The 275,985-nt window shown below is 50.3% G+C and overlaps 10 protein-coding genes, 3 non-coding genes and 1 pseudogene across 13 annotated transcripts; 5 read left to right on the top strand and 9 right to left on the bottom strand.

Annotated features, from left to right (window-relative positions):
* Nucleotides 1-8,029: 8,029 nt before the first annotated feature.
* LOC134339580 (cystatin-2-like) lies at nt 8,030-10,101 on the top strand. Its single transcript, XM_063036206.1, has 3 exons — nt 8,030-8,194; nt 9,757-9,867; nt 10,012-10,101. The coding sequence occupies exons 1-3, from the start codon at nt 8,030-8,032 to the stop codon at nt 10,099-10,101; spliced, it is 366 nt and encodes a 121-aa protein (XP_062892276.1).
* Nucleotides 10,102-21,003: 10,902 nt separating this feature from the next.
* Nucleotides 21,004-23,199, top strand: LOC134339519 (cystatin-2-like; annotated as a pseudogene).
* A 23,810-nt stretch (nt 23,200-47,009) lies between these two features.
* LOC134339701 (cystatin-like) lies at nt 47,010-49,513 on the top strand. The gene is made up of 3 exons (XM_063036421.1): nt 47,010-47,249; nt 48,775-48,885; nt 49,019-49,513. Exons 1-3 carry the CDS (start codon nt 47,046-47,048, stop codon nt 49,106-49,108), a joined length of 405 nt encoding a protein of 134 aa, XP_062892491.1. The 5' UTR covers nt 47,010-47,045; the 3' UTR covers nt 49,109-49,513.
* A 25,213-nt stretch (nt 49,514-74,726) lies between these two features.
* On the bottom strand, nt 74,727-76,901 carry LOC134339535 (cystatin-like). The gene is made up of 3 exons (XM_063036143.1): nt 76,660-76,901; nt 75,221-75,331; nt 74,727-75,076 (listed from the first exon to the last, which is right to left on the bottom strand). Exons 1-3 carry the CDS (start codon nt 76,864-76,866, stop codon nt 74,987-74,989), a joined length of 408 nt encoding a protein of 135 aa, XP_062892213.1. The 5' UTR covers nt 76,867-76,901; the 3' UTR covers nt 74,727-74,986.
* A 1,522-nt stretch (nt 76,902-78,423) lies between these two features.
* Nucleotides 78,424-80,042, bottom strand: LOC134339808 (cystatin-2-like). Its single transcript, XM_063036620.1, has 3 exons — nt 79,802-80,042; nt 78,930-79,043; nt 78,424-78,764 (listed from the first exon to the last, which is right to left on the bottom strand). The coding sequence occupies exons 1-3, from the start codon at nt 80,006-80,008 to the stop codon at nt 78,675-78,677; spliced, it is 411 nt and encodes a 136-aa protein (XP_062892690.1). The 5' UTR covers nt 80,009-80,042; the 3' UTR covers nt 78,424-78,674.
* Nucleotides 80,043-84,793: 4,751 nt separating this feature from the next.
* On the bottom strand, nt 84,794-106,486 carry LOC134339807 (cystatin-2-like). The gene is made up of 3 exons (XM_063036619.1): nt 106,116-106,486; nt 85,462-85,572; nt 84,794-85,318 (listed from the first exon to the last, which is right to left on the bottom strand). The coding sequence occupies exons 1-3, from the start codon at nt 106,464-106,466 to the stop codon at nt 85,229-85,231; spliced, it is 552 nt and encodes a 183-aa protein (XP_062892689.1). The 5' UTR covers nt 106,467-106,486; the 3' UTR covers nt 84,794-85,228.
* A 2,068-nt stretch (nt 106,487-108,554) lies between these two features.
* Nucleotides 108,555-139,074, bottom strand: drap1 (DR1-associated protein 1 (negative cofactor 2 alpha)). The gene is made up of 7 exons (XM_063036618.1): nt 138,918-139,074; nt 128,376-128,448; nt 125,638-125,731; nt 124,677-124,796; nt 120,191-120,287; nt 119,427-119,506; nt 108,555-109,149 (listed from the first exon to the last, which is right to left on the bottom strand). Exons 1-7 carry the CDS (start codon nt 138,957-138,959, stop codon nt 109,011-109,013), a joined length of 645 nt encoding a protein of 214 aa, XP_062892688.1. The 5' UTR covers nt 138,960-139,074; the 3' UTR covers nt 108,555-109,010.
* c30h11orf68 (chromosome 30 C11orf68 homolog) lies at nt 139,058-151,044 on the top strand. The gene is made up of 2 exons (XM_063036617.1): nt 139,058-139,186; nt 150,188-151,044. Exon 2 carries the CDS (start codon nt 150,215-150,217, stop codon nt 150,965-150,967), a length of 753 nt encoding a protein of 250 aa, XP_062892687.1. The 5' UTR covers nt 139,058-139,186; nt 150,188-150,214; the 3' UTR covers nt 150,968-151,044.
* Nucleotides 151,045-165,130: 14,086 nt separating this feature from the next.
* Nucleotides 165,131-233,495, bottom strand: LOC134339542 (putative transcription factor p65 homolog). The gene is made up of 11 exons (XM_063036156.1): nt 233,328-233,495; nt 188,022-188,069; nt 187,751-187,887; nt 184,987-185,132; nt 177,161-177,252; nt 176,873-177,013; nt 173,674-173,778; nt 170,059-170,274; nt 166,929-167,006; nt 166,189-166,281; nt 165,131-165,882 (listed from the first exon to the last, which is right to left on the bottom strand). The coding sequence occupies exons 1-11, from the start codon at nt 233,332-233,334 to the stop codon at nt 165,146-165,148; spliced, it is 1,800 nt and encodes a 599-aa protein (XP_062892226.1). The 5' UTR covers nt 233,335-233,495; the 3' UTR covers nt 165,131-165,145.
* A 17,535-nt stretch (nt 233,496-251,030) lies between these two features.
* Nucleotides 251,031-253,573, bottom strand: LOC134339577 (streptavidin-V2-like). The gene is made up of 4 exons (XM_063036202.1): nt 253,525-253,573; nt 252,387-252,568; nt 251,615-251,810; nt 251,031-251,152 (listed from the first exon to the last, which is right to left on the bottom strand). Exons 1-4 carry the CDS (start codon nt 253,571-253,573, stop codon nt 251,031-251,033), a joined length of 549 nt encoding a protein of 182 aa, XP_062892272.1.
* Nucleotides 253,470-262,792, bottom strand: LOC134339576 (uncharacterized). The gene is made up of 9 exons (XM_063036201.1): nt 262,779-262,792; nt 261,956-262,008; nt 261,079-261,262; nt 256,964-257,045; nt 256,816-256,861; nt 256,416-256,549; nt 255,468-255,663; nt 254,912-255,029; nt 253,470-253,678 (listed from the first exon to the last, which is right to left on the bottom strand). The coding sequence occupies exons 1-9, from the start codon at nt 262,790-262,792 to the stop codon at nt 253,579-253,581; spliced, it is 927 nt and encodes a 308-aa protein (XP_062892271.1). The 3' UTR covers nt 253,470-253,578.
* Nucleotides 262,793-264,351: 1,559 nt separating this feature from the next.
* On the bottom strand, nt 264,352-264,423 carry trnae-uuc (transfer RNA glutamic acid (anticodon UUC)). The gene has a single exon. It is a non-coding gene; the product is annotated as a tRNA-Glu (tRNA).
* Nucleotides 264,424-268,908: 4,485 nt separating this feature from the next.
* On the bottom strand, nt 268,909-268,980 carry trnae-uuc (transfer RNA glutamic acid (anticodon UUC)). Its single transcript has one exon. It is a non-coding gene; the product is annotated as a tRNA-Glu (tRNA).
* A 5,920-nt stretch (nt 268,981-274,900) lies between these two features.
* On the top strand, nt 274,901-274,972 carry trnae-uuc (transfer RNA glutamic acid (anticodon UUC)). Its single transcript has one exon. It is a non-coding gene; the product is annotated as a tRNA-Glu (tRNA).
* The last annotated feature ends 1,013 nt before the right edge of the window (nt 274,973-275,985 follow it).

Here is a 275,985-nt window from a genome sequence, read left to right as displayed (position 1 = left end):
CGCTGCTGTCATCAGGTAGAAGGTACAAGAGCCTCAGAACTCACACCACGAGGTTCAGGAGTAGTTACTACCCCTCAACCATCAGGGTCTCCAACAAAAGGGGATAACTATATTCATCTATTGAGATGCCCCTACAACCAATCATATTACTTTAAGGACCCTTCATCTCACGTTCTCGTTATTTATTGATATTTGCATTTGCACAGTGTGTTGTCTTCTGCACTCCGGTTGATCTTTCACTGATCCAGTTTACAGTTACTATTCTATGGATTTGCTGAGTTATGCCCGCAGGAAAATGAATCTCAGGGTTGTATGTCGTGACCCTGATAATAAATTTCACTTTAACTTTCACTACAGCTGATCGAATGTCCTGTACACTCAATGGCCACTACATCAGGTGCCTCCTGTATCTAAAAAAGTGTCCGCTGAGTGTATGTTCATGATCTTCTGCTGTAGCCCGTCCGCTTCGAGGTTCGACGTGTTGTCTGTTCAGAGATGCTCTTCTGCACACCACTGTTGTAAGACCTGGTTATTTGAACCAGTCTGGCCATTCTCCTCTTGTGACGAGAACAAAGTTGCCACAGAGACACTGAATGAAGCTGGTGGATACAAAAGACTTTTATTCAACAAAATGAGAAGCTCTCGGGAGAAGAGACCTCACGACCCAATACTCCGTGACATTTTTATATGCCAAAGATCAAAGGCAAGAGCAGGACCATTCTATAGTTACAATGTATCTACAGTGCTTCCTTTAGATTGCATGTAGTTTGCAATCACCTCCCTCATCGCACCCACACTCCAGACACCCACAATGTGTGTTAATCAGCGATGTCCGGTTTGCAATCGACTACATCGCACAGCTCAGGGAGAGTTATTGTTCCGGACTGCACTTTGAATTCAATCTACAATCCATGTTCAGGTCTGCAAATTGGTCGCTGGTCAAATTATTATATGCCATATACCCCAAGTTCAGAATACGCCCTACCATTCCACCCACTGAGGAGCAAGGTGTTTTTTCCCCACAGAACAGCCACTTACTGGATGTTTTGTTTCTGTTTTTCTGTGTTTCTTTGCACCATTTTCTGAAACGAGGAGCAGTGAACAGGAGGGCGTTTTGTGCACAAATTCATTCAGAACACCAGTGCTAGACTTTGAGAGAGAACATCATTCCTGTCCGACCTAACTCTGCAATGGCTTCCTGTATGTTTTGCAATTGATCTTAAAGTTTCCTTACTTGTTTTTAAAGTGCTTAATGGTCTGGGATCGAAGTCTATATCAGAGAATATACATCAAAGGACCATTTATATTTTTAATCCCGCTTGAGCTCTCGGGTCTTCCTCCACTGGTGTCTTAATATTATTTTACAGTTCTCATGCCTTCTCTATTCTCCGTAACCTTCGATTCCCTGGCCATGACCACTTCATCTTCACCTTGGATGTTCAGCCTATTTTCCTCCCTCCTCCCCCGCCCCACCCCCAATCAGGAAGGTTTCAAAACCTTTCCGCTTCTTCCTTGACAGAAGAACCACCCAATCCCATTCCAACACCAGCCTCCTCCGCCTGCCGGACCCGGTCCGCACACCTGTCTGTCTCCCCGAACCTGACGGGTAGCGAAGGGCGCCGGCACGGGCCCTACCTATGCCTGCCCGTTCATGTCGGCTGCACAGAACGGCCTACGCTCGAAGGCTTCCCCAGTTCTGACCCCCAACTCTTCCCTCGCGGCACTGACGATAACATCGGCGCTGTTTCATGCACCCACGCTGAGCTCGTCAATATTATCAACTTTGGCTCTAACTTCCACCCGGCCCTTACATTCACTTGGTTCATTTCCGACACCTCCCTCCCCTTCTTGTTCTCTTTGTCTCTGTATACAATCAGTCAACAGATATCTTTTACAAAGCTGATCCCCATGGTTATCTTGACTATAACTGTTCCCACACCGTCTCCGGCCCAAGTGCTACTTGCTTTTCTCAGTCTCTTCACCTTCAGGACGAGGCTTTCCATTCCAGGACATCTGAGACGTCCTCCTTCTTTAAAGAACGTCCCCCTCCACTATTGACGCTGCCCTGACCCGCATCTCCTCCATTTCCCGATCATCCACGCTCACACACTCTTCCCGCTGCCTTAATAGTGATGGAGTCCATTTTGTTCTTGCCTACCCCTCCATCAGCCTCCGCACCAACATACCATCCTCCACAACTTCCACTGACCCCACCAACCCCCCGAGCTATCCACTTTCCACAGGGATCGCTCCTTCCATAATTCTCTTGTCCATTCATCCCTGCGCACTAATCTCCCTCCAGGCATTTATCCCTGCAACTGGCCGAACCTGCCCAGTCTCCTCCACTGAGGGCCCCAAACTGTCCTTCCAGGTGAGGCAGCATCTGCTGGAGTGGTCTATTGTGTTTGGTGCTCCTGACGCAGCCTCCTCTACATCGGTGAGATCCATTGTCGGCCGGGGCGGGGGAGGCGTGAAAATGTGGGAGAAAGTGTCAAACTCGAATTGGTCGAGGTTAGTGGAAACAGACAAAGCAGACAAAGAAGTCGTCTCGGTACCTCGACCCACTGTCTAATTGACCTGGTTTGAACAAGAATAGAAGGAGACAAGAGAAGCTAGGTAGCTGTCTGTTTATATCCAGTAGGAAGGTGTTATAGGACAGTCAGATGACGCTGACAGTGAAAGCAACATTTGAACTGGAACGGAATGAAAAGAAAGCAGAGGCTTCAAATGCATCATAGCGATGACCTCGAAGAATTATCATCGCAAAGAGAAAGTTGATGCCAGGGGCTGGGAGAGGAAGGATCTGACTTCTGAACAATGGGAGATTCCCGATTGTTGTGATTTGAAGTGGAGGAGCAGTTTGAGTGAGTATTGGTACACAGAGTAGAGTAGAATTCATGTTTTAAGTTGTTGGCCTGTCGCAGTCTTTTTCTTGCAGAGGCGAGAAAGTGCAAGCTTCGACCATTTGCGAGTTACGTGGTGAGTTTCCCGGCCTGGTTCAGTTGACGAACCGTCAACACCGTAGGAAATCAGGAGGCCACTTCCAGCACCTGCACCACCACCCCCCCCCCCCCCCCGTCTGCCGTAAGCGGGACTTGCCGTAGCCGAAACTCTTAAGTCCGATTTCCATTCCCGTTTCCGTTCCAGCGTGTCCGTCCAAGGCCAGAATATGCCAAAATGAGGTCACCCTCAGGTTGTAGAAGCAACACCTTATATTCCGTCTGGGAAGCTTCACCACAATGTCATGAATAATTTTCTCCTTGTGGTATAAAAACGTTCCCAACTCGGACCATTCACTTCTTATTACCTCCACCAGGGTCCCCTCCTCCTCTCGAGAGATTCTGACAGTTTTGGCAGTTGGTCTGTGCAATCAAGTCAATCAAGATTTGAATAGTCAGCACTGAGCCGTTAATTAGACAATCAAGATTTGAATAGCTCAGACTCAGCAGAAAGCAGCTGATTGGGCAGTCGAGGTCAGGTGACCAAACATTTTGGAAAGCTCAAACAGATAAATAGAGGGACAGCTCAAGCGAAGCGGCCAGTGAGTGAGTGGGCCAGTGAAGGAGTGGAGATTGGAGCCTTTGACTCGAGAGGCTTCGACGAGAAAAGGCGGAGGACAAACTAGCTCGCAGTTAGTTTTTACAATGTCTCCTGAGACGGTGATGTGCCTCTCATGTGAGACGTGGCAGTCTTGGGGGAACTCCCCTCTCCCGCAGAGTCACATCTGCCAGAAGTGCATACGGCTGGGCGATCTGGAAGACCGTGTAAGGAATCTGGAGCAGCAGCTGGATGACCTTCGACTCAGAAGGGAGAATGAGGCAGTCATAGATGAGAGCTACAGGGAGGTAGTCACACCTAGGCTGTCGGAAGCGGGTCGTTGGGTGACAGTCAGAAGGGGGAAAGCGAAGGTGAGCAGACAGGTAGTTCAGAGCCATTCCCCTGAATAATATGTTTACCATCCTGGATACTGTCGGCGGGGACGACCGACCGGGTGTGAGCCACGGTTGCAGGGCCTACGGCACTGAGTCTGACCCCGTGGTGCATAAGGGTGGGACGGAAAAGAGGAGAGCTGTCGTTATTGGAGACTCTATAGTCAGGGGAGCAGACAGGAGATTTTGTGGACGTGAGAAGGACACCTGCATGGTTTGTTGCCTCCCGGGTGCCAGAGTCCAGGATGTCTCTGACCGGGTGCACGACATCCTGGTAAGAGAGGGAAAGCAACCAGAAGTCGTGATACATGTTGGTACCAACGACATAGGCAGGAAGAGGGATGAGATCCTGAAGTGTGAGTTTCGGGAATTAGGCAGAAGGCTGAAGAACAGGACCTCAAGGGTGACGTTCTCAGGATTGCTGCCAGTGCTACGTGACAGAGAATTGGAGGAGATGGCAGTTGAATGCGTGGCTGAGGAGTTGATGTAGGGTGCAGGGTTATAGATTTTTAGATCATTGGGATCTGTTCTGGGGAAGGTGGGACCTATACAGATTGGATATCCTTGCAGGTAGGTTTGCTAGCATGGTTCGGGAGGGTTTAAACGGATTTGCGAGGGGGATGGGACCCAGAGCGATAGAGCAGTGAAAGAAGTGCATGGAGTAAAGCCAGATCTAACATACAGAGAGGCTTTGAGGAAAGAGAAGCAGAATAAACGGTGTAAAGGCAGTAAGGTAGAAGGGCTGAAATGTGTGTACCTCAATGCAAGAAGCATCAGGAACAAAGGTGATGAACTGAGAGCTTGGATACATACATGGAATTATGATGTAGTGGCCATTATAGAGACTTGGCTGGTACCAGGGCAGGAATAGATTCTCAATATTCCTGGATTTCAGTGCTTTAAAAGGGATAGAGAGGGCGGAAAAAGGGGAGGAGGGGTGGCATTACTGGTCAGGGATACTATTACAGCTACAGAAAGGGTGGGTAATGCAGCAGGATCCCCTTTTGATTCAATATGGGTGGAAGTCAGGAACAGGAAGGGAGCAGTTACTCTACTGGGGGTATTCTAGAGGCCCTCTGGTATCAGCAGAGATACAGAGGAGCTGATTGGGAGGCAGATTTTCGAAAGGTGCAAAAATAACTGGGTTGTTATCATGGGTGACTTTAACTTCGCTAATATTGATTGGCACCTGATTAGTTCCAAGAGCTTAGTTGGGGCAGAATTTGTGAAGTGTGTCCAGGATGGATTCCTGTCACAGTATATGGAGAGACGACCAGGGGGAATGCCATACTAGATTTAGTATTAGGTAATGAACCGGGTCAGGTCACAGATCTCTCAGTGGGTGAGCATCTGGGGGACAGTGTCCACCGCTCCGTTGCCTTTATAATTATCATGGAAAAGAATAGAATCAAAGAGGACAGGAAAAATTTTAATTGGGGAAAGGCAAATTATGAGGCTATAAGGCTAGAACTTGCGGATGTGAATTGGGATGATGTTTTTGCAGGGAAATATACTATGGACATGAGGTCGATGTTTAGAGATCTCTTGCGGGATGTAAGGGATAAATTTGTCCCGGTGAGGAAGATAAAGAATGGTAGGGTGAAGGAACCATGGGTGACAAGTGAGGTGGAAAATCTAGTCAGGAGGAAGAAGGCGGCATACATGAGGTTTTGGAAGCAAGGATCAGATGGGTCTATTGAGGAATATAGGGAAGCAAGAAATGAGCTTAATAAGGGGCTGAGAAGAGCAAGAAGGGGGCATGAGAAAGCCTTGGCGAGTAGGGTAAAGGAAAACCCCAAGGCATTCTTCAATTATATGAAGAAAAAAAGGATAAAAGAAGTGAAGGTAGGACCGATTAGAAATAAAGGTGGGAAGATGTGCCTGGAGGCTGTGGAAGTGAGTGAGGTCCTCAATGAATACTTCTCTTCGGTATTCACCTATGAGAGGGAAATTGATGATGGTGAGGACAATATGAGTGAGGTTGATGTTCTGGAGCATGCTGATATTAAGGGAGAGGAGGTGTTGGAGTTGTTAAAATACATTAGGACAGATAAGTCCCTGGGGCCTGACGGAATATTCCCCAAGCTGCTCCACCTGGCGAGAGAAGAGATTGTTGAGCCTCTAGCTAGGATCTTTATGTCCACGTTGTCCACGGGAATGGTACCGGAGGATTGGAGGGAGGCGAATGTTGTTCCCTTGTTCAAAAAAGGTAGTAGGGATAGTCCGGGTAATTATAGACCAGTGAGCCTTACGTCTGTGGTGGGATAGCTGTTGGAAAAGATTCTTAGAGATAGGATCTATAGGCAGTTAGAGAATCATGTTCAGATCAGGGACAGTCAGCATGGCTTTGTGAAGGGCAGATCGTGTCTAACAAGCCTGATAGAGTTCTTTGAGGAGGTGACCAGGCATATAGATGAGGGTAGTGCAGTTGATGTGATCTATATGGATTTTAGTGAGGCATTTGACAAGGTTCCACACGGTAGGCTTAGTTAGAAAGTTAGAAGGCATGGGATCCAGGGGAGTTTGGCCAGGTGGATTCAGAATTGGCTTGCCTGCAGAAGGCAGAGGGTGGTGGTGGAGGGAGTACATTCAGATTGGAGGATTGTGACTAGTGCTGTCCCACAAGGATCTGTTCTGGGACCTCTACTTTTCGTGATTTTTATTAACGACCTGGATGTTGGGGTAGAAGGGTGGGTTGGGAAGTTTGCAGACGACACAAAGGTTGGTGGTGTTGTAGATAGTGTAGAGGATTGTCAAAGATTGCAGAGATACTTTGATAGGATGCAGAAGTGTGCTGAGAAGTGGCAGATGGAGGTCAACCCGGAGAAGTGTGAGGTGGTACACTTTGGAAGGACAAACTCCAAGGCAGAGTACAAAGTAAATGGCAGGATACTTGGTAGTGTGGAGGAGCAGAGGGATCTGGGGGTACATGTCCACAGATCCCTGAAAGTTGCCTCACAGGTAGATAGGGTAGTTAAGAAAGCTTATGGGGTGTTAGCTCTCTAAGTCGAGGGATACAGTTTAAGAGTCGCGATGTAATGATGCAGCTCTATAAAACTGTGGTTAAGCCACACTTGGAGTATTGTGTCCAGTTCTGGTCACCTCACTATAGGAAGGATGTGGAAGCATTGGAAAGGGTACAGAAGATATTTACCAGGATGCTGTCTGGTTTAGAGAGTATGGATCATGATCAGAGATTAAAGGAGCTAGGGCTTTACTCTTTGGAGAGAATGAGAATGAGAGGAGACATGATAGAGGTGTACAAGATAATAAGAGGAATAGATAGAGTGGATAGCCAGCTCCTCTTCCCAAGGGCACCACTGCTCAATACAAGACGACATGGCTTTAAAAGTGGTGGGCAGTTCAATGGCGATATTAGAGGAAGGTTTTTTTACTCAGAGAGTGGTTGGTGCCTGGAATGCACTGCCTGAGTCAGTGGTGGAGGCAGATACACTAGTGAAGTATTAAAGACTACTAGACAGGTATATAGAGGAATCTAAGGTGGGGGCTTATATGGGAAGCAGTGTTTGAGGGTCGGCACAAGATTGTGGGCCGAAGGGCCTGTACTGTGCTGTACCCTATGTTCTATCCCTTCCCTATGGTCCACTCTCCTCTGCCCTCTAGTTCCTTCCTCTCTCCCTCTCACCCGGCTTCACCTATCACCATCCAGCTAGCGCCCTTCCCCTCCCTCCAGCTTCTTATCCAGACGTCTTTCCCCTTCCCTCACAGTCCTGAGGAAAAGATTTTGGCCGAAAACCTCTCTTATCCATAGTCCTGCCGAAGGGTCTCGGCCGGAAACGTCGATTGTACTTTCTTTTCCCCCATGGATGCTGCCTGGCCGGTTAAGTTCCTCCGGCATTTTGTCTTTGTGTGTGCGTTGTTTGGATTTCCAGCATCTGCTCCTTTCTCGTGTTTGCAATGTTACAAGAAGACGTGGGGAGATTGCGGATTTGGGTGCGGAAGTCCCGCAGAAAGATGACGTGGCCAGAGACGGGGGAGTGACCAGCGCAGGGCGGAGGAAAAGACGTCAGCACCTGTTATTTGCTTTACTGCGGAGGAAGATGGGTTCGGTTCTGGTGGTGTTGGTGTTGATGTTGGGGATGGCGGAGGTCGTGACGCCCTGCATGCCCAGCAACCTTTGCCCCGTGTCCATAGATCACCCTGGGGTGGTGAACGCGATCGAAGTGGCGACGGAGTACTTCAACAGCAAATCCAGCGATTCGTTTTACAGCATGGTGTGGAATGTGTTATCGGCCGAAAAACAGGTGATGGAGAGAGAAATAAGAAGAAGGGAGGGGAGGGAGGAGAGGGGTAGGGGAGGGAGGAGGGGTTGGGGCGGGGGGAGCGGGGAGAGTGAGGAGGGAGAGCCGGGGAATGGGGGAGCTGAGGGGAAGAGAGATGGGGAAGGGGGAGAGGGAGAGGAAGGGTAGATGGAGCAGGAGGGAGAGGGGTGGGGAGGGAGGAGGAGAAGAAGTGTGTAGTAGATGGGGAGGGGAACTGCGGAGGAGAGGGGGAGGGGAGAAGCAATGGAGAGGGGAGAGAGTGGGGCAGGTGGGGAATAGAGAGGCTGGGCAGAGGAGCAGAATTGGGGAGGACAGGGTGAAGGGAAAGGGTGGGGCAGGGGGAGGGGAGGAGAGGATGGGGAGCAGAGAAGGAGGGGATAAAAGGGGTAGGTGGAAAGGGAAGGGAAGGAGGGGAGGGGAGGGAGGAGGAAGATAGTGAGGGGGAGACGGAGAAGTAGAGGGAGAGAGAGTGGGTGGACGAATGGGAGCGGAGGAAGATGGGGTGGAGGGGTAATGGAGGGGCAAGAGGAGGGGAGAGTGGGGAGAAGGGTGTGGGGGAGAGGACGAGGGAGAATATGGACAAACGACACAGAATATGTATAGGTTAAGTCAGTAGGCAAATGTCTGTCAGATGGAGTACAATGTTGGTAAATACGAGGTCATCCACTTGGGAAGGTAAAAAGGAAGAGCACATTATTATTAAAATGGTAAAGGATTGCAGCGTGCTGTTGTGCAGAGGGACTTGAGAGTGCTTGTGCACGAATCACGAAAGGTTGGTTTGCATGTACAGCGAGCTATCAAGAAGGCAAATGGGATGGTAGCCCTCATTGCTGGATTGATTGAATTCAAGAGCAGGGAGGTTATGCTGCAACTGTACTGGGTACTGTTGACGTGGCACCTGGAGTACTGCATGCAGTTCTGGTCTCCTTGCTTGAGGAAGGATATACTGGCTTTGGAGGTTCAACATGTTGAGACTAGAGATGAGGGTGTGAGACTATAAGCAGAGATTGAATCACCTGGGACTGTACTTGCTGGAATTCAGAAAAATGAGAAGAAACCTTAGAGAAAAATGCAATTATAAAAGAGATAGAGGCAGGAAAGTTGTTTCCACTGGCAGGTGAGACTAGAACTAGGGGACATAGCCTCAAGATTCGGGGGAGTAGATTTAAGACAGAGATGAGGAGGAACTGCTTTTCCCAGAGAGTGGTGAATCTGTGGAATTCTCTGTCCAATGAAGCAGTGGAGGCTGCCTCAGTAAATATATTTAAGACAAGGTTGGGTAGATTCTTGCATAGTAGGGGAATTAAGGGTTATGGGGAAAAGGCAGGTGGGTGGAGATGAGTCCATGGTCAGATCAGTCATGATCTTATTGAATGGCGGAGCAGGCTCGACGGGCCAGATGGGCGACTCCTGCTCCTATTTCTTATGACCAGCAGAGTAAAGGTGGTGGGTGTGTGTAGATGAGTGACCACTCCTGGCTCGATATACACAGACACCCCGTAGAAATGTTTTGAGGCCTTTCTGATTGTAAGGTGCTCTTGCAGGTGGTGGCGGGGTTCCTGTACTATCTCACCCTGGAGCTGAAAACTACCGTCTGCAAGAAGAGTTCTGTTTCCCGGAACTGTCCCTTCCAAGAGGATCCTCAATATACCAAGGTGAGCGATCAGTGCACTGGTGGTCTCGGGAGTGAGGGGCGGGGGTCCTGTCCCCAGGAACACTGAAACCTGGTGGGGATTCATGAATCTGCTGGGGTACCGGCGGAAAACTCTTTTAATACTGGCCTCTGCTTTCCCCCGCAGACAATGACCTGTAAATTTCAAGTCTTGGAGCACCCGTGGATCGGGCCCACGCAGGTGACTAAATCTTCTTGCTCCAGGACGGCCAACTGACCGGTCTGCAGGACCCCTGCGGCACACAGCGTGGCGCGCACCGCTCAGCTAAAGCAATAATTCTCATCAGCAGGTCAAATGGATACGAATACAGCACTTTGCCACGGCCCGGGGCGCCTCGTAATGCAATCTCTGCAACGCATACAGACAAACGCGCGTGTTTATACACTCGCGCACTAACATACATTCCCCGGGCTACTATCCCTCTCTCTCTCATAAGCCATTCACCCCCGGGGAGAAACACAGCATTCTGTCCGAGTTCCCCTCACTTAAGGTCGCCTGTGGGAATTCAGAATTCTGGCGCAAACTCGAGGAAATGGTTGAAATTCACCAGATGCACCCTAAAGATTTACACGTGTTAGTGAAAGCGAAGTGCCCGAGGAAGCTGCGGGACAGGATGGCCCGAGGGTTGGAAGTAGTATCTGGGTTTCAACTCACGGGCTGACCGCTTATTAACAGAATTTTATAATCAAGCTGCAAATGTATATTTTTATGCTTGCGCAATAAAGCTTTTGCATTCTGAGTCTGCCTGTGTTTGCAATGTTAACAGGGAAAGTCGGTGAATTAGGTCGACCCAGCACTGACCACCACGGACTATAGTGAGCTCAGCGATCGTGGTTAGACCCAGCATCTCGATTGGAGCGACGGGTCTCAGTCAGTGGTATAATTTCAAATGTGTCGGGTGGGTGTGAGACCAGAGGACTCGGCCTCAGAATAGAGAGCCGTTCTTTTAAGAGGGAGAGCAGTAATTTCGTCAGCCAGAGAGTGGTGAATCTGTGGAATTCGTTTAAGACAGAGATTGATAGATTCTCGACTGGTCAGGGTATGAAGTAACACGGGGAGAAGGCAGCAGATTGAGGGCTGGGAGAGAAAATGATGAAATGGCGGAGGAGATTCGACGGACCAAATGGCCTAATTCTGCCTTTATATCTTACGTCCTTATAAAGTGCTTTCATCATGGAAAATATACCGTTTCACATTCTAATCAGGAATACTCTCCAGAGCCTCAATGTCCTTCCTCTCGTGGGGCGATCAGAACTATCCGCAATACTCCAGATCTGAGTTTTATGAAGTCTGTCAATCTAACCGGGTGAAGACTTTTGTCACAGTCAGACATGAAAGTGTTCATTACCTTAACGTCGACAAAATCTCCAACCCCGGTCCTAATCCCCTTCACCTCCTCATCCCAACCCGTTACCCACGACTCAGTTCTTGCCAAAATCCATTTCATCCTGTCACTTCGCTTCCCGATCTGAACTTACCATCGGCTGCACTCAGTCACAAACCACCGGCCCCCGTCAGGCTCGTCAGCGGCGACGATATCCAGACCACACTGCGGTTTCATCCCCGAAGGGAAAAGACGCATTCTTTCCTCTGTCCCCGGCCCACCAGGCTTCACCCGTCGCCTTTGATCTTCTCCTCATTCCCACGTCATGTTTTTATATTCTGCCCTCTTCCTCTTCCTCTCCAGCCCTGATAAAGGGTCTCGGCCGGAAACGCCGGCTGTTTATGCCTTTCCATAGATGCTGGGTTCCTTCACCATTTTGCCTGTCGATTAGTGAGCGGATTAGTGAGAAGGGGTCGGGTAGAAGATGGAAGGGAGTTTGGGGAGGAAGGGGGGAAGAGATGGGAGGGAAGGGCGAGCGCTGTGGAGAGGAGGGTCGGGTAGGAGTGAAGGAGAGGACGAGTCGGGGAGTCGGAGGATTGTTGGAGTGTGTGGAGACGTTGAAGGAGGGGGAGCGGTGCTCCCACAGCAGAGCTCCTGTGCAGGGGACGTGGGGCCAGGGTGGTGGAGGTTGAACAGCAGAGAGGAGGTGATGGGTGGCCACTCGCCGAACCCTCCCGGCCCGATACATACTCACCCTTTTACAGAGGTTTGGAGGGGTTTTCCTCACCAGACTTCTATCAGGAGCCCAGACTGTGGGCCTTCCCCATCGAGCCCGGGCACTGGCTGTGCCACCACGGCCCTGAGGCCTGGAGCGTGCCAGTCGGTACCATTCCCCAGCAGCCCAGTGTAGGATGTTTTCATCACCCCTTGCCCATCCTCTGGGTTTGCCCCCTCCCCCTTTTCCTTCTCCCTGGGCCTCCTGTCCCATGATCCTCTCATATCCCTTTTGCCAATCACCTGTTCAACTCTTGGCTCCATCTCTCCCCCTCCTGTCTTCTGCTATCATTCTGGATCTCCCCGTCCCTCTCCCACTTTTAAATCTCTTACTAGCTCTTCCTTCAGTTAGTCCTGACGAAGGCTCTTGGTCCGAAACGTCGACTGTACCTCTTCCTAGAGATGCTGTCTGGCCTGCTGCGTTCACCAGCAACTTTGATGTGTGTGTATGTATATATATATATATTTTATTCTTCCGCAATAAAACGTTTGCCTTCTGAATCTGCCTGTGTCTGCAATGTTAACAGGGTAACATTAACAGCACTGACTACCACGGGTTGTAGTGAGCTCGGCGATCGCGGTTACACCCTACACCTTGATCGGAGCGACGGGTCTCAGTCAACGGTGCGATTTCAAGTGTGGCGGGCGTGTCTAACAATAGAGCGCTGACATTTGAGAAGAGTGATGAGTAATTTCTGTAGCCAGAGCGATTCTTTGAAATTCTTTGCCAGAGGCGCTTTGGAGCCCAAGTCTTTATGTTTATTTAAGGCAGAGATTGATAGATTTTTGATTGGTCAGGGCAGGAAGGGATGAGGTGCGGAGGCGAAGGAGGTAGGAGATTGGGGGCTGATAGGAAATATGGATGAAATGACGCAGCAAACTCGAAGGCCTAATTTTGCTCCTATATCTTATGGTCTTAAAACTATATGAATCAAGGACATGACTGGCTGCATCACAGCCTGGCATGGGAACACCAAAACCTTCGAGTGGAAAATCCAACAAAATGTAGTGGATTCGTCCCAGTCCATCACGGGTAAAGCCCTCCCCACCACTGAGCACGTCTACATGAAACATTGCCATCGGAGGCAAGCAGCATCCATCATCAGAGACCCCCACCACCCAGGCCCTGCTCTCCTCTCGCTGCTCTCATCAGGTAGAAGGTACAAGAGCCTCAGGATTCACACCACGAGGTTCAGGAGTAGTTACTACCCCTCAACCATCAGGGTCTCCAACAAAAGGGGATAACTATATTCATCTATTGAGATGCCCCTACAACCAATCATATCACTTTAAGGACCGTTTATCTCATGTTCTCGTTATTTATTGATATTTGCATTTGCACAGTTTGTTGTCTTCTGCACTCCGGTTGATCTTTCACTGATCCAGTTTACAGTTACTATTCTATGGATTTGCTGAGTCTGCCCTCAGGAAAATGAATCTCACGGTTGTATGTCGTGACCCTGATAATAAATTTCACTTTAGCTTTCACTACAGCTTATCGAATGTCCTGTACACTCAATGGCCACTACATCAGGTGCCTCCTGTATCTAAAAAAGTGTCCGCTGAGTGTATGTTCATGATCTTCTGCTGTAGCCCGTCCGCTTCGAGGTTCGACATGTTGTGTGTTCAGAGATGCTCTTCTGCACACTACTGTTGTAACACCTGGTTATTTGAACCAGTCTGACCATTCTCCTCTTGTAACGAGAACAAAGTTGCCACAGAGACACTGAATGAAGCTGGTGGATACAAAAGACTTTTATTGAACAAAATGAGACGCTCTCGGGGGAAGATACCTCACGACCCAATACTCTGTGATATTTCTATATGCCAAAGATCAAAGCAAGAGCAGGACCATTCTATAGTTACAATGTATATACAGTGCTTCCTTTAGATTACATGTAGTTTTCAATCACCTCCCTCCTCGCACCCACTCTCCAGACACCCACAATGTGTGTTAATCAGCGATGTCCGGTTTGCAATCGACTACATCGCACAGCTCAGGGAGAGTTATTGTTCAGGACTGCACTTTGAATTCAATCTACAATCCATGTTCAGGTCTGCAGATTGGTCGCTGGGCAAATTAATATTTGCCATATACCCCAACTCCAGAATAGGCCCTATCACTCCAACCACTGATGAGCAAGGTGTTTTTCCCGACAGAACAGCCACTTACTGGATGTTTTGTTTCTGTTTTTCTGTGTTTCTTTGCACCATTCTCTGAAACGAGGAGCGGTGAACAGGCGGGCGTTTTGTGCACAAATGCATTCAGAACACCACTGCTAGACTTTGAGAGAGAACATCATTCCTGCCCGACCTACTCTGCAATGGCTTCCTGGATGTTTTGGAATTGATCTTAAGGTTTCCTTACTTGTTTTTAAAGTGCTTAATGGTCTGGGATCGAAGTCTATATCAGAGAATGTACATCAAAGGACCATTTTTGTTTTTAATCCCGCTTGAGCTCTCGGGTCTTCCCCCACTGGTCTCTTAGTATTATTTTACAGTTCTTATGCCTTCTCTCTTCTCCGTAACCTTCGACTCCCTGGCCCTGACCACCTCATCTTTACCTTGTATGTTCAGACTTTCTTCCTCCCTTCCACCTCGCCCCCGCCCAATCAGGAAGGCTTCAAAGCCTTTCCGCTTCTTCCTTGACAGAAGAACCACCCAATCCCATTCCAACACCGCCCTACTCCGACTGGCGGACCCGGTCCGCTCTCCTCTCTCTCTCTCTCCGAACCTGACGGCTAGCGAAGGGCGCCGGCACGGGCCCGACCTATGCCTGCCCGTTCATGTCGGCTGCACAGAACGGCCTATGCTCGAAGGCTTCCCCGGTTCTGACCCCCAACTCCTCCCTCGCGACACTGACGACAAAATCGGCGCCGTTTCATGCACCCACGCTGAGCTCGTCAATTTTATCAACCTTGGCTCTAACTTCCATCCGGCCCTTACATTCACTTGGTTCATTTCCGACACCTCTCTCCCCTTTCTTGTTCTCTCTGTCTCTATATACAAACAGGCAACAGATATCTTTTATAAACCTCATCCCCATGGTTATCTTGACTATAACTCTTCCCACACCGTCTCCGGCAAAAGTGCTATTTGCATTTCTCAGTCTCCTCACTTTCAGGACGAGGCTTTCCATTCCAGTACATCAGAGATGTCCTCCTTCTTTAAAGAACGCCCCCCTGCACTATTGATGCTGCCCTCACCCGCATCTCCTCCATTTCCCGATCATCCACGCTCACAAACTCTTCCTGCTGCCTTAATACTGATGGAGTCCATTTTTCTCTTGCCTACCCCTCCATCAGCCTCCGCACCCAACAGACCATCCTCCACAACTTCCACTAACACCCCCCCACCAGCAATCCACAGGGTTGCTCCTTCCATAATTCCCTTGTCCATCCATCCCTCCCCACTAATCTCCCTCCAGGCACTTATCCCTGCAACTGGCCTAACCGGGGGGCGGGGGGGGGGGTGCTGCGTGAAAATGTTGGAGAAAGTGTCACACTCGAATGGGTCGACGTTAGTGGAAACAGACAGACCAATTGTCTTTTCTTTTACCATGTGCTTGACGGAATGGAGTCCGCCATTTTGTGAGGCTGCCCTGTAGCTTCCATCTTGTGAACTGTTTGAGAACTGAATCTTCCTCGGGGGTAAACGAATCAGAGTAATTCAACGTTGTGACAATGAGTTGCTGCTAAACCTGAGAACATTCTCAGATAAGCTGTGTGTTGAGTACAATGGCAGCTTTGCAGAAGTAGTCTCGGTACCTCGACCCACTGTCTAAGTGACCTAGTTTGAACAAGAATAGAAGGAGACAAGAGAAGTTTTGTAGCTGACTGACTATATCCAGTGGGAAGGTGTTATAGGACCGTCAGATAACGCTGACAGTGAAAGCAACATTTGAACTGGAATGGAATGAAATGAAAGCAGAGGCTTCAAATGCATAATAGCGATGACCTCGAAGAGTCATCATCGCAAGGAAGAAAGTGCATGCCAGGGGCTGGGAGAAGAAGGGTCGATCTTCTGAACAATGGGAGATTCCCGATTGTTGTGATTAGAACTGGAGGAGCTGTTTGAATGAGTATTGGTACACAGAGTAGAGTAGAATTCATGTTTTAAGTTGTTGGCCTGTCACACTCTTGTTCTTGTAGAGGCGAAAAAGTGCAAGGTTCGACCAATTGCGAGTTAAGTCGTGAGCCTCCCGGCCTGGTTCAGCTGACGAACAGTCAACACCGTAGGAAACTAGGAGGCCACTTCCAGCACCTGCACCACCACCACCCCCGTCTGCCACAAGCGGGACTTGCGGTAGCCGAAATTCTTAATTCCGATTTCCATTCCCGTTTCCATTCCAGCGTGTCCGTCCAAGGCCAAAATATGCCAAAATGAGGTCACCCTCAGGATGCAGAAGCGACACCTTATATTGCGTCTGGGAAGCTTCACCACAATGTCATGAATAATTTTCTCCTCGTGGTATGAAAACGTTCCCCATCCCCTTCTTCATCTTCCCAGCTCTGACCATTCACTTCTTATTACCTCCACCAGGGTCCCCTCCTCCTCTCGAGAGATTCTGGCAGTTTTGGCAGTTGGTCTGTGCAATCAAGTCAATCAAGATTTTAATAAATCAGCACTAAACCGTTAATTAGACAATCAAGATTTGAATAGCTCAGACTCAGCAGAAAGCAGCTGATTGGGCAATCGAGGTCAGGTGACCAAACATTTTGAAAAGCTTAAACAGATAAATAGAGGGACAGCTCAAGGTAAGCGGCCAGTGGAAAGCGCCAGTGAGTGAGTGGGCCAGTGCAGGAGTGGAGCCTTGAGGTTTTGACGAGAATAGGCGGAGGACAAGCTACCTTGCAGTTAGTTTTTACAATGTCTCCTGAGACGGTGATGTGCCTCTCATGTGAGACGTGGCAGTCTTGGGGGAACGCCCCTCTCCCGCAGAGTCACATCTGCCAGAAGTGCATACGGCTGGGCGATCTGGAAGACCGTGTAAGGAATCTGGAGCAGCAGCTGGATGACCTTCGACTTAGAAGGGAGAATGAGGCAGTCATAGATGAGAGCTACAGGGAGGTAGTCACACCTAGGCTGTCGGAAGCGGGTCGTTGGGTGACAGTCAGAAGGGGGAAAGCAAAGGTGAGCAGACAGGTAGTGCAGAGCACCCCTGTATCCATTCCCCTGAATAATAAGTTTACCGTCCTGGATACTGGCGGCGGGGACGACCGACCGGGTGTGAGGCACGGTGGCAGGGCCTCCGGCACTGAGTCTGACCCTGTGGTGCAGAAGGGTGGTTCGGGGAAGAGGAGAGCTGTCGTCATTGGAGACTCTATTGTCAGGGGAGCAGACAGGAGATGTTTTGGACGTGAGAAGGACACCCGCATGGTTTGTTGCCTCCCGGGTGCCAGGGTCCGGGATGTCTCTGACCGGGTGCACGACATCCTGGTAAGAGAGGGAAAGCAACCAGAAGTCGTGATACATGTTGGGACCAACGACATAGGCAGGAAGAGGGATAAGGTCCTAAAGTGTGAGTTTTGGGAATTAGGCAGAAGGCTGAAGAACAGGAACTCAAGGAGGACGTTCTCAGAATTTCTGCCAGTGCTACGTGACAGAGATGGTAAGAATTGGAGGAGATGGCAGTTGAATGCGTGGCTGAGCAGTTGGTGCAGGGAGCAGGGTTTTAGAGTTTTAGATCATTGGGATCTGTTCTGGGGAAGGTGGGACCTGTACAGATTGGATGGGTTGCACCTGAACTCGAGGGGGAGCAATATCCTTGCAGGTAGGTTTGCTAGCATGGTTCGGGAGGGTTTAAACTAATTTGCAAGGGGGATGGGACCCAGAGCCATAGAGCAGTGAAAGAAGTGCTTGGAGTAAAGCCAGATCTAACATACAGAGAGGCTTTGAGGAAAGAGAAGCAGAATAAACGGTGTAAAGACAGTAAGGTAGAAGGGCTGAAATGGTGGGTGGGTAATGTAGCAGGATCCTCTTTTGAGTCAATATGGGTGGAAGTCAGGAAAAGGAAGAGAACAGTTACTCTACTATAGGCCCCCTGGTAGCAGCAGAGATACAGAGGAGCAGATTGGGAGGCAGATTTTGGAAAAGTGCAAAAATAACAGGGTTGTAATCATGGGTGACTTTAACTTCCCTAATATTGATTGGCACCTGATTAGTTCCAAGGGTTTAGATGGGGCAGAATTTAAGTGTGTCCAGGATGGATTCTTGTCACAGTATGTGGACAGGCGGACCAGGGGCAATGCCATACTATATCTAGTACTAGGTAATGAACCTGGTCAGGTCACAGATCTCTCAGTGGGTGAGCATCTAGGGGACAGTGACCACTGCTCCCTGGCCTTTATAATTATCATGGAAAATGATAGAATCAAAGAGGACAGGAAAATTTTTAATTGGGGAAAGGCAAATTATGAGGCTATAAGGCGAGAACTTGAGGATGTGAATTGGGATGGTGTTTTTGCAGGGAAATATACTATGGACATGTGGTCGATGTTTAGAGATCTCTTGCGGGATGTAAGGGATAAATTTGTCCCGGTGAGGAAGATAAAGAATGGTAGGGTGAAGGAACCATGGGTGACAAGTGAGGTGGAAAATCTGATCAGGAGGAATAAGGCAGCATACATGAGGTTTAGGAAGCAAGGATCAGATGGGTCTATTGAGGAATATAGGGAAGCAAGAAAGGAGCTTAAGAAGGGGCTGAGAAGAGCAAGAAGGGGGCATGAGAAGGCCTTGGCGAGTAGGGTAAAGGAAAACCCCAAGGCATTCTTCAATTATGTGAAGAAAAAAAGGATGAAAGAAGTAAAGGTAGGACTGAATAGAGATAAAGGTGCGAAGATGTGCCTGGAGGCTGTGGAAGTGAGTGAGGTCCTCAATGAATACTTCTCTACGGTAATCACCAATGAGTGGGAACTTGATGATGGTGAGGACAATATGAGTGAGGTTGATGTTGTGGAGCATGTTGATATTAAGGGAGAGGAGGTGTTGGAGTTGTTAAAATACATTAGGACAGCTAAGTCCCCGGGGCCTGACGGAATATTCCCCAGGCTGCTCCACGAGGCGAGAGAAGAGATTGCTGAGCCTCTGGCTAGGATCTTTATGTCCTCGTTGTCCACGGGAATGGTACCGGAGGATTGGAGGGAGGCGAATGTTGTTCCCTTGTTCAAAAAAGGTAGTAGGGATAGTCCGGGTAATTATAGACCAGTGAGCCTTACGTCTGTGGTGGGAAAGCTGTTGGAAAGTTTCTTAGAGATAGGATCTATAGGCGTTTAGAGAATCATGGTCTGATCAGGGACAGTCAGCATGGCTTTGTGAAGGGCAGATCGTGTCTAACAAGCCTAATAGAGTTATTTGAGGAGGTGACTATGCATATAGATGAAGGTAGTACAGTGGATGTGATCTATATGGATTTTAGTACGGCATTTGACAAGGTTCCACACGGTAGGCTTATTTAGAAAGTTAGAAGGCATGGGATCCAGGGGAGTTTGGCCAAGTGGATTCAGAATTGGCTTGCCTGCAGAAGGCAGAGGGTGGTGGTGGAGGGAGTACATTCAGATTGGAGGATTGTGACTAGTGGTGTCCCACAAGGATCTGTTCTGGGAACTCTACTTTTCGTGATTTTTATTAACGACCTGGATGTGGGGGTAGAAGGGTGGGTTGGCAAGCTTGCAGACGACACAAAGGTTGGTGGTGTTGTAGATAGTGTAGAGGATTGTCAAAGATTGCAGAGAGACATTGATATGATGCAGAAGTGTGCTGAGAAGTGGCAGATGGAGTTCAACCCGGTGAAATTGAGGTGGTACAGTTTGGAAGGACAAACCCCAAGGCAGAGTACAAGTAAATGGCAGGATACTTGGTAGTGTGGAGGAGCAGAGGGATCTCGGGGTACATGTCCACAGATCCCTGAAAGTTGCCTCACAGGTGGAGAGGGTAGTTAAGAAAGCTTATGGGGTGTTAGCTTTCATAAGTGAAGGGATAGAGTTTAAGAGTCGCGATGTAATGATGCAGCTCTAAAAAAACTCTGGTTAGGCCACACTTGGAGTACTGTGTCTAGTTCTGGTCATCTCACTCTGGGAAGGATGTGGAAGCATTGGAAAGGGTACAGAGGAGATTTACCAGGATGCTGCCTGGTTTAGAGAGGATGGATTATGATCAGAGATTGAGGGAGCTAGGGCTTTACTCTTTGGAGAAAAGGAGGATGAGAGGAGACATGATAGAGGTGTACAAGATAATAAGAGGAATAGGGTGGATAGCCAGCGTCTCTTCCCCAGGGCACCATTGCTCAATAGAAGAGGACATGGCTTTAAGGTAAGGGATGTGAAGTTCAAGGGGGATATTAGAGGAAGGTTTTTTGCTCAGTGGTTGGTGCGTGGAATGCACTGCCTGAGTCAGTGGTGGAAGCAGATACACTAGTGAAGTTTAAGAGACTACTAGACGGATATATGGAGGAATCTAAGGTGGGAGCTTATAAGGGAGGCAGGGTTTGAGGGTCGGCACAACATAGGGGGCTGAAGGGCCTGTAATGTGCTGTACTATTCTATGTTCTATCCCTTCCCTATGGTCCACTCTCCTCCCCCTTCTTGTTCCCTCCTCTCTCCCACTCACCTGGCTTCACCTATCACCTTCCAGCTAGCGTCCTTCCCCTCCCTCCAGTTTCTTATCCAGACGTCTTTCCCCTTCCCTCTCAGTCCTAAAGAAAAGATCTTGGCCCAAAACCTCTCTTTTCCATAGTCCTGCTGGAGGGTCTCGGCCCGAAACGTCGATTGTACTTTCTTTTCCCCCATACATGCCTGGCCTGCTGAGTTCCTCCAGCATTTTGTCTTTGTGTGCGCGTTGCTTTGGATTTCCAGCATCTGCTCCTTTCTCGCGTTTGCAATGTCACAAAAAGACGTGGACAGATTGCGGATTTGGGTGCGGAAGTCCCGCAGAAGGATGACGTGGCCAGAGCGGATCGGAGTGACGACGAAGGGCGGAGGAAAAGACGCCAGCACCTGTTATTTGCTTTACTGCGGAGGAAGATGGGTTCGGTTCTGGTGGTTTTGGTGTTGTTGGGGGCAGCGGAGGTGGTGGCGCCGTGATACCGGGCGGCCGCTGCCCCGTGCCCACAGATGACCCCGGGGTGGTGAACGCGATCCGGGTGGCGGAGGAGGACTTCAACAGCAGATCCAGCGACTTGTTTCATACCGCGGTGTCGAATCTGATATCGGCCCAAGAACAGGTGATGGGTAGGAGGAGGGGAGGGGAGAGAGGAGAAGGGTAGGGGAGGGAGGAGGAACTGGGACGGGGGGGGAGCGGGGAGGAGAGATGGGGAAGGGGGAGAGGGGGAGGAAGGGTAGATGGAGCAGGAGGAAGAGGAGGAGAGGGAGAGGGGTGGGGAGGGAGGAGGAGGGGAAGTAGGGAGTAGATGGGGAGGGGAACTGGGGAGGAAAGGGGGACGGGAGAAGCAATTGAGAGAGGGAGGGGGAAAGAGTGGGGTTAAGTGGGGAATAGACAGGCTGGGCAGAGGAAGAATCGTGGGGAGAGAGGGGGAGGGGGACTGGGGAGCAGAGGGGGAGAGGGAGCTAGTGGGGGTAAGTGCGGAATAGACGCGGTGGGCAGAGGAGGGGAAGTGCGGAGGAGAGGGGGAAGGGTGGGGGGAGGGGAGGTGAGGATGGGGAGCAGAGAAGGAGGGGATAAAAGGGGTAGGAGGAGAGGGAAGGAGGGGAGGTGAGGGAGGAGGAAGATAGTGAGGTGGAGAGGGAGAAGTAGAGGGAGGGAGAGTGGGAGGAGCAGAGGGAGCGGGGGAAGATGGGGTAGAGGGGAAGGGAGGGGCAGGAGGAAGGGAGAGTAGGAAGAAGGGTGTCTGGGAGAGGGCGAGGGAGGATACGGAGAATCTACACAGAGATATGTATAGGTTAAGTCAGTAGGCAACTGTCTGTCAGATGGAGTACAATGTTGGTAAATACGAGGTCATCCGCTTGGGAAGGGAAAAAGGAAGAGCAGATTATTATTTAAATGGTAAAGGATTGCAGCACGCTGCTGTGCAGAGGGACTTGGGAGTGCTTGCGCATGAATCACGAAAGGTTGGTTTGCAGGTACAGCAGGCTATCAAGAAGGCAAATGGGATGGTAGCCCTCATTGCTGGAGGGATTGAATTCAAGAGCAGGGAGGTTATGCTGCAACTGTACTGGGTACTGTTGACGTGGCACCTGGAGTACTGCGTGCAGTTCTGGTCTGCTTGCTTGAGGAAGGATATACTGGCTTTGGAGGTTCAACATGTTGAGACTAGAGATGAGGGTGTGAGACTATAAGCAGAGATTGAATCGCCCGGGACTGTACTTGCTGGTATTCAGAAAAATGAGAAGAAATCTTAGAGAAAAATACAATTATGAAAGAGATAGAGGCAGGAAAGTTGTTTCCACTGGTAGGTGAGACTAGAACGAGGGGACGTAGCCTCAAGATTCAGTGCAGTAGATTTAAGACAGAGCTGAGGAGGAACTGCTTTTCCCAGAGAGTGGTGAATCTGTGGAATTCTCTGACCAATGAAGCAGTGGAGGCTGCCTCAGTAAATATATTTAAGACAGGGTTGGATAGATTTTTGCACAGTAGGGGAATTAAGGGTTATGGGGAAAAGGCAGGCAGGTGGAGATGAGTCCATGGTCAGATCAGTCATGATCTTATTGAGTGGCGGAGCAGGCTCGACGGGCCAGATGACCGACTCCTGCTCCTGTTTCTTATGACTAGCAAAGTAAAGGTGGTGGGTGTGTGCAGATGGGTGACCACTCCTGGCTCGATACACACAGACACCCCGTAGAGATGTTTTGAGGCCTTTCTGACTGTAATGTGCTCTTGCAGGTGGTGTCGGGGTTGATGTACCATCTCACCCTGGAGCTGCGAACCACCGTCTGCAGGAAGAGTTCTGTTTCCCGGAACTGTCCCTTCCACGAGGATCCTCAATATGCCAAGGTGAGCGATCAGTGCACTGGTGGTCTTGGGAAAGAGGGGCGGAGGTCCTGTCCCCAGGGACACTGGAACCTGGTGGGGATTCATGAATCTGCTGGGGTACCGGCAGGAAACTCTGTTAATACTGGCCTCTGCTTTTCCCCGCAGACAATGACCTGTAAATTTCAAGTCTTGGAGCAGCCGTGGGTCGGGCCCATGCAGGTGACTGAATCTTCTTGCTCCAGGACGGCCAAGTGACCGGTCTGTCGGACCCCGGCGGCACACAGCGTGGCGCGCACCGCTCAGCTAAAGCACTAATTCTGATGACCAGGTCAAATGGATAGGAATACAGCACTTTACCACGGCCCGGGTCGCCTCGTAATGTAATCTCTACAACGCAGACATACAAACGCCTGTACACTCGCTCACTAATATACATTCTCCGGGTTACTATCTGCTATCTCTGTCTCTCTTTCACACGCCAGCTTTGAGTTGGACCCTTGAAAAATGGCTCGTCATAGACATTGACGGGCCAAATACCCGCTCCTGTGCCCGACCGCTGTATGTTCTCTGCTCGGTAATATTTGGGTATTTGAGCAGTTATTACCATAACTGTATAATTAAGCTGCAAATGTATATTTTTATTCTTGCGCAATAAAGCATTTTCATTCTGAGTCTGCCTGTGTTTGCAATGTTAACAGGGTAACTCGGTGAATTAGGTCGACCCAGCACTGACCACCACGGACTATAGTGCGCTCAGCGATCGTGGTTAGACCCAGCATCTCGATAGGAGCGACGGGTCTCAGTCAGTGGTGTAATTTCAAATGTGGCGGGTGGGTGTGAGACCAAAGGGTTCGGCCTCAGAATAGAGAGCCGTCCTTTTAGGAGGGAGAGGAGTAATTTCTTCAGCCAGAGAGTGGTGAACCTGTGGAATTAATTGCCACAGGCAAGCCTTCAAGTACGTTTAAGACAGAGATTGATAGATTCTTGACTGGTCAGGGTATGAAGTAACTCGGGGAGAAGGCAGGAGATTGGGGGCTGGGCGGGAAAACGATAAAATGGCGGAGGAGATTCGACGGGCCAAATGGCCTAATTCTGCCTTTATATATCACGGCCTTATAAAGTGTATTCATCATGGAAAATGTACCGTTTCACGTTCTAATCAGGAACACTCTCCAGAGCATCAACGTCCTTCCTCACGTGGGGCGATCAGAACTATCCGCAATACTCCAGATCTGAGTTTTATGAAGTCTGTCAATCTAACCGGGTGAAGACTTTTCTCACAGTCAGACATGAAAGTGTTCATTACCTTAACGTCGACAAAATCTCCAACCCCGGTCCTACTCCCCTTCACCTCCTCATCCGAACCCGTTACCCACGACTCAGTTCTTGCCAAAATCCATTTCATTCTGTCACTTCGCTTCCCGATCTGAACTTACCGTCGGCTGCACTCAGTCACAAACCACCGGCCCCCGTCAGGCTCGTTGTCAGCGGCGACGATATCCAGACCACACTGCGGTTTCATCCCCGAAGGGAAAAGACGCATTCTTTCCTCTGCCCCCGGCCCACCTGGCTTCACCCGTCGCCTTTCATCTTATCCGCATTCCCACATCATGTTTTTATATTCTGGCCCCTTCCCTTCCTCTCCAGCCCTGATGAAGGCTCTCGGCCCGAAACGGCGGCTGTTTATTCCTTTGCATAGATACTGTGTTCCTTCACCATTTTGTGTGCCGCTTAATGAGGGGTTTAGGGAGAAGGGGTCGGGTGGAAGATGGAAGGGATTTTGGGGAGGAAGGGGGGGAAGAGATGGGAGGGAAGGGCGAGCGCAGTAGAGAGGAGAGTCGGGTAGGAGTGAAGCAGAGGACGACTCGGGGAACCGGAGGATTATTGGAGTGTGTGGAGACGTTGAAGGAGGGGGAGCGGTGCTCCCACAGCAGAGCTCCTGTGCAGGGGACGTGGGGCCAGGGTGGTGGAGGTTGAACAGCAGAGAGGATGTGATGGGTGGCCACTCGCCGAACCCTCCCGGCCCGATACATACTCACCCTTTTACAGAGCTTTGGAGGGGTTTTCCTCACCAGACTTCTATCAGGAGCCCAGGCTGTGGGCCTTCCTCATCGAGCCCGGGCACTGGCTGTGCCAGCACGGCCCTGAGGCCTGGAGCGTGCCAGTCGGCACCATTCGCTAGTAGCCCGGTGTAGGATGTTTTCATCATTCGCTGCCCCTCTGACGGTGCTCTTCCAGGATGTGGAGCGGATAATTAACGTCTGTCCCGGGAGCTGAGAACCACCATCTGCAAGAAGTCTGCGCTTGATATCCCGGACATTCTCTTCCACGGGAGTCCTCTATATGCCAAAGTGATCGAACTGTGCGACGCTGGTCAGCGGGGGAGAGGGAGGGTTCCTGCATCTGCCGGGGTACCGGCGGGGAAACTCCACTGGCTCCAGTTTCTCTCTCTCTCTCTCTCTCTCTCTCTCTCTCTCTCTACGCAGAGATTCAGCTGTAGATTTAAAGACCGGGACCGCCCGAGGCTCGGGCCCGTGCAGATGATTCAAGAGCAGTGCGTCAGTGTGGCGAAGTTCCGGACTCTAGGACCGCTGCGGTGCACACAGCTCTGCTGAAGCAATACTCCCGACCCCAGGTCAAACGGATACTAACACAGCACTTTACCTGTGTGTGTGTGTGTGTGTGTGTGTGTGTGTGTGTGTGTGTGTGTGTACAGTCTCTCACTAACATACATTCCCCGGGGCACTATCTCTCTTTCTCTCTCACACACACACCAAGTTTGAGTTGGAACTCCTGTATAATCGCTCGTCATGGACATTGAGGGGCCAAGTAACCCGCTCCTGTGCTCGACCGCTGTACGTTCTACATTCGGTAGTATCTGTGTTTCAACTCACCGGCTCACCAGTTATTACCATAATTGTGTACGGGGTCTTTCTTCTTTGTTAAATTTAAAATGGCTTCTTTTGTTATGTTATACTGAGGAATGCTGAGACAGTCTCTAACTAGACAGTTGCTTGGGTTATTACACACAGCAGGGTGCTATTAACCAATGGGTGGTCATCTACCGTTTTGTTTTCGGATTCAACGCTGTATCATATGACTGTGGACGGGGTTTATGGCGGGGAGTCGGAAGAGAAACGGGTGGGGGGTTGGAGGAGAGACGAGGAGGACGGTGGAGAGACGAGGAGGACGGTGGAGAGACGGGGAGACGGAGGAGAGACGGGGAGTCGGAGGAGAGACGAGGAGTCGGAGGAGAGACGGGGAGTCGAAGGGGAGACGGGGAGGACGGCGGACGTGCGGGGGGTTTTGACGGGGAGTCGGAGGAGAGACGGGGAGGACGGTGGACGGAGTTTTAGCGGGGAGTCGGAGGAGAGACGAGGAGGACGGTGGAGAGAAGGGGAGACGGAGGAAAGACGGGGAGTCGGAGGAGAGACGAGGAGGACGGCGGAGAGAAGGGGAGACGGAGGAGAGAAGGGGAGTCGGAGGAGAGACGAGGAGGACGGCGGAGAGAAGGGGAGACGGAGGAGAGACGGGGAGTCGGAGGAGAGACGAGGAGGACGGTGGAGAGACGGGGAGGACGGCGGAGAGACGGGGAGACGGAGGAGAGACGGGGAGTCGGAGGAGAGACCAGGAGTCGGAGGAGAGACGGGGAGTCGAAGGGGAGACGGGGAGGACGGCGGACGTGCGGGGGTTTTTGACGGGGAGTCGGAGGAGAGACGGGGAGGACGGTGGACGGGGTTTTGGCGGGGAGTCGGAGGAGAGACGAGGAGGACGGTGGAGAGACGGGGAGACGGAGGAGAGACGGGGAGTCGGAGGAGAGACGAGGAGGACGGCGGAGAGACGGGGAGGACGGCGGACGTGCGGAAAGGCTCCGGTCGATCACTCCAGGTGGTCCCGAGCCGTGAGTCGACAGGATTCGGGTGGTCTTAAGGAATCGATTGAGCTCTAACGGTTGCGTGCGAAGAACTTGGACATTGATAAGTGTTGGCGCCTTTTTTCCCCCCATTACTTTCCTTTCTGTATCGAAGTTATATTAATGTCATAGAATTGGTAATATCTATAAAGTATACTTATTAAAATTTACTGGGTGTGCTGGCTGATGATTGATGTTGGGCTTGATTCGGGCGGCAACCGACCCTGTGGGGAGTGTTGAGGCAGGTGTTGGGTGGGATTTCCCCGAGACATATACGAGCCAATATAACGGACCGTTACAAGTGGGGGCTACCGTCCGGATCTGGATCTGGATTCTCGGTAAAGCTGTAATAGTCGTCGCGTTAAGTGTTGCGAAGATGGATCGAGATAAGATTGTAAATTGGTGTGAATTGGAGGAGGTACCGGTGAATCATGCGTGCGTGTTGGGTGGGGTCGATTTTCGCATTCCGGCTGATGTACTAGTGCGAGGGTTGAGTCTGATTAAAGGTATCGGGCAGGTAGAACTTATAGCTGGAAGGTGTGGGAAAGAACTGGAGTCCAGCTGAATGTTGGTGCGGACCGGTGCCGACGTCATGACGTCAGAACTACCAGCGACAGTCCACGTCCAGGGGGAGGCAGGGCCGTCGGGTCTCCACACCCTCCCGGAGGACGAAAGTGAGGAGGTGCCGGAGGAGAAGCTAAATGAGGCCCCGGGGAGGTGCCAGTAGCCAGGGGTGGAGGCGTGGAGTGGGCAGGCTTGGCCAGGCCCCGTCCCCCAGTTCGGGCTGAGACCTCCGAGTTAGCGGCTGCCATTACCTCCCTGGCGAGAAAGGTTGAGGGGCCCCGCCCGAAGCTGAGAATTTTCTCGGGAGCCAGGCCCACCCCGGAAGGCGAGGACGAATATGAGACCTGGGTTGAAGATACGTCCCAGTTGTTAGAAGTGTGGCCAGTTTCAGATGAGGAAAAGAGACAGCGATTGGTGGAACGTTTAAGCGGCGGGGCGACCCGTGTGGTTCGCGATTTGAGAGCGGAACGCCCTCCGGCTTCCCTGTCGGAGTGTTTGGACGCTTTGGAGGAAGTATTTGGACTGTCAGGAGATCTCTGGCAACATTTAGCGGAGCTTCAAGAGATGGGGCAGAGAAGAGGGGAAAAGCTCTCAGAATACATTTTCCGGCTGGAAGGGAAGCTTACGGGGCTGCGGCGCCGAGGGGTAGTGAGGGAGGACGAAGTGGCGAGGTTGAGGATGAGCCAGATATGTAGAAGTTCCCGGGAGGAGGACAGGGTGGCTTGGAGTATCCGGCAGTCATATAAGAAGAGCCCCCCTCCATCATTCGGGCAGCTGATTAGAGAAGTGTGGGCAGAGGGGCCGACCAGGGGCTCGGACCCCCGTTGACTGTCTTCAGCGGTTCAGAAGGTGGTAGCCGGGGTGAGATCAGAGAAATCCAAGGGGTCCCGGGGGTGGGGGGGGCATACCGGGAGGAGAGAGGCGGCCGGTAGCGGGTGCTATAACTGTGGGAGGGAGGGGCATTTCCGGCGGGAATGTGAGTGGCCGGGGGTGTGCTACAGCTGTGGGGAAGCGGGTCACTTGCGGAGGGATTGTGAGAGACGAGATGCTCCGAGGGGGGAGGGCCCCCGGGCCACTAGGAAGGATGAGGTGTCGGGAAACTTAGGAGAGGCTCAGTGAGGGAACGGACTGGAGTCTCGGGAGGGACACGTTCCCAGAAAACAACTATGGAACCCCAGAAAGAACAAGCCCAAATTCCGGATGGACTGGTGGGACCCCGTTCCAGCGTATCCCTACGGATAGAGGGAATCTTTGCGAAAGCCATCCTTGACACCGGGTCGCAGGTTACCTTACTGTACCGGTCGTTCTACAACAAATATCTGCAGCATTTGCCAGTAACTCCGTTTAATGCACTGGAGATTTGGGGCATAAGTGATGGTGATTACCCGTACGATGGGTACTTGTCAGTGAGATTGGAATTTTCGGAGGGAGATGTGGGAGTGTCGGAAGCCTTTGAGACGCTGGTGTTGGTCTGTCCGGACCCGGTGGAAACCGGTGGTGCTGCCCTGCTAGTGGGGACTAACTCCCCTCTGGAGCGACGGCTCTTGGGAGCCTGTAAGAAGAAGGCGGGGGAGAACTTTCTGGAGACCCTCTCGATACACCCAGTGTTTCGAGCGGTGTACGAACGAGTGCGTGACCCCCAGATGCTGGATCCTGAGTGCAAACGAGGGACGGTGTGGTGCACTCAGGCGAGGCCCAAGGTGATACGGCCAGGGGAGGCGGCATTAGTGATGGGGACCCCCAGATTCCCCGGAGTACCGGCGGGGGAGGCCCTGCTAGTAGACGCCCCCGACGACCTGGAAAGGGAGTCCCGGTTCCCGGCTGGGGCGCTGGTGAGACCTGAATTGCAGAGGCCCTCAGCTGTACAGGCACGGCGGATGGCGGTGATGGTAAGGAACATAACGGAGCGGGAGATCACCTTTAAGCGCGGGATGCCCCTCGCGCACTTGTTCCCGGTGACGGTGATGTCCAGCGCCCCCGTGAAGCCCACTGGAGGAAAACTATTGGAGAAAGAGGGGCGGCTGACCGAGGAGGCCTTTAATTTTGAAGACTCCCCTGTACCGCCGGAGTATAAGAGCAGGCTGGTGGAGAAGATGCTGAAGCTAGGGGATGTCTTTTCTCAGGATGAGTTTGATGTGGGATGTTCCAAGAGCACTCGGCACACTATCCGGGTGACAAATGACACCCCGTTTAGAGAAAGGTCGCGGCAGTTGGCCCCAGCAGATGTGGAAGATGTGCGGCAGTTGAAAGATACAGGGAATGTCGCGGAGTCCCGAAGCCCTATGAGTCCCCCATAGTGGTGGCAAGGAAGAAAAATGGGAGGGTACGCATGTACGTGGACTATAGGACCCTGCATCGCCGCACTGTTCCCGACCAATATACGGTCCCGAGGGTGGAAGATGCCTTGGCCTGTCTGAGTGGTGCACAGTGGTTCAGTGTATTGGATTTGCGGAGTGGGTATTACCAGATTCCGATGAGCGAGACTGATAAAGAGAAGACGGCCTTTTTCTGCCCCCTGGGGTTTTTCCAGTTTGAACGAATGCCCCAAGGCGTCTCGGGGGCCCCAGCCACCTTCCAGCGGCTCATGGAGAGGACAGTGGGGGACATGAACCTGCTGGAGGTATTGGTGTACCTGGACGACCTGATAGTGTTTGGATCTACGTTGGAGGAACATGAGGAGCGGCTGCTGAAGGTGCTGAGTCGGCTGAAGGAGGAAGGATTAAAACTTTCCCTGGATAAATGCCAGTTCTGCAAGACGTCAGTCAGTTTTGTCGGGCACATAATCTCGCGAAATGCAGTGGCCACAGATCCGGGTAAGATAGCCGCAGTAACCACCTGGCCGAGACCTCAGAAGGTGAGCACCTTACGCTCGTTTTTGGGGTTTTGCGGATATTATCGGCGATTTGTGAAAGGATATGCGAAAATGAGTCATCCATTGAACCAGCTGCTGTGTGGTTATCCACCCGTGGGGAGGAGGAGGAAGGGAGACCGAGGGCCGGAGGTAGGAGGATACTTGAACCCGGGGGAGCCTTTTGGATTGAGGTGGGATGCTCAATGTGAGGAGGCGTTCCAATCTCTAAAAAGGGCGCTGACACAGGCCCCAGTGTTGGCTTTTGCTGATCCCCGGAAGCCGTATGTTCTACACACTGATGCCAGTCACGAGGGTCTGGGGGCTGTTCTGTACCAGGAACAGGGAAACGGCTTGAGGCCAGTGGCGCTTGTCAGCCGGAGCTTGTCGCCATCTGAGAGAAACCATCCCACTCACAAGCTGGAGTTCTTGGCGTTGAAATGGGCGGTGGTGGACAAGTTGAGTGACTACCTATACGGGGCCCAGTTTGAGGTGAGAATGACAACAAACCCCTCACTTATATCCTGACCTCGGCAAAGCTGGACGCTACTGGGTACCGGTGGTTAGCAGCCTTGTCTGCCTATGAGTTCAGCCTGAAATACCGCCCGGGGAGTCGGAACATCGATGCAGATGCCCTACCTCGTCGGGCGCAGACGAGTCGGGCACAGCCGAGGAGTGGAAGAGTGTCCCAGCCCCGGGAGTAAAGGCCATGTGTCAAGTTGGGAGCGACGGGGAGGTAGGAGCACAGATGGGAACGGATCGGGCAGTAGATCATCTGGGGGCTGACGATGACGCGCTGCCCACTGTTTACTGTAATGTGACTGCTCTGAGGAACAGGCAGCTGCCGGAGTTGAGACCCCAGGAAGTGGGGGCGGCTCAGCGTGATGACCCGAGCATTGGCACTATCTGGTACGCGGTTAGCCTGGGTAATATGGGGCAGGTTCAGGAGGCGAAACACGCCTCCGTTCCCCTACTACTGAAGGAGTGGCCCCGGTTGAAGCTGAAGAACCACGTCCTGTACCGGGTCACGTCGCCTCCGGACCACCCCCGGCGCTGGCAGCTGGTCATGCCTGAGAAGTATCGGAAGACTGTGCTCCAGGCACTACATGATGATTCCGGGCACTTAAGGGTAGAGAAGACCTATGGATTACTCAAGGACCGGTTTTACTGGCCCCGGACCCATGGACCTTGTGTGTATGGATTTCCTGTCTATTGAGCCAGACACCAGCAACACCGCCAATGTCTTGGTCCTCACAGATCACTACACTAGATAGATGTAGGCTTCTCCTACTAAGGACCAGAAAGCGACTACAGTGACGAAGGTGTTATGGGAGAAGTACTTTGTTCATTATGGCCTTCCCCGGCGGATCCATAGTGATCAGGGACGGGACTTCGAGAGCAGGCTTATCCATAAATTACCGGGTATGCTCGGGGTTGAGAAATCCAGAACCACTCCCTATCACCCACAGGGTGATCGTCAGCCCGAGAGGTTTAGCCGAAACCTGCTGGATATGCTCGGCACTTTGGAGATCGGACAGAAGAGTAAGTGGAGTCAGCACAGCGCCCATTTGGTTCACTGTTACAAATGCACGCGCAATAATGCCATGGGTTACTCGCCCTACTTTCTGATGTTCGGAGGGGAAGCGAGGTTGCCCATTGATCTGTGTTTTGGGACTGAAGCGGGTGAAATACCTTCCAAGCCCTGTCTGAAGTATGTGTCCGATATGAGGAGAGAGTTGAGAAAGGCGTACGAGTTGGCTGAGGCGGCAGCCACCAAGGGGAACCAGCGGAATAAGAAGAGGCATGATAAGAAAGTAAAGTTCGTCCAGCTATTGCCGGGAGACCGAGTCCTTATCCTGAATTTAGGACTACAGGGTAAGCACAAGTTGGCGGACCGTTGGGCAGCCACCCCCTATGTGGTGGAGAGTCAGATGTCGAATCTCCCTGTTTACCGGGTGAGACCCGAGGATGGGAAGGGGCCTGTCAAGGTACTCCATCGGAACCACCTGTTGCCTCTGGGTCGCGAGGTGCAGGTAGACCCAGAGCCCGAATGGGAGTTTACGGCTAGTACGAGGACTCTGCGAGGGCGCGGGGCGCGGGAAGAGCCCGCTGCGAAGGAGACGGGGCCGGTCCCCACCTCGAGAAGGGATACGTCATCGGAAGATGATGATTCGGACGTGTGGTACCTGTTTCCGTTTGCTGATTCTCCGGTGCCGGGAGAAGAGACTCTTGGCCCTTCCATCACTACGTTAGGGGAACCGAAGGAGAGTGTTGCAGAGCCGCCTGTATTCCAGCCGGGATTGGGGGAGGAGAGGGTGGAACCAGAACCTGAGGCAGAGGGCTCACAGGTGCTGAGGGGTCCCAGTGAGGGTCAGGTCCGAGAGATAGGCCCGGGGGGGGGGGGGGGTCACCTGGGGTGTCTGAACAGGGAGCAGAGGAAGTACAGAGGCCTCAGCGGAGTAGGTGTGATCTCTACTGCCCTGGAAAGTTATGTCACTGCTTTATGCACCTGGGTTGGGTTTTGTGTTTTACAAGAAGCACTGGTGAACTCTGTTAACGTCATGAGGGCATGACTTTTATTGGTGGGGGGAGAGTGTACGTGGTCTTTCATTTTGTTAAATTTAAAATGGCTTCTTTTGTTATGTTACACTGAGGAATGCTGAGACAGTCTCTAACTAGACAGTTGTTTGGGTTATTAGAGACAGCAGGGTGCTATTAACCAAGGGGTGGTCATGTACCGTTTTGTTTTCGGATACCATGCTGTATGATATGACTGTGGACGGGGGTTTTGGGGGGAAGAGTCGGAGGAGAGACGGGGAGTACGGTGGACGGGGTTTTTGATGAGGAGTCGGAGGAGAGACGGGGAGGATGGTGGAGAGACGGGGAGGACGGTGGAGAGACGGGGAGCACGGTGGAGAGATGGGGAGTCGGAGGAGAGACGGGGAGTGGGGGGAGTGGGGGGAGAGACGCGGAGTCGGAGGAGAGACGGGGAGTCGCAGGAGAGACGGGGAGGACGGTGGAGAGACGGGGAGTCGGACGGGGGACGGGGAGTCGGTGGAGAGATGAGGAGTCGGAGGAGAGACGGGGAGGACGGCGCAGAGACGAGGAGTTGGAAGATCGACGGGGAGGACGGAGGAGAGACGAGTAGTCGAGGGAGAGACGGGGAGTCGGAGGAGAGACGAGGAGGATCGCGGACGTGTGGAGAGGCTCCGGTTGATCACTCCGGGTGGTCCCGAGCCGTGAGTCGACAGGATTCGGGTGGTGTTCAGGAATTGATTGAGCTCCAACGGTTGCGCGCGAAGAACTTGGACTTTGATAAGTGTTGGCGCCTTTTTTTCCCATTACTTTCCTTTCTGTATCGAATTTATATTAATGTCATAGAATTAGTAATATCTATTAAGTGTACTTGTTAAAAGTTACCGGGTGTGCTGGCTGATGATTGAGGTTTGGGATTGATTCGGGCGGCAGCCGACACTGTGGAGAGTGTTGAGGCGGGTGCTGGGTGGGATTTCCCCTAGACATACACGAGCCAATATAACGGAACGTTATAATTGTATAAATAAGCCGCAAATGTATATATATATATGCAAACACGAAGAATTCTGCAGATGCTGGAAATTCAAGCAACGCACATCAAAGTTGCTGGTGAACGCAGCAGGCCTGGCAGTATCTCTAAGAAGAGGTACAGTCGACGTTTCAGGCCGAGAGCCTTCGTCAGGACTAACCGAAAGAAGAGCTAATAAGAGATTTGAAAGTGGGAGGAGGAGGGAGAGATCCCAAATGATAGGAGAAGACTGGAGGGGGAGGGATGGATGCAAGAGCTGGACAGGTGATTGGCAAAAGGGATATGAGAGGATTATGGCATCTCCCAGTGGCCACACATTTTAATTCCACATCCCATTCCCATTCTGATATGTCTATCCGCGGCCACCTCTACTGTAAAGATGACGCCACACTCACATTGGAGGAACAACACCTTATTTTCCGTCTGGGTAGCCTCCAACCTGATGGCATGAACATTGTCTTCTTTAACTTCCGCTAATGCCCCACCTCCCCCTCGTACCCCATCAGTTATTTATTTATATACACACATTCTTTCTCTCTCTCTCCTTTTTCTCCCTCTCACTATATGCCTTGCCCATCCTCTGGGGTTTATCCCCATCCTCCTTTTCCTTCTCCCTGGGCCTCCTGTCCCATGATCCTCTCATATCTCTTTTGCCAATCACCTGTCCAGCTCTTGGCTCCATCCCTCTTCCTCCTGTCTTCTCCGATCATTTTAGATCTACCCCTACCCCTCCCACTTTCAAATCTCGTACTAGCTCTTCTTTCAGTTAGTCCTGACGAGGGGTCGCGGCCCAAAACGTCCACTGTTCCTCTTCCTAGAGATGCTGCCTGGCCTGCTGCGTTCACCAGCAACTTTGATGTATATATATAATTTTTTATTCTTGCGCAATAAAGCTTTTGCATTCTGAGTCTGCCTGTGCTTGCAATGTTAATAAGGTAACTGGGTGAATGAGGTCGGCCCAGCACTGACCACCACGGGCTGTAGTGAGCTCGGCGATCGCGGTTACACCCTGCACCTTGATCGGAGCGACGGGTCTCAGTCAGCGGTGCAATTTCAAACGTGACGGGCGTGTCTAACAATAGAGCGCTGACCTTTGAGAAGGGTGATGAGTAATTTCTTTAGCCAGAGCGATTGTTTGAAATTCTTTGCCATAGGCGGCTGTGGAGGCCAAGTCTTCATGTTTATTTTAAGGCAGAGATTGATAGATTCTTGATTGATCAGGGCAGGAAGGGATGGGGGGCAGAGGAGAAGGATGTAGGAGGTTGGGGAATGACAGGGAAAATGGATGAAATGACGGAGCAGACTCGAAGGCCTAATTTTACTCCTATATCTTATGGTCTTAAAACTATTTTCATCAAGGAAATGATATTGGAAAACATTGTAGCACTCTGTTTTCAAAGCGTTTATTTCAGTGTGCTTTTATTGCGCATCAAGTGTTTATTCAGGAGTTTACTATGCAGTAAGTGTCTGTTATTGAGTGTGTAGGGGATTACTATGGTATTTCAACTATGTAACCATTGAACGAAACCTGTGTAATTTTGACCTCTTGAGAAAGAAGAATTTAACCAAGTAGATTGATTAATTAGCTATAGTAAAACTTACAGGGATACGCTAATGCTGTTAAGCCGGAAGAAGGCCTAGAAAAATGTTGTGTGAGACAGGCAGGCAGACTTACAGAGGCTAACCCACTGTCTGTCTCTTCATTGATTTGCAAATTAAAGTTTAAAATTCTTTGGAGAATCTTCGGCGTCTCCTTTGTCATTTGTAAAAACACGACAAAACTGGCGTAGTCGGCAGGATCGGGAAGAGACCCGTGGAAGAAGGAAACGGCAGATTGAGGGCGCTTCCCGGTCCCTGGGGACCTCCACTGAGTTAACAGAATTCAGGGTGCACCCAAACAAAGGTAAGCTCTTTTTAGCGACAACTTGGACTAAGAATTCTGTTGGTTTTTGCGGAGATCTCGGGGACTCAGAAGTGTGAAATAACTGCCGAAGGGTCTCCCCGGTCGGCAAGAATATTGTCAATAATAAACCGGTCCGCAATGCAAAATAGGTTGGGGACCCCTGGAATTCAGGATGTGCAAAAAGAAGGTTCTGCGGATACCGCCCGAGAAAGGGGTCTGCACGTGCAGAACAGAATAGAAGATAAGGTTAGCTTAAGTAGAAAATTTAGACGCTCGTGAGAAGAAGCCAAAAGGTTAGATAGAGAAATGGGTTTCAGAAAATAGCATTACCAAGGTGTGAGACGTCAAGAATACCTTAAAAAGGGGAAGGACAACATGATAGGGAAAGGAACGGCAGTAGCAATACGGAGCAAAATATTCCCGCTGTGTCAAGGTAAGATCGCGGAAATTTCAGAAAAATGGGAAAAAAGAACCAAAAATCTGGTCACGAAGTGACCGAAAGAAGGAACATTTGATGTAAGTTTATGTGAGGAAATGGAGGCGCTGATTAAAAATCACAAACCAAGAAATAAATCCAAGAAAAGAGGGAGAAAAAGAAAATAGGAGATAGAAGTGTTAAAACTCTTTAGGATGGAGGGAGAAAGATTGAGAAAGAAAGGAAGAATATCAGTAGCAAGTAAAGAAGACACTGAGAAACAAGAAAAGCAGTCTGGTAAACCACAGGAGAAAGAGAATAAGGAACCGACTCTATACACAGACCTGTGAAATGTAGAAACCCCTTCCCCTTATTACGAGAAGGAAACTCTTAAACAGTGTCCTGTATTATCAGGAGAACTAGAACTGGAGGGAAAGTTTAAAGTCTGGGATACCGAGGAAGAAAGAAGAAAATACGAGGAGTCGGGTGAGGAGGAAAATCAGAATACGGGGAGAAAAGGAAAAAGTGATGCCGTTGTTAGCAAAGGGGTCAGGACAAGTACAGTATGTTCCTTGGGGATCCTAGGACTTGGAAGGGCTGAAAAACACCCTGCCTAGCTTACATGAAGGAGCAGGGAAGTGGATTAGAGCCTTTGAAGGAGAAACTACGGGACGGTTATTGGCTATGGGAGATTTGAAGGCACTGCTGATAAGGTTGATGGGAACTTCCAAATTAAAAGAGCTGATGGAAACGGCTGGACTACTAAATGCGTTCAGCCCAATGACTGACCGGACCAGCCTTGACCAAGTGAGGCAGAGGGTATGGCAGGCCCTCAGGAAGCTGTACCCACCCAAAGTGGACCCCGAAGCTTTGAAAGGGGATCCGCTGGGGGACACTGAGAATCCAGCAGCCTATGTAGAAAATCAGTTGAAAAGGTGGAGGCTGGAGACTGAGCAAGAAGTGGAAGACAACTCGTTTACGACCGTACTGTTCCGAACCGCCGTTTTGGACGCAAGTTAAATATAAACTGGAGGAAGAGGTCGGACTGACGTCAATGAACTCACAAGAATTTAGAGACCACGTAGTCCATGCGGTTGAGAAATATCGGAAAGACAAACAGAAGCTGATTGAGAGCAGGAAGAGGTGCAAAGAAAGCGAATGCAAATGCAGCTTGAAGAACTTGAAAAGAAGGGAAAAGAGCAGGGAAAAGAGATGCTGCCAGTCGCACCCGATTTGAGTGCAACCGTTGAAATGAATGAAACACCACTGTATGGAGGAACCGGTCGCGCTGTCAGACAGGGGCCAGAAAACCCTATGCCAATAATAAACATCTTTGGAGGAGCATTCCTATGAATGCCCTATCAGGAACAGAGTAAATTTAAACAGCAGCCCAGACAGGACTGGAAATCCCAAGGAGGGGGACAGAGATACTATGGACAAAGAGGGCCAGTGAGGAGACAAGAGAGAGAGAGAGAGATAGAGAGATTGTGCTGGGGGTGTAAACAGTCAGGACACATGAGAAGAGACTGTTCACTCAGTTCATGGCCCGTCACGTACCAGCAGGAACCGATGAGAAGGGAACCGCAGGTTAGCCAAGGACCAGCTCCCACGGTCACAGACGGACCCGTGAGCCCCTGTGCAAGATGCTAGGGGTGCCCAGAGAACCCAGGTGGGAAGGGACATTACCCAGTGATAACAAGGGAGCTGGAAATAGCGCTTAATACTATTAAACAGGAATTGCAGTCAGCCCCAGCGTTAGCTTTGCCTGGCTATGAAAAGGACTTCCATTTGTATGCATCCAACCGGCAGGAAGGCTATGTCGCGGCGGTTCTAACACAAAAGACAGGCAGAGGAAAAGCAAAACAACCAATAGCATACTATAGTGCGAAATTGGATGAAGTGGCTCGGGGGTACACACCCTGTCATCAGGGGCTAGTAGCATTGTACTATGCCTATGAAAAGGCATCATCCGTGACCATGGGTTACCCTGTGATCCTGTACACACATCATAAGGTACAGTAACAGAATTACTGGAAAGAGGTAAATTCGTGTTGACACCAGCCAGATTAACAGCATATCAGATGTTATTGGCATTTCCAGATATAACTATACAGAGATGTACTACCAGTAATATAGCTAATTATGTCCCCTTTGGGTCATAAAGGAGAACCCCATGGCTGTGTAAGGGAAACAATGGCATTTGCCAAATTCAGAGCAGATTTACGATTGGATGTACCAGAAGAGAAAGATAAAAAAGGTTTTGTTTGTAGATGGCTCCTGTTATAGGGATTATGATGGAAATCATGAAGGTTTCTCAGTAGTGCAGCAGGATCAGACAAGCTTTAAGACTATTAGAATGGAAGCTTGCCCCCAACCGTGTTCCGCTCAATTAGCGCAAATCAAAGCCCTGACAGCAGCGTGCGAAATGATGGAAGGTGAGAAAGTAGACATTTATACTGATTCGGCATATACGCATGGGATGGGTCATTGTGCAAGGGAGGAAGTGATAGGGAAAATAAAAAAGGACGGTTTTTGGTCGCCTTGTATACAGGCTTCAGTAGATCATGTGCTGTCGCAGTGCGAGGTATGTGCACAGAATAATGTTCGGAAAGGAGTTACAACCCCAATAGGGCATATAACCGTGCCCGAAGGGCCTTTTAAACATTTAGTGATTGACTACGTAGACGTGATAAGGACAGTAAGAGGGAAAAGATACATGTTAGTAGTAATTGTTAGATTCAGTAGATGGGTAGAAGCGGTACCGTCGAAAGATCAAGGGGCAGGAACAGTGGTAAAATTCCTGACAAACAAAGTGATCCCAAGATTCGGAATACCTACACAAGTCTGCTGAGACAATGGTTCAGCGTTTATCCAAAAGGTGGTCAAATTAGTATTGCAAGCACTAAGAATAAAGCAGAGGTTTGGATGCGTGTATCACCCTCAGTCGCAGGGCATGGTGGAAAGAATTAAAGCGGGCGCTAAACTCAACTGGATTGACGCGCTGCCGTTAGCTTTAATAAGTTACCGCATGCAAACTAATCGATTGACGTGTCTAACACCGCATGAAATGCTAACAGGAAGGCCCATGCCAGTGCCCCAGTGGAGAGGACCATACAAAGGGCCTAGCTTGGAACAATTGGAAGTAGAACTAAAAGAATATATGCAGCAGCTAACCATGATACATAAGTCTGTCTATGCACAGGAAAAACGGAAAGAGCCAGAGATCGTGCAAAGGGAAGAACCAATCAAGCCAGGAGGTCAGGTTTATGTGCGAGTTTTTCGAAGAAAGTGGAACGAACCAAGAAGGGAAGGGCCTTTTACGGTAACCCAGGCGTCACCCACCGCAGTTCAATAGAGGGACGCTCCACCTGGTACTATCTGAATCACTGCACCAGAGCAGTCCCGCAGGTACAGTCAGGTGTGGAACCCGAGGTAAGTGGTGAAGAGGAACGGATAGCAGGGGACAGACAAGAGGAACAAGAAGCTGTCACTGTACCACAGGAGTTTGATCAGACCATAAGGGAAGATTTTGGTTTTGAGAACAGGTCTGGTGACCCTAAGGATGGGGTTGTGGATAGTAGTACTCCTTCAGATAGTGAGGATGACTTGGGACCGACCAGTCTTGCCCCTTGGGATGATACACCCGCACACCCTTGTATGGACTTGGAAATCAGTAATTTAGCCGATATGGCATCGGAATGTTAGGACTCCGCAAACCTTAAATGAAAGGAGTAAGCGGAGCGCAACAGTTATCTCTTTGCAGTGGCAGCAGACACGTACTAGCCAGTGGTACCAATGGGCACAATACACAGCAGGAATGATGGAGAGACAGAATTGTTACCTGTGCTCCAGGGCGAAGCCCGTGCAACACGTAGCCCCCATGCCTTATAACTCCTCCACCTGCACACAATGGCGAAAGGAGCGGAGGGGGGCAGTGTGCGCGGCAGTGTCCAAGTGTAGTCAAGACTTGCAGCATGGGAATTTGTAGCGGGACTGATCCTTGTTAATCTGTACTGATAACACCTCATATTGCCCTCATTGGTGTATGCTATCCCAAGCCTCCTCGCAATTCGATCGAAATGCGCTCGCCCATAAATGTAATTATAGCAGACCTTGGTCCATTAGTAAAAGAAATCAGACCCCCGCCGTGGGAAAATTGATAATGCAGGCTCATTTGAATTATGAACGCTTTACACGTACAGGTGCTTTTTCTGTTGGCCATTTTAGGGGTAACTGCGTCCAGACTTGGGATGTAACCCCAGGCCGAAGATACATAGTAGGTACCCCTCCACCCGAAGGTGCGTTGGAGGTCCAGAACATTCCGTTAGCGGACACTTGGTGGTTGTGCGGAATGGAGGAAGGCCTGAGATCCACGCTTCCCCTTAGTTGGGCAGGTGCATGTACACGGGTTTTGCTGATCCAAGAAGTTGTAGTATCCCCTGAAGTACAATTTGACGCTTCGAAGCAGCAGACACTGCGGCGGAAGAGGTGAAAATATGAACCTGACCCAACGATCCGAATCGATAGTATAGGACAACCAAGAGGGATACCTAACGAGTTTAAGGCAAGAAACGAGATTGCTGCTGGCTGGGAAGCGATTATACCTGTGATAGGGGTTAGCAAAAACGTTGAGTGGATAAATTATATATATTATAATCAACAGAGATTTATTAACTACACCGATGATGCGCTGGAGGCACTAGGGGAACAGCTGGATGCAACTAGTCGAGTGGCGTGGCAGAATAGACAGGTGTTAGACTGGCTATTGGCAGAAAAAGGAGGAGTTTGTGTAATGTTTGGAGAACAGTGCTGTACTTTTATACCAAATAACACTAGTCCGGAGGAATCATTTACCAGAGCAATGAACAAATTGAAAAGTCTGAGAGGAGAGGTTAGACAGAACGCAGGGTTTGGACATCAGTTAGTTGACTGGTTAGATGGTAAACTAGGGGGATGGGGAGCATGGCTAACCAAGATAGCGATAACTGTAGGTATTGTATTGGTAAGCTGTGCAATTGTTTTGTGAACGCAGCAGGCCAAGCAGCATCTGTAGGAAGAGTTGCAGTCGACGTTTCAGGCCGAGACCCTTCGTCGGGACTAATTGAAGGAAGAGTGAGTAAGGGATTTGAAAGCTGGAGGGGGAGGGGGAGATCCAAAATGATAGGAGAAGACAGGAGGGGGAGGGATGGAGCCAAGAACTGGACAGGTGATTGGCAAAAGGGGATACGAGAGGATCATGGGACAGGAGGTCCGGGAAGAAAGACAAGGGGGGGGTGACCCAGAGGATGGGCAAGAGGTATATTCAGAGGGACAGAGGGAGAAAAAGGAGAGTGAGAGAAAGAATGTGTGCATAAAAATGAGTAACAGATGGGGTACGAGGGGGAGGTGGGGCCTTAGCGGAAGGTGGGTAGCCTCCAACCTGATGGCATGAACATCGACTTCTCTAACTTCCGCTAAGGCCCCACCTCCCCCTCGTACCCCATCTGTTACTCACTTTTATGCACACATTCTTTCTCTCACTCTCCTTTTTCTCCCTCTGTCCCTCTGAATATACCTCTTGCCCATCCTCTGGGTCACCCCCCCCTTGTCTTTCTTCCCGGACCTCCTGTCCCATGATCCTCTCGTATTCCCTTTTGCCTATCACCTGTCCAACTCTCGGCTCTATCCCTCCCCCTCCTGTCTTCTCCTATCATTTTGGATCTCCCCCTCCCCCTCCAGCTTTCAAATCCCTTACTCACTCTTCCTTCAGTTAGTCCTGACGAAGGGTCTCGGCCTGAAAAGTCGACTGCACCTCTTCCTACGGATGCTGCTTGGCCTGCTGCGTTCACCAGCAACTTTGATGTATGTTGCTTGAATTTCCAGCATCTGCAGAATTCCTGTTGTTTTCAATTGTTTTGTGCTGTTTTCTTCCGGGTCTCAATTCTCTTATAGTGCAGACCGCATCAAAACGCTTTCCGATGCTCCTGGAAATTGCTGAATCAAGTCCAGTGGAAAGAGAAATACCGATGATGTTCTGTTACAGCTTACGCGACATGCAGATGTACAGGAGCGAAATGATAATGTGGCAGTAGACTGTAAAGGCTCCCGAGTCTTTTTTCCTGTATCAGACACGAAGGGACAGGTTTTTGGCTCAGTGGCCTAGGAAGGTAGGGAGAGAACACTTCGAGTTCTAAGCACAAGAAGTTATAGTTTGTCCCAGATTTGGGAGTAAATTCTGGAGTTTATTTGAGCTTTTGTGTGTGGACTCGTAGATTCCTCTCTCTATGTGAGACTTTGTAAGTCTCAAAGCAAGGATTATATTGGAAAACATTTTAACTCTGTTTTCTAAGTGTTTATTTTAAGTGTGCTTTTATTGCGTATCAGGTGTTTATTCAGATGTTGACCATGCCTTTACTATGCATTAAATGTCTGTTACTGAGTGCGTGGGATTACTATGGTATTTGGGGTGTAACCTTTGAATGAAACCTGTTTACTTTTCATTCCTCGAGAAAAACGAATGTAGCCAAGTAAGAGAGATAAGAGTAATTGATTTATTAGCTAAAGTGAAACTTACAGAGATATGCTAATAACAACACAAACAAACAAACAACAAGCAACATATGCTAATATGTTAATGCTGCTAACCCAGAAGGGGTGCTATAAAGAATGCTGTGTGAAAACATCGACAGGCATTCAGTGGTAGACTTACAGAGCCTAGTCCACTGTCTGTCTCAGCTTTACTTTGCAAATTAAAGTTTAAAATCTCTTGTGAATCTTCGGCGCTTCCTTGTCATTTGTAAAAACCACGACAAAACCTGCGTGAAACGCCGCTGTAGAAAAGCTGACGCGATCATCAGAGACCCCCACCACCCAGGCCGTGTTCTCTTCTCGCTGCTGCCATCCGCTAGGAGGTACAAGAGCCTCAGGACTCGCATCACCAGGTTCAGGAACAGTTGCTACCCCTGAACGATCAGGATCTCGAACAAAAGGGGATAACTACACTCATCTGTTGAGATGTCCCCACAACCAGTGATCTCACTTTAAGGACTATTTATCTCATGTTCTCGTTATTTATTGATATTCGCATTTGCACAGTTTGTTGTCTTCTGCTCTCTGGTTAATCTTTCACTGATCCTCTTTACAGTTACTATTCTATAGATTTGCTTGAGTATACCCGCAGGAAAATGAATCTCAGGGTTGTATGTTGTGACCCTGATAATAAATTTCACTTTTCCTTTGACAACAGCTTATCGAATGTCTTGTACACTCAATGGCCACTACATCAGGTGCCTCCTGTATCTAAAGAAACTGGCCGCTGAGTGTATGTTCAGGATCTTCTGCTGTAGCCGGTCCACTTCAAGGTTCGACATGTTGTGTGTTCAGAGATGCTTTTCCGCATACCACTGTTGTAACGGGTGGTTATTTGAGTTACTGTCGCCTTCCTGTCAGCTTGAACCAGTCTGGCCATTCTCCTCTGGTAACGAGAACAAAGTTGCCAGTGAGACACTGAATGAAGCTGGTGGATACAGAACAGTTTTATCCAACAAAATGAGACGCTCTCGGAGGAAGAGGCCTCCCGACCCAATACTCTGTGACATTTATATATGGTAGAGATCAAAGGCAAGAGCAGGACCATTCTATAGTTACAATGTATCTACAGTGCTTCCATAAGATTACATGTAGTTTTCAATCACCTTTCACTTCGCGCCCACACTCCAGACACCCACTATGTGTGTTAAGCAGCGTTATCCGGTTTGCAATCGACTCCAGCGGACGGCTCCAGGAGACCTATTGTTCATGACTGCACTTTGAATTCAATCTACAATCCACGTTCAGGTCTGAAGATTGGTCGCTGGTGAAATTACTATTTGCCATATACCCCAAATCCAGAATACGCCCAACCACTCCAACCACACATGAGCAGGGTGTTTTTCCCCACAGAACAGCCACTTACTGGATGTTTTGTTTCTGTTTTTGTGAGGTTTTTTTGCACATTTCTCTGAAACGAGGAGCGGTGAACAAGAGGGCGTTTGTGCGCAAAATCATTCAGAACACCAGCGCTAGACTTTGAGGGAGAACATCATTCCTGCCCGACCTACTCTGCAATGGCTTCCTGGATGTTTTGGTATAGATCTTAAGGTTTCCTTACTTCTTTTTAAAGTTCTTAATGGTCTGGGATCGAAGTCTATATCAGAGAACGTACATCAAAGGACCATTTTTGTTTTTAATCCCGTTTGAGCTCTCGGGTCTTTTCCCACTGGACTCTTAATATTATTTTACAGTTCTCATGCCTTCTCTTTTCTCCGTAACCTTCGACTCCCTGGCCCTGACCACTTCATCTTTACCTTGGATGTTCACTCTCTCTTCCTCCCTTCCACCTCCCCCCTCCCCAATCAGGAAGGCTTCAAAGACTTTCCGCTTCTTCCTTGACAGAAGAACCACCCAATCCCACTCCAGCACCATCTTCCTCCGCCTGGCAGACCCGGTCCGCTCTCCTCTCTCTCTCTCTCTGAACCTAAAGAGTAGCCAAGGGCGCCGGCACGGGCCCGACCTATGCCTGCCCGTTCATGTCGGCTGCACAGAACGGCCTATGCTCGAAGGCTTCCCCGGTTCTAACCTCCAACTCCTCCCTCGCGGCACTGACGACAGCATCGGCGCCGTTTCATCCACCCACGCTGAGCTCGTCAATTTTATCAACCTTGGCTTTAACTTCCACCCGGCCCTTACATTCACTTGGTTTATCTCTGACACCTCCCTCCCCATACTCCTTCTCTCTGTCTCTGTATACAACCAGTCAACTGATATCTTTTATAGACCTGATCCCCATGGTTACCTCGACCATAATTCTTCCCACCCAGTCTCCGGGAAAAATAGTATTTGCTCTTCTCAGTCTCTTCACCTTCAGTACGAGGCTTTCCATTCCAGGACATCAGAGATGTCCTCCTTCTTTAAAGAACGCCCCCCCCCCATTATTGATGCTGCCCTCACCCGCATCTCCTCCATTTTCCGATCATCCATGTTCACACCATCTTCCCGCTGTCTTAATAGTGACGGAGTCCCTTTTGATCTTGCATACCTCTCCGTCAGCCCCCCACACCCAACACATCATCGTCCACAACTTCCACTGCCCCCGCCCCCAACACTCTACTTTCCACAGGGATCGCTCCCTCTATAATTCCCTTATCCATTCATCCCTCCCCACTAATCTCCCTCCAGACAGTTACACCTCAAGGTGGCCTAACCTGCCCAATCACCTCCACTGAGGGCCCCAAACTGTCCTTCCAGGTGAGGCAGCACTTCACCTGCGAATCTGCTGGAGTCGTCCATTGTATTTGGTGCTCCTGACGCAGCCTCCTCTATGTTGGTGAGACCCATTGTCGGCCGTGGGGAGTGATAATATGGAAGAAAGTGTCAAACTCGAATGGGTCAAGGTTAGTGGAAACAGACAAACCAATTGTCTTTGTTCTTGCCATGTACTTGTCGGAATGGAGTGTGCCATTTTGTGCGGCTGCCCTGTAGCCTCCATCTTGTGAACTGTTTGAGAACTTATTCTTACTCAGGGGTAATCGAATCAGTGCAATTGAACATTGTGACGATGAGTTTCTGCTAAATGCTGGATCATTCTCACATAAGCTGTGCGTTGAGTACAATGTCAGGTTTGCAGAAGTCGTCTCGGTACGTCGGCCCACTGTCTAAGTGACCTGGTTTGAACAAGAATAGAAGGAGACAAGAGAAGCTGCGTAGCTGTCTGACTATATCCAGTGGGAAGGTGTTGTAGGACAGTCAGATAACGCTGACACTGAAAAGCAACATTTGAACTGGAATGGAATGAACAGAAGGGAGAGGCTGCAAATGCATAATAGTGATGACCTGGAAGAGTCATCATCGCAAGGAAGAAAGTGCATGCCAGGGGCTGGGAGAGGAAGGATATGACTTCTGAACAATGGGAGATTCCCGTTCGTGGTTTTTAGAAGTGGGGGAGCGGTTTGAATGAGTATTGGTACACAGAGGAGAGTAGAATTCATGTTTTAAGTTGTTGAGCTGTCACATTCTTGGTCCTGTAGAGGCGAAAAAGTGCAAGATTCGACCAATTACAAGTTACGTGGTGAGTTTCCCGGCCTAGTTTAGCTGACGAACAGTCAACACCGTAGGAAATTAAGGGGCCACTTCCAGCACCTGCACCACCACCACCCCCGTCTGCCACAAGCGGGACTCGCCGTGGCCGAAACTCTTGATTTCGATTTCTATTCCCGTTTCCGTTCTGGCGCGTCGGTCCAAGGCCAAACTGTGCCAAAATGTGGACATCCTCAGAGTGGAGAAAAAACACCTTATATTCCGTCTCGGAAGCCTTCACCACAATGTCATGAATATTAATTTTCTCCTTGTGGTATAAAATCGTTCCCCACCCCCTTCTTCCTGTTCCCAACTCTGACCACTCACTTCTCATTACCTTCACCTGGGTTCCCTCCTCCTTCCCTTCCCTATGGTCCATTCTCCTCTCCCCTCTGGTTCCTTCCTCTCTCCCTCCCACACGGCTTCACCTATCACCTTCCAGCTGGTGTCCGTCCCCTCCCTCCAGCTGCTTATCCAGACGTCCTTCCCCTTCCCTCTCAGTCCTGAAGAAAGATCTTGGCCCAAAACCTCTCTTTTCCATAGTCCTGCCGAAGGGTCTCGGCCCGAAACGTCGATATACTTTCTTTTCCCCAATAGATGCTGCCTAGCCTGCTGAGTTCCTCCAGCATTTTGTGTTTGTGTGTGGTGTGCGTTGCTTTGGATTTCCAGCATCTGCCCCTTTCACGTGTTTGCAATGTCATAAAAAGACGTGGGGAGCTTGTGGATTGGGGGCGGAAGTCCCGCAGAAGGATGACGTGGCCAGAGACGGGGGAGTGACGAGCGAAGGGCGGAGGAAATTACGCCAGCACCTGTTATTTGCTTTACTGCGGAGGAAGATGGGTCCGGTTCTGGTGGTATTGGTGTTGATGTTGGGGGCGGCGGAGGTGGTGACGCCCTGCATGCCGGGCGACCTCTGTCCCGTGCCCAAAGATGACCCCGGGGTAGTGAACGCGATCCGGGTGGCGGAGGATGACTTCAACAGCAGATCCAGCGACTTGTTTCACACTGCGGTGTCGAAAGTGATATCGGCCCAGACACAGGTGATGGGGAGGGAAATAGGTGGAAGGGGAGGGGAGGGAGGAGAGGGGTAGGGGAGGGAAGAGGGATGGGACGGAGGGAGCGGGGAGGAGAAGGGGAGAGTGAAGAGGGGGAGCCAGGGAAGGGGGGAGGTGAGGGGAGGAGATATGGGGAAGGCGGAGATGTAGATGAAGGGTAGATAGAGCAGGGGGAAGGGGAGGAGAGGGAGAGGGATGGGGGAGGGAGGGAGGAGGAGTGGGAAGTGGGGAGTAGGGGAGGGGAACTGGGGAGCAGAGGGGGAGGGGGAGTGTGTGGGGGTAAGTGCGGAATAGACGCGGTGGGCAGAGGAGGGCAAGTGCGGAAGAGAGGGGTAAGGGGAAGAGTGGGAGGAGGTGTCGGGGAGGTGATGATGGGGAGCAGAGATGGACGGGATAAAAGGAGAAGGTGAGAGGAAAGGAGGGGTGGGAGGGAGAGTGGGTTGAGGAGTGGGAGCGGGGGAAGATGGGGTGGAGGGGGAAGGGAGGGGCAAGAGGAGGGGAGAGTGGAGGGAAGGGTGTGGGGGAGAGGGCGAGGGAGAATACGGAGAATCTACACAGAGATATGTATAGGTTAAGTCAGTAGGCAAATGTCTGTCAGATGGAGTACAATGTTGGTAAATACGAGGTCATCCACTTGGGAAGGTAAAAAGGAAGAGCAGATTATTATTGAAATGGTAAAAGATTGCAGCGTGCTGTTGTGCAGAGGGACTTGAGAGTGCTTGTGCACGAATCACGAAAGGTTGGTTTGCATGTACAGCGAGCTATCAAGAAGGCAAATGGGATGGTAGCCCTCATTGCTGGATTGATTGAATTCAAGAGCAGGGAGGTTATGCTGCAACTGTACTGGGTACTGTTGACGTGGCACCTGGAGTACTGCGTGCAGTTCGGGTCTCCTTGCTTGAGGAAGGATATACTGGCTTTGGAGGTTCAACATGTTGAGACTAGAGAGGAGGGTGTGAGACTATAAGCAGAGATTGAATCACCTGGGACTGTACTTGCTGGTATTCAGAAAAATGAGAGGAAATCTTAGTGAAAAATACAATTATGAAAGGATAGAGGCAGGAACGTTGTTTCCACTGGTTGGTGAGACTAGAACTAGGGGACGTAGCCTCAAGATTCAGTGGAGTAGATTTAAGACAGAGATGAGGAGGAATTGATTTTCCCAGAGGATGGTGAATCTGTGGAATTCTCTGCCCAATGAAGCAGTGGAGGCTGCCTCAGTAAATATATTTAAGACAAGGTTGGATAGATTTTTGCATAGTAGGGGAATTAAGGGTTATGGGGAAAAGGCAGGTAGGTGGAGATGAGTCCATGGTCAGATCAGTCATGATCTTATTGAATGGCGGAGCAGGCTCCACGGGCCAGATGGTCGACTCCTGCTCCTGTTTCTTATGACCAGCAGAGTAAAGGTGGTGGGTGTGTGCAGATGGGTGACCACTCCTGGCTCGATACACACAGACACCCTGTAGAGATGTTTTGAGGCCTTTCTGACTGTAAGGTGCTCTTGCAGGTGGTGTGGGTGTTCACGTACCATCTCACCCTGGAGCTGAGAACCACCGTCTGCAAGAAGAGTTCTGTTTCCCGGAACTGCCCGTTCCACGAGGATCCTCTGTATGCCAAGGTGAGCGATCAGTGCACTGGTGGTCTCGGGAGAGAGGGGCGGGGGTCCTGACCCCAGGGACACTGGAACCTGGTGGGGATTTATGAATCCGGCGGGAAATTCTTTGAATACTGGCCTCTGCTTTTCCCCGCAGACAATGAACTGTAGATTTATGGTCTGGGACCATACGGCGCTCGCTCCCATGCACGTGACTGAATCTTCTTGCACCAGGACGGCCAAGTGACCGGTCTGCAGGACCCCGGCGGCACACAGCGTGGCGCGCACCGCTCAGCTAAAGCAATAATTCTGATGACCAAGTCAAATGGATACGAATACAGCACTTTACCACGGCCCGGGGCGCCTCGTAATGCAATCTCTACAACGCATACAGACAAACGCGCGAGTGTATACACTCGCTCAGTAATATACATTCCCCAGGCTACTATCTCTCTCTCTCTCTTTCACACGCCATCTTTGAGTTGGAACCCTTGAAAGATGGCTCGTCATAGACATCGAGGGGCCAAATAACCCGCTCCTGTGCCAGACCGCTGTACGTTCTGTGCTCAGTAGTATTTGGGCTCCAACTCGCGGGCTGGCCAGTTATTACCATAATTGTATACTGTAATTAATCTGCAAATGTATATTTTTATTCTTGCGCAATAAAGCTTTTGCATTCTGAGTCTGCCTGTGTTTGCAATGTTAACAGGGAAAGTCGGTGAATGAGGTCGACCCAGCACTGACCACCACGGACTATAGTGCGCTCAGCGATCGTGGTTAGACCCTGCATCTCGATAGGAGCGACGGGTCTCAGTCAGTGGTGTAATTTCAAATGTGGCGGGTGGGTGTGAGACCAGAGGACTCGGCCTCAGAATAGGGAGCCGTTCTTTTAAGAGGGAGAGCAGTAATTTCTTCAGCCAGAGAGTGGTGAATCTGTGGAATTCGTTGCCACAGGCAAGCCTTTGAGTACGTTTAAGACAGAGATTGATAGATTCTCGACTGATCAGGGTATGAAGTAACACGGGGAGATGGCAGGAGATTGAGGGCTGGGAGGGAAAATGATGAAATGGCGGAGGAGATTCGACGGGCCAAATGGCCTAATTCTCCCTTTATTTCTCACGGCTTTATGAAGTGTATTGATCATGGAAAATCTACCGTTTCACGTTCTAATCAGGAACACTCTCCAGAGCCTCAACGTCCTTCCTCTCGTGGGGCGATCAGAACTATACGCGATACTCCAGATCTGAGTTTTATGAAGTCTGTCAATCTAACCGGGTGAAGATTTTTGTCACAGTCAGACATGAAAGTGTTCATTACCTTAACGTCGACAAAATCTCCAACCCCGGTCCTAATGCCCTTCACCTCCTCATCCCAACCCGTTACCCACGACTCAGTTCTTGCCAAAATCCATTTCATCCTGTCACTCCGCTTCCCGATCTGAACTTACCGTCGGCTGCACTCAGTCACAAACCACCGGGCCCCGTCAGGCTAGTTGTCAGCGGCGACGATATCCAGACAATACTGCGGTTTCGTCCCCGAAGGGAAAAGACGCATTCTTTCCTCTGTCCCCGGCCCACCTGGCTTCACCCGTCGCCTTTGATCTTATCCTCATTCCCACATCATGTTTTTATATGCTGCCATCTTCCCCTTCCTCTCCAGCCCTGATGAAGGCTCTCGGCCCGAAACGGCGGCTGTTTATTCCTTTCCATGGATGCTGGGTTCCTTCACCACTTTGCGTGTCGATTAGTGACGGGGTTTAGGGAAAAGGGATCGGGTGGAAGATGGAAGGCAGTTTGGGGAGGAAGAGGGGGAGAGATGGGAGGGAAGGGCGAACGCTTTGGAGAGGAGAGTCGGGTAGGAGTGAAGGAGAGGACGAGTCGGGGAGCCGAAGGATTGTTGGAGTGTGTGGAGACGTTGAAGGAGGGGGAGCGGGACGGCTGTTCCCACAGCAGAGCTCCTGTGCAGGGGACGTTGGGCAGCGGTCGTGGAGGTTGAACAGCAGAGAGGAGATGATGGGTGGCGACCTGCCGTACCCTCCCGGCCGGATACATGCACCCCCTGTTACAGAGGTTCAAAGGGGTTTTCCTCAGCAGACTTGCATCAGGAGCCCAGACTGTGGTCCTTTCCCATCGAGCCCGGGCACTGGCTGTGCCAGCACGGCCCTGAGGCCTGGAGCCTGCCACTCGGCACCATTCCCCAGTAGCCCGGTGTAGGATGTTTGCATCATTCGCCGCCCCTCTGACGGTAAGGTGCTCTTCCAGGGTGTGGTGGGGATAAATTACCGTCTGTCCCGGGACCTGAGGACCCCCACCTGCAAGAAGACTGCGCTTGATATCCCGGACTGTCCCTTCCACAGGAGTCCTCTATATGCCTAGGTGATCGAGAAGAAATACTCCTGTCCCCAGGTCAAACGGATACTAACACAGCACTTTACGTGTGTGTGTGTTTGTGTGTGTGTGTGTGTGTCTGTGTACGTGGACTCTATCACTAACATGCACGCCCCGGGCCACTATCTCTCTTTCTCTCTCTCACAGACACCAAGTTTGAGTTGGAACTCCTGTATAATCGCTCGTCATGGACATCGAGGGGCCAAGTAACCCGCTTCTGTGCTCGACCGCTGTACGTTCTACGTTCGGTACTATCTGTGTTTCATCTCAACGGCTAACCAGGTATTACCATAATTGTATAATTAAGCCGCAAATGTATATATACATATGCAAACACGAAGAATTCTGCAGATGCTGGAAATTCAAGCAACACACATCAAAGTTGCTGGTGAACGCAGCAGGCCAGGCAACATTTCTAGGAAGAGGTACAGTCGACATTTCTGGCCGAGACCCTTTGTCAGGACTAACTGTAGGAGGAGCTAGTACGAGATTTGAAAGTGGGAGTGGAAGGGGGGGATCCAAAATAATAGGAGAAGACAGGAGGGGGAGGGACGGAGCCAAGAGCTGGACAGGTGATTGGCAAAAGGGATATGAGAGGATCATGGCATCTCCCAAAGGCCACACATTTTAATTCCATATCCCATTCCCATTCTGATATGTCTATCCACGGCCTCCTCTACTGTAAAGATGAAGCCACACTCAGGTTGGAGGAACAACACTAATATTCCGTCTGGGTTGTTTCCAACCTGACGGCATGAACATTGACTTCTCAAACTTCCGCTACACATTCTTTCTCTCTCTCTCCTTTTTCTCCCCCTATCCCTCTGACTATACCCCTTGCCCATCCTCTGGGTTTCCTCCCTCCCGCTTTTCCTTCTCCCTGGGCCTCCTGTCCCACGATCCTCTCATATCCCTTTTTCCAATCACCTTTTCAGCTCTTGGCTCCATCTCTCCCCCTCCTGTCTTCTCCTATCATTTCGGATCACCCCCTCCCCCTCCCACTTTCAAATCTCTTACTAGCTCTTCCTTCAGTTAGTCCTGACGAAGGGTCTCGGCCCGAAACGTCGACTGTATCTCTTCCTAGAGATGCTGTCTGGCCTGCTGCGTTCACCAGCAACTTTGATGTGTGTGTATGTATATATATATATTTTATTCTTCAGCAATAAAGCTTTTGGATTCTGAATCTGCCTGTACCTGCAATGTTAACAGGGTAACTGGGTGAATGAGGTTGCCCCAGCACTGACCACCACGGGCTGTAGTGAGCTTGGCGATCGCGGTTAGACCCTGCACCTTGAACGGAGCGACGGGTCTCAGTCAACGGTGCGATTTCAAGTGTGGCGGGCGTGTCTAACAATAGAGCGCTGACATTTGATAGGGGTGATGAGTAATTTCTTTAGCCAGAGCGATTCTTTGAAATTCTTTGCCAGAGGCGCTTTGGAGCCCAAGTCTTTATGTTTATTTAAGGCAGAGATTGATAGATTCTTGATTGGTCAGGGCAGGAAGGGATGAGGTGCGGAGGCGAAGGAGGTAGGAGATTGGGGGCTGATAGGAAATATGGATGAAATGACGCAGCAAACTCGAAGGCCTAATTTTGCTCCTATATCTTATGGTCTTAAAACTATATGAATCAAGGACATGACTGGCTGCATCACAGCCTGGCATGGGAACACCAAAACCTTCGAGTGGAAAATACTACAACATGTAGTGGATTCGTCCCAGTCCATCACGGGTAAACCCTCCCCACCACTGAGCACGTCTACATGAAAAATTGCCATCGGAGGCAAGCAGCATCCATCATCAGAGACCCCCACCACCCAGGCCCTGCTCTCCTCTCGCTGCTGTCATCAGGTAGAAGGTACAAGAGCCTCAGGATTCACACCACGAGGTTCAGGAGTAGTTACTACCCCTCAACCATCAGGGTCTCCAACAAAAGGGGATAACTACATTCATCTATTGAGATGCCCCTACAACCAATCATATTACTTTAAGGACCGTTTATCTCATGTTCTCGTTATTTATTGATATTTGCATTTGCACAGTTTGTTGTCTTCTGCACTCCGGTTGATCTTTCACTGATCCAGTTTACAGTTACTATTCTATGGATTTGCTGAGTCTGCCCTCAGGAAAATGAATCTCACGGTTGTATGTCGTGACCCTGATAATAAATTTCACTTTAGCTTTCACTACAGCTTATCGAATGTCCTGTACACTCAATGGCCACTACATCAGGTGCCTCCTGTATCTAAAAAAGTGTCCGCTGAGTGTATGTTCATGATCTTCTGCTGTAGCCCGTCCGCTTCGAGGTTCGACATGTTGTGTGTTCAGAGATGCTCTTCTGCACACTACTGTTGTAACACCTGGTTATTTGAACCAGTCTGGCCATTCTCCTCTTGTAACGAGAACAAAGTTGCCACAGAGACACTGCATGAAGCTGGTGGATACAAAAGACTTTTATTCAACAAAATGAGAAGCTCTCGGGAGAAGAGACCTCGCGACCCAATACTCCGTGACATTTTTATATGCCAAAGATCAAAGGCAAGAGCAGGACCATTCTATGGTTGCAATGTATCTACAGTGCTTCCTTTAGATTACATGTAGTTTTCAATCACCTCCCTCTTCGCACCCACACTCCAGACACCCAGAATGTGTGTTAATCAGCGTTGTTTGGTTTGCAATCGACTACATCGCACAGCTCAGGGAGAGTTATTGTTCAGGACTGCACTTTGAATTCAATCTACAATCCATGTTCAGGTCTGCAGATTGGTCGCTGGTCAAATTAATATTTGCCATATACCCCAACTCCAGAATACGCCCTATCACTCCAACCACTGATGAGCGAGGTGTTTTTTCCCACAGAACAGCCACTTACTGGATGTTTTGTTTCTGTTTTTCTGTGTTTCTTTGCACCATTCTCTGAAACGAGGAGCGGTGAACAGGAGGGCGTTTTGTGCACAAAATCCTTCAGAACACCACTGCTAGACTTTGAGAGAGAACATCATTCCTGCCGGACCTAATCTGCAATGGCTTCCTGTATATTTTGGAATTGATCTTAAAGTTTCCTTACTTGTTTTAAAGTTCTTATGGTCTGGGATCGAAGTCTATATCAGAGAAGGTACATGAAAGGATCATTTTTGTTTTTAAACCCGCTTGAGCTCTCGGGACTTCCCCCACTGGTCTCTGAGTATTATTTTACAGTTCTCATGCCTTCTCTATTCTCCGTAACCTTCGATTCCCTGGCCATGACCAGCTCATCTTCACCTTGGATGTTCAGCCTATTTTCCTCCCTCCTCCCCCGCCCCACCCCCAATCAGGAAGGTTTCAAAGCCTTTCCGCTTCTTTCTTGACAGAAGAACCACCCAATCCCATTCCAACACCAGCCTCCTCCGCCTGGCGGACCTGGTGCGCACACCTCTCCGTCTCTCCGAACCTGACGGGTAGCCAAAGGCGAGGGCACGGGCCCTACCTATGCCTGCCCGTTCATGTCGGCTGCACAGAACGGCCTATGCTCGAAGGCTTCCCTGGTTCTGAATCCTAGCTCCTCCCTCGCGGCACTGTCGACAACATTGGCGCCGTTTCATGCACCCACGCTGAGCTCTTCAATTGTATCAACCTTGGCTCTAACTTCCACCCGGCCCTTACATTCACTTGGTTCATTTCCGACACCTCTCTCCCCTTTCTTGTTCTCTCTGTCTCTGTACACAAACAGTCAACAGATATCTTTTATAAAGCTGATCCCCATGGTTATCTTGACTATAACTCTTCCCACACCGTCTCCGGCAAAAGTGCTATTTGCATTTCTCAGTCTCTTCACCTTCAGGACGAGGCTTTGAGATGTCCTCCTTCTTTAAAGAACGCCCCCCTCCACTATTGATGCTGCCCTCACCCGCATCTCCTCCATTTCCCGATCATCCACGCTCACACACTCTTCCCGCTGCCTTAATAGTGATGGAGTCCCTTTTGTTCTTGTCTACCCCTCCATCGGCCTCCGCACCCAACACACCATCCGCCACAACTTCCACTGACCCCACCACACCACTTACCCCCAGCAATCCACTTTCCACAGGGATGGCTCCTTCCGTAATTCCCTTGTCCATTCATCCCTCCCCACTAATCTCCCTCCAGGCACTTATCCCTGCAACTGGCCTAACCTGCCCAGTCACCACCACTGAGGGCCCCAAACTGTCCTTCCACCTGTGATTCACCTGTGAATCTGCTGGTGTGGTCTATTGTGTTTGGTGCTCCTGACGCAGCCTCCTCTACATCGGTGAGATCCATTGTCGGCCGGGGGGCGGGGGGCGTGAAAATGTGGGAGAAAGTGTCAAACTAGAATGGGTCGAGGTTAGTGGAAACAGACAAACCAATTGTCTTTGCTTTTGCCATGTGCTTGACGGAATGGACTCTGCCATTTTGTGAGGCTGCCCTGTAGCCTCCATCTTGTGAACTGTTCGAGAACTGATTCTTCCTTGGGGGTAAACTAATCAGAGCAATTGAACGTTGTGACAATGAGTTGCTGCTAAACCTGAGAACATTCTCAGATAAGCTATGTGTTGAGTACAATGGCAGGTTTGCAGAAGTTGTCTCGGTACCTCGACCCACTGTCTAAGTGACCTGGTTTGAACAAGAACAGAAGGAGACAAGAGAAGCTGTGTCGCTGTCTGACTATATCCAGTAGGAAGGTGTTATAGGACAGTCAGATAACGCTGACACTGAATGGCAACATTGAAACTGGAATGGAATGAAAAGAAAGCAGAGGCTTCAAATGCATCATAGCGATGACCTCGAAGAGTCATCATCGGAAGGAAGAAAGTGCATGCCGGAGGCTGGGAGAAGAAGGGTCGATCTTCTGAACAATGGGAGATTCCCGATTGTTGTGATTAAAAGTGGAGGAGCGGTTTGAATGAGTATTGGTACACAGAGGAGAGTAGAATTCATGTTTTAAGTTGTTGGCCTGGTCACATTCTTGTTCTTGCAGAGGCGAAAAAGTGCAAGCTTCGACCAATTGCGAGTTACGTCGTGAGTTTTTCCGGTTCAGTTGACGAACAGTCAACACCGTAGGAAACTAGGAGGCCACTTCCAGCACCTGCACCACCACCACCCCCGTCTGCCGCAAGCGGGACTTGCCGGAGCCGAAACTCTTAATTCCGATTTCCATTCCCGTTTCCGTTCCAGCGTGTCCGTCCAAGGCCAAAATATGCCAAACTGAGGTCACCCTCAGGGTGCAGAAGCAACACCTTATATTCCGTCTGGGAAGCTTCACCACAATGTCATGAATAATTTTCTCCTCGTGGTATGAAAACGTTCCCCATCCCCTTCATCTTCCCAACTCTGACCATTCACTTCTTATTACCTCCACCAGGGTCCCCTCCTCCTCTCGAGAGATTCTGGCAGTTTTGACAGTTGGTCTGTGCAATCAAGTCAATCAAGATTTGAATAGTCAGCACTGAGCCGTTAATTAGACAATCAAGATTTGAATAGCTCAGACTCAGCAGAAAGCAGCTGATTGGGCAGTCGAGGTCAGGTGACCAAACATTTTGAAAAGCTCAAACAGATAAATAGAGGGACAGCTCAAGCGAAGCGGCCACAGCTTGAGTGGGCCAGTGAAGGAGTGGAGCTTTGAGGTTTTGACTCGAGAGATTCTTGCAGTTTTGGCAGTTGGTCTGTGCAATCAAGTCAATCAACATTTGAATAGATCAGCAGTAAGCCGTTAATTAGATAATCAAGATTTGAATAGCTCAGACTCAGCAGAGACATGTTGCGACCAAAGACACAGGCAGGAAGAGGGATGAGGTCCTGAAGTGTGAGTTTCGGGAATTAAGCAGAAGACTGAAGAACAGGACCTCAAGGGTAACGTTCTCAGGATTGCTGCCAGTGCTACGTGACAGAGATGGTAAGAATTGGAGGAGATGGCAGTTGAATTCGCGGCTGAGGAGTTGGTGCAGGGAGCAGGGTTTTAGATTTTTAGATCATTGGGATCTCTTCTGGGGAAGGTGGGACCTGTACAGATTGGTTGGGTTGCACCTGAACTCGAGGGGGAGCAATATCCTTGCAGGTAGGTTTGCTAGCATGGTTCGGGAGGGTTTAAACTAATTTGCGAGGGGGATGGGACCCAGAGCGATAGAGCAGTGAAAGAAGTGCATTGAGAAAAGCCAGATCTAACATACAGAGAGGCTTTGAGGAAGGAGAAGCAGAATAAACGGTGTAAAGACAGTAAGGTAGAAGGGCTGAAATGTGTGTACCTCAACGCAAGAAGCATCAGGAACAAAGGTGATGAACTGAGAGCCTGGATACATACATGGAATTATGATGTAGTGGCCATTACAGAGACTTGGCTGGCACCAGGGCAGGAATGGATTCTCAACATTCCTGGATTTCAGTGCTTTAAAAGGGATAGAGAGGGGGAAAAGGCGAGGAGGGGTGGCATTACTGGCCAGGGATACTATTACAGCTACAGAAAGGGTGGGTAATGTAGCAGGATCCTCATTTGAGTCAATATGGGTGGAAGTCAGGAACAGGAAGGGAGCAGTTACTCTATTGGGGGTATTCTACAGGCCCCCTGGTAACAGCAGAGATACAAAGGAGCATTAGGAGGCAGATTTTGGAAAGGTGCAAAAATACCAGAGTTGTTATCATGGGTGACTTTAACTTCCCTAATATTGATTGGCACCTGATTAGTTCCAAGGGTTTAGACGGGGCAGAGTTTGTTAAGTGTGTGCAGGATGGATTCCTGTCACAGTATGTGGACAGGCCGACCAGGGGGAATGCCATACTAGATCTAGTACTAGGTAATGAACCGGGTCAGGTCACGGATCTCTCAGCGGGTGAGCATCTGGAGGACAGTGACCACCGCTCCCTGACCTTTATAATTATCATGGAAAAGGATAGAATCAAAGAGGACAGGAACATTTTTATTTAGGGAAAGGCGAATTATGAGGCTATAAGGCTGGAACTTGCGGATGTGAATTGGGATGATGTTTTTGCAGGGAAATATACTATGGACATTTGGTCGATGTTTAGAGATCTCTTGCGGGATTTAAGGGATAAATTTGTCCCGGGGCCTGACGGAATATTCCCCAGGCTGCTCCACGAGGTGAGAGAAGAGATTGCTGAGCCTCTGGCTAGGATCTTTATGTCCTCGTTGTCCACGGGAATGGTACCGGAGGATTGGAGGGAGGCGAATGTTGTTCCCTTGTTCAAAAAAGGTAGTAGGGATAGTCCGGGTAATTATACACCAGTGAACCTTACGTCTGTGGTGGGAAAGCTGTTGGAAAAGATTCTTAGAGATAGGATCGATAGGCGTTTAGAGACTCATGGTCTGATCAGGGACAGTCAGCATGGCTTTGTGAAAGGCAGGTCGTGTCTAACAGGCCTGATAGAGTTCTTTGAGGAGGTGACCAGGCATATAGATGAGGGTAGTGCAATGGATGTGACCTATATGAATTTTAGTAAGGCATTTGACAAGGTTCCACACGGTAGGCTTATTCAGAAAGTTAGAAGGCATGGGATCCAGGGGAGTTTGGTCAGGTGGATTCAGAATTAGCTTGCCTGCAGAAGGCAGAGGGTGGTGGTGGAGGGAGTACATTCAGATTGGAGGTTTGTGACTAGTGGTGTCCCACAAGGATCTGTTCTGGGACCTCTACTTTTCGTGATTTTTATTAACGACCTGGATGTGGGGGTAGAAGGGTGGGTTGGCAAGTTTGCAGACGACACAAAGGTTGTTGGTGTTGTAGATAGTGTAGAGGATTGTCAAAGATTGCAGAGAGACATTGATAGGATGCAGAAGTGGGCTGAGAAGTGGCAGATGGAGTTCAACCCGAACTGTGAGGTGGTACACTTTGGAAGGACAAACTCCAAGGCAGAGTACAAAGTAAATGGCAAGATACTTGGTAGTGTGGAGGAGCAGAGGGATGTCGGGGTACGTGTCCAGAGATCCCTGAAAGTTGCCTCATAGGTGGATAAGGTAGTTAAGAAAGCTTATGGGGTGTTAGCTTTCATAAGTCGAGGGATAGCGTTTAAGAGTCGCGATGTAATGGTGCAGCTCTATAAAACTCTGGTTAGGCCACACTCGGAGTACTGTGTCCAGTTCTGGTCACCTCACTATAGGAAGGATGTGGAAGCATTGGAAAGGGTACAGAGGAGATTTACCAGGATGCTGTCTGGTTTAGAGAGTATGGATTATGATCAGAGAGTAAGGGAGCTAGGGCTTTACTCTTCGGAGAGAAGGAGGATGAGAGGTGACATGATGGAGGTGTACAAGATTATAAGAGGAATAGATAGAGTGGATAGCCAGCACCTCTTCCCCAGGGCACCACTGCTCAATACAAGACGACATGGCTTTAAAAGGGGTGGGAAGTTCAAGGGGGATATTACAGGAAGGTTTTTTACTCAGAGAGTGGTTGGTGCGTGGAATGCACTGCCTGAGTCAGTGGTGGAGGCAGATACACTAGTGAAGTTTAAGAGTCTACTAGACAGGTTTATGGACGAATCTAAGGTGGGGGCTTATATGGGAGGCAGGGTTTGAGGGTCGGCACAACATTGTGGGCCGAAGGGCCTGTACTGTGCTGTACTATTCTATGTTCTATCCCTTCCCTATGGTCCACTCTCCTCTCCCCTCTGGTTCTCCCACTCACCCGGCTTCACCTATCACCTTCCAGCTAGCGCCCTTCCCCTCCCTCCAGCTACTTATCCAGACGTCTTTCCCCTTCCCTCTCAGTCCTGAAGAAAGGATCTTGGCCCAAAACCTCCCTTTTCCATAGTCCTGCCGAAGGGTCTCGGCCGGAAACGTCGATTGTACTTTCTTTTCCCCCATGGGTGCTGCCTGGCCTGCTGAGTTCCTCCAGCATTTTGTCTTTGTGTGTGCGTTGCTTTGGATTGCCAGCATCTGCTCCTTTCTCGTGTTTGCAATGTCACAAAAAGACGTGGGGAAATTGCGGATTTGGGTGCGGAAGTCCCGCAGAAGGATGACATGGCCACAGGCGGGGGAGTAACGAGCGAAGGGCGGAGGAAAAGACGCTAGCACCTGTTATTTGCTTTACAGCGGAGGAAGATGGGTTCGGTTCTGGTGGTGTTGGTGTTGATGTTGGGGGCGGCGGAGGTGGTGACGCCCTGCATGCCGGGCGGCCTTTGCCCCGTGCCCACAGATCACCCCGGGGTGGTGAACGCGATCCGGGTGGCGGAGGAGGACTTCAACAGCAGATCCAGCGACTTGTTTCACACTGCGGTGTCGAATGTGATATCGGCCCAAAAACAGGTGATGGGGAGAGAAATAGGAAGAGGGGAGGGGAGGGGAGGGAGGAGAGGGGGAGGGGAGGGAGGAGAGGGGTAGGGGAGGGAATAGGGGTTGGGGCGGGGGGAGCGTGGAGTAGAAGGGGAGAGTGAGGAGGGGGAGCCGGTGAATGGGGGAGGCGAGGGGAGGAGAGATGGGGAAGGGGGAGATGGGGAGGAAGTGTAGATGGAGCAGGGGAAGAGGAGGAGAGGGAGAGGGGTGGGGAGGGAGGAGGAGGGGAAGTGGGGACTAGGTGGGGAGGGGAGGGGAAGGGGAGAAGCAATGGAGAGGGGGAAAGAGTGGGGCCAAGTGGGGAATAGACAGGCTGGGCAGTGGAGGAGAAGTGGGGAGGAGAGGAGGAAGCGGAAGGGTGGGGGGAGCTGAGGTGAGGATGGGGAGCAGAGATGGAGGGGTTAAAAGGGGTAGGAGGAATAGGAAGGAGGGGAGGTGAGGGAGGAGGAAGATACTGAGGGGGAGAGGGAGAAGTAGAGGGAGGGAGAGTGGGAGGAGGAGTGGGAGCGGGGGAAGATGGGATGGAGGGGTAAGGGAGGGGCAAGAGGAGGGGAGAGTGGAGGGAAGGGTGTGGGGGAGAGGGCGAGGAAGAATACGGAGAATCTACAGAGAGATATGTATAGGTTAAGTCAGTAGGCAAATGTCTGTCAGATGGAGTACAATGTTGGTAAATACGAGGTCATCCACTTGGGAAGGTAAAAAGGAAGAGCAGATTATTATTGAAATGGTAAAAGATTGCAGCATGCTGCTGTGACTGGGGACTTGCTTGTGCATGAATTACGAAGGGTTGGTTTGCATGTACAGCAGGCTATCAAGCTGGCAAATGGGATGGTAGCCCTCATTGCTGGAGGGATTGAATTCAAGAGCAGGGAGGTTATGCTGCAACTGTACTGGGTACTGGTGACGTGGCACCTGGAGTACTGCGTGCAGTTCTGGTCTCCTTGCTTCAGGAAGGATATACTGGCTTTGGAGATTCACCATGTTGAGACTAGAGAGGAGGATGTGAGACTATAAGCAGAGATTGAATCGCCTGGGTCTGTACTTGCTGGTATTCAGAAAAATGAGAAGAAATCTTAGAGAAAAATACAATTATGAAAGAGATAGAGGCAGGAAAGTTGTTTCCGCTGGTAGGTGAGACTAGAACTAGGGGACAAAGCCTCAAGATTCAGGGCAGTAGATTTAAGACAGAGATGAGGAGGAACTGCGTTTCCCGGAGAGCGGTGAATCTGTGGAATTCAGTGGAGGCTACGTCAGTAAATATATTTAAGACAGGGTTGGATAGATTTTTGCATAGTAGGGGAATTAAGGGTTATGGGGAAAAGGCGGGTAGGTGGAGATGAGTCCATGGTCAGATCAGTCATGATCTTATTGAGTGGCGGAGCAGGCTCGACGGGCCGGATGGGCGACTCCCGCTCCTGTTTCTGATGACCAGCAGAGTCATAAGTGCTGTGTTAGTATCCGTTTGACCTGGGGTCACTGGTATAGCTTCAGCAGAGCTGTGTGCACCGCAGGGGTCCTAGAGTCCGGTCACCTCGCCACCCTGAATCACTGCTCTTCGATCACATGCACGGGCGGTCCCAGACTTCAAATCTACAGCTGATTCTCTGCGGAGAGAGAGAGAGAGAGAGAGAGAAAACTGGAGCCAGTAGAGTTTCCCCGCCGGTACCCCGGCAGATTCATGAAATCTCCCTCTCTCCCGCTGACCACCGGCGCAGGGTTCGCTCACTTTGGCATATAGAGGACTCTAAATAATCTCCCCTTTGGCAACTCCCACTTCCTTCAAAGTACGGGTGTAGCCATGGGCTCTGACATGTGTCCCGGCGCTGCCTGCCTGTTTGTCGGCTACGAGGAACGGTCTGTGTTCCAAGCCTGCACTGGTATCACTCCGCAACTTTTCTTACGCTACATTGACGGCTGCATTGGCGCTGCTTCCTGCACCCATGCGGAACTCGATCGACTTTACCAGCGTTGCTTCCATCTTCCACCCTGCCCTCAAGTTTACCTGGTCCATTTCCGACACCTCCGTCCCCTTTCTCGATCTCACTGTCTCTACCTCTGCAGACATCTTATCCACCCACCGAGTCTGACAGCTACCTGGATTATACCTCTTCCCACCCTGTTACTTGTAAAAATGCCCCTTGTCTCCTTCTCTCAATTCCTCCGTCTCTGCCGCATCTGCTCTCGGGATGAGGCTTTTCATTCCAGGACGAAGGAGATGTCCTCCTTCTTAAAAGAAAGGGGCTTCCCTTCCTCCACCATCAACGCTGCCCTCAAACATCCCTATCATTTCGCGCTCGTCTGCTGTCACCCCATCCTCCTGCCACCCTACCAGGGATAGGTTTCCTCTTGTGCTCACCTACCACCGTACCAGCCTCCGTCCAGCAGATAATTCTCCGCAACTTCCGTCACCCCCAGAGGGATCCCACCTCCAAGCACATCTTTCCCTCACTTCTCCCCCTACCACCACCACTGTCTGCTTTCCGCAGGGATCGCTCCATACGCGGCTCCCTTGTCCACTCGTTCCTCCCCACTGATCTCCCTCCCGGCACTCATCCTTGCTAGCCGAACAAGTGTCACACCTGTCCCCGTACCTCCTCCTTCACTACCACTCAGGGCCCCAACAGTCCTTCCAGGTGAGGCGACACTTCACCCGTGTATCCGTTACAGTCATCTACTGTGTCCGGTGTGGCCTCCTGTATATCGGTGATGTTGTAGCGTGGATGAAATTACCGGAGAGACAGAGTCACTGGTAGATACAAAGCAGCTTCTTCATTCGACACAACAAGGTACAGAAGGAATCATACGGACGCAGACGCTTTCCACAGAAAGGTCTGCTAGCCCAACGTGGCTCGATATTTATATGCTAAACACAAAGGCAATCACTACCTAAAAAGTTATAGACAATGCTTCCTATTGAAGCTACATACAAAATATCACACCATCCTTTCCTTCCGATGCCAACATGTCTGTGTTGGTATCCACAGTCCTTAGTCAAACAGTTAAAATAGAAGTCGGTGGCCGAAGTCATTTAAGTGTAATCAAATGATCTACTCAAAAAAATTCACTCTAACAGTCCCTCCTCTTGGCCTTCCTGGACAAAGATTAAATTTGTATCAGGAAAGGCCAGCCTAGGAGGATCTGCTCAAATAGGGCAGCCAAAAAATGCCCAGTCTCGAAATTCCCCCGCCCCCTCACGCAGTCTTATGTAACTCTATCTATTCTAGCATTACCTAATCGCTACCTACCAAATGTTAAGCAGAGAGGCTGTTCCAAGTCTTTAGAAATGTGGCTCCTTTCGTGCGCCTGTCGCTGACTGCATCTTAATCACATTCCTTTGTCTTCAGACCTTCATCCTCTGGTGGCTGAAACTCTTCTTCCAGGAGCACCCACATGCTCTCTCATCGACGTACAGGAAGGGGTTGGGGTGGCCTCTACGTAAATGTCTGCTAGGACCTCTCCCCGGTGGCACCCCCTTCCGAACTGTCCGGTCGAGGGCTGGCCCAACTGCTGAAAAGGACCCAGCTCCTCCGACTCGGGGTGACTGCTTTCAGATGCCGAGTGCAGTCTGAAATGCCGTCGAAGTGGTGGAACTTGCCGTCTCTGCTTTAACTCAAAAATCCCTCCCCGTCTACTTCCCAATACATTTCTATACTGTGTTATACAAGTAATCACCTACCTTCAGCAACCAGCCTTCTTTACAGAGTACCATCACCATCACACTTTAGCAGGCTGTTCATGGTTTTCCAACACGTTCTCAGAGTCTTCTGCCACGCTCTCGGCGTTTTCTGCCTTTGCGTTTTCTCCGGATATGTTTTCATCAGCTGTGGTCAGGTCTGGCATGGCCGGCTGGTGTCCTCTCTGAGGTTCCCTGTAATTACATGGTTACTGGGTACACTTGGTTCCCCGCTCTGTCTGTGGGAGCAACAAGAGGGTGAGTTGTATGCTTTAACCTGAGTCCAGTGTTTCCACTGGCTGCCTCGCCGAGTCTGTACACAGACACACGTATCATTGGTTAAGAGTACCGTCTGTGGTTCTATCCACCTGGGGGCAAACCCCGGCCTTTCTGGCAGCACCCTCACCATACCTTGCTCGCCGGGCTGTGGAAGAACTATCCCCTTTCCCTCTGTCTCTTACCCTTGGGTAAGAGTGACCATAATATGGTGCAATTCTTCATTAAGATGGAGAGTGACATTGTTAAGGCTCTGAACTTAAAGAGGGGTAACTTTGAAGGTATGAGACGTGGATTAGCTAAGATAGACTGGCAAATGACACTTAAAGGGTTGACGGTGGATATGCAATGGCAAGCATTTAAAGATCGCATGGATGAACTACAACAATTGTTCATCCCAGTTTGGCGAAAGAATAAATCAAGGAAGGTAGTGAACCCGTGGCTGACAAGAGAAATTAGGGATAGTATCAATTCCAAAGAAGTAGCATACAAATTAGCCAGAGAAAGTGGCTCACCTGAGGACTGGGAGAAATTCAGAGTTCAGCAGAGGAGGACAAAGGGCTTAATTAGGAAGGGGAAAAAAGATTATGAGAGAAAACTGGCGGGGAACATAAAAACGGACTGTAAAAGCTTTTATAGATATGTAAAAAGGAAAAGACTGGTAAAGACAAATGTAGGTCCCCTGCAGACAGAAACAGGTGAATTGATTATGGGGAGCAAGGACATGGCAGATCAATTGAATAATTACTTTGGTTCTGTCTTCACTAAGGAGGACATAAATAATCTTTCAGAAGTAGTAGGGGACAGAGGGTCCAGTGAGATGGAGGAACTGAGGGAAATACATGTTAGTAGGGAAGTGGTGTTAGGTAAATGAAGGGATTAAAGGCAGATAAATCCCCAGGGCCAGATGGTCTGCATCCCTGAGTGCTTAAGGAAGTAGCCCAAGAAATAATGGATGCATTAGTGATAATTTTTCAAAACTCTTTAGATTCTGGACTAGTTCCTGAGGATTGGAGGGTGGCTAATGTAACCCCCTTTTTAAAAAAGGAGGGAGAGAGAAACCAGGGAATTATAGACCAGTTAGCCTAACATCGGTGGTGGGGAAAATGCTAGAGTCAGTTATCAAAGATGTGATAACAGCACATTTGGAAAGCGGTGAAATCATCGGACAAAGTCAGCATGGATTTGTGAAAGGAAAATCATGTCTGACGAATCTCATAGAATTTTTTGAGGATGTAACTAGTAGATTGGATAGGGGAGAACCAGTGGATGTGGTATATTTGGATTTTCAAAAGGCTTTTGACAAGGTCCCACACAGGAGATTAGTGTGCAAACTTAAAGCACATGGTATTGGGGGTAAGGTATTGATGTGGATTGAGAATTGTTTGGCAGACAGGAAGCAAAGAGTGGGAATAAACGGGACCTCTTCAGAATGGCAGGTAGTGACTTGTGGGGTACCGTAAGGCTCAGTGCTGGGACCCCAGTTGTTTACAATATATATTAATGACTTGGATGAAGGAATTAAATGCAGCATCTCCAAGTTTGCGGATGACACGAGGCTGGGCAGCAGTGTTAGCTGTGAGGAGGATGCTAAGAGGATGCAGGGTGACTTGGATAGGTTAGGTGAGTGGGCTAATTCATGCAGATGCAATTTAATGTGGATAAATGTGAAGTTATCCACTTTGGTGGCAAAAACAGGAAAACAGATTATTATCTGAATGGTGGCTAATTAGGAAAAGGGGAGGTGCAACGAGACCTGGGTGTCATTATACACCAGTCATTGAAAGTGGGCATGCAGGTACAGCAGGCGGTGAAAAAGGCGAATGGTATGTTGGCATTCATAGCAAGAGGATTCGAGTACAGGAGCAGGGAGGCACTACTGCAGTTGTGCAAGGCCTTGGTGAGACCACACCTGGAGTATTGTGTGCAGTTTTGGTCCCCTAATCTAAAGAAAGACATTCTTGCCGTAGAGGGAGTACAAAGAAGGTTCACCAGATTGATTCCTGGGATGGCAGGACTTCCTTATGATGAAAGACTGGATGAACTAGGCTTATACTCGTTGGAATTTTGAAGATTGAGGGGGGATCTGATTGAAACGTATAAAATCCTAAAGGGATTGGACAGGCTAGATGCAGGAAGATTGTTCCCGATGTTGGGGAAGTCCAGAACGAGGGGCCACAGTTTGAGGATAGAGGGGAAGCCTTTTAGGACTGAGATTAGGAAAAACTTCTTCACACAGAGAGTGGTGAATCTGTGGAATTCTCTGCCACAGGAAACAGTTGAGGCCAGTTCATTGGCTATATTTAAGAGGGAGTTAGATATGGCCTTTGTGGCTAAAGGGATCAGGGGGTATGGAGGGAAGGCAGGTACAGGGTTCTGAGTTGGATGATCAGCCATGATCATACTGAATGGTAGTGCAGGCTCAAAGGGCCGAATGGCCTCCTCCTGCACCTATTTTCTATGTTTCTATATCTCTTTCTCATCAGCGGTTCGCTGCTGTAGTTTCGCTCGATCCTTTAATACTTTTAAGTTGACGGTAAATTTTCCCCCGACTTTTTGGCAGGGGCCCTGTGAAGTCTATCTGGATGTTTTCCCAGGATCCCCTTGGCCGAGGCTGATTTGCCAGCTGTAGCTTTCTGCCCTGTGACGAGAATACACATAAAATTAAGATGTTTGCTGGCCTCGGTTAGCATCAGTGACATCAGCAAGTGGTCTGCCACCTGCCCTCAGGGGAAGGAGAGATAAGGAACAATGGAGCAGCGTCTGGAGATGTGTAATGAAGGGATGTGGGAGAGAGAGCTGTCTGGAGCGGCTCCCCCCTTTGAACCCTGAACTGTTGGAAGTGATGGACAGGCGATACCCCAGCAGGGGGATAAAAAGGGACAGGTTCGCTAAGACAGACACACACGCCACCCGAGGTAACGAGACCCTGGAAGCGGTGCGCCTCTCACGAGTGGGTGAGAAGTATCAGACAACGACCAGGGTGGAAAGGTACGATCAGCGGGAACCCGGTGTGTGTCCGCCCTTGCCTGGGTGCCGGGTTCACTGCAGAGGATCGACCGCATCTGGAGGAGGGGTCACAGTCGGTGACCTCAGGTGACATCACCAAGGACTCGCCCAAAAGTTGCTTGTGAGCCATCTCGCTGGTCTGTGAGTGAAGCCGTTCTGAATGATCAGTTGTTCCTGTTCTATCTCTCTTCCCCCACGTTGTCCATCGCCATGGCAACGATTACTGCGAACTGAACTTTGAGTCACGTTGAAATTTGGTCATTTACCCCTAGACAACGATAGAGCTTGATTGATGCTGTTATCTTAATTCTGTGCACATGTGTGTTTATCATCGCTGAACTGTTGCATTTATTATCCTTTCGATTACTGTGTTGCTTGTTTCTTTAATAAAACTTTCTTAGTTCTAGTACTCCAGACTCCAACTGAGTGATCCATTTCTGCTGGTTTGGCAACCCAGTTACGGGGTACGTAACAGCCCTTACCAGGGTTATGCTGGGCACAAATGATACAACGGCGGCAGAATTTCTCCACATCCCCGCCCATCCCTGGCCACCACCAGTCCTGCTGGAGGGTTGTGATCATTCTCTGCCTTTGCTGATGCATTACCCCATGATAAAACTTTAGTAGTATCTGCCTAATACAGGGTGGGGTCACTGCAACTCTTTCCTCCCCGTGTGTCCAGCACCCATCTGATCCCTCCTTTGTTCCTTCTCTCCTCCATTTTCCTTCTCTTCTGCCCCGACCTCTTCATATAATTTTACTAAGCTGGCTTCTGTCGTTTCCTCCTGCACACTTGCAAACTCAATTGCCTCTTGTTCCCCAGCTTCCATAGTTGCAGTAATGTCTGCCCTCAGAGGAACTGGGAAAATTTTATGTTCCGGAGTGGCCGCAGCCTCTCTGTGTATCCCCTGGTGTTTTTGTTCCTTCACTATACCCTGAACAGTGGTCAGTGTGTCAGTTTGTATAGGGTCCTGCTTCGGGGGTTTATACAGACCCTCCCCTATTTTAACTGGGTCTATCTTTACCTGCCCACAATCTTGCTTGTGTATTCTGCTGGTTGTATGCGTTCGCTGCCCCTGACTCGTCCATATTATTTCTCCCTTTCCCGAATCTATAACAGCTCCTGCTTCCCGTAGGATGTCTATTCCAAGGATCGTGCGCTCATTATTTGGACTTACCTAGAAATACACTGGTAGCTCTACTCCCCCGAATTCTAGTATTTGCTTCTCGCCTCTTTCTGCTTTTACTGTTTTCCCTCCTACACCCCTGATATAACTGGCCTGTCCGGTTGTTGGTAAGGGCAAGTCTGTCATCGATACAGATGCCCCTGTGTCCACTAACATACTGCATTGCCGTCCCCCTAACAATGCTGTTGTGTACACCCGCGGGTCACCAGCGCTGGCGGTGGAGCCCGTTGCCACATCCTTTTCCGCCTTAGGAGGCGCTGTCACTAACTCTTTGATCTGATCGATAGGCAGACTGGTTGCTGATGGGGTGAGTGACCGGGTGTCTGCTGTGACCTTCGCCTGGGTTGTACCCCTCCCTTTTGGTCACTGTCTCCAGCCATGTCCCGATAGGCCACAGCTGTGGCATATCAACACCTTCACTGCCCTATACTTGGTTCGGTAGTCCTTTGTTAAGTGTGCCGGATGCCGGCAAGCAAAACAAACTCTCCGGGACATCACAGCAGCTGCACCCACTATACCCACTTTACGATTTTTCTTGCTTTTTCTTTGGTCTATCTCACTGACCCACGAAACTATCGCAGAGTAATCGGACCCTACCGTTATACCGAAATCAAAAGCGTCCTGGTGGGCTGAGCTCAGGCTTTCCTTCAGCACTTTTAGGAAGACTGGGTCGACCCTCCCTGGGTTATCCAACCCTGAATACTCCTCGTACACTCGGTATTTACGTTCTGCATAATCCATGGCTGTCTCGTCAGCTTTTTGAATCACTGCCATTATCGTTCCCCAGCTACTTTCGCCTCCCCCCCAGCCGTTGCCTCACTTCCCCTTTGAAACAGAAATATCTTTCTTCATTACTGGCGCTCCCGGTAGTTGTCCTTGTACCATCCCGCTCCCCCTGGGCCATCCTGTCCCACATATTCCTCGGGCACTTGGCTTTCACTAACCCATGTATATCGTTAGGGTGCATGTGGTGAAGTTCAACCATTTCCTCGCGTTTGCGCCAGAATTCTGAATTCCCTCAGGCGACCTTAAGTGAGGGCAACTCGGACAAAATGCTCTGTTTCTCCCCGGGGGTGAAGGGCTTATGAATAGTCGTAATCAAGGTCAAGGGCTGGCTCGGATCGTCAGGGGTCTCAACCTGACGTTGCCTCAACTCAACAGGTGCCACTCTGGTAGATTTATCTGGGTAAAACCTCGTCCTGAGATATCCCCAAACTAAGCAAAATATAAAAGATGGGTACCAGTTAAACAACATATAGTTAAAACCGCAGAGTATGTATTCCACAATCTGCCACTTTTGAGTACCCGAACTCATGATGCCTGCTGTATTCCCTTGCATCACACTTGCAATCGCATACACTAAAATGCAGCTCCCCGAACGAGTATACACGCCCCTACTCTGGCGTCTCGAACCGTACCGTCGGTTACTACCTTTTGCAACTGGTGGTCCAAGTCTCACCAAGTTAACCAAGTTGACCTGCAAAGATTCGTCACTTATATAAACACACTAATATCCACCATTTCGGCTCTCCACGTTCGTGATGCCTTGTGTTCCCGTGTACCACCGACCGAACAGATCCAAGTGTGACTGTTATTTTAGAAAAATACTCACCAACTTAGACTGCTAGGAACGCTGGGCACACGATGGGTCACGAAGTATCCCACCACTGACACCAAATGTTGTAGCGTGGATGAAATCACTGGAGAGACGGAGTTACCGGTAGATACAAAGCAGCTTCTTTATTCTATACAAGAAGGTACAGCAGGCATCGTACGGACGGAGACGCTTTCCGCAGAAAGGTCTGCTAGCTCACCGTGGGCTCGATATTTACGCATATGGACAATGCTTCCTACTGAAGCTACATACAAAATATCACACCATCCTTTCCTTCCGACGCCAACATGTCTGGGCAAAATATCACACCATCCTTTCCTCCCGACGCCAACATGTCTGGGTTGGTATCCGCAGTCCTTTGTCAAACAGTTATAGAACATAGAACATGGAATAGTACAGCACAGTACAGGCCCTTCAGCCCACAATATTGTGCTGACCCTCAAACCTTTCCTCCCATATAAGCCCCCAACTTAAGTTCCTCCATATACCTGTCCAGTAATCTCAAAAACTTCACTAGTGTATCTGCCTCCACCACTGACTCAGGCAGTGCATTCCACGCACCAACCACTCTCTGAGTAAAAAACCTTCCTCTAATATCCCCCTTGAACTTCCCACCCCTTACCTTAAAGCCATGTCCTCTTGTATTGAGCAGTGGTGCCCTGGGGAAGAGACGCTGGCTATTCACTCTATCTATTCCTCTTATTATCTTGTACACCTCTATCATGTCTCCTCTCATCCTCCTCCTCTCCAAAGAGTAAAACCCTAGCTCCCTTAATCTCTGATCATAATGTATACTCTCTAAACCAGGCAGCATCCAGGTAAATCTCCTCTGTACCCTTTCCAATGCTTCCACATCTTTCCTATAGTGAGGCGACCATAACTGGTCACAGTACTCCAAGTGTGGCCTAACCAGAGTTTTACAGAGCTGCATCATTACATCACGACTCTTAAACTCTATCCCTCGACTTATGAAAGCTAACACCCCATAAGCTTTCTTAACTACCCTATCCACCTGTGAGGCAACTTTCAGGTATCTGTGGACATGCACCTCCAGATCCCTCTGCTCCTCCACACTACCAAGTATCCTGCCATTTACTTTGTACTCTGCCTTGGAGTTTGTCCTTCCAAAGTGTACCACCTCACACTTCTCCGGGTTGAACTCCATCTGCCACTTCTCAGCCCATTTCTGCATCCTATCAATGTTTCTCTGCAATCTTTGATAATCCTCTACACTATCTACAACACCACCAACCTTTGTGTCGTCTGCAAACTTGCCAACCCACCCTTCTACCCCCACATCCAAGTCGTTAATAAAAATCACGAAAAGTAGAAGTCCCAGAACAGATCCTTGTGGGACACCACTAGTCACAATCCTCCAATCTGAATGTACTCCCTCCAGCATGACCCTCTGCCTGAGCAGGCAAGCCAACTTTGAATCCACCAGGCCAAACTTCCCTGTATCCCATGCCTTCTGACTTTCTGAATAAGCCTACCGTGTGGAAACTTGTCAAATGCCTTACTAAAATCCATATAGATCACACCCACTGCACTACCCTCATCTATGTGCCTGGTCACCTCCTCAAAGAACTCTGTCAGGCTTGGTAGACAAGATCTGCCCTTCACAAAGCCACGTTGACTGTCCCTGATCAGACCATGATTCTCTAAATGCCCATAGATCATACCTCTAAGAATCTTTTCCAACAGCTTTCCCACCACAGACGTAAGGCTCACTGGTCTATAATTACCCGGACTATCCCTACTACCTTTTTTGAACAAGGGGATAACATTCGCCTCCCTCCAATCCTCCGGTACCATTCCCGTGGACAACGAGGACATAAAGATCCTAGCCAGAGGCTCGGCAATCTCTTCCCTCGCCTCGTGGAGCAGCCTGGGGAATATTCCATCAGGCCCCGGGACTTATCCATCCTAATGTATTTTAACAACTCCAACACCTCCTCTTACTTAATATCAACATGCTCCAGAACATCAACCTCACTCATATTGTCCTCACCATCATCAAGTTCCCTCTCATTGGTGAATACCGATGAGAAGTATTCATTGAGGACCTCGCTCACTTCCACAGACTCCAGGCACATCTTCCCACCTTTATCTCTAATCTGTCCTACCTTCACTCCTGTCATCCTTTTTTTCATCACATAATTGAACGATGCCTTGGGGTTTTCCTTTACCCTACTCGCCAAGGCCTTCTCATGCCCTCTTCTTGCTCTTCTCAGCCGTTCTCAAGATCCTTTCTTGCTTCCCTATATTCCTCAATAGACCCATCTGATCCTTGCTTCCTAAACATCATGTATGCTGCCTTCTTCCTCCTGACTAGATTTTCCACCTCACTTGTCACCCACGGTTCCTTCACCCTACTATTCTTTATCTTCCTCACCGGGACAAATTTATCCCTTACATCCCGCAAGAGATCTCTAAACATCGACCTCATGTCCATAGTATATTTCCCTGCAAAAACATCATCCCAATTCACATCCGCAAGTTCTAGCCTTATAGCCTCATAATTTGCCTTTCCCCAATTAAAAATTTTCCTGTCCTCTTTGATTCTATCCTTTTCCATGATAATTATAAAGGCCAGGGAGCGGTGGTCACTGTCCCCCAGATGCTCACCCACTGAGAGATCCGTGACCTGACCCAGTTCATTACCTAAAATAGAAGTCTGGTGGCCAAAGTCATTTAAGTGTAAACAAATCATCTACCCAAAAAAATTCACTCTAACAGGTGAGACATGACGTAGGTTGGGAGACCTCCTCGCTGAGCATCAACGTCTGCCAGAACAAGCCGGATCTCCCAGTGGCCACCCATTTTAATTCCACTCCCATTCCCGTTCCGACATGTCCATCCATGGCCTCCTCTACTGTCTTGATGAGACCACACTTAGGTTGGAGGAACACCACCTTATATTCCGTCTGGGTAGCCTGCACCCTGATGGCATGAACATCGATCTCTTGAACTTCCAGTAATGCCCCCCCTTCACCATTTCCCTCTCTCACCTCATCTCCTTGCCCGCTCACAACTCCCTCTGGTGCTCTCCCCGATTTCTTTCTTCAATGGCCTTCTGTCCTCTCCTATCAAACTCCCCCTTCTTCAGCCCTGTATCTTTCACCGATCAACTTCCCAGTTCTTTACTTCACCCCCTGACCCTCCCCGTTCCACCCATCACCTTGTGTTTCTCTCTCTCCCCTCTCTCACCTTTTGACTCTGATTTCTCATGTTTTTGTCTCCAGTCCTGCTGTAGAGTCTCGGCCCGAAACTCTTTTCCACAAATGCTGCCTGGCCTGCTGAGTTGCTCTGGCAGTGTGTGTGTGTGTGTGTGTGTGTGTGTGTGTGTTGCCTGCAGATTTCCACGTCTTTTTATGGCTTTCCTATGATTGCAAACAGGAGAAACGGTGCAGACACCGGAAATACAAAACAACATGGACACGCAAAATGGTGAAGGAACCCAGCATCTCTGGAAAGGAATCAACAGCCACCGTTTCGGGCCGAGACCCTTCATCTGGGCTGGAGAGGAGGGGGAAGAGGGCAGAATATAAAAACATTATGTGGGAATGAGGATAAGATCAAAGACGACGGGTGAAGCCAGGTGGGCCGGGGGCAGAAGAAAGAATGCGTCTTTTCCCTTCGGGGATGAAACCGCAGTGTGGTCTGGATATCGTCGCCACTGGCGACGAGCCTGACAGGGGCCGTGGTTTGTGACTGAGTGCAGCCGATGGTAAGTTCAGATCGGGAAACGAACTGACAAGATGAAATGGGTTTTGGCAAGAACTGAGTCGTGGGTAACGGGTTGGGATGAGGAGGTGAAGGGCATTAGGACCGGGGTTGGAGATTTTGTCGATGTTAAGGTAATGAACACTTTCATGTCTGACTGTGACAAAAATCTTCACCTGGTTAGACTGACAGACTTCATATATCTCAGATCTGGAGTTTTGCGTATATTTCTAATCGCCCCACTACAGGAAGGAGAGGGTTCCTGATTAGAATGTGAATCATGGCTGATCCATTTTCCCTCTCAGTCCCAATCTCCTGCCTTCTCCCCGTATCCCTTCATGCCCTGACCAATCAAGAATCTATCAACCTCTAGCTTAAATATACATAAAGACTTGGCCTCCACAGCTGCCTGTGGCAACGAATTCCACAGATTCACCACTCTCTGGCTAAAGGAATTCCTCCTTCTCTCCGTTCTAAAATGACGGCCCTCTATTCTGAGGCTGCGTCCTCCGGTCTCAGACACTCCCGCCATGTTTGAAATCAGAAGGATTCTTCACAGACCGCTGACTGAGACCCCAGGCTGTGTGTCAGTGGCCCCCTATCAAGGTGCAGGGTCTGTCTAAGCGCGATTGCCGAGCTCACTACAGTCCGTGGTGGCCAGTGCTGGGCCGACCTCATTCACCGAGTTACCCTGTTAACACTGCAAACACAGGCAGACTCAGAATGCAAAAAGTTTATTGCGCTAGATTAAAAAATGTACAAACGTTTGCACATTCGCAGCTTAATTATTCAATTATGGTATTAACTGGTCAGCCCACGAGGTGAAACACAAATACAAATTGTCTGGATGCGTTGTAGTGCTTTGATTAAGTAGGCACCCAGGGCTGTGGTAAGGTGCTGTGTTGGTATCTATTTGACCTAGTGATCAGCAGTATTGCTTCAGCAAGCTGAATGCACCGCAGGGGTCCTACAGACCGGTCACTTGGCCGTCCTGGAACAACGGTGTTCGAATACCCGCATGGGCCCGACCCACGGTTGGTCCCAGACTTTAAAATTACAGGTCATTTTCTGCGGGGAAAAGCAGAGGGCAGTATTAAAAGAGATTCCCGTCGGTACCCCGGCAGATTCATGAATCCCCACCAGGTTCCAGTGCCCCTGGGGACAGGACCCCTGCCCCTCACTCCCGAGACCACCAGTGCACTGATCGCTCACCTTGGCATATTGAGGATCCTCGTGGAAGGGACAGTTCTGGGAAACAGAACTCTTCCTGCAGACGGTGGTTCTCAGCTCCAGGGTGAGATGGTACATGATCCCCGACACCACCTGCAAGAGCACCTTACAGTCAGAAAGGCCTCAAAACATCTCTACAGGGTGTCTGTGTGTATCGAGCCAGGAGTGGTCACCCATCTGCACACACCCACCACCTTTACTCTGCTGGTCATAAGAAATAGGAGCAGGAGTCGGCCATCCGGCCCGTCGAGCCTGCTCCACCACTCAATAAGATCATGGCTGATCTGACCATGGACTCATCTCCACCTACCTGCCTTTTCCCCATAACCCTTAATTCCCCTACTATGCAAAAATCTATCCAACCTTGTCTTAAATATATTTACTGAGGCAGCCTCCACTGCTTCATTGGGCAGAGAATTCCACAGATTCACCACTCTCTGGGAAAAGCAGTTCCTTCTCATTTCTGTCCCAAAATCTACTCCCCTAAATCTTGAGGCTATGTCCCCTAGCTCTAGCATCACCTACCAGTGGAAAGAACTTTCCTGCCTCTATCTTATCTATCTCTTTCATATTTTATTTTTCTATAAGATGTCCTCTCATTTTTTCTGAATTCCAGGAAGTACAGTCCCAGGCGATTCAATCTCTCCTTATAGTGTCACACCCTCCTCTCCAGTCTCAACATGTTGAACCTGCAAAGCCAGTATATCCTTCCTCAAGCAAGGAGACCAGAACTGCATGCAGTACTCCAGGTGCCACGTCAACAGTACCCAGTACAGTTGCAGCATAACCTCCCTGCTCTTGAATTCAATCCCTCCAGCAGTGAAGGCTAACATCCCATTTGCCTCCTTGATAGCCTGCTGTACATGCAAACCAACCTTCGTGATTCATGCGCAAGCACTCCCAAGTCCCTCTGCACAACAGCACGCTGCAATCCTTTACCATTTCAATAATAATCTGCTCGTCCTTTTTTCCTTCCCAAGTGGATGACCTCGTGTTTACCAACATTGTACTCCATCTGACAGACATTTGCCCACTGATTTAACCAATACATATCTTCCTGAAGATTCTCCGTATTCCCCCTCGCCCTCTCCCCAGACCCTTCTCCCCACTCTCCCTTCCTCTTGCCCCTCACTTACACCTCCACCCCATCTTCCCCCACTCCCACTCCTCAACCCACTCTCCCTCCCTCTACATCTCCCTCTCCCTATCTTCCTCCTCCCCTTTTATCCCCTTCATGTCTCCTCCCCATCCTCACCTCCCCTCCCCTTCCTCCCCCCTCCCCGCCTCCCACTCTTCCCCTACCCTTCTCCTCCCTCCCCTCTCCCTCCCCTCCCCCTGTTCCCCTCCCCCTCTTCCCCTCCCTCCTCCTCACCTCCCTTCCCTCCTCGTCCCCTCCTCCTATATCCCTCCCCCTCCACCACCTGTGTTTGGGCCGATATCACATCCGACACCGCGCTGTAAAACAAATCGTTGGATCTGCGGTTGAAGTCCTCCTCCGCCACCCGGGTGGCGTTCACCACCTCGGGATCATCTACGGGCACGGGTTGGAGGCCGCCCAGCTTTATGGCTTCCACCGCCAACATCATCATTAATCCCAGCAGCAGAGAGCGCAGCCCCAAACCCGCCATCTTCTCAAGTTAGGTAACGTTGACAGACACGGCGTCATTTCCCTCCTCTCCCCAACGTCGTCACTTCCGCCCCGCACTGCGGCCACCATCTTTCTGTGGGGCATTCGCCCCAGACCTGCAAATTCCCACATCATTTTACCACAGTCCTATAATTGCAAACATGAGAAATAGAGCAAATACTAAGCAACAGAGGCACGCAGAATTCAGGAGGAACTGAGTAGTGCAGGCAGCATCTACGGAAAGGAATAAACAGCTGTCGTTTCGGGCTGAGTCGCTTCATCAGGGCTGGAGAGGAAGGGGAAGAGGCCAGAATATAAAAACATGAACAACAAACAACAGGAATTCCGCAGATGCTGTAAATTCAAGCAATGCCCATCAAAGTTGCTGGTGAACGCAGCAGGCCGGGCAGCATCTCTAGGAAGAGGTGCAGTCGACGTTTCAGGCCGAGACCCTTCGTCCGGACTAACTGAAGAAAGAGTAAAAGATTTCAAATCTCTTACTCACTCTTCCTTCAGTTAGTCCTGACGAAGGGTCTCGGCCTGAAACGTCGACTGCACCTCTTCCTAGAGATGCTGCCTGGCCTGCTGCGTTCACCAGCAACTTTGATATAAAAACATGATGTGGGAATGAGGATCAGATCAAAGGCGACAGGTGAAGCCAGGTGGGCCGGGGACAGAGGAAGGAATGCGTCTTTTCCCTTCGGCGATGAAACCGCAGTATTGTCTGGATACCGTCGCCGCTGACAACTAGCCTGACGGGGCCCGGTGGTTTGCGACTGAGTGCAGCCGACGGTAAGTTCAGATCGGGAAGCGAAGTGACAGGATGAAATGGATTTTGGGAAGAACTGAGTCGTGGGTAACGGGTTGGAAATGAGGAGGTGAAGGGCATTAGGACCGGGGTTGGAGATTTTGTCGACGTTAAGGTAATGAACACTTTCATGTCTGACTGTGACAGAAGTCTTCACCCGGTTAGAGTGACAGACTTCATAAAACTCAGATCTGGAGTGTTGCGGATAGTTCTGGTCGCCCCACGAGAGGAAGGACGTTGAGGCTCTGGAGAGTGTTCCTGATTAGAGCGTGAAACAGTACATTTTCCATGATGAATACACTTTATAAGGCCGTGAGATATAAAGGCAGAATTAGGTCATTTGAGCTGTCGAATCTCCTCCGCCATTTCATCCTTTTCCCTCCCAGCCCCCAATCTCCTGCCTTCTCCCCGTGTTACTTCATACCCTGACCAGTCGAGAATCTATCAATCTCTGTCTTAAACGTACTTGAAGGCTTGCCTGTGGCAACGAATTCCACAGATTCACCACTCTCTGTCTGAAGAAATAACTGCTCTCCCTCCAAAAAGGACGGCCCTCTATTCTGAGGCCGAGTCCTCTGGTTTTACACCCACCCGCCACATTTGAAATTACACCACTGACTGAGACCCGTCGCTCCTATCGAGATGCTGGGTCTAACCACGATCGCTGAGCGCACTATAGTCCGTGGTGGTCAGTGCTGGGTCGACCTCATTCACCGAGTTACCCTGTTAACATTGCAAACACAGGCAGACTCAGAATGCAAAAGCTTTATTGCGCAAGAATAAAAATATACATTTGCAGCTTAATTATACAATTATGGTAATAACTGGTCAGCCCGTGAGTTGAAACGCAAATACTGCTGAGCATAGAACGGATAAAGGTCGAGCAGAGGCTGTGGGGCGATCTGGCCCTCGGTTACGTAGGCGCCCGGGGCTGTGGTAAAGTGCTGATCAGTATTATTGCTTTCGCAGAGCTGTGTGCGCCCCAGGGTCCTACAGTCCGGTCATCGTAACACCTCGTGGCATTCAGCACTGTTCACCTCCATGCGCCCGATCCACGGGCGGTACCAGACTTTATATCTACAGGTCGTTCTCTGCGGGGAGAAACAAGAGGCCAGTATTAAAATTCAGCTCCCCTGGTACCCCGGCAGATACGTGAATCCCCACCATGTTCCAATCTGCACCGGGGACGGGACCCCCCCCCCCCCACTCGCCTCCCCCACCTCTCGTCCGAGACCACCAGCGCACTGATCACTCACCTTGGCATATTGAGGGTCCTGGTGAAAGGGGCAGTTCTCTGAACGAGGTTCAACCTTCCTGCAGACGGTGGTTCTCAGCGCCAGGGAGAGGTGGTACATTAACCCCGACACCACCTGCAAGAGTCAGAAGCGCAGCGACTGACAAACTACTTTCACTGGGCCTCGGGGAATTCCCCCACACTGGCGCTCTGCTCCCCACCTCCTGCAAACTTCCCCTCCCTCGCCCCTACTCGACTCTCCACTCCTCAGCACTTCCCCTTCCTTCCCATCCCTTCCTCACCTCACACTCCACAAGCCCCCTCTCCGTATTCTCTCCCTCTCCTCCCCCACTTCCCCTCCCCACCCTAACCCCGCTCCCCTCTCGACCCCCTCCTCCCCTGCCCACATTATCACCTCCTCTCCCCACCGTACCCTACTCTCCCCCTCCTCATGGTAAATCCCTCCCCATCCTAAACTCCATCGCCAACCCCTTTGTTCAATGATGTGATTTGAATCATCCGCAGCTCAACATCAATAAGACAAAGTCCCCCACCAGAGCTCTGTATTCATCCACCCTCACACCCTCCCCTCCCCTTCCCCATCCCTCCCCACTCCGTCCCTTCCCTCCCCCTCCCCACCCACCCCTTCCCCCTCCCGTCCCCACCCACCCCTACCCCCTCCCTCCCTACCCACCCCTTTCCCCTCGCCTCCCTACCCACCTCTTACCCCTCGCCTCCCTACCCACCCCTTCCCCATCCCTCTCCACCCACCCCTTCCCCATCCCTCCCCACCCACCCTTCCCCCTCCCCTCCCCACCCACCCCTTTCCCGCCTCGCCTCCCACCCCTTCCCCCTCGCCTCCCTACCCACCCCTTCCCCATCCCTCCCCATCACCTGTATTTGGGCCGCTACCACATCCGACACCGCAGTGTGAAACAAGTTGTTGGACCTGCGGTTGAAGTCCTCCTCCGCTACCCGGGTGGCGTTCAGCACCCCGGGGTCATCTGTGGGCACGGGGCTGAGGCCGCCCAGCTTTACGGCTTCCACCGCCAACATCAACATTAATCCCAGCAGCAGAGCCCGCAGCCCCAAACCCGCCATCTTCACAAGTTAGTAAATATTTACGGACGGGGGCGTCATTTCCCTCCGCTCCCCAATGTCGTCACTTCCGCCCCGCACTGCGGCCGCCGTCTTTCTGTGGGGCGGAAAACCTACAAATTCCCCCTTCTTCCTGCCCCAGTCCTATAATTACAAATATAAGAAACAGAGGAAATACCAAGCAGCACAGGCACGCAAAATTCTGGAGGAACTGAGCAGGTCGGATAGAATTTATGGAAAGGAATAAACAGCCGTCCTTCCGGACTGAGTCATTTCTTCGCTTTGCTATAGTGATAGGAGATTCGATTGTAAGGGGAATAGATAGGCGTTTCTGCGGCCGCAACGAGACTCCAGGAGGGTGTGTTGCCTCCCCGGTGCAAGGGTCAAGGATGTCTCTGAGCGGCTGCAGGATATTCTGGAGTGAGAGGGTGAACAGCCAGTGGTCGTGGCGCACATGGGTATCAACGATATAGGTAAAAAACGGGTTGAGATCCTAGAAGGTGAATTTAGGGAGTTAGGAGATAAACTAAAATGTAGGACCACAAAGGTAATAATCTCTGGATTACTACCAGTGCCACGTGCTAGTCAGAGTAGAACTAGGAGGATATTTCAGATGAATACGTGGTTGAAAAATGGTGCAAGGGGGAGGGATTCAAATTTCTGGGGCATTGGAACCAGTTCTGGAGGAGGTGGAACCGGTATAAGCAGGACGGTCCGCACCTGGGCTGGACTGGAACCAATGTCCTACGGGGAGCGTTTGCTAATGTGGCAGGGGGATGGGAACAAGTGCAGAGGGACAGAGGGGTGTAAATTGAGGGTAGAAGCAAAAAGTAGTAAGGTGAAAAGTAAAAGTGGCAGGCTGGCAAATCCAGGGCAAAAATCAAAAAGGGCCACTTTTCAACATAATTGTATAAGGGCTAAGAGTGTTGTAAAAGCGAGCCTGAAGGCTTTGCGTGTCAATGCAAGGAGCATTCGCAACAACGTGGATGAATTGAAAGTGCAGATAGTTATTAATGAATATGATATAGTTGGGATCACAGAGACATAGCTCCAGGATGACCAAGGACGGGAGCTCAACGTTCAGGGATATTCAATATTCAGGAGGGATAGACACGAAAGAAAAGGAGGTGGGGTGGCGTTGCTGGTTAGAGAGGAGATTAACGCAATAGAAAGGAAGAACATTAGCCGGGAGGATGTGGAATCGATATGGGTAGAGCTGCATAACACTAAGGGGCAGTAAAACGCTGGTGGGAGTTGTGTACAGGCCACTTAACAGTAGTAGTGAGGTTGGGGATGGCATTAAACAGGAAATTAGAAATGTGTGCAATAAAGGAACAGCAGTTATAATGGGTGACTTCAATCTACCTATAGATTGGGTGAACCAAATTGGTAAAGGTGCTGAGGAAGAGGATTTCTTGGAATATATGCGGGATGGTTTTCTGAACAAACATGTCGAGGAACCAATTAGAGAGCAGGCCATTCTAGACTGGGTATTGAGCAATGAGGAAGGATTAGTTAGTAATCTTGTCGTGCAAGGCCACTTGGGCAAGAGTGACAATAATATGGTGGAATTCTTCATTAAGATGGAGAGTGACATAGTTAATTCAGAAACAAAGATTCTGAACTTAAAGAAGGGTAACTTTTGTGAATTAGCTAAGAGAGACTGGCAAATGATACTTAAAGGGTAGATGGTGGATATGCAATGGCAAGCATTTAAAGATCGCATGGATGAATTACAACAATTGTTCATCCCAGTTTGGCAAAAGAATAAATCAGGGACGGTAGTGCACCCGTGGCTGACAAGGGAAATTAGGGATAGTATCAATTCCAAAGCAGAAGCATACAAATTAGCCAGAAAAAGTGGCTCACCTGAGGACTGGGAGAAATTCAGAGTTCAGCAGAGGAGGACAAAGGGCTTAATTAGGAAAGGGAAAAAAGTTTATGAGAGAAGGCTGGCAGGGAACATAAAATCTGACTGTAAAAGCTTTTATAGATATGTGAAAAGAAGAAGATTGGTTAAGGTCCCTTACAGTCAGAAACAGGTGAATTGATCATGGGGAACAAGGACATGGCAGACCAATTGAATAACTACTTTGGTTCTGTCTTCACTAAGGAGGACATAAATAATCTTCCAGAAATAGTAGGGGACCGAGGGTCTAGTGAGATGGAGGAACTGAGGGAAATACATGTTCATAGGGAAGTGGTGTTAGGTAAATTGAAGGGATTAAAGGCAGATAAATCTCCAGGGCCAGATGGTCTGCATCCCAGAGTGCTTAAGGAAGTAGCCCAAGAAATAGTGGATGCATTAGTGATAATTTTTCTAAACTCTTTAGATTCTGGACTAGTTCCTGAGGATTGGAGGGTGGCTAATGTACCGCACTTTTTAAAAAAGGAGGGGGAGAGAAACCGGGGAATTATAGACTGGTTCGCCTAACATCGGTGGTGGGGAAACTGCTAGAGTCAGTTATCAAAGATGTGATAACAGCACATTTGGAAAGCGGTGAAATCATCGGACAAAGTCAGCATGGATTTGTGAAAGGAAAATTATGTCTGACGAATCTCATAGAATTTTTTGAGGATGTAACTAGTAGAGTGGATAGGGGAGAACCAGTGGATGTGGTATATTTGGATTTTCAAAAGGCTTTTGACAAGGTCCCACACAGGAGATTAGTGTGCAAACTTAAAGCACGCAGTATTGGGGGTAAGGTATTGATGTGGATAGAGAATTGCCTGGCAGACAGGAAGCAAAGAGTGGGAATAAACGGGACGTTTTCAGAATGGCAGGCAGTGACTAGTGGGGTACTGCAAGGCTCAGTGCTGGGACCCCAGTTGTTTACAATATATATTAATGACTTAGACAAGGGAATTAAATATGACATCAAGTTTGCGGATGACACGAAGCTGGGCGGCAGTGTTAGCTGTGAGGAGGATGCTAAGAGAATGCAAGGTGACTTGGATAGGTTAGGTGAGTGGGCAAATTCATGGCAGATGCAATTTAATGTGGATAAATGTGAGGTTATCCACTTTGGTGGCAAAAACAGGAAAACAGATTATTATCTGAATGGTGGCTAATTAGGAAAAGGGGAGGCGCAACGAGACCTGGGTGTCATTGTACACCAGTCATTGAAAGTGGGCATGCAGGTACAGCAGGCGGTGAAAAAGGCGAATGGTATGCTGGCATTCATAGCAAGAGGATTCGAGTACAGGAGAAGGGAGGTACTACTGCAGTTGTTCAAGGCCTTGGTGAGACCACACCTGGAGTATTGTGTGCAGTTTTGGTCCCCTAATCTAAAGAAAGACATTCTTGCTATAGAGGGAGTACAAAGAAGGTTCACCAGATTGATTCCTGGGATGGCAGGACTTTCATATGATGAAAGACTGGATTGACTAGGCTTATACTCTCTGGAATTTAGAAGATTGAACGGGGGATCTTATTGAAACGTATAAAATTCTAAAGGGATTGGACAGGCTAGATGCAGGAAGATTGTTCCCGATGTTGGGCAAGTCCAGAACGAGGGGTCACAGTTTGAGGATAAAGGGGAAGCCTTTTAGGACCGAGATGAGGAAAAACACTTTCACACAGAGAGTGGTGAATCTGTGGAATTCTCTGCCACAGGAAACAGCTGAGGCCAGTTCATTGGCTATATTTAAGAAGGAGTTAGATATAGCCCTTATGGCTAACTGGATCGGGGGTATGGAGAGAATACAGGTACAAGGTTCTGAGTTGGATGATCAGCCATGATCATAATAAATGGCGGTGCAGGCTTGAAGGGCCGAATGGCCTACTCCTGCACCTATTTTCTATGTTTCTATGTTTCAGGGCTGGAGAGGAAGGGAAGGGGCCAGAATATAAAAACATAATGTGGGAATGAGGATAAGATCAAAGGCGACAGGTGAATCCAGGTGGGCCGGGGACAGAGGAAAGAATGCATCTTTTCCCTTCGGGGAAGAAACCGCAGTGTGGTCTGGATATCATCGCCGCTGACGACGAGCCTGAAGGGGGCCGGTGGTTTGTGACTGAGTGCAGCCGACGGTAAGTTCAGATCGGGAAGCGAAGTGACCGAATGAATTGGATTTAGGCAAGAACTGAGTCGTGGGTAACGGGTTGGGATGAGGAGGTGAAGGGGATTAGGACCGGGGTTGGAGATTTTGTCGACGTTAAAGTAATGAACACTTTCATGTCTGACTGTGACAAAAGTCTTCACCCGGTTAGATTGACAGACTTCATAAAACTCAGATCTGGAGTATTGCGGATAGTTCTGGTCGCCCCACGAGAGGAAGGACGTTGAGGCTCTGGAGAGTGTTCCTGATTAGAACGTGAAACGGTACATTTTCCATGATGAAAGCACTTTATAAGGCCGTGAGATATAAAGGCAGAATTAGGCCATTTGGCCCGTCGAATCTCCTCCGCCATTTCATCATTTTCTCTCCCAGCCCTCAATCTGCTGCCTTCTCCCCGAGTTACTTCATACCCTGACCAGTCAAGAATCTATCAATCTCTGTCTTAAAGGCTTGCCTGTGGCAACGAATTCCACAGATTCACCACTCTCTGGCTGAAGAAATTACTCCTCTCCCTCCTAAAAGGACGGCCCTCTATTCTGAGGCCGAGTCCTCTGGTTTTACACCCACCCGCCACATTTGAAATTACACCACGGACTGAGACCCGTCGCTCCTATCGAGATGCTGGGTCTAACCACGATCGCTGAGCGCACTATAGTCCGTGGTGGTCAGTGCTGGGTCGACCTAATTCACCGAGTTACCCTGTTAACATTGCAAACACAGGCAGACTCAGAATGCAAAAACTTTATTGCGCAAGAATAAAAATATACATTTGCAGATTAATTACAGTATACAATTATGGTAATAACTGGTCAGCCCGCGAGTTGGAGCCCAAATACTACTGAGCACAGAACGTACAGCGGTCTGGCACAGGAGCGGGTTATTTGGCCCCTCGATGTCTATGACGAGCCATCTTTCAAGGGTTCCAACTCAAAGATGGCGTGTGAAAGAGAGAGAGAGAGATAGTAGCCTGGGGAATGTATATTACTGAGCGAGTGCATACACACGCGCGTTTGTCTGTATGCGTTGTAGAGATTGCATTACGAGGCGCCCCGGGCCGTGGTAAAGTGCTGTATTCGTATCCATTTGACCTGGTCATCAGAATTATTGCTTTAGCTGAGCGGTGCGCGCCACGCTGTGTGCCGCCGGGGTCCTACAGACCGGTCACTTGGCCGTCCTGGAGCAACGCTGTTCGAACACCTGCATGGGCCCGACCCACGGGCGATCCAAGACTTTAAATCTACAGGTCATTGTCTGCGGGGAAAAGCAGAGGCCAGTATTAAAAGAGTTTCCTGCCGGTACCCCAGCAGATTCATGAACCCCACCAGGTTCCAGTGTTCCTGGGGACAGGACCCCCGCCCCTCTCTCCCGAGACCACCAGTGCACTGATCGCTCACCTTGGCATATTGAGGATCCTTGTTGAAGCGACAGTTCCGGGAAACAGAAATCTTCCTGCAGACGGTGGTTCTCAGCTCCAGGGTGAGATGGTACATGATCCCCGCCACCACCTGCAAGAGCACCTTACAGTCAGAAAGGCCTCAAAACATCTCTACGGGGTGTCTGTGTGTATCGAGCCAGGAGTGGTCACCCATCTGCACACACCCACCACCTTTACTCTGCTGGTCATAAGAAACAGGAGCAGGAGTCGGCCATCCGGCCCGTCGAGCCTGCTCCGCCATTCAATAAGATCATGGCTGATCTGACCATGAACTCATCTCCACCTACCTGCCTTTTCCCCATAACCCTTAATTCCCTTACTATGCAAAAATCTATCCAACCTTGTCTTAAATATATTTACTGAGGCAGCCTCCACTGCTTCATTGGGCAGAGAATTCCACAGATTCACCACTCTCTGGGCAAATCAGTTCCTCCTCATCTCAGTCCCAAATCTACTGTCCTAAATCTTGAGGCTTTGCCCCCTAGTTCTAGTCTCACCTACCAGTGGAAAGAACGTTCCTGGCTCTATCTCTTTCATAATTTTATGTTTCTCTGAGATTTCCTCTCATTTTTCTGAATTCCAGCGAGTACAGTCCCAGGCGATTCAATCTCTCCTCATAGTCTAACCCTCTCATCTCTGGAATTAACCCGGTGAACCTCCTCTGCACCGCCTCCAAAGCCAGTAGATCCTTCCTCAAGTAAGGAGACCAGAACTGCACGCAGTACTCCAGGTGCGGCCTCACCAGTCCCCTGTATAGTTGCAGCATAACCTCCCTGCTCTTAAATTCAATCCTTCTAGCAGTGGAGGAATTTAAGGTGGGGGCTTATATGGGAGGCAGGGTTTGAGGGTCGGCACAACATTGTGGGCCGAAGGGCCTGTACTGTGCTGTACTATTCTATGTTCTATGTTTTGCCCCATTTGCCTTCTTGATAGCCCGCTGTACATGCAAACCAACCTTTTGTGCTTCATGCACAAGCACTCCCGAGTCCCTCTGTACAGCAGTATGCTGCAATCCTTTACCATTTAAATAATAATCTGCTCTTCCTTTTTTCCTTCTGAAGAGAATGACCTCGCATTTACCAACATTGTACTCCATCTGAGAGACACTTGCCCACTCACCTAACCTATCTGTATCTCTCTGCAGACCCTCCGTATATTCTGCACTCAATTTAGTACTAATCAACAAAATTAGATACACTACACTTGGTCCCCTCTTCCAGATTGTTAACGTGTGTCACCGCTCACCACTGATTGCCAACCAGAGAAACGCCCATGTATACCAACTCTCTGCTTTCCATTAGTTAACCAATCGTTTATCCATGCTAATACATCACCCCAACTCTATGCATCTTTATCTATGGCTAAGTCGTTTATGCGGCATTTTATCGAACGTCTTCTAGAAATCCAAGTAGATAACGTCCATCTGTTCCCCTCTATCCACTGCGCTCGTTATATCTCTTATAGCTTTGATCCACATCCGTCAATGTCTTCACCCACTCCAACAATTTTCCTACTCCCTAGCTCCTCCTCTCTCACTCCTCCCCACAGCACCCAACCTTCCTTCCCATCTTTCTGCCCTTTCCTCCCCAACCCCCCTTCCCCTCTTCCATACATCCAAACCCACCCCCTCCCTAATCCTCACCTACCCCCCATACACCCCTACTTCTCCACCCATCTCCACAATCTCTACACCTGAACCACACCCCAATCCGCCCCTACTCCTCACCTCTACAAACTCTACTTCCATCCCACCCCTCTGCCCTCTCCTACCCCGATCTCTCTCCCCCATTCCCTCACCACACCCCACATCCCCTACCAACTCTCTCCCCACCCCTACACCTCCCTCCCCATCTCCGCCACCCACGGCCTCCCCACTGCTCACCTCTCTCCGCCAGCCCAACCCCACCTCCTTCCCCATCTCCCTCTCACCTCCCTCCCATCTCCCTTCATCCACCACCCCAAAATTCCTCCCCTCCTCCCTCCTGTCGTCCTCGCTCCTCCCCTCCTCCTTTTCCCGCCACACTCATCCCACCCCGACCTCCATTCCCTCCCACCGCACCTCATTTCCCTCCTTCCTCTCCCCCACACACCCCTCCCTCACCCTCTCCAACATCCCCTCCTCTTTCTTCCCACCACCCTCCTCCCACCTCCACCTCACTTCCCTCCCTCCCCTCCTCCTTCTTCGCCCCCACACACCTCCCCCTCCCTCTCTCCCACATCCCCTCCTCCCTCCCTCTCGCCGTCCTCACCCACTCCCACTCCCCCTCCCCTTCCTCAACTACTCCCCTCCGCAAACATGAGAAATGGTGGAAATACTAGGCAACACAGACACGTAAATCGCCAGAGGAACTGAGCAGGTCGGACATGGTCTACGGAAATACAAAATTCCGGAGGAACTGAGCAGGTCAGACAGCATCTATGGAAAGGAATAACCAGCCGTCGTTTCGGGCCGAGACCCTTCATCAGGGCTGGAGAGGAAGGGGAAGAGGCCAGAATATAAAAACATGATGTAGGAATGAGGTTAAGGTCAAAGGCGACAGGTGAAGCCAGGTGGGCCGGGGGCAGAGGAAAGAATGCGTCTTTTCCCTTCGGGGATGAAACCGCAGTGTGGTCTGGATATCGTCGCCGCTGACAACTAGCCTGACGGGGCCCGGTGGTTTGTGACTGAGTGCAGCCGACGGTAAGTTCAGATCGGGAAGCGAAGTGACAGGATGAAATGGATTTAGGCAAGAACTGAGTCGTGGGTAACGGGTTGGGTTGAGGAGGTGAAGGGCATTAGGACCGGGGTTGGAGATTTTGTCGACGTTAATTAACACTTTCATGTCTAACTGATGTGGAAACCCTAGAAAGGGTGCAGAGGAGATTTACAAGGATGTTGCCTGGATTGGGGAGCGTGCCTTTGAGAACAGGTTGAGTGAACTCGGCCTTTTCTCCTTGGAGCGACGGAGGATGAGAGGTGACCTGATAGAGGTGTATAAGATGATGAGAGGCATTGATCGTGTGGATAGTCAGAGGCTTTTTCCCAGGGCTGAAATGGCTAGAACGAGAGGCCACAGTTTTAAGATGTTTGGAAAAAGGTACAGAGGAGATTTTTTTTTACGCAGGGAGTGGTGAGTGTGTGGAATGGGCTGCCGGCGACGGTGGTGGAGGCGGATACGATAGGGTCTTCTAAGAGGCTCCTGGATAGGTATGTGGAGCTTAGAAAAATAGAGGGCTATGGGTAACCCTAGGTGATTTCTAAGGTAAGGACATGTTCGGCACAGTATTGTGGGCCGAAGGGCCTGTATTGTGCTATAGGTTTTCTATGTTTCTAACTGTGACAAAATCTTCTCCCGGTTAGATTGACTGACTTGGTAGAACTCACAGCTGGAGTATTGCGTGTAGTTCCGGTCGGCCCCCTACCCCCATAGGAAGGATATTGAGATTTGGAGAGGGTGCAGAAGAGGTTCACCAGGAGGGCGTGGGCTGTCATGACAGGCTGGATTACCTTGGGTTGTTTTCTGGGAGCGTCCGAGGCTGACCGAGGTCGATAAGGTTATGAGAGTCATAGATAGAGTAGACAAGGGAGTGTCTGCTTCCCAGGGTAGAAATGTCTAATACTGGAGGGCATGCATTGAAGGTGAGAGGGGGTAGGTTCAAGAGGGAACTGAGGGGTAAGTTTTTCACTCAAGAGAGCGGTACGTGCCCGGAATGCACTGCCTGGTATGGTGATAGAGGCGTTTGTTGGTAATCATGGGGACGGGTGGTGTGATATTTGTACGGTGCCAGTGACCGGCGGAACATGTGATCGCGGTGTGCCGCAGATACTTGTTGGAATGCAGGAAGCTGTTTAGGCAATTTAAGGGTCGATCCGGGCTGCCCAGGTTGCAAGATAATTTAGCAACCGACCCAGGGACAGTTAGGGGACCCTGGTGAGCCTTTTTAATCAAAAGAGGTTTGGGATCCCCCGTCACACTCCATTTCCAGTAGGTGGCGGTAACGCCCCTGCCTGATAGGTGCGGGTCGCCGTTATGGCTGCTGAGCGTCTGTTCAGGGTGGCGCAGCCTCCGTTGCCTTCAGTATCTCTGGGGCAGAGGTTAATATGACTGTTCTTATGGGCACACTGATGGGGAGTTTCAGGGAGCAAATTCGGGAATCAGAGGTGCAAAGGGACTTGGGAGACCTCCTGCAGGATTCCCCAAAGTCTAACTTGTAGGCAGAGCCGATGGTGAGGAAGGCAAATGCAATGCTAGCAGTTATTTTGAGAGGACTACAATATAAACGGAAGGATGTAAAGCTGAGGCGTTACAAAACACCTGTGAGACCTCATTTTGGAGCAGTTCTGGTCTCCTTTATTTAAGAAAGGATGTGCTTCCAGAAAAGGTCCTTCTGGGAATGGAAGGGTTAACACATGAGCATAGATCTGGGCAGGATAGTCTTGGCAGCCGGGGTAGGGATGTGGGGAACTTCTTAATTAAAACAGGAATGGGAGACAGGATCTGATCCTCCTTCACACTCCAGTAATGACTCCAAACAGCAGCCGGGATGTGGATTACAAATCACAGCAGGAGATAGAAGAGCCATGTCATGATAATCGTTGGGGATTTTAACATGAGAGCGGATTGGAAAAACCACGACCTCAAGAGAGAGAATCTGTAGAATGTCTATGGGATGGCTTTTCAGAGCAGCTTGTGTTAAGCCGACTAGGGGATTGGCTGTGCTGAAATGGGTGTTGTGCGATGATCCGGAGGTGCTTAAGGTTAAGGAATCCTTAGGAAACAGTGATCACAATATGATCGAGCAACATACATCAAAGTTGCTGGTGAACGCAGCAGGCCAAGCAGCATCTATAGGAAGAGGTGCAGTCGACGTTTCAGGCAGGACGAAGGGTCTCGGCCTGAAACGTCGACTGCACCTCTTCCTATAGATGCTGCTTGGCCTGCTGCGTTCACCAGCAACTTTGATGTATGTTGCTTGAATTTCCAGCATCTGCAGAATTCCTGTTGTTTACAATATGATCGAGTTCACTTTGAAACTTGAAAAGGAGAAACTAAAATCCAATCTGTCGGTGTTTCAGTGGAGTAAATGAAGTTACAATGGCATTACAGGGAAATTGGCGAAAGTTGACTGGAAAGGGACACTAGCAGGACGGACTGCAGAGCAGCTGTGGCCTGGAGTTTCTGTGAAAAATGAGGGAAGTGCAAGACAGATATATTCCAAATAATTTTTTTTTGAATGGAAGAAGTACAGTACAGTGGCTGACAAGTGAAGTCAGAGCCAAAGTAAAAGCAAAAGAGAGAGCAGAGCTAGTGGGAAGATAGAGGATTGGGGAGCTTTTAAAAAATTGCTGAAGGAAACTAAGAAGGTCAGTAGGAAGGAAAAGATGAATTATGAAGGGAAGCTGGCGACTAATATCAAGGAAAACACTAAAAGCTTTTTTAAGTATATAAAGGGTAAAAGAGAATCGAGGGTAGATATAGGACCAATAGAAAATGACACTGGAGATATTGTAACGAGAGACAGAGAGATGGCAGAGGAACTGAATGTGTATTTTGCATCAGTCTTCACAGTGGAAGACATCTGCAGTATACCTGATATTCAAGAGTATCAGGGAAGTGAAATTTGTGCAGTGAAAATTATGACTGAGAAGGTGCTCAGGAAGTTTAATGGTCTGAGGGTGGATAAATCTCCTGGACCAGATGGAATGCACCCTTGGGTTCTGAAGGAAGTATCTGGAGAGATTGCGGAGGCATTAATAATGATCTTTTAAGGAAAATTAGATTCTGGCATTGTACCAAATGACTGGAAAATTGCAAATGTTACTCCGCTATTTAAGAAGGGTGGGAGGCAGCAGAAAGGAAACTATAGACCTGTTAGCCTGACATCAGTGGTTGGGAAGTTGTTGGAATCGATTGTTGGGGATGAGATTACGGAATACCTGGAGGCACATGACAAGATAGGTCAAAGCCAGCATGGTTTCCTGAAAGGAAAATCCTGCCTGATAAACCTACTGCAATTTTTTGAAGAAATTATAAGCAGGGTAGTTAAAGGAGATGCAGTAAATGTGGTGTACTTGGATTTTCAGAAGGCCTTTGACAAGGTGCCACACATGAGGCTGCTTAGCAAGATTAAGAGCTCATGGAATTACAGGGAAGTTACTAGCATGGGTGGAGCATTGGCTGATTGGCAGAAAACAGAGAGTGGGAATAAAGGGATCCTATTCTGGCTGCTGCCGGTTACCAGTGGAAATCCACAGGGGTCGTTGTTGGGACCGCTGATTTTTACGATGTATGTCAATGATTTGGACTACGGTATTAATGGATTTGTGGCTAAAGTTGCCGATGATAGAAAGACAGGTAAAGGAGCAGGTAGTGTTGAGGAAACAGAGAGCCTGCAGAGAGACTTAGATAGTTTAGGAGAATGGGCAAAGAAGTGGCAAATGAAACGCAATGTTGGAAAGTGTATGATCATGCACTTTGGTGGAAGAAATAAATAGGCAGACTATTATTTAGATGGGGAGAGAATTCAAACTGCAGAGATGCGAAGGGAGTTGGGGATCCTTGTGTAGGATACCCTAAAGGTTAACCTTCAGGTTGAGTCGTTGGTGAAGAAGGTGAATGCAATGTTGGCATTCATTTCTAGAGGTATAGAATACAAGAGCAGGGATGTGATGTTGAGGCTCTATGAGGCATTCTTCAGCCCACACTTGGAGTATTGTGTGCAGTTTTTGGCTCCTTATTTTAGATAGAATATACTGACATTGGAGAGGGTTCAGAGAAGATTCACGAAAATGATTCCAGGAATGAAAGGGTTACTATATGAAGAATGTATGGCAGCGCTTGGGCTGTATTCCTTGGGGTTCAGGGGAATGGCGGGGGGGGGCGGGCGGATCTCATAGAAACATTAAGAGGCCTGAACAGATTAGATATGGCAAAGTTATTTCCCATGGTAGAGGACTCTAGGACAAGAGGGCACGACTTCAGGATTGAAGGACATCTATTTAGAACAGAGATATGAAAAAATTAGTTTAGTCAGAGGGTGGTAAATCTGTGGAATTTGTTGCCATGTGCGGCTGTGGAGGCCAAGTCATTGGGTGTATTTAAGGCAGAGATAGACAGGTTCTTGATTAGCCAGGGCATCAAAAGGTATGAGGTGAAGGCAGGAAAGTGGGGATGACTGGAAGAAAAGGATCAGCCCATGATTGAATGGCGGAGCAGACTCGATAGGCTGAATGGCCTACTTCTGCTCCTATACCTTATGGTCTTATGATATCTGCGAGTCGCCATTATCACAAAAGCAGCAGCAGCAAGGTGGATGAGGATCGAGAAGAGCTGATGAGGGAGGAATCTGACAGGAGAGGGGAGAGGACGAAAGGAGAAAGGGAAGGAGGAAGGGCACAGTGTGATAGAAAGGTGAGAAGGGGTAAGAGCCCAGAACGGGAAATAGAAAAACAGGGAAAGGGAGGGAATTCCTTTTATTAACAGGAAGGAGAAATCAATAACTATGCAAGGTTACCCAGAAGGAATATAAGGTGTTGCTCCTCCACTGAGGATGGCCCCATTGTAGCTACAAGAGGAGGCCATGAACCGACATGTTGGAACAGGAATGGGAATTAAAACTTTTGGCCACTGGGAAGTTCTGTTGGAGTGGAGGTGTTTGACGAAGTGGTGCCCCACTTTGCTTCAGGTCTCACCGACGGAGAGGGGGCTGCATCGGGAGCACCGGACACAATAGATGACCAGATGCGCAGGTGAAATGTTGCCTCACTCGGAAGGTCTGTTTGTGGCCCTGAATGGGTCCCGGGTCCCGCAGTGCCCATTTGCCCCGTATCCCTCTCCATAGTGCGCAAGATGTTATTTGATATTCCAACTGCCCTGCTTTCCTGTCCAGGGTGGTCTTGATTCCCTCTGGTTCTCAACTAGCCCGTATTGCTGTCGAGCAGGGTATTTCATTCCCAGCTACCCCGTATCCCAGACCAGGATGGTATTTGATTCCTGTGGTGCCCAGTAACCCTGTATCCAGTGCAGGATGCTATTGAATTCGCAGTAGTGCCCATTTGCCCCCATCCCAGTTCTTGATGGTATTTGATTCCCTGTGGTGCCAAGCTGCCGTGTATCCCAATCCAGGATTTTTTTTGATACCCCGTGGTGCCCAACAACCCTGTATCCTGGTCGAACAGGGTATCTGATTCTCTGTGGTGCCCACCTCCACCTTGTCCCTGTCCTGGATCGTATTTGATTCCCTGTGGTGCCCAGCTGCCACATGCCAGCCAAGATGGTAAGTGATTCCCAATGGTGCCCAAGGGCCACATCCCAGCTCGGTTGATATTTGATACCTCGAGGTTCCCATCATCCCCGTTTCCCAGTGCAGGGTGGTATGGGATCCCCTGCGGTGCCCAACTGCACAGTATGCCAACCCAGGATGGTATTTGATTTCCTGTAGGGCCCATTTGCCCCTTAACCCAGCCCAGATGATATTTGATACCCTGAGGTACCTAACTGTCCTATATCTCAGTCCAGGGTGGTATTTGATTCCTTGAACTGCCCAACTGCCCCGTATCCAAGTTGAGCGGGTATTTCATTCCCCGTGGAGCCTAAATGTCTATTATCCCAGTCCATGATAGAACTCAATTCCTGCGGTCACCAACCACCCTGTATCCCTGTCCAGGATGTTTTTTGATTCCCTGTGGTGCCCAGCTGCCCTATATGCCAGTCCAGTGCGGTAATAGATTTATGTGGGTACCCAGCTACCCCGTATTCCAGTGCAGGATGGTACCTGATTCCCTGCAGTACCCAACTGCCCCGTATCGCAGTCCAGTTTGGTTTTAATTCTGTCTGGTTCTCAACTACCCTGTAGCCCTGTCCAGCAGGGTATTTGGTCCCCCATGGTGCCCAACTGACCCGCATCCCAGTCGATGGTATTTGATACCCTGAGGTGCCCAGCTGGCCCGTATCCCAGTCCAGGACCGTATGTGATTCCCCACAGTGCACAGCTGCCACATCCCCCAGCCAAAGTGGCATTTCATTCCCCCTGGTGTGCAACTGCCCTTCTTCCCAGTGCAAATGTGATTGATGCCCCATGGTGCCCAGCTACCCCGTAACCCAGTACAGGATTGTAATTGAAACCCCCTGGTGCCCAGCTACCCCGTATCCCAGTCCTTGATAGTATTGAATTTCCATTCGTGCCCATTTGCCCCCTATTCCAGTCCTTGATGGTATTTGATTCCCCGTGGTGTCCAAGATAAAGAATGGTAGGCTGGAGGAACCATTGGTGACGTGTGAGATGGAAAATCTAGTCAGGTGGAAGAAGGCAGCATACATGAGGTTTTGGAAGGAAGGATCAGATGGTTCTATTGAGGAATATAGGGAAGCAAGAAAGGAGCTTAAGAAGGGGCTGAGAAGAGCAAGAAGGGGGCATGAGAAGGCCTTGGCGAGTAGAGTAAAGGAAAACCCCAAAGCATTCTTCAATTATGTGAAGAACAAAAGGATGACAGGAGTGAAGGTAGGACCGATTGGAGATAAAGATGGGAAGATGTGCCTGGAGGCTGTGGAAGTGAGCGAGGTCCTCAATGAATACTTCTCTTCGGTATTCACCAATGAGAGGGAACTTGATGATGGTGAGGTCAATATGAGTGAGGTTGATGTTCTGGAGCATGTTCATATTAACGGAGAGGAGGTGTTGGAGTTGTTACAATACATTAGGACGGATAAGTCCCCGGGGCCTGATGGAATATTCCCCAGGCTGCTCCATGAGGCGAGGGAAGAGATTGCTAAGCCTCTGGCTAGGATTTTTATGTCCTCATTGTCCACGGGAATGGTGCCAGAGGATTGGAGGGAGGCGAATGTTGTTCCCTTGTTCAAAAAAGGTAGTAGGGATAGTCCGGGTAATTACAGACCAGTGAACCTTACGTCTGTGGTGGGAAAGCTGTTGGAAAAGTTTCTTAGAGATAGGATCTATAGGCGTTTAGAGAATCATGGTCTGATCAGGGACAGTCAGCATGGCTTTGTGAAGGACAGATCGTGTCTAACAAGCCTGATAGAGTTCTTTGAGAAGGTGACCAGGCATATAGATGACGGTAGTGCAGTGTATGTGATCTATATGGATTTTAGTAAGGCATTTGACAAGGTTCCACACAGTAAGCTTATTCAGAAAGTCAGAAGGCATGGGATCCAGGGGAGTTTGGTCAGGTGGATTCAGAATTGGCTTGCCTGCAGAAGGCAGAGGGTGGTGGTGGAGGGAGTACATTCAGATTGGAGGATTGTGACTAGTGATGTCCCACAAGGATCTGTTCTGGGACCTCTACTTTTCGTGATTTTTATTAACGACCTGGATGTAGGGGTAGAAGGGTGGGTTGGCAAGTTTGCAGATGACACAAAGGTTGGTGGTGTTGTAGATAGTGTAGAGGATTGTCAAAGATTGCAGAGAGACATTGATAGGATGCAGAAGTGGGCTGAGAAGTGGCAGATGGAGTTCAACCCGAACTGTGAGGTGGTACACTTTGGAAGGACAAACTCCAAGGCAGAGTACAAAGTAAATGGCAGGATACTTGGTAGTGTGGAGGAGCAGAGGGATCTGAGGGTCCATGTCCACAGATCCCTGAAAGTTGCCTCACAGGTAGATAGGGTAGTTAAGAAAGCTTATGGGGTGTTAGCTTTCATAAGTCGAGGGATAGAGTTTAAGAGTCACGATGTAATAATGCAGCTTTATAAAACTCCGGTTAGGCCACACTTGGAGTACTGTGTCCAGTTCTGGTCACCTCACTATAGGAAGGATGTGGAAGCATTGGAAAGGGTACAGAGGAGATTTACCAGGATGCTGCCTGGTTTAGAGAGTATGTATTATGATCAGAGATTAAGGGAGCTAGGGTGTTACTTTTTGGAGAGAAGGAGGATGAGAGGACACATGATAGAGGTGTACAAGATATTAAGAGGAACAGATGGAGAGTGGATAGCCAGCACCTCTTCCCCAGGGCACCACTGCTCAATACAAGGGGACACGGCTTTAAGGTAAGGGGTGGGAAGTTCAAGGGGGATATTAGAGGAAGGCTTTTTACTCAGAGAGTGGTTGGTGCGTGGAATGCACTGCCTGAGTCAGTGGTGGAGGCAAATACACTCGTGAAGTTTAAGAGACTACTAGACAGGTATATGGAGAAATTTAAGGTGGGGGGTTATATGGGAGGCAGGGTTTGAGGGTCGACACAACATTGTGGGCCGAAGGGCCTGTAATGTGCTGTACTATTCTATGTTCAACTGCCATGTCTCCCAATCCAGGATTTTTTTGATACCTCGTAGTGCCCAACAACCCTGTATCCTAGTCGATTAGGTGGGGTCCCTGTGGTGCTCAGCTGCCACATGCCAGCCAAGATGGCATTTGATTCTCAATGGTGCCCAAGGGCCATATCCCAGCTTGGTTGATATTTGATACCTCGCGGTGCCCAACTACCCCGTATCCCAGTCTAGGACACTTTTTGATACCCCATGGTGCTTAACTGCCCCCTATCCCAGTCCACAAGGCTATTTGATTCCTAATGGTGCCCATCTTCCCCGTATTTAAGTCCCCGATGGTATTGATATCCTGCAGTGACCAGCAACCCTCATCCCAGTCGAGGATGGCAGTTGATACCCCACAGTGCCCAGCTGCCCCGTCCTTGATGGTATTTGATTCCCTCAGGTGCCCAACTGCACAGTATCTGAAACCAGGGTGGTATTTGAGTTCGCATAGTGCTCAGCTGCCACAACCCAGCCAAGATGTTATTTGACATCCCAACTGCTCCGTATCCCAGATCAGGATGGCTTTGATTCCCTCTGGTTCTCAACAATCCATATCCCTATCGAGCAGGATATTTCATTCCCCGTGGTGCCCAGGTGCCCCGTAACACAGTCCGGGATGGTTATTTGATTCCTGTGGTGCCCAACTACCCCGTATCCCAGTGCAGGGTGGTATTGAATTCCCAGTAGTGCCCATTTGCCCCCCAAATCTGTCGTTGATGGTATTTGATTCCCCGTGATGCCCAACTGCCACGTATCCCAATCCAGGATTTTTTTGATGCCCCGTGGTGCTCAACAACCCTGTATCCTAGTCGATCAGGGAATCTCATTCCCTGTGGGCCCACCTTCCCCTTTATCCTTGTCCTGGATCCATTTGATACCCCATGGTGCCCAGCTACCCCGTATCCATGTCTTTGATGGTATCTGATTCCCTGCGGTGCCCAACTGCACAGTATCAGAACCCAGGTTCCTGTACGGCCCATTTGCCCCACATCCCAGTCCAGGATTGTATTTGATACCCTGAGGTTTCTAACTGCCCAGTATCCCTGTCCAGGATGCTTTTTGATTCCTTGTGGTTCCCAGCTAACACATACCAGCCAGGGTAATATTTGAGTCTCCGTGGTTGCCAGCTGCCCTATATGCCAGTCCAGTGTGGTAATAGATCCCTGTGGTGCCCAACTATCCAGTATTCCTGTGCAGGATGGTACTTGATTCACTGCGGTGCCCAACTACCCTGTATCGCAGTCCAGTTTGGTTTTAATTCTGTCTGGTTCTCAACTACCCTGTAGCCCAGTCAAGCTGGGTATTTGATACCCCATGGTGTCCAACTACCCCATATCCCAGTCCTCGATGGCATTTGATCCCCTGAGGTGCCCAGCTGCCCCGTATCCCAATCCAGGATTTTACCAGATACTCTGTGGTGCCCAACCAACCTCCTTATACCAGTGCAGGATGATAATTGATACCCCATGGTGCCCATTTGCCCCCTAACCCTGTCCACAATGATATTTTATTCTCTGTGGTTGCCCAACTGCACATGTCCGAAACCAGTTTGGTACTTGATTTCCTGTACGGCCCATTTGCCCCACATCCCTGCCCAGGATGGTATTTGATTCTCTGAGGTGCCCAACCGCATTGTATCTGAAACCAGGATGGTTAATTGGTTTCCTGTAGGGCCCATTTGCCGCTCATTCCAGTCCTTGATAGCATTTGATAGTGCTCAGCTACCACATCCCCCAGCCGAGATGGTATTTCATTCCCCCTGGTACACAACTGCCCTCCTCCCCAGTGCAATTGTAACTAATACCCCATGGTGCCCAGTTATCCCGTATCCCCGTCCTTGATGGTATGGGATTCCCTGAGGACCCTAATTGCACGGTATCCGACCCCAGGATGGTATTTGATTTTCTTTAGGGCCCATTGGCCCCTCATCTCAGTCCAGGATTGTATTCGATACCCAGCGGCCCCCGCTACCCCGTATCCCAGTGCAGGATTGTAATTGATACCTCATGGTGCCCAGACACCCCATATCCCCATCCTTGATGGTATTCCATTCCCTGCGGTGCCCAACTGCATAGTATCTGAGGGCAGGATGGTATTTGGTTCCTGTGGTGCCCATCTACCTCTTATCCCAGTCCAGGGTGGTATTTGATTTCCCATAGTGCTCAGCTGCCACATCCCAGCCAAAATGTTATCTGATATCCCACCTGCCCCTCATTCCTGTCCAGGATAGTTTCCATTCCGTCTGGTTCTCAACAATCCCATATCACTCCCGAGCAGGGTATTTCATTCCCCGTGGTGCCCAACTGCCCCGTATCCCTGTCCAGGGTGGTATTTGATTCCTGTGGTGCCCACTTACCCCGTATCCCAGAGCAGGGTGATATTGAATTCCCTGTACTGCCTATTTGCCCCCTAACCCAGTTCTTGGTGATATCTGATTCCCTGTGGTGCCCACCTGCCCTTTATCCCTGTCCAGGGTGGTATTTGATTCCTGTGGTGCCCACTTACCCCGTATCCCAGAGCAGGGTGATATTGAATTCCCTGTACTGCCTATTTGCCCCCTAACCCAGTTCTTGGTGGTATTTGATTCCCTGTGGTGCCCAGCTGCCACATGCTAGCCAAGATGGTATTCCCAATGGTGCCCAAGGGCCACATCCCAGCTTGGTTGATATTTGATACCCCGAGGTGCCCATCTTCCCAGTCCTGGAGATTGATATCTTACAGTGCCCAACTACCCCATAGCCCAGCGCAGGATGGTAATTGATACCCCATGGTGCCCATCATTCCAACGCAGGATTGTATTTGATACCCCGTGGTGCCGAGCTATCCCGTATCCCCATCCTTGATGGTACGGGAATCCCCAATGCCCGAAGGTGCCCAACTGTGCTTACCCAAAACCAGGATTGTATTTTATACCCCGAGGTGCTGAACTACCCCGTATCCTAGCCCAGATAATATTTGGTTCCCTGTGACGCCTAACTGCCCCATATCCTGATGAGTATGATATTTTTATATCCCGTGCTGGAAGCTGCCATGTATCCCAGTCCAGGGTGGTATTTGATTCCCCGAACTGCCAACTGTCCTGTATCCAGGTCGAGCAGGGTATTCAATTCCCTGTGGTGCCTAACTGCCCATTCCATGATGGAATTTGATTCCTGTGGTTACTAACCACCCATTATCTCTGTCCAAGATGCTTTTTGATTCCCCCTGGGGCCCGGCTACCCCGTATCTCTATCCTGGATCGTATTTGATACTCTGTGGTGCCCAGCTACCCCATATCCCTGCCCAGGATGCTTTTCGATTCCCCATGATACCCAGCTTGCAAATCCCAGCCACGATGGAGCCTAAGTGCCCCCTATCCAAGGATGCCACTTGATTTCCTCGTCCTGCATAGTATTTTGATACCCTGCGGTGTGCACTGGCCTTGTATCCTGGTCCAGGATGGCATTTCACTCCCTGTTCTGCCAGCTGCCTCCTATCACAGTCCCGAATGGTATTTGATTCCCTATAGTGCCCCATTGCCCTTATTCCAGTCCAGGGTGCGTTTTATACCCAGTGGAGCCCAACCGCCCCACATCCCATTCCAGGATGATATTTTGAGTTCCTGTGGTGCCCAACTGCCCCGTATCCCAGTCCAGGATCTGTTTTATACCCAGTGGTGCCCAAATGTCCCGTATCCCAGTCCAGGATGTGTTTTATACCCAGTGGTGCCCAACTGCCCCGTATCCCAGTCCAGGATCTGTTTTATATCAGTGGTGCCCAAATGTCCCGTATCCCAGTCCAGGATGTTTTATACCCAGTGGTGCCCAACTGCCCTATTCCAGTCCAAGATGTGTTTTATACTCAGTGGTACCCAACTGCCCCGTATCCCAGTCCAGGATGTGTTTTATACCCAGTGGTGCCCAACTACCCTGTATCCCAGTCCAGGATGTTTTATACCCATTGGAGCCCAACTGCCCCTTATCCCAGTCCAGGATGATATTTGATTCCCTGTGCTGCCCAAATGCCCCATATCCCATTCCAGGATGTTTTATATACCCAGTGGTGCCCAAATGCCCCGTATCCCAGTCCAGGATGTTTCATACCCAGTGGTGCCCAACTGCCCCGTATTCCAGTCCAGGATGATATTTGATTCCCCGTGGAGCCCAAATGTCCCATATCGCATTCCAGGATGTGTTTTATACCCAGCAGTGCCCAAATGCCCCGTATCCCAGTCCAGGGTGTTTCAGACCCAGTGGTGCCCAACTGCCCCGTATTCTAGTCCTGGAAATGTTCTATACCCAGTGGAGCTCAACTGCCCCGTACCCCAGTCCAGGATGTGTTTTATACCCAGTGGTGCCCAACTACCCTGTATCCCAGTCCAGGATGTTTTATACCCATTGGAGCCCAACTGCCCCTTATCCCAGTCCAGGATGATATTTGATTCCCTGTGCTGCCCAAATGCCCCATATCCCATTCCAGGATGTTTTATATACCCAGTGGTGCCCAAATGCCCCGTATCCCAGTCCAGGATGTTTCATACCCAGTGGTGCCCAACTGCCCCGTATTCCAGTCCAGGATGTGTTTTATACCCAGTGGTGCCCAACTGCCCTGTATCCCAGTCCACGATCTGTTTTATACCCAGTGGTGCCCAACTGCCCTGTATCCCAGTCCAGGATGAGTTTTATACCTATTGGAGCCCAACTGCCCTACATCCCAGTCCAGGATGTGTTTTATACCCAGTGGTGCCCAATGGCCAATTATCTCAGTCCAGGATGTGTTATACCCAGTGGTGCCCAACTGCCCCTTATTCCAGTCCAGGATGATATTTGATTCCCCGTGGAGCCCAAATGTCCCGTATCCCAGTCCACGATGTTTTATACCCAGTGGTGCCCAACTGCCCTATTCCAGTCCAAGATGTGTTTTATACTCAGTGGTACCCAACTGCCCCGTATCCCAGTCCAGGATGTGTTTTATACCCAGTGTTGCCCAACTGCCCTGTATCCCAGTCGAGGATATGTTTTATACCTATTGGAGCCCAACTTGCTCGTATCTCAGTCCAGGATGAGTTTTATACCTATTGGAGCTGAACCGCCCCGTACCCCAGTCCAGGATGTGTTTTATACCCAGTGGTGCCCAACTGCCGTGTATCCCAGTCCAGGATCTGTTTTATACCTATTGGAGCCCAACTTGCTCGTATCTCAGTCCAGGATGAGTTTTATACCTATTGGAGCCCAACTGCCCCACATCCCAGCCCAGGATGTGTTTTATACCCAGTGGTGCCCAACGGCCAATTATCTCAGTCCAGGATGTTTTCTACCCAGTGGTGCCCAACTACCCCGTACCCCAGTCCAGGATGTGTTATACCCAGTGGTGCCCAACTGCCCCTTATTCCAGTCCAGGATGATATTTGATTCCCTGTGCTGCCCAAATGCCCCATATCCCAGTCCAGGATGTTTCATACCCAGTGGTGCCCAACTGCCCCTTACTCCAGTCCTGGAAATGTTCTATACCCAGTAGAGCTCAACTGTTCCGTATCCCAGCCCAGGATGTTTTATACCTATTGGAGCCCAACCGCCCCGTATCCTAGTCCAGAATGTGTTTTATACCCAGTGGTGCCCAACTACCCCGTATCCCAGCCCATGATGTTTTATACCTATTGGAGCCCAACCGCCCCGTATCCCAGTCCAGGATGTGTTTTATACCCAGTGGTGCCCAACTACCCCGTATCTCAGTCCAGGATCTGTTTTATACCCAATGGTGCCCAACTGCCCTGTATCCCAGTCCAGGATCTGTTTTATACCCAATGGTGCCCAACTGCCCTGTATCCCAGTCCAGGATCTGTTTTATACCCAGTGGTGCCCAACTGCCCTGTATCCCAGTCCAGGATCTGTTTTATACCCAGTGGAGCCCAACTTGCTCGTATGTCACTCCAGGATGAGTTTTATACCTATTGGAGCTCAACTGCCCCACATCCCAGTCCAGGATGATATTTGATACCCAGTGGTGCCCAACTGGCCCTTACTCCAGTCCAGGATGATATTTGATTCCCTGTGGAGCCCAAATGCCCCGTATCCCAGTCCGTGGTGGTATTTGATTCGTGTGGTGCCCAACTGCTGCGTCAATGTCTTAACATTTCCCAAAATAATTACCAGAAGTTTAATGGAGGCTGGAATTTAGAGTGTAGAATTGATAGAATTCTGTGGTCAAGTGCTGGTCAATGCTTTGGGTTGTGGCCTTGCAGCAGGATTTCATCTGCTGCTTAGTTCAATTTTGCAGCTTTTAACAGCGTGAGGACTCCTGTTTCGCTCTCAAGGCTGTTAACATGTTAACCAGGACGAGGGAGTACACCACTGCCAACCCCACCTACTCTGCATCTTTCAGAATTAATTTTAAAGTCCTCTTACTTGCTGCCAAAGCGCTCAATGGTCTGGGACCAGAATATATTACTGAATCGCTTTCCTTTTTATAACACCGCCTTATATTCCGTCTGGGTAACCTCCATCCTGATGGTATGAACAGCAATCTCTTGAATTTCAAGTAATGCCCCCCACCTCACCATTTCCCTCTCTTTCCATCGCTGCCCATCAGCTCCCCCAGTGCTCTCTTCTTCCATGTCCTTCTACCCTCTCCTATCAGATTTCCCAATCTCCAGCCCTTTTGTCTCTTTCACCAATCACTTCCCAGCTCTCCAATTTCACTCCCCCCCCCCCCCCAGTCTGGCTTCTTCCCCCTCCCATTCCAGACCTGACGAAGGGTCCTGGACTGAAATGTTGACCATTTACTCTTCTCCATAGACACTGCCTGGCCTGCTGAGTTCCTCCAGCATTTTGTGTGTGTTGTTTTGGATTTCCAGCATCTGCAGATTTCCTCATTCATTTTATAAATCTGCTTGGGCTCTTAAGTCTTCTTAAGACCATAAGGCATCAGAACAGAACTAAACCATTCGGCCCATCGAGTCTGCTCACCATTTCATCTCACTATTCTCAGGCTGCGCCTCATGGATGTAGACTTTCCCATCATGGGAAACATCCTCTCCACTTTATCGCCTGTGCCTTAAATTTAATTAATCTCCCTCAGAAGAGAATTGGCAGGTCAGCTGTTTTTATGAACTGGGCTCCTAACCTGTGGAACTTGATGCTTAAAACTATACGAGAAGCAGATTCAACTGACACTTCTAAATGCCCGATCAAAATCTATCGAACTTTCCTTTTAACTAACGTTATTTTGCCTTATTTTTTTACGCTTGCACTTTATCACATTGTAAACCACTTTGAACTATATTGTCTGTAACTACACTGCAGTTGGGAGTGCTGTGAGCCCCTTAAAGGAAATGTGAGCAGTTTTGGATCCCTTTTCAAAGGAAGGACATGCTGGCATTGGGGAGGGTCCAGAGGAGATTCACGAGAACGATCCCAGCATTTTAAGGCTTTCCATCCGTACTCATGGAATTTAGAAGAATGAGGCGGTGACCTTATTTAAATCTACCAAATATTTAAAGTCCTGGATAGAGTGGACGTTTCGATAGAGGGGGTACAAGAGTCTAGTACCAGAGGGCAGAGCCTCAATATAGCGGGACATCCACTCGGAACAGAGGTGAGGAACACTGTCTTTAGCCAGAGGGTGGTGAACCCCTGGAATTCTTGACCACTGGCGGCAAAGTCACTCCGTGCATTAAAGGTGCAGGATGATAGGGGTTTGATTAACCAGGGTGTCAAAAGGTTGCGGTGAGAAGGCAGGAGTTGAGAGGGTCAACAAATCAGCCATGGTGGCGCAAATGACGGGCTGAATGGCCTAATTGTTTCATGGCCTCACTTGTGAAAAGGGCCCTGTAAATAAGATGTTATTATTAATAGTGGCAACCCCTTTCGCACTGGGCGGTTAATGTGTTTGAAAGCCAGCGTCAAGTATCAACTTTACCCTCAGTGGCCACTTTCTGAGATGGCTCCTGCGTCTAATAAAGTGGCCAGTGAGTGTACGTTCGTGGTCGTCTGCCGCCGTGGCCCATCCCAAGATGCTCTCGTGCACACCACTGCTGTAACGCGTGGTTATTTGACCTTGTCCGGCCATTCTCCTCCGACCTCCCTCAGCAACAAGGAGTTTTCGCCACCGATCTCCACGGTGAGGTAGGGGGTCAGCGCGATGCAATTTACAGCTCCGGGGGTATCAGAGCTCGGAGTTCAGTTGCGTCTCCCACCTGCGTCCTCCCTGTGTGTGCATTTGCTCCGGGTGCTCCAGTTTCCCCGAGACGTACCGGTCAGTGGGTTAAGTGGTCACTGTAAATCGCACTCTGTTTAAATAGGCTGCTGGGCTGGAAAGCCGTATTTCTGAATAAAATCGCCGCTCACTTGATGTTTTTTTCTTTTTCCGCACTATTCTCTGCAATCTGTGAAGACCGCTGTGTGCCAAAATCCCAGCAGGTCAGCAGTTTCCGAGATAACACAAACCAGCCCGTCTGGCACCAGCAATCGTTCCACGGTCAATGTGACTTAGATCACATTTCTCCCCCAGTCTGAACAACTGAACCCCTTGACCACGTCGGTGTGCCTCTCTGCTTGATGATTGGCTGGTTAGATATTGGAGATGTACCTAATGAAGGGGCCACCTCCACCGCCTTCACCCTTGTGTTCCAAAATTCTACCCCACCCCGCCCCTAGAGCATTGCCACTCTGTCTGTACTCACTCCTCTGTCCTACTACTTCCCATCTACTTGACCCCTCCTCTCCAGAGAACTCACCCTTTCTTCTCATCCCCCTCAACCCTTCTCTCCTCTCTCCCCTCACCAGCCCCATCCTCCGTAATCTCTGCCTCCCACCTCTCGTCCCTACCTCCCTCCCCACCCTCTACTCCCTCCCCTCTACCTCCTTTCCGCACCCTCTACCCCCATCCCTCCCCTCTCCCCATCTCCCTCCCCAACCTCCTCTCCCCACCCTCTACTCCCTCCCCTCTCCCTACCTCCTTTCCGCACCCTCTACCCTCTCCCGTCTCTCCCCTCTGGCCCACCCCTCCCCACCCCACTCCCTACCTCCCTTCCCCACCCTCTACCCCCTCTCGTGCATCCCCTTCCTCTCTCCCCGCCCTCCCTTCCCCACCCTCTACACCCACCCATCCCTCCCCTCTCCCTACTTCCCTCCACACCTCCTTTCCCCAACCTCTACCCCCTCCCATCCCTCCCCCACCTCCTTTCCCCACCCTCTACCCCCTCCCGTCCCTCTCCTCTGCCCCACCCCACCCTCTACCCCTTCTCGTGCATCCCCTTCCTCTCTCCCCGCCCTCCCTCCCCTCCTCATCCCTTCCCCACTCCGAACACCCTCTCTCGCACCCCACCTACCACCTCCTCCCAACCATACCCCACCCCTCCCTTCCCACCACCCCCACCATTCCCCACCTGTGCTTGGGCCGATATCACATTCGACACCGCGCTGCGATGCACGTCGTTGGAGCCGCGGTTGAAGGCCTTCACGGCCACCCTGGTCGCTTTCACCACCTTGGGGGAATCTACGCGTACGTCGTACAGGCCGCCCAGCAAGGGGGGCATTGCCACCGCCTCCAGCGCGTCCTGCACCTTCACGTCGTCCGCCGCCGCCGCCGCCCCAAACACCAACCCCACCAGCAGCAGAGCCGAGCCCATCGCGAACCGCAGCCCGAACGCGGCCATCTTCACACGCAGTAAAAAATTCCAGATGGCAACGTCATTCGCCCCGCCCTCGTCACTTCCGCCCCGCACTGGGCCCACCATCTTTCTGTGGGGCGAAACATCGCCCGTTTCCTATATTCCCATCAGCGCAAATATGAGAAATGTTGCATACGCAGGAAATCCAAAGCAACGCAACATACCCCAAACCCTGGAGAAACTCAACATCCATGGAAACGAATAAACCGGCGGCGTTTCGGGCGGAGACCCTTCTCCAGTGCTGAGAAGACAGTCAGGATAATGGGGTTGAGAGGGTTAATAAATCAGCCCTGATGGAATGGCGGAGCAGACTCGATGGGCTGAATGGCCTAATTCTACTACTACTATATATGAGATATTAAAAGTGCTCATAAACTATTAACAGTAAAATCACCTTTCATATTGGTCAGTTAATGTGTTTTAAAGACAGTAGCAAGGATCAACTTTATTTGCTGTAAATACAAAATAGATGGGGTCAAAGCAACACTCACAACACGCTGGAGGAACTCAGCAGGTCGGGCAGCATCCGTGGAAACGATGAGTCGACGTTTCGGGCCGGAATCCTTCGTCAGGATTGAAGAGGGAAGGGGCAGAGGCCCTATAAAGCAGGTGGGGGGGAGGGTGGGAAGGAGAAGGCTGGTAGGTTCTAGGTGAAAAACCAGTAAGGGGAAAGATAACGGGGTGGGGGAGGGGATGCAGGGAGGTGATAGGCAGGAAAGGTGAAGAAGGAATAGCCCCTTGGTATGAATACCGTCTAGGTAGTCTCCAGTCCCTTGGTATGAACATAGAATTCTCCAACTTCCGGTAATTCCTTTCCCCTCCCTTCCTTTATCCTCATTTCACTCTGCCCCCTCCCTCAGCTGCCTATCACCTCCCTCATGGTTCCGCCTCCTTCTACTACCCATTGTGTTTTCCTCTACTCCTTCTTCACCTTTCCTGCCTATCCCCTCCCCCACCCCTTTATCTTTCCCCTTACTGGTTTTTCACCTGGAACCTACCAGCCTCCTCCTTCCCACCCTCCCCTTCTTTATAGGGCCTCTACCCCTTCCCTCTACAGTCCTGAGGAAGGGCTCCGGCCCGAAACGTTGCCACGGATGCTGCCCAATCTGCTGAGTTCCTCCAGCGTGTTGTGAGTCTTATTTGCTGTAATACACTCAGTGGCCACTTTATTGGGTACAGTACCTCCTGTACCTAATAATAGAGGCCCCTGAGGGCATGTTTGTGGTCATCTGGTGCTGTCGCCCATCCACTTCAAGGTTCGACACGTCCTGTGTTCAGAGATGCTCTTCTGCACCCCACTGTAGTAACGTGTGGTTATCTGAGTTACTGTCACCTTCCTGTCAGCTTGAACCAGTCTGGCCATTCTCCTCTGACCTCTCTCATTGACAAGGCAATTTGAACATAAGGCCATTCACTGGGTTTATTTTTGTGTAACTCACCATTCTCTGTAAACCCTTAGAGACGGTTGTGCATGGAAATCCCAGAACAGCAGTTTCTGAGATACCCAAACCACCCCGCCTGGGCAGCATGTTAGCGTAGTGAACATTGTACGTGGGGGGGGGAAAAAAATCACATTTTTTTCACATGTTGATGTTTGGTCTGAACAACAACTGAAGATCTGTATTGAGTTGCTGTGCCGATTGGCTGATTGGATATTCGCGTTAACAAGCAGGTGAACCGAACAGAGTGACGACTGAGTGGAGATAGGGTGGACTTTCCCCCGGGACAGCCGGGGGGGCAGAATTTTAAGGTGGCTGGACGTTAAGCATGTCAGAGGCAAGACTGATGAAGGGTTGCAGCCGTGCATGTTGACTGCCTGTTCCTCTCCATTAGATCTGCCGAGTTCCTCCAGCATTTTTTGCCAGTGTACTCCAGCTTTCCAGCATCTGCACAGTCTCCTGTGGGTAGTTCCCCTTCCTGCCCCTCTCTGGGACAGTGACGCCACAAAATGCCAACCGAATCCTCGTGGAGGACCAGCGGCAGAGGGGAGGGGAGCAGGAACACGATCACAGGACGCCTGCGGTGAGAAATCGACGCTAAATGGCCGCCCCACTGCAATTAGCACGTGCCGGGGAAGGGGGTGGGAGTCACCGCTGGGAAAATCCAGAGAGAGAGAGAGAGAGAAATAACAAGCAGGGCAAACGATTTAGGACGAATTTACTTTATTCCAAACTTTATTCTGCACATTACTAAAGTTAAAAATTAAAAAAAAAGTAATGGCCAACTCAACATCGGGGGTAAATGCCTTTGTTTCGAAACCCGGCTCCCCAAGCCCACTCCCTACACCCCCCCCCACCACCCGCCGCAGCCTCTCTCTGAGGAGGAAGGGCCATTTACTCCGGAGGGTACGGGTGATTTCTGTGCGCACACAGACACGACGAGGGGGGTAAAACGAATTAAGAACTGCATCTCAGGAGCGGCAACTAAAACTTGAGTGTGTGGGGAGAGGGGATGGCGAGGGTGAATCCAAATTAAAATAAAATGAGGCGATATGAAAATAATCTCTTGGGGAGGTGGGGGGGCGTTGGACATACGTACACGTACACACCCACTCGCACTGGGAATAAAATTCTGGCTACCCACCCGGTAAAAGACAACATAAACCCAGAGCTAAGAGTCGTAATCTTCATCCTCGCCATCTTGACTGCTGGTCATCAGGACAGGAGCGGGCATCGACAGGGTGTTCGTTGCCTGTGCAAACATGGGGGTGGGCAGCACTGGTGGGGGGCTGCTGAAGACGGGTTCAGGGCTGCAACAGACAATGGAAAAGCGCGTTAAGGCCTACTGGGCGCCTTCAAGGTCACGTCTACTGCACATACACGCAGAGGTGCTAGACCGCAGGTCAAAGGAGATTCGGCCCATCGAGTCTGCTCCACTATGGCTGCTTTACTATCCATCCCAATCCCATTCTCCTTGTAACCTTTGATGCCTTTTACTAATCAAGAACCTAACAGCCTCCGCTTAAAAAGTATCAAATGACTCCCCCTCCACGGCCGCCGGAGGCAATGAATTCCACAGATTTGTCACTCCCTGGCTAAAGAGATTGCTCCTCATTTCCATTCTAAAGGGACACCCCTCTATTCTGCGACTGTGGCCTCTGGTCCTAGGCACCCCACTATAGCAGCGGTCCCCAACCACCGGGCCGCAAGGCATGCGCTACCGGGCTGCGAGGAAACAATATGATTTGGCTATAGGAATCAGCTGCACCTTTCCTCATTCCCCGTCACGGCCACTGTTGAGCTTGAACACACGTGAGGTCATTACACACGCGTCATCCGTGTCAGCGCGGGAAGGAGATCAACTCCTCGAGCTTGCAAATGACGGCGGGCTGAAAACTATGTTTGACATAACATCTCTGCCGGCATTCTGGATCAAAGTCAAGGCTAAATATCCTGAGGTAGCCACGAAAGCACTGAAAACGTTGCTTCCATTTCCAACATATCTCTGCAATGAATGTAACGGAAACTAAATTGCGGAATAGACTGGACATAAGGAACCCCCTTCGAGTATCGCTGTCTCCCATCACCCCTCGATAGGACCGTCTTGTTGCAGGGAAACAAGTATTCAGCCCAGGGCTCCCACTGATTCAGCGATATTGGTGCGTTGCAATGATTTTATATGTTCATACGAGGAAAATATGCGGTGTGTTTAATATCCAAACATTACTTAAAACATTATGATGCTATAATAAATGACTTATATAACCATATAACAATTACGGCATGGAAACAGGCCATCTCTGCCCTTCTAGTCCGTGCTGAACACTACCCTCACCTCGTCCCATCGACCTGCACTCAGCCCATAACCCTCCATTCCTTTCCTGTCCATATAGCTGTCCACTTTAAATTTAAGTGATAATATCGAACCTCCCTCTACCACTTCTACTGGAAGTTTGTTCAACACTTACTTCAAGCTCCCCTGATAATTGACTTATCACTATATTCATGCGAGGAAAATATGTGCTATGTGTTTAATACTAAATTTGTTAGATAAAGCCTTTTAGAAACAAAATTGAGTGTATTAGCCATTTATCACCTATATTCCGGTCGGGATTAACACCCCCCGCCACCGAACAGAATTGCCAAAAACGATTTTTAAAAAAATCGGCACATATTTACGCATGCGCACTGGTGCCCGCGCAAGGCTTCATGGTCATTGTAGTCTTTCTCGGGGTAAACACAACGTATTTGACTGCTACTCTTGTACGTTGGCAACCCTAACCCCCCACCCCCCCCCGGGTTGGCCGGTCCGCAAGAATATTGTTAATATTAAACCGGTCCGCAGTGCAGAAAAGGTTGGGGACCCCTGCACTACAGGAAATATCCTCTCCATATCCATTCCATCTAGACCTTTCAAATATTTTATAGGTTTCAATAAAAATCTCTCCTCCCCCAACTCCATTCTTCTAAAATCCAGCATGTACGGGCAAATCAACATGGATTTGCTGAAGAAGAAAAAAAAATTTCCAACTATTTTTGCGGATGGAATTAGCAGTAGGATCAAAAGTGATTCACTCGAAGGGTTTCTGATTTTCGTCGGATGACCCGCAGCTTTATAAAGCTCTGGTCAGGCCACATCTGGAGTATTGCGTCCAGTTCTGGTCGCCCCACTACGGGAAGGACGTTGAGGCTTCAGACAGAGTGCAGAAAAGGAGTTCAGGACTCAGTCAGCTCCATCATGGGCACGAGCCACTGCAGTACCCAGGGCATCTTCAAGGAGCAGTGCCTCAGGAAGTCGGCATCCATCATTAAGGACCCCCACCACCCAGGGCATGCCCTCTTCTCATTGCTACCATCAGGGAGGAGGTACAGGAGCCTGAAGACACACACTCAGCAATTCAGGAACAGCTTCTTCCCCTCTGCCATCCGACTTCTGAATGGACAATGAACCCACGAATACGACCTCACCACTTTTTAAATTTCTATTTTTGCACTACTTAATTTAATATATGTGTACTTACTGTAATTGAGTTTTTTCTATTATGTATTACATTGCACTGCTGTCACAAAGACAACACATTTCACGACCAATGCTGGTGATATTAAACCTGATGCTGCCTGGTTTAGAGAGCGTGTGCTATCACGAGAGGCTGGACAAACTTGGGCTGTTTTCTCTGGAGCGTCGGAGGCCGAAGGGAGATCTGATAGAGGATTACAAGATTATGAGGGGCATAGGTAGAGTGGAGAGAGAGTATCTGTTTCCCAGGGTTGAAATGTCTAATGCCAGAGGGCATGCATTGAAGGTGAGTGGGGGGGATGTGAGGGGTAAGTGTTTTACTCAGAGAGTGGTGATGTCTGATATGGTGGGACAGGCAAGTACACTAGAGGCTTTTAAGAGACGTTGGGATAGGCACATGGATGTGAGGAAGATGGAGGGATGTGGACACGGTGTAGGTAGGAGGGATTAGTGTTTGGGTGTTTTGGATTTGCCTTTTAGCTGGGATAGCACAACATTGACGGCCAAATGGCCTGTTATGCTGTACTCTATGTTCTCTGGCTATTCTGAAGGAGATTGGTAAACTAAAATCAGCAAAATGCCTCAGGTAGGGCGTTTGATTTATAAACAACAGGAGAAAGGTCTGAACGTGAGTAAAATGGTTAGGACATCGGTGGGGGAGAAAAGTGACGGCTCATACAAACAGAAAACCTACAGCACAATACAGGCCCTTCGGCCCACAATGCTGTGCCGAACGTGTCCTTACCTTAGAAATTACCTCAGGTTACCCATAGCCCTCTATTAATCTAAGCTCCACATACCTATCCAGCAGCCTCTTAAAAACACTATCGTATCTGCCTCCACCACCGTCGCCGGCAGCCCATTCCACGCACTCACCACTCTCTACGTAAAAACTTACCCCTAACATCCCCTCTGTACCTACTTCCAAGCACCTTAAAACTGTGCCCTCTCGTGCTAGCCATTTCAGCCCTGGGAAAGAGGCTCTGAATATCCACACAATAAAATGACTCTCATCATCTTGTACACCTCTATCAGGTCATCTCTCATCCTCCATCGTTCCAAGGAGAAAAGGCCGAGTTCACTCAACCTATTCTCATAAGGTATGCTCCCCAATCCAGGCAACCTCCTTGTAAATCTCCTCTGCACCCTTTCTATAGTTTCCATATCCTTCCTGCAGTGAGGCGACCAGAACTGAGCACAGTACTCCAAGTGGGGTCTGACCAGGGTCCAATATAGCTGCAACCTTACCTCTCGGCTCCTGAACTCAGTCCCACGATTGATGAAGGCCAATGCACCACATGCCTTCTTAACCACAGAGTCAACCTGCGCAGCAGCTTTGAGTGTCCAATGGACTCAGACCCCAAGATCCCTCTGATCCTCCACACTGTCAAGAGTCTTACCATTAATACTATATTCTGCCATCATATTTGACCTACCAAAATGAACCACCTCACACTTATCTGGGTTGAACTCCATCTGCCACTTCTCAGCCCAGTTTTGCATCCTATCAATGTCCCACTGTAAACTCTGACAGCCCTCCACACTATCCACAACACCCCCAACCTTTGTGTCATCAGCAAATTTACTAATCCATCCCTCCACTTCCTCATCCAGGTCATTTATAAAAATCACGAAGATAAGGTGTCCCAGAACAGATCCCTGAGGCACACCACTGGTGACCAGACTCCATGTAGAATATGACCCGTCTACAACCACTCTTTGCCTTCTGTGGGCAAGCCAGTTCTGGATCCACAAAGCAATGTCCCCTTGGATCCCATGTCTCCTTACCTTCTCAATAAGCCTTGCATGGGGTACCTTGTCAAATGCCTTACTGAAATCCATATACACTACATCTACTGCTCTACCTTCATCAATGTGTTTAGTCACATCCTCAAAAAATTCAATCAGGCTCGTAAGGCACAACCTGCCGTGACAAAGCCATGCTGACTATTCCTAATCATATTATTCATCTCCAAATGTTCATAAATCCTGCCTCTCAGGATCTTCTTCATCAACTTACCAACCACTGAAGTAAGACTCACTGGTCTATAATTTCCTGGGCTATCTCTACTCCCCTTCTTGAATAAGGGAACAACAGCTGCAACCCTTCAATCTTCCTGAACCTCTCCTGTCCCCATTGATGATGCAAAGATCATCACCAGAGGCTCATCAATCTCCTCCCTCGCCTCCCACAGTAGCCTGGGGTACATCTCATCTGGACCCAGTGACTTATCCAATTTGATGCTTTCCAAAAGCTCCAGCACATCCTCTTCCTTAATATCCACATGCTCAAGCTCTTTAGTCCGCTGTAAGTCATCCCTGCAATTGCCAAGATCCTTTTTCGTAGTTAATACTGAAGCAAAGTATTCATAAAGTACCTCTGCTATTTCCTCCAGTTCTATACACACTTTTCCACTGTCACATTTGATTGGTCCTAATCTCTCACGTCTTATCCTCTTGTTCTTCACATACTTGTAGAATGCCCCAGGGTTTTCCTTAATCCTGTCCGCCAAGGCCTTCTCATGGCCCCTTCGGCCTTTTCTTATTTCTTTCTTAAGCTCCTTTCTGCTAGCCTTATAATCTTCTACATCTCTATCATTACCTAGTTTTTTGAACCTTTCGTTAAGTTTTTTCTTTTCATCCTGACTAGATTTACAACAGCCTTTGTACACCACAGTTCCTGTACTATAAACTAGAATGGTTGGGGGGTGGGAATCAAATTAAAGAGGTTAGTTCACAACAGGGGGATGGGAACCAGTGCAGAGAGACAGAGGGGTGTAAAGTGAGGGTAGAAGCAAAAAGTACTAAGGAGAAGAGTAAAAGTGGCAGGCCGACAAATCCAGGGCAAGCATTAAAAAGGGCCACTTTTCAGCATAATTGTATAAGGGCTAAGAGAGTTGTAAAAGAGCGCCTGAAGGCTTTGTGTGTCAATGCAAGGAGCATTCGTAATAAGGTGGATGAATTGAAAGTGCAGATTGTTATTAATGAATATGATATAGTTGGGATCACAGAGACATGGCTTCAGGGTGACCAGGGATGGGAGCTCAACGTTCAGGGATATTCAATATTCAGGAGGGATAGACATGAAGGAAGGGGAGGTGGGGTGGCGTTGCTGGTTAAAGAAGAGATTAACGCAATAGAAAGGAAGGACACAAGCCGGGAAGATGTGGAATCGATATGGGTAGAGCTGCGTAACACTAAGGGGCAGAAAACGCTGGTGGGAGTTGTGTACAGGCCACCTAACAGTAGTAGTGAGGTCGGAGATGGTATTAAACAGGAAATTAGAAATGTGTGCAATAAAGGAACAGCAGTTATAATGGGTGACTTCAATCTACATGTAGATTGGGTGAACCAAATTGGTAAAGGTGCTGAGGAAGAGGATTTCTTGGAATGTATGCGGGATGGTTTTTTGAACCAACATGTAGAGGAACCAACTAGAGAGCAGGCTATTCTGGACTGGGTTTTGAGCAATGAGGAAGGGTTAATTAGCGATCTTGTTGTGAGAGGCCCCTTGGGTAAGAGTGACCATAATATGGTGGAATTCTTCATTAAGATGGAGAGTGACATAGTTAATTCAGAAACAAAGGTTCTGAACTTAAAGAGGGGTAACTTTGAAGGTATGAGACGTGAATTAGCTAAGATAGACTGGCAAATGACACTTAAAGGATTGACGGTGGATATGCAATGGCAAGCATTTAAAGGTTGCATGGATGAACTACAACAATTGTTCATCCCAGTTTGGCAAAAGAATAAATCAAGGAAGGTAGTGCACCCGTGGCTGACAAGAGAAATTAGGGATAGTATCAATTCCAAAGAAGAAGCATACAAATTAGCCAGAGAAAGTGGCTCACCTGAGGACTGGGAGAAATTCAGAGTTCAGCAGAGGAGGACAAAGGGCTTAATTAGGAAGGGGAAAAAAGATTATGAGAGAAAACTGGCAGGGAACATAAAAATGGACTGTAAAAGCTTTTATAGATATGTAAAAAGGAAAAGACTGGTAAAGACAAATGTAGGTCCCCTGCAGACAGAAACAGGTGAATTGATTATGGGGAGCAAGGACATGGCAGACCAATTGAATAATTACTTTGGTTCTGTCTTCACTAAGGAGGACATAAATAATCTTCCAGAAATAGTAGGGGACAGAGGGTCCAGTGAGATGGAGGAACTGAGTGAAATACATGTTAGTAGGGAAGTGGTGTTAGGTAAACTGAAGGGATTGAAGGCAGATAAATCCCCAGGGCCAGATGGTCTGCATCCTAGAGTGCTTAAGGAAGTAGCCCAAGAAATAGTGGATGCATTAGTGATAATTTTTCAAAACTCGTTAGATTCTGGACTAGTTCCTGAGGATTGGAGGGTGGCTAATGTAACCCCACTTTTTAAAAAAGGAGGGAGAGAGAAACCGGGGAATTATAGACCGGTTAGCCTAACGTCGGTGGTGGGGAAACTGCTGGACTCAGTTATCAAGGATGTGATAACAGCACATTTGGAAAGCGGTAAAATCATAGGACAAAGTCAGCATGGATTTGTGAAAGGAAAATCATGTCTGACGAATCTCATAGAATTTTTTGAGGATGTAACTAGTAGAGTGGATAGGGGAGAACCAGTGGATGTGGTATATTTGGATTTTCAAAAGGCTTTTGACAAGGTCCCACACAGGAGATTAGTGTGCAAACTTAAAGCACACGGTATTGGGGGTAAGGTATTGGTGTGGGTGGAGAATTGGTTAGCAGACAGGAAGCAAAGAGTGGGAATAAACGGGACCTTTTCAGAATGGCAGGCAGTGACTAGTGGTGTACCGCAGGGCTCAGTGCTGGGACCCCAGTTGTTTACGATATATATTAATGACTTGGATGAGGGAATTAAATGCAGCATCTCCAAGTTTGCGGATGACACGAAGCTGGGTGGCAGTGTTAGCTGTGAGGAGGATGCTAAGAGGATGCAGGGTGACTTGGATAGGTTGAGTGAGTGGGCAAATTCATGGCAGATGCAATTTAATGTAGATAAATGTGAAGTTATCCACTTTGGTGGCAAAAATAGGAAAACAGATTATTATCTGAATGGTGGCCGATTAGGAAAAGGGGAGGTGCAACGAGACCTGGGTGTCATTATACACCAGTCATTGAAAGTGGGCATGCAGGTACAGCAGACGGTGAAAAAGGTGAATGGTATGCTGGCATTTATAGCGAGAGGATTCAAGTACAGGAGCGGGGAGGTACTACTGCGGTTGTACAAGGCCTTGGTGAGATCACACCTGGAGTATTGTGTGTAGTTTTGGTCCCCTAATCTGAGGAAAGACATCCTTGCCATAGAGGGAGTACAAAGAAGGTTCACCAGATTGATTCCTGGAATGGCAGAACTTTCATATGAAGAAAGACTGGATGAACTGGGCTTGTACTCGTTGGAATTTAGAAGATTGAGGGGGGATCTGATTGAAACGTATAAGATCCTAAAGGGATTGGACAGGCTAGATGCAGGAAGCTTGTTCCCGATGTTGGGGAAGTCCAGAACGAGGGGCCACAGCTTGAGGATAGAGGGGAAGCCTTTTAGGACCGAGAGTAGGAAAAACTTCTTCACACAGAGAGTGGTGAATCTGTGGAATTCTCTGCCACAGGAAACAGTTGAGGCCAGTTCATTGGCTATATTTAAGAGGGAATTAGATATGGCCCTTGTGGCTACAGGGGTCAGGGGGTATGGAGGGAAGGCTGGGGCGGGGTTCTGAGTTGGATGATCAGCCATGATCATACTGAATGGCGGTGCAGGCTCGAAGGGCCGAATGGCCTACTCCTGCCCCTATTTTCTATGTTTCTATGTTTCTATAGCATTCTTTCTCCATCTCATTGGAACGTACCTACGCAGAACTCCATGCAAATATCCCCTGAACATTTGCTGCATTTCTGCCGTACATTTCCCTGAGAACATCTGCTCCCAATTTAAGCTTCCAAGTTCCTGCCTGATAGCCTCATATTTCCCCTTACTCCAATTAAACGCTTTCCTAACTTGTCTGTTCCTATCCCTCTCCAATTCTATGGTAAAGGAGGCAGAATTGTGATCACTATCTCCAAAATACTCTTCCACTGAGAAGTCTGACACCTGACCAGGTTAATTCCCAATACCTGATCAAGTACAGCCTCTCCTCTTGTAGGCTTATCTACATATTGTGTCAAGAAACCTTCCTGAACACACCTAACAAACTCCACCCCATCTAAACCCCTCTCGCTCTAGGGACATGCCAATCGATATTGGGAAATTAAAATCTCCCACAACAACCCTTTCCAGAATCTGTCTCCCTCTCTGCTCCTTGATGTCCCTGTTACTATTGTGTGGTCTATAAAAAGCACCCAGTAGAGTTATTGATCCCTTCCTGTTTCTAACTTCCACCCACGGTGACTCTGTGGACAATCCCTCTATGACTTCCTCCTTTTCTGCAGCCGTAACGCTATCTCTGATCAACAGTGCCACACCTCCACCTCTTTTGCCTCCCTCCCTGTCCTTTGTGAAACACCTAAAGCCTGGTACTCGAAGTAACCAATCCTGCCCCTGAGCCATCCAAGTCTCTGTAATGGCCGCAACATCATAGCTCCAAGAACTGATCCACACTCCAAGCTCATCTGCTTTGTTCATAATACTCCTCGCATTAAAATAGACACATCTCTATCCTTCTCTATCACCTGCCTATCCTCCCTTTCACACTGTCTACAAGCTTTCTCTATTTGTGAGCGAACCGCCTCTTCCTTTGTCTCTTCAGTTCGGTTCCAAACCCCCCCAGCAATTCTAGTTTAAGCTCTCCCCAATAGCCTTAGCAAACTTCCCCGCCAGGATATTGGTCCCCCTGGGATTCAAGTGCAACCCATCCTTTTTGTAAAGGTCACGCCTGCCCCAAAAGGAGGTCCCAATGATCAAGAAATCTGAATCCCAGCTCCAATCCCTCAGCCACATATTTATCCTCCATCTCACTCTATTCCTATACTCACTGTCACGTGGCACAGGCAGTAATCCGAAGATTACAACCTTTGTGGTCCTGCTTCTCAGCTTCCTTCCTAACTCCCTGTGGTCTGCTTTCAGGATTTTCCTACCTATGTCGTTGGTACCAATATGTACCACGACCTCTGGCTGTTCTCCTTCCCACTTCAGGACATTGTGGTGTTATTTCAGGTGTGTATCTATTGAGGATATTAGGGACAACCTGACAGGGTGCAAGGTGGTTTTGGACAAGAGATTACAGACTTGCTGAGAAGGGCAAACTGCCGTGTTCCTGCAGCATGTTGTGTGTGCGTAGCTTTGGTTTTCTTGTATTTGGGGAAAATTGCAATAGTTCGTCACTGTCACAAACAAGAGAAAATCTGCAGATGCTGGAGATCCAAGCAACACACACAAAACGCTGGAGCAACTCAGCAGGTCAGGCAGCATCTGAGTTAAAGAGTAAACGGTCGACATTTTGGGCTGAGACCAAATGACTGGAAAGAATGACGAGAAGGCAGAGTAAGAAGGTGGGGAAGGGGGGAGACATTGTGTAAGTGCGAGGGACGAGTGTTTAGGTATTGAATTTACATTTCAGCTGGAGCAGCACAATGTTGTGGTCCGAATGGCCGGCTCCTGTGCTGTTCCTTAAGAGACTCTGAATGAGATAAATCAGTTTTATCTGTCACGTGCGCGTCGGACCACCGAACCGCAAAGCGGAATGCGCCATCTGCACCAGCGACCAACACGAGGAAGCGGGGGCAGCCCGCGAGTGGCGCCACGCTTCCAGTGTCAACGAAGCCTGCCCACAACTCACTAACCCTGCCCTTTGGATCGTGGGAGGAAACCCACAGGGTCCCGGGGAGAATGTACTCGCAGACAATGGCGGGAATTGAACCCGGAATCGCCGATGTTAACGCCTAACGCACCACCCCCCCCCACGTAATTAAACGAGCAGACAGCCTGCTGCTGCTCTCCCTCCCAGGGTAGAGACTGTCGGCGGGAAGCAGAATCTGCCAAGGTGGCACAGGCCCAAGACGGAGCCTAGGGCTTGCCTGGTCTTTTGGAGGTGAGGTGGGGGGGAAGTGAAGGCAGGTCAGGGCAACCACTAACCTCCGGATCTGGTCCCCGGCCTTGTCGACGCTGGAACGGGAGGCTTCCTCCTCATCCGTCTCGCTGTCCTCCGACTCGTCCTGTGGGAGGGAGCAAGCAGAGGGGCTGGGCTGAGAGCGGGCCTCGTTTCTCCCCCCCCCGGCCGGCACCCAGCGGATCGGCGGTTCTGCCGGGCGGGTCATCGGAGTGGCAGGCTGCAGACCGACGGGGAGCATCGGACCTCCGCGGATGTCACAACCCCACTGTCTGCCCAGCCAGTCGCCGTAACTGCGGCAGACTTACCCTCCGATCCAGACCCTTGGCCTACTTCCCCAGTTGATCGAGCCCGGCAGTCGTGTTGTATGTGTGCGTGCTGGGGATCAGAGATATGTGAGAGTAGGGGTCACACTCTCAAGAGGGACACAGTGACCGTGCGATTTGCCTCCACTATTATTCCAGGAGCGTCTCCTCATGCAGCCATACCACCGGCCACGATGAGCACTGACACTGTCCCGGGCAAAGCCCCCAGTCTCCCGTCTCAGTTTCTGGAGTGGAGTGGAGCCGACTGGATCAGATTGGCGGGGGTCAGGCCAGGCCGGAGTGCGTCAGACCAGAATGGGATTGGGTCGCGGGGCGCCACGGACGGACACTCGCACAACGGGGACTGCAGGGGCTGGGAATTGGGATCAACGCACACAAAGTGCTGGGAGGGAGGGAGGCAGGTCAGGCAGCGTCCGAGGAGAGGGGAGGAAGGGGGGGAAGAAGCCGCAGTCGGGACTGCTCACCTCCTGTTCCGATTCCGTGCTGGATTGCTTCTTGTCCTTCCCTTTCGCTCCGGCCCCTCCGTTGGCGTTCCTGCGACCCATTCCGGGCTTCCGACCCCTGAAACAGCAGGGAGATGAGCTTAGCATTGCACACAGCATTCCTTCCCATCACAATCAAGAGTCAGGTTAAATATCACCGGCATGTGTTGGGAAACTTGCTAACTTTGCAGCAGCTCCTTCCTGATGGTAGCAATGAGAAGATGGCACATCCTGGGTGATAGAGGGGTCCCTAATGACATGTGACGCCATCTTGAGGCACCGCTCCTTGTAGGTGTCTAGGATATTATGGAGGCTGGTTCCAGTGATAGTGCTGACTAATTTTAGAACTCTCTGCAGCTTCCTTTGATCCTGTCTTCTCTGTGGATCGTCACCTTGTCGTGGTGGAGAAGCTTGTGTGGTCCTGGGATCCCGAGAGCGATGCCGTCTGGAGCTATGCTCCTGGTAGGGTCACCCATGGCGGTAAGGTCGAGGGTGAGGTCCCTGACAGAGAACAATCCAACCAAGACCTCAACGGTGGAACAGATGGACGAAGTCACTTCGAACTCAACGGCTGTGAAGGAGGATGGAGGCTGCAACAAATCCAGCAGCTCCAGTCGTCGTGGTTTCCATGCCATTGGGATCAGTTGGTTGATTTGGGAAGTATCGTGTGCTTCTTGGAGTGCAACATCAAGTACACGTTGAACAACGACACGCACAGGCGTCTTTGCTCCGTACGGAACGAAGACCATCATCCCTGACCTCGAGGGACAGCCACGACGACAACGACTTTGGCCCTGAGCAGTAGCCCACCTCAGCAGATGGTGGCTAGTCCCACCCTCCTTCAGTGCCCAGTTCTGTGGACCCTGGGCCCGTCAGGCAGCGGGGACACGGGGGAGACGGTCCCCGATCCGGAGGGTGCTCGCAGAACCAACGGGGGGAAGACACTGTGCCATCGGAACCGCGGACTGCGGGTCTCCGGCTCTCGTTGTGACGGCAAGGACCTCCCTCTCTCTCTCGTTGGCGACGGAACGCGCCTCCCTGTGATACCGAAGTGCTGGTTTGCGGTACTCTGGGGCTTCTGCCGCGGACTCGCCTGGCGCCCTGGAGGGGGGGGGGGGCGGGGGGAGGTGGATTGTTGCTTCTGCTGGTGCAGCTGGGGGTGGGGGTCTGCTTGTGCGAAGGGAAGGGGAGGTGCCCGCAGCCCCCCGGTAACGTTTTACAGGGTGTCTTTGTCTCATGGGTGTCCGTGATGAAGAGGACGAATTTCTGGCTGTATACCCTGAGATTAAATGTACTGTGAAACTTCAAACATTGTGGGGGTGCTGCACTGGTGACCCCCCGACTCACCCCCACCGCACTCTCAGGGGGGCTATTTATTAATGAAGAACAATGCGTCAGGCCGAACGTTTCGATGCACATGCGATAGAATAAACCTGAATCTGAGAGGTCAAAGACCGTAGCTGTTTCTCTTTAATCGGATGTACCGAGGAGAGCATTCTGCCTGGTCACATCACCGTCTGGGACGGAGGCTCCAAAGCACGGGATCGAAAGGGGCTGCAGGGGGTTGCCGCCTCAGCCAGATCCATCACCGGCACACCCTCCCCCCCCCACCTCCCCTACCATCGAGGACATCTTCACCAGACAGCGCCTCAAGTCGTTGGCATCCATCCTCCAGGAGGCTCACCACCTGGGACATGCCCTCTTCTCATTACTACAGGAACAGAAGAGGTTCTGCAGACGTTGGAGATCCGGAAATGATCCACAAAATGCCGGTGGGGCTCAGCAGGTCAGGCAGCCTCCGAGGGGAAGGATAAACCGGTCGACGTCTCGGGCCCGATGAAGGATCGCGGCCCGGAACGCCGACTGTCCGCTCGCCTCGGCAGACGCTGTCGGACCGGCTGAGGTCCGCCAGCACCTTGCGCGTGTCGTCTGGGAGGAGGTACAGGAGCCTGGCGGCTGGATGCTCAGCGTTTTCAGAACAGCTCCTGCCCCTCCAGCCTCGGCTTTCCGGGTGAGAATCCGAGTCAGGTTTAGTATCACTGGCACACGTTGTGCAATTAGTTGTTGTGAGACAGCAGGACACTGCAATATACACAAAAGTAACGATGAATTATAGTAAAATACAGAAAACGCTGGAGGAACTCAGCAGGCCTATGGAAAAGAGTAAACAGTCGCAGGTTGAGACTGGAGAGGAAGATGAGAAGCCAGAGTAAGAAGGTGGGGGGAGAGGAGGAAGTAGTACAAGGTGGCGGGTGATAGGGACAGGAGGAGGAGGGTGAAGTAAAGACTGGTGGAAGTGATAAAGGTCTGGAGAAGGACTCCCATCATTTCTGCTCTGGATACAGCTGTCTGCAGTGTTGCTGGAAATCCGGAGCAACACAAGCAAAACACTGGAGGAACTCAGCAGGTCAGGCAGCATCAACGCAGGGGAATAAACAGGCGACGTTTCGGGCCATCGCCCCACATCAGGGCTGCAAAGGAAGGGGGAAGATGCCCGAGTAAGAAGGTGGGAGGGGGAGGGGAAGGAGTACAAGTTCACAGGTGATATGAGGGACCAGGCGAGGGGGGGGGAAGTAGCTGGGGGGGGTGAAGTGAGAGCTGGGAGGTGATGGATGGAAAAGGAGGAGGAATTTGATAGGAGAGGAGAGTGGACCGTGGGAGAAAGGGAAGGTGGAGGGGCACCAGGGGGAGCTGATAGGCAGGTAACCAGAAGAGAAGGGGGCACAGTTCTAAGGTGCTTGGAAGTAGGTACAGAGGAGACGTCAGGGGTAAGTTTTTTTACACAGATAGTGGCGAGTGTGTGGAATGGGCTGCCGGCAGCGGTGGTGGAGGCTGATACAATAGGGTCTTTTAAGAGACTCCTGGACGGGTGCATGGAGCTCAGAGAAACAGAGGGCTATGGGTAACCCTGGGTCATTTCTAAAGTGAGGACATGTCCAGCACAGCATTGTGGGGCCGAAGGGCCTGTATTGTGCTGTAAGCTTTCTATGTTCTACGAAGGGGAATCTGACAGGCGAGGACAGAAGGCCATTGAAGAAAGGGAGGGGGAGGAGCACCAGAGGGAGGTGATGGGCCGGTATGCAGATAAGGTGAGAGAGGGAACTGTAATGGGAAATGGTGAAGTAGAGAGGGGGTGGCCATTACCAGAAGTTCGAGAAATCAATGTTCATGCCATCAGGTTGGAGGCTACCCAAACGGAATATGAGGTGTTGCTCCTCCAACCTGAGTGTGGCCTCGTCGCGACAGTAGAGAAGGCCATGGATGGACATATCGGAATGGAAAGTAGAATTGGAATTGGTGGGCACTAGGAGATCCCACTAATCCTGGCGGACGGAGAGTAGATACTCGGCAAAGAGGTCTCCCAATCTACGTCAGGTCTCACCGATATACAGGAGGCCACACTGACAGCACCGAACACAGTAAATTACCCCAACAGACTCACAGGTGAAGTGTCGCCTCACCGGGAAGGACTGTTTGGGGCCCTGGATGGTAGTGAGGGAGGGGGTGAAGGGGCAGGTGTGGCACTCGTTCCGCTTGCAGGGATTAGTGCCAGGAGGGAGATCGGTGGGGGGGGGACGAATGGATAAGGGAGCCGCGCGGGGAGCGATCCCTATGGAAAGCGGGAAGCGGGAGGGGAGGGAAGACGTGCTTGATGGTGGAAGTTACGGAGAATTACGTGCTGGACGCAGAGGATGGTGGGGTGGTAGGGGAGGGCAAGAGGAACCGTATCTCGGGCAGGGTGGCGGGAGGATGGGGTGAGCGGCAGGCACGCGCGAAGCAGAAGAGGTGCAGTTGAGGGCAGCGGCGATGGTGGGGGAAGAGAAGCCCCTCTCTTTGGAGGAGGCGGACACCACAGTTGTTCTGGAATGGAAAGCCTTATTCCGAGAGCAGATGGTACAAGGGCAGACAGAGTGGGGCTGTGTCCGTGACCTGGCTCGATGGGCGTCCAGAAGTCTGATGGCGGAGGGGAAGAAGCTCTTCTTGAGAATTTGAGTCTTCTGGCTCCTGTACCTCCTCTCTGATGGCAGGAATGAGAAGAGAGCATGAGAGCAAGGGGATGTGTATGGAGAGGGGAGAGGCTGTATCGTGTTGGGGGGGGGCGTTCGCAAAGGGGCCTGTTTTGTCATTGTTGCTACTCTGGCCGAGAATAGTGGGTATGCTACGTTGGCGCAGTAATGTGTGACTACACTCGCAGGCTGCCCCCGCCCCCCAGCACGTCCTTGGGTTGGGTTGGTTGTTAACGCAAACGACACATTTCACCCTATGTCTGGATGTGCGTGTGATTCATAAATTTACATCTGAATGGAACACCAGTGGGACATCAACTCACACACGGCTGGAGGGGTGGGGAATGGAACGGAGGAGGAAGCCTACCAGACTGCCCCTCACCCTACGCCGAGGCGCAACTCTGCAACGGAGGGGAGCCCTCTCAAGCCTGCGCCCCGGCGGACGGTCGGGCGGGACTCACCTGCGAGGCACCTTGTCCCCTTCCATGTGGACGTCCTCGTTCTCGCCCTGCATGTCCGGCACGGTGGCCACCAGGTCCTTGAGGAAGTCGAACTGTTGCTCCAGCTCGATGCACTGCTTCCTGGGGGGGGGGAAACGGGCCGAGACGTCAGCACGGAGCTCTGCCTCGTGCATCCGCAGGAGCCACCGGATTCCATACCGCCGCCACCTCCTCCTCCCCACCCCATCTCCAACCGGTGCAGACCTTGTCTGGGTGGGAGGCGGGAGCCACTGGCCAGCCCTGTATTGATTGGCTGCTGTGACAGGTCAATCAGAGTGCACAGGAGGGTCTGATTGGCTAAAGATGGCCAATTTCTCTCCTCAAGAACCAGATGGGTGCTCACAAATTAACTGAATTCAAACTCCCCTTCTGAGTTGGAATTTGAACCTTCTGTCCCTGAAGCAACCGCCCAACCTCTCTCCTCCCTTCCATGCTCCAATCATAAGACATAGGAGGAGAATTAGGCCATTCAGCCCATCGAGTCTGCTCCTCTATTCCATCATGGTTGATTTATTATCCCTCCCAACCCCATTCTCCTGCCTTCTCCCCGTAACCTTTGATGCCCTGATTAATCAAGAATCTATCAACCTCTGCTTTAAATATACCCAATGACTTGGCCTCCACAGCCGTCTGTGGCGATGAAAACCCTAGATTCACCAGTCTCCGGCTAAAGAAATTTTTCCTCATCTCTTTTCCAAAGGGGTGTCCCTCCATTCTGAGGCTGTGCCCCCGATCCCAGACTCCCTCACTATAGGCAACATCCTCTCCATGTCCGCTCTACCTGGGCCTTTCAATAGTCAATAGGTCAAAACAAGGGAGAGGTGCCCTCCTGCTCTGGGAGCCTGAAGAGAAGGCCAAGTGGGCGGGGGGGGGGGTTGGGGGAAGCCAGGCCGAACGGGAAACGTGCGGGCCGCTTACTTACAGGTGCGAGGTGGTCATGGTCTTGGCGTTCCGCGACTGGGTCACGTGGCAGGCCTTCGTCAGGAGGGAGTCCAGGAACAGTTCCAACGCCCGAGCTGAGCGGCACGTTAAGGAAATCTGCTCGACGACCTCACTCCCTGGGCGCGGACCGCCCGAGGTGGCGTGGGGCTCCTGGCACCGTCAAGCTATTTTGGCATCAGCGACCTCCCAAACAGCCTCCCACCCCCACCCCGCCACTCTATCTTGTGCCCCTGTCTGGAGCTGACAGCTGTGGTCTGTTGGGAAGCATTCTTTGTGTGCATCTCCCACATCCCCGGAGTGGGAGGAGGCCGGTTCTGTTCGCTACCCGGGCGCCAGCCAGAGTTGCAGGACTGTGCCAAGTACATGACAAAGCCAGAGGAACCACACGTATCGCTCCATTCTGCTCCTGAAGGACCCCAATCGCAGAGTTATACAGTGGGGCAATGGCCCTTCAGCCCAGCTGGTCTGTGCTACCCCACCTAAGCTGTTCCTATCTGCCCGTTTCAGGCCCATACCCCTCTACGTTCGCCCATCTATATAGCTAGATCTTTGCACAGGACTGTACTTGTCGACGTGGAGCGGAGAGCCAGTGTGTAAATCTGGCGGGAGCAAAGGACGTTGGGAGTGGCGAGAGTGGAGCGCCGCGGGACAGCTGGCAGAGGAGTGGTGTGGGTGCAGACACACCCAGCCCTGAGACACCAGGCAAGGTCATTTGATTCCAAACAATTGGTTTATTAATCACTACAGAATGTCTTTCTGGTGCCTCACTTGCGGTGTGTCGTCCAAATGCTTGACCTTCAGGTACTTATCAATCAGCTGATTGGTCATCATTACGGACACTTATTTGTGAGGTAGGGAGGGGTCTCATTGCTGATTGGTTGTGTGGTGAACTCTGTGCGTTGTGGTCTGGAAATTTGCCCACAGTGGCTTAAAAATGGGATGACGGTCTATCTCAAACACGAGGAAATCTGCAGATGCTGGAGTTTCAAGCAACACACATCAAAGTTGCTGGTGAACGCAGCAGGCCAGGCAGCTCTCTAGGAAGAGGTACAGTCGACATTTTGGGCCGAGACCCTTCGTCAGGACTAACTGAAAGCAGAGCTAGTAAGAGATCTGAAAGTGGGAGGGAGAGGGGGAGATCCGAAATGATAGGAGAAGACAGGAGGGGGAGGGATAGAGCCAAGAGCTGGACAGGTGATTGGCAAAAGGGATATGAGAGGCTAGGGGTTCTCTTGCATGCCGTGTGTTCGCTCGTGCCACGATGCCCAGCCGAGTTTGTGCCCCTCTCGACCTTCACGGGTAGAGATGAGGGAGAGTTGGTCAAGCCATTGGGACAGCCAGTTCGTGTTCGTGGATCCTTGTGGGTAGTTTTCTCCCAGTTTGGAGGTCAAACTGGAAACGTGTGAGGTGGTTCACTTTTGGAAGTCAGAGTACAAAAAGTTAACGGCAAGGTTCTTAGCAGTGTGGGGCAACAGAGGGAGGTCGGGGTCCACGTCCTTCAAAGTTGACTGGGAGGTTGCGAATGCATAGAGTGTGTTGGTCTGCACGAGTCGGGGGGGGTGGGGGGGTTCAGTTCAAGAGCTGCAAGGGTTACGCTGCGGCTCCATTAAAAACCCTGGCCAGACCACCTTTGGGAGTACAGCGCTCAGTTTTGAAACCCTTCACTATCAGAAAGATGTGGAAGCTTTAAAGAAGGTGAAGAGACTTACCAGTACGCTGCCTGGATTTCAGGTGACTTGACAGAGGTGTACAAGACAACAAAAGTCACAGACTCTTTCCTCAGGTCGAAAATCCTAATTTTAAGATGATTGGAGGGAAGTACGGGGGGGATGTCAGGGGTAATACATATATATTTTGAAACATGGAGTGGTGGGTGCATGGAACACCCCTGCCAATGGATGAAATAAAAATGAAGGCGTATGGGGGGGCGGGAGAGAGGGTTGGATTGAAGCTGGATTAGGTTAAAGGGTCGGCACAAAAATCGGGGGCTGAAGGGACTGTTCCATTCTGTGTTTATTCATTTTGATTTCCAACAAAAAGCCTTATTTTAATAGTGGTCGTAACCAATCCAAACGGAGCTGAATCATCTTATTAGCCACCCAGGCTGTTTCTAAGTTACCAGCGAAGGCCTCTGGATTACAAGCGAGGAAAACAAACATGAAGCAACCCCGACCTAACAAATGTGACAATGGTAGCACATCAATGAGGGACATCTGGTTACAAAAGGTATTAAGGGATGAAGGTTTTATGGCACAGACTGGCTAGAGTCTTAGTGAAGGACAGAATGGGTCAGATGGGCCGAATGGCCCTTTGCCGGAATCTGTGCCGCCTGTGGCAATGAATTCCGCCAATTCACCAGCCTCCTGGTAAAGAAATCCCTCCATCTCTTCCTATTCTGAGGCTGTGCCCTCCGGTCCTACACTCCCCCACGCTGGGAAACATTCGCTCCACTGCAAAAAGTATTAAGGGATAGGGTTTGATGGCACAGGCTGGCTAGAGAGAAGGATAGAAAAGGGCAGATGTGCTGACTGGCCTTCTCAGTAGGAATCTTTGGATGACCGCAAGACATTGGAGCAGAATTAGGCCACTCAGCCCATCGGGTGTCACTGGGACAACTGGATAACTGGGGTGATGGGAGAGGAATTCCCCGAACCAAGGCCCAAGCAGCCCGTTCTCCCCGCCCTGTGGGGCTCGTCAGGGTCGGCTTCTGGAGGATACAGATGATCACTGGGACAGCGGCGGCCACTTTTCCGATCTCTTCGTCCGTCTGCATGATCTTCTTTATCCTGGCCTACAACAGGAACAGAATGGACCAACAAGGTCAGTACAAGCGAGGGACACAAGGAGGCTCTGCAGACACTGGAAATGTGGAGCGACAGCATCGATGGGCTCTTTCAGAGTCCCGACAAAGGGGCTTGGCCGAAAGCTTTTAACTCTTTATTCCCCCCCCATAGATCATCACTGCTTGCTGATGGAGGAACTCAGCAAATCAGGCAGTGTCTACGGAGGGAAACAAAGAGTCGGCCAGAATAAATTACCTTTAACCATTCCGGCTCCTGTCTTACTCCCCCTCTCGTCCTCACCTGCCCACCACTTCTCTCTGGTTCCCCACCTCCTTCCCTTTCTCCCATTGCCCACCCTCCTCTCCTATCAGATTCCTCCTTCTTCAACCCTTCACTGTTTCCACCTATCAGCTCCCAGCCTCGGCCGGAAATGTCGACTCTTTATTCCTCTCTACAGATGCTGCCCAACCTGCTAAGCTCCCCCAGCGTCTCGAGCGCGTCGCTACAGGCCTCGCTGTCCGTCCCATCGCAGGGAAGTTGTCGAGGGTTTGGAGAGGCTAACCAGGATGCTGCCTGGATTAGAGGGCATGTGCTGGGGGAGAGGGTGGAACAACTTGAAGTACTTTATACTTTATTGTCGCCAAACAATTGGTACTAGAACGTACAATCATCACAGCGATATTTGATTCTGCGCTTCCCACTCCCTGGAATTCAAATACTAAATATTAAAAATAGTTAAAATTAGTAAATATTAAAAATTTAAATTATAAATCATAAATAGAAAATAGAAAAATGGGAAATAGGTAGTGCAAAAAAAACCGAGAGGCAGGTCCGGATATTTGGAGGGTACGGCCCAGATCCGGGTCAGGATCCGTTCAGCAGTCTTATCACAGTTGGAAAGAAGCTGTTCCTAAATCTGGCCGTACAAGTCTTCAAGCTCCTGAGCCTCCTCCCGGAGGGAAGAGGGACGAAAAGCATGTTGGCTGGGTGGGTCGTGTCCTTGATTATCCTGGCAGCACTGCTCCGACAGCGTGCGGTGTAAACTGAGTCCAAGGACGGAAGACTGGTTTGTGTGATGTGCTGCGCCGTGTTCACGATCTTCTGCAGCTTCTTTCGGTCTTGGACAGGACAACTTCCATACCAGGTTGTGATGCACCCTAGAAGAATGCTTTCTACAGTGTATCTATAAAAATTAGTGAGGGTTTTAGGGGACAGGCCAAATTTCTTTAGTTTTCTCAGAAAGTAAAGGTGCTGGTGGGCCTCCTTGGCAGTGAACTCTGCTTGGTTGGACCAAGTCAGGTCATTTGTGATATTGACCCCGAGGAACTTAAAGCTTTTGACCTGTTCCACTTGCGCACCACCGATGTAAAGGGGGTCGTGCGGTCCGCTACTCCTTCTGAAGTCAACAATCAATTCCTTCGTCTTGCTGACGTTGAGGGATAGGTTATTGTCTTCGCACCATGCCACCAGGTTCTTAATTTTCTCTCTGTACTCAAACTCATCATTACCCGAGATACGGCCTACAATTGTTGTGTTATCAGCAAACTTATATATTGAGTTTGATGGAAACTTGGCGACACAATCATGGGTAGCCAAGTAGCAGAGACTGAGGGGGGGGGGCTCCTAAACCTTTGTACGTCCCATTAAGCAAGGGACCCCAGGTTATGAGAAGGGGCTTAGAAGATTATAAAGCACATACAAAGAAAAGTCAGCCAGTATCTTTTCTCCCTCTGGGTTGAAAAGTCTAATTCGAGACAGAGATCAACTTGAGGCACGAGGAGGCAGGTTCAAAGGAGATTTATACGGAGAACGGCGGGGGGGGGGCTTGGAATGCACTTCACGGGGCGACAGAGGAAGCAGATACAACAGGGGTGCTCAGGCACGCGAGTGCACAGGATGTAGACATTGTCTAGGCAGAAGGCATTAGTTTGTTTGAGCATTTGATTACAAACTTAGTGAGTACAGTATCAGAGAGTGGGCCGAAGGGCCTGTGGTGTATCACTCTACGGTCTACTCCAGTTGCAAACGGCTGATCGCTTATTCAGAGTTAATGTCACTCAACTGTACCCACGTATACCGCCAACGAGACATTCCTCCGGACCAACGTGCACAACACAGTATGTATAACTCACACACATAACACGTAGAGCAATATTACAACAATTAATACGGTGCACTTCGGATATGAGTTGAATAGAAAACAGTTGAAGCTATGGGCGCTTCGTGACGAGACCTGGGTGGTGGCAGAGAGTTCAATCGTCTTGCAGCCCGGGGGAAGAAGCTGCTTCCCACCCTGACTGTTCATGTACCTCCTGCCTGATGGCAGGGGGTCAGAGAGATGGCTGGAAGGATGGGAGGGATCACTGGTAATGCTGAGGGCCCTGCCTACGCAGCGCTCCTGATAAATGCCTCGTACGGGCGGAGGAGAGACCCTGATGATGTCCTCAGGGACTTGCGGTCGGACGAGCCGATCATTGAGACGACGATTCCGAGACTCTCCGCCTTGGGAAGGCCGAACAGGGTCACTGAGGATGCCCACTGCCCTGGCCATTCCTCCTTCTCTATCTTCTGGGAGAAGATGCAGCAGTCTCAAAGCCTGGAAGACCAGACTGAAGAACACCTTCTTCCCCACTGCTGTCTGACTCCCGAGCCCATCAGCCCTCTGGCAACCCTTTCCCGGTGGTACCGTCTCAAATCTGCACTCTTTGTGGGTTTCGGGTAGCTGCAGACGAACCATCTCCTTCCGCGAATGCATGGCCCCCTCCGTACAGAGAATTAAGTGCACCAAGTTCCTGGGAGATCATATCACGGCGACCTCACCTAGTCCCTCTATATCACCTCCCTGAAAAGGCGACACAGCAGCGTCTCCACTTCCTGAGGAGTTTGAGGCAATGAGGCTCCCCCACCCTCACCCATCTTAACCACATTTTCCAGAAGCACCATGGAGAGTGTCCTGACAAGCTGCGTCTCCATCTGGTCTGGGAGCAGCCGAGCATCGGACCGGAAGTCTCTACAAAGGACTGTGAGAACGGCCGAGAGGATCATAGGGGTCTCCCTACCGTCCATCGGGGACGTTTATCAGGAGCTGTGTACGCAGGGCCCTCAGTATTATCAAGGATCCCACCCATCCATCCAGCATCCTCTTTGACTTTCTACCATCAGGCAGGAGACTCCGATGCACAAAGGCAAGAACGGTCAGGATGGGAAACAGTTTCTTCCCCCAGGCCATCAGGCTTCTGAACTCCCTGCCGCATCACATTCAAAGTATCACTGGTTAATCTGTTCCATACCTTACAATATTTAACTTAATTTATACCTAATTCATTTGGAGATTTAATTCTTACTTTCCCAAGTTATTGTACTACTGTGATTCAGAGAAACGTTGTTTCGTTTGACGGTATACGTGTATATAGTTAAATGACAATAAACTTGACTTGACTCTTAATTGTATCCGTCTCATTTTGTTCATTATTGTCACGTCAGCACAGGGGTTCACGGACCACTCGACCGGTCCATGCCACAGGAAAGGTTGGGAACCCCTGCACTGGTCCATTTTTCGCTTGCTTGTGTTTATAATTACAATGCACACTCAGTGGCCACTTGATTAGGGACACTTGCACATAAAAGCACGACGACGTGGTCAAGAGGTTCAGTTGTTGTTCAGACCGAACATCAGAATGGGGGAAGAAACGTGATCTATGTGACTTTCGTTGTTGGTGCCAGATGGGATGGTTTGAGTATCTCAGAAGTTGCTGACCTCCTGGGATTTTCACGCACAACAGACTCGAGAATTTACAGAGAATGGTGCAGGGGGAAAAAAAATCCAGTGAGCGGCAGTTCTGAGGATGAAAATGTTAATGAGAGAGGTTGGGGAGAAAGTGAATGCAGCGGCTTCTCGGGGGCCAACCAAAAGTGCTCTTTTGTTTGTAAAATTTGTTATTTTACGATCCAAAGACAATTTTACTCTAAGAACATTGGGTAGATAGATATACTTTGTTGATCCCAAAGGAAATTACAATGTCACAGTAGCATTACAAGTGTACAGACATACAAATATTTGAAGAGAAGAAAGAATAAAAAATAAGTTACCTCAAACAGCCTAACAGGAAGGGTCACCACTTCCCTGTCTATAGGTTGACTCATTATAGAGCCCAGTGACCGAGGGTAAGAATGACCTCACATATCGTTTTTTTTGAGTGAATATGCGTCTTTGCTTGCTATTTTGAATTACGCTGCTCGCTATTTTTGAGTAGTTGCTTGCCATTTTGAATGCTTTGCACCTTGGCCCCACAGGAACGCTGTCTCGATCAGCTGTATCTATGTATGGTTTAAATGATAGTTAAACTTGATTTGGTTTGATTCGAGAACGGCCAGACCAGTTCAAGCTGACAGTAACTCAAATAACCACGCGTTACAACGGTGGTGTGCAGAAGAGCACCTCTGAACTTGATGAGGATGGGTTACAGCTGCAGAGGACCCAGACTTACACTCAGGGGCCACTTTATTAGATACACGAAGTACCTCATAAAGTGGCCCGAGTGAAGGTCGGAGGAGGGCTCCTGAAACATTGGAAGTCGGACACCTGGTGCCCTGTCGGGGGCGCATCGTAACATCCAGTGAGCGGCAGTTCTGCAGGCGAAAATGCCTCGTCACTGAGAGAGGTCAGAGGGGGATGGCCAGACTGGGTTCAGGCTGACAGGGAGACGACAGGAACTCAAATAACCACACATTACAACTGTGGTTGAACGTGCAACATGCCCACCCTTGAAATGGATACGCCACAGTAGCAGAAGGTCAGGAACATAAGCTCAGGCTACTTTCGGAGGCATCTAATATGGTGGCCATCTGGTCTAGATGCGTTACTGGATTCAAAACTGAATTTTCTCCCAGGTACAACAATGATGACGAGCTAAAAGTAAGATACAAGCTGAAATAGGTAAAGATCCATGTGGTTTTGTGAAAGACAAAGGTAAAAGAAACACGATTTTGATGTTAAGGATACTATCAGAACCAGCTATTCAAGTGCAAAAAGATTTGTTTGTTTGTTTTATCAATTACACAAAAGCATTTGATGAAGTGAAGCACAGTAAGTTATTTGAAATATTACAGGAAACTCAAGATCTAGATTCAAAAGACCTCTGCCTATTCAAAAATCTGTACTGGGAATAAACTGCCACTGTAAGAATAGATGGAGAAGTGAGTCAGTTTATGAAAATCAAGAGAGGCGTTAGGCAAGGGAGTGTTTTCTCCCCTGATTTGTTTAATGTGTACAGTAAAACAATATTACAAAAAAAGAGACATCTTGGGAATCAAAGTTGGCGGTGAAAACATCAATAATTTCAGAATTGCGGATGGCACTGTGTTAGTTGCAAGTACAGAGGAAGAACTACAAAATTCATATAATTGTTGAAGAAAGTGCAAAAATGGGTCTATCTATCAATTGCAAAAGGAGAGAATGTATGGTGATATCCAAAAAGAAGGAGAATCCTATCTGCAGACTGAGAATAAACGGAGAAGACATAAAACAAGTACAGAACTTTTGCTACTTAGGAAGCTGGGTGACATCAGATGACAGGTGTGACATGGACATCAAAAGAAGAATAGGGATGACAAAAGACACCTTTACGAGAATGAAGAGTATACTGACCAATACTAAACTAGGCATGACAACCCGCCTCAGAGTACTGAAATGTTACGTTTATCCAGTTACGTTATATGGCTCAGAATGTTGGACAATATCTAGTAACATGAGGAAACAAATTGAAGCAGCAGAGATGTGGTTTTTGAGGAGGATGCCAAGAATATCATGGACAAAACGAATATCTAACGAGGATGTCATGAACAGGGCAAACACGAAAAGAGAAATAACGTATGAGATCATGAAAAGGCAACGTGACTTCATTGGACATGTGATTAGGAAAGAGGAGTTAGAATGCACGGTAATTATGGGAAAGATTGAGGGAAGAAAGCAAGAGGAAGACAAAGACAAATGATGATGGAGACAGCAGCCAGAGAACTGGAAATGAATACCAATGAATTGATCCACTTGACCCGAAACAGGAGTGTGTGGGCCATGGCAGTCAAAGCCCAAACTGAGCATGGCACCTTATGGTGATGACGACTGTGGACACAGTGGACACTGATTACCGTCAGCTACTGTTTTCACTCTCTGTTTCCTTGGCGTAATTTGAGTATAATTTATACTCTGTGTGTTGCCCGTCTTCGTGTGCGTGTGGGGCTTTCGCTGTCCTATCAAGCTCCGCTTTAGATAGACCCATGACTTGGACTCCACAGCCACACGTGGCGAGGAATTCCACAGATTCACTCCCCACCACCACATCCCCCCTCCCCACCTCCGGCTAAAGAAATTCCTCACCTCCGTTCTAAATGGACATTCGCCTGTGCCCTCCGGTCCTAGACTCTCTCGCTATTGGAAATACCTGCTCCACGTCCACTCTATCAATATTTGATAGGTTTCAATGCGATAACCCCCTCTTTCTTCTGCTCTGCGAAGTACGAAGCTAAGGCACACAAGGACAGTGGGCTGTCAGCTCTGAGGACTCCAGGGGCAGCAGCAGAACCAAAGCGGTTTCAGGAGTTAACCTATGAAGACTGTTTGATGGCTTTGGGCCTGTACTCACTGGAGTTTACAATAACGAGAGGAAATCCCACTGAAACCTATCGAATGTTAAAAGGCCTGGTTAGACCGGACGTAGAAAGGACGTTTCTAACAGTTGGGGAGCCTCGGCGCTCAGTGTACAGCCTCAGAATAAACAAAATGCCCCTTGAGAACAGAGATGAGGAGTGGTGGATGTGTGGAATTCGTTGCCGCAAACAGCTGTGGAGGCCAGGTCATTGGGTGCATTTAAAATGGAGGCTGATAGGTTCTTGATTAGTCGGGGCATCAAAGGTTATGGGGAGAAGGCAGGGGAGTGGAGTTGAAAGGGACAATAAATCAGCCGCGATGAAATGCCGGAGCAGACTCGATGGGCTGAACGGCCTCATTCTGCTCCTATCTCTTACACCCAGACTGCCCATCTCTCTGTTCCAGAAATTCAACCCACCAAGCCCCCTGACCCCGCCCCCACCCTCTTACCCGTAGGAAGCAGGAACCCTCAGCTGCCCAGGTAAAGCAGTCAATGCAATAAAGGACCCCACCCACCCCAGACATTCTCTCCTCTCCCCCAGGGTCTTTCCACAGCTCGCCCCTGCCATCAGGCAGAAGATAGACGTCCGACAGTACGTACCGCCGGGCTGCAGGACAGCTTTTACCCTGCTTTTAGAAGGCTCTTCGAAGGATTCAAAGTACATTTATTGTCAAAAGTACGTATGCAGTGTACAACCCTGAGATTCGTCTACCCACGGACAGCCACGAAAGACAGAAAACAATGGAACCCGTTCAAAAAAAAAATCCAAATTGCGCAAATAGCAAAAAGCACAGATGGCAAGAGAGACTCTTGCCCTCACGATCTACCTCATTATGATCTTGCACCTTATCATATACCTGCACTCTCTCTGAAACTGTTAACACTTTATTCTGCATTCTTATTGTGCTTCCTTCTACCTCACTGATTTGATTTGTGAGGTGAGCTTTTCTCTGTATCTCGGTATCAGGGACGATAAGAAACCATTTCCCTCCCCCCCAGGTCGGCAGCCCGCGACCGCACGCATCTCCCTTCTCAGACCGGGCTGTCAGGGTCTCGCTGAATGACCCTCCAGGGTCTCTACATACCTCCGTTTCCCAACACAGCCTCCCCTCCAGGAATTCTTCCTGCAGATTACAGAATGTACCTACATGCCTGTAGAACCGCTTTCATCGTACCTGTGGCCCCTCCAGGCTCCCCACGCCCCTTCCAATCACTGCATCAGTGCCCACACCCCCACTCATAGAAACATAGAAAATAGGTGCAGGAGTAGGCCATTCGGCCCTTCGAGCCTACAACGCCATTCAGTATGATCATGGCTTATTATTAAACTCAGAACCCTGTACCTGCTTTCTCTCCATACCCCCTGATCCCTTTAGCCACAAGGGCCATATATAACTCCCTCTTAAATATAGCCAATGAACTGGCCTCAACTGTTTTCTGTGGCAGAGAATTCCACAGATTCACCACTCTCTGTGTGAAGAAGTTTTTCCTAATCTCGATCCTAAAAGGCTTCTCCTTTATCCTCAAACTGTGACCCCTCGTTCTGGACTTCCCCAACATCGGGAACAATCTTCCTGCATCTAGCCTGTCCAATCCCTTTAGGATTTTATATGTTTCAATAAGATCCCCCCTCAATCTTCTAAATTCCAGCGAGTATAAACCTAGTCGATCCAGTCTTTCATCATATGAAAGTCCTGCCATCCCAGGAATCAATCTGGTGAACCTTCTTTGTACTCCCTCTATGGCAAGGATGTCTTTCCTCAGATTAGGGGACCAAAACTGCACACAATACTCCAGGTGTGGTCTCACCAAGGCCTTGTACAATTGCAGTAGTACCTCCCTGCTCCTGTACTCGAATCCTCTCGCTATAAATGCCAGCATACCATTCGCCTTTTTCACCGCCTGCTGTACCTGCATGCCCACTTTCAATGACTGGTGTATAATGACACCCAGGTCTCGTTGCCCCTCCCCTTTTCCTAATCGGCCACCATTCAGATAATAATCTGTTTTCCTGTTTTTGCCACCAAAGGGGATATAATCGTCCTAGTGGGATCCACCCCCTCCACACCACCCTGGAGTCTGCAATCACCCCACCCCACTGGGATATTCTTTGGGTTCCTCACCATTTTGCTCCCAATGAGGCACCTATCCCACCACCCTCCACCCGGCCTCTTCCTGCCACCCAGGCCTCTGGCTAGTGACCTCTCCTGGTCCCCTATCCCACTGCCCGTTACACAAACGCCACTCTATGCACACCCTTCCTCACCGACCACCGACCCCCGACTCCACGCCAGGAACCCCCATCCCCGGGATGACCCGTGTTCACTGGCAGAAAACGGCGGCAACCTCCACCCCCCCACCACCACCAGATCCAGACAAACAGGGCGGACACCCACCCCAACCCATGGTGTACTCACCACCCCGCCCCCCGACTGGACCCACCGGTGGGAAGCGGTACCCCGACGCATTCCCCTCTCACCCCACTAGTTCATGTCCCAGTACCCAGACCCCACACACCAGTTCTTGGACTCACCGGCGGGAGCCGCGGTACTGGATCCCCACCCCGGACCCCAGACTCACCGGCAGGAACCACGGTACCGAACCCCCAGCCCCAGGACATGTCCCCATCCCAGACACCAGCGGCAGCCGCAGTACGGGACCCCCCCAACACCGGGACCTGTCCCCACGCCGGACTCACCGGCACGAACCCACCCCTGCTACATGTCCCCACCCCGGACACCGGCTCTGGCCCCGGACTCACCGGCAGGAACCGCGATACCGGACTCCCTACCCCGGCGGGAGCCGCAGTACCGGACCCCCCACCCCCGGGACATGTCCCGACCCCGGACTCACCGGCGGGAACCGTGATACCGGACTCCCTACCCCGGCGGGAGCCGGAGTACCGGACCCCCCACCCCCGGGACATGTCCCGACCCCGGACTCACCGGCGGGAACCGCGATACCGGACTCCCTACCCCGGCGGGAGCCGCAGTACCGGACCCCCCACCCCCGGGACATGTCCCGACCCCGGACTCACCGGTAGGAACCGCGATACCGGACTCCCTACCCCGGCGGGAGCCGCAGTACCGGACCCCCCACCCCCGCTACATGTCCCCACCCCGGACACCGGCTCTGGCCCCGGACTCACCGGCAGGAACCACGATACCGGACTCCCTACCCCGGCGGGAGCCGCAGTACCGGACCCCCCACCCCCGGGACATGTCCCGACCCCGGACTCACCGGCGGGAACCGCGATACCGGACTCCCTACCCCGGCGGGAGCCGCAGTACCGGACCCCCCACCCCCGGGACATGTCCCGACCCCGGACTCACCGGCAGGAACCGCGATACCGGACTCCCTACCCCGGCGGGAGCCGCAGTACCGGACCCCCCACCCCCGGGACATGTCCCGACCCCGGACTCACCGGCAGGAACCGCGATACCGGACTCCCTACCCCGGCGGGAGCCGCAGTACCGGACCCCCCACCCCCGCTACATGTCCCCACCCCGGACACCGGCTCTGGCCCCGGACTCACCGGCAGGAACCGCGATACCGGACTCCCTACCCCGGCGGGAGCCGCAGTACCGGACCCCCCACCCCCGGGACATGTCCCGACCCCGGACTCACCGGCAGGAACCGCGATACCGGACTCCCTACCCCGGCGGGAGCCGCAGTACCGGACCCCCCACCCCCGCTACATGTCCCCACCCCGGACACCGGCTCTGGCCCCGGACTCACCGGCAGGAACCGCGATACCGGACTCCCTACCCCGGCGGGAGCCGCAGTACCGGACCCCCCACCCCCGGGACATGTCCCGACCCCGGACTCACCGGCGGGAACCGCGCGTTGTATTTCTTCTTCTTCGACGGCATCTCGGCCTCTGGCTGCGGGGCTCGGGCTCCCTGACGTCAGCGGGGCGGCGCAGGGTCCTCCGGGGCGGGCCGGCGCGCAGAGTGGGGAGGTAGGCGGCCAGCCCGTTTGCCTGTCCGGCCGCGGCCCGTTTTTCCGCCCCCTCACCGGTGTGCCGACTCTGCCTCCTCCGCCGGCGGGTAGGAGGGGCCTCCCGCCCGAGGGAAGCGAAGAGACAGGAAGAGGAACGGTGAGACGTGGGGATGGAGGGTGGGAACCGGGGGGGACGAGAGGGAGGAAAGGCCTCGGTAATAGCCTGGCTCTCGCTAGGGTGACGCCCCCGGGTCCGGTTGCTAGGGAGACGGGAGTCCGCTCTTAACCCCAGGGCCTGTCGCTAGGGAGACGGGGGCTCCCGCTCCTACCCCCCGGGGCCTGTTGATAGGGAGACGGGGGCTCCCGCTCTTACCCCCGGGGCCTGTTGCTAGGGAGACGGGGGCTCCCGCTCTTACCCCCGGGGCCTGTTGCTAGGGAGACGGGGGCTCCCGCTCCTACCCCCTGTTGCTAGGGAGACAGGGGCTCCCGCTCCTACCCCAAAGTCTGTTGCTAGAGTGACGCCCCTCCTCCCCCAGGGGTTGTTTCTAGAGAGACAGGTTGTTTCTCTCTCCGTCTCCCTTCCTCCTCCCACCCCCACCCCCGTTGCTAGGGAGACGGGTCCTCTCTCTTCCCCCTCCCCTCCAGCATGTTGCTAGGGGCGGGCCCTCTCTCGCTTCGCCACCCAGGGCCTGTTGTTAGGGAGACGAGTACAGACTCCACCCAGGGCCCGTTGCTAGAGAGATGAGTACACCCTCCTCCCAGCCCGTTGCTAGGGAGACGGGTCCTCTGCTCCACGGGACATGTTGCTGGGGAGACTGGTCCTCTCTCCCCCACCCCAGTTGCTAGGGACAGGCCCTCTCTCCTCCTCGCCCCCCCCCCGGGGTCTTGTTGCTAGGGAGACAGGCCCCTCTTCTCCCCTCCTACCCCCGGGGCCTGTGGCTAAGGAGCAAGTAGAATCCAGAAACACATGCTGCATGAACCTCAGAGTTCCCCAAATAGAGTCCACAGCCACTGGGCCTCCACACTGTGCCGTCCCAGTTTGAGAGATCAAATGCTGGTAGAGGGATCTTGGCGTCCAAGTCCTTAGCTCTCAGGCGCACAGGCTGCTGGGGCGGTAAAGTAGGCACGTGGCGAGCCTAGCTTCATTAGTCGAGACACTGAGTTCAGCAGTCAGGAAGTTACGTTGCAACTTTGGGTGCTCTGTTGGTTTCTGTGCGAGGAAAGGGTTGGGGGGGAGTTTTTGCTTTTTCTTTTTGTGCAATGGGCGGAGTTGATGTCTTCCTTTCAACTACTTGTAAGCTTTTCTGTATTCTGTGACTATCTGGAGAAGACGGGTCTGCATGAACCTTTGAACTTTGTGTGAGCATGTGACCAAGTGGTTAAGGCGTTCGTCTAGTGATCCCAAGGTCGCTAGTTCGAGCCTCAGCTGTGGCAGCGTGTTTGTGTCCTTGAGCAAGGCACTTAATCACACATTGCTCTAGTGTCTGTGTGAGGAGTGGCGCCCCACACAGACTTCCAATCTGCACCTTGTAAGGCATGGAAATGCCTGACGCAAGCCTCTCATGGTCTGAGTCGACGTTCCCTTCCCCTTTGAACTTTGTAAAACTCTGGTGTGGCCACATCGGGGAGTATTTCGAGCCCCACCATGTATAGGAAGGATGTTGAGGCTTTGGAGAGGGTTTAGGAGAGGTTTACTGGTATTAAGTGTACATTGCTGTAGAGAGAGATTTGACAAACTTGGCTTTTCAAAAAAATTATTTTATTGAAATACAGCACGGAATAGGCTCTTCCCCACTTCGAGCTGCGCCGCCCAGCAATCCCTCAATTTAACCCTAGCCTAATCACAGGGCAATTTACAATGGCCAATTAACCTACGCCTTTGGACTGTGGGAGGAAACCAGAGCACCCGGAGGAAACCCACGCGGTCACGGGTTTGAACATACAAACTCCTTACAGGCAGCTGCGGGAATCGAACCCGGGTCGCCGGTACTGTAAACCGTCGTGCTGACCGCTACACCACCGCATCACCCCTTTCTCAGCGGCTCAGCCTAATGGAAGTTTTCGAAAACATCAGAGGCGTAGATAGAATAGACAAGGTCAACATTTCTAATGCTGGAGGGCAAGGGTGGTCCCCAGCAGAAACCTCTTTATGCTCTACATCGGGGACTCGTGGTGGAAGGTGTTGCATTGGGCAGTACCATGGAATAAGTTTTTAAGTGACACCCCGTCCACTTGTCCACCCAATGACCAGAGGAGTGGGTGTACCATGTCTGTATGGACTGTGAGAGGTTGCAGCCCCTGTTTGAATATCTGAAGGGGCTGGTTACACTTCGGCCCCGTGCTCCCGATATACAGGCACCCAGTAGGGAAGGGGGTGGGTTGCTCGGCAGGCCTACTGGTGACCTTGCTCCTGAGCCCGGCCAAGGTGGCCCTTCGCTGGTCCTGGCGGCAGGCGGTCGAGGGCTGTTCTGGGGATACGTTCATGCTCGAGTTCCTCGGAGAGGGAGAACGCGGTCACGATGAGAATCGCGGGGTTTTCCGCAAACGGTGGGCTCCCCGGCGAATTGACTGTTTTATAGACAGCAATAATCAGATTTTAATTTGAAATTGCTCACCGTCTTGTAAATACTTGGTGTTTTGCGTATCTTTGCAAGAATAATCTCCGTAGTTCTGTAGGAACAAATTCAGGAGAGCAAGCACTTAAGGTGAGGGGGGAGAGCTCAGAGGAGTTGTGCTGGGCAAGTTCTTTTAAAGACAGCATAGTGGACACTTCCAGTGCATTGGCCGGGGAGGTGGTGAAGATAAATACAATCAATTCAAGACAATGGGATCCGGGTTCATAGCTCCTTGAAAGCGGTCTCACAGGTCGATAATGTGGCTCAGAAGGCTTGTGGAACGCTTGCCTCTATTAGTCGATTGAGTTCAAAAGTCAAGAGGTTATGTTGCAACTTTATAAAACTCTGGTTGGGCCACATTGGGAGTATTGTGTCCAGTTCTGGTTGCCCCACTATAGGAAGGATGTTGGGGCTTTGGAGAGGGCGCAGAGGAGGTTTACCAGGGTGCTGCTTGGTTTAGAGGGCGTGTGCTATCATGAGAGGCTGGATAAACTTGGGTTGTTTTCTCTGGAGAGCCGGAGGCTGAGGGGAGATCTGATCGAGGTTTACAGGATTATGAGAGGCATAGATAGAGTGGACAGGGAGCATCTGTTTCCCAGGGTTGAAATGTCTAATACCAGAGGGCATGCATTGAAGGTGAGAGGGGTAAGTGTTTTACTCAGAGAGTGTTGGATGTCTGGTGTGCTGGTAGAGGCAAGTACGTTAGAGGCTTTTAAGAGACGTTTGGATAGGCACATGGATGTGAGGAAGATGGAGGGATCTGGACACGGTGTAGGTAGGAGGGATTAGTGTTTGGGTGTTTTGGATTGGCTTTTTAGCTGGGATAGCACAACATTGTGGGCCGAATGGCCTGTTTCTGTGTTGTGCCATTCTGTGCTTCTATGTGCAGGGAATGGAGGGATAGGGAGGTTGTGCAGACGGAACAGACAGTTTTGTTAGCCATTTTGACCTTGTTACACCTCATAGAAACATAGAAAACCTACAGCACAATACAGGCCCTTTGGTCCACAATACTGTGCTGAACATGTCCTCACCTTAGGAATTACCTAGGCCTACCCAGAGTCCTCAATTTTTCTGAGCTCCATGTAGCCATCCAGAAGTCTCTTAAAAGACCCTATTGTCTCCGCCTCCACCACCGTCGCCGGCAGCCCATTCCACGCACGCACCACTCTCTGCGTAAAAAACTTACCCCTGACATCTCCTCTGTACCTACTTCCAAGCACCTTAAAACCATGCCCTCTCGTACTAGCCATTTCAGCCCTGCGAAAAAGCCTCTGACTATCCACACAATCAATGTCTCTCATCATCTTATACACCTCTATCAGGTCACCTCTCATCCTCTGTCGCTCCAAGGAGAAAAGGCCAAGTTCACTCAACCTATTCTCGTAAGGCATGCTCCCCAATCCAGGCAACAGCCTTGTAAATCTCCTCTACACCCTTTCTATGGTTTCCACATCCTTCCTGTAGTGAGGTGACCAGAAATGAGCACAGTACTCCAAGTGGCGTCTGACCAGGGTCCTATATAGCTGCAACATTACCTCTCGGCTCTTAAACTTAATCCCACGGTTGATGAAGGCCAATGCACCGTATGCTTTCTTAACCACAGAGTCAACCCGTGTAGCAGCTTTGAGTGTCCTATGGACTTGGACCCAAAGATCCCTCTGATCCTCCACACTGCCAAGTGTCTTGCCATTAATACTATATTCTACCATCATATTTGACCTACCAAAATGAACCACCTCACACGTATCTGGGTTGAACTACATCTGCCACTTCTCAGCCCAGTTTTGCATCCTATCAATGTCCCGCTGTAACCTCTGACAGCCCTTCACACTATCCACAACACCTCCAACCTTGGCATCCAGTGGTCGCCGACCTCCATGCAGAATATGACCCATCTACAACCTTCTGTGGGCAAGCCAATTCTGGATCCAGAAAGCAAGGTTCCCTTGGATCCCATGCCTCCTTAATTTCTCAATAAGCCTTGAATGGGATACTTTATCAAATGCCTTGCTGAAATCCATATACACCACATCTACTACTCTACCTTCATCAATGTATTCAGTCACATCCTCAGAAAATTCAATCAGGCTTGTAAAGCACGACCTGCCTTTGACAAAGCCATGCTGACTATTCCTAATAGACAATAGGTGCAGGAGTAGGCCATTCGGCCCTTTGAGCCAGCACCGCCATTCACTGTGATCATGGCTGATCATCCACAATCAGTATCCAGTTCCTGCCTTATCCCCATAACCTTTGATTCTGCTATCTTTAAGAGCTCTATCCATCTCTTTCTTGAAAGTATCCAGAGACTTGGCCTCCACTGCCTTCTGGGGCAGAGCATTCCACATATCCACCACTCTCTGGGTGAAAAAGTTTTTCCTCAACTCCGTTCTAAATGGCCGACCCCTTATTCTTAAACTGTGGCTTCTGGTTCTGGACTCACCCATCAGCGGGAACATGCTTCCTGCCTCCAGCATGTCCAGTCCCTTAATAATCTTACATGTTTCAATCAGATCCCCTCTCATCCTTCTAAATTCCAGTGTATACAAGCCTAGTCGCTCCAATCTTTCAACATATGACAGTCCCACCATCCCGGGAATTAACCTTGTGAACCTACGCTGCACTCTCTCAATAGCAAGAATGTCCTTCCTCAAATTTGGAGACCAAAACTGCACACAATACTCCAGGTGTGGTCTCACCAGGGCCCTGTACAGCTGCAGAAGGACCTCTTTGCTCCTATACTCAATTCCCCTTGATAAGAAGGCCAGCATGCCATTAGCTTTCTTCACTGCCTACTGTACCTGCATGCATGCTTTCAGTGACTGATGTACAAGAACACCTAGATCTCATTGTATTTCCCCTTTTCCTAACTTGACTCCATTCAGATAATAATCTGCCTTCCTGTTCTTACCACCAAAGTGGATAACCTCACATTTATCCACATTAAACTGCATCTGCCATGCATCCGCCCAGTCACCCAGCCTGTCCACGTCACCCTGCATTCTTATAACATCTTCCTCACATTTCACACTGCCACCCAGCTTTGTGTCATTGGCAAATTTGCTAATGTTACTTTTAATCCCTTCATCTAAATCATTTATATTGTAAACAGCTGCGGTCCCAGCACTGAACCCTGCAGTACCCTACTGGTCACCCACCATCTGCCATTCCGAAAGGGACCCGTAAAATGCTACTCTTTGTTTCCTGTCAGCCAGCCAATTTTCAGTCCATGTCAGTACTCTACCCCCAATACCATGTGCCCTAATTTTGCCCACTAATTTCCTATCTGGGACTTTATCAAAGGCTTTCTGAAAGTCCAGTTACACTACATCCACATTCACTGGCTCTCCCTTGACCATTTTCATAGTTACATCCTCAAAAAATTCCAGAATTTTAGTCAAGCACGATTTCCCCTTCGTAAGTCCATGCTGATTTGGACCTATCCTGTTATCATATTATGCCTCTCCAAATGTTCATAAATCCTGCCTCTCAGAATCTTTTTCCATCAACTTATCTAGCACTGAATTAAGACTCACTGGTCTATAATTTCCTGGGCTATCTCTACTTCCTTTCTTGAATAAGGGAACAACATCTGCAACCCTCCAATCCTCCGGAACCTCTCCCGTCCCCATTGATGGTGCAAAGATCATCTCCAGAGGCTCAGCAATCTCCTCCCTCGCCTCCCACAGTAGCCTGGGGTCCATCTCATCCGGTCCCAGAGACTTATCCAACTTGATGCTTTCCAAAAGTTCCAGCACATCCTCTTTCTTAATGTCTATATCTCAACCTCGTTCTGCATTCTGCCATTGTTCTACCTCAAAGCACCGTGCATTTTTGTCATGTGAAGAGCGTTTGATGGCTCTGGAATTCAGAAGAATGAGGGGTGACCTCATTGAAAACTATCAAATGGAGAAAGGCCTCGATAGAGTGGATGTGGGGAGGATGTTTCCTGTGGTGGGGGAGTCGTAAGACCAGAGGACACAGCCTCAGAATAGAGGAGCGTTGTTTTAGAAGGGAGACGAAGAGGAATTTCTTTAGATAGATAGATAGGTATACTTTATTGATCCCGAGGGAAATTGGGTTTCCTTACAGCTGCACCAACCAGGAATAGAGCATAAATATAGCAATACGAAAACCACAAACAATCAAACAACAATTTGCAAACTATGCCAAATGGAAATAAGTCCAGGACCAGCCTACTGGCTCAGGGTGTCTGACCCTGCACGGGAGGAGCTGCAAAGTTCGATGGCCACAGGCAGGGACAACCTCCCATGACGCCCAGTGTTGTATCTCGGTGGAATATGGCCAGAGTCCAACAGCAAAAAGTTCAATATCTGGTCTACAAACACGTTCCTCGATCGTAATATGACCAGGATTGCACCATCCATTGTTAACCAGAACAGTAAGCCCCCAACTCCTTTACGCTTACTGCTCTCAGTGTACTTCCGGTCAGCACGAACGGTCTGGAAGCCCTCCATGGAAAAGTTTGATCGGGTATGTCCTCGTGCAGCCCCAGTAAAACACATAACACTGCACTCCCGAAATGTTCTCTGACGCCTGCCTAGCATCGTCAACTCGTCCATTTTATTACCCACCGAGCTCCTCTTCTCCATAAGTCTCTATTGTCTTGACCCGGTCCTCTTTCCTCGCCTTTGTGATCCCCCTCTGCATCCTCTGTGTGTTTTCCTCCAGATTTCAGCAGGGGTGTCCGCCGCTCTGCTCGCTAAACCAGCCGGCATAAGCGCATTTAGCCAGAGAGTGGTGAATCTGTCCAAGTCTTTAAGGCAGAGGTTCATGGATTCTTGATTGGTCAGGGCATGAAGAGATACGGGGAGAAGGCAGGAGATTGGGGCGGAGGGGGGAAATGGATCAGCCACGATGAAATGGTGCAGCAGACTCGATGGGCCAAATGGTCTAATTCTGCTCCTATATCTTATGGTGTTACGGTATTGAATTGATCTGCATGAACAACATGCAAGACAAGTTTTTCACTGACTGTGATAAACCAATTTCAATGCAATGTAGAATGCTCAGTATGAACTGTACAGCACGGGACTGGCCATTCGGCCCACAATTTCATTACTAGATTAATTAGTTCGTAACTACGTTGTGGACTGAAGAGTGAGAGAGAGGTGGGGGGGGGATGGTAGCATAGTGGTCAACATGACGGTTTACAGTACTGGCGACCCGGGTTCAATTCCAACCACTGCCTGTAAAGAGTTTGTATGTTGTCCCCGTGACTGCGTGGGTTTCCTCCGGGTGCTCCAGTTTCCTCCCATATTCTACAGGCGGACAGGTTAATTGGTCACATGGGTGTAATCGGGCAGCAGGCTCGCTGGGCCGGAATGTCCTGTTACCGTGTGGTATTTTGAAGTTTTTAAAAAAGCCAGAAAACTGTCTCCATTCCACCAAGGGACTACACCCGCGGGACTGTCGAGCGCCTCTTCTCCAGAGTTGGATCAATTTGTTTGGGTCGATTGGATTTAAAGTCAGAATTTAGTGGATAGTTGTTGCATCGATTGGATTTAAATTCCGAATTTCACTAATCGGGATTCATTTTAGTAGATCACGGATTAATTTGTGTGATGGTGTTTAGCGGGTTTCGAGAGCCCGATGGAACCCAGCGGGTCAGTTGCTTCAGTCGGGGTGCCACGGTAGCATAGCAGTTCGCCCGGCGCTTTTTCAGCTCGGGGACTTTCGGAGTTCGATTCCGGTGCCATCCGCAAGGCGTGTGTACGTTCTCCCCGCGACCGCCTGGGTTTCCTCCGGGTGCTCCGGTTTCCTCCCACAGTCCAAAAGACCGGTTAGTAGGTTAATTGGTGATTATAAATTGTCCCGTGATTAGGCTGGGATTAAATCAGGGATTGCCGGCCGGTGGCTCGAAGGGCCTGTCCTGCCCTGTATCCCAATCAATAAAGAGACAAATACAAGTGAGGCTCATAACCAGGCAGATTGAGGTCAAAGCATCCACGTTCTAGAGGCCTGGTCGCCACTTTCTCATTGGCTACCACAAAGCCGGCGTAGCAGCGTCCGCACCGGACTCCGGGGCAAGCGGTCCCGGCTTTGAAGCGGCCGGCTCCTCGCGCGCTTTCCACCCGCCTTGCTGAGCGTCGAGCCAGCGACTCGGCCTCGTTTTTTAAAAAACTAAGACGAACGCGAAAGGTTGCCACCCGATGCGGGGAGGATCTCAACCGCAAAGCTGTGCACTGGATTACACTGGTTAATTACTGTCGCAGTGTAAACTCAAAGTTGTGCACTGGATTACACTGGTTAATTACTGTCACAGTGTAAACTCAAAGTTGCGCACTGGATTACACTGGTTAATTACTGTCACAGTGTAAACTCAAAGTTGCGCACTGGATTACACTGGTTAATCACTGTCGCAGTGTAAACTCAAAGCTGTGCACTGGATTACACTGGTTAATTACTGTCACAGTGTAAACTCAAAGTTTGCGCACTGGATTACACTGGTTAATCACTGTCGCAGTGTAAACTCAAAGCTGTGCACTGGATTACACTGGTTAATCACTGTCGCGGTGTAAACTCAAAGTTGTGCACTGGATTACACTGGTTAATTACTGTCACAGTGTAAACTCAAAGTTGTGCACTGGATTACACTGGTTAATTACTGTCGCGGTGTAAACTGTATGTATACTGTTCATACAATGAACAGGGTAAAACAGAAACAAATGCAGAATGAGCCAGGTCCATTTCTTGCCACTGGAGTTTCTTCCTGTACTCGTGTGGGTTTCCTCCTCCATGATGAACAGTTTTAGGACCATAGGATATAGGAGGAGAATGAGGCCATTTGGCCCGTCGAGTCTCCTCTGCTATTTCATCATGGCTGATCCATTTTCCCTCTCAGCCCCAATCTCCTGCCTTCTCCCCGTATCCCCCCATGCCCTGACTAATCAAGAATCTATCAAGCTCTGCCTTAAATATCCCCGATGACTTGGCCTCCACAGCCACCTGTGGCAACAAATTCCACAGATTCATCACCCTCTGAAGAAATTCCTCCTCATCTGTGTTGTAAAGGAACGTCCCTCTATTCTGAGGCTGTGTCCTCTAGTCCTAGACTCTTCACCCACATAGGAAACATCCTCTCCACATCCACTTTGTTGAGGCCTTTCAACATTCGATAGGTTTTGATGATGAGGTCACCCCTCGTTCTTGCAAAATCCAATGAGTACAGGCCCAGAGCCATCAAACACTCTTTACGTGACAAGCCTTTCAATCCCGGAATCACTTTCACGACCCTCCTTGTCATGTCAAGCGCATTCTTCCTCCGAAAAGGAGCCTAAAACTCCCAAGTGAGGCCTCGCCAGTGCGTCATAAAGTCTGAATGTTACATCCCTGCTTTCATATTCCAGTCCTCTCAAAAAGGATGTGAAATTGCATTCACCACCCTAAAGGTGACCTCTAGAGAATCCTGCTCAAGGACTCCCAAGTCCCTTTGCACCTCAGATTTTTTAATTTTCTCTCCAGGAGAAAATAGTCTAGCTTAGTATGTCCTGTTGAAGGGTCTCAGCCCGAAACGTCGACTGTTTACTCTTTTCCATAGAGGCTGCCTGGCCTGCTGAGTTCCTCCAGCATTTTGTGTGCCTTGCTAGGTTAGTGGGTTAATTGGTCATATGGGCGTAATTGGGCTCGTTGGAAAGCCCTGTGTCTCTAAACAAAGTTCAAAGTAAATTTTATTATCAGAGTACATACAAGTCACCACATACAACCCTGAGATTCATTTTCCTGCAGGCATAGTCAGCAAATCCATAGAATAGTAACTGTAAACAGGATCAACGAAAGATCAACCAGAGTGCAGAAGACAACAAAACTGTGCAAATGCAATTATAAAGAAATGGCAGTAAATAATGAGAGCATGAGATAAAGAGTCCTTAAAGAGAGATCATTGGTTGTGGGAAAATCTCAATAGATGAGTGTAGTTATTCCCTTCTGTTCAAGAACCTGAAGGTTGAGGGTAGTAACTGTTTTTGGTGGTGTGGGTCTTGAGGCTGATTCTCAAGGAGCAACTTCTTTACGTGGGGGCTGGGGGCGCATTATTGAACAAGCTACCCAGAAGTGAGTTGGGATAGGTATGACTTTTCCAAGACTCTTGCATGGATTGGAAGGATTTAGCCGGATCTGGGCCAAAAGCGGATCGTGAGAGCGGCTCAGATGAGATGGGAACCTTGGTCAGCATGGATGAGATGGGCCGAAGGGCCTGTTTCTGTGCTGTATGACTCTGCGAATCTATGGAAGGCCTAAGGGATGAGGAGCATTTGATGTTTCTGAGCCTGAACTTGATGGGGAACTGGGAGACAGTGGCCACTTTATTAGGTACGCCCTGCAGAAGACAAGACAGGGGAAGTACGGGGGCAGGCAGACAGGAAGGTGCAAAGTCACAATGAGGTGTATTGTGAGGTCAAGAGAACGGGAGGAGGGGTGAGTGAGGACCTGCTGTCTGACAGGACAGAGCAGGCGGCAGCTCCCACCCCCCCCTCCACCAAAAGCCCATGGCTCACTGTCTCCCACTCCCTTTAACACAGGACACCCACCGCCTGGAGGCCAGCGGGATGAGTGACCACGAGGAGGAGGAGGAGGGGGATGCGGCCGGGGAGCCCCGCGAGGCGGTCGACTACGCGGCGGAGTCGATGGCGGCCGACATGGACCCCTGGGTGGTCTTCGACGGCCGCAAGACCCCGCGGGCCGAGTTCGACGACTGGCTGGACAGCAACCGGCCCTCCCGCACCTTCCGGTACGGGGCGCCGGGGCTGGGGGGCGAGCCCGTGGGCTGGATCGCCGTCTACGGGCCCACCTGCTCGCCGCCGGCCGAGCAGGGCGACGCCGAGGGCCTGCAGGAGGACTGGGAGAGGCTGCTGTCCAGCGGCCGGCCCGTCACCTTCGAGACGGTCAGTGAGCTGGCGCTGAACCGCAGGGTGCTGAGCGGCAAGTGGCTGATGCACCTGGACACGGGCTTCAAGGTCGACCAGGCCTGGGGGCGCATCGCCCGGGCGGTGCTGGACGGCAAGCTGCCGGCCGCCAAGGTCAGCCCCTTCTGCCCCTCCTCGGGCGCCAAGCACGTGATCTGCATCCCCGGTGACGACTTCACCGACCTGGCACAGGTGGTGAGCCTAGACTCTGCCATCCGCTCGCTGGGCATCAAGTGCCCGCTCTCCTTCAAGCCCGACGCCTACACCTACCTGGGTCTCTACCGGGGCAACCGCTGGAAGCTCTCCCCCACCGTTTACGAGAGCCACTTCGACCTGGAGTGCATTCCCCGGCGTTCCCGAATCATCTGCAAAGTGACCATGCGAGAACTGACCTGACTCCGTCCGCGGGAGTTTTTTTTAAACATTAACTTAAGCGTGTACAGGTTTAACAGAGCGAAAAAAAAATATCGGCAAAGAAACGGGTGTTGTTGCAGTGTCTTGTAGAGCTGCTAGTTTAACCACTCACTGTGTGGACATGGGCGCAGGGTCCCTGCCGGAGGGTGGGGGGAACGTCGGGAGGGCTGTCCGGCCTGCTCGTTTCAGCCGCGTCACGCTGACGCCCTCTCCGCTTGGGGTGTCCTATAGTTTTCGGTGGGGGGTTTTGAGGGAGGGGACTCGAATTCCGATTTATTTCTCGCGTGTACGTCAAAGCGGACAGGGAAACGCGCCGTTTGCCGCAACGACCGACACGACCCGGGGGTGCGCTGGGGGCGGCCTGCGAGAGTCGCCACATCGTTCCGCTCCCAGCATGGCGTGCCCGCAAGCAACGGCGAAGTGAGTTACGGCCCGTTATGCCACTGGCGTTCAGGGCAGCGATGAAGGTCCTCCGTCCCTGTGTCTGTTTTGGATCTCGGGGGGGTTCAGGGCTTCCTTCGTCGTGTCAGTAGCTTCCTCTTAGTTTTCACTCCTGTCGGTCACGCAAGTCCCGGGTGGAGACTCAGGAATACCGTCGCTCTCAGATGTAGAAGGATTCTTCCTTGCTGTTTCCGTAACAGTTTTGTTTGACCAGTCGGGGTTGTCAGCCCCGAACCTGGAGGGCCGGTGGACCACTCTTAGTCTGCCCTCTACCCTTTGACCCTGCTTGGCTTGGGTGACCCTACCAGGAGTCAAAGCACAAGGCCCTGACCCCAGCCAGCAGAGATCTCCGGGTCATCGAGGCACGCAACCCTCCAAACCCTACGAAGACAGCAAAACAAGCCCCTCTCCTCCCACTCACACACAGGGGGCCGTGAATGTACGAAAAATAGGAGCCGGCGTTGGCTGGTGGCACTATTAATGGCTCACCTGTCGGAATCCTCATCCCTCTCCCCTGTGCCAGCTCCCCAATCTTTCACTAAAGTTGTCTCATTTCTCTTCTGAGCATCTGCAATGAATGTATCTTTACTAAAAAAATATCTTTACCCTCCCCTCCTGCTTCCGCTTTCCCTCCCTCCGTGGTCCATTCGTCCCTCCCCACTAATCTCCCTCCCGGCACTTATCCCTGCTAGCTGCCCATTCACCTCCTCCCTCACCTCCATTCAGGGCCCCAAACAGTCCCTCCAGGCGAGGCAGCACTTCACCTGCGCATCTGCTGGGGTGGTCCATTGCGGCCGGTGCTCCCCATGTGGCCTCCCCTGCATTAATGAGACCCGTCGCAAATTGGGGGGCCGCTTCGTTGAGCACCTCCGCGCCATCTGCCAAGAGTGGCCGAACATCTTAATTCCGATCCCCGCTCTCGTTCCGGCGTGTCAGTCCATGAGCTCCTGTTGTGCGAAGATGAGGCCACCCTCGGGGTGGAGGAACAACACCTTATATTCCATCTGGGAAGCCTCCAACCCGAAGGCACGAACAGATACCCCGACCGCCCTTCCTTTTACCCCCACTCTGACTATTTACTTCTTCTCACCTGCCTATTACTTCCCCCTAGGTTCCCTCCTCCTTCCCTTCCTCCCGTGGTCCACTCTCATCTCCTGTCAGACTCTTTCTTCTGCAGCCCTTGACCTTTCCCACCCACCTGGCTTCACCCATCACCTTCCAGCGAGCCCTCCTTCCCTTCCCCCACACCTTTTAATTCCGGCAACTCCCCCCTCCCCCCTTCCTTTCCAGCGCCGTGGAAGGGTCTCGGCCCGAAACTTCAACTATCTTTTCATTTCCATTGCCGCTTCCTTCTCGGTCCCGAAGAAGGGTCTCGGCCCGAAACGTCGACCGTGGATGCTGCCTGGCCTGTTGAATCCCTCCAGCATTTTGTGTGTGTTACTGTGGATGTCCGGCATCTGAAGACTTTCTCGAGTCTGTGGTTTGCAGAAATCAAGTGGAGTTTATAGTCATTCAGCTATACACAGTGTATATAACATATATAACCATATAACGTCTACAGAAATGAGACATTTCCCTGAACCTGGGTGTAAAGCACAGTAGTACACATAACACATGATAACTTATGAAGGATAAAATCTACAGATGAATCGCAAATAAATAACAAACTAAAGTGTATTAATATTAATATTCGGCCTCCATACCACCCCCCCCCCCGCCCCGCCTTCAAATTCCAGAGATTTCCTCCTCGCTGCGAGGAAATCCGACATGCCTCGGTTTTAAATGACAACCCCTAATCTTGCATCTCTGTCCCTGTAACCCAGACCCTTCCACTGGAGAGAACATCTCCGCACCCACCCTGTCACTGCCTCCCTCGGGATCATGAACGTTCCGACCAGATTGCTCTTTATTCTTCTAAACGCCGAAGAACACAGGCGTAATTTTTTCGGCTGCTCATTAGAGGGACCGAGAAATAAGCCGAGTGAATCTCTTCTGAACAACCACTGATGTCGGTATCCTCCTCTTTTGAAAATACACTCAGTGGCCACCTGTACACCCGCTCGTTAATGCAAATAGCTAACCAGCCAATCACGCGGCAGCCACTCAACGCACTAAAGCACGCCGACATGGTCAAGAGGTTCAGCTGTACACCTGCTCATTAATGCAAACATCTAATCAGCCAATCATGTGGCAGCAACTCGATGCATTAAAGCGCGCAGACCTGGTCAAGAGGTTCAGCTGTTGTTCAGACCAAGCATCAGAATTGGGGAAGAAATATCTCAGTGAGGTTGACCGGGGGGGGGGGGAATGATTGTCGGTGCCAGATGGGGTGGCTTGAGTATTTCAGAAACTGCCGCTCTCCCGGGACTGTCATGAACACCAGTCTCTAGAGCTGGTGTGAGAAGCAAAAAACATCCAGTGAGCGGCCGCTCTGTGGCCGAAAACGCCTTGTTAATGAGAGAGGTCAGAGGAGAATGGCCAGACTGGTTCAAAGTGACAGTAACTCAAATAACCACAAGTTAGAACAAGCGGTGAGCAGAAGAGCATCTCTGAACGCACAACACGTCGAGCCTTGAAGTGGACGGGCGACAGCCGCAGAATATCACGCCGGGTTCCACTCCTGTGCTTAGTAAAGTGGTCACTCAGTTGTAAGTTGATCCAAACTGCGCATGGCCTCTCAGGTACGGTCACACAAGCTCCCCGGTTCGAAATTTTATCAATCACTGGCCCACCTACACTATTGCCCCTCCATCTCCTCGCGTCTCCCCGCTCCCCCAGCTCCCTCCCCACTCAGGGCAACAAACGGCCTGCTCGGAGAAACTCTCGGCTTCCGCTGTCACTCATTTCGATCCCTCGCACTGCAGTGCCGCTGACTTCGCTGTGGTGTGGTCACTGAGCCAGAAAATAAAGGGAATTGTTGCTTTGGATCCCCCTGCAGGGTTTCCCTTCCCCGCACAGATGCCGCTCGACCTGCCGAGCTCCCCCATCAGCGTGCTGCTCAGCATCCCAGCGTCTGCCGTCTCTCATGTCTCCCACGAAACCCAACTTTCTTGTTGAACCGCTTTCGGTCTGAAGCTTCCCTTTGCCTTAGACCCTTCTTCGTAAGACTTGCTGTCCGTTACCCCACTGGCATTTGAAGGTCCTCCATCTCTGGTGGCGTTCACGGCTTCCTTCATCGTGTCAGCCGCTCCCTCCCGGTTTTCACTCCTGTCAGTCACGCAAGTCCCGGGTGGAGACTCGGGAACACCGTCGCTCTCAGATATAGAAGGATTCTTCATTCTTGTTTCCGTAACAGTTTTGTCTGACCAGTCAGCCCTGAGCTGAACCTGGTGGACCACTCTTAGTCTGGCCCCTACCCTTTGACCTTTTTGGCATGAGCGACCCTTACCAAGAGCCAAAGCACGAAGCCCTGACTCCAGCCAGCACAGCTCTCCGGGTCGTTGAGGTATCCATGCCCCCGGACCGTGACGGGGTTGGGGTCCCTCTCGGAGGCCGTCATAACACACAGGAGCAGTATTCGGCCTTTCAACCCGTCTGCTCCACCATTCAATCATGGCTGACTTATTTTCCCTCCCGTCTCTATTCCCCTGCCTCCTGACTGTAACCTTCGACTCCCCGCCCCCCCCCCCACAAATAAGTCCCCGCCAACCTCTGCTTCCTACCCAGTGGCTTGGCCTCCAGAGCAGTCTATGGCCAGGAATTCCACGGATTCATCACCCTCTGGCTATAGAAATTCCTCATCTCTGTTCTAAAGGGAGATACTTCTATTCTGAGTCTGTGCCCTCTGGTCCCAGACTCACATATTATTGAAAACCTCCACTCTCTCTAGGCCTTGCAGTATTTGGTGGGTTTAGAACATAGAAGATAGGAAACCTACTGCACAATACAGGCCCTTCGGCCCACAATGCTGTGCCGAACTTGTTAGAAATTACCTAGGGTTACCCATAGCCCATGTACCTATCCAGGAGTCTCTTAAAGGACCCGATCGTATCCGCCTCCACCATCGTCGCCGGCAGCCTGTTCCACGCACTCACCACTCTCTGCGAAAAAAAAGCTTACCTCTAACATCTCCTCTGTACCTCTGCATAATTAACCTAATCAACTCCCTTACTAATCAAAAACCTATCGACTTCTGTTTAAGTATGAGACTATGAGAGATTGAAGTAGGCCATTCTGCCCATCGAGTCTGTTCTGCCATTCCACCATGGCTGATTTATTATCCTTCTCAACTTGCCTTCTCCCCATAACCTTTGATGGCCCAAGAACCTATCAACCTCCACTTTAAATATACCCAATGTTTTGGCCTCCACAGCTGTCTATGAAAAGGAATTCCATAGATTCACCACCCACCCGCTGTTCTAAAGGGATATCCTTGTGACTTCCAGTCCTAGACTCCCACATTATAGGAAATATCCACTCTGTCCAGGCCTTTCAGTACTTGGTAGGTTTCAATGGGATCCTCCCTCATTCTAATTTCCAGTGAATACAGGCCCAGAGCCATCAAACACGCCTCATATTTAATCTTGTCATGCCTAAGATTATTCTCCTGCCACCCTTACTAATCAAGAACCTATTGACCTCCGCTTTTAAAAACACCCAATTCAGCTCCACCATTCAATCATAGACCATAGAACATTACAGCACAGAAACAGGCCTTTTGGCCCTTCTTGGCTGTGCTGAACTATTTTTCTGCCTAGTCCCACTGACCAGCATCTGGATCATATCCCTCCATACACCTCTCATCCATGTACCTGTCCAAGTTTTTCTTAAATGTTAAAAATGAGCCCGCATTTACCACTTCATCTGGCAGCTCATTCCGCACTCCCACCACTCTCTGTGTGAAGAAGCCCCCCCCCAATGTTCCCTTTAAACTTTTCCCCCCTCACCCTAAACCCAGGTCCTCTGTTTTTTTTCTCCCCCAGCCTCAGTGGAATTTTGTATCTGTACTCCCAGATCCCTCTGTTCCACTGCACTCCTCAGTGCCTTACCATTAACCTGGTATGTTCTACGTTGGTTTGTCCTTCCAACGTGCAATACCTCACACTTGTCTGTATTAAACTCCATCTGCCATTTTTTCAGCCCATTTTTCCAGCTGGTCCAAATCTCTCTGCAAGCTTTGAAAACCTTCCTCACTGTCTACTACACCTCCAGTTTTTGTATCATCAGCAAATTTGCTGATCCAATTTACCACATTATCATCCAGATCATTGATATAGATGACAAATAACAATGGACCCAGCACTGATCCCTGTGGCACACCTCTAGTCACAGGCCTCCACTCAGAGAAGCAATCCTCCACTACCACTCTCTGGCTTCTTCCATCAAGCCAATGTCTAATCCAATTTACCACCTCTCCATGTATACCAGGCAACTGAATCTTCCTAACTAACCTCCCAGGCGGGACCTTGTCAAAGTCCTTACTGAAGTACATGTAGACAACATCCACGGCCTTCCCTTCATCCACTTTCCTGGTAACCTCGTCGAAAAACTCTAATAGATTTGTTAAACATGACCTACCATGCACAAAGCCATGTTGACTCTCCCTAATAAGTCCCTGTCTATCCAAATACTTGTAGATCCTATCTCTTAGTACTCCTTCCAATAATTTACCTACTACCGACGTCAAATTTACCGGCCTATAATTTCCCGGATTACATTTACAGCTGATTTATTTTCCCTCTCATCTCCACTCCCCTGCCTTCTCACTGTAACTTTTGACGTCCACCCCCACAAGTACGACCCCATTAACCTCGGCTTTCTACCTAATGACTTGGCCTCCATAGCTGTCTGTGGCAATGAATTCCACAGATTCGACAGTCTCTGGCTAAAGAAATTCATTCTCATCTATTTTAAAGGGACATTCCTCTTCTCCCGAGGCTGCGCCCTCTGATCCTGGACTCCCCCCACCCCCACACACAACATAGGAAACATCCTCGGCTTGCCCACTCTATCTCGGCCTTTCACTTGAACCTTTACAGACTCTGCCACACCCCACTCCCCAAGGCGTGATCTCTCGGCTGAGAACACTTCCTCCCTTTTATTGTAAAGCTCCTACGTTCATTAGGCCCACTACCTTTTTTAAAATTAAAAATCCCAGCTGGAAATGGACTCTAAGTCACATCAAGATGAGGTGTGGGCCCCGGACCCTGCAGAGGGTCTTAGTCATAGAGGAATCCAGCAGGGAAACACGCCCTTTGGTCCAACTCCACGCTGACCAAGCTGCTTTCCCGAGCTCGTCCCATGTGCCCTCTTCCCCCACCCCCCTATCTTTCAGAACTGTCCACATCTGTACGAACACCTTTGTACCCACCTCTACCACTTCCTCAGGCGGCGATTTCATGCACTGTAGTGTAGCGGTTAGCACAACGGCCTACGGTTCCGGCGACCTGGGTTCGATTCCCGCCGCTGCCTGTAAGCAGCTTGTACGTTCTTCCCGTTTCCTCCCACAGTCCAAAGACCTACCAGTTACTAGATTAATTGGACATTGTAAATGGTCCGTGATTAGGATTAAATCGGGGGATTTGCCGGGCGGCGGGGCTCGTAAGGCCAGAAAGGCCCACTCCACACTCTAGCTCAGTGAACAAATAGACCCACCACCATCTGTGTTGGGGAAAAATACCCTTCAGATCCCCCATTTGTTACCCAGTCCCTGCTGATACCCGCTACAGTTACAGGGCGCTACAGCACAGAAACAGGCTCTTTGGCCCATCATGCCCATGCTGAACCGTGACCCCGCCTCCTCCTATCAACCTGCACCCACAACATAGCTCTCCCACCCACGTACCCATCCAAACTTCTCTTAAATGTTGAAATTGAACCCATAGCCATCACTTCCACCCTGAGTGAAAATGCTCCCCTTTAACATTTCACCCTTCACCCTCAACCCGCGACCTCTACTGTCATCTCACCCAACCTCAGTGGAAACCAAGCCTGCTTGCATTTACCCTATCTACACCCCTCATCATTTTGTATACCTCTATCAAATCTCCTCTCAATCTTCTACATTCCAAGGAATAAAATCTTAACCTGGTTCAACCTTTCCTTATAACTCAGGTCCTCCAGACCCGGCAATGTGCTTGTAAATTTTCTCTGCACTCTTTCAATATTATTATCTTTCCTGTAGGTACAGTGCTGAGCAAAATTCTTAGGCACATATATATTCCCACTGCTGCCTGTAAGGAGTTGGTACGTTCTCCCCGTGACCACGTGGTTTCCTCCAGGTGCTCCAGTTTCCTCCCACAGTCCAAAGACGTACCGGTTGGTAGGTTATTTGGTCACTGTGCCTTGTCCCGGGATTAGGCTAGGGTTAAATTGGATTGCTGGGCGGCGCAGCTCGAAGAGCTGGAAGAGCCTGTTCCATGCTGTATCTCAATAAAATATATCGCTAAGGTGTCCAAGGCTTTTGCACAGTACTGCATTTGTCAACGTGGAACGGACAACAAGCTCATAAATCTCAGGGGAGCAAAGGATTAGATTAGATTAGATTCAACTTTATTGTCATTGTGCCGAGTACAGATACAAAGCCAATGAAATGCAGTTAGCGTCTGACCAGAAATGCAAAGAATAGTGTTATTTACAAAATAACTGCGAATAAAAAGTGTGTCGGCTCACAAGTATACAAGTACTGAGACAGTACAATATGGGTGCAATACTGATTAGCACTGTGATGTGAGGTTCAGCAGGGTCACAGCCTCAGGGAAGAAGCTGTTCCTGTGCCTGCTGGTGCGGGAGCGGAGGATGTTGGACAACAAAGGATGTTGGGAATGGCGAGGGTGCAGCACCGTGGCAGGGGCATAAGAAAGAGTGCCGGGGGCGGGTGCAGACACACCCAACCCCGAGACACCAGGTAAGGTCATTTGACCAATTGGTTTTTATGATCATTACAGAATGTCCCTCTGGTGCTTCTCCCTCCCCTCCCTTCCCCTTTTCCCAACTACGATTCCCCTCTCCCTGCCCCCTTCCCACTCTCAGTCCACAATCAGAATCAGGTTTATCATCACTCACGTAAGTCATGAAATTTGTGTTTATTTTTTGCAGCATCAGTACAGTGCATCACATAAAATCACTACAGTATTGTGAAAAAGTCTTAAGCACATGTATATAGCTAGACTTTTGCACAGAACTGTAGGTGACCAGAACACAAGGTACCCGTTAGTCTTCACTCTCCAGGGCGCAGGCCTGGGCAAGGTTGTATGGAAGACCGGCAGTTGCCCATGCTGCAAGTCTCCCCTCTCCACGACACCGATGTTGTCCAAGAGAAGGGCACTAGGACCCATACAGCTTGGCACCGGAACACAATACTCCAAATTAAGCCCTACTTCATCATAACAAACCAACTTCAGTATTCACTTTTTTTATCTATGGAAGCCAATGTGGCAAAAATTCTCTTTACGACCCTATTTAACCGTGACCCACTTTCAAGGAATCTTTATTCTCAGATCCCTCTGTTCTACTACACTCCTCAGGGCGCTGTTGTTCGTCCTACGCGACACACACACGCACGCACACTGCTGGAGGAACTCAGCAGGTCAGGCAGCATCGACGGAAATGAATAAATAGTTTGTGATTGGACTACTGCACTAAGTCTCTTCCAGGGATGCCAACACTGAAGTTTAAACCTTCCCCTCGACAGGAGCTCGGTGAAACCCTCTCTCACTGCTCCCTCTCTCTGACCTCTGCTGCCCTCCGACTCTTTGCCCATGTGCTCACCCAGACCTGCTATTGCAGGCACGTACCCTTCCTGGCAACATTACCTCTCAATTTCTCTGCCCATCACTTCCTCTCGTGCACCTCCTCCTTCCCCTTTTTCCATGGTCTCCTGCTCTCTCCTATCAAAAGGCTTCTCCAGCCCTTTATCTCTTTCACCAATCGACTTCCCAGCTCTTTACTTCCCTCCTCTCCCCCTCCCGGTTCCACCTATCACCTGCCACCTTGTACATCTTCCTCCCCGCGCCCCCCCCCCATCTTCCTACTCTGACTTCTCATCTTTCTTCCCAGTCCTGAAGAAGGGTCTCGGCCCAAAATGTTGACTCTCTTTTCCACAGGTGCTGCCTGGACTCCGGAGTTTGCCAGACATTTTGTGTGTGTTGACAGGAGAGGAGAGGCGGGCGGGGGGAGGCACTGGAATACAAAGGTGTGGGGAAGAGGGGAAAGAAGGTGATAGATGAAGCCGCGGTAGGTAAAGGGCTGGACAGGAAGGAATCTGATGGGAGAGGAGAGTGGACCGTAAGGGAAAGGGAAGGAGGAGGGGACCCAGAGGGAAGTGATAGGCAGGTGAGAGCAGGTAAAAGGGCAGAGTGGGGGAATAGAGGAAGAGGGGAGGGGGAAGGGATTCCCACCCTTTTTGTCCTCCTGAAATAGAAACGTAGAGAACCTACAGCACAATACAGGCCCTTCGGCCCACAAAGCTGTACCAAACATGTCCTTACCTTAGAAATTACCCAGGCTTACTACCCAGGCTTACCCATAGCGCTCTATTTTTCTAAGCTCCGTGTACCTCTCCAGGAGTCTCTTAAAAGACCCTATCGTATCCGCCTCCACCTCCGTCGCCGGCAGCCCGTTCCACACACTCACCACTCTCTGCGTAAAAAAAAACACACCCCTGACATCTCCTCTGTACCTACTTCCAAGCACCTGAAAACTGTGTCCTCTCATGCTAGTCATTTCAGCCCTGGGAAAAAGCCTCTATCCACACGATCAATGCCTCTCATCATCTTACACACCTCTATCAGGTCACCTCTCATCCTCCGGCGCTTCAAGGAAAAAAGGCCGAGTTCACTCAACCTATTCTCATAAGGCATGCCCCCTAATCCAGGCAACATCCTTGTAAATCTCCTCTGCACCCTTTCTATGGTTTCCACGTGTAGTGAGGTGACCAGAACTGAGCACAGTACTCCAGATGTGGTCTGACAAGGGTCCTATATAGCTGCAACATTACCTCTCGGCTCCTAAACTCAATCCCACGATTGATGATGCCAATGCACCGTATGCCTTCTTAACAACTGTCAACCTGTGTAGCAGCTTTGAGCGTCCTGTGGACTCGGACCCCAAATGCAGCACTTCAGACTTGTCTGCGCTGATCATCACTATTTTCCCTTCCTCTGCCACACCCCACACCTTCTAACTCCTCCTCCATTTACTTCTGTCTCCTTCCCACACGAAGGCACGCGGGATGGATGCCGGGGGGGGGGGGCGGCAGTACAACTGATATGACGTGAAATTTGTGGTTTTGTGGCAGCAGAACACTACAGCGACAGAAAAGCACTGCAAATTACAAAACCATGCGAGAGTAACGCAATAAGACCTTGAGACATAGGAGCAGATTTAGGCCATTCATCCCGTCAAGTCTTCTGCGCCATTCCATCATGGCTGATTTATTATCTCTTTCAACTCCATTCTCCTGCCTTCTCTTTGTATCCTTTGATGTCTTTACTAATCAAGAATCTATCAACCTCCCCTTCAGGTATACCCAAAAACTTGGCCTCCACAGCCATCTGTGGCAATTAATTCTACACCACCCTTGTGCTTTTACCATCCTTAAGGTTGTTAGAGCCGTGGTTGGTAATGGGGACAAGCTCCCGCTACCTATTAAATGCTCCCAATGATTTGTGCCTCAAGTAGCCTCTGACAACCAGGTCCAGGTCCTGGCCTTCACGTGTGGCTTAGCTACTAGACCCGGTGGGACCGTTTCTACTGACAGGAGAAGGGGCGAAGGCGGGTTACCGGCGCCTTAAAACCGGTCGCTCCGGGCAGTTGGGGATCGTCAGCCCGTGGTTGGCAGCTCATCTAGGAGAAGGAAAACTCCGAATCCCAAACCTCTGCTGCTTTGCGGCTGTGCCCGCTCATGGGGAAGGCCTTGGGAGCAAACCCCGAGGGAAAAATCTGGAGTCCCTCATTGCGTTCAATGCTGAGTGGCAACTCCTGCGATGCCGCTGGTACCAGACTCCGCTGTTCCTTTGGGTTCACCGGATGCGTGGAGAGAGGGAGCTTGCTACACAGGCAACAGCTTGCTCTCCATATCGTCCTGCCCAGGCTTGCGTGTCTAGACAGCGAGGACGCAATATTAATGGTCGACCCTGACCGACAGACGTCCCAGACCAGACCCTGGCTAAAGAAATTTCTCGTCTGTTTTTCTATTCCGACGCCCCCACCATTGGAAGCACCCTCTGCTCTCATGCACTCCATCTAACCCCATCAATAATCGGCATGTTCCAGTGAGATCTCCCCAACCTGCTAAAAGTTTGCGGCACAGTGGCGCAGCGGTTAGCAGAACGGTTTACAGTACCAGGGACCCGGGTTCGATTCCCACGGCTGCCCGTAAGGAGTTTGTATGGTCTCCCCCCCGTGATCGTTTCGGAGTCCCCGCCCAGTGCTGCGGTTACCACCCAAAGACATGCCGGTTAATTGGTCATTGTAAGTTGTCCCGTGATTAGGCTAGAATTAACTCGGGGAATTGTCAATAACATAAACAAACATGATGAACAGACCCCAAAGCAAGAAGTACACTTTTAGCAAAATTTATTATTCTTTTTTAAAAAAAAACACACTACATGTTAATACTTTTACACGTGGAAGCTACTTGCTATACAGAGATCCTACAGTGTGGCTCGCCCAAGGAGTCTCGGCAATGTACATGCTGGTTAAGCCGCTGGTCTAGAGCTCTACTTTGCAAAAATGTGTCAATTTGTGGATTTTCGCCACTGTGGGGAGCGCACTGTTAGAACTGTGTGTGTGTGTGTGTGTGTTGGGGGGGGTCTCCCCCGCCCCATCCTCCCTACAACACTTATTGTTGTCCGTTCTTCTGAGGAGGTCCCATTCATCTTCGGTGAGCGCAGGGACCTTCAGACTAGGCCCTCGTCGCGGCCCGCCTCTCCCCGTCAATAGAAGTTGCCTCCCGGCAGGATTTACCCTCATTTGTCCAGGAGGAGGGCGGTGGGGGAAGGGGAGGGGTGGGAATCAGGGTCACAATCAGCTTGCCCAAAGGAAGGTGCGCAATCAACGCGGCCACAACGCGCACCCGCCCCTCCCAATGACTCTCTCCAAGGTGCTGAAACTGTTTCAGTAGAGGGCTTTCGTAGGCACTTGGCATTCTGGGACGGCACTACCTCCATTGTGTATTCAAAGTCTCCAGGTACACAGGGAGGAACAATCCTACAACCCAGCCCATCCTACCCTCTTCTATTTATCTCCCCAGCCTAAATGCAACCAGGAATGGTTTATTTAAAAAAAATCATAGCTTCCCCTTAACATAATGGACACGTTTTAAAATTAAAGAGGCATCACAAGAGAAAACGGTGAAGCTATGGGAAGGTATCTGTTGGGAGTAAGGCTCTAACCAGGCAACATTCTGGCATTTTATCCCTCTGGGGTGAGCGGGGCAAGATTTAGAATGGAGGCAGGGCCTTCCCAGCTGTCCAAATGCCAGCAGAAGTCCCCTATCAATTCCCTAGAACTTTGCAGCGTCCTGCTGCCTGCCAGAATTTCCGTGTTTTCTATTTTCACTTTTAAGGTCTATTTTCTTTATACAAGAAAGGAATGGAGAGTTTATAAGTGGAACGAAAAGGTGTTCGAAAGTCTGTACAACAAATTACATGTCAGACAAATAGATAGATGTCTCAGGAAACAGGTCTAACTCCAGCCTCTGCATTTGCCAAAAAGATTCCAGAGGCTGTAAGTTTGGGAGGCGAAAGGACAGAGGAGAAACAAGTCTGATCTCTTGCAGCTGGAGCATGAATTTGAGAATCAGAGGTTCTCTCCCTCCTCCAAATAGGTATTTCTTTAACAGAGGGTTTCGCCATGTAGTTCAGCTCCTGAGGTTTGGAGGATAATTTGTTTTTGTTAAATATCTCTTTGTGAAGCAGACATTAAACATCTTTGAGAGTCCAGAGCTGGGTGGGAGTGGAACTGGACTGAATGCAGTGGGAAAGAGGGGGAAATGGGGACTGAGAACATAAAGAGTGAGGGGGGTGGAGCAAAGGACAAGCAGGAGCTGGGATGGAGGAGGGAGAGGGAGAGAGAGAGAGACAGGAGAGGAGGAGGGAGAGAAAGACAGACAGGAGAGGGGTAGGAAGAGACAGAGACATATAGAAGATGGGGTAAAGAGACAGACAAACAGAAGATGGGGAGGGATAGGCAGACAGAAGATGGGGAGGGAGAGACAGACAGACAGAAGACGGGAAGGGAGAGACAGACAGACAGAAGACGGAAAGGGAGAGAGACAGACAGACAGATGGGGAGAGAGAAACAGACAGATGGGGAGAGAGAGACAGACAGATGGGGAGAGAGACAGACAGATGGGGAGGTAGAGACAGACAGATGGGGAGGTAGAGACAGACAGATGGGGAGGTAGAGACAGACAGATGGGGAGGTAGAGACAGACAGACAGATGGGGTAGAGACACAGACAGACAGATTGGGTAGAGTAAGACAGACACAGATGGGGTAGAGACAGACAGACAGACGGGGTAGAGACATAGACAGGCAGACAGAAGGGGTAGAGAGAGACAGACAGAAGATGGGGAGAGAGAGAGAGAGAGTGAAGGTGCATACCTGAAGAGTGTGTCAGATGAGAGGAGGGATGGGAGTGAAGGGAGAACAGCGAGGGAGCGCAGAATGGCAGATTGGAGATGGAGGGGAGAGCCCAAACGGATTGGCTCCCTCAACACCCGTGCTCCCTCTCCCCCTCACTCCCCCCTCCCCCTCGCTCCCTCTGTCCCCCGCCTCACTCCCTCCCCCCACCCGCTCCCTGACTGGCCCGCTCTGTCTCGTACATGTTATTGATCTCGGACGAGTTCATGAGCTCGAAGCTCTGTGTGAAGATGGACATGAACTGCTCGTCGTCGTCCGGCAGGAAGTCGGAGGCCGTCACCGCCGCCTCCAGCTCGCCGTTGAGGGCCGGCCCCCCCGGGGCCACGGCCCCCGCCCCCACCCCCGCCCGCAGCTCATGGCTGCTGCCCATCAGCTTGATCAGGTCGGGGGAGTAGCTCATCAGCGTGGGCTGCTGCGGGCCGGCGAGGGCGAAGTCGGGCTGGCGGGACAGCAGGTCGCGGAAGTCGCCGTTGTCAATGGACCCCAGGCTGACGCACTCGCCGTCCTGGCCGGGCAGCAGCTGCTCCATGGTGGCCACTGGCTCGTCCAGGTACAGCTCCGGCCTGTCCAGGCCCGCTGCCTCGGTGCCCGCCTGGAACGCCGAGCCGAACAGCTCGGTGGCGTCGATGGTGGCAAAGGCGGGGTGTGGCTCAGTGGCCTTGGGGGCCGGCGGCAGCTGGGGCTGCACCTGGGGCGGCGGGAAGAGATTGCCCAGCAGGCCCATCCCCTGCGGCTGGAAGTGAGGGAAGGCCGGCCCCAGGCTGCCCGGCGCGTCCTGGCCCCGGCGGGGCTCCAGGCCCAGGCTGTCGAGCGGCGGGTAGGTAGAGGGCACTGGTCCCGTGCCGCCCAGCAGGTCTGGAGTGCTGCCCCCTGCGGAGACAAGGCGGGCGGGAGGCTGGTGAGCGTGGCTATCCCGAGATGCGTCCCCCTCCGCACCAGAATACCAACAGAAACCCCAGTCTCCCCCCACTCCACCAGCCCTGACCCTCGGTACTCACCGTCCCTGCCCTGGCACCTGCCAATCCCCCCCACCCACCCCCACACCCTGACCTCCCACCTCGTCACAGATTCCTCTTCCACCCACAGCCTTCGTCTCGCCCCGGCACCCCACTCCCGGCCCGAAAGCCAACCCGACCCTCCCTCCTGACGCCGGACCCCCTCCCCGGGTTGGCCTACCTGTGTGGGGGGGCTTGTGGAAGTGTTTCGGCTTTGCTCTGCCGTCGGGCCCGCGGGACGGGATCGATATCGGCCTCTTGGATATGGGCACCCCTGGGGAGGCAGGCAAACGGCAGCAGGGGTTAGCAGTGCAAGGCAGCTCCAGTGTCTAAACGTTCGGGGTGGGTTGGGTGGGGGGGTAACAGGCAGGAGAAAGCGGGAGGGGGGTGTCAGAGCAGAGGGCGAAAGTGGGAGGGGGGTGTCACAGCAGAGGGCGAGGATGGGGGGGGGACAACGGGCAGGAGGGGAGGGAGCAGGACAGCTGGATGGGGGAGGGCCGGATCAGAGGTTGGGGGGAGCAAAGGGGAAGGGGGGCAGGAGGGAACAGAAAGAGGGGAGGGTGGGAGGGAGCAGAGGGAAGGGGAGGGGGAGAGGCTGGCTGGGAGAGGACAGGGTCAGAGGTTGGGGGAGGGAGTGGGCGGGAGCGAAGGGGAAGGAGGGCAGGAGGGAACAGAAAGAGGGGAGGGGGTGGGAGGGAGCAGAGGGAAGGGGAGGGGGAGAGGGTGGGGTCGGAGGTTGGGGAGAGGGAGTGGCCATGAACAGAAAGGAGAGGGGGAGGACGGGGGGGGCTGAGGGGAGAGGGGAGACAAGTGTGGATGGAAGGGCAAAGGTGAGAGGTGCAGAGTTCAGGGGTCAGAGGTCAGGGGGCAGGTCTGGGGTGGAAGCAGGGGACGGGGTGGAAACAGGATAGGGGCACTCACCTGGTATCTGGCACTTATGAAGCATGTTGACAAACTCGTTGTGGGTCTTGCGCCGTTTCTCCTGGGTCCCGTACGGATCTGAACGAGAGAGCGGAGAGCGATCGTACTCAGAGACAAACACATGCGGGGGCCCGAAAGCGGCCGCAGCAGTGGGGAGAGCAGCAAGGGAGGCAGGCACTCAGCCGAGGACAGTTTGTCTCCAGGGCGAAACACCATCCGTCCGCTGGAATTCTCTTTGACAGGGCGTGCCGGAAGTGCGGCTGGCAAGTTCACTGGAATTCTGGGATTTATCAGGGGACGGGCGGGCAGGAGAAGGGAAGTTAATTTGATCCCGGAAGGGGGGAAAGATGTGCTTTTGGTTTGTCACCAAAGACACTTACAAATTTCTATAGATGTACTGTGGAGAGCATTCTGACTGGGCTGCATCACCTTCTGGCACTGGGGGAGGGTGGGGGCTACTGCACAGGATCGAAGCAAGCTGCAGAGAGTTGTAAACTCAGTCAGCTCCATCATGGGCACCAGCCTCCGTAGTATCCAGGACATCTTCAAGGAGCGGTGCCTCAGAAAGGCAGCATCCATCATTAAGGACCCCCACCACCCAGGACTTGCCCTCTTCTCATTGTTACCATCAGGGAGGAGGTACAGGAGCCTGAAGGCATTGTTTTCTCCGCCCCCCCCCCGTTATCATGTGACTGCTGCGGCAAAGGCCACAAATTTCACGGCGTGTGCCGGTGACGTTACACCTGACTCCGATTCTGGCCGGGTCCGGATTTGGGAGCGTCACGCAGGGGGGGCCCCCCAGGGATGAGGCCCGTCTGCCGTAAGGCCGCTCGTCGGGGAGAAGAGGCTCGGAGCTGTGGACGGAACACAGTGTTGGGAAGTGTTTGGCCACACACTTCGGTAGAGGGGAAAAAAGGTAAAAAGGGGGTAGACTGATTTCTAAAGGGAGAGAAAATTAAAAACTTTGCACTCGCTGGAGTTGTGAGAATGAGAGGGAAACTCATTGAAACCTATCGAATGTTGAAGGGCCTCGATAGAGAGGATGTTTCCTTTGGTGGGGGAGTCCAGAAGCAGAGGGCACAGCCTCAGAGTAGAAGGCATCTGTTTTAGAACGGAAATGAGGAGCACCTTCTTTAGCCAGAGAGTGGTGAATCTGTGGAATTCTTTGCCGCAGGCAGCTGTGGAGGACAGGTCATTGGGGATATTTAAAGCTGAGGTTGATAGATTCTTGATTGATCAGGGCATGAAGGGATGCGGGGAGAAGGCAGGAGATTGGAGGCTGAGAGGGAAAATGGATCGGCCAGGATGAAATGGCAGAACAGACTCGATGGGCCGAATGGCCTAATTCTGCTCCTATACAATGATTCGGTATCGGGAAATGGGGGGAGACAGTAGATGGTTCAAGGTGAGTTAAAGGTTTGGGATACAGATTGCTGGGGGTTGCAATGAAGCCCGCGGGGCAGCACAGTGGGTATAGTCTGGAACTGACTACACGTAAACACTAGTGAGTTAGCAAAACGCTTGAGAGGGAAGATAACGTATTTATCGAGCATTTTTCATACAGGTGAGGAGGTTCAAAGCGCATTACAACAGGATAAGAGGCAAACATGAAAATGAAACGTAAAAAGATGTTAGTTAAAAGCAAGGTAAATAAATACTGGAGGTCTCAAGCCTCCATTTAAAAGTGCCAACTGAGTCAGCGTCCCTGTGCTCTGCAAGCAGCTAGCACATACTTGATGGGCCCAATGGCCGATTATGAATTTTTTTACTTTTTATTGATTTATTGGGATACAGTGCTCTTCCAGGCGCTTCGATTAGCCGCTAATTTAGTCACAGGACAATTTACAATGACCAATTAACCTGCCAACCGGTCGGTCTTTGGACTGTGGGAGGAAACCGGAGTGCCCGGAGGAAACCCACACGGTCAAGGGGAGAACGTACCAACTCCTCATGGGCACCTTCAAGTTGGGCCCGGAGGTTTGCCTGCCTCAGTGACCTGGAGAGCTGCGTTGGCTGGGGTCGGGGCTTTGTGCTTTGCCTCTTGGTAGGGTCACCCATGCCAAACAGGGTCAAAGGTTAAGAGGCCAGACTAAGAGTGGCCCACCGGTCCTCCAGGTTCGGGGCCAACATTCGGACTGGTGAAACAAAACTGTTACGGAAATACCAATCCGTGCGTGTGTGTGTGAACAGAGAGAGAGATGGAGGATTTTCACTGCTACCCTAAACACCAGTGGCATAACAGGCCGCAGGTCTTTACAGGCAGTGGTGGGAATTGAACCCGGGTCGCCTGTACTGTAAAGCGTAGCCCCCTCCCAAGGGCTGATGTCGACCCACGCCGTGCAAGATGGCGGCACGGCAGCAGTGCACGTGGCCTTTCTGGTGATGAGTATCTGTTATCTGTCAAGTAGGGGACCGTGCACAATCCTGATTTGATGGAGACGGACGTGAGAGTACGGAGGAGCATCTGGAAAACTTCTGGAATGCCCGCTTCGCTGCCACTGTGTGGTAACCGGAATCTCCGGGGCAGAAGGCCCACGAAATCCTCGGCTTTGCTTGTTTCGGCGGCCGGGGCGAGGTCGAAGGCGCTCGGTAGAGTATGGCGCTCGGGAGGCTGTATCGGAGGGGCTGGTCGGAAGCTCGAAGTTTTCGGATGGACGGACTCAGTGTCAGCTGTGGTCGGCTGCTTCCAAGACATCAGCAAGTTGACGGTGCCCGGAGGTTTATGGCAGGGAGTTTCTCCCTTTTGCCGCCTGCTATCGGGGACTCGGGAGTCGATTGGGACTTTGAGACTTTTTTTTACCGTGCCCATGGTCTGCTCTTTATCAAATTACGGTATTGCTTTGCACTGCTGTAACTATATGTTATAATTATGTGGTTCTGTCAGTGTTAGTCTTTGGTTTGTCCTGTTTTCTGTGATATCACTCTGGAGAAACATTGTATCATTTCTTAATGCATGTATGCATTTCTAAATGACAATAAAAGAGGACTGAGTGTTCTATAATCTAAAAAAAAAGGGAAAGGATTGAAAGCGAGCACGGCGGGGGGAAAGAAAAGCGCAAGAGGGAGGTGAACAGGGAAAGACGGCAGAGCTGGAGAACGAGCGAGGCGGGAGGGCGAGGGGCGGCCGTACCTTTGTCCTCGGGGAGGTACTGGAACTCCATGGCATCGCTGACCTCCTTGTCCGACGGCCGCCGCAGCTGCATGTGCACGGTGACCGGCTGTGTCAGCATCACGTCCTTGTACGGCGGCGTCTTGAAGACGATGGCCACCTGCCGGTGCACGTCCGCCTGCGAGAAGGAGCCCTTGCCCTCCCAGTCGCTGGTGAAGAAACGGACCTCGATGTCCTCTGCGGAAGATGTGGGGGGGAGGGGGCGGCGAGGAGAGGAGATCGAGATTACAATCGATCGGTCACGCACGCACGCACGCACACAATGCATGTAGCCAAGTACGAGTCAAAAGAAACATGGGACACAAAGTTCTGGAAGAACCAGTCCTGATGCAGAGTCTCGGCCCGTAGGAGGCTTTATGACCCAATACTAGCAGATATATATGAGGCGCAGGAGCAGAATTAGGCCATTCAGCCCATCGAGTCTGTTCTGTCATCCCGTCATGGCTGATTTATTATCCCTCCCAACCCCATTCTCCTGCCTTCTTCCTGTAACCTTCGATGCCCTGACTAACCAAAAGGAACAATTGGACAATTTAAGCGCTGGATTGAAACGGCAGGGGTCAGGACTGGAGGTGAGGGTCAGGTCGGGTTGGGCCAGGCCGGTTCTGCTCACTGCTTTGCGGTCTACTCTGCTCTGCACTGAACTGAGGCTGAGGCTGCGGCCTGCTCCGGGCTTCGTGCCTGACATCTACTGCACTCTGCACTGAACTGAGGCTGAGGCTGCGGCCTGCTCTGGGCTTTGTGCCTATGGGCTCACTTTGGTTCTGTTGCTTGCTTTTATTGTTTACACAATTTATTTATTCTCTCTCTCTCTCTCTCTCACACATTTTCTCTGCATATTGGGTGCTTGCTGCATTCTTTTTAAAAACAGGTTCTACTGGATTCCTGGTTCTGTGGCTGCCTGTGAGGGCAAGGTTGTATGAAGTATATGTACTCTGATAAGAAATGTACTCTGAACTTAAGGGGAAGAAACCTGCCGTCGCACGGTTTTAGTGCCTTGCCCAGCACCAACTTAAACTATCCGGGGTGGCATGGTAGTGTAGGGGTTAGCACGATGTTTTACAGTACAGGAGACCCTGGTTCAATTCCTGCTGATGCCTGTAAGGGGATAAGCTGCGAGGTGGTATAATTTTTATTTATTTGTCTATTTATTTGTTTATTTATTGTGACACAGCGCAGAGCAGGCCCTGCGGCCCTGCAATCCTCCAGTTTTAATCCGAGCCTTTGTAACAGGACAGTTTACAATGACCATTTAACCCACCAACCGGTCGGTCTTTGGACTGTGGGAGGAAACCAGAACACCCGGAGGAAACCCACGCGGTCACGGGGAGAATGTACAAACTCCTTACGGACAGTGGCGGGAATCGAACCCGGGTCACTGGTGCTGTCAAGCGTTGTGCTGACCACTACACCCCCACACCCCCCCTTCTCTGTAGCTGTTACACTTCAGTCCACAACTTTGATTATAAACATATAATTTATAAGGAGGAGAAGATGGCGGTGCGACACAGCGTGCGCGGCCGCTCCGAAATGATATCGTATGTGTAACTAGGAGCCGTGCACAATCCTGATTTGATGGAGGCAGCCGTGAGAAGCACGGAGGAACATCTGGAGTAACTTCTGAAATGCCCGGTTCGCTGCCGCTGCTACTGTGCGATCCAGAATCTCCGGAGGGGAAAGCCCCAAATCCTCGGCTTTGCCTACTGCCTGTTGCCAGGGTTGGGGTCAAAACGCTCGGCAGAGATGGTGCTCGGTGCTCGTGTCGGAGGGCTGGTCGGACGCTCGAAGTTTTTGGACGGACTCAAGAGTTGGCTGTGGTCGGGTGCTTCCAGGGTGCTGCATCGGCAAGTTTGTGGTGCTGGAAGCTCATGGCAGGAAGAGGGTTTCTCTTCCTTCCACCAACTGCGTGAGATGATGAGACTTTCGAGAGACTTTGAGACTTTTTTTTTACCGTGCCCATGGTCTGCTCTTTATCAAATTACTGTATTGCTTTGCACTGTTGTAACTACATGTTATAATTATGTGGTTTTTGTCAGTTTTTTTAGTCTTGGTTTGTCTTGTGTTTCTGTGATATCGTTCTGGAGGAACAAATTGTATCATTTCTTAATGCATGCATTACTAAATGACAATACAAGAGGACTGCCTGTCCTCATAATCTAATCTAATCTAATTTTGAACTTTAAACCTATCAAGCCTGCTTTAAATATACCCAGTGCAGTGGGACTAGAACAGTGAAAACAGGGCCTTTGGCCCACAATGTCTGTACTGATCATGACTACCAATTTAAATGGAACATCTGCCCGTCATGGTCTAAATTCGCTTCCTTCTCCCCGGCTATTCATCGCATCGGCCTTAAAACCTCTTAAGACTCCCCTATCGTATCTGCTTCAACCATTTCCCTTGCGTGCGACCCAGGTATCATCTACTCTTCTGTGTGTAGGAGTGAAAACCAGCCTTCCCTCCTGATTGGCTAGTCCTCGACAAATTGGTTTTCCGCTGTCCCACCCGGTTTAAAATCGTGGAAACCTGATTGGTTGAGGACTAGCCAATCAGGAGGGACGGACTACTGGGGTATAAATACCACCAGACTAGACCGGCCCAGGCATCATCTCTGATGAAGATGGCAGAGTTTGTCCTCGAAACGTCGGGTTAAAATCGACACCCGTATCCAGCTGGAAGCCCGAGAAGAGTTTATTTGTCATATCTGGTTGGAAAGCTCTAGATCCTTTTTTTACCCTTGTAATTATTTAAATTTAAAGTTTAAAAATCTTTCATCTGACTGTCTATCCATTCTCTGAGTGTTACTTACTGTTATTTATTGAGATACCCGGCGGAATAGGCCCTTCTGGCCCTTTGAGCCTCGTTGCCTAGCAACCCCCGATTTAACCCTAGCCTAATCGCGGGACAATTTACAATGACCAACTAACCAACCAACCGGTACGTCTTTGGACTGAGGGAGGAAACTGGAGAACCAGTAATTTCTAAAGTAAGTACATGTTCAGCACAGCATTGTGGGCCGAAGGGCCTGTACTGTGCTGTAGGTTTTCTATGTCTCTAACTCGGAGGAAACCCACGCGGTCACGGGGAGAACGTACAAACTCCTTACAGCCGGCAGGAATTGAACCCGGGTCGCTGGTACTGTAGAGCGTTGTGCTAACCACGACGCTACCGTGGTCTAACTGTGAGGTGTAGCCTCACGGCTCTTAAACTCAGTCCCCGACTAACTCATTCCTGCCTGTGGCCATCAAACTTTACAACTCCTCCCTTGGAGGGTCAGACACTCTGAGCCAATAGGCTGGTCCTGGACTTATTTCCATCTAGCATAATTTACATATTATTATTTAATTATTTATGGTTTTATATTGCTATATTTATACTCTATTTTTGGTTGGTGCAACTGTAACGAAAGCCAATTTCCCTCGGGATCAATAAGGTATGTCTGTCAGTCTATCTGTCTCTCGAGCTGGGAGACAGCCGCTCTGCCCCTCTGCACCACAACGGTCAGTGAGTCTTCGAGGCGCTGATGACCGGTTCTGTTTTCCGCCCTATCTCCCGGAGCCCGGAGACTCCCGTTACCTTTCTGAACCTTGTCGCAAAGCAGGAAGATCTCCTCGCCGCCCCGGCAGCTCCCGGAATTCTTGTTCACCCGGCAGATCTTCAGCTCGGCCGTGTTTGGAGCTCCTGAAATGAGACGTGAGGCCGTTAAAGACCAGGCAACGCCAAGACAAGTTAGACCTCCTCTACACCCGTCCCATCACACACTCCCGGGGTCAGACACAGAGTGAAGCTCCCTCCGCACCGCCCCATCACACACTCCCGGGGTGAGACGCAGAGTGAAGCTCCCTCCGCACCGCCCCATCACACACTCCCGGGGTGAGACGCAGAGTGAATCTCCCTCCGCACCGCGCCATCACACACTCCCGGGGTGAGACGCAGAGTGAAGCTCCCTCCGCACCGCCCCATCACACACTCCCGGGGTGAGACACAGAGTGAATCTCCCTCCGCACCGCCCCATCACACACTCCCGGGGTCAGACACAGAGTGAAGCTCCCTCCGCACCGCCCCATCACACACTCCCGGGGTGAGACACAGAGTGAAGCTCCCTCCGCACCGCCCCATCACACAGTCCCGGGGTGAGACACAGAGTGAAGCTCCCTCCGCACCGCCCCATCACACACTCCCGGGGTCAAACACAGAGTGAAGCTCCCTCCGCACCACCCCATCACACACTCCCGGGGTCAGACACAGAGTGAAGCTCCCTCCGCACCGCCCCATCACACACTCCCGGGGTCAGACACAGAGTGAAGCTCCCTCCGCACCGCCCCATCACACACTCCCGGGGTCAGACACAGAGTGAAGCTCCCTCCGCACCGCCCCATCACACACTCCCGAGGTCAGACACAGAGTGAAGCTCCCTCCGCACCGCCCCATCACACACCCCCGGGGTCAGACACAGAGTGAAGCTCCCGCCGCACCGCCCCATCACACACCCCCGGGGTCAGACACAGAGTGAAGCTCCCGCCGCACCGTCCCATCACACACTCCCGGGGTCAGACACAGAGTGAAGCTCCCTCCGCACCGTCCCATCACACACTCCCGGGGTCAGACACAGAGTGAAGCTCCCTCCGCACCATCCCATCACACACTCCCGGGGTCAGACACAGAGTGAAGCTCCCTCCGCACCGTCCCATCACACACTCCCGGGATCAGACACAGAGTGAAGCTCCCTCCGCACCGTCCGATCACACACTCCCGGGGTGAGACACAGAGTATATATAAGACTGCCTGACACTCAATGTGCAGAGAATAAAAGGAACAAGAAAGGAAGCCGCAGAAAAAAATAAAATTAAATACTACATAAAGAAAGACTGTCGAACATCCAGTGGGCGTTGAAAAAAGACATCCTGCAAACAGTAACCGCAATCGAATAGCGTTTCTGAACTGAAATCCAAAGGGTCGCACAGTTCAGCGCAGAGGCGAGTAAACGTGGTGAAGCTGGCACGTACCTCGCCTCGGACCCCGACACCCCGACCTTTTCAATCCGGCCCGGGGCGTAAGTCTCCGTCCCAGCTACTGGTTCTGGCACTTGGATACGACGGACTTCGCCACTTCACTTCTGCCTGTAAGTCTCCGTCCGAACAACGGGTCCTGCCGCTCGGATACGTCACACTTGGCCGCCTCGATCCCCCCCCCCCACGTAAATCTCCACCTGAACAGCACGTTCGGCAGCATCGCCGTGCTCTCGGGCGCGGACCCCGCGGCTTCGATTCGACCCGTGCTCCGACCTTTTATACTCCTCCTTGCTCTCAGCAACACCTCTGTCACACCGAGTTGCCTCCAAGTCCAAAGGGAAGTTAGAGACTACTGCTCACCGCGATCGTTTACCAGCAAAAGTTTGTTTGACAAACTTTTGTTGAGTTATTCCTTTTGTTTCATTGGTTACCGGCCAGAAGTCGCTCAGATTCAGCAGTGCCTCCTTAAACCGCAAGTTCTCCTTTATTCCATGGTTGATTATTGAATAACTATGCAAATGACTTCGCCTTGTCGACACAGGACTGGCTGCTTTGACGACTGTCGGGGCTCGTGTGCGGACTTTGGACCCGAAGGCGAAACGAGAGGCTGACTTTCGAACCGAGCACTGGACAAGCTCGGCGGGTCAGGCCGCACCTGCGGTAATGAATAAACCGTCGGCGTTTCGGGCCGGGACCCTTCAGCAGGCCTGAGACGGAAAGGGGGGGGGGGGAAGAAAGAGGCCAGAATAAAAAGGTGGGGGAGAGGGGAAGGAGGCTGGCTGGAAGGTGACGGGTGAAGCCAGGCGGGTGGGAAAGGTCAAGGGCTGGAGAGGAAGGAATCTGAGAGGAGAGGAGAGGGGACCAGGGGAGGAAGAGAAGGAGGAGGGGACCTGGGGGGGGGGTGGTGGGTAAGCGATAGGCAGGTGAGAACAGGTGAAAGGTCAGAGTGGGAATTCGAGGAGGGAAGTGGGGGTGGATTTGTTTACTGGAAGGAGAAATCGATATTAATGCCATCAGGTATGAGGGTGCCCAGACGGTATGGCTCAGAGGGACAGTGGGCACAAACTAAAACTGCTGAGAGACCAGGCCGGGAGATCGACACAGTACCACGTGCTTCCACATAACGACAAAGGTACAGCCGATCCTTTATTTTGAAATCCGCAAAGGCGAACGACCTCACAGCGGCAAAGCCCTAGCGAGACCAAACCAGCGACCTTGGCGTTCAAAGCAGAGTAACTAAGTGCTCTCACGGGGCCGGCTGGCGGTGTAGTGGTATCAGCGCTGGGCTTCAGGGCAGAAGGTCCTGAGTTCAAACCGACGGCAACGAGTGAACTCTTTTTCAGTTTTATGTTTTACGTTCTGTATTTTTGCCCGTTCATTCTTGCTGTGATTTGCGTGATTTGTTTTTTTTTTGCAAGGGGGGGTGTTTGGGGTTTGAGGTTTGATGTTCTCGTTGCCGTCTACATGATTTCTTTTTGTGTATGGTGGGGTCGATGTTTTTGATGCTGTTTGCGTGATTTGTTTTTTTTGTGTGAGTGGAGAGGAGGTTAGTTAATGTTCTTTGAACGGCTTCCACGGTTTTTCTTTGTTTCGTGACTATCTGGAGAAGTCAGCGGCAGCAACTGTGCGGAAGAAATCTACTTCCGTACCTTGCCGTGGAAACCGCCCCCCCGGACCAGGAGGTCACGAAGGGTCGGACTCGACCTAACCACTGAACGACAAGCACAGCAACGAGCGTTCTCACTGGCGATTACTGCACTTACGGTTGTCGTAGATGGGGTTGGAGACGATGGGTTGCAGCGGTACGGTGCAGAGGCCCATCTCGTTGGGGAGGAAAACCTGGAAGCAGAGCCGGACCACGTTCAGATCCTCCTCGGAGTCGTTCTGGAGTTCCTCCACCGGGACTGCAAAACGCACATGGGGGAAGAGGGGGACAGACATTAGGCCGAGGCTCCAATCCCCAGCCCCACCCCACCACCGGGAGGAACAGGATAGCCAGGACGGGGTGGGGGGGGGGAGTGTGGGGAGGGGGGGTGGGAAGAGGTCCTCACCGTTGAAGGGGTTGACGTTCTTGCTGAGCCGGTTCTGCAGAGCCATGGCGACCTCCCGCTTCTTCACGCACTGGATGCCCAGGTTCTGGAAGCTGGGAAGAGCAACGGGATCACGGACGGCCGCTCACCTCCGACCCCTCAACCCAATCCCTGGCACCCCAGCTCTCCACCTTGCCAGCCCACAGAACGTTGCAGCACAGTACAGGCCCTTCGGCCCACAATGACGTACTGATCCTTTAATCCCTTCCCTCCTACTTCGCCCTCCATTTTTTTTAAATCATCCACGTGCCTACCTAAGAGTCTCTTAAATGTCCTTAACGTATCGGCCTCCACCACCGCCCCCGGCAGGGTGTTCCACACACGATCTTTGTAGCGAACCTACCGCTGACAGCCACCCCTACACTTTCCTCCAATCACCTTAAAATTACGCCCCCTCGTGTTAGCCGTTTCCGCCCCGAGAAAAAGTCTCCAGCTGCCCACTGAAGCCGTGCCTCTTATCATCTTGTGCACCTCTCGCAAGTCAAAGTTCAAAGTAACTTCATTATCAAAGTATATATACACGACACCATATACAACCCTGTTGTGGGCGCGTGGCCAAGTGGTTCAGGCATTGGACTGGCGATCTGAAGGTCGTGAGTTCGAGCCCCAGCTGAGGCAGCGTGTTGTGTCCTTGAGCAAGGCACTTAATCACACATTGCTCTGCGACGACACCGGTGCCAAGCTGTATGGGTCCTAATGCCCTTCCCTTGGACAACATCGGTGTCATGGAGAGGGGAGACTTGCAGCATGGGCAACCACCGGTCTCCCATACAACCTTGCTCAGGCCTGTGCCCTGGAGAGTGAAAACACCATGGTCTCGCAAGGCTAACGGATGCCTTATTATACAACCCTGAGATTCATTCACAGTAAAATACGAGAAACTCAATTGAATCAATGAAAGACTGCCCCCAACAGGATGGACAAACGGCCAGTGTGCAAAAGACAACAATTGTGTACGTTCAAGAAGAAAAATAAGCAATAAATAACAAGAGAAGAAGAGATGAAGAGACATTGAACGTGAGTCCATTTCAGTGATGAGGCAAGTGAAGTTAAGTGCAGTTATTCCTTTTGATTCAAGAGCCTGATGGTTGAGGGGTAGTAACTGTTCCTGAACCTGGTGGTGCGAGTCCTGAGGCTCCCCTACCTTCTTCCTGATGGCAGCGGCGAGAAGACAGCACGTCCTGGGTTGGGGTGTCCCTGATGATGGATGCTGCTCTCCTAGGACAGAGCTCCGTGTAGCTCAGTGGTGGGGAGAGCTTTACCTGTGATGGACTGGGCGGTATCCACTACTTTTTGTGGGATTTTCCCACTCAAGGGCGTTGGTGTTCCCATACCAGGCTGTGAAGCTGCCAGTCATTATACTCTCCACCACACACCTATAGAGTTTTGTCAAAGTTTTAGATGTCGTGACGAATCTCTGCACATTTCTAAAGGAAGTAGCCGTGTTGCCGTGCTTTCTTCTTAACGGTGCTGGCGTGCTGGACCGGCAGGCCAGATCTGCTGAAATGGTAACACCGAGGAATTTAAAGTTGACAGACCTTACCACCTCTCGCTCGCTGCTGCCAGACGAGGGTGCCTGTCGCCCTCTGGTCCCATGGGAAGGCCTCTGTGTTCGGGTGGTCTCTCTCCCCCACGATGCTGACAGAGGATGATACCGAAGTTCTGGGTCTACAATTTAGGAACTTATGAAAAAAAGATCATGTGGACGGCAACCAGTGAACTCTTTTTCATGTGGACTCTTTATGTTTTACAGTCTGTATTTTCGTCCGTTCGTCCTTGCTGGGGTTTGCGTGATTTGTTCTTTTTTGCACAGGGGGGTGGTGTTTGGGGTTTGAGGTTTGATGTTCTCGTTGCCGTCTGCATGATTCCTTTTTGTGTATGGTAGGGTTGCTGTTTTGGTTGCTGTTTGCGTGATTTGTTTTTTTTTGTGTGTGTGTCAGTGGGGAGGAGGTTAGTTAATGTTCTTTGAACGGCTTCCACGGTTTTCTTCGTTTCGTGACTATCTGGAGAAGACGAATCTCAGAGTTGTATGCTGCATAGATACTTTGATAGCAAATGTACCTCGAGCCTTCATCCCCGGATGAGAACTGAGTCATGGACCTCGGGCTTCTTTCTCCTGATCAGCACCTTGGTAAGGTGAGGAGGTGATGGACAAGAACTACAGGGAGGTAGTCACCCCGACGTTGCAGGAGGCAGGTGCCTGACTGTCAGGAGATGAAAAGGGACCAGGAAGCCAGTGCTGAGTACCCCTGTGGCTGTTCCCCTCAGAAATAAAGTATACCGCTTTGGATACTGTTGGTGGTGGTTTTTTTGGCGGGGGGGGGCTTACCAGGGGAAAGCTGCAGTGACCAGGTCTCTGGTGCTGTGGCTCAGATGGGAAACGGGGAAGAAGAGGACTGCAGTCGTGATAGGGGATTCCATAATTACAGGAGCAGCAAGGAGATTCTGGCACCCGGATGGCAAGTTGCCTCCCAGATATCAGTTTCAGATCGGGTCCATGGTACTCTAAAGAGCGTGGACAGCCAGAAGTCCTCGTACCAACGACATAGATTAAAAAAAAGGGAGGAGGTCCTGAAGAGGGAATATTGGGAGTTAGGGAGGAAGTTGAAAAGCAGGACCTCCAGGGTAGTAATCTCTGTATTGCTGCCCGTGCCGCTCGCCAGTGAGGGTAAGAATAGGAAGATTTGGCAGAGGAACTGGTGGCAGGGGGCAGGGATTCAGATTTCTGGATCATTGGGATCTCTTCTGGAGAAGGTACAAAAAGGACGGGTTACACCACAAGGGGACCAATAGGCTTGCAGGTAGGATTGTTAGAGCTGTTGAGGAGGGTTTTAAAGTAACTTGGCGGGGGGGGGGGGGTGCAAACCGGAGTTGGGGAAGCTGAAAGGTCTAAAGGTAGACAAGTCACCTGGAGCAGGTGGACTATGCCCCAGAGTTCTAAAAGAGGTGGCTGGAGAGATAATGGAGGCTTTAGCAATGACCTTTCAAGATAGATGTTTGCATAGTAGGTGAATTGAGGGTTATGGGGAAAAGGCAGGTAGGTGGAGATGAGTCCATGGTCAGATCAGCCATGATCTTATTGAATGGCGGAGCAGGCTCGACGGGCCGGACGGCCGACTCCTACTCCTAGTTCTCATGTTCTTTGGGGTTCTAACGTTTTCTGTCATTCTGGCTGTCCGTGAAGAGTAACAATTTCAGGTTGTATCCTGGATACATTCTCCAATATTAAGTGATATTGATTGGCTGATTGGCCGGAGGCAAAGAGTGGGAAGAAAGGGAGCCTTTCCTGGTTGGCTAGTGGTGTTCCGCAGGGGCCAGTGTTGGGATCACGACTCGTGGTGTTATTTGTCAATGATTTGGCTGAAGAAATTGATGGCTCTGTGGCCAAGTTTGCGGATGGTAGGTGGAGGAGCAGGCTGTGTTCAGGGAGTAGGGAGTCTGCAGAAAGATTTAAGCCAGATTGGGGAGGGATGGGCAAAGAGGCGGCGGATGGAATGAAGTGTCGGGAAGTGTGTGGGCATGCACTTTGGCAGAAGGAATACAGGCACAAAGGGACTTGGGAGCCCTCCTGCAAAATTCCCTAAAGGTTAACTTGCACGTTGAGTCGGTGGTGAGGAAGGCGACTGCAATGTTAGCATTCATTTCGAGGGGACTAGAATATAAAAGCAAGGTTGTAATGCTGAGGCTTTATAAGGCATGGGTCAAACCACACTTGGTGTATGGTGAGCAGTTTTGGTCCTCTTATCGAAGAAAGCATTGGCTGGCATTGGAGAGGGTCCAGAGGAGGTTCATGAGAATGATTCCAGGAATGAAAGGGTTAACATATGAGGAGTGTTTGAAGGCTCTGGACCTGTACCTGCTGGAGTTTAGAAGAATGAGGAGGGATCTCATTGAATCCTATTAGATATGGAGTGGATGTGGAGATCGGAAGTGGATGTGTTGGCGAGGCCAAGTGGTTAAGGCATTCGTCTAGTGATCTGAAGGTCGCTAGTTTGAGCCTGGGCTGAGGCAGTGTGTTGTGTCCTTGAGGAAGGCACTTAATCACACATTGCTCTGCAACGACACCGATGCCAAGCTGTATGGGTCCTAATGCCCTTCCCTTGGACAACATCGGTGGCGTGGAGAGGGGAGACTTGCAGCATGGGCAACTGCCGGTCTTCCATATGACCTTGCCCAGGCTTGAGTCCTGGAAACCTTCCAAGGCGCAAATCCATGGTCTCACAAGACTAACGGGTGCCTATATGGATGTGGAGAGGATGTTTCCCCATAGTGGAGGAGTCTAGGATCAGAGGGCACAGCCTCAGAACTGAAAGATGTCCATTTTGATGAGGAAAAGTTTCTTTAGCCAGAGGGTGGTGAATCTGTGGAATTCATTGCCACACAAGGCTGTGGAGGGGGGATATCATTAAGGCAGAGGTTGATTAGTCAGGGCGTCAAAGGTTACAGGGAGAAGGCAGGAGAATGGGGTTGAGAGGGATGATGAGTGATGATGAAGTGGTGGAGCAGACTCGATGAGCCAACTGGCCTAACTCTGCCCCTAGGTGTTCGGGTCTGGGGTTTGAGTGAGAGGTTGCTGTTGTGGCCCCACTCAGCCAGATTTTTCATTCTCCCCCCTACAGGCTGATTCATCACCACCTTCGGCAGTTGTCAGCAAATTTTGTCAGCTTCGGAGCTGTGGTCCTCTAAAGTGTGTCGAGCTGGGGGTGGGGTGGTGCTAAGCACACAGCCTTGTGGTGCTCTTGTGCTGATGGAGATCGTGGAGGAGATGTTGGTACCAATCCAGACTGACTGGGGTCTGCAAGTGAGGGAATCCAGGACCCAATTCCACAGCGACTTATTGAGGCCAAGGTCTTAAAGCTTATTGATCAGTTTTGAGGGGACTGAACGCTGAGCTGTAGTCGATAAAGAGCAGCCTGATGTCTGCACCTTTGCTGTCCAGGTGTTCCAGGATTGAGTGAAGAGCCAGTGAAATGACATCTGCTGTGGACCTGTTGTGACGGTAGGCAAATTGGAGCAGATCCCACTCCCTACTCAGGCAGGGGTTGATATGTTTCATCACCAACTTCTCAAGTTCAGCCTGTCGGACGATCGCATTTGTTACTTTGATGGCCAGAAGATCCATTTTATTGAACTGGAAGGAGACCAACCCTCCTACCACAGTTCAATGGTTTCCCCAAACTATATCATGTTTAAATTTAGAAAAAAAATCAGAAGTGACATTTTTGATCCTTCGGTTAAATTTGAAGAGACTTGGAAACCATTTATTCAACATTTTCATATGATGTAATTTGACCTTTCCGAATCCTTCTTATTAACTTAAAATATATATGAATACAGGAGCGGAGTTGACAACATTATTGAACGTATTTGATTTAAAATATTGGTCCAGGCTTGTTTTATTCCATTTGCTTTTTTTTGAGTTTAGCATTTAGTTCTTTGTTTTTTTGTTTTTTGTTTTTTTTTTGTGGGGGGTGTTTCTTTGCATTTTTTTTTCTTTTTATTTGTTTTTTCTCTATGATTAACCATATGAAGAGTTTGGAAGTCTATTACACCTGTATTATTTGAAATCTTTTCTGTACATGTTTATCAACAATAAGATTATTCCAATCTCTCTGTATCAATATTGTTACTGTGTTTATAATTTTGGAAAACTAATAAAAAGATTTAAAAAGAAAGTAAGAACTTCACAAGTACTTCATTGCTGTGGCCGTCAGTGTTACTGAACGACAATCACTGAGGCCGGTTACCGCGTCCTTCTTGGGCACCGGTACAACTGAAGCTGGCTTGAAGCAGGTGGGTATCTTAGACTGCCGAAGCGAGAGGTTAAAGATATCGATGAACAGTCCTGCCAGTTGATTAACACAGGTCTTTAGTACTCGGCCAGGTACTCTGTCTGGGCCGGATGCTTTCCGTGTCTGAAGGTTGCTGTCACGTCGACCCCAGAGACTGAAGTCGCAGTGTCGTTGGGGGCTGCGAAGCTCGTGAAGGTGCCTCCAATCTTTGACGGCCAAAGCGAGCACGGAGGGCATTGAGCACACCCGGAAGTGAAGCCTTCCTGTCACTCGTAGGAGGCGACAGCGTCCAAGTCCTGCCACATCTGTCGAGCACCCTTCAGTGATTCGAATCTGGTCCAGAACTGCCACTTTGCTTCCGGAGATTGTTACCCGGACCTCTTGTATTTAACTTGGTCACCATTGAATGCCGCTGATCTGGCCCCCGGCAGGCTGCAGATCTTGCTGTTTATCCCAGGCTTCTGGTTGGGGAAGACGCTGAATGACTTTCTGGGGGCACACTCATCTACAACTGATTTTATAAAGTCCGTGACAGCCACGATGTCTTCGTTTAGATCCATGGATGAGACCTTGAACATGGCCCAGTCCACCGACTGGAAGGAGTCCCATAGCCTCCCGTCCTCCTTCACTCCAGAGAGAGAAGCCCTAACTCGCTCAGCCTATCTTCATAAGACACGCTCTCTAGTCCAGGTAAATCTCCTCTGCACCCTCCCCAAAGCTTCCACATCCTTCCTCTAATGAGGCGAGCAGAACTGAACACAATATTCCCAGTGTGTTCAAACCTTCATCACCCTGTAACCTTTGATCCCTGAACTCTCACCCCCCCCGTTTCCCCATCCGCATTCCCTGCCTCCCCGATCCTCAACCTGCCTTCTCCCCTCGGATTGTGAATCCCACTTCCCAGACACCGAAATCACCCACCCTTCCTGGATCTCCTGCCCCCCTTCTGCCTCTCCCAGACTCTCTCTTCCCTCTGTGTCACCATAGGCATTCCCAAGGCAACCCCTCCCACTCCCACACCTCAGCCCCCTCCCCAGACCAATCCCTCCCTCTCCCTCATATAACCCCCTCACCAGACAAATCCCTTCCTCTCCCGCACCTCAGCCCCTCCCCAGACCAGTCCCTCCCTCTCCCTCATGTAACCCCCTCACCAGACAAATCCCTTCCTCTCCCGCACCTCAGCCCCCTCCCCAGACCAGTCCCTCCCTCTCCATCACCTCGGCACCCCCCCAGACCAACCTCTTCCCCATCACCTCAGCCCCTCCAAACCAACCCCTCCCACTCCCGCACCTCAGCCCCTCCCCAGACCAGTCCCTCCCTCTCCATCTCGATCACCTCAGCCCCCCCCAAGACCAACCTCTTTCCCATCATCTCACCCCCTCCCTGGACCAATCCTCAACCCCCCACAGCCATCACCTCAGCCCCTTCCCAAACCAGTCCCTCCTTCTCCCTCACATCAGCCCCTCAGACCAAATCCTCCCCATCACTTCAGACCCTCCCCAGACTAATCCCTCCGTCTCCATCACCTTAGCCCCTCCCCAGACCAACCCCACCCTCTCCCTCTCTGTCACCTCAGCCTCTGTCAGACTGCCCCCCTCTCCCATCACCTCACCCCTTCCCAAACCAATCCTTCCCTCTCCCTCATACAACCCCCTCACCAGACAAATCTCTCCCTCTAAATCACCTCAGCCCCTCTCAGACCAACCCTTCCCGGACTCCTCAGTCCCTCCGCAGACCAATCCCTCCCGCTCCCTCACCTCAGCGCCTCTCAACCAACCCGTCCCGGACTCCTCAGTCCCTCCCCCTCCCCCACTTCAGCCCCTCTCGACCAACCCCTCCCGGACACCTCAGTCCCTCCCCAAACCAATCCCTCCCTCTCCCTCACCTCAGCCCCATCTTAGACTAATCCCTCCCCGTCACCCCAGCCCTCCCCAGACCAACCTCTCTCCCTCCCCCCCGTCACCTCAGCCCCTCCGGCACCAAACCCCCGCAGACCTGTGAACGCTCCTCTCCGGGAGGTCGGCCTCGTAGTAGCCGTCCTTGCAGTCCTTCCCCACCAGGTCATGGGGGTGGGGCTTGTAGGGCTCCTTCTTGGTCACCAGGCAGATCCGCACCCGGGCCGGGCCGAGGTAATTCACGATCTGCACGGCGGAAAGACCAGCACATTAGAGGGTGCCCTTTGCGTCCCATGCCCGCACACGGAGCCGCAGAGCACAGAAACGGGCCCTTCAGCCGACTAAGACCCCCTCCCAGCTGGGAGTTCCTCTCCACGCCCCATTTGGCCGGCGGGCGGCAACCTTGCCGTTCCTTTGGCATTTTCCCGAAGCCGAGTTGCCAGCTCGACGCTCGACCCAGCACGGATGTAAATCGCGCAAGAAGCCGGCCGGATTTGAACCTGGAACCACTCGGCTCAAAGCCCAGTGCTGATACCACTACGCCACCGGCCAGCCAAGCTCCTCTCATTTGCTAGCCTGTGGCCCATAACCAGATGCAGCTCCCATGGGGCAGGAAGTCCCACACCACCAGGTTCGGGAACAGCTCCTTCCCCTCAGCCATTCGGTTCTTGAACCGGCCGTCACTACCTGGGCATAGCAAATAGCCGGCCGGCGGTGTCGTGGTATCAGCACCGGGCTTCGAGGCGAGTGGTCCCCAGTTTGAATCCGGCTGGCTTCCTTCAAATCCTTGCACGCTTTCCATCCGTGCTGGGTCGAGCCTCGAGCTAGCGGCTCCCCTCGTAAAAAAAAAAGACAGGTGATAAAGGAACGGCGAAGTTGCTGCCCAATGCGCCACAAGGCGTGGGGAGGAACAACAATAGTACAGCAACACCGTGACTACTTTGCATTAAAGTTGACTTTTGTTCTACTTTCTCGCGAAAATTCTGTTAAATTTGTGCATTTTCTGGTGAATACTGCTTCTCTGATACTACGTCTCTGCTGTTGGATTTCTGTTGATCCCCTGACCCTTGGGGTTCTTCCGGGAGTCAAAAATAGCTAGCAGTCTTAATTCCAAGATTTCAGTTTATTTTAAGAGTACAAACGAGCCCACAAATACTAAGGAGCCGAGAAACGATGCTAAGCAGGAATTAACACTAAGGGGTGTAAGACAAAGGAATAAAAGATGGTGGTTCTGAAAGATCTTTCACTTTTATGGGTAAGATATGGTTCCCCATGGAAGGTTAGTTAGGAAGGTTCAGTCGTTAAGTATTAATATTGAAGTAGTAAAATGGATTCAGTAGTGGCTGGATGGGAGATGCCAGAGAGTGGTGGTGGATAACTGTTTGTCAGATTGGAGGCCGGTGACTAGTGTCTCAGGGATCTGTACTGGGTCCAATGTTATTTGTCATGTACATTAATGGTCTGGATGATGGGGTGGTAAATTGGATTAGTAAGTATGCAGATGATACTAAGATAGGTGGAGTTGTGGATAATGAAGTAGGTTTTCAAAGCTTGCAGAGAGATTTAGGCCAGTTAGAAGAGTGGGCTGAAAGATGGCAGATGGAGTTTAATGCTGAAAAATGCGAGGTGCTACATTTTGACAAATCAAAATAGGACATACATGGTAAATGGTAGGGCATTGAAGAATGCAGTAGAACAGAGGGATCTAGGAATAATGGTGCATAGTTCCCTGAAGGTGGAGTCTCATGTGGATAGGGTGGTGAAGAAAGCTTTTGGTATGCTGGCCTTTATAAATCAGAGCATTGAGTATCGGAGTTGGGATGTAATGTTAAAACTGTACAAGACATTGGTGAGGCCAAATTTGGAGTATCGTGTACAGTTTTGGTCACCAAATTATAGGGAAGATGTCAACAAAATAGAGAGAGTACAGAGAAGATTTACTAGAATGTTACCTGGGTTTCATCTCCTAAGTTACAGAGAAAGGTTGAACAAGTTGGGTCTTTATTCTTTGGAACATAGAAGGTTGAGGGGGGACTTGATAGAGGTGTTTAAAAATGTGGGAGGGATAGATAGAGTTGACGTGGATAGGCTTTTTCCATTGAGAGTGGGGGAGATTCAAACAAGAGGACATGAGTGGTGAGTTAAAGGGCAAAAGTTTAGGGGTAACATGAGGGGGAACTTCTTTACTCAGAGCGTGGTAGCTGTGTGGAACGAGCTTCCAGCAGAAGTGGGTGAGGCAGGTTCGATGAGCCTCAGACCACACTTAGGGTATCGTGAGCAGTTTTGGGCCTCTTATCGAAGAAAGCATGTGCAGGCATTGGAGAGGGTCCAGAGGAGGTTGATGAGAATGATTCCAGGAATGAAAGGGTTAACACTTGAGGAGTGTTTGACAGCTCAGGGCTTGCACTTGCTGGAGTTTGGAAGAACGAGGGGGGATCTCATTAAAGCCTATTAGATATGGAGTGGATGTGGAGATCTGGAGTGGCCAAGTGGTTAAGGCATTGGACTAGCGATCTGAAGGTCGTGAGTTCGAGCCCCAGCCGAGGCAACATGTTGTGTCCTTGAGCAAGGCACTTAACCACACATTGCTCTGCGATGACACCAGTGCCAAGCTGTACGGGTCCTAATGCCCTTCCCTTGGACAACGTCGGTGGTGTGGAGAGGGGAGACTTGCAGCATGGGCAACTGCCGGTCTTCCACACAACCTTGCCCAGGCCTGCGCCCTGGAAACCTTCCAGGGAGCAACTCCATGGTTCACGAGACTACGGATGCCTATATTACTTTGTGCGGGGCACCCAAAGCCACAAACTTTCCCGGGCCAGGTTACCCACAGCTCAGTGCAAAGGGGGGAGGGGGGCACTCACCTCGATGGCCGGGTACGTCCGCGTGCTGTCCGTGCTCTTCTCACCAGGAATGCTTCCCGCCGAGCGGCCCTCACACTTGTACCGGAAGCGCATCCCCCGCTGCTTGGGCTGCTCCAGAATCCGAATGTAGGGCGGGGCTGGAGGGAAAGGACAGGAGGCCCGGTGAGGAAAACAGCCAAAAGACAGCCCTCCACCCCCTCTCCCCCAAGAAGTCCGGCCTGTGGGAGCTCCCCCTGGGCAGCGGGGTGGGGACAGGTCACCAGAAACTCACCTGGGGTGATGTTGTGCGTCCATTGTACAGTCGGCATCTGAAGGAAACCTGGGGCAGACAAGAACGCAAAGATTAGTTTGCTCTGCGTTTTCCACCCGGCCCATCGAGGCCCTGCTAGCACATTCCCCCCCCCCCAAGTAACTTTCCCTGCAACCCATTCACCCCATCCACCTTCCTACCTTTCCCAAGGGGACCAGCCAGGGAGACAATTTACACCTGCCCGATTGACCCACTGACCCTGGGAGGCAACTGGAGCACTCGGAGCAAATCCATGCAGTCACTGGGAGATTGTCCAAACCCCAGACCCAGCGATCGAGGTCAGAACCGACCCAGGTTTGCTTTCCGTTTCCCCTGAGTGTGGTGCTAAGTACTTGCCAAACAAAATATCAAACTTATCCAGTACCTCTGACATGTCGGCACCTACAGGTCTGCCTCCGAGAACCGGCAGTGAGCCGAAGGGCATCGGGCCAAGAGCTCGGTCAGACCCATTACGACCTATCATTGTTAGTCGGGACGCGATTCCCCGGAAGCTGGTCCTGCAACACTTGTAGCCGGGGTGGGGGGGGGGTCTGGCCCATCGCTGGACAACCGTCTAAAGTCAGCACGCCCCCCCGCCAACGTTTCCTTGCCTCAGCTCGCTGTATCGCGTGGTATCGTAGCGGTCAGTGTAACACTTTACAGTGCCAGCAATAGGGATTCATTTCCCGCCGCTGTCTGTACAGGGTTCGTACGTTCTCACCATAACCGTGTGGGTTTCCTCCGGGTGCCCCGGTTTCCTCCCACGTTCCACGGACGTACAGGTTAGGGTTAGCAAGTTATGGGCGGGTTGTGTTGGCGCCAGAAATGTGGCGACATTTTGAAGATTCAAAGTACATTTATTTTCAAAGTGCACACGCAAGTAACAACCCTGAGATTTGTCTTCTACACAGCCAGCCACGAAATGGAGAAAAAGCATGGGGCCCGTTTAAAGAAAAACACCAACCCCCTCAATGCAAAAAAAAAAAAAAACAAATCACGCAAACAGCAATAGAAAACACTGAATGCAAAACACCAAATCACAAAGACACCGATAGAGTCCAGGCACATTCAGTTCAGTGCAACCCAGTGACCTGCGACCTGCGACCAACTTGCGACCTGCAGGCTGCAGCACTAGTCCGCCCTGACAATAAAAAAATGCACAAACAGAGCAACAACAAAAATTGATGCGCTCCTCAGCACATCCTTGGGGGTTGGTGCCCGGGGCAGCCCACCAGTGCCGCCATATGTTTTGGCGCCAATTCTGGCACCCAACAGAACAACACAAACCACAACAGCAAAACAGCGGGCAAGCACCTGTCCCCATCCACCCGCACGCACACTCATCTCCAACCCCCTGGGCTTCTGGCCGCCAGTCCTTGGCCCTGGAGGGAGGGTGCGCCCCAGACAGTGACAGATGCCGCCGCCTTTCGAAGTCGTCCTCCTGTGACCCCGTGATGGAGCTGGGCCGAGATTACAGCCCTCTGCAGCCTCTTCTGGACCGCGGGGGGCATCGGAGCCTCCACGCCAAGACGGCGAAGCAACCCGTCAGATTGCTCTTCACCCTGCACCTGCAGAGACTCACAAGAATCTCCGGCGACATACCGAAGAATTCCTCCGTGCTACTATTTCAGAGGTCCTGCCCCGGGTCCAGCAGACAAGTGGAGTTGCAAAGCGCGTCTACTTCCTTAGGAGTTTGCGGCGGTTTGGTGTGACATCTAAAACTTTGACAAACTCCTATGGATGAGAGCTGGAGAGTGTATTGACTGGCCCCCATCAAATTCTTGTACGGAAACACCAATGCCCTCAAATGAAAAATCCTACAAGTAGTAGACATGGCCCAAACCATCACAGGTTAAACCCTCCCCCCCCGCCACTCCACCATTGAGCACGTCTACGTGAAACGCCGTTGCAGGAAAGCAGCGTCCACCATCAGAGATCCCCACCACCCAGGCTATGCTCTCTTCTCGCTGCTGTCAGTGGGCAGGAGGTACAGGAGCCTCAGGACTCGCAACACCAGGTTCAGGAACAGTTACTACCCCTCAACCATCAGGCTCCCGAACAAAAGGGTGAACCAAACTTCACTCGCCCCGTCATTGAAAGGTCCCCACAACCAACGGGCACACTTTAAACATAGAAACATAGAAACCTAGAAAATAGGTGCAGGAGTAGGCCATTCGGCCCTTCGAGCCTGCACCGCCATTTATTATGATCATGGCTGATCATCCAACTCAGAACCCAGCCTTCCCTCCATACCCCCTGACCCCTGTAGCCACAAGGGCCATATCTAACTTCCTTTTAAACATAGCTAATGAACTGGCCTCAACAGTTTGCTGTGGCAGAGAATTCCACAGATTCACCACTCTCTGTGTGAAGAAGTTTTTCCTAACCTCGGTCCTAAAAGGCTTCCCCTCTATCCTCAAACTGTGACCCCTCGTTCTAGACCTCCCCAACATCGGGAACAATCTTCCTGCATCTAGCCTGTCCAATCCCTTTAGGATCTTATACGTTTCAATCAGATCCCCCCTCAATCTTCTAAATTCCAACGAGTACAAGCCCAGTTCATCCAGTCTTTCTTCATATGAAAGACCTGCCATCCCAGGAATCAATCTGGTGAACCTTCTTTGTACTCCCTCTATGGCAAGGATGTCTTTCCTCAGATTAGGGGACCAAAACTGCACACAATACTCCAGGTGTGGTCTCACCAAGGCCTTGTACAACTGCAGTAGTACCTCCCTGCTCCTGTACTCGAATCCTCTCGCTATAAATGCCAGCATACCGTTCGCCTTTTTCACCGCCTGCTGTACCTGCATGCCCACTTTCAATGACTGGTGTATAATGACACCCAGGTCTCGTTGCACCTCCCCTTTTCCTAATCGGCCACCATTCAGATAATAATCTGTTTTCCTATTTTTGCCACCAAAGTGGATAACTTCACATTTATCCACATTAAAGGACTCTTTAAGGCCTCTTTGTCTCGTGTTCTCGATATTTATTGCTTATTTATTTATCATTATTGTTCCTTCTTTTTGCATTTGCGCAGTTTGCTGTCTTCTGCACTCCGGTTGACCTTTCATTGATCCTGTTTACAGTTACTATTCTATAGATTTACTGAGTACGCCCGCAGGAAAATGAATCTCAGGGCTGCATGTGGAGACATGTACGTACTCTGATAATAAATTTACTTTAAATTCTGAACCATCTCAAGCTCCTGATGGAGCAGAGCTGCTGGCTTGGACCCCGGAAGCTAATCATCCCCCAGAGAGAGAGAGCTGCAGCATAACTCAACAGATTCGACCGCAGGAGAGTCTCAGTGAGATGCTCCTCATCGTTAAGGAGCCCCATCACTCAGAACATGCCCTCTTCCCATTGCTACCATCTGGAAGGAGGTACAGAAGCCTGAAGACACACACACTCAGTGATTCAGGAACAGCTTCTTCCCCTCTGCCATCCGATTCCTGAATGGACACTGAACACGTGAACACAACCTCACCACTTTCCTGTTTCTGATTTTGCACTACATATTTTATTTAACTGGGGTGTTGGGGTGTCAGGGAGGGGAAGCACCTCTGGTGGGGGAACATGTCGCGTCCTTTTCAAGGCGGTTAGTCCACCTTTGGTCCCCACCCGGCACTCAGCTCTCACCTGTGGCTCCCCGTAGCTGTTTGCATGCGACAGCGGCCCCACCCCGGGCAACGGCTTCGACAAGCCGGCTAAACCAGGTGAGGGTAGCCGACGGGTCTCAAACCCTCGGTGAGATAGGGAGTTGTCTATCCCAGCATGTGAAGACAGACTCCGGCGGATTGAGCGGACGAGACCAACGGTCAAGAAGGCGGTCTCTGCAAGCATCGTGGAACGTGTAGAGCAGGACAAGACACAGAAGACGTCCTGGTCATCCACTGCGCCTAGTCCCATCTCCAGCCGTCTAGACTCTGTCTTGCCACTGGATCCAGATGGGAACTGGGAAGAGAGAGTGAGGCTGATGCTGCGCAACTCTCCCTCACTTAAATCCAAATCAAGCACTAGTCTCGACACCATCGAGCCGGCTGGTGGCGCAGTAACATCAACGCCGGAATCCGGGAGCTAAGGTTCCCAAGTTCGAATCTAGTCGAGCCGCTCCCAGGCTCACTTTCCATCCGTGCCGGGTTGAGTGTCGAGCTCGCAACTCGGCCTCGTAAAAAGTACTAACGGTGTCGAGGTCTTCATCGATGACGATGGACGAACCTTATTTAATTTATTTGATACATACACTTACTGTGATTCACAGTTTCCTTTCCCGGCATTACCACGCATTGCATTGTACTGCTGCCGCAAAGCTATCAAGTTTCACGGCATACGCCGGTGATGTTAAACCTGTCTGATTCTTGACAAGGGGATACGAGACGGTTCTCCGTCTCCCCTCAACACTATCCAGAGGGCAAACGGAGCCGGCGGTCGATCGGAAGACAACCGTACCGACTCATCAGCACAAGGCACGAGGCCAATTCCCAGCGCTCGTTGACGGATTGCCCTCCTCTCCGGAAGTCCCTCGGGATGAAGGAGGCCCCCACATCCCCCCAACCAGTTCAGTTGCTCCTCAACATTAGAGCACGTGGCCGTCAGTTGATAGATTGGCCCACTGGGAAAAGCTTGGCTGGGATACCGTCCATACTACTTCGTGCATGACGAGGTGGAGGGACAGCAAACTAGCCATGGCGGAATGGCGCAGTGGACTCGACGGGCCGAATGGCCCGGTTCTGCATCCGCACCTTACGGCCTATGGCGATGCAGCACCAGGGGGAAAAGGTGCGGCTTGGTAGAGCGGCGGTTGGCATAACGCTTCGCGGCGCCGGCGATCGGAAGCTTGCGGTTCAATTCCTGCCGCTGCCCGTAAGGAGTTTGTACGTTTCCCCCTCTCCGTGACCGCGTGGGTTTCCTCCGGGTTCCTCCGAAGATGTACGGGTTAGGGTTAGTAAACTGTGGGCATGCCATGTTGGCATGGGTTAGCGGGCTGCCCCTCGTGCACCCTCAAACTGTGTTGGGTTATCGACAGTTATGATGCATTATGTTTTAATAAAGGAAGCTAACCTTAATCTTCAACTGCCAGACCCTAATAGGGCACAAAATGCGGCTAATTTATAAAGTACCCGGCCGTAAATGGCCACTGATTTTAGTCTGATTGCTGACCAAAGCTCAGTTGTCCCCGCCGGGTGAACACAGACATCAACTGAAGCCGCTCCTCGGTGGCCATTTTTCCCAGGATCAAGGGCAGCTCACATCTGCTTTGCCCCATATTCAATTCCTATTGACTCTGTAGATATATATTTTGCGCAATTTTATTACCGATATGCTACACTTGCTTGCTACCGAGCCGGCCTCAAGTCGCGGCGTTGCCTGCTGGGAGAGAGGCGGCGGAGCTGGTACACTCCACCAGGGGGCAGCGTGGTGCGGCATCCAGGCTGGAGTCAGTGCTGCTCCCCAGTGTTCGCTCGGCGGAAGACAAGCTCTGTTGTGGTCGTGGGCAGATTTCAGTGTCATTGGGCAGCTTGAGTTTGGTCTCTTTTGTGAAGTGGCTGTATCTTTCTGTTTTGTACCTGCCATGCGTGCTTTGTGCCGTGCATGACAGTTGGTATTTATCACTCTTCCTAAGATACCTGGAGCAATTGAATGTGAATTCCATAGGACCATAAGTTTAATGAGTCATATCACCAAGAGACTTCTAAGAATTTTGATGACAAGGGCTAAAAGTAAGATACAAGCTGAAATAGGTAAAGAACAATGTGGTTTTGTGAAAGACATAGGCATCCGTTAGTCTCGTGAGGCCATAGATTTGCACCTTGGAAGATTTCCAGGGCGCAGGCCTGGGCAATGGGAAGACCGGCAGTTGCCCATGCTGCAAGTCTCCGCTTTCCACGCCACCAATTTTGTCCAAGGGAAGGGCACTAGGGCCGATACAGCTTGGCACCGGTGTCGTTGCAGAGCAATGTGTGGTTAAGGACACAACCCGCTGCCTCAGCGGAGGTTCGCAATGCCTTAACCACCTGGCCACAAGCCAACACACAAAACCAATAACAAAGGTACAAGAAACACAATATTGATGCTAAGGATACGATCAGAACGAGCTAATCAAGTGCAAAAAGATTTGTTTGTTTGTTTTATCGACTACACAAAAGTATTTGATAAATTTGATAATGAAGCACAATAAGTTATTTGAAATATTACAGGAAACTCTAGATCTAGATTTGAAGGACCTCTGCCTAATCAGAAATCTGCACTGGGAACAAACTGCCGCTGTAAGAATAGATGGAGAAGTGAGTCAGTTTACGAAAATCAAGAGAGGCGTTAGACAAGGGTGTGTTTTCTCCCCTGATTTAGTTAATGTGTACAGCGAAACAATATTACAAAACTTAAGAGACATCTTGGGAATCAAAGTTGGTGGTGAAAACATCAATAATTTCAGATATGCAGATGACACTGTGTTAATTGCAAGTACGGAGGTAGAACTGCAAAACTTAAGTGATATAATTGTTGAAGAAAGTGCAAACAATGGGTCTATCTATCAATTGCAAAAAGGCAGAATGTATGGTGATATCCAAAAAGAAGGAGATTCCTATCTGCAGGCTGAAAATAAATGGGGAAGACATAAAACAATTACAGAACTTTTGCTACTTAGGAAGCTGGGTGACATCAGATGGCAGGTGCGACTTGGACATCAAAAGAAGAATAGGGATGACAAAAGACACCTTTACGAGAATGAAGAGTATACTGACCAATACTAAACTAGGCATGACAACCCGCCTCAGAGTACTGAAATGTTACGTTTATCCAGTTATGTTATATGGCTCAGAATGTTGGACAATATCTAGTAACATGAGGAAACGAATTGAAGCAGGAGAGATGTGGTTTTTGAGGAGGATGCCAAGAATATCATGGATGAAATGAATATCTAACGAGGATGTCATGAACAGGGCAAACACAAAAAGGGAAATAATGTATGAGATCATGAAAAGGCAATGTAACTTCATTGGACATGTGATTAGGAAAGAGGAGTTAGAATGCACGGTAATTATGGGAAAGATTGAAGGGAAGAAAGCAAGAGGAAGGCAAAGACAAATGATGATGGAGACAGCAGCCGGAGAACTGGAAATGAATACCAATGAATTGATCCACTTGACCTGAAACAGGAGTGTGTGGGCCATGGCAGTCAAAGCTCAAACTGGGCATGGCACCTGATGATGATGATGATGACTGTTGGTGTTGTGTTTTGTACCTTGACCCCAGAGTAACGCTGTCTCATTTGGCTGCATTCGTGAGCATTCACGTATGGCTGAATGATGATTACATGTGAATTGAAATGTTGCCCCTGAACAGGGGTCAAAACAGCAACTTTTGGGCAGTCGGAGGGCAGGCGCAGAGGCTTGGAACGAGCGCTCATTAGAGTGGATTGTAAAGAGCAGTTCGTTACAGCACGGTTTTACCCAATTGTACAGAGTAGTTACTTTAAAAATTATAATTTATTATTGTCACAGTTAAAAAAAACGACTTGAATACAGATCACATCAAAGTTGCTGGTGCTGGTGATGTGTGTTGCTTGAATTTCCAGCACCTGCAGAATTCCTGTTGTTTGAATACAGATCAGATCGTTACACGGTGCATGGAGTGAGAAGAAAGTTACGACAATATCAGAATGCAGAATGAAGTATAACGTAGAACATCGAAGGTACAGCACAGTATGAAAAACTATTGTCTGACGACCTTTGAACCTCCTCTAAGACCAATCTGACCCTTCCCTCTCACATAGACCTTTTTTTCTTCCATCCAAGTGCCTGTGTTTCTGCCCCCACCACCACCACCTCTGCCAGCGACCACTCTCATGTAGGAAACCTACTTCTGATATCCCAGACAGAGCAAGTGCAGAGCAGGCAGACAACACAAGTGCGAGATCATAACAAGGTAGACCGTGAGGTCAAGGATCCAACTTAGTGCACTGGTCATCATTATGCGCCGTGTCACATGACATCATCACTATGCGCCATGTTGTGTGACCTGGGCGATCATGGTCTTTCCACGACCGTGATCGCTCTTGGCAAATTTCTCTGCAGAAGTGGTTTGCCACCGTCTCCTTCTGGGCAGTGTCTTTACAAGATGGGTGATTCCCCCCCAGCCATTATCCTCTATTTCCTTCGGGGGTCTGAGGTGATTTGGTGTGTCACCAAAGACTCCAGCAAATTTCTACAGGTGTACCATGGAGAGCATTCTGACTGGCTGCATCACTGTCTGTTACGGGGGGAGGGTTTCTACAGCACGGGATCAGAAGAAGCTGCAGAGAGTTGTAAACTTAGCCAGCTCCATCATGTGCCATCCATTATTAAGGACCCCCATCACCCAGAACATGCCCTCTTCTCATTGTTACCACCAGGGAGGAGGTACAGGAGCCTGAAGGCACACACTCAACGATTCAGGAACAGCTTCTTCCCCTCAGCCATCTGATTTCTGAATGGACACTGAACCCATGAACACTATCTCACTACTTTAAAAAAAATATATTTCTGATTTTGCGTTACTTATTTAATTTAACTATTTAATATACATACTTAACATAATACAGTTTTTTTTTCGATATTTATCATGTATTATATTGTACTGCTGTCACTAAGTTAACAAATTTCATGTGCTGGTGATATTTAATCTGATTCTGATATTCAGACACTCCGCCTAAAATCTGGAAGATAACACACAGAGGATGCAGAGGGGGATCACAAAGTCGAGGAAAGAGGACCGGGTCAAGACAATAGAGACTTATGGAGAAGAGGAGTTTGGTGGATAATAAAATGGACGAGTTGACAGCGCTAGCCAGGCGTCAGAGGACATTTCGGGAGTGCAGTGTTATGTGCTTTACTGGAACGGGGCTGCACGAGGACATTCCCGATCAAAACTTTTCCATGGACGGCTTCTAGACCGTTCGGGCTGACCGGAAGTACACTGAGAGCGGTAAGCGTAAAGGAGTTGGGGGCTTACTGTTCTGGTTAACAACGGATGGTGCAATCCTGGTCATATTACGATCGAGAAACGTGTTTGTAGACTGGATATTGAACTTTTTGCTGTTGGACTCCAGCCATAATTCCACAGAGATACAACACTGGGCGTCATGGGAGGTTGTCCCTGCCTGTGGCCATCGAACTTTGCAGCTCCTCCCGTGGAGGGTCAGACACCCTGAGCCAATAGGCTGGTCCTGGACTTATTTCCATCTGGCATAGTTTGCACATATATATATATATATATATACACACACACTTATGTAAATCTCTCATATACATGTAACACACTGTAATGTTTCACTGCTAATGTCGTGGTTTCTCTGTAGCAGCAGTGTTTGGGTTATGACTAGAGATAACGGGGGTCTGGAATGTGAGAGGCATGTTGTTCTTTCTTGTGGGTCTGAGAGAAGGGATTTCATGGTCTTTTGTTGGCGAGATACGAAGAGAGAAGACGCAAATGGAGGGAGATGGTAGACCGCCAGACAGAGTGGACTTGGAGCGAGGGTCTGAGACGCTCAGAGGGGGTCGATGGGAGTTGAATGGACGGTTCCGTGAGTTTCAACGTGCACATTAGACTGTTTCATTAAAATAGGCCCCTTTTTCTTTTCTTTACTAACCCTATAGTCAGATTAAGATTTATAAAGTTCAGTCATTTAATTGCATACAGTGTACTGTCTGATATCTTGCGGTTCAGATTTGTAACCGGGCAACACATCAGGCAGCATCCACACAAACGAGATTTCTCAGTTTGGCTGGGCCAGAGGCTGCCTTCCCCTAGACAAACACGTGCTGTCCAAACCTCAGGGTTACATGCACACACATACTATAAAGTCACGACTAAACTCAGTGACAGGGTGGAGTGATACTGAATCTCCAGTAAACACTGTCAACTTAACCCATGCAATCCCAGGCATACGGATGCCAGTTTTTTTTTTTAGGCATCCGTTAGTCTCGAAAGACCATGGATTTGCGTCTTGGAAGGTTTCCAGGGCGCAGGCCTGGGCAAGGTTGTATGGGAGACCGGCAGTTGCCCATGCTGCAAGTCTCCCCTCTCCACGCCACCGATGTTGTCCAAGGGAAGGGCACTAGGGCCGATACAGCTTGGCACCGGTGTCGTCGCAGAGCAATGTGTGGTTAAGTGCCTTGCTCAAGGACACAACACGTTGCCTCAGCCCAGGCTGGAACTAGCGACCTTCAGATCACTAGACGAACACCTTAACCACTTGGCCACGCGCCAGATGCCAGTTAATGAGGTCTAAAAATACCACAACCCTCAGAATGACATGCCTCTCATTATCTTGGTCCACGGGATAAACACAAGCCAGGCCTGATCAGCCTGGGCTGGGACGCCTGGGCGGGGGTGGGGGGGTGGGGTGGGCGGGGGTTGGTCTAATGATTAAAGACCCAAAGCATCCAATACTACTGCACTACTGATGATGTGTCCCAGTGCACACCCGGTTCATTAAACCAGGTGATATCAGACCAGGTTGATGAAAGGAATGGGCCAGATTGAAGTGTCTCCACTACTCAATGTGCCACTGGCCCACATACCTCACCACACTAAACTCCAGAACATTCTCTCTCCAGCCCAATCCTCAAACCTAATCCTAATGTCCAACTAGGCACACACCCCCCCCCCACTAACCCGAGGTGCACCCCGATTAACATAATCGTAATTTATATTATATTTTATGGATTATAAATCAGAGCATTGAGTATAGGAGTTGGGATGTAATGTTGAAATTGTACAAGGCATTGGTGAGGCCAAATTTGGAGTATTGTGTACAGTTCTGGTCACCGAATTATAGGAAAGATGTCAACAGAATTGAGAGAGTACAGAGAAGATTTACGAGAATGTTACCTGGGTTTCATCACCTAAGTTACAGAGAAAGGTTGAGCAAGTTGGGTCTTTATACTTTGGAGCGTAGAAGGTTGAGGGGGGACTTGATAGAGGTGTTTAAAATTATGAGGAGGATAGACAGAGTTGACATGGTTAGACTTTTTCCATTGAGAGTGGGGGAGATTCAAACAAGAGGACATGAGTTGAGAGTTAGGGGGCAAAAGTTTAGGGGTTACATAAGGGGGAACTTCTTTACTCAGAGAGTGGTAGCTGTGTGGAACGAGCTTCCAGCAGAAGTGGTTGAAGCAGGTTCGATGTTGTCGTTTAAAGTTAAATTGGACAGATATATGGACAGGAAAGGAATGGAGGGGTATGGGCTGAGTGCAGGTCGGCGGGACGAGGTGAGAGTAAGAGTTTAGCATGGACTAGAAGGGCCGAGATGGCCTGTTTCCGTGCTGTAATTGTTATATGGTTGTATGGACTGCATTACTGCTGTGCAATAACAAACTTCACCATCTTTGTCAGTGGTAATAAACCGGATCCCAATTCCATTATCTGGAGCGCTTCCTGACCTGTTCGGTGACACTAGCGTCCCGCTTGTCGACAGTCAGCCCTCGGGGGGAGGGTGGGGGCAGGCTCACTCGTCCTCTCCAAGATATAGGAGCAGAAGCCGGCCATTCGGCCCATCGAGTCTGCTCCACCATTCAATCATGGGCTGAAACAATTCTTCCAGTCATCCCCACTCCCCGTACCCTTTGACGCCCTGGCTGACCAAGAGCCTATCTATCTCCGCCTGAAATGCACCCTTGGCCTCCACAGCCGCCCGAGGCAATAAATTCCGCCGATTTACCACCCTCTGGCTAAAGTAATTTCTCCGCATCTCAGTTCTAAATGGGCGTCCTTCAATCCTGAAGTCGCACCTCTCTTGTTCCTTTGTAACTGGAGGCACAAGAGATCCAGTCCTGGCGGGAGGATGTCGGCTCGAGACGTCAGCTGTTCTCTCCCCCCCGCCCCCACGCCCATAGATGCTGCCTGACCTGCCGACGGACATTTCAACGTACATGTAGTGGTCCTGCTGATGTTTTGACGTTTTGCGCGTGTTATTCATTTGTAATCGTAGTTACTTAGCAGGAAGTCAATTGGAGAATTGTTTTGCTGGAGGTACTGTCGTGATAAAATGATTGCTTTAGATGGCATGTAAAACAAAGTCCGTCCCTATACCTCAGAACTTGTGACAATAACACTGGACAACAATTCTTCCCTCCCCACCCCCCTGAAAGTGAAATTATTCTTTCTGGTTTATGAAGCTGAACACTCAGGGCGTGTTCTGGAGTTAGGATATGTAACAAATATTAACTTCTGCAATCAATCTTCAGATTCATAGACTAAATTAAAAACTCCCTGCACCTTATTTTCCTGGAGCTGTGCACTCAGTTGGATTGCAAACCAGACGATGCTGATTAATGTTCATGTTGGGTGTCTGGAGTGTGGGTGCAAAGGAGGTGTGAAAGTTGCATGTAATTCAACTTGTAAGTTGTAAGTATAGAATTGACCTTTGATCTTTAGTGTATCAAATGTCATGTTATATTGAGTCGAGCAGCCCTCTTCCTCCAAGAGGGTTTCACTTTATTGAATAAAACACTTCTGTATCCACCTACTTCAGTATCTGTCCGGTGACCTTCGTCATGTTACAGCAAACACAAATCGGACAAGAGGGCACAGCCTCGGGATAGAGGGGCGCCCTTTCGAAACAGAGAGGCAGAGAAATTTCATTGGCCAGAGGGTGGTGAATTTGTGGAACTTGTTGCCACGTGCAGCGGTGGAGGCCAGGTTGTTGGGTGTATTTAAGGCAGAGATTGATTGGACACGGCATCAAAGGTTACGGGGAGAAGGCCAGGAACTGGGGTTGAGGAGGAGAAAAATAACAGGATCAGCCATGATTGAATGGTGGAACAGACTTGATGGGCCAAATGGCCTAATTCTGCTCCTATGGCTTATGGTCTAACCTCAGACTATTTGTAGAAATTTGGAGAAATAAGAAATTAACTTTTATTGAATATAATGCATTTCATTGCATAATGGTGCTGATCCTTTGCAAAAGATCACCTAAGCTAAAACTGTTTTGTGGATAATTTTCATTTGTACTCAGTGTCTGAGGCTTCTTGCTTAAGTGTCCAATAATAATCAGCCAGCACTGATGGATTCCAGTTCCCCTGGTACCGTTTCTCCATGACCGCAATGTCCTGGTGAAACCTTTCACCGTGCTCGTCCCTGACAGTGCCAAGATTGGCAGGGAAGAAGTCTAGATGGGAATGCAGAAAATGAATCTTTAGTGACATGTTGCACTTCATGGTTTTGAAGGCTAAAAGCATGTTGTCAACCGGCTGCACGTAGTTCGGTGCTCTGTAGTTTCAAGAAAAATTTCAACAACATCCCTGAATGCCTTCCATGTGATTTTCTCCGGTCCCGCTAGAAGTTCTTCGAATTGCCTGTCATTGATGATCTGTTTGGTTTGTGGACCAACAAAAAATGGCTTCCTTAATCTTGGCATCAGTTATTCTGACTTGAATTGTGAATTGAAATAACCATTATAGGCAATTTCAAAAAAAATGGTGCATGATAGGGAAATTTCGCGGCGATTTTCATAATCAGCAGCCCAGAATCTATAAAACACACCCAAAAGTATTTTCTTTGGTGTGTAATGTAATGAACTAAGAAACTGGGCCCTGTCGATGGAGAATTGGGTGCAACGGACGAGAAGGAGACCGGCAGCGAGGGGGGAGAGAGCTATTACGCCTGCTACAGATGAGAGGGGGAGCAAAATCACGCAGTTTCAATGTTACAATCTGCAGCGCCGCTTATTCAAGTTGCCACAACTCGGGGACAATGGGGGGGGAGGGTTGAGGAGGGAGGGGGAAAGAGTGAGAGAGTACAGGGGCCTCCAACAGCCCTGCCGTCTCGATGTTGCAATCTCTTGCGACGTCTCAGTGTTTTATATTCTGCGTCTCTCACTTTTTTTCTGCCATTTGCGCGATTTGCGCTTTTTTTTTGCGCACTGGGGGTCTGATGTTTCTCTTTGAACGGTTTCCATGGTTCTCTTTGTTCCGTGGCTGTCAGCGGGGAGGGCGAACACTGCGTACGTACTTTAATAAAACGCGATTTGAATCGTCAAGACCGGAAGACCAAGACGGCGGACGGTGTGTTTGCTAATTGCTGGCCGCCGTCGTCGGTTGAGCCCTTGTACCTGACCAATCCCTCACCCTCTCTTTCTTTGGCAAGTGAGAGTCTGTCCGTCCTCGGGACGGGCGGGGCTCGGAGAAGCGACACAGGGGACCGCGACAGCGTAACAGCAAGTTGCTGCTCTCTGCTCTTATTTACACAAGAGACTTATTTCCATCTTATTTCCTGGACTTATTTCCATCTGGCATGCTTTACATATTACTATTTAATTATTTATGGTTCTATTACTATTTATTATTTATGGTGCAACTGTAACGAAAACCAATTTCCCCCAGGATCAATAAAGTATGACTATGACTATGCAAATGGGGGGGGGTGCTTCAAGACTTTGATGTTTCTATCATTTATTGTATGGCGTTTTTTTTGCTTTGTGGATGTCTGTGAAGAGGAAGAATTTCAGGCTGTGTATTGGATATCAAAATCAAGTCAAACCAAATTTAATTATCATTCAGGCCAGACATGGAAACATTCGAACGAGACAGCCTTCCTCTGAGGCCCAGGTGCAAAAACATACATTTGAAATTGTGAGAGAGAAAACACACACACGCACACATATATCGTTACACAAGAAAATACATGTATAGTCCAAGTCCCTGAGCGACATGCAAATTGATGGTACAACTCCTAGCAATCCAGCCTGTCCTTCCGCCGGACGAACACCAGAGGGCAGCACTGACGGGAGAGGTCAGCCCCCACAACCGAGCACGGTCTCCACCTTAACACTGCCTGCCTCGGCTGGACTGCAAGCCCGCAGCTTGGGGCCCAGTCCTCGCTACAACTGAGGCCACCGGGCTGCCTTGTCGCCCGTCTCTCCACCAAACAGGGGAAGCAGGCCTGTGGCTTTTATTACATTATCAGCATCCAGCAGGGCCTTGTGATCGCAAGAGAAACATCCAGGACACTCACTCACAGAGACACACTGCAAAGTACTTATTAAATCTTTGACAATAAACCTGATTATTAGATTATTTTAGATTTTTTACAAATTACTGCTCATTGAAGAGTCATCAATGATTTAGAAATTCATATAGATCACCGTCGCTTATAAACTCCAGTTCATTGTCGGAGAGGGTTTTGGCGCTGGTACGGTGGAGTTAATTGGAGCACACTTGTGCGAGCTGTCTATATACAGTTACAGTGCAGGGCAGCGGTTCAAAGGAGCGTACGGAGGAGATGCCACCAGCGGAGAGAGCAGTCAAAATAGTTTTTCTCACATGCACACATGTGGGCGCGGCTCAGTTGCCCCCGTTTGGCGCAGGCCGATCAGAGTCCGATCGCGACTGCCAGCCCGCAAGGTTTTAACGCGGCACAGCGGCCGCCCAACCCCGGGCTCGACCCTGTTTCCGCTGGGACCGCGAGAAACCACAGAGAGCCATGACCGCGGCTCGGCACGCCGTGGAAATCAGCCGCCCCCTCCGTGGACTCCAGCGGCCCAATTCTGCTCCTAGATCTTATGATTTTAATTGCGTCCTCGTTGACTTTCTACCATCAGGCTGTCTATCGCAGCACGTGAAGACAGAACTCCGGCGGATTGAGCGGACGAGACCTATGGAAGGTCCAACGGTCGAGAAGGCGGTCTCTGCAAGCGTCGTGGAACGTGTAGAGCAGGACAAGACACAGAAGACACCCTGGTCATCCACTGCGCCTCGTCCCATCTCCAGCCGTCTCGACTCTGTCTTGCCACTGGATCCAGCTGGGAATTGGGAAGAGAGAGTGAGGCTGACGCTGCGCAACTCTCCCTCACTTAAATCCAAGTCATGCGCTAGTCTCGACACCATCATAATGGTGTCGAGGTCCTCATCGACGTCGACGATAGACGAACACCAACACCACCAGGCAGGAGACTACGATGCACAAAGATAAGAACGGTCAGGATGGGAAACAGTTTCTTCCCTCAGGCCATCAGGCTTCTGAACTCCCTGCCGCATCGCATTCAGAGTGTCACTGGTTAATCTGTTCTGTACCTGACAATATTTAATATTAATGCACTTTAGTTTGTCTATTTATGAGTAATTCATCTGTAGATTTTATCCTTACTTTCATAAGTTACTGTGTGTTAAGTGTGCTCTACACCCTGGTCCATTGAAACATTTTGCCGTTTGACAGTATACGCATATATAGTTAAATGACAACAGATTTGACTTGACAAATCCCTTTTTCCTCATCACACACTCTCTGGGATTCTACCCCCCCCTCCCCATCTACACACCAGGGGCAACTTCCAACTACATCACGAGCTCAGGGGGATCCCAAGCGATCACAGGGGGCGCTTGCAAACTCCACACACTTTATTGATGGGCCACTGAAAGCATCTTATCCATATGGACCGTGGCTTGGCCTGGCAGCTGCTCTGCCCAAGTCCGGAGGAAACCATAGAGAGCTGTGGGCACAGCCCGGCCCACTCACCAGCCTCCCCCCCCACCTCCACGGACTCGGTCTGCACTTCTTGCTGCCTCAGTAAGGCAGCCAGGTGAACCGAAGACCCCCAACCCACCCACCCCGGGACACCTGAGACGGAGTCGGGGCGTGCGAGGTGGAGGAGTCTGGCAGCCCGTCCGCCTCGACCAAGAGCGAGGTTCGACCGATCAACATGCCAGGCGGCAGGGTGCAGGCCCGGAGCGTACCCATGCGACAGGTCTTAGAGCGAGGAACGGCCCAAAGCTTGGACGATTTAAACGCCGGGCCAGATGGATCGGAAAGGGAAGGGTGTCAGGACCGGAGGCGAGGGGCCGGGCCGGTTCTGCTCGCTGGCTCCCCGATGTTTGCTCTGTTGCGTGCTGAACCGAGGCTCAGGCTTCGGGCCTGCTCCGGCTGCTCCCTAACCTTTGCTCTGCTGCGTGCTGAACCGAGGCTCAGGCTTCGGGCCTGCTCCGGCTGCTCCCCGACGTTTGCTCTGCTGCTCACTGAACCGAGGCTCAGGCTTCAGGCCTGCTCGAGCTGCTCCCCAACGTTTGCTCTGCTGCGTGCTGAACCGAGGCTGAGGCTTTGGGCCTGCTCGAGCTGCTCCCCGACGTTTGCTCTGCTGCGTGCTGAACCGAGGCTGAGGCTTTGGGCCTGCTCGAGCTGCTCCCCGACGTTTGCTCTGCTGCGTGCTGAACCGAGGCTGAGGCTTTGGGCCTGCTCCACCTGGTCTGCTGGGTGCTGAACTAAGGCTGAGGCTTTGGGCCTGCTCGAGCTGCTCCCTGACGTTTGCTCTGCTGCGTGCTGAACCGAGGCTGAGGCTTTGGGCCTGCTCGAGCTGCTCCCCGACGTTTGCTCTGCTGCGTGCTGAACCGAGGCTGAGGCTTTGGGCCTGCTCCACCTGGTCTGCTGGGTGCTGAACTAAGGCTGAGGCTTTGGGCCTGCTCGAGCTGCTCCCTGACGTTTGCTCTGCTGCGTGCTGAACCAAGGCTGAGGCTTTGGGCCTGCTCCGGCTGCTCCAAGCTTCGTGTCTGTGGGCTCATTTTTGTTCTGAATGATCTCTGCTTCTGGGAGAGGTTTCACTGCTAAAGTAATGGTTGTTCTGTAGCAGCGGCGTCTGGGTTATGGCGAGAGATAACGGGGGCTTTGGAATCTGCGTTGTCCAATGAGGGGAGGTTGTTTCTTTCTTGCGTGTCCCAGAGGAGGCATTCGCGCTCTTTTGTTGGCGAGGTGGAGAGAGAAGATGTGAGAGGACAGAATGGACTTGGGAGTGAGGGTCCAGGAGTCGACAACGCTCGGAGGAAATCGATGGACAGAAAACCGTGAGCTCCAAAGTGCACATTAAACAGTTTCATGATTCTTTTTGTTTTCTTTACTAAGCCTATAGTCAAATTAAGAATTATAAAGCTCAATCATTCAATTGCATAAGGTGCACTGTTTGATATTTTGTGGTGCGGATTTATAACAGGGAACACATCACGCAGCATCCACACAAACGAGATTTCACAATGTTGGCGGGGCCAGAGACTGTCTTCCCTCAGACTAACGCCAACGGCCGAACCTGGGGGTTGCACTCACTGTTATTGTTTGCACGATGTCGAACTGTTGGGGTGAATTGAACAGTGTTTTTTTTTGATGGATTCTACATGATGGTCTGCTTGGGGGTTTTGCTATTCCTTGCATGGTGGGTGGTGGTGGGGGCAGGTTTGTCTGATGCTTTTTCCTGAGGTAGGTGGGGGTGGGGAGGGAGGCGTAGGTTGATGCTTTTGCTGCTTGTGTGTGGGGGGGGTGCTTTGAGGTTCTAATGTTTTCCTGTCATTCATTCTTCGGGGGCTTTTCTTGTTTTGTGGATGTCTGCGAAGAGTAAGAATTTCAGGTCGCACACTGTGCACGTTCTCCGGTATTTAAATGAGCCACCAATAGGCAGGGACTATTCCCAGAGAGGCTGAGTTTCTCCTGCATTTTGGGCATTGCTTAATCCCTGCCCAGACAACCACGCCCCATCCTGGAACTGACCCGGTGAAACTCCACAGCATTCCATCTTTCCCGCAGAAACCTGTCTCTGGTGAACTGCGGAGGTCTGCACATGTTCGACACGTCAATTAAAAACTTTTGACAAACTTCTACAGACGCACAGTGGAGAGCATCCTGTCTGGTCGCACCACGGCCTGCTGTGAGAACGCCAACACCCAATGTCACGTACGTGGGTTTTGACACATATAGAAACTTACAAAAATTAGCAAAAGTAGCCAAACAAAACCTGCCAATATTTACAAAAGATATTTACCAGAAAACACAATTATAACTACATACTATGTCCAATGTGAACTACTGACAACTCAATCTCTCTCTCTCTCCTATTGAGGGCAAACCCACCACATCTTTTTGTAGGCACAAGGACGTACCACCTTTAATTGTGGAGGCCAAGTCTTTATGTATATCTAAGACCACAAGACATAGGAGCAGAATTAGGCCATTCGGCCCATTGAGTCTGCTCCTCTATTTCATCATGTCTGATCCATTTTCCCTCTCAGCCCCAATCTCCTGCCTTCTCCCCTGTATCCCTTCATGCCCTGACCGATCAACCTCTGCCTTAAATATCCCAAAAGACACAGCTGCCTGTGGTGAAGAATTCCACAGATTCACCACTCTCTGGCTTAAGAAATTCCTCCTCATCTCCCTTCTAAAAGGACGCCCCTCTATTCTGAGGCTGTGTCCTCTGGTCTTAGACTCTCCCACCACCAGAAACATCCTCCCCACACCCACTCTATCGAGACCTTTCACCATTCGATTGGTTTCAATGAGGTCACCTCTCATTCTTCTAAATTCCAGTGAGTACTGGCCCAGAGGCATCAAACGCTCTTCATATGATAATCTGTTTAAACCTGGAATCGTTTTCGTGAATCTCCTGTGAACCCTCACCAGTGTCAACACATCCTTTCTAAGATAAGGGGCCCAAAACTACTCACAGTAGTCCAAGAGGGATCTCACCAGTGCTTTATAAAGTCTCACCATTGTACTTTATATATATATATATAACCACCGGGCTGCGAGGAAATGATATGATTTGGCGATATGGAACGATACGAGTCAGCTGCACCTTTCCTCATTCCCTGTCACGCACTGTTGAATTTGAACATAGGGTTGCCAGCTATCCTGTATTAGCCGGGACATCCCGTATATTGGGCTAAATTGGTTTGTCCCATACAGGACCGCTCTTGTCCCGTATTTCCCCCACTAAGGAAGAGCGTTCCTAAGAAACCGTTCGTGCCAAAATGGCGTAAAGCGAAGAAGCAATTACCATGAATTTATATGGGAAAAATTTCTGAGCGTTCCCAGACCCAGAAAAATAACCTGCCAAATCATACCAAATAACACATAAAACCTAAAATAACACTAACATATAGTAAAAGCAGGAATGACATGATAAATACACAGCCTACATAAAGTAGAAATAATGTATGTACAGTGTATCAGAATCGGGACGATTAAGGCAAAACCGATTTGTAGAGAGAAAAAAAAATCAGCACGTACGCGCATGCGCACACAGGTGCCCGCGCAAGGCTTCATGGTCATGGTAGTCTTTCTCGGGGTAAGCACAACTGGTTGGTATTTGATTCCTACTTTTGTCCCTTACTTGGGAGTGAGAAAATTGGCGACCCTACTTGAGCATCCTGCCCCCTTTTGTCGCCCGGTCCGCAAGAATATTGTCAATATTAAACTGGTCCGTGGTGCAAAAAAGGTTGGGGACCCCTGGTTTAGCGTGGAAAAGCCTCCAGACCATCACAGGAAAAGCTCACCACCCCCCACTGAGCAGATCGACGAGGAGCACTGCCACAAGAAAGCAAAAACCATCAAAGACCACCCCCCGCCCCAACCATCCAGGCTGCGTCTCCTCTCACTGCTGCCATCGGGAAGGAGTTACAGGAGCCTCAGGTCCCACCCCACCAGGTTCAGGATCAGCTATCACCCTCAACTGCCAGGTTCCTGAACCGGCGTGGGTAACCTCCCTCACCTCAACTCTGAACTGACTATGACCTACGGACTCACTTTCTCAGTATTATTTATTTATTCTTACTCTTTTTCTTGTATTCGCACAGTTTGTCTTCCTTTAACCATCGGCAGCGTGTCAGTCGTTGTTTGTGAGCAGTTTTTCACTGATTCTATTGTATTTCTTTGTTATACCGTGAATGCCCACAAGAAAGTGAACCTCAGCTGACATAGACACTTATAGTCATACTTCATAGGCATCCGTTAGTCTCATGAGACCATGGATTTGCACCTTGGAAGGTTTCCAGGACGCAGGCCTGGGCAAGGTTGTATGGAAGACCGGCAGTTGCCCATGCTGCAAGTCTCCCCTCTCCATGCCACCGATGTTGTCCAAGGGAAGGGCACTAGGACCCATACAGCTTGGCACCGGCGTCGTCGCAGAGCAATGTGCGGTAAAGTGCCTTGCTCAAGGACACACACCAGCGACCTTTGAATCACTAGACGAACGCCTTAACCACTTGGCCACGCGCGACATAAACACTACGTCCGCCGATAATAAATTTGTTCTGAACTTTTTTTTAAATCAAAAAAAATTTTTTTTGCTCAGCATAACAAAACTTTCAATTTCCAGGTGCATTTACGTTTCTTTCCCTCACAGATATCAGCTATCAGAACACTTCCATGAAAGTATAGGCATACAGACATCCCACCTCTCCCGGAAGTTCCGAGAGTCTCCCGTGTATGAATAGTGGCTCCCTGATGCCCGCAAATTATATACAATATCACGGAAATCAATGTTTTTGAGAGAGCGCACACGCAATGGCAGAGTGTTCCAAAAAAATAAAATAAAACGTACGTCACCCCAGACTACACTAAAGTGTACCCCTGCTTAATAGGGGTCAAAATAATGACAGTGTTGCTCGCTGCACTGTTTGCAACAGTGACTTTTCTATTGCCCATGGTGGGTTAAGACTGTAAAAGACATGTTGAGGTGAGTTTAACAGGTGTCATTCGTCCATTAGCATAGCTAACGTTATTTAAACTAGCTGGCTAGCTGCTAAGGAGCTACTCTATTGCAGACATCCCACCTCTCCTGGAAGTTCCGGGAGTCTCCCGCAAATTGATGGTGCTATCCCGCTGAAATGAGTTTTTGCAGGATGGGATGTCTGCCTATAGAAAAGCCCTTATTAGTATAGCAGACCGGTTTACATCTACATGCTGTAGAAAAGGTTGCCCTGTTTAATGAAAACTATTTGTTTTTGAGCGTACCATACACGTTAAAAGGTCCAAAGGAATGTATTCCATGATTAATTTATGCCAACCAGAAAGTCCAGGGGCCTTATCGGCTATCCCACAAAGTAAAATGTTCTTCCTCGCACAAAAAGTCAGGATATTAAAAAGTTTTTTCTGATTAACAATACGACTGTTGGGTAAGCCAAAGAGAAAAGACACTGGGTCCAGTTCAAGCTCCATCTTCAGAATGTTCCAAATACTCCACAGCTTGTATTAATTGTACAAGTCAGCCCTTCCTCAGGAGCTTGGGGAGATATGGTACGTCGCCAGAGCCAATAATTTTTTACAGCTGTACTGTGGGAGAGCATTCCGACCGGTGGCATCAGCGCCTGGGACAGGGGGCTCCAACATACAGGAACAGCAAGCTCCACGGAGGGCTGTGAGCCCAGCCCCCTCCGTCATGGGCACAACCCTCCCCTCCACCAAGGATAGCTTCAAAGGGCGGTCCGTCATTAAGGACCGCCGTCACCCTCTTCTCATTGTCACCATCAGGGAGGAGGTACAGAAGCCTGAAGGCCAACACTCAATGTTGGGGACAGCTTCTTCCCCTCCGCCACGGATCTCCAAATAGTCCACAAGCTCACGAACACTCGATCTTAGCCAGAAGGCTGATTTCAGGGAGAAGGCAGGAGAATGGGTGTTGACAGGCATAATAAATCAGGATGGAATAGTAGAGCACTTGACGGGCAGAATGGCCTCGTACCACTCCTATATCTTGTGAACAATATCTCAGTATTCCTCTTCCGCATAGTTATACATTCTCTGTAATTTACAGTAATTTTATGTCTTGCACTGTCCTACTGTCATTTCCTGATGTACACTGGTGACACTGTGGAGAGCCTACTGACTGGCTGCCTCACCGTCTGGTATGGAGGGCGTGGGGGACGGCTATTGCACAGGAGAAGCAAGCTGCAGAGAGTTGTAAACTCAGTCAGTTCCATCGTGGGCACCAGCCTCCGTGGTGTCCAGGACATCTTCAAGGAGCGATGTCTCAGTCAAGAAAACAACCTCTCCCTCAATGCCGCAAAAACAAAGGAGCTGGTTGTGGATTACAGGAGGAATGGAGACGGGCTAACCCCTATTGACATCAATGGATCTGGGCTTGAGAGGGTGAACAGCTTTAAGTTCCTCAGCATAAACACCACCGAGGACCTCACGTGGTCTGTGCACAACAGCGCTTCTTGCACCTCAGACAGTTGAGGAAGTTTGGTATGGGCCCCCAAATCCTAAGAAATTTCTACATGAGCACAATTGAGAGCATCCTGACTGGCTGCATCACTGCCTGGTATGGGAACTGTACCCCCCTCAATCGCAGGACCCTGCAGATAGTGGTGCGGACAGCCCAGCGCATCTGTAGATGTGAACTTCCCACTATTCAGGACGTTTACAAAGACAGGTGTGTGAAAAGGGCCCGAAGGATCATTGGGGACCCGAGTCACCCCAACCACAAACTGTTCCAGCTGCTACCGTCCGGGAAATGGTACCGCAGCATAAAAGCCAGGACCAACAGGCTCCGGGACAGCTTCTTCCACCAGATCATCAGACTGATGAACTCACGCTGATCTGAGTGTACTCCATATTAAATTGACTGTTCTATTCATTATAAATTATTATAAATTACTGTGATTGCACATGACACATGTTTGTAGATGGAGACGCAACATAAAAATATTTTCCCTCCTCGTGTATGTGAAGGATGCAAGAAATAAAGTCAATTCCATTCAATTCAAAAAGGCGGCGTCCATCATTAAGGACCCCCATCACCCAGGTTATGCCCTCTTCTCATTGCTACCATCAGGAAGGAGGTACAGAAGCCTGAAGACACACACTCAACGATTCAGGAACAGTTCCTTCCCCTCTACCGTCCAATTCCTAAATGGACATTGAACCCATGAAAACTACCTCACTGCTTTTTTATTGCACGTGTGTGTGTGTGTGTGTGTGTGTGTGTGTGCGTGCGCATTAAATTAATTAAATAAATATATACATAGTACATTATAAACTACATATATTCTTAAATATATAATTTAACTTTATGTATGTTTAGTGTAATTCACAATTTTTTTCTCTATCGATTTGTAATCCAGGGAGCGGGAAGCACAGAATCAAATATCGCTGTGATGATTGTACGTTCCAGTATCAATTGTTTGGCGGCAATAAAGTATAAAGTATTATTCTGTATTGCATCCTACTGCTGCCGCAAAATTAACAAATTTCACGACATGCGCCGGTGATATTAAACCTGATTTTGACAATAAACCCAACGTTTGCGCTCTAGACTGTTTCATGATTTTGACAATTCTACACTTGTACTCAAAGGCTGATGCACGTTTTGCTTTCTCGTTGGCTCGTTAAACCCAAAGGTTAGCTCTCAGTAATCGGGGCAGCTCCAGAGGTGCGGTGGTAGAGGGGCTGTGTCAAGGCAACCGAGACCCGGGTTCGATCCCCACCTCCAGCGCTGGCTGTGTGAGGTCTACAAATTCTCTCTGTGAGCCTGCAGTCTGGTACCCTTTCACATCCCAGCAACATAAGCCACTGTGCATTTTCCCATGCCCCTGAGGGGCAGAAGGAGGGTGAATGGACACAGTCTTTTCCCTAATGAGCATAAAGCTATTGTTATTAATAACTGAAACTGATCTGGAAATTTTACAAAGGAAAATAAGAATTGAAATAACAATTTTCAGAGAACATTATGTACATTCGAATGTGCTTAGATTAACACTACCAAGGACAAAAGGAGGAAGAGGAATTCCAGACTTTAAAAATCTGCACAACAGTCAGATAAAACTTTTACAAATATACTTGTGTAACACTCTGTAATGTTTCATTGCTAATGTAACGGCCTGTCTGTAATGTTCACTGCTGAGGTAATGGTTCCTCTGTTTCAGCAATGTTTGGGTTATGACTAGAGATAATGGGGCATGTTAGCCAATGAGCAGGAAGTTGTTCTTTCTTGTGTGTCTGGGAATTCGCGGTCTTTTGTTAGGAGCAATGAAGAGACAGGACGCAAATGGAGAGAGTTGGTAGACCACCAGATGGAGTGGACTGAGGTGCGCGGGTCTGAGGGTCGGCTATGCTTGGAGGAGGTCGACGGGAACAAATGGACGACACTGTGAGCTCCAACGTTTGTGCACTAGACTGTTTCATGAGAATGGACCCTTTTTTTTGTTTCTTTACTAACCGTACAGTCAAATTAAGAATGATAAAGCTCAATCATGGTACTGATTTGCAACAGGGGACACATCGCGCAGCATCCACCCAAACGAGATTTCTTAGGTTTGGCCGGGCCGGGGGTGATCACTCCCTAGATTAGCCGAACCGAGGGTCACAATTGTATCATCGAAAACAGGATTCAGCACTCCACGCAAACATATGCAATTCTGATAAGAAGTACATACCACTTAAAGGCGAGAAAAAAAAGACATTATCACCATTGAAGGAAAATTTAACCAATGGAAGAGCGTGACCCTCCATGGAAGACATCCCCATGGTCTGAGCAGACTAGATGTTGACAAGGGAGTGTCGAACGCCTGGCTCAGAATTGAAGACATCTTCCCAGAAACAGAAGGGTTCCTTTTGGCAATACAGGATCAGGTGGTTAACCCAAAAAATTATCAACAATACCTAATAAAAGAGCAACAGATTCAAGACGATAAATGTAGAAAATGCTGAGAAAAACCAGAAACAGTCCAACACCTTACAGGATCCTGTAGCAGTTTAACTCAATCTGTTTACTCACACAGGCACAACCAAGTCGCAAGCGTCATTCACCAAAATCTTCCTTAAAATACAATCTCATAGAAGACCTTACTATAAATACAAGCCTGATCCAGTTTTAGAGTCGGAGTCTGAAGGAGTATATTACGACCGGTCCATTATTACAGATCGAACAACCGTCCGGATATAATAACACAGGATAAACAAGCAAGAACAATTTATTTAATAGATATAATAGATATAGCCATTCCAAACACACATAACTTACAGAAATCAATAAGTGCAAAACACCAGAAATATGCTGAATTAAAAGAGGAAATTGACAGACTATGGAACATGAGCAGGGTGTACATTGTCTCAATAGTAATATCTACAACTGATTCCTTAAGGTTGTTATAGCCTGGGTTGGTAATGGGAATAAGTTCCCACTACCTATTAAATGCTCCCAATGTCGTGCGTCTCAAATAGCCTCTGACAACCAAGTCCAGCTCCTGGCCTTCACGCGTGGCTTAGCTACGAAGCCCGGCGGAACCGTTTCTACTGACAGGAGAAGGGGCAAAGATGGGTTTACTGGCGGCTTAGAACCAGTCGCTCCGGGCAGACGGGGCCTGTCAGCCCATGGTTGGCAGCTTATCTGGGAGAAGGGAAAACTCTGATCTCAAACTTCCGCTGCCTTGCGGCTGTACCCACTCACGGGGAAGGCTTCGGGAGTGAACCCCGAGGGGAAAATCTGGAGCTGGACTCCCTAAGGCAGTCCTACATTGAGTTCAACGCTGACTGGCAACTCCTGGTGCCAAACTGTATGGGTCTCTGCCGTTCCTTTGCTTTCTTTCATCAGATGCGTGGAGAGGGGGAGCTTGCTACACGAGAGACAGCTTGCTCTCTATATTGTACTGCCCAAGTGTGTGTATCTAGACAGCTAGGACACAATATCCATGGTCAGTTCTCACCTATCATCCCAAAGTTACCACACCAAAGCATTAAACTATTAGGAATATCCAGTAATATCTATGTAAATCTCCAGAAACCCACAATACTATATACCACCAGAATTGTTCAAAAGTTCCTAGCCAATGAGAAATGAGTGTGCTTGGTTATGCCTGTACCTCTGGTTTTACCAGCTTGAGCTGAAAAAGAATTAAAATAACTTATTTATAGAACATTTTTCATAACAACGATGTAGCTGAAAGTGCAGTCGTGCAGTGGTTAGCACAAGGCTTGGGGGCTGTCGACCCCGGGTTCAATTCCTGCCCCTGCCTGTAAGCAGTTGGTACATTGTCCCCGTGACCCTGTGGGTTTCCTCCGGGTGCTCTGGTTTCCTCCCACAGTCCAGAGACATATTGGCTGACAGGTTAATCGCTCGTTGTAAATTGTCCCGCGATTAGGCCAAGATTAAATCAGGGATTTGCTGGGCTCGGCTTGAAGGGCTGGGAGGATCTAATCTATAGATAAGTTAACTCAATACATTTTAAAAATTGCTTTATTAAGGGATAAAGTGCAAACATGAAGATAAAAAAAACTAACTTAAAAAGATGTCAATTAAAATCAAGGTTAAATAAATAGGTTTTAAGCTCATGCTTATAAGGGCCAACCAAGTCTGCATCCTTTGTAGCTTTAGATATTGAATTCCATAGTTCAAGAGAGCTGGCTTGCCAATTATCTTTTGAGGGAGATTGTTTTAAAGTGAGAAGGGCACCTGAGGGTCGACTTTTGCTCTATAGAGGTCCGTGTGCCTTTGGAAATGGCGTGGGTGGGTAAAATTATAATTTAAAAAGACATTTGGACAGGCACAGGGATGGGAAAGGTTTACAGTGGGGGGGGGGTTCCCCAAACTTTTTATTTTAATGCCATGGACCCCCGTTTGGGAATCCCTGGTTTAGAGGGATGTAGGCAGGACACAAGCAAATGGGGAAGGCAGCAGAGGAGCTGGGACGAAAGACCTATTTTGTGTTTCAGAATTGCAGAACATACAAGGACACCTGGGTCTCTGTTGACTACACGGGCGAATGTCCATAAGACATACACTTGGTGGCCACTTTATTAGGTACACCCGCTCGTTAATACAAAGATCTCATCAGCCAATCACGTGGCCACAACTCAATGTATAAAAGCACGCAGACATGGTCAAGAGGTGCAGTTGCTGTTCAAACTAAACTTCAGGGAGAGGAAGAAATGTGACCTAAGTGACTTTGACTGTTGGTGCCAGATGGGGTGGTTTGAGTATCTCAGAAACTGCTGATTTCCTGGGATTTTCACGGACAACAGTCTCTAGGGTTTACAGAGAACGGCCGAGAAACAGAAAACTTCCAGTGAGTGGCAGTTCTGCGGGCGAGAGGTCTTGTTAACGAGAGGGGTCAGAGGAGATTGGCCAGACTGACTCAAGCTGACAGAAAGGTGACAGTAATTCAAATAACCAGGTGGTACGACAACACAGTGCAGAAGATCACCTCTGAGCACACAACATGTCAAACTTTTAAGTGGACCGGCTACAACAGCAGAAGGCCACAGACATACACTCAGTGGCCACTATATTTGGTACAGGAGGTACTAAATAAAGTAGTCCCCCCCACCCCCGCCAAATCCCGGTTCCCCATCAAGTGCAGGCCCAGAAACATCAAATGCTCCTCGTACATTACAGCACAGAAACAGGCCCTTCGGCCCATCTCATCCATGCTGACCAAGGATCCCATCTAATCTGAGCCGCTCCCACAACCCTCTGTTGCCCCATATCCTGTTAAACCTTTCCAATCCATGCACATGTTGGAAGTGTCTTACCTATCTCCACCTACGTCCTCTGGTAACTTGCTCCATAATACACCGCCCTCCCCCACCCACACAAAGAAATTGTCCCTCAGGCAGGAGCCTCGGGACTCACACCACCAGGTTCAACAACAGTTACTACCCCTCAACCATCAGGCTCTCGAACAAGAGGGGTTAACTACACTCACCTATTGAGATGTCCCCACAACCAATGATCTCACTCTGAGGGACTCTTCATCTCATGTTCTCGTTGTTTATCGATATTTATTTATATTTGCATTTCAGAATCAGGTTTAATATCACCAGAATGTGTCAAGAAATGTAACTTTGCAGCAGCAGTACAAAACAATACATGATAATAGAGAGACAAAAAAAACTGATTTACAGTAAGTATATACTATGTATATATACACACAGATATAAAATAATTAAATTAAATAAGAGGTGCAAAAATAGAAATAAAAAGTAGTGAGATAGTGTTCATGGGTTCAGTGTCCATTCAGGAAGCAAATGGTGGAGGGGAAGAAGCTGTTCCTGAATCGTTGAGTGTGTGTCTTCAGGCTTCTGTACCTCCCCCCGATGGCAGAGGGGAAGAAGCTGTTCTTGAATTGTTCAGCGTGTCCCTTCAGGCTCCTGTACCTCCCTCCTGATGGTAGCAATGAGAAGGGGGCATGTCCTGCATAGTTTGTACTCTTCCGCACTCTGGTTGATCTTCCACTGATCCTGTTTACAGATACTATTCTATAGATTTGCTGAGTACGCCCGCAGGCAAAGTGAATCTCAGGGTTGTATGTGGTGACATATGTGTAACATAGAAACATAGAAAATAGGTGCAGGAGTAGGCCATTCGGCCCTTCGAGCCTGCACTGCCATTCAGTATGATCATGGCTGATCATCCAACTCAGAACCCTGTACCAGCCTTCCCTCCATACCCCGTGATCCCTTTAGCCACAAGGGCCATATCTAACTCCCTCTTAAATATAGCCAATGAACTGGCCTCAACTGTTTCCTGTGGCAGAGAATTCCACAGATTCACCACTCTCTGTGTGAAGAAGTTTTTTCTCATCTCGGTCCTAAAAGGCTTCCCCTTTATCCTCACACTGTGACCCCTCATTCTGGACTTCCCCAACATCGGGAACAATCTTCCTGCATCTAGCCTGTCCAACCCCTTTAGGATTTTATACGTTTCAATAAGATCCCCCCTCAATCTTCTAAATTCCAATGAGTATAAGCCTAGTTCATCCAGTCTTTCATCATATGAAAGTCCTGCCATCCCAGGAATCAATCTGGTGAACCTTCTTTGTACTCCCTCTATGGCAAGGATGTCTTTCCTCAGATTAGGGGACCAAAACTGCACACAATACTCCAGGTGTACTCTGATAATAAAATTTACTTTGAACTTTTAAACCCTCCCCCCCTCACCCACATGTGTATTCATCCCGCCTTGGCCCCTCATGGCTTTCTATACCTCTAGGTCACCCCTCAGTCCTCCACACTCCAATAGATAAGGCACAACCTCTGCCCATAAATCAGCCCCTCGCGTCCTGACAATATTTGCGTAAATCCTCTTTGACCTCGTTCTAGACTCTGGTGAAGGTCCCCAGGGTCAACGCGCCCTTCTTTAGATTTATAGGCATCCGTCAGTCTCGCAAGACCATGGATTTGCACCTCGGAAGGTTTCCAGGGCGCAGGCCTGGGCAAAGTTGTATGGAAGACCAGCAGTTGCCCATGCTGCAAGTCTCCCCTCTCCATGACACCGATGTTGTCCAAGGGAAGGGCACTAGGACCCATACAGCTTGGCACCGGTGTCGTCGCAGAGCAATGTGTGGGTAAGTGCCTTGCTCAAGGACACAACACGCTGCCTCAGCTGAGGCTCAAACTAGCGACCTTCAGATCACTAGACCGATGCCTTAACCACTTGGCCATGTGCCAACACTTGGACACAGGGCCCATAATTGCTGATGAGATAAAGTATGTCACCAAAGACTCCATCAAACTTCAAGCGGCGGACCGCGGAGAGCGTTCTGACTGGCTGCGTCACCGTCTGGCCTGGAGGGGCCACTCTTCGTAAAAAGCTCCAGAAAGTTGTAAACTCAGCCAGGTCCATCACGGACACTAGTGTCTCCACCATCGAGGGCATCCCTTTCCCTTTCCTTTTCAAGGTTCTTTCGAAGACCCTGCCCTGGAGTCACACGCTGACTTCAGTTCTTTGCGGGAACGGGACCCGCTCTCAGGGCCTCGCGACCGGCCGATTTTCGAGACGCCAAGGACGCAGCCTGGAAGACGAGCGCGCCTTCGGGGTGCTGGATTTTTGAGGCCCTGGAAGCGGGCGGATGTGTCGCGGGAGAAACAGGAAGATCGGAAGCAGAGAGCTTCCTGCTGGCTGTGTGCCCAGAGGCACAGAGCTCGGAGAAAGCACACATCAGATTTTTAACACCATAAATCAGTGAGTTGTTTGTTATGTGTCCCTTCTCGCTGCGACACGGTAACACCTCTTTTTCCCTCATTAGGCAGAGAGCCTGCGGTATGTTGAATTACCGGGTGAACGAGTAGTCTTTGGGGTACTGCAAGTCTGTGTCTTTATTAATGCTTTCCTGCATGCTTGAGGGTGTGGGGGTGGGGGAAGGGGGGGGTCATCGCTTTGCTGTTGCTTGTACGTGGGTGTGGGAAACTGGGGGGGGGGCTTTGGGGTTCTAGCATTCAACTGTCATTCATTCTTAGGGGCGCTCCTCTATTTTCATGGATGTTTGCAAAGAAAAAAAGTTTCAGGATGTATATTGTACACATTTCTCTGACATTAAATGTACCTATTGAAATGTAGCCCCCCCCCGGCCAGCCTCAGGGTCGCTCAGCTTGCTGTCATCTAGGGAAACAGCCCTCGGCCCCACCAAACTGGGTAATAGTTTGTGTGGATGCTGTGTGATGTACCCCACCTCGCCCAAATAACAGACAATACACCAGATACGATGAAATTATTTACAGTTTATAGATATTACTGGAACTATATAATTAATAGAGAATAAAATATAAAAGGAAAATAAAAGGTGCCACACTTATCAAAGTTCAATCTCTTCGTGCACAAACAGTTGGAGCTCAGGACCCTCCTTCTTCACCCTGCGACCCCTTGGACCACCTCGACCGGCCGCCTGGGACCAACAATGGTGGTCGACCAGATGCTCCACACGAGTCCGTCTCCATCTCCTCTCCTCACCGAACACCCCAGACCTCGGACTCCTGCTCGGGGTCTGACCCCGTTAGCGGACTCACAGCACCTGGTCCATTTATTTTCTTTCTCTCTCTCTCTCTCCCTCTCCCTCTCCCTCTCCCTCTCCCTCTCTCTCCCTCTCCCTCTCCCTCTCTCTCTCCCGCCTTCTACACAAAAACTCACACATCACACTAACTGACAGACACACAGAAAGAATAACATCTATCCCAATTGGTTTGTTCACCCTCTTGTCAGTAACTTGATCCAAACAAACTGCTAGTGGGAGGACTTCCCCAGCAATTAACATAACAAAGAAGCCATTTCAATTATAACATAACAAAGAAGCCATTTTAATCAGACTATGTAGTAACATAAAAGAAGAAACCCCTTACAAAACCTATCTTAAAAAGATGATTCCTCAAAAAGGTGGTGTCCATCATTAAGGACCCCCATCACCCAGGACATGCCCTCTTCTCATTTCTACCATCAGGTAGGAGGTACAGGAGCCTGAAGGCACACACTCAACGATTCGGGAACAGTTTCTTCCCCCTCTGCCATAAGGCTTCTGAACAGACAATGAACCCATGAACACTACCTCACTCAACCCTGAGATGAATCTCAGGGTTGTATACCACATAAATACTTTGACAATAAAGGTGCCTTGAAACAAGTTTTGTATATACAAACACACAAACACAATTCTGGTTAATTGAACAATCAGTTAACTGGGGCAGCTGCTTATTTGGGACAAGTACAAAAACTAAATCGAGAAAGTAGCCGGGATTCCCTTCAGTTATTTGGGACACAATGCCTCTAATTGGGACAGGAGGCTGTTGCCAAATAACTTCTAACCAACATCAAACGCATGCACTTGCGTGGCTATTAAACATTACACCATGCATAGAGTGAACAGTTTTTAAACAGCGTCAGTTGTGTTCAAATAGCAATGAATTTTGTCACTGAAAGTTGGCAAGAAATAAGCAACAAGACAATTCAGAGCTCTTTTTCTCACTGCAGTTTCAAGCATTCAGTCTTGCAGATGCCAGAAACGGCCAGGAGTGAAATAAAACAATTGCACTACTTCAACAAGTTAGGACCTATGAAAAATTTGAAGGCATCAAAAATCATCTTGAATGTTACAATGAAAATGAAGATTTGGAGGATGCAATCATCGAAAGCATTGTGTGAAGGCAGTCCAATATCTACACCAGGTATCTGCAATAATTTTGTTCATCTACAGTCAATTAAAGCAATGCAGAAGTGTGCACTGGATGAGTTCCTCTGTCGATAATTATTAGGAACTAATACACAGTTTTACAGAACTGTCGTAGTACTGGTAGTGTTCTAACTTGTTCTGTATTTCATTTAAATACATAATTTGATACTCAGGGAAATGATAGTTTGCCTTTTTTTTTAATACCTTTTTAACTATTTCCATGAAACTTCAGCTAATTGGGGCAGCCACTAAAATTGGGCCAAAATGTACAGGTCCCGATGTGTCCCACTTAACCGGAATCATTCTCTTTCTCATTGTAATTTATGGTCTGTTTTTTGAATATGTATCCCACTGTTCTGCTGCCACAAAACAAATTTCACCACATACGTCAGTGATATTAAACCTGATTCTTCACTTCAGCTGTAGATCTTTGCCTTTGTATCAAGGTTCAAAAGCTCAAAGTAAAATTTATTATCGGAGTATGTACATGTCACCACATACAACCCTGAGGTTCATTTTCCTGCGGGCATACTCAGCAAATCTATAGAATAGTAACTGTAAACAGGATCAATGAAAGATCAACCAGAGTGCAGAAGACAACAAACTGTGCAAATAAAAACATAAATAAATAGCAATAAATAACGAGAGCATGGGATAGAGAGTCCTTAAAGTGAGATCATTGGTTGTAGGAACATCTGAATAGATGGGTCAAGTGAGTGTAGTTATCCTCTTTTGTTCAAGAGCCTGATGGTTGAGGGGTAGTAACTGTTCCTGAACCTGGTGGTGCGAGTCCTGAGGCTCTTGTACCTTCTACCCCTGATGGCAGCAGTGAGAAGAGAGCATGGCCTGGTTGGTGGGGGTCTCTGATGATGGATGCTGCTTTTCTATGGCAACGTTTCAGGTAGATGTGTTCAATGGTTGGGAGGGCTTTACCTGTGGGCCAAGTCCACTACCTTTAGTAGGATTTTCCACTCAAAGGTTTTGGTGTTTCCATACCAGGCTGTGACACAGCCAGTCAATATACTCTCCACTACACATTATAGAAGTTTGCCAAGGTTTTTGATGACATATTGAATCTCCTGAGGAAGTAAAGGCACTGACGTGCTTTCTTTGCAATTACATTCATATGATGGGTCCAGGACAGGTCTTCTGAGATAGTGACACCCAGGAATTTAAAGTTACTGGCCCTCCGAGTCCTCTTGAAATCAATGCCAACATTTCAACATTTTATCTGTGGAATGACTGCGGTGGAGGCTAAGTCTGTGGGTATGTTTAAGGCGGAAGTTGATCATTTCCTGATCGGTCGGGGCATCAAAGGATAGGACGAGCAGGCAGGTGTATGGGGTTGAGTGGGATCCGGGATCAGCCATGATAGAATAGCGGAGCAGGTTCGATGGGCTGAATGGCCTAATTCTGCTCCTATGCCTCGTGGTCTGAACATTGAAGCAAAATAATCTATTTTTCTTCCGTTTCTACTGCCATTTAATTCACAGTATTTATAAACTTCTGGAGTTGGCCGAGTCCGAGTCTCACAGTCCCTCAGCTCAGATCACTCCAGACTGCCCTGACGCTGCCTGTACTTCGACCAATATTTTCTCCTGTCTCTTCCCTCGGTGTACGAGCCACTCTCCATCCCAAACCACTCTGTTGCTAACCTCCGACACCCACTCCTACTCCTGAGGAGTATTTCCGATCTTGCCTAAACCTTCTAAGATAAGGGACTCACTCTGTGGGCTGTGTCGCAAACAATTAGTCTGAGTACAGGAAGGAGATGGAGAATTTAGTGACATTAATTGACACAGATACAGCACAACTCAGGAACAGCTCCTTCCCCCTCTGCCATCTGATTTCTGAATGGACATTGAACCCATGAACACTACCTCACTATTTTTTTTTTACCTAACATATTTATAGTCCAAGTCCACATGGGAAACACCCGAGAAGATGGAGAATGACAGAGCTAAGATCCTGTGGGACTTCCGAACACAGACCGGTAAGCGGGTACTAGCCAGCCACCCACTGGACGAGACCTTGGTCAGACCCCACTAGGAGTACTGTGCTCAGTTCTGGTCACCTCACTACAGGAAGGATGTGGATGCTAAGGAGAGAGTGCAGAGGAGATTTACAAGGGCGTTGCCTGGATTGGGGAGCGTGCCTTATGAGAATAGGTTGAGTGAACTCGGCCTTTTCTCCTTGGAGCGACGGAGGATGAGAGGTGACCTGATGGAGGTGTACAAGATGATGAGAGGCATTGATCGTGTGGATAGCCAGAGGCTTTTTCCCAGGGCTGAGATGGCTAACACTAGAAGACATAGATTTAAGGTCCAAGGGGATGTCAGCGGTAAGTTTTTCACACAGAGAGTGGTGGGTGCGTGGAATGCACTGCCAGTGAGGGTGGTAGAGGTGGGTATAATAGGGTCTTTTAAGAGACTCTTGGATAGGTACATGGAACTTAGAAAAGTAGAGGGCAGTAGGGAAATTCTAGGCAGCTTCTAGAGCAGGGTTACATGGTCAGCACAACATTGCGGGTCGAAGGGCCGGTAATGTGCTCTAGATTTCTATGTTAAGGAACAGAAGAAAGCAGTAGTAATAGATGTGGCAATCCCGCATGACAGCAACTTCAGGAAGAAAGAGTACGAGAAGCTGGAGAAATGCCAGGGCTCGAGAGAGAGCAGATAGAAAGGGTGTGGACGGTTAAAGCCAGGGTGATCCCGGTGGTGATAGGAGCACTTGGAGCTGTGACTCCTGGACCGGGAGAGTGGCTCCAACAAATCCCAGGAACAACATCTGAGATCTCGGTCCAGAAGAGCGCACTGCTAGGATACTGCGCTGAATTCTCAAGCTCCTGGGCCTCTGGTAGAGGGCCCGAGGTTGAGGGAAAAATACACATACATACCATAAAGGGTGAGGGAAAAATAATATATCATTCATACACATTATTTTGCGGAAGGAGAGGGGGTAGTGTAATTTTAAGCAATTTTATATATAATTCATACACACATATTGTGAAAACTGCCCAGCGGATTATCGGCACCCAATTGCCCACCATTGAAACATCTACCATAAACGCTGCCTGGACATGGCGAAAAGCATTATCAAGGGCGCATCTCACCCTAACCATGGACTTTTTAAACTCTCCTCCCATCCGGTAGGCGCTACAGGAGCCTCCGCTCCCGCACCAGCAGGCACAGGAAGAGCTTCTTCCCTGAGGCTGTGACCCTGCTGAACCTCACATCACAGCGTTAAGCAGTATTGCACCCATATTGTACTGTCTCAGTACTTTTATATTTGTATGTTGTAGCGCTTACATTTTATTCCCAGTTATTTTGTAAATAATACTATTCTTTTGCACTTCTGGTCAGATGCTAATTGCATTTCATTGGCTTTGTATCTGTACTCGTGTGATGGGGTCCTGAATTACCCCTATGAACTGTACTTTTGAAAAGAGAGAGAGAGTTGTTCAACACAGACACCTTGATAAAAAGAGAGAGAGAAAGAAAGAGAGAGAGAGGCGAAGACTGCTCACAATTTGTTTACACTTTTGGAGGACACTGGCAGCTTCCGAGTTCTTACAGAGAGAAGGGTGGAGCTGCCTGATGGACAGCTGGTATTCAGCACGGTGAGATAAATAAAAGGTCAGCTGTTAGACCTACAGACACATGGTTTTGGACACTGAATGAGCTTTGTTGTGCCCACAGAAAAGGTGGATTTTGGAGGATCAATCAGGCGGATCGATCAGTGGCTCCCGCAGTGTCAAAAGGGTGTGTCCGGTGGGGAGTTATTCGTGTGTCCAACCCTCTCCTGGGTTAATAATTCCACCACAGAAGAATGGTCCCCTTTGTTGTGGTCACAGTCGGAGACTTCTAAAGGATTTCGGTGGACAACGGGAAGGTCGACGGTGTCAGCTCACCTGAAGACTCAAATCTCTCCCTCTCTCTCCATCGCTACTCAACTCCATACCACGAACTGAACTGAACTTTACTCGTCATCGTAAGACTATCTGTTTACCCCTAGACTTGAAGAAGCTTGGTTTTCATATATATTTCCACACTTACTTATATATAATCATTGCTAACCTGTTTTATATATCTGCATTTATATTACTGTATTGCGTAGTTACTAATAAATACCATTAATTAATAGCAATACTGGACACCAAAGTGTTTTCCATTTCTGCTGGTTCTTTAACCCATCACGGGGTATGTAACACTCAGCACAATGACAATAAAGTTGAATCTAATCCAATATTATGCACACAATATATATTTACTGTAATTCACAGTTTCTTTATTATGGATTGCAATGTACTACTGTCACAAAACAACAAATTTCACGACATATGCCGGTGACATATATTAAACCTGATTCTGATTCGGAATAGGCCATTCCACCCCGATTTAATCCTAGCCTCATCATGACCAATTAACCTACCAACCGGTCGGTCTTTGGACTGTGGGAGGAAACTGGAGCACCCGGAGGAAACCCACGCGGTCACGGGGAGAGAACGGACAAAGCCCTGGCAGGCAGCGGCGGGAGTTGGCAACAACAATCCTCCCTCAGTCCCCAAGGTCAAGAAAACTAAAGAGCTGGACCTTCAGGGTGGGAGGGTGTGGCATACGTGCTCCTGTTCACAAAGTTGTGGGGAGCTGCAGAACTACCACAAGTCTTCAAAGACGCATCAATCGTGACCACCTACAAGAACGGGGGAGACAAGAGAGACTGCAACAATTACCGTGGCATCTCTCTTCTGTCGGTTGCGGGAAAATGTCTCGCGAAGATCATCCTTAGACACTTGGTGCCCAACATCAGTGACAACATCCTTCCAGAAAGCCAGTGTGGTTTTCGAACAGCACAGTGGACATGATGTTTTCACTGAGAAATGTGTTGAGCAGCAGAGAAGTCTCTACATCACATTTGTTGATCTAGCCAAAGCGTTTGACACTGTTGGTAGAGATGGCCTGTGGAAGCTCCTCAGTTGCCCCCCCCCCCACGCCTAACCAACATCATCCGTCAGTTCCACGAAGGCATGGAAGGCCACATCAACACGTGTGGTGAGTTGTCAGACCCATTTCCCATCAGCAACGGCGTAAAACAGGGTTGCGTTCTGGCTCCTACTCTGTTTGGACTACTTTTCGCTGATGCCACATCAGACCTGAAGTTAGGGGTCTTCCTACAAACGAGGGCTGATGGCGGGCTCCTCAACCTCACAAGATTGAGAGCAAAAACAAAAGTCAGGGACACTGTGGTGCATGAGCTACAGTTTGCTGATGACTGTGCACTGGTTGCCCACTCTCTCGAAGACTTACAGGAGATCACCAGTCGCTTTGCCAGTGCATCCAAAAGCTTCGGACTGACAATCAGCCTGAAAAAGACAGAAGTTTTGTACCAACTGGCTCCTGGCTGAAGCTACGAAGAACCAACTGTCCTTATTGATGACACTTGTCTCAATACTGTCAACATGTTTTGCTACCTGGGCAGCATAATAACATCCTCAGCTTCCCTGGATGTAGAGATTGAGTCAAGAAGCAGAAAAGCCTGCTTTGCCTTTGGTCAGCTGAAAGATCGAGTTTGGTCTCAGAACATCAGGTTGGCCACCAAGTGCAAGGTATACAGGGCCATTGTCATATCAACCTTGTTATACGGGTGTGAGACATGGTGCCCATATCAGAGACACTTACGCCAGCTTGTCCAACTGCAGCAGCATCACCTACGTTCTCTGATGAAGATCACCTGGCAAGACAAGGTCTCCAATACCGAGGTCCTCTCTCGAGCCGGAATGCCAGCAGTTTCAACCTTGGTGATGTCAGCCCAACTGCACCGTGCAGGACATATTGTCAGAATGCCTGACGGAAGACTGCCCAAGGACATCTTGTACGGCCAACCGTCCAGTGGTACCCGAAAACGAGGAGGCCAGCGACTCTGGTACGAGGATGTCCTGCACAGGAGCCTCAAGAAAGCTGACATTGCCCCATCGACATGGGAGGATCTGGCTCAAGATCACTCACAGTGGAGGGACGCAGTCAGAAAAAGCGTGGACGCTGCTGAGAACAAGCTCAACGAGGCAGCAGAGGAAAGGCACAGGAAGTGCCACAACAGAGCTTCTGCCCCTGCTGCCCCTCCAGGCCTCACCTGCCAAGTATGTGGCAAGCAGTGCCTGCCAAGGATCGGCCTGTACAGCCACTCCAGGATGCACATATCAAACCCCACTAACTGACTGAAAGGAACCATCATCATCCTACGGGATGGATAGCCAGACAGAGACGTCTACGGTGCGGAGGTTGGAGCAGGTAGAGAGCTCCGAGCTGCTAACCCCCCTACCCCGGTCCAGCCACGGAGACGCCGACAGATTCCACACCACCTGCCGCTGATGTTCAACAGGAGTCTGATTCCGATTCCGAACGGGACCCCCCCCCCCCGGCCTCGTCGCCCAGCCGAGAAAGGTAACCAACCCCCTCCACATCCCCGAGACAGTAAGGTCGCCATCGACCTTGACCAATTTTCCAGTGGGCAGACCGTAGAAAGCGTTCTCTCTGGAGGCGTAAACGCACGAGGTTCTGCAGGTTCTAGAATTCCAGGGAGCAAAGACAAACACACACAGCAGGGGAAGCTCAGCCAGCACCTGCGGAGGGGAATAAAACAGTCGGCGTGTTCCGGGCCACGACCCTTCTTTGGGACCGGACAGGAAAGGCGGACGGTGCCAGAGCGAAAAGTCCAGAAGGTGATAGGTGAAGCCAGGTGTGGGGAAGAAGTAAGGAGCTGGGAGGTGATAGCTGGAAAAGGCAAAGGGCTGGAGAAGGAGGAATCTGATAGGAGAGGGGTTTCTCGGTTGAGCAACTGCCCTGCCCGTGACTGCAAGATGCTACAGAGAGCTGTGGACACAGCTTAGCGCATCACAGGAGATGACCTCCCCTCCATGGACTGTCTACACTTCATCATCAAAGTCACCCACTCCAGACATTCCCTCTTCTCCCCTCTCCCGTCCGGCAGAAAAGCCAGACAGCGCGTCCCACCAGGCTCCCAACCCGCTGCTGTCAGACTTTCAAATGGGCTCGACCTCGTAAGCTACTTCGCGAACGCCTTGCCTGCCCACACTGCCCTCTCTCTGTCGCTGCTGCACTTCATTCTGCATCGTTACTGGTTCACCTTGTTCTCCCTCCTCGATGCACGGTGGGATGGTCTGATCTGTGTGACCAGAGACAAGATTTTCACTCTGTCTCTGTACAGGCAACAATCAAAGGTCAAAATAACGGTTAAAGTAAATTTTATAATCAGAGTACATACACGTCACCACATAGAGCCCTGAGATTCATTTACCTGCGGGCATCCTCAGCAAATCTATAGAATAGTAACTGTAAACAGGATCAGTGAAAGTCAACCAGAGTGCAGAAGACAACAAACTGCAAATGCAAATAGAAATAAATAACGAGAACATGAGATAAAGAGTCCTTAAAGTGAGACCATTGGTTGCGGGGACATCTCAAGAGATGGGCGAGTGAGTGTAGTTATCCCCTTTGTTCAAGAGCCTGATGGTTGAGGGGTAGTAACTGTTCCTGAACCTGGTGGTGAGAGTCCTGAGGTTCCTGTACCTTCTACCTGATGGCAGCAGCGAGAAGAGAGCCTGGCTAAACCAGTTCCAATTTCTATCCAGTGAAGTCTTTCCAAGACATGGTCGCTGTTATGAAAGCATAGAAGCAGGGGCCGTGGGGATACAGGAGCAGCGGGCGGCGGGAGAAGAGGGAGAAAAAGCCTACATTTTGATTGAGGGTAAAGCATTTAATACCGGGCTTGCTTCACGGCCTGGTGCGGAGGCTCGAATGCACAGGAAGGGGCCGGCGGTGGAAAGGGTGAGCAGCTTAGCTTCGAGTTCCTGGACGGCGACATCGCCAGGGATCTGTCCCGGGCCCAACAGCACACTGACCCGATCGCGACAACAGTAAGTCACAGACTCGAGCAAAGCTTCTACAGGTGGGCAGTGGACAGCGTTCTGATCGGTTGCGTCACCGTCTGGGATCGAGGCTCCAGAAATGTGATCCAAGTGAGATTTGACCGTGGAGTGATCGTTGGTGCCAGATGGGGTGACTCGAGTATCTCAGAAAGCGCTGGCCTGAGATTTTCACGCACAAGAGCCTCTAGAGTTTACGGGTGAGGGGGGGAAGGATCATCCAGTGAGCGCCAGTTCTGTGGGCGGAAAGGTCCTGTTAATGAGAGAGGTCAGGGGAGAACGGCCAGGCCGGTTCAAGCTGACAGGGAGGCGATGGCAACGCAGGTAACCACACGTCACAACAGCGGTGCGCGGAAGAGCATCTCTGGGCGCACGGCAGGGGCGCAAGGGGCTGCAAGACGCAGCCAGCTCTGCCCACAGGCACAACCCTCACCCATCAAGGGTACCTGCGAAAGGCGGTGCCTCAAGGATCCGTCATTAAGGACCCCCACCACCCAGGCCATGCCCTCTTCTCATTGCTACCATCAGGGAAGGAGGTACAGAAGCCTGAAGGCACACACTCAAAGATTCGGGAACAGCTTCTTCCCCTCCGCCATCCGATTTCTGAGCGGTCCATGAACACACCTCGTTATCTCTTTCCTCTGTGCTGTTTCTAGTACTATCTTTTTTTAAAAAAAAAAATGTCTTTTCCCTGCACTGCTACTGCAAACAACACATTCCACATCACCAGGGCCGGACTTTAGGCAGGGCTCGGCTGGGCTGCAGCCCAGGAGCCCGAGCTGCAGAGGGGCCCAAAATAGGTAGCTATCATCATGGCGGACAAAAAAAAAACGAGAGTGGAGCACAGAAAAGAAAAAAAGAAACAAAACAAAAAGAGGACCGTGAGAAAGAAGCATTAAAAAAGACATTGAAATTGACAGAATTTCTTAAACCTGTTCTCGATGATGCAGCAGTACCATCGCTCTTGTCACAGTCTGAGACCGGTGGACAAACGGAGACTTTGTTCACCAGCTAGCGCTAGCACCAGTGTTAGCACAGAAGCACTGTCCTTGCCACAGTCAGCAGCTAACGTTGAAGAGGCAGAGAGCATGACTTTGGGATTCCCAACCACAGAGGCCTCCGAACAACCAAGTTAACGTTACCGCTACTGAGGATCCTTGCAGCACTGATCCCGCTCCCTGGGGAAAGGAAACGTTAGATGATTCAGTCCGAGCATACTGGGCTAAGAAAGGGCCAGAGTCCTGCCAGAATCAGGATGTGGATATCAAAGTTTTGGAACGAGTATACAAACAGCAGGGACGTTTTCCTCTCCAAATTTCACTTCAAACGCAAGCTCGTAAATGGTGAGTACATATCAATGGCTCTTATATTCCCCTTTCTACCAGCTGTGTGTTTTGTTTTGCATGTCGCATCTTCAGTGATGGTAACTGTCAGCCCATCTTCGAAACTGGCTTTAGCGACTGGAAACATGCTGCTGAGCGCATAGGAGAGCATGAAAACAGCGAACACGCAGGAAAACAATACTGACCTACGTTACACCAGTGTCTGACGGCAGAAGAATAGATAAAGAATTGCAAAAACAGTTTGAGTCAGAGTGTGTCTACTGGACCGACGTATTGAGAAGCGTGTTCACAGCACACTGGAGGAACTCAGCAGGTTGGGCAGCATCCGTGGACACGATTAGTCAACGTTTCCACGGATGCTGCCCGACCCGCTGAGCCCCTCCAGCGTGTTGTGAGTGTTGCTTTGACCCCAGCATCTGCAGAGTATTTTGTAGCTGAGAAGAGTGTTGGTGGTTGTGAAGTTTTTGGTCGAGAGGGGACTGGCTATCCGACGCTCCAGTGACATATTTGGCAGGCCTGATAACGGCAACTACATAGGCTCAGGACAGGCTGAGTCATCTTACCCTGATGTCACTTGAAAGTGATCTTGTTCGGAAACTGGATTTTAGTGATCTGATCAAGGGCTTTGCTGCGAAGAAATCCAGAAGAAACTAGGCTTTAATTTTGAAAAACAAGCATCTGACTTTGTAAATACCTAGGCTTGTGTGTCAGTGCTGTTCCTGATTTTGTGGCAATAGGCTAATAGTTGACTGTTTACAAACTTAGTAAGTAATAAGTGGTCGTTACTCTGCAAGCCACGCAGTACAACAATAGGTTAGTATGTGCTAGATCTCATTTTTCAAAAAGATTGTTGGAGTATTGTCGAGTTTCCTAGTTTGCCATAGTGCCATCTCTCTTGGCCTTTTTGTCTCTCATTTCCATTTTACTTTCTCAGAACACACGGCTGAGAAAAATACCGAGATAAAAATGCTTTGGCATTGTTTGGAAAATAAGACCTATGGTATGTGCAGCAAGAGCTAAATAAAGATTTAAGGTTGGGTACATCATACTTCATCTCCCTCATAACTTTACGAAGCCAACTAAGCCTAGGTCAATTTTTGAGTGCTTTAGCTGCTGTCCTTCAAACTAAGAATCTGCATTACTTTCTGTCCTCCCTCTTAAGGCCTGTAAGCTTATAGCCTACGTATTGTACTAAACCGATGTCTTGGTCCACAGCTTTGATATTTAGACCAGTACGACCTTTGCTCTTGTTCTTGCCTTTTTTTTTGCTTGAACAGCAGCATTTTACGGTGTCGGCAGGGGCCCATCAGGGCCTCCAGCCCAGGGGCCCTGGCCCTGCACATCACCCAACTCGGTGATAATAAAGATCCGGATCCGAAATCAGAATCAGGTTTATCGTCACTGGCATGTGCCGTGAAATTTATTAATTTAGCAGCAGCAGTTCAATGCAATACATAATCCAGAAGAAACATAAATAATAAATAAAATTAAAAAAATAAAAAGTAAATCAATTACAGTGTACATATATTGAATAGATTTTTTTAAAAGTGCAAAAAACAGAAACACTGTATATTAAAACTGTGAGGTAGTGTTCCTGGGTTCAATGTCCATTCAGGGATCGGATGGCAGAGGGGAAGAAGCTGTTCCTGAATCATTGAGTGTGTGTCTTCAGGCTCCTGTACCTCCTCCCTGATGGTAACAGTGAGAAAAGGGCATGTCCTGGGTGCTGGAGGTCCTTAATAATGGACACTGCCTTTCTGAGACACCGCTCCCTGAAGATGTCCTGGGTACCCAAGATGGAGCCGACTAAATTTACAACCTTCTGCAGCTTCTTTCGGTCCTGTGCAGTAGACAAACCCCGCCCCCCCCCCCCATACCAGACAGGAATGCTCTCCACGGTACATCTATAATAGTTTTTGAGTGTTTTTGTTGACTTTTAGCTCAGGTCTGGTAGTGATATCTTCAGCCAATCTCCAGCAACAAGTTACGCTGAGACGCAACTAGGCCTCAGTCTGACACCTCAGCCCCGAAGACGGTCACCAATGGTGCGGCCCCGCCGCCGCGTCACACTTTTAAGTCTCCCCGTGTCACCCCCCCCACCCCCACAAAGCAACTGCAAAGTTAACCCCGGTCCCACACACAGTGGCCACTTGCCCGTTAACGCAGATGTCGAATCAGCCAATCGCGCGGCGGCAACCCAGTGCACAGGAGCACGCTGGCACTGTCAAGAGGCTCGGTTGCTGTTAAGGCGGAACGTCGGAATGGGGTGGGGGGGGGAGGTTAGAAATGTGACCCAAGTGACTTTGATTGTCGGTGCCAGACGGGGAGGTTTGAGAATCTCAGAAACCGCTGATCTTCTGGGATTTTCAACGCACGAGATTCTCCGGGAGTTTACAGATAATGGTGCAAAAAAAAAACCAGAAAATCATCCCAGTGAGCGGCAGTTCTGTGGGCTAAAACGCCTTGCTGATGAGAGAGAGGTCAGAGGTGAACGGTCAGACTGGTTCAGGCTGACAGGAAGGTGACAGTAACTCAGATAACCACACGTTACAACAGCGGTGTGCAGAAGAGCATCTCTGAACGCACAACACGTCGAACCTTAAGGTGGATGGGCTACAGCAGCAGAAGACGATGAACATGCACTCGGTGGCCAATTTATTAGGCACAGGAAGCCGAAAAAGCGACCGCCGAGTCTATCCGGAGGAGGGCTGCCGAAACATCGCTGGTCGGACGCCTGGTGCCCGGGCAGGGCACACGCATCCCAAGTTTACCGCCGTCCTGCCGTGGGTCAAGCGTCGTAACTCCCCCTCCCGCAAAGTCTGCTTGCGATCAGACTGCCCGATAGAAAGGCCGCCTCCCTCCACCCAGCCGACATCCCTCCCTCCCTCCCTCTCCGGATTCCGCTCCCCAACTCCCTCCAGAAAAATAGACGCCTGTCCTTTCCTTTGGAGGGAAAGGCGAAAGTACAGAAACACGCACACACACACAGACACGCACACACGCGCGCATTAACCCGTTCCTGTCGCGAGGTCCGCCAAGCATGAACAGCTTCCAAAAGGGAAGTCATCATAAAATAAGGCCTCCTTCCAAATCGGGCACACCAAACAATCGCCCAGCCTTTTCTCTCTCGGATCGGGCAGCGTGTTGGGGAGGCCGGCGAGGTAGCTCCGTCCTTATTTGGGGTACAATAGGGGGCAGGCAGTAACGTTTTGATCTCTTCGCCCCTCACTCTCTCTCTTACACACACACACAGACACACAGGCCAGAGCAATGAAGCCTGCTTTTAATTTCCAACGTTTTTCAAGAAAAAAAGATTGCGAGAACTGACCTTCCATTGGGCTGCACGGCCGGCCTCCCGCTGTCCGGAGGGGTGGGTGAGGGAAGGGGAGACGGGCGAGGAGTCGCTTTCAGACAGGGGGGTGAGGAAGGGGAGCGGGGAGCTCCCCGTCAACCCAACTTTATTTACTGACAGACGCGGAAATACCCAGGCCGGTGACGTCACCGCCGGGATGGAATTCTGGTCTCAGAAGGCAACAAAGTAGCGGCGCCCGCGCCTGCGCACTCGGCCCGCCGCCCATTCATAGCCTGAGACGCGAGATAGAAACGTCAAAAAACATTGAAAACCTACAGCGCATTACAAACCCTCCGGCCCACAAAGCTGTGCCGAACGTGTCCTTCCCTTAGAAATTACCTCGGGTTATCTCTATATTTCTAAGCTCCATGTATCCATCCAGGAGTCTCTTAAAAAACCCTATTGTATCCGCCTCCACCACCCGTCGCCGGCAGCCCATTCCACGCACTCACCACTCTCTGCGTGAAGAATTTGCCCCTGTACCTACTTCCAAGCACCTCAAAACTATGCCCTCTCGTGATAGCCATTCCAGCCCTGAGAAAAAAGCCTCTCGCTATCCACCCGATCAATGCCTCTCATCATCTTATACACCTCTCATCCTCCGTCTCTCCAAGGAGAAAAGGCCAAGTTCCCTCAACCCATTCTCGTAGATCTTCACCTAAATCTTCCCTGGTGCGCAAGAGTCGCTGCAGATGCTGGAAATCCGAAGCAACAGGAGGTCAGGCTGCATCGACGGAGGTGAGTAAGCAGTCCATGTTTCGGGACTTCCCAGTGGCCAAACATTTTAATTCTCATTCTCCGCTGTTCAGGAGCGGCGCCTTGTATTCCGTCTGGGCTCCTTCCAACCTGGCGGCGTGAACGCCGGTTTTTCCAACTTCCGGTACTTTTCCCGCCCCCTTCCCTCTTCTTCAATTCCCCACTCCGGCCTCACCTGCCTGTCACCTCCTCCTGGTAGTCCCTCCTCTCCTGTCCTATCAGATCCTTTTTTTCTCCAGCTACCTATCACTTCCCAGCTTCTTACTTCAACCCCCCCCCCTCCGCCCCCACCGACTCAGCTTCACATATAACCTACCAGCTTATACCTCTCCCGCACACCATCACCTTACATAATAAATAGGAGCAGGAGTCGGCCATCTGGCCCATCGAGTCTGCTCCGCCATTCAATAAGATCGTGGCTGATCTGACCATGGACTCATCTCCACCTACCGGCCTTTCCCCCATAACTTTTCATTCCCCTACTACGCAAAAAAATCTATCCAACCTTGTCTTAAATATATTTACTGAGGCAGCCTCCACTGCTTCATTGGGCCGAGAATTCCACAGATTCACCACTCTCTGGGAAAATCAGTTCCTCCTCATCTCCGTCCTAAACCTATTCCCCCGAATCTTGAGGCAATGTCCCCTAGTTCTAGTCTCACCTACCAGTGGAAACGACTTTCCTGCCTCTATCTTACCTATCCCTTTCATAATTTTATATGTTTCTATAAGATCTCCTCTCATCCTTCTGAATTCCAGTGAGTACAGTCCCAGGTGATTCAATCTCTCCTCATAGTCTAACCCCCTCATCTCTGGAATCAACCTGGTGAACCTCCTCTGCACCACCTCCAAAGCCAGTATATCCTTCCTCAATTAAGGAGACCAGAACTGCAAGCAGTACTCCAGGTGCAGCCTCACCAATACCCTGTACAGTTGCAGCATAACCTCCCTGCTCTTGAATTCAATCCCTCTAGCAATGAAGGCCAACATTTCATTTGCCTTCTTGGTAACCTGCTGCACCTGCAAACCAACCTTTCTGGTGCCTTTCCCCCGATGAAAGGTCTCAGCCTGAAACATCAACTCCTTATCCATTTCCAAAGATGCTGGCTGACCTGCTGAGTTCCTCCAGCATTTTGTGGGTGTTGCATTCATAACCTTGGTGGGCGACTTCACTTCAGGGAGCGGCTCTATGCCAGCGGTTACTGGAAAAGAAATCAGCGTGACCTCTGCTAACCGTTTACTCTGGTCGAATTTTATTCTTCCTATCCACCAATGGACCTCAGGATTCCAAACTCCGCCCCCCCCCCGACACACACACAAACACAGACACACACACACACACACACACACACACACACACACACACACAAGCTATGTAAGACTCTGGTCAGACCCCACTTGGAGTACTGTGTTCAGTTCTGGTCACCTCACTACAGGAAGGATGTGGAAACCATAGAAAGGGTGCAGAGGAGATTTACAAGGCTGTTGCTTGGATTAGAGAGTGTGCCTTATGAGAATAGGTTGAGTGAACTCGGCCTTTTCTCCTTGGAGAGACGGAGGACGAGAGGTGACCCGACAGAGATGTGTAAGATGATGAGAGGCATTGTTCGTGTGGATAGTCAGAGGTTTTTCCCCAGGGCTGAAATGGCGCAGTTTGAAGGTGCTTGGAAGTAGGTACAAGGGGGATGTCAGGGGTAAGTTTTTCACACAGAGGGCGGTGGGTGCGTGGAATGCACTACCAGTGATGGTGGTAGAGGCAGAAACAATAAGGTCTTTAAAGAGGCTCTTAGATAGCTACACGTAACTCAGAAAAATAGACGGTGGCAGGGAAGTTCTAGGCAGTTTCTAGAGTAGGTTACATGGTCGGCACAACATTGTGGGCTGAAGGGCCTGTACAGTAATGAGCTGTAGATTTCTATGTTCCATGCTCTATGTACTACATGCTAGGGGCAATTTAAAGTAACCACATGGAGTTCTGAAGGTATCCCAGCAAAGGCACGTGATACGTGACAGTGATGGTAAGAATTGGAGGAGATGGCAGTTGAATGCGTGGCTGAGGAGTTGGTGCAGGGAGCAGGGTTTTAGATTTTTGGACCATTGGCATCTCTTCTGGGGAAGGTGGGACCTGTACAGATTGGATGGGTTGCACCTGAACTCGAGGGGGAGCAATATCCTTGCAGGTAGGTTTGCTAGCATGGTTCGGGAGGGTTTAAACTAATTTGCGAGGGGGATGGGCCAGAGCGATAGAGCAGTGAAAGAATTGCATTGAGAAAAGCCAGATCTAACATACAGAGAGGCTTTGAGGAAAGAGAAGCAGAATACAGAGTTTAAAGGTAGTAAGGTAGAAGGGCTGAAATGTGTGTACCTCAATGCAAGAAGCATCAGGAACAAAGGTGATGAACTGAGAGCTTGGATACATACATGGAATTATGATGTAGTGGCCATTACAGAGACTTGGCTGGCACTAGGGCAGGAAAAGATTCTGAATATTCCTGGATTTCAGTGCTTTAAAGGGATAGAGAGGGTGGAAAAGGGGGAGGAGGGGTGGCATTACTGGTCAGGGATACTATTACAGCTACAGAAAGGGTGGGTAATGTTGCAGGATCCGCTTTTGAGTCAGCATGGGTGGAAGTCAGGAACAGGGAGGGAGAAGTTACTCTGTTGGGGATATTCTATAGACCCCCTGGTAGCAGCAGAGAAACAGAGGAGCAGATTGGGAGGCAGATTTTGGAAAGGTGCAAAAATAACAGGGTTGTTATCATGGGTGACTTTAACTTCCCTAATCTTGATTGGCACCTGATTAGTTCCAAGGGTTTAGATGGAGTAGAGTTTGTTAAGTGTGTCCAGGACGGATTCCTGTCACAATACGTTGACAGGCCGACTAGGGGTATGCCATACTAGATCTAGTATGAGGTAACGAACCAGGTCAGGTCACAGATCTCTCAGAGGGTGAGCATCTGGGGGACAGTGACCACCGCTCCCTGACCTTTAGCATTATCATGGAAAAGGATAAAATCAGAGACGACAGGAAAGTTTTTAATTGGGGAAGGGCAAATTATGAGGCTGGAACTTGCGGGTGTGAATTGGGATGATGTTTTGCAGGGAAATGTACTATGGATGTTTAGGGATCTCTTGCAGGATGTTAGGGATAAAGTTGTCCCGGTGAGGAAGATAAAGAATGGTAGGGTTAAGGAACCATGGGTGACAAGTGAGCTGGCAAATCTAGTCAGGTGGAAGAAGGCAGAATACATGAGGTTTAGGAAGCAAGGATCAGATGGGTCTATTGAGGAATATAGGGAAGCAAGAAGGGAGCTTAAGAAGGGGCTGAGAAGAGCAAGATGGGGGCATGAGAAGTCCTTGGCGAGTAGGGTAAAGGAAAACGCCAAGGCATTCTTCAATTATGTGATGAAAAAAAGGATGACAGGAGTGAAGGTAGGACCGATTAGAGATAAAGGTGGGAAGATGTGCCTGGAGGCTGTGGAAGTGAGCGAGGTCCTCAATGAATACTTTTCTTTGATACTCACCAATGAGAGGGAACTTGATGATGGTGAGGACAATATGAGTGAGGTTGATGTTCTGGAGCATGTAGATATTCAGGGAGAGGAGGTGTTGGAGTTGTTAAAATACATTCGGACGGATAAGTCCCCGGGGCTTGATGGAATATTCCCCAAGCTGCTCCACGAGGCGAGGGAAGAGATTGCTGAGCCTCTGGCTAGGATCTTTATGTCCTCGTTGTCCAAGGGAATGGTACCAGAGGATTGGAGGGAGGCAAATGTTGTGCCCTTGTTCAAAAAAGGTAGTAGGGATAGTCAGGGTAATTATAGACCAGTGAGCCGTACGTCTGTGGTGGGAAAGCTGTTGGAAGAGATCCTTAGAGATAGGATCTATGGGCATTTAGAGAATCATGGTCTGATCAGGGACAGTCAGCATGGCTTTGTGAATGGCAGATCGTGTCTAACAAGCCTGATAGAGTTCTTTGAGGAGGTGATCAGGCATATAGATGAGGGTAGTGCAGTGGATGTGATCTACATGGATTTCAGTAAGGCATTTGACAAGGTTCCACACGGTAGGCTTATTCAGAAAATTTGAAGGCATTGGATCCCGGGGAGTTTGGCCAGGTGGATTCAGAATTGGCTTGCCTGCAGAAGGCAGAGGGTGGTGGTGGAGGGAGTACATTCAGATTGGAGGATTGTCACTAGTGGTGTCCCACAAAGATCTGTTCTTTGACATCTACTTTTCATGATTTTTATTAATGACCTGAATGTGGGGGTAGAAGGGTGGGTTGGCAAGTTTGCAGACGACACAAAGGTTGGTGGTGTTGTAGATAGTGTAGAGCAGCGGTCCCGAACCATCAGGCTGCGAGGAAACGATATGATTTGGCGATATGAGTCAGCTGCACCTTTCCTCATTCCTTGTCACGCCTACTGTTGAGTTTGACACACACGAGGTCATTAACAGAGCATCATCCGTGTCAGCGCGGGAAGAAGATCACCTCCTCGAGCTTGCAAATGACGGCGGGGTGAAAAGTATGTTTGACATAACATCTCTGCCGGCATTCTGGATCAAAGTCAAGGCTGAATATCCTGAGATAGCCACGAAAGCACTAAAAACGTTGCTGCCATTTCCAACATATCTCTGCAATGAATGCAACGAAAACTAAACTGCGGAATAGACTGGACATAAGGAACCCCCTTCGAGTATCGCTGTCTCCCATCACCCCTCGATAGGACCGCCTTGGTGCAGGAAAACAAGCCCAGGGCTCCCACTGATTCGGCGATATTGGTGTGTTGCAATGATTTTATATGCTCATACGGGGAAAATATGGGCTGTGTGTTTAATATCCAAACATTACTTAAAATGTTATGATGCTATTGACTGATAAGTGACTTATATAACCATATAACAATTACAGCACGGAAACAGGCCATCTCGGCCCTTCTAGTCCGTGCCGAACGCTACTCTCACCGAGTCCCACCGACCTGCACTAAGCCCACAACCCTCCATTCCTTTCCTGTCCATATGCCTATCCAATTTTTCTTTAAATGATAATACAGAACCTGCCTCTACCACTTCTACTGGAAGTTCGTTCAACACTTACTTCAAGCTCCCCTGTCCTCCCCTGATTATTGACTTATCGCTATATTAATACAGGAAAATATGCGTTGTGTGTTTAATATTAAATTCGTTAGATAAACCCTTTTAGAAACGAAATTGAGTGTATTAGCCACTTAACAACTACATTCCGGTCGCGATTAACACCCCACCCCCCGCCTCCATCCCCTCCCCTCCCCTCCGAACAGAATCGCCAAACTGATTTGTAGAAGAAAAAAAATCGACAGGTAGTCGCGCATGCGCACTGGTTCCCACGCAAGGCTTCATGGTCGTTGTAGTCTTTCAAGGGTAGACACAAAGGATTTGACTGCTACTCTTGTCCGTTGGCAACCCTACCTACCCCGGTCGGCCGGTCCGCAAGAATATTGTCAATATTAAACCGGTCTGCAGTGCAAAAGAGGTTGGGGACCCCTAGTGTAGAGGATTGTCGAAGATTGCAGAGAGACATTGATAGGATGCAGAAGTGGGCTGAGAAGTGGCAGATGGAGTTCAACCCAGTTAAGTGTGAGGTGGTACACTTTGGAAGGACAAACTCCAAGGCAGAGTACAAAGTAAGTGGCAGGATACTTGGTAGTGTGGAGCAGCAGAGGGATCTGGGAGTACATGTCCACATATCACTGAACGTTGCCTCACAGGTAGATAGGGTAGTTAAGAAAGCTTATGGGGTGTTAGCTTTCATAAGTGAACAGATAGAGTTTAAGAGTCGCGATGTAATGTTGCAGCTCTATAAAACTCTGGTTAGGCCACACTTTGAGTACTGTGTCCAGAGTACTGGTCGTCTCACTATAGGAGGGATGTGGAAGCATTGGAAAGGGTACAGAGGAGATTTACCAGGATGCTGCCTGGTTTAGAGAGTATGGATTATGATCAGAGATTAAGGCAGCTGGGGCTTTATTCTTTGGAGAGAAGGTGGATGAGAGGAGACATGATAGAGGTGTACAAGATATTAAGAGGAATAGATAGAGTGGATAGCCAGCGCCTCTTCCCCAGGGCACCACTGCTCAATACAAGAGGACATGGCTTTACGGTAAGGAGTGGGAAGTTCAAAGGGGATATTAGAGGAAGGTTTTTTACGCAGAGAGTGGCTGGTGCGTGGAATGCACTGCCTGAGTCAGGGGTGGAAGCAGATACACTAGTGAAGTTTAAGAGACTACTGGACAGGTATGTGGAGGAATTTACGGTGGGAGGTTTTATGGGAGGCAGGGTTTGAGGGTAGGCACAACATTGTGCTGTACTATTCTATGTTCGATGTTCTCTAAGGTACCTTCCTGTAGCTCCCACCGGGTAGAAGGTAGAGAAACCTGACGTTCCACACGACCAGTCCCCTTCAATCATTCGATTCTTGAACCAAACTGCATTACCCTAATAATTAGTTCGTCCGTTCTGGGAGATGATGGTCTTTCCAGGACCATGGTTGTTCTTGGCAAATTCTTCTACAGACATGGTTTGCCATCGCCTTCTTCTGTGCAGTATCTTCACAAGACGAGTGACCCCACCCCCCGCCCCGCCCCCAGCCATTTTGATACTCTTCAGAGATCGTTTGCCTGGTGTCAGTGGTCGCGTAACCAGGACTTGTGATGTACACCAGCTGTTCATATGAGTGGTGGGAAGGGGCGTGGTAAAAGCGAAGGGAATAAGCTCCGTATTCTTGCTTATTTCGTGGCAGTTGCAGCTTGGGACAGGTGGAGGTCATATCATTTGCTGAGGTAACGCTCAATTAGGCTTAGTTTACCCTAGGGTATGCTTAAGATTCACCTCTTCAAGATCGTATGTTTGCGAATTGCTAATAAAGGATTGAATAGAAGGTTTGACTCTTGGAGCAATCATTAGAGCCACGGGTACATCACGGCATGTAACTGTCCATGCGGTCGCCGGCGACGGCAAATGTTTTGTTTTGATTTTAGTTTAGTTTTGCCTCGACAAAGAGTATCTAATGATTTGAGTAGCCAATCACTTAGGTTTTTATTTTGCACCAGGATGTTGACTGAAAATTACACAGTGGATGGTAAATGTGTTAGGTACAGCTTGCTTCAAGGAAGTGAAAACCCCCCCACGGTGGTGTCCTGTCATTAACCGTCCCCCACCGATTGCGCTGGCAGAAATGTTGGTGAGCAGAATGTCGTCTTTGAAAAGTTGCCCAACAACCTAAAATATTAATTCCCCCTTCATATCTGTTTCTCTTCCCCTTGCAAACAGCAACTCTTGAGCTAGGCTTTCATCTTTTATGGAGCGAGCATAACCAAGAAGTAAAGACTCTTTGGGTCATTCAGATGCAGAGCAAATTCTGTTGTCTCAAGTAGGTTGCACAATGTGTCTTCCACGTTCTAAGACATTTCATCTATCCGTCTTTGAACAGAGTTGTCGCTGAGTGGAATCGTTTTAATTCCTTGATCTGGTGACTTAAGCAAGACCGTACCCAGAACCTCCCTTACTGCTGGAAGACTCAGTTCTTTTCCAATTGTAATGGGGCTCTCCAGAATCAGCAGCGAGCAACGGGATGCTGTCTGGAGCACGCCCAACGTACCCGTCTTGTAGTATGGAAGGGCTGGCGAACGTGTTTGAAGTGTTACCTGCTTCCGAAAGTTTCACCAAGTGGCTGAAAATAAGCCAAGTTCTTGTTTGCTTTATCAGAGTGGATTCTCTTCAAACGTCCAAGGAGCCTTTTCTAGATAAGGGGCCCAAAACTGCTGACAATTCTCCCAGTGTGGTCTGACAAATGTCTGAGCATCACATCCTGGCTCTTATATTCTGGTCCTCTTGAAACGAATGCCAATGTTACATTTGCCTTATTTGAAAATTCTTTTTCACACAACAGACACATTAGCAGCTGTTGTTTGCTCGATGCTGGTATAAATCTATATTTCACGATACCGCACACTGTACTCTTTCCTTTGGCCTGCTTCAGCCAGATTTGTTAGGAATTAATGACGGCATCCTACTGTTTGAGTTCAATCTCAAGCTCTGCGATCAATACCGGGGGTGGGGGGGATGGGGGATGACGTCATCACAGCTCAGGCAAGCCCTAACTCCTTCTGCCTGAAGGCACATAAAGTAGGGCGGCGGTATCTCGGTTGGGCAGTGGGCTGGAGAAATCCAGTCAAGACCACTTGAATGTCACAATGGGGCGCTGGTAACGGACCCAAATGCAAGACACAGACACTGAAGTACAAGGAACAGGATTTGACTAGAGCAGGGACGTGACGGGATTCAGACTAGGAGCAGGTACAAGAACGCAGACTTGGGATAGGGAAAGCGGGACCAGGACTAGAAACGATGGACTAGGAGGCAAAGCTTCGACTCCGAGCCCTCGGCTGGACAAGGACCCAGAACCTGGGTCTTGCCTCGGGCTCGGATCCCAGAACCAGGCAAAGACATGACATGGCTTCAGGCTGGGGTCTTGGGTCTTGAGCTTGGCTGCAGGCTGGGGTCTTGGGTCTTGAGCTTGGCTTGAGGCTGGGTCTTGGGTCTTGAGCTTGGCTTGAGGCTGGCGTCTTGGGTTTTGAGCTCGTCTTGAGGCTGGGGTCTTGGGTCTTGAGCTTAGCTTGAGGTTGGGGTCTTGGGTCTTGAGCTCGTCTTGAGGCTGGGGTCTTGGTTCTTGAGCTCGGCTTGAGACTGGGGTCTTGGTTCTTGACCTCGGCTTGAGGCTGGGGTCTTGGGTCTTGAGCTTGGCTTGAGGCTGGGTCTTGGGTCTTGAGCTTGGCTTGAGGCTGGGGTCTTGGGTCTTGAGCTTGGCTTGAGGTTGGGGTTTTGGGTCTTGAGCTCGTCTTGAGGCTGGGCTCTTGGTTCTTGAGCTCGGCTTGAGACTGGGGTCTTGGTTCTTGAGCTCGGCTTGAGGCTGGGGTCTTGGGTCTTGAGCTTGGCTTGAGGCTGGGGTCTTGGGTCTTGAGCTTGGCTTCAGGCTGGGGTCTTGGGTCTTGAGCTTGGCTGCAGGCTGGGGTTTGGGGTATCGGGTCTTGAGCTTGGCTGCAGGCTGGGGTCTTGGGTCTTGAGCTTGGCTTGAGGCTGGGTCTTGGGTCTTGAGCTTGGCTTGAGGCTGGCGTCTTGGGTTTTGAGCTCGGCTTGAGGCTGGGGTCTTGGGTCTTGAGCTTGGCTTGAGGGTGGGGTCTTGGGTCTTGAGCTCGTCTTGAGGCTGGGGTCTTGGTTCTTGAGCTCGGCTTGAGACTGGGGTCTTGGTTCTTGAGCTCGGCTGGAGGCTAGGGTCTTGGGTCTTGAGCTTGGCTTGAGGCTGGGGTCTTGGGTCTTGAGCTTGGCTTGAGGCTGGGGTCTTGGGTTTTGAGCTCGTCTTGAGGCTGGGGTCTTGGGTCTTGAGCTTGGCTTGAGGTTGGGGTTTTGGGTCTTGAGCTCGTCTTGAGGCTGGGGTCTTGGTTCTTGAGCTCGGCTTGAGACTGGGGTCTTGGTTCTTGAGCTCGGCTTGAGGCTGGGGTCTTGGGTCTTGAGCTTGGCTTGAGGCTGGGGTCTTGGGTCTTGAGCTTGGCTTGAGGCTGGAGGCTTGGGTCTTGAGCTTGGTTGCGGGATCTTCGAGGCTTGGGTGTCTTGGAGCTTGGCTGCGGGATCTTCGAGGCTTGGGTGTCTTGGAGCTTGGCTGCGGGATCTTCGAGGCTTGGGTGTCTTGGAGCTTGGCTGCGGGATCTTCGAGGCTTGGGTGACTTGGAGCTTGGCTGCGGGATCTTCGAGGCTTGGGTGTCTTTGAGCTCAGAGACAGACTGTGAACCGAACATCAACATAGAGCCGGCACTTATCCTTGGACAAGCCGGGACTCACCTTGAACACGACACTAACATGAGACAGGACAGAACATAGACATACAGCCGGGACTTATCCTAAGAGAAGCCGGGACCCAACTTCATCTTTACACCGAGGTGGGACAGGTCCCTCCGTCAGGTAACGGCAGAACGGCCGGATTTACCCAACAGAGGCGAGGACAAGACAAGACAGATTCCCCCGCAGGGCAACGGCCAAACGGCCTGACTTAACCACGGAGGCGAGGACGAGAAGAGACAAACACCAAAGAACGACAGGCAGTTCCATTTCTGCTCAGGGGAAGCTTCGAATCTCGGTTCGGCTAGCGACCTCAGCTGCCTACGGAAACAGCCGGATCCCTACCGCAAAGACAGCTCTGACTACCGACAGCAAGGCTCTATGAAGCGGTGGTTCTCCAACACGGCTTAAAGATGACAAGTGGCCGCTCTAGCCTTCCACCAGCAGGTTGCTCCCGGGGGAACTGACAAGACAAACCAGCCGCCCACACTCAACCCCAAGGCTACTTATATTCCAAGCCTCAAGATGGGAATCAAGTGCCTATGATTAACTCACCCAAAGGAGGGACAGCTGGAAGACCCGGAGTCCTGAGTCCACGGACCGGACCGTGAACCGGAATGCAGACTTCACGGACCAGACCATGACATTGAAAAGGCAGGTTCGGAACTTTTCCTTGCCGAACGCTGCACCATGATACGCAGAAAACTGCGTCAGTGCGTGGTTAGGGTGTGGGAATCGTACTCGCTGAGGCCGTGCTCCAGTTGAGTTGAGTCGAGGGCCTCCGCCGGTCGGGGTTGATCGCGGATATTACGTCCTAGCTGTCTAAATACACAAGCCCGGGCAATACGATATGGTGAGCCATTTCCCGTGTAGCAAGCTCCCCCGCGTCCCCCCACGCATCAGATGAACCCAAAGGAACGGCAGAGACTGATACAGTTTTGGTACCAGCAGCGTTTCAGGGGTTGCCAGTCTGTGTTGAAATCTAATGTCGGACTGCCTCAGGGACTCCAGCCCCGGATTTATTCCTCGGGGTTCACTCCCGAAGCCTTCCCCAGGAGCGGGCACAGCCGCAAGGCAGCGGAGATTTGAGATGAGATTTTCCCTTCTCCGAGATGACCGGCCAACCACGGCTGACGAGCTCCCACTGCAAGAACGAATGGCAATAACGTGCGGGCCGAGCCCGGAAATAACGTGATTACTTCAGTCCTGATATAGACCATAAGACCAAAAGACATAGGGGCAGAATTAAGCCCTTCAGCCCATCGAATCTGCTTTTTCATTCCATTATCCCTAATCCTATTCCCTTGCTTTCCCCCTATAGCCTTTGACGCCCTAAGTAATCAAGAACCTTCCAATTTGAATATACTTTACTCAATGACTTAGCTTCCACAGCCGTCTGCGGCAATAGATTCCACCGGTTCACTACCCCCGGCGAAAGAAATTCCTTCTCATCTCTGTTCTATTCCGAGGCTCTGGCCCTTGCTCCTTGACTCCCCCCGCTGTAGAAAACACCCTCCCATGTCCACTCTATCAAGGTCTTTCAATACCTAATAAGATTCAGTGAGGTCACCCTCATTCTTCTAAGCTCCAGCGAGTGCATTTCCCGAGTCGTCAAGCGCTCCTCGTTCCGTGCATGAACCTTTTCCTTTCCTTTCCCAGGATAATGCTCGCGAACCTCCTCCGCACCCTCTCCAGCACATCTTTCCCTAGATAAGCCCAAAACTGCTCGCAAAACTCCAAGTGCGGTCTGACCAATGCCCTATAAAGCCTCAGCATCACATCCTTGCTCTTTGAGTCCAGTCGTGTAAAAATGAATGGTGACATCGCGCATCAAAGTTGCTGGTGAACTTCGTCCTGACGAAGGGTCTCGGCCTGAAACGTCGACTGCACCTCTTCCTAGAGATACTGCCTGGCCTGCTGCGTTCACCAGCAACTTTGAAGTGTGTTGCTTGAATTTACAGCATCTGCAGAATTCCTGTTGTTAACCTCGCGTTTGTCTTCCTCACCACAGATTCAACCTTCAGGTTTTATATAGACATCCGTTAGTCTCATGGGACCATGGATTTGCGCCTTGGAAGGTTTCCAGGGTTTCCAAGGTTGTATGGAAGACCGGCAGTTGCCCACGCTGCAAGTCTCCCCTCTCCACGCCACCGATGTTGTCCAAGGGAAGGGCACTAGGACCCTGCAGCTCAGCACCGGCCTTGCTGAAGGACACACACGCGGCCTCAGCCAAGGCTCTTCAAATCACTCGATGAACGCCTTAACCACTCGGCCACGCGCCAGCCTCCAAGTTACCCTCACAAGGACCCCCAAGACCCTTCGCACCACTGATTTCTCCCCATTTAGAAAATAGTCCACGCCTTTCTTCCTTCTACTAAAGTGGATGACCACACGCTTCCCTACACTGTATTTCATCTGCCACTTTATGGCCGGTCTCCGCGTTTATCTAAGTTCTTCCGCAGATTCCCTGCTTCCTCAACACTACCTGCCGGTAATGTGCTTTGAGCAAAGCCCAAAGAGAACGGTGGGGCTGGAGAGAGGCGAGGTGATTCCGCGATCATTGGAATTAATCACGAGGCACTGAGGATCAAACGCTTACAGTAAGCAATTCCTTTCTTAAGTTGCGTCTGATCCCTCAGCTGCCTCCTTGCTCCCGAGCGCACTTCCACCCACACGCCACTCCCTCTATCCTTACCGCCCCCTCAGAAACACCCCCGTCCCCAGGGGGACGACGGTGCCTACTTTGAGAACTCAAGGAACTTTGGGTACCATCCTGATTCTGGACGGCTGTGAGAACACGTGGTGCTGCATGATGCGTATTGAAATCCTCGCAGACCCGGTGTACACATCAGTATTTCAATACTGCAACGACAATATTATTTAGAACTGATTGGTTTTCATTGTCTTCTTAAAAGATTAATATCGATAATTTTTGAACATCTTTTCTAAAATGTTAAATGTATTTGAATCTGCCTATTGTGCTTTTATTAATAGTAAAACAATTAATTCATATAAATAAGCACCAAAACTCGTCTTTTTCCTTAAAAAAAGTCCATAATTTACCTCCTGTATGTTTCAAAGGTTTCAAAGGTACATTTAATGTCAGAGAAATGTATACATCCTGAAATTCTTTTTCTTTTGCGAACATGGGCGAAAACAGAGGAGTGTCCCAAAGAATGAATGACAGTTAAATGTTAGGACCCCAAAGTACCCCCCCCCCAGCTGCCTTCCCACGCACAAGCAGCAGGAAGGCAACAAACACCCCCGCCCACACACACCAGCAAAAAAGTATCGGCACCCCCGCCCCCACCGAGCACTCAAGCGTGCAGCAAAGCATCAATAAAGACACAGACTTGCACTACCCCAAAGACTACTCGTTCACCCGGTATTCGACATACCACAGGCTCTCTCTCTCTCTCTCCCTAACAAAGTAGAAAGATATGTCTCCATTTCACGGCGAGAGGGGAGACCCTAATTTGCGTGATCTTCTGCTGCTGTGGCCTATCCACTTCAGGGTTCGATGTTTTGTGAGTTCAGAGATGCTCTTCTGCACACCGCTGTTGTAACGTGTAGTTACTTGAATTACTGTCACCTTCCTGTCAGCTTGAACAGTCTAGTCATTCTCCTCTGATCTCTCCCATTAACAAGGCATTTTTGCCCACAGAGCTGACGCTCACTGGATTTTTTTTGTTTTATTGTTTACTGCGCCATTTCTCTGTAAACTCTAGAGACTGTTGTGTGTGAAAATCCAGGAAGATCAGCGGTTTATGAGATACTCAAACCACCCCATCTGGCACCAACTATCATTCCACAATCAAAGTCGTCTAGACCACATTTCTCCCCCACCAATCTCAGCAACGCACGCAGAATGCTGGAGGAACACAGCAGGCCAGGCAGCAGCTATGGAAAGAAATAAAGGTTTTAGCCATAGACCCTTCGCCAGGACTGGATAGGAAGTGGGGCGGGGGGGGGGGTGGGGGAGGAACTAGAACAAAAAAAAAGGCTAGAGGAGGGAAAAAAGGGCAAGACGGAAGGAGATAGGTGTAGCCAGTTGGTGGGGGAGGGGCGATGATGTAAGAAACTGGGAGGTGATAGGTGGAAAAGGTAAAGGGCTGGAGAGGAAAGAATCTGGTAGAAAAGATGGCGGAGGCTACGGCCAAAAAAAAAACCCTGAGAACCCTCCATATATGTAATGCCCTGGTTCATATTTTTACTGTTTTCTGTATGTATCTCAGTTTGACAGTTCTGTAAGAGCAGTCTGTTCTGTTTTCAGCTTGTTTGGGTTACTGTTGAAGATAAGGGACGAGGAGAAATGTGCGCCATCCAATGAGGATGGTCCGATTCAGGGGAGGTTTCTCTAGTGAGGAACAAGAAGGTTGGCCTTGGGGCTGTTGTTCGGGAGGAGATGAAGAGTGAAGACGCAGGAGAGAAGAGGTCGTAGGATTCGACCCGAAGCGGGACCGTGATGAAACGAAGCCAGGGGCGAGATCCGTGACTATGGAGAAACTGTCAGCTCCAACATGCGCACGTTCGACTGTATCTATCTCGTTCCGTCTAGCCCTCTTTTCCCTCCCCTCGCCTTTTTTTATTCTAGTACCTCCACCCCCCACCTTCCTATCCAATCCCGGTGAAGGGTGTAAGGCTAAAACTTTTATTCCTTTCCAAAGATGCTGCCTGACCTGCTGAGTTCTTCCAGCATTCTGCGTGTGTTTCTGAGAAGGCGGGGGGGGGGGGTGGTGGTTGGGGGGAGAAATGTGGTCTAGACTGTGGAAAGATAGTTGGTGCCAGATAGGGTGGTTTATTTTCCAAATGCTGAGGAATGTAGAGCCCTGAGGAGGAGAGTGATCCCAGGGTATAATTCAGACAGGATACACCTGTCCACACAACCACACACAAGCCAATACCCTTTTGTCTTTTGCACTATTTAGTTATTTGTTAAGTAAGTCTTTGTTTTGTACTCCTGCCACCAGACAGGAATTTTTATGCCGTACAGTATGTCAGTGATGACAAATCTGATTCTGGCTCTGATCTGTCCACACCTGCCTGCACCTGGCCACACCTTAACACACCTGCCCACATCCTTCCAATGCTGTTCACACCTGTCTACATCTGTCTACACTTTCCCGCACCTGCACACATCGCCCTACCTGCCCGTAACTGTCCACACCTTTCCACCTCTTCCTACACCTGCACACACAGCCCACACCTACCCATATCTGTCCACTCCTTTCCACATCTTCCCACACCTGCACACATCGCCCTACCTGCCCGTATCTGTCCACATTTTCCCACCTCTGCCTACAACGGCACACACCGCCCACACCTACCCATATCTGTCCACCCCTTCCCACATCTTAACATACCTGCATACATCGCCCACACCTACCCGTATCTGTCAACACCTTCCCACATCTTCCCACACCTGCCCTCACTGTACGGAGAGACACGTCCAGCCGACACCGAAATCTGATGCTAAAAATGTTTATTTTAATGAGATTATGATTTATAATGATTTATCGGCCGATTACAGAAATTGAAAGGCTGCGGAAGCTGTAATATCGCATCTGGCTCCCCATCTCCCCTACAAGTCTTCCTTGCTGGGGTCACATTTCCGCTCACTTCCGTCTCCGTCCGTGGATCCACACTGCTCTTTACGACGCCGAAACACGTCCATCCCCGTCCTGTTTCCAACGGAGAAAGAGAGAGGTGATCAGAGACACGAGTCAGGTGGAACTGGGAACATTCAGATCCGCCTTTCACAGAGTGATCAGGCCGGAGAATTCCCGCTTCACTTCCCCCGGTCACTTTATGTAATTGTCACATCGGAGTCCGGGTAACTTCAGCGTTTCCACCCGGTAATCCCAAAACAGAGAGTTGTGAGCAGGCAGAAGGGGTTAGAGTGAAACTCCCTGTTTGCTGTCGTATCACACACTCCCAGGGTCAGACACAGAGCGAAGCTCCCTTTGCACTGTCCCATCACACACTCCCGGGGTCATACACAGAGTGAAACTCCCTCTTTACCGTCCCATCACACACTTCTGGGGTCAGACACAGAGTGAAGCTCCCTCCACACCGTCCCATCACACACTCCCGGGGTCAGACACAGAGTGAACTCCCTCTACACTGTCCTGTTATACACTCCCCGAGTTAGACACAGAGTGAAGCTCCCTCCACACCGTCCCATCACACACTTCTGGGGTCAGACACAGAGTGAAGCTCCCTCCACACCGTCCCATCACACACTCCCGGGGTCAGACACAGAGTGAAGCTCCCTCTACACCGTCCCATCACACACTCCCGGGGTCAGACACAGAGTGAAGCTCCCTCTATCACACACACCCACGGCAGGAACAGTTGGGGTTGCGGACAGAGTCTCGGGCTAACACTTTGGTGAATCACGGTGTGACCCAGGGACCGGGAACAAAGCCTGGAATTCCGGACCCTCAGGGCTCTCTCCCGGAGCGGAGAATTTCCCCGTCGTTTGCACCGGAGCTGAATACTTGCTGAGTAGCCGGATTTCAAGGTGGAATCCCTCCATTTCGGCAGCGCCTTTCACCAGCCTGGAGTTCGTTGTAACTCTCCCTTCCCACCGCCCCTTCATCAGGACGGGACTCACTGCTCATTGACTCCCCTCTCACTCCCCTCCCCGCCCCCACCCTCACCACCTCTCCCATTGTCGGCGCTTCCCTGTCACCGACACTCCCTCCGCTCTCACCACCCACTCACGCAGCGGGATCCTCCCTCCTCATCCATCCACCTCTGTACAACGTTTCCTCCTTAACCGCCCCTCCCATAGGGCGACGCTACCCGCCCCTCACTCATCCCTACACCCCCGCCCACTGTCCGACCCTCACACAATACCCCTTCCGTAGCGTGGCGCTTCCTCTTCACAGCCCCTCACATGACGCGGCGCTCCCTCGCACAGGGCAGCGCCCCCTCAGTGCTCAGATCTCAGGGGTGGGATTTGACCTCACGACCCCGTGGATTGTGGCGCGGTGAACAGTCTGGCGCACGGTCCCCTGGATCTGCGCGTCTACGCAAGAGACTCAGGACTTATCGGGTCGCCCCCCAGTTGCTGCCGACGGAGACACTTGATCGGAGTAACCACATGGTCATCAAAGTATCTTTTCCAAACATCTGTCCGGTCCACACTGTGACACTCCCCCAGACCGATTCTAAGCACAGAAAAGATTTTAAAATACTGTTACTACCGTCCCTCAGTACAGGCACAGGCCCTCCCGCAGTGCAGCAGTCCCATATTGTGACACTTCCCCCGGATCATCCCCCTGATAGCGTGACAGTCCCTCAGTACCGCCCCTCCCACAGCGGGGCGCTCCCCGTTCACCTCCTCTCCCACAGTGTGTCGCCCCCACCTCGCGCTCCCTCTTCAGACCCCCATCCCACAGCATGGCATGCCCTCGGTTTTGCCGTCCTTTCCAGAGCGCTGGGCCGTCTCGGTGGCGCCCCTCCCACAGGACTGAGAGAGTCTCAGTACTGCCCACCCCACACACTGCCGTGCTCCTTCGCTGTCTCCCACCCGCGGGGGTGCGTCACCTCAGGTGGAGACGAGGAGACAGAGGGAGGGAGCCGCAGAGCCCCGGGAGCTCGGGCAGGGAACGGGCGGATTAGCAACGTACTTGAGGTCCACTTTACCACAAACCCAAAGTTCGGCTGCTCGATATCGACCTGGAATCCGATTAGATCCCCTTCAGCCCATGTCCCATTTGTGGACACTGCGGATTTGTAGGTGCCTGTCAGGGTCCTGTTCTTGTCCACCGTAATGGTCACCGTCGAATTCAGTTCATTAATCCAGCAGCCGTCCAGAGTCGGGACCTGAAATCAAGGTCACCTCATCGAATCTCGCCTGTCACCAGCAACTCCGTAGCGCCCACCTTTCCGGAAAATTCCACAGTTTATCAGGGCCAGCGTCGCAAACTTAAGGTGCAGTCACCACTGGTGTGGAGGAAGCATTGGGGGTGGGGGTGGGGTCATTCTACACAGCATGATCCCAGAGACTGGGTACAGCCGCAATCCTGCCGAAGGAGTTTCGGCTGTCTGTCCTTCGGCGCGGAGCCCCGGTCACCGAGGGCTCGCAGTCGCAACCGGACTCGATAGATCCAGGAGTAGGAGGCGGACTTAACAAATCTCCGTGATTTCCGCGTAAGGACCCTGACTGATCTCCCGTCTCTCTAACCCAGGGTTGACCGGTCAGTGACGGGGAACAGGAACCCTGTCTGATTCTCTCTCTCTCTAACCCAGGGGTCGGAGAAGGGGAGCAGGAACCCTGGCTGAATCCCCACCTCTCTCAAACCCAGGGGTCACGGGGCAACGATGGGGAGTTAATTCCCAACGCAAATATGAATCAATTGCCCCTAATTTTCCCGCAGTAATCCTATTTCCACGATTTACCACAATGGAACAAGAGGCACCGACGATGCCCAACGCCAACAGGAGACTCAGGCGGGGAAGTTTGCGCAGCATGATGTCACCTCCGATCGGAGATGGAGAACGCAGGTGCCAGGTAATATACCCTGCCCAGGTGGATTCTGAGAAAAAAAGGGCTGGCAATGTTACAACTCGAATTCTCCGAACTGAAAAAGTGAGTAGTCGGCAGATTGCGATTGGGGTGGGCAGACGTGATCGCAAGGATGTGACAGACAAAGTTGAGCGCAGGGTTGGTGTGATGAATGGGCGCTTGCGAAGTCATATATATAACTATACAGAATTGTATATTTCTGGACGGTAGAGTATGGAGGGCTGTGGTCCGGGTGCAGTGTGATGGGTGTGGGCAGTTTAAGTGGTTTTGGCACGAACTAGATGGGCCGAAGGGTCTGTTTCTGTGGTCTACTTCTCGATGACTCCTTTTCCAAATTCTGCAGAATCACTGCTGCTATATTTTTTATATTTTATTTGGTACGGTAAACTGCACGGCAAAGACAGCAAGAAACTGTTCGGGGTCATGGACACAGTCCAGATCGTCACGGAAATCAGCCTCCCCTCCATTCGAGTCCGCACTCTACTCAAATAAAAAAATGCTGGGGGAGGCTCGGCAGGTCAGGTCAGCATCACTGGAGGAGAATAAAAGGGTCGATGTTTTAGGCCGAGGCCCCTCGTCAGGATGCTTCATCAGGGAATGAAGAGTCCCGGCGCGAAATCTGCAGAGTCTCTTGTGTTTATGGTCTGCAGGTCCTGTTGCCCCGGTGGAGCAGTCAGCATCATCCACTGACCCCAAACATTCCCCCTTCATCCCTCTCTCTCCCCCATCGGACCGAAGATGCACGCACCACCGTGATCAGGGACAGCTGCCACCCCGCTGTTATCTGACCCTTCAGCGGAGACCTCTCAAAGACTTACGGACGAACTACCGACCTCCCACTTAGCCTCAGCGTAGCCCTTGCTCTCTATTTGTGACTGTCCGCACCTTCCCACCTCTCCCCACACCTGCCCTCACTGTATGGAGAGACACGTCCAGTCGGCACCGAAATCTGGAGGTTAAAATGTTTCTTTTAATGAGATTGTGATTTATAATGATTTATCGGCCGATTACAGACATTGAAAGGCAGCGGAAGCCGTGCCCATCGCACCTGGCGCCCCATCTCCCCTACGAGCCTTCCTTGCTGGGGTCATATTTCCGCTCACTTCCGTCTCCGTCCGTGGATCCACACTTCTCGATATAACGAGTGAACACGTCCATCCCCGTCCTGTTTCCAACAGAGCAAGAGACAGGTGATTAGAGACACGACTCAGGTGGAACTGGGAACATTCAGATCCGCCTTTCACAGAGTGACCCAGTCTGGAGAATTCCCGCTTCACTTCCCCCGGTCACTTTATGTAATTGTCACATCGGAGTACCCACCCGGTAATCACAAAACAGGGAGTCGTGAGCAGGCAGAAGGGGTTAGAGTGGAACTCCCTCCACACCGTCCCATCGCACACTCCCGGGGTCAGACACAAAGTGAAGCTCCCACTACACCGTCCTATCACAGTCTCCCGGGGTCAGACACAAAGTGAAGCTCCCTCTACACCGTCCCATGACACACTCCCGGGGTCAGACACAAAGTGAAGCTCCCTCTACACCGTCCCATCACAGTCTTCCGGGGCCAGACACAGAGTGAAGTTCCCTCCACACCGTCCCATGACACACTCCCGGGGTCAGACACAGAGTGAAGCTCCCTCTACACTATCCCATCACTCACTCCCAGGGTCAGACACAGAGTGAAGCTCCCTCCCCACCGTGCCATCACACACACCCAGGACAGGAACAGTTGGGGTTATGGACAGAATCTCAGAATAACACTTTGCTGAATCACGGTGTCACCCGTCACATGTGACGCAGGGACCGGGGACAAAGCCCTTTGCGCCTGGAATTCTGGTGCGCAGAATTTCCCAGCCGTTTGCACCGGAGCTGAATCCTTGCTTAGTAGCCGGATTTCATGGTGGAATCCCTCCATTTCTGCAGCGCCTTTCACCAGCCAAGGATGTCCTGGAGTTCGTTGTCAGTCTCCCTCCCCACCGCCCCTTCATCAGGACGGGACTCACTGCTCATTGGCTCCCCTCTCACTCCCCTCCTCGCCCCCACCCTCACCACCTCTCCCACTGTCGGCGCTTCCCTATCACCGACACTCCCTCCGCTCTCACCACCCACTCACGCAGCTCGACCCTCCCTTCTCATCCATCCACCTCTGTACAACGTTTCCTCTTCATCAGCCCCTCCCATAGGGCGGCGTTACCCACCCCTCACTGACACCTACCCCCCCCAATTGTACGACGTTCACTCAATAACCCTTCCTCTTCATAGCCCCTCCCATAGTGTGGCGCTCCCTCGCACGGTGCAGTCTTGAGCTCAGATCTCAGGAGTGGGATTGGGGCGCGGTGAAGAGATTGGCGCACAGTCCCCCGGATCTGCGCGTCTGCCCAAGAGATTCAGAACTTACACGGTCGCCTCCCAGTTGCTGTCGACGGAGGAATGTGATCGGGCTAACCACATGGTCTTCAAAGTTTGGTCTTCAAACATCTGTCCAGTCCACACTGAGACATCCCCCCGGACCTCCTCTGGGCACAGAAAGAATTTTAAAATAATGTCTGACCTATTACTACCGACCCTCAGTACAGGCCCTCCCGTAGCACAGTCCCCCTCCCGCAGTGCAGCGCTCCCTCAGTACCGCCCCTCCCACAGCGGGGCGCTCCCCGCTGACTTCCTCTCCCACAGTGTGTCGCCCCCACCTCGCGCTCCCTCTTCAGACCCCCATCCCACAGCATGGCATGCCCTCGGTTTTGCCGTCCTTCCCAGAGCGCTGGGCCGTCTCGGTGGCGCCCCCTCCTACAGGACTGAGAGAGACTCAGTACTGCCCCCCCCCCACACACTGCAGCGCTCCTGCGCTGTCTCCCACCCGCGGGGGTGCGTCACCTCAGGTGGAGACGAGGAGACAGAGGGAGGGAGCCGCAGAGCCCCGGGAGCTCGGGCAGGGAACGGGCGGAATAGCAACGTACCTGAGGTCCACTTTACCACAAACCCAAAGGTCGGCTGCTCGATATCGACCTGGAATCCGATTAGTTCCCCTTCAACCGGAGTCTCAGCGCTGGACACTGCCGAAATGTAGAAGCCTCGCAGGGTCCCGTCCTCGTCCTTCTTGATGTACGCCGTCGACCCCAGCTCATTAGTCCAGCAGCCCGTCAGAGTCTGGGCCTGCAAGCAAGGTCACCTCATCGAATCTCGCCGGTCAGCCGCATCTCTGTGGCGCCCGCCTCCTATATTTCCGGAAAATCCCACAGTTTATCAGGGACATCAGGGACGCAACCTTAAGGTGCAGTCACCACTGCTTTGGAGGAAGCATGGGGTAGGGGGTGAGGGGGGCATTCTACACAGCATGATCCCAGAGACTGTACAGCCGCAATCCTGGCGAAGGAGTTCCGGCTGTCTGTCCTTTGGCACGGAGCCCCCTGAGGGCTTGCAGTCGCAACCGAACTCGATAGATTCAGGAGTGGGAAGCGCAATTAACAATGCTCATTTTCTGTGACCTACGCGTAAGGATTCTGGCTGATTCCCCCCCCCCCTCTCTATCCCAGAGGTGACCGGTCAACGATGGGGAGCAGAAAGGCTGGGTGATTTCCCCTCTCTCTGAGCGAGGGGTCACCGGGTGGCGATGGGATGCAGGACCCCTGGTTGAAACTAACCCAGGGCTGAGCGGTCAGTAATGGGGAGAAGAAACCCTCCCTGATACCCCTCCCCCTCTAACCCAGGGGTAACGGGGCAGCGATGGCAGAGGCGGCGTGATCACAAGGATGTGACCGACAAAGTTGTGCGCAGGGTGGGTGCGATGATTGGGCGCTTGCAGGACACTTGGCGGGCCTCACCTCCGTTTCGAAGGCAAATTCCCAACGCAAATAAGAATCAATTGCCCCTAATTTTCCTGCAGTAATCCCATTTCCACGACTTACCACCGACGAAGAGGTACCGACGATGCCCCGTGCCAAAAGGAGACTCAGGCGGGGAAGTTTCCGCAGCACGGTGTCTCCTCTGATCGGAGATGGAGAGCGCAGGTGCCAGGTAATATACCCTGCCCAGGTGGATTCTGAGAAAAAAAGGCTGGCAATGTTACAATTCGAATTCTCCGAACTGGAAAAGCAAGTAATCAGCAGATGGCGGTTCGGGTGGGCAGACGAGATCACAAGGATGTAACCGACAACGTTGAGCGCAGGGTTAGTATGATGATAGGGCGATTGCGAAACCAGATATATAAGTGTATATAATTGTATATTTCTGGATAGAATATATGGAGCGCTGTGGTCCAGGTGCAGTGCGATAGGTGTGGGCAGTTTAAGAGGTTTTGGCACGGACTAGATGGGCCGAAGGGCCTGTTTCTGTGGTCTACTTCTCCATGACTCTATTTCCAAATTCTGCAGAATCACTGCTGCTATATATTTTTTAAATAGTTCATATCTGTTTCACCCATCTATCCCGCCCCAGCGCCCCCACACAGACACACCCCTCCAATCACGAACAGGAACGGCACGGCATCTGAAAACGCCAACCTGGCGTTGATCTTGAAGTGCACCTGGACACTGAGCCTGGGGGCGGTAAACCGAACGTCAATCAGGCATTCATTGCGTCTGGAATTGGGGCAGGGTGGAGGCAAAGATCCAAGATTTCCGGCGGCGCTAAACGCGGCGGTGTTGTCAGCAGAATCGGGGTGGCTGGGTGAGGAGTGGGGAGGTGGGGGAGGGGAGAGTAGAAAGGCGTCAACGCAACGAAGAAAGGATGAGCGGGGGTTCAGTAAGATATCTCCACCATCTCCATCAGCTTAGCCCCCTGCTCTACTCACTTTACACTAACGATTGTGAGATAACTACAGTTCCAAAACCATATTTAAGTTTGCTCCCGACATCGACTGTGCATTGGCTGCTTGCCAGAGTTCATGCGTAGTTTTTCACTGATTCCATTGTACTGTCCTTGTTCTGCTGTGAATGCCCGCAAAAATGAATTTCGGGATTGCCGATGGAGATTTCAGCATACTCTGATGATCAGTTTACTTGGATCTTTGTTAAGGAAGGGGCGGCTGATCCCATCGGCAGAAGGAGTCAGGCGGAGTTCTATTCAGGCCGGAGTTCGATCGGGAGACGTGGGTCTCACGGGATCTCGGCGTCCACTCACTTCGATTCATTGAGGTCGATTGCGAGAGCCTTTCCCCACCCTCACCCCGATCTCATAAGGCCCCACATCCGTGTCCCGTCACACGCCGACTGTTGCACCTGAGCTCGGCCATTTTGAGATCAGTGCGATCCCACGGACGACGACGATGCGCAAGACCCTTCCTGGGGGTAACGCAGCGCCCCCTAGGCATTGCCAGCCTGACCCCGCGTCACTGCTCCTGTGAAAGTTCCTGCACCCCTTCACCATGAAACCTTGTTTTTTGTTAAAACTCGGTTTCTCTCAGGATTTGGCAAGAAGCGTTTATTCACCCCCTCCCCCTTAAACAGAGGAGAGATTCTGCAAATGCCGGAAATCCGGAGTAACAGACACCAAGTGCTGGAGGAACTCAGCAGGTCAGGCAGCATCTATGGTGAGGAATAAAATGTCCGTGTTTCGGATCGAACCCCGTTCATCGGGGCCCCGAAAAAGGGTCTCGGCTCGAAGCGTCGGCTCTTTATTTCCCCCCCCCCACCCCCGCATAAACGCTGCCAGACCGGCTGTGAGGTCCTGGGTATTTCTTTTTCCCACTTATCGGGGACCAGCCTCCATCGCGCTGCGTGTCACTGCGGCCCTGCTGGGACGGGGGCCTCAGGAGGTACCGCGGGCTCTGGCAGCAGCGGAAACGTACATCACGATCCCGCCGCCTCCCACACCGAGCGAATTGCACCGCCCCCCAACATACACTCGTATCTCTCATTCTAACAAGCTGCGGATGGGTTCTCCCTCAATGAGGCGTGCAGACTGGAATGAGATTGTACGTGGACTCTGCGGCCAAACAATTGCAATCACGGGAGGGGTGCTGAAGGAAATTTGGAACGCCCCCAGATGAGCTTTTACTGTTTTGCCTGCTTGTTCCGCTCCGTTGGTGCTGCCTGGACATGTCGAGCTCCTCCGGCGTTTGTTTTTGATTATGAGAACACTCAGTTCTCTTTGTTTGTCATTTAGAAATGCATACATGCATTAAGAAATGATACAATGTTCCTCCAGAGTGATATCACAGAAAAACCGGAGAAACCAAAGACTAACACTGACAGAACTGCATAGTTATAACATTTAGTTACAGCAGTGCAAACCAATACCATAATTTGATAAAGGGCAGACCATGGGCAGAGTAAAAAAAAATCTCAAGTCCTGATCGACTCCCGAGTCCCCGAGCGCAGGCGGCAAAAGGGAGAAACTCCCTGCCGTAAACCTCCAGGCACTGACAACTTGCCGATGCCTTGGAAGCAGCCGACAGCCTCCCGAGCGCCTTCGACCTCACCCCGGCCGCGAAACAAGCAAAGCCGAGGATTCGGGGCCTTCTGCTCTGGAGTTTCCGGTTACCACACAGTAGCAGCGGCAGCGAAGCGGCCATTTCAGAAGTTTCTCCAGATGTTCTTCTGTACTCTCACGTCCGTCTCCATCAAATCAGGATTGTGCACGGTCCCCTACTTGACAGATTACAGATATCATTCACTGGAGAAGCCACGCGCGCTGCCGTCGCGCCGCCATCTTCTCCTCCTCCTCCTTGTGCGCCTTGTTCGCGATTTCCAGCATCAGCAGAATCTCTTGTGTTTATGGTCTGCAGGTCCTGCTGCCTCGGTAGAGCAGTCAGCATAATCCGTTCACCCCAGACATTTTCCCTTCATCCCACTCTCTCCCTCATCGGGCCGAAGATACACGGACCGCCGGGCTCAAGGAGAGCTCAAAAACAACCTATTCATTAACTTTCAGGGATTGTGCATATTGTGTTTGAAGTTATTTATTTTATCTATCTATTAATCAATCAATATATCTATCTACTTGGCTATCTACCTATCGGCATACCTACCTACCTATCTATCAATCTACCTACCTACCTATGTATCTATCAATCTACCTACCAATCTATCTACAGTGCCTCAGAATAAAAAGGTATTCACCCCTCCTTGGAATTTTTCATGTTTTATTGTTTTACAACATTGAATCACTGGATTTAATTTGGCTTTTTGACATTCATCAAAACAGAAAAAGACCCTTTCGTTTCAAAGCGAAAAGCGATCTCGACGAAGTGATCTAAATTAATTACAAATATGAAACACAAAATAATTGATCGCATAAGTATTAGCCCCTTCAAGTCAGTATTTAGTAGATGCACCTTTGGCAGAAATTACAGCCTTGACTCTGTGTGGATAGGTCTCTGTCAGCTTCGCACATCTGAACACTGGAATTTTTTCCCATTCTTCCTTTCAAAACTGCTCAAGATCTGTCAGATTGCACGGGGATCGTGAGTGAACAGCCCTTTTCAAGTTCAGCCGCAAATGTTTAATTGGATTGAGGTCTGGACTCTGACTTGGCCACTCCAGGACATTCACACAGAGAGTAGATGGGAGCGCGGAAGACACTGCCGGGGATGGTGGTGTAAGCGGATACAATAGGGTCTTTTAACAGCCTCTCAGATAGGTACATGGAGCTCAGGAAAACAGAGAGTTATGTACGAGGGAAATTCAAGGCAGTCTCTAGAGTAGGTTTCATGGTCGGCACAACATCGTGGGCCGAAGGGGCCGTAATGTGCTGTAGATTTCTCCGTTCTATTAACTTTGTGGTTTTTAAGCCATTTCCGTGTAGGTTTGACTTTATGCTTGGGATCATTGTCTTGATGGAAAACAAATCTCTCAATTCACAGTTCTCTTGCAGACTACATCAGGATTTCTCTTTGCCACTCTCCCATAAAACTGCGACTGGTGGAGCACCCGGGCAACAGTTGTATGTGCGCAGTCTGTCCCTTCTCAGCCACTGAAGCTTGTAACCCCTCCAGAGTTGTCATGGGTCTCTTGGTGGCCTCCCTCACTAGTCCCCTTCTTGCACAGTCACTCCGTTTTTGAGGACGGCCTGCTCCAGGCAGATTTACAGCTGCGCCATATTCCTTCCATTTCTTGATGATTGACTCAACTGTCCTCCAAGGGATATTCAGTGACCTGGAAATTTTCTTGCATCCATCTCCTGACTTGTGCTTTTAATAAACTTTTTGCAGAGTTCCTTGGAGTGTTCTTTTGCCTTCATCGTGTAGTTTTTGCCAGGATACTGACTCACCAGCAGTTGGACCTTCCAGATACGGGTGAATTTTTACAACAATCAATTGAAACACCTTGACTGCACACAGGCGATCCCCATTTAACTAATTTATGTGACTTCTAACACCAATTGGCTGCACCAGTGATGATTTGGTGTGTCATGGTAAAGAGGGGTGAATAGGCAATCAATTATTTTGCGGTTTATATTTGTAATTAATGTAGATTGCTTTGTAGAGATCTATTTTCACCTTGACAGAAAAGAGTTTTTGTGTGTGTGTGGAGTGCAGGCAATCCATGGAGGGAAGGACTGGTTTCACTCTGTTTGTTCATCAGTCTCTTGAACAATCTCTTGCTGTCTTGGCAGAGCAGTTTGCCGTACCAAGCCGCGATGCGCCTGGATACAATGCCCTCTACGCTGCGTCTGTGAACATAGGTAAGACTCATTGAGGACGTTTCAATTTCCTGATCCGACTGCGGCTGTTGCAATTTCTTGGCTGCGGTGTCCACGTGTGCCCCCGCATTCTCGTCTGCACGGCTCCCCGAACGGGCGTTCTTCCCCCAGCCTGTTAGAATGAGAGATAAGTGTGCGTGGGGTGGGGTTTGGGGGGAGGATCAGGTCTGTCGTTGTGGGGGAGGGGTGGTGGTCTCTGCTGTTGCCGATGTCCACAGGAACTCCTGATGCCCCAGTCCCAGCCGGTAGGTCTGCTGCGGCACAATTGCAAGGCCGATACGCGGGAAAGAAATACACACAAGATGCGGGAGGAACTCAGCAGGCCATATTGTCACGTACCCCGTGACGGGTTAAAGAACCAGCAGAAATAGAAAACACTTCGGAGTCTGGTATTGCTATGAACTAATGGTATTTATTAGTAACTACGCAATACAGTAATATAAATTCAGATATACTGAAACAGGTTAGCAAAGATTATATATATATATATATATATATGTGTGTGGAAATATATGAAAACCAGGCTTCTTCAAGCCTAAGGGTAAATGGATACAGTCTTACGATGATGATTTAAGTTCAGTTCAGTTCGTGGTATGGAGTTGAGTAGTGATGGAGAGAGCGAGAGAGAGAGATTTGAGTCTTCAGGTGAGCTGACGCTGTCGATCTTCCTATTGTCCACCGAAATCCTTTAAAAGTCACCGAATGTGACCACAGCAACGGGGACCGTTCTTCTGTGGTGGAATTATCAACCCAGGCGAGGGTAGAACACAAGAATAACTCCCCACCGGTCGCACCATTTTCACACTGCGAGAGCCACTGATCGAACTGCCCGATCGATCCTCCGAAACCCACCTTTTCCTGTGGGCACAACAAAGCTTATCCAGTGTCCGAAACCATGTGTCCGTCTGTCTATCAGCTGACCTGTTTATCTCACCTCGCTGAACACCAGCTGTCCATCAAGTAGCTCCTGCCTTCTCTCTCTGTAAGAACACAGAAGCGGACAATGTCCTTGCAGAAGTGTGAACACCCGTTGCAGCGAAACCATAGCACCATCTCCAAGCAGCCTTCGTCTCTCTCTCTCTCTTAATAACAAGGTATGTGTGTCGTACAACTCTCTCCCTCTTTTCAAACACACAGTTCATAGGGATTTTCAGGATCCCGTCACAATATACTGCACTCATTTTTGTGCATTGATTTGGCCTCCACAGTCGTCTGTGGCAACGAATTCCACCACTCAACGCCTTCTGGCTAAACAAATTCCTCGCAGTCTCTGTTTTAAAGGGACGTCCCTCTACTCTGCGGCTGTGCCCCCAGTCCGAGACTCCCCCACTATAAGAAACACCCGCTCCATGTCCGCTCTATCCGGCCATTCAACATTCCGAAGACTCAAGAGGCAGAGAACAGAGTGGGTATCAGACCCGGGACCGCGTGTTCATGTCTCTCTCACCTCCTACCCACACTAACCTTTTTAGTTTCTTTGTGACGTCTCTCAGACACGGGGTGGGGGAGATGGCGGGAGAGGGAGAAGACCTATATTTAAAGCACAGAGAGAAACTTTCTGGTGGGCATGTCAGCCAGCGGAGATCAACAATCCCTATTGCCTCCTGGTGGGGCAAGATCTCGCCCACCTTTGTGAAGCCATCCTACCCGGATCTGCAGCTTGGGTGCCGGACTGAGGGGCCAGGATCCGAGGCCGGTTATGGGAGGTTTCCGCCGCCGCCGTCCCGTCTCTTACTTCTGGAAGCTGGTGGCTTGTTTCGTTGCCTGCGCGTTCTTCGGCGCCCTCGTCTTCCCGGCCATGGAGCTGCCGCGGGAGATGCAGATGAGGCGGGAGATGGCGGTTCTGAAGGCAACGTTCCTGCGGGGGCACCGGTGTGTGGAGGAGGGGGAACTGGAGCGGCTCCTGCAGCGGCTGCTGGGCGCCAGCGCCTGCGGCATTTCCCCCACCGGCAACGCGTCCCAGGAACGGAACTGGGACCTCGCCTCCTCCTTCTTCTTCGTCATCACCGTCCACACTACCACGGGTAAAGGGGCGCCAACTACCCCCGCCAAAACCCTCCCCCCGAACTCCTCCACAAACAGAGAGACTCCCGAATCTTCTGCCCTCATTGCTCCTACCTCCAAACCCACATGTTCGTATCTCCAGTCTGCGTCCCTTTGCCAGCTCACGGCCCGCTCTCCGTACAGCCAACCGTGTATTTCATCTCGGAACTTTTCTCCCACTACCTCTCGTCTCCCCCAACCCCTCTCCTCTTTCGCACGCACCCACCTCTCCCCAAATCCTTTCTGCCTCTCCCGTCCCTCTACCCCACTCTCCACCTCCTACATTTCCCCTCACTCGTCCCCCACTCCCTTTCCCCTTCCCATATTCTCCCTTCTGAAACTTCTTCCCCTCCCCTCTCCTTATCCCTAGCTCCCTTCCCCCAATCGCTCCTTCCCCACCATCCCCAATTCCCTCTCGCCATCTCATCTTCTCCGTTCCCAATCTACTTCTTCTCCCCTGACCACTTCCCCCGCCCCCTCCTCTCTTCCCCCACCTCACTCCTTCCGGTCTTTCTATGTTCTCCCTTGCTAAACTTTCTCTCTCTCCCCGCGCCTTCTTTACCATTCCCGTTAAAGGTTACGGGGAAGGGCAGGAGAATGGCTTTGAGAGGGATAGTAAATCCGCCATAATGGAATGGCGAGCAGACCCGATGGGCCGAGCGGCTCGATTCTACTGCTGTGTCTTGTGGTCTTAAAGGAATCAGTCATCCCTTCTGAGAAACCATTTAAGAATGCGTTAGGTGGGGGAGGGCGCGGAAAACATTGGTCGTTTCAGGGTCTGAAGTTTTGGAGTCATGAGAAGTGGCAGAATTGAACCGGGGTGCTTTGCCTCCAGTGAATGAGCCTGAGAGGAGCCCTGACCGACAGGGTAGTAAAATTGCATATAGATAAGCAACAGGTCCCCAGGGCACGAGGGTTTCCCAGCGAGGGCGTAGAGTTAAAGATTAGTTTTATTTGTCAAATGTACTCCGAAACATTCAGGAGGGTGCGTCGTTTGTATCGATTATACTTGGCGGGCAGCAAAAGTGTCACCTAGTTTCCGGCGACAACAGAGCCTGCCCACACCTTAATAACCCCAACCTCCGTACTTGGGGAACCCGTGGAACGTATATGGAAATGGCCCCGAGTCTCAGTACAGAGTCGCCCAAAAAGGTTTGCTTCCCATACCGGGAGTCGAACCCGGGCCGCCTGGGTGAAAACCAGGAATCCTAACCGCTAGACCATATGGGAGACGCTGGAAAGTAATAACGCAAATAGAAAGAGATTTCAAACACAACTTTTTCGCACAGAAGTTCACTTCGATTACAAAGTTTAAAAAAAAAATTTCGAAATGGATACGGAAGTTTTCTCAGGTTATTTTTGACCGTAGTCTCTGTCTTGATTTCTCAACTTTACTCTCCTGTGGGTATACAAGTACGGGGGTTATGTGCAGTGTCAACACAAATAGACTTTTACACAAGATTGAGGACGTGGGACCCAGTCTGCGTAGATTTAAGACCATGGGGGCATATGAGCAGGGCTAGGCCATTCGACCCATCGACTCTGCTAGCCTTCCCATCACGCCTGATTTATTATCCCTCTCAACCCCATTCTCCTCCTGCACAGGGTCGAAAAAAAGCTGCACAGGGTTGTAAATTTAGTCAGCTCCATCTTGGCTGCTGGCCTACAAAGTACCCAGGACATATTCAGGGAGCCGTGTCTCAGAAAGGCAGCGTCCATTAAAAGACCTCCTACACCCAGGACATGTTCTCACTGTTACCACCTTCAGGTAGGAGGTACTGAAGCCTGAAGGCACACACTCAACAATTCAGGAACAGCTTCTTCCCCTCTGCCATGCGATTCCTGAATGGACATCGAACCCAAGAACACTATCTCACTTTTCAAAATATATATTATTCTGTTTTTACACGATTTTAATCTATTCAATATACGTATAATGTAATTGATTCACTCATTTATTTTTTTCCTACTATAATTTGTATTGCACTGAACTGCTGCTGCTAAGGTAACACATTTCACGACATTCGCTGGTGATAATAAACCTGATTTTGATTCTGATTATTGACATTTGACATTTTTTTCCAAACCAGAACCTATGAAAATCCGCTTTAAATACACACGCAGCGGGCTGTGGCAACGAATTCCACCGATTCACTGCCCTCTGTCAAAAGAAATTCCTCCTCATCTCTGTTCTAAAAGGACGTCCTTCCATTCTGAGGCTGTGCCCTCTGGTCCTAGACTCCCCCACTATAGGAATTTCCCTCTCCACGTCCACTCCACCGGTATTCGGTATATTTCCACGAGATTCCTCGCCCCTCATTCTTCTAAACTCCATTACAGGCCCAGGGCCCTCTCGGACAGCTTTTGTCCCACTGTTATCAGACCCCCGAACCGGCCTCTCATACACTGAAACCACCAAACCAGCACCAATCCCACCGCATTCACCCACCTTGTACCCTTGCACTTTATCTGTCGGCCTGCACTGCACTTTCTTTGTAACTGTAACACTTTAACTTGCGATCTCTCATTGATTTGGACTTCGGGAAGATGCAGGTAGCCCATCCCCTTTGCGAATCCACGGCCCCTGCGTAGAGAGAGTTAAGCGCACCAAGTTCCCAGGAGTTCCTCACCTGGTCCCTTAATGTCAGCTCCCTTTGGCCATTGAAAAAGTTTGGCTCCAGTGTCCACATACACCCACATTCCTGCCTGCGCGCTGCGCGCTTTACTGAACCGAAGCCCATCTCTGGCTTGTTGGAGTGCGAGATGCCTGTGCGTGGGGCGGAGTCGGTCAGTTGTTGGGGAGGGGGGAAAAGGGGATGTACATTTCTCTTGCTGCCCAAGCCCCGAGTGACTCCAGATGCCCCCAGTCCCAGCTGGTACATCCGCAATGCCGCCGTGTCACACGGCGCGATGGAGGGTCCACAAAACCGCTAAACGGGGAAAAAACACGCACGAGAAACGCCAGAGCAACTCAGCTGCTGCTCAGGGAGCATTTATAGGGAAGGACTAAAGACTCGAAACTTCAAGACAAGACCGTTTATCCGGGTTCGGCCCGAAAAGACACACAACTTACTCACACCCGAACCCGAGAAGAAACCACGCGCGCGGTCACGGGAAGAACGCACAAACTGAGCCGGCGTCGCCCCAAGAATTTGCTTCCCATACCGGGAGTCGAACCTGGGTCGCCTGGATGAAAACCAGGAAGCCTAACCGCCAGACCATATGGGAGAAGCGGAAACAGCGGAGCGCGATACGAGGGAATTTGGGGGAGATAATTTTGTCACACAGACGTTGATAAGTGACTGCAGCAAGCTAAGTAACAAAACAATGTTTAAAATAAAAATTACAAGTCCTTATGAAAGGCTTCTCAATTCTTTTTTTGGCCGTAGTCTCTGTCTTTTGTCAATTTACTCTGGGTTATTCTTGCGTGCGTCTGTAAGTACCAGACCCACACAAGAAATATATACATACACGCATAGTTTTTATACCCCGTGTTGAGGAACTGAGAACTAGAATACTCAGCTTTAAGACCATAAGATGTAGGGGCAAATAGGCCATTCGGCCCATCGAATCTGCTAGATTTTCCTTCATGGATGATTTATTACCACTCCCCATGCCCATTCTCCGGCCTTCTCACGTTAACATTTGATACTCTTCCTGATCAAGAACCAATCGACCTCCGCTTTAAATATATCCAATGACTTGACCTCCACAGCTCTCTGTGGCAATGAATTCCACACATTCGCCGCCTTCTGTCTAAAGGATTTATCGTCATCTCTATTCTTAAAGGACGTCTTTCTATTCCGAGGCTGAGCCCTCTTGTCCTAGACTCCCCCACTATAGGAAGCCAACCCCCTCCACATTCACTGTGTATATATTCGGTAGATTTCCAATAGACACCCCCTCCCCCGTTCTCGTTCTTCTAAACCCCAGTGAGTACAGGCCCAGAGCTCTCTAGGACATCTTCTATCCCACTGTTATCAGACCCCTGAACCGGCCTCTCATATACTGAAACCACCTCCAGTCCCACCTCATTCACCCACATTCTACCCTTGCACTTCACTTGTCCGCCTGCCCTGCACTCTCGCTGTAGCTGCAACACTTTATTCTGCATTCTCCATTTGCTTTGCACTTCAGGAAGGTGCAGATAAACCATCCCCCCTCTGCGAATACATGGCTCCTCCGTTGAGAGAGTTAAGCGCACCAAGTTCCCGGGAGTTCACATCACGGATGACCTCACCTGGTCCCTTAATATCACCTCCGTGAACAAGAAGGCACATCAGCGCCTCCATTTCCTAAGAAGATAGAGGCAAACGAGATTCTACCCCAACCCTACTCTCCCAACCCCGTCCCAGATCTTAACTGTGTTTTACCGGAGCACCATGGAGAGTGTCCTAACAAACTGCATCTCCATCTGGTCTGGGAGCAGCCGAGCATCGGACCGGAAGTCTCTACAAAGGACTGTGAGAACGGCCGAGAGGATCATAGGGGTCTCCCTACCGTCCATCGGGGACATTTATCAGGAGCACTGCGTACGCAGGGCCCTTAGTATTATCAAGGATCCCACCCATCCATCCAGCATCCTCTTTGACTTTCTACCATCAGGCAGGAGACTCCGATGCGTAAAGACAAGAACGGTCAGGATGAGAAACAGTTTCTTCCCCCAGGCCGTCAGACTTCTGAAATCCCTGCTGCATCGCATTCGAAGTGTCACTGGTTAATTTGTTCTGTACCCTGACAATATTAAATTTATGACGCAGGGTCTCGGCCCGAAACGTCGACTGCACCTCTTCCTAGAGATGCTGCCTGACCTGCTGCGTTCACCAGCAACTTTTATGTGTGTTGCTTTAATTTATGCACTTCAGTTTGTTATTTATGTGTGATTCTCCTGTGGATTTTATCCTTATTGTGTGTTACGTGTACTACTCTGCTTTACACCCTGGTTCGGAGAAACGTTGTCTCGTTTCTATATCCAATATACGGTTATATACGGTATATACATGCATATAGTTAAATGACAATGAACTTGACTTGACTTCAACTCCGTCCCACCTCAATGTGTTGGTGTGATCGGTACGGGCGGCGTGTCAGAGAAAGTTTCTCCCTGAGCTTCGGCACGCGTGACAATGATAAACCGATTACCAATCACATTCAGGGTTCAAGATCGCTCATTGTCAGTCTTCAAAGCTCGACGTTCAAATCAGAAAGTAGATTTTGTTATCAAAGTGCGCCCTGTATCTGTCGGCCGAGATTCACTTTCTTGCGGGCATTCTCAGCAGAACAAAGAAATACAGTAGAATCAGTGTGAAGCTACACACAAAGATACACAACTAACTTACATAAGGAGATATACTTGACACATACAGAAAATAAACATATCATACCAATAAATAAACAAATTGATAATAAATAAGCACATAATGTATAGATAGACAGATAAATAAATAGATGGATTAATACTGGTAGAGAAATGGATACATGGAGGGAAAGTGATGGATAGATAAATATATAGAGAGACACAGACAATCCATAAAACGCAATGTACATGTAACCTTGTAATAAATAGCAAGTCACCTCCTCCTTCATCTGAGACTCGCTGTCGGTGGGGGAAATGCGGTCGGCGCTGCCACCCACTAGGGGCCGGGAGCAGGATTTGAGAGGCAAGTCCATGGCGCCTCCGGCGGTACAGCAGCAGTGGCCCACGAAAACGGCTGCTTTCCATACCGGGAGTCGAACCCCGGCCGCCTGGGTGAAAACCAGGAATCCTAACCGCTGGACCACATGGAAGACAGTGGAAGATAACAGAGGAAACATGAGGGGGTTTGAGAGGCAAATTACTGCTTACCTGTGCACTTGGATAGGAGAAAGGTTTCGGGCGATACAGGCCAAGAGCAGGCAAAAGGAATTACTTCAGGTAGACAACTTGGTAGACCGGACATGTTGTACCCGTGTCCTCTACTTTATTCTCAAATACTCTGCAGTCAGAGTTACTCGGGAATTTTTGTTTAGGCCGTAGTCTGTGTCTTGTTTTCGCATCTATACTCTTGGTTAATCATGTGTGGGTCCATCAGTATGAAGGGATACCCAGTTTATAGTGTGAACACGCCGAGCCTTTTACCCAAGGCTGTGGAACTGAGAGGCAGAAGGCTCAGATTTAAGGCCAGAAAACCATAAAACATAACAGCGGAATTAGGTCGTTCGGTCCATCAAGTCTGCTAGCCCATCCGTTACGGCTGTTTATTTACCCCTCTCAACCCCATTCTCCTGCCTTCTCCCCGTAACCTTTAACGCCCTTCCTAACAATAAAAACCTATCGACTCCCGCTTTAAGTAAACCCAGTGATCTGACATCCAGAGCCATAAATTCCACGCATTCGCTGCCCACTGGCCAAAGATATTCCTCCTCATTTCTGTTCCACAGAGAGGTCCTATTTTAAGTCTGCACCATCTGGTCATAGATTCCCCCACTGTAGGAAACACCCTCCCCACGTCCACTCGATCCATATTCGGTAGGTTTCAATGAATTCCGCCCCCTTACTCCCCCTCCCCCCCCCCGTTCTGCTAAACTCCAGTGAGTACAGGACCAGACAACAGGGGCAGCTTCTGTCCCACCCTTGATCGGGCCTCCCACACCCCGGAACCGCCAAACCAGCACCAATCCCACCTCGGTCACCCGCATACTGCGCTGTCTCGTTACTGGCCTGCCTGCACTCCGCTCTCTCCGTAAAGGCACACTGAACCGGGGTCGCCGGTACTGGCAGGCGCTGTGCGACCGTGCCAGGCACGGTTTCCAGGCGTGGATACCGCGTGGTTTTCTTCTCCGATAGGACCGGGACAAGCAGTCCATGAGCGGGGAGGGTGGGCTCCTTAATGACGTGGTTGGCCCTTTCTGTACATATGTCCTCGAGTACGAGCCATAAAGCCGTAAGTAGTTTTAACTACCCGCAGTAGAACGTCCTTGTCCGTCGGAGTTCAGTTTCCGACACGATGGAGAAACAAGGAAAATCTTTTGTTCTGCATGCCATCCATTCAGATTTTCCATGGATTCCACTTCCCACTTCCCGTTTCCATTCTGACATGACAGTCCATGGCTTCCTCGGCTGTCGTGATGGAGAAGCAGCACCTTATATTCCGTCTGGGTAGCCTTCAACCTGATGGCATGAACATCGACTTCTCATTCTTCCGGTAATGTCCCCCTCCCTCCATCACCGTTTCGCATCCCCTTTTCCCACTCTCACCTTGCCCGGCTTTCGCCTCCCTCTGGGGATCCTCTCCCCGCCCCCCACCCCACGCTTTCTTTCTTCCATGGCCTTCTGTCTCTTTCACCAATCAACTTCCCAGCTCTTTACTTTATCCCAACCCCCATTCCAGGTTTCACCTGTCACCTGGTGTTTCTCTCTCCCCTCCCCCACCCTTTAAATCTACTCCTCATCTTTGTTTCCCTCCAGTCCTGCCGAAGGGTCTCGGACCGGATCGTCGACTGTTTACTCTTTTCCAGAGATGCTGCCTGGCCTGCTGAGTTCCTCCAGCATTTTGTCTCTGTTACTAGGATTGCCAGCACCCGCAGATTTTCTCTTCTTTATAAACCTCTGCTCTCTCAGGGAAACTTCCGTACTCCGGTGTGGGGAGGAGGGAGAGTGCCCCTCCACCAAATCCCTCTCTCCGTTCACCACATCCTCCCCGTCTCACACCCCTTCTCCCTTTCGGTCGCGGGGTGATCCTGTTGCAGCCGTCCCGTCTCCTACTCCTGGCTTGTTTCTTTGCCGACCTGTTGCTCGGCGCCTTCTGAGACATGGAGCTGCCGCGGGAGATGCAGATGAGGGGGGAGGTGGGGTTTCTGAAGGCTACGTTCTTGCGGGGGGAAGGCACCGGTGTGTGGAGGAGAGGGTGAAAGTCGCCCCTCAAAACCCTTTATACTTCCGCTATTACTTTCACTAGCTTCCATGTGGTCCAGGGGTTAAGACTCCTGCTTTTCACCCGGGCGGCGCGGGTTCGACTCCCGGTCTGGGCACTGTTTACCGTACCCCGGCTGGCGAGCGGCACCGCCTCGCTCATTTTCCCCCAACGAGTCTCAGATGAGGCAGCTCAAGGCTTTTTAGGATTGCTTGTATATCAATGATTTGCTTTGATAGTGTTCGTTCTGCTTATTGTGATTTTTGTTGGTAAATGGGATCCGGTGTTACAATCATTTCGGTTCCTTATCCACTCATATACGGAGCGGCTAATTTCACTCACTGCAATCCCGAACTGATCACTGAACACAACCTATAGATTAACTTCAAGGACTCTACAACACACGCTCCTCAATATTATTTATATCTTGATTTCTTTGTTGTTCGTTTATATCTGTCAGTCAGCCTGTCCATCTGTATTAGTATGATAGGTTTATTCTCTGTATGTGCCAAGATTACCTCCTCTTGTACATTAGTTGCTTGTCAGTCTTTGCGTGCAGTTTCACACTGATTCTATTGCAGTTCGTTGTTCTACTGGGAATGCCCGCAAGAAAATGGATCTCGGCGGACGTAAACAGGGCGCATGTTGATAACAAAATTTGCTTCGTGCTTTGACGTTGAGCTTTGCAGACTGACAAGAAGTAATCTTGAGCCCTGAATGAGATTGGTAATCGGTTTATAATTGTCAGGTGCGCCGAGGTTCGGGGGGGGGAAAAAAAACTTTCCTCTTACACGCCGTCCGTCCCGATCACACCAACAGATAGGTACATTGAGGTTGGGCAGAGTGGAGGTCGAGTCAAGGTCAAGTCAACTCAAGTTTATTGAAATTTAATTGTATACATGTATACAAGGTATATAAAAATACAATATATGTAGAAAGAAGACAACGTTTCTACGAAACAGGGTGTAAAGCTCAGTGGTACACATAACAAACAAAAACTTATGAAGATAAAGATAAAATCTACAAATGATTTATGGATAAATAAACAAATGAATTTAAATATTGTCAGGTACTGGACAGATTACCCGGTGACACTTCGAATTCGGTGCGGCAGGGAGTTCAGAAGCCTGATGGACTGAGGGAAGAAATTGTTTCCCATCCTGACCGTTCTTGTCCTTATGCATCAGAGTCTCCTGCCTGATGGTAGAAAGTCAAAGAGGATGCTGGATGGATGGGTGGGATCCTTGATAATACTGAGGGCCCTGCGTACGCAGCGCTCCTGATAAATGCTCTCGATGGACGGTAGGGAGACCCCTATGATCCTCTCGGCTGTTATCACAGTCCTTTGTGGAGACTTGAACCTTTCTTGCCTCAACCTTCTCAGGAAGTAGAGGGGCTGCTGAACCTTCTTCTTCAGGGAGATGATATTCAGGGACCAGGTGAGGTCATCCGTGAAGTGAAGTCCCAGGGACTCGGTGCGCTGAACTCCCTCAATGAAGGGGCCAGGTGTTCGCAGAGAGGGATGGGCCATCTGCACCCTCGTGAAGTCCAAAGCAAAACGAGAATGCAGAATAAAGCGTTACAGCTACAGAGAGAGTGCAGTGCAGGCGGACAAGTGAAGTGCAAGGGTAGAATGTGGTGAATGAGGTGGGATTGGTGCTGCTTTGCTGGTTTCAGTGTATGAGAGGCCCGTTCAAGATAGAAGCTATCTGAGGACGCTGCCCCTGTACTCACTGGGGTTTAGAAGAACGTGGGATGGGGTTGGGGGAGGGAATCTACTGAATATGTATACAGTGAATATGGAGGAGGTTGGCTTCCTATAGTGGGGGTGTCTAGGACCAGAGGCACAGCCTCGAATTAGAAGGACGCCTTTTTAGGACAGAGATGACAAGGATTTTCTTTAGACAGAGGGTGGTGAATCTGTGGAATGCATTGCCACAGGTGGCTCTGGATGCCGGGTCATTGGGTATATTTAAAGCTGGGGTTGATAAATTCTTGGCTAGTAAGGACGTCAAAGGTTACAGGGAGAAGGCAGGAGAAAGGGATTGAGAGGGGCAATAATTCAGCCATGATGGAAAGGTTATCAGATTTCATGGGCCGAATGGTCTAGATCTGTTCCTATGTCTTATGGTCTTAAATCTATGCATTCTGACTCTCGGTCCCCCAACCCTGGGTGAAAGACTACGTGTGTTCACCTTGTACATATCCCTCCGTACTTAAACACCCACAGGAGAGTAAAGCTGAGAAAAGATGGCAGAGACTACGGCCAGAAAAACCCTGAGAAACCTTTCATATATGTAAATGCCCTGGTTCATGTTTTAACTGTTATGCTGTATGTATCTCAGTTTGGCAGTTCTGTAAGAGCAGTCTGTTCTGTTTTCAGCTTGAAAACTCTCCGCTGAACACTGACGGCTCCTCCGTAGAGATCGTTAAGAGCTCCAAATTTCTTGGTGTTCACCTGGCGGAGAATCTCACCTGGTCCCTCAACACCAGCTCCGTAGCAAAGAAAGCCCAGCAGCGTCTCTACTTTCTGCGAAGGCTGAGAAAAGTCCATCTCCCACCCCCCATCCTCACCACCTTCTACAGAGGTTGTATCGAGAGCATCCTGAGCAGCTGCATCACTGCCTGGTTCGGGAATTGTACCATCTCGGGTCGCAAGGCCCTGCAGCGGATAGTGAGGTCTCAGCTGAGAAGATCATCGGGGTCTCTCTTCCCGCCATTACAGACATTTACACCACACGCTGCACCCGTAAAGCCAACAGCATTATGAAAGACCCCACGCACCCCTCATACAAAGTCTTCTCCCTCCTACCATCTGGTAAAAGGTACTGAAGCATTCGGGCTCTCACGACCAGACTGTGTAACAATTTCTTCCCCCAAGCCTTCAGACTCCTTAATGCCCAGAGACTAGACTGACATCTACATCATTTATTATTATATTGTAATTTGTCCTCTACTGTGCCTATTGTCTTGTTTATTAATTATTGTACTGCCCTGCACTGTTTTGGGCACTTTATGTAGTCCTGTGTAGTTTTTGTGTTGTCTTACGTAGTCTAGTGTAGCCTTGCGTTATCTCACTTAGTCTAGTGTAGTTTTGTGTTGTTTCATGTAGCACCATAGTTCTGGAGGAACGTTGTTTCGTTTTTACTGTGTACTGTACCAGCAGCTTATGGTCGAAATGACAATAAAAAGCGACTTGACTTGTTTGGGTTACTGTTGAAGATAAGGGAAGAGGAGAAATGTGCACCATCCAATTAGGATGGTCCGATTAAGGGGAGGTGTCGCTGGTGAGGAATAAAAAGGTCTGCCTTGGGGCTGTTAGTCGAGAGGAGATGAAGACGCAGGAGAGAAGATATCGTAGGATTCGACCCGGAGCGGGACCGTGAGTTAACGAAGCCAGGGGTGAGATCGGTGGCTGTGGAGAAACCGTCAGCTCCAACTTGCGCACATTTGAGTGTTTCATTAACATTTTTATTTGTTCTTTTCTTTACTCACACTTTAGTCAAATTAAGAATCGTAAAGATAATCTATTAATCGTTTGCGGTGTACCGTCTGCTATTTCGCGGCACTAATTTGTAACAGGGCAGCAAATGACGCAGCAACCACACAAACTGGGGTTTCGGGTAAGAGAGCGCTTCAATCTCCGGTTCGGCGGGGCCGGAGGTTTTCTTGCCGAGACTTGCGCAGCCAAGGGGAACCAGGGGTTTCATATATATTTAGAAATGTTTTTTAAAGCTTGCTGAAGTCCCACCTCAGCGTCTGTGTGAAGTTACCTTTCGAATACCTTTGCATGTCCGCTGTTGTATGACAGCGTCTCCCATATGGTCTAGCGGTTAGGATTCCTGGTTTTCACCCAGGCGGCCCGGATTCGACTCCCGGTATGGGAACTAAATGTTTTGGGGTGACACGGTTTTAGGGAAACCCGGGTTCAATTTCCGGCTGGAGTGTGTGCGTTCCTCCCGTGACCACGTGGGCGTTCACCTGTATCCTGTTCGGTTCGAGTTGGTAAATTGTGGGCAGGCGGCGTTGGCGCCGGAGACGTGGGGATACCTGCTGGCCGCCCAGAAAAATTGGACATAAAAGACGTGTTTCCTGCAAGTTTCCGAGAACTTTTGACAAACAAAACTTTTCTTTAAATCTATGCCCTCGTGCCCTGGGGGAGAAATGGGCTTAGACCGTTTACTTTATCCACGAACGATTTTACTACGCTCTTTATAAGGTGTCCCCTCAGTCTCCTTCAATCGAGGGAAAACAGCCCCAGACAGTTCGGCCTCTCCAGATTTTCAGACTCTGAAACGCCCAATATTTTCAGAGCCCCCTCCAGCCTAAACGCATCCTTAAAACGTTTCACAATTGGAAGAGTCCTGACGAAGGGTCTCGGCCTGAAACGTCGACTGCGCCTCTTCCTACAGATGCTGCTTGGCCTGCTGCGTTCACCAGCAACTTTGATGTGTGTTGCTTGAATTTCCAGCATCTGCAGAATTCCTGTTGTTCACAATCGGAATGATTGATTCTTGTAAGACCACAAGACATCGGAGTAGAATCGGGCGAATCGGCCCATCGGGTCTGCTCGCCATTCCATTTTGGCGAATTTATTATCCATCTCAATGCAATTTTTCTGCTTATCCATATGACCGCAAGACCATAATGAGCGGGAGCAGAATTAAGCCATTTGGCTCGTCGATTCTGCTTCGCCATTTCCTCATGGCCCATCCAATTCCCCTCTCCGCCCCAACCTCGGCTTTCAGAATCAGAATCAGGTTTATTATCACCGGCATGTGTCGTGAAATTTGTTAACTTAGCAGCAGTTCAATGCAATACAGAATCTAGAAGAAGAAGAAAATATTAAAATAATAAATAAATAAATTTACAATACGTGCATATTGAATAGATTAAAATC

Source organism: Mobula hypostoma, chromosome 30 (assembly GCF_963921235.1).
Source record: "Mobula hypostoma chromosome 30, sMobHyp1.1, whole genome shotgun sequence".
NCBI classification, from domain to species: domain Eukaryota; kingdom Metazoa; phylum Chordata; class Chondrichthyes; order Myliobatiformes; family Myliobatidae; genus Mobula; species Mobula hypostoma.
The sequence above is the reverse complement of the archived record's forward strand: the minus strand, read 5'-3'. Positions and strand labels throughout refer to the sequence as shown.

What these genes read in the sequence shown, in the direction of transcription:
- LOC134339535 (XM_063036143.1), bottom strand. Translation starts at nt 76,866, where the DNA reads ATGGCGGGTTTGGGGCTGCGCTCTCTGCTGCTGGGATTAATGATGATG. An exon ending in TGATATCGGCCCAAACACAG is followed by an intron (nt 75,332 to 76,659) that starts GTGGTGGAGGGG and finishes GTGCTCTTGCAG; the next exon opens with GTGGTGTCGGGGATCATGTA. An exon ending in AGGATCCTCAATATGCCAAG is followed by an intron (nt 75,077 to 75,220) that starts GTGAGCGATCAG and finishes TTTTCCCCGCAG; the next exon opens with AAAATGACCTGTAATTTTAA.
- drap1 (XM_063036618.1), bottom strand. Translation starts at nt 138,959, where the DNA reads ATGCCGTCGAAGAAGAAGAAATACAACGCGCGGTTCCCGCCG. An exon ending in ACCATGACCACCTCGCACCT is followed by an intron (nt 124,797 to 125,637) that starts GTAAGTAAGCGG and finishes CCCCCCCCCCAG; the next exon opens with GAAGCAGTGCATCGAGCTGG. An exon ending in GCCGGGGACCAGATCCGGAG is followed by an intron (nt 109,150 to 119,426) that starts GTTAGTGGTTGC and finishes TGTCTGTTGCAG; the next exon opens with CCCTGAACCCGTCTTCAGCA.
- c30h11orf68 (XM_063036617.1), top strand. Translation starts at nt 150,215, where the DNA reads ATGAGTGACCACGAGGAGGAGGAGGAGGGGGATGCGGCCGGGGAGCCC.
- LOC134339808 (XM_063036620.1), bottom strand. Translation starts at nt 80,008, where the DNA reads ATGGCGGGTTTGGGGCTGCGGGCTCTGCTGCTGGGATTAATGTTGATG. An exon ending in TGGTAGCGGCCCAAATACAG is followed by an intron (nt 79,044 to 79,801) that starts GTGATGGGGAGG and finishes TGACTCTTGCAG; the next exon opens with GTGGTGTCGGGGTTAATGTA. An exon ending in AGGACCCTCAATATGCCAAG is followed by an intron (nt 78,765 to 78,929) that starts GTGAGTGATCAG and finishes TTCTCCCCGCAG; the next exon opens with AGAACGACCTGTAGATATAA.
- LOC134339807 (XM_063036619.1), bottom strand. Translation starts at nt 106,466, where the DNA reads ATGGTGGGCCCAGTGCGGGGCGGAAGTGACGAGGGCGGGGCGAATGAC. An exon ending in TGATATCGGCCCAAGCACAG is followed by an intron (nt 85,573 to 106,115) that starts GTGGGGAATGGT and finishes GTGCTCTTGCAG; the next exon opens with GTGGTGGCGGGGATCATGTA. An exon ending in AGGATCCTCAATATGCCAAG is followed by an intron (nt 85,319 to 85,461) that starts GTGAGCGATCAG and finishes TTTTCCCCGCAG; the next exon opens with ACAATGACCTGTAGATTTAA.
- LOC134339580 (XM_063036206.1), top strand. Translation starts at nt 8,030, where the DNA reads ATGGCGGAGGTCGTGACGCCCTGCATGCCCAGCAACCTTTGCCCCGTG. An exon ending in TGTTATCGGCCGAAAAACAG is followed by an intron (nt 8,195 to 9,756) that starts GTGATGGAGAGA and finishes GTGCTCTTGCAG; the next exon opens with GTGGTGGCGGGGTTCCTGTA. An exon ending in AGGATCCTCAATATACCAAG is followed by an intron (nt 9,868 to 10,011) that starts GTGAGCGATCAG and finishes TTTCCCCCGCAG; the next exon opens with ACAATGACCTGTAAATTTCA.
- LOC134339701 (XM_063036421.1), top strand. Translation starts at nt 47,046, where the DNA reads ATGGGTCCGGTTCTGGTGGTATTGGTGTTGATGTTGGGGGCGGCGGAG. An exon ending in TGATATCGGCCCAGACACAG is followed by an intron (nt 47,250 to 48,774) that starts GTGATGGGGAGG and finishes GTGCTCTTGCAG; the next exon opens with GTGGTGTGGGTGTTCACGTA. An exon ending in AGGATCCTCTGTATGCCAAG is followed by an intron (nt 48,886 to 49,018) that starts GTGAGCGATCAG and finishes TTTTCCCCGCAG; the next exon opens with ACAATGAACTGTAGATTTAT.
- LOC134339576 (XM_063036201.1), bottom strand. An exon ending in CAGGCCCTTCGGCCCATCTA is followed by an intron (nt 256,550 to 256,815) that starts GTCCGTGCCAAA and finishes TTTTTTTCTCAG; the next exon opens with AATCCACCTGGGCAGGGTAT. An exon ending in TCGGTACCTCTTCGTCGGTG is followed by an intron (nt 255,664 to 256,415) that starts GTAAGTCGTGGA and finishes CCTTGCTTGCAG; the next exon opens with GCCCAGACTCTGACGGGCTG.
- LOC134339577 (XM_063036202.1), bottom strand. Translation starts at nt 253,573, where the DNA reads ATGGGGCGCCAGGTGCGATGGGCACGGCTTCCGCTGCCTTTCAATGTC. An exon ending in TCCGCTGCCTTTCAATGTCT is followed by an intron (nt 252,569 to 253,524) that starts GTAATCGGCCGA and finishes TCACTTTTTCAG; the next exon opens with TTCGGAGAATTCGAGTTGTA. An exon ending in GTGCCTCTTGTTCCATTGTG is followed by an intron (nt 251,811 to 252,386) that starts GTAAATCGTGGA and finishes CCTTGATTTCAG; the next exon opens with GTCCCGACTCTGGACGGCTG.
- LOC134339542 (XM_063036156.1), bottom strand. An exon ending in GACGCACAACATCACCCCAG is followed by an intron (nt 187,888 to 188,021) that starts GTGAGTTTCTGG and finishes CTTTCCCTCCAG; the next exon opens with CCCCGCCCTACATTCGGATT. An exon ending in GGACGTACCCGGCCATCGAG is followed by an intron (nt 185,133 to 187,750) that starts GTGAGTGCCCCC and finishes TCCGCCGTGCAG; the next exon opens with ATCGTGAATTACCTCGGCCC.